The following is a 229,712-nucleotide window of genomic DNA, read 5'->3' on the forward strand; positions in this document are numbered from 1 at the left end:
ACAAAATTCCAATATCGCAAAAAGGGTTTTAAACTTTCCATTGCGGCGAAGAGGTAAGCCTAGAAAAAACGCCATAACATAGATACAAATTGACAGTTCAAGCATAAGTACATTACATACTAAATATTTTACCACTGTTATCTCGATGCAGATAGTTGCGATATTGCACACTAACGAATTTTAGCTCTCCGGTGAGTAAAACAAGTAGAGTATTATGATATTTGTGGTACCTACGGTTAAAATCTACGAATAATCTCAGAAAGTCATTTGCAATTTTAATTTGAAAAATAAGGCATGGGATTACCATGCGTGATTAAATCGTTTTCACAACTCACAGATTTAAACCAATCATCTCATGGACATTTATTTTACAAAGTTTTCCAACCAGCAGTTTAATATACCTAGGGCTTCAGCAAGAATTGTATATCGTTTATGTGTTTTTTATGACCGAACATTGCAATTTGATGCAAACATGGTCAGCGGTAATAAAACAAAATTAGTTCTATGCGAAACGATCCATGAACTGTGCTCGCAACAGCCACCATATGCGCGGTAGGGTGCGCAAAATTCGATTCATCAAAGAAGCATAACAATTAGACTGAGCTGTATGGGTTACTTACCAATTGTTTGCTGCTTGGCGTCGAAACTTCTTTTGGCTTAGCTTCTGTCTAGCCCGAAGAGTGCGGCCCCAGCGCGGTATGATTTTCGTCCTGCGCGATCGTCTTTCGTACATACGTTATGCTGTCGGTGTGTGAGTACGAGGTACGGGGTGGATTGCACCCCAACAGTGTACCACCCGGCTTCTTCAGCAGGCGTACAGGCGAAAGTTTCTTCATGGTGTTTGAAGCTTTTCTTCTCCTCTCGGAGGGATGCCTCCGCTTCAACCCACCGACTGCTGGTGGCCCAAGTGGGGATCGAAGCGTTTTCCCGATCAACTATATATACCCGGTGTAGTGGGTTTTTCAAATCAGTGCCTACTTTGGTCTCGCTTATTCTATACACTTGAAGCGCACAATGCGAATGGTACGTTGTTTTGTTGTGTTTTATTGTTTTTGGAAAAAAATAGTTAATTAAAATCAGCTGATCGAGAGCAGATAGCCGAAACATATGGGTTGAAAGTGAATCGAAAATGGAGTGGAATGGCAAACGTGTTAAAAGTGGAGCATGAATGAATAAACAACAAAAAAGCCGTTGAAATTAATAATACTGAAATGATCGGCTCGAGGGATTTTTGAAAGTTGCTTAAGGAATAATCGGAAGCTCATTTTATGGACTGTGATGAAGTTGTGCAAGCGTGATGCAATAACGATGGACTCTATGCCGTGCTTTGGCTAGTGCAGAGAAGTGAATTAATGTTTGGTTTTCTCTGCCATTTTTCAGATTATTGTTCCTTGTTGTCTTGCCCTGTTTGTGGCACTAGTCACATGCGAGGGTACTGCTGCGGAAGACAAAAAAGCAGAGGAGGCCGAAGTTGAGCCAAAGGAGTCGCAGAATGTTGAGAAACGTGGTTTGTACGGATCCATTGGCGACTGGCAAGACTATGGCGGCAGCAGCAGCCAACATGAGCACATCAAGACTGTGACCATCGAAAAGAAGGTCCCTGTCCCATATACTGTCGAGAAACATGTTCCGTACACCGTGGAAAAGAAGGTTCCTTATGAAGTTAAGGTTCCAATCCCACAACCTTATGTCGTGGAAAAGAAGGTTCCATTCACTGTGAAGGAATACGTCAAATACCCAGTGCATGTGCCAGCTCCTTATACCGTCGAGAAGAAGGTACCTTATGAAGTAAAGGTTCCAGTCGACAAGCCATACGAAGTTAAGGTCCATGTCCCACAACCTTACACCGTAGAAAAGAAGGTTCCGTATGAAGTTAAGGTATCTGTTCCAGTGCCGTACACCGTTGAAAAGAAGGTCCCATATGAAGTGAAGTACGAAGTTTCAGTGCCAAAGCCATACACCGTCATCAAGAAGGTCCCATATGAAGTCAAGGTACCAGTTGACAAGCCTTACAAGGTCGAAGTTGAGAAGCCATACCCAGTTGAGGTACCGAAACCATACCCAGTTGTGGTCGAGAAGAAGGTCCCATACGAAGTGAAGGTTCCAGTCGACAAACCATACACGGTTGAAGTGCCCAAGCCATACAAGGTCGAAGTCAAGGTTCCAGTCCCAGCCCCATACACTGTAGAAAAGAAGGTACCTTATACCGTCGAGAAGCCTGTCCCATACGAGGTCAAGGTTCCAATCGACAGACCTTACCCAGTCTACAAGGAAGTGAAGTTCCCAGTCCATAAGGAAGTCCCATACCCAGTTAAGGTTCCAGTCCATGTACCAGTCCATGTGCACAAAGAAGAACATCATGAGCATTCCCATGAGCACCACGATTTCCACTAAACTATTAGGGTCACTCCATAGCTCATCCAGCTCCCGCCTAAATTTTCTGTTTGAACTGAACTGATTTTTAGAATGTTTAACGTTCCTCCTTTTGTTCCGCAGTTTACGAGCAAACCCATACGAATCATTTCATAAATTTGTGATCTTAATGTAGTTGTTAAAGCGAGACATGTTTTGTAGAGAGTGTTGACTTCTTAGAGCACCGTGCCCTTGCTGGTCATCGGTTTTCGAGAAGTAAATCCGTTGTTAATTATTGTTTTTTAAATACTTTTACGAAAATACGAATGCATCGAAATCTTTACTCTATCAATCGGTTTATGACCCAGCCACGACATTTGGAACTTTGAAAGCTGTACCAAAAAAAAACTTGTTACCTATGATTGAACTTTCAATACTCCTCAATATTTATGATGTAAAATTGATCAAATTTCTTTACACTCAAATCCTTCCTGAAGGAAACAAAATGTGATATAACTATTCTGTTTTCGAACTGATGTAAACAACCAAGGTAAATAAAAGTAACCGTAAATATGTTTAATTTTTGATCATTTTTACGGCATAAAAACTATAACAAATGAATCAACCATTGTTTTTAATTTCAACAAGAAAGAAAATCTGTTATCCGACCATTCAATTAATTAATTAGCACATCACTTTCCTCTCAGTCCTATGATGGCAGGCGAGATCTCCGAGCACGGTAAGCCCACCTACCGTCTACACATTTGACAAACGATTGGAGCGTCCAAGCAATCAGCTATTGTCCAACAAATGGTTTAAAAATTGCCTTGATAATCCACACAATAAAATTAAATCTCCTTGAGGCGAAACGTTAGCTTGACCATAGCTACCGGTGCTCAAAGTCTACTTTTGGCTACAAAAAACAACAAGCTGTAGCATTGAATCGCGATTAGCTTCGCTAGGCATTAGTGACGAAATCGGAGCAATGTTTGCGCTACCGTTGGCAGGTGCGCTCGTAAATGGACGCAGTGACGAAACGCGACATCTTGTGTGGATGAGCGTGGTCAATTGACCGAGTATATGTAGCTGGCTCTGATCGGCCTAGCGAGCAATGAGATACGATGAAATCTGTTACGGTGAGGTAGTCTCGGTTCGTTATTGCAACTCCACACACTTCAGCTGGCACGCGCAACAGGTAGGTAGGTGATGGCAAAAGAGCATTAGTATGAGGCACCTCGCCGGGTCGCGTTGAACCGAGCCGGGAGCCTACGTTGTTGCATTTGGAGTGTGTAATTGCGAATTGCTCGCATAACGTGTCGTAATGTGTGTCGCTTGCAATAGAGGGTCGTTGACGTTATGCAATGGACATGTATGGTAGATTGTAGCGAGGCAAAGAAGTGTAATAAATTTCTGCTGAACTGTGCCGGGGTCGGTAATGGGTAAATTGGTACACGATTGGTCTATTGATCTACTGGTGAAGGCGTGGGAGCCTAGATGTTGAGCATTGAGATATTGAAACTAATGGTTTGCCGTTTGGTTTCATGTTTATTGTGCTTAACGAAAAGAATTTTATTTTGCATTACAATAGTTTTTATTATTGGAAATCCAATCACATTTCTTTCACCTAGAATCTAGTTGTAGAACCTGATACGTATTAAATACCGTCGTGTGCGGATTCATTGCGCACTTTTTATCATTTTTTTATTTTAACGAATGACTCCTTTAATAATGGATGGATTTGTATCATAGCAGCACAGATTAATCGTCATCGTGTTTGTATTATTTATGCCGAATATGAGCAGAATTGGTTCATAAATAGAAGAGTTGTTCATATGGCCTTTTAAAGCAATTATATATGGAGTAGCTGGGGGCTACTTTGCACACTTCTTGAATTCAATTTAAAATAAAAATTAACCAATTTTATTTATTTATCTTTTATTGAAATATCATTAATTTATACTGATATCAGAGTATTTTTCAACAATAAAACATCATCCATTTCTTACGTTATGCTCTTTTTAAGACAAGAATTTTGAAATAAAGGTTCGAAACCAGTTTTTTCACGGGCAAGATCACATTATTTCGCAACCGCTAACTTTGGAGGTTCAATGTCTTCGAAGAAACTATACAATATAATACAGAGCATCTCTTTAAAAAAATAATTTTGGTGATTAATCCTTCTGGATTATCATTGTTGGTAATGATATAAGAAAATCATTGTTGGTAATGATATTAGAAACAACTTTTTTACAGACAATCAAATGAATCTTCAAATGTTCATAGAAACCGATCCTGACGTACAAACGGAAAATGCCATTTTTCATCATTTTTCTTCTTCCTTCCGAAAACAATATGTGGTCTCCGAACAGATTTTCTGTTTTGTTGAGCAGGTTCATTTTACGAGCCTCCAATCACTTTTTATCGACTCTTAAAGTGTTTTGTTTGTTTTGGTAAACAGTGTTAAGGAAAATGACAAAAGACAAATGCAACATAGTTAAAAGATATGTCAAAAGTATAATAAAACTAACAAAAGTTCATCTGATATAAAATATTGAAAAACTAAAGTGTGCAAAGTAGCCTCACATATCCAGAGTAGCCCCGCACGGCGGTATGTAATACACTGGCACAAATAAGTTGTGTCCTTTTTTTGGAACATCGTTCAATTGATTTATCATTCCATCATGAATTCATGAGCTTCTTAAGATACTTCTAGTTCATTACAGGTATACCTCGATAGTACGTACATCTTCGCTTCGTTTAGCGTACGTACTATCGAAACGTACGTACTATCGAATCACAAAAATAAAATTCAAAATATTACTTTTTATGTTTAATATTTAATGAAACTTCACAAAAATTATATTAATCACTAAATTCATCATCCTATTAGTGATAAACTGTCCTATCACCAAGTACTTAATCTTTAATGTTATGGTTTCCATCAACCAGGATGGTTGAAAATGTAGTGTAAAAGCATTTCCATGGTCCCGTAAGTTCCTTTGAAATTGGTAGCATTGTCTTGAGCATTTCGGCAAATTTATAAGGAATTTTGTAGAATTTTATTTAGAACTTCTTTAAAATTCTAGAACTATCCTGAATCTCTGAAAATCGTAAGACTTGCATGAAATTCATAAATAAATTCCCTGAAGATTTTCTTAATCTTAATTTGAAGCAGAAGGAACTGTTTTTTGTATATTTGATTCGTGTAATAATAACAGTAGAATTTTTCAAACTGTGGGAACGAACCGAAATTTGGTGGGTTAAAAAAACAGAAGCTCCCGTTTTGTGGGTGCGATAATAATTCTTCTCAGATACATACAGGATTTCAGATTGGTTTTTATTCCTTTCAGTTTTTGGTCGTTAATGAACTTTAAAAACCCCGAAAACGCATATTTAAATATATTTACAAAGGAGATATGATTTTACATTAAAACAATGTCGCCATATAAACTAAAAGGTATAATAACCACAGTTTTTGACTACATAAGATAGGTTTTACTGAGCTAGGAAATATTTCTTGAACCACGCCAATATGGTGGATACATTTTTTTAATCACGCTCACAAGATCCCCAAACGAAGTGTTGAGAAAATACTTATTTTTTCAGCTCTTTAAGTACTACCAGCAGGCTCCATCGAAGTCGCTAGTCTTGCGAAACTCGCCCATTCCATTGTAAACATTGTATCTCCTAGAGTGAACGGGACTCAGCACTCAAATTTTATGTACATAATGTTTGCAGATCGTTCATCAAAAATCGTTTTATCACCGCTTTAGATATTAGCCTTCAAAATTGCCCAAAATCTTCTTTGATGTTCGAAAAATGTCTCGAATTTTTGCAATTTTCCTTAAAGTTAGTAAGACTTGGGACATGCCGTACCTAAAGCTTGAAGAGGCTTTTTGATATTCGTTACTTTTCTAATTTTGTAAGTTTTCTCGAAATATTTCGTTGAAATTAATTGTGAGTTTCATGAAATGCACTTGGCATTTTTTAAAGTTTGATAGAATTTTATAAAATTTGCAGACGCTCCCTGATGTTTAAAAGATTCTTCATAAATCCAAAGCGAACTTTCCAGAGTTTCTTAAGATTCTACTTAATATCGTAGGATTTCCTTGAAGCAGCTTGACTGAAGCACCGATAGCCGTTAACAAAACCTACTGAAACTGTAATATTTCTAAATTTTCAGGACGCAGAATTTCCCGAGGTTGGAAAAATATGTGTGAAAATCGTGAACACTCCGTTTTCTAAAGAAATTGTTAGTATAGAAAGTTTTAAGTATTACTGAAATTTAATATGACCTTCGAAGATCATCCTTAAAGTTCATTGAGATACTCTGAATTTTGACAAAACCAAAGTATAACTGATGAGTGTTGTACAAATTATCTGAAGAATAAAAGATCTCCTTGTAAGTCAGCAGTCTCCCAAAATATGAAAAAAATGTTTATACATGTTTGATTCCTACAATGAATTTATGACTTACTTAAAGTTTAAAATACTTTACTGGACTTTATAGAACTACTGTGAGTAGCACGCAACTTCTCTAAAGTATGCATAAACTCACAGAATTTCCATAAAAGTTGTCCTACTTCGTTGAAGCTTATAAAATCAAAGGAAAAAAAATGATGGCAGGTGTACGTACTATCGAGGGTACGTACTAACGAGGATACGTACTATCGAGGTACACCTGAACCAAGAATTTTAAAGTTACTATAAAAATGTAAAATTCAACAAACCGCATTGCACAGTTATTGTGTATAAATCGCATAATAGCACAGTTATTATGTATAAATCATTTAACTAATTGCTTCATTACTATCACCTGCTAGACAAAGTCAGTTAAGTATGAAGCCATTGCAAATACGTTCAATTCTGATCGTGTGCGAGAAAGATACATAATACGTTACAACTTGATAATGGAATAACTTTTTACAACAACATCGGATCAATTTGCAATCCTTCGCAAACTATATGTAGGGTGGAAAAATATGATACACCGAATTCTTTTTTTGCACGTGGTATGCGTCCCGTGCAAAAAATACCGTGTAAAAAAAATCCTTGCGGGAAACCGCGCAAAAAAAAATCCGTTCTATTTCGAGAAACCGTGCAAAAAAATCTGAAAAAGATTTTTTTTATCAGCAGCTGTTTAGTAATGGTATTTGACAATGAATACAATAAATTTTCAATGTGCAAGGGGGTCGCCAATGTGCTTTTAGAAAAAAAAAATAGTTTTTTTATTCAGTTCGTTAAAAGAAGTTATCGACCGTTGAAAAGCAGTAGTCAAAATGGTAAAATGCTTCAACTATTTAGAGTTTATCAACTTTTTGTAGATTAGACGGTGTTACAGTGATTTTGAACTTTTAAAATGAACTAGTATAGTAAATGCGATACAAAATAATGTAAACACTCTGAATTTGTTTCCCCCAGCGATAGCAAGAGGCGAATGGGGTTAAATTTCTGAAGATGGCTTAAATTAAAAATGAGTAAGCTGAAACGTAAACAGTAGAAAGAGTTTTTAATATAATCACCCAAAAACATCAATCTAAAAACGATACCATTTACCATCGGTGACCGAAAACAGAAAACATAGATCTCGTAAAGCGAGGATATCACGAACAGGAGCATAGGGTGGTTTTTTTCGGGCTCGTAAGGAATCTATTACTCATGCTCTGGCTTCACGACATTCCGTGCAAGACCAAACAACATGTTTAATGTCTTGGTAACCCTCTCCGCAAGCACATTGATTATCTTCTGCAATCCCAATATGGCGGAGATGCACATTCGACGTATAATGGTCGGACAAGAGCCTAGACATCACACGAATGAAGTTTCTACTTACATCCAACCTTTTGAACCATGTCTCGTTGATACTTTAGGGATGCAACCACCTTCCCTGATCTCCATTGTTCCATGATGTTTGCCAACTAGTAAGCGACCTCTGACGAGAAGCGTTATAAAATTCATTGTAGGTAATAGACCTTTCATAGATGTTACCGTCCAATGCCCTTATTTTGGCAGGAAACCACGTTAAGGTAAATTGATAAGATTGGTTTGTTAACTTAAATAAATATTCGTATCTTTTTATATTTTAACGATATTGAATTAGCTAGAGATTACTGAGTAGGGAAAGCTATAAAAATTTAGAGCCATAGTACTCAAGTGAGAGCTAGATTTTGAAGTATACAGATCGGAAAAGTAGAAGTGGCAGGGTCATTAGAACAGGCTTAATACCCTACGGGCTTAACTTTTGTCTTCTGTTGATGCGGGTCGAGCTTAAACAGAATAACTACGAATCACTTAAGTCCACCAACATTCCTCCTGGTAAAGACAGATTTGTCCCTCTTTACCGTAAGAACCGACAAAAGAAAAGCCACGTAAGATCACCACTGAAAACCTGTCGACGATTAGCATCAATGAAATAGCTGCTTTTCATCTCTGTTTGCCTTTCAAATGCCGGGATAGATTTTTATTAGAGTATTGCCGTGGCGCTTACAGTCGTAGCGGGTTTGTTACATCGTGTAATTCTCGTATTTTCTTCAAAAAGAACGGAGTGTGATTATCAAGCTTTAATGAGCGTAGTGCCTTAATTGTGCTGAGGCAATCTGTGAGAATGAAATAATGGCTCGGGAGTAAAGCATCAATGTTTTCAAGACTATGGTGAACTGCTGCTCGTTCAGAATGGCCCAGAATGCAAATTTAGCAGGAATTTTGCGACTTTACTAAAACTAAACAACTTAGCCTAATTAAGTCTTTGGAGAAGTTTTCGTAGTTTATGAGCCCCCTCTTTTTGTTAAAACAACAGTTTTATCCCAATAAATTTTGCTGCATTCATTTAAAACTGAAGTAGTCTTCAGACAACGTTAAGATTGTTTCAAGGCGAATAATTTGTTTCATTGCACCATATATCTAGCTATTTCCGTTGAAAAGTTTTGAGCACTTTTTCGCCAAAAATGGGGTTGTTTGGAATAACAATATCACTCATTTGGGGCAAATAAAAGATAATTCTTTTTTAACTATAAATAAGGTCATGATTAGAGTTATAATTGAGCGAAAATTGGCGAAAACGATATTTTTTAAAATTTCATAAAATTGGTTTAAAAAATCTATTTTTGAAATATTAAGTGCGTATATCTTCCGAACAATAGAAGCTAGAGTTTTGATGTATTAGAAGAAAATGTTCGTCTTCAAAAACTCATCTGAAGGATAGTTTGGAAAAAATGAAAACTGAAAAAGTTATATTAGAAATTTGGGTTTTCATGAATTGACTCTTTGTAATATGTTTAAATTACTTTCACGGTGAACAATATAAAAAATGTAGTATAATTTTCATGTTAAAATATTGTACTTTACAATACTTTTCTATTATTTTAAATAGTGGGTAGGGTGGTTCTATTTTTTTAAAATCAGAAAATTAACTTTTTGATAGTTCAAGATAGAGCTTTGCTGTCTTCCAGAAAATTGAAGAAAATGAAATTTTAAAAAACTTTGTCGAAGACAGTGAAACTCTATGTCGTGTACTTTTCATTTTACAAGAAATTTACCAAAAAAATTTAGGGTGTTTCTTAAAAATGGTTTTCTTTGTATAACTTTTGCAGTTTGATCTTTCAGATATTTTGAAGGAGAACAATTTGTCTTAATATATTGAACCTTTAGCTTCTCTCGTTAGAAATTTATATATACTTTTTACTAAAAATAAACTATTTTTTGAGTAAATATTGCAAGATATAAAAAATATCGTGTTTGCCATTTTTTGGTGATCTATACTACAAAGCATGCTAGTTCATATGAAAGCAACAGTATTTAATGTTCAGTGCCCGAATCGTAGATAATTCTTTTTGAAAAAGTTATATTTTTAATATAAAAGTTCTTATAACTTTAAAACGAAAAAAGTTAAGTAGTTGGTGTTTTAAAGCAAATTATGCGCCCTAAAATAATCTTCAAGTTGTCCAAAGGGTACTTTAGCGTAAAATAAAAACTTCAAAAGTTATAGAAATAAAACCGGTTTTTAAGGAACACCCTAAAGCTTACATTTGAATTTCTCGTGTAATGGAAAATATAAAAGCTACACACCAAAAAATTATGAATTTTATCATTGACGTAATTGCAAACATGACACAATTTAACAACCCGTAATTCTCGAAATGGCAAAACATTACCGTGTTCCGTTTAATTTTACATGAAACATATGCTTTTCATTTCATGCGACATAAAATTACACTCACTGCCATTGAAAACAAATGCCATATGTTGAGTAAAATTACACGATTTACAAAAATGAACGTGATGTAAAATTAAAACCAAACTTAAAACTAAGTCATTTTTGATGCTCGTATATGTTAGGGTCAGGAGATGTAAATTTACACGATTTTTTCTAGGTGTGTAGAGCTTGCATGTCTTCAGCAAATTTGTCTAAAATGTATTGTTCTACAATTTCATCGAAGCCAGTAAAGCTCTATCTCAAACCGTTAAAAAGTTCTATTTTAAATATTGCTAAATTTAGAACCACCCCAGCATCGATTTAAACAAAAAGAAGGGCCTTACAAAGTACAACAGCTTTGCCAAACATGTTGTAAGGCTTTAATTTTAGCAAAAAGTTAAAATTCCTGCTAAATTCGCATTCTGGACCACCGTGCAGTGGCCTTATTGATTTGTGACCCATCAGTGTAGAACATTTTATGGCAGTCAATTTGTTGGTATTTCCTTATGAATATTTTAGGAATCTCCTGTGAGCGCAGGTGATCCGGGATTCTACAAGTCTCCTCTTGCATGGACGTGTCGAAAAATAAAGTGGAATGGGGTATATTGGCACATATCGAACCATAACTAGAAGGTAGTATTTCTTGTGACATGTGATTGAAGTACACTATCATGAATCTGGTTTGGGAATTAAGCTCGATAAGTCATTCAAAATTTTCAATTACCAGTGGGTTCATAACCTCACGTCGAATAAGCAAACAAGAGGAGAGATCCCAGAACCGATCTTTTAAAGAAAGAACTCCCGCCAGTACTTAAAGACTCATCGTATGTGTCGATTGCATGGAACCAAAGGCAATTCGTAAACAACTATCAACAAAGATCTAACAGCTGTCACCGACTGGGCCATAGAAAACTCTCTAAAGCCGAACCCAAAGAAGACACAAGCAATAACTTTCTGCAAGGAAGGACAGGTTATCCCAAAAAATGTAATCCGTTTCTGTAACGAACCTATTGCCTTAAGCACCACAGTTATCAACCTTGGCTTGCGGATGGACATAATCCTTAAATGGAATGAGCATGTGAACGAAACGGTGATAAAAGTATACAACTTCCTAAAAACATTTCGATGATTTTCTGCTGTGTTGTCTCTACATGTACACATGCTACTAGTAAGCTCAGTACTGGTTCCGATTTTCACCTACTCGGATGTAGTATACTACCCGGCCTAACAGTAGCTCTGAAAGTGCAACTGCACCGATGCTTTAAGGCTTCGATACGATTCATATATAAGCTAAAACGACTCGAAACAATTGCTGTCACAGTCACAATTATAATATTAATACTGTATTCGTTCCAATTTAATGTGTGTTTGCAGCTGAATGGAAACAGAAGCACCCATATTCCATTACTTGGAATGACACTTAACCACAGGTAGTGCAGTTAGACATTTTTAATCGAGAATAAAGCCAATTTTTGTTTGTAAATTTCAGTAAAATTATAATTAAGAAGACGAAAGGTTAGATGTTTCGGACTTGGATTGGAAATTAAATAATTGCACATGTTAGTTGAATCTATCAAAATTGTGACCTGTTAGTTGTATACTGTAATTTAATGAGATCCCGTTAGATAGCATTTGCTTTCCATTTAAAAGGATTTTTGATATCCATTGTAAATAAAAATCAGTTGAAATAGTAGTGAGTCAAATGTAAAGAAAGAGATTTTCGTATGAAATCATAACGATATTATTGTTTGTTTATTGCTCAAAACAACAACAATCAACAATCATCCCTCTCTGTGCCGTACTAGAAAAAATGTACGCATATGTTCAGCCAATTATCACATAATATATTGTCTCCGTTATGGCCAAACATTGTGCTGAAAGGAAATTCTCCGAAAAGATAGAATCATCTGGCGCAACAAAATTTCTCACTTGTACTACAATCCCTTTTCACACCTCTTCAACGAATCGAAACTGTGTCGTCGACATCTAGGTTCCGAAACCGATACCGAATTAATGACAAACTAACCCCAAGCAGATCTTTCACTTTCAACGCCGGTAATAGAGTGGTAAATTATGTGTCCTTTTTCCAGCAGCTAGCAACCGCTCATAACAGAATAGCATTAATAAAATCATCATCTAATCCAATCGTTTTGTATCGGTTGGTTTTTCATCCCAACTCGCTCGCTCCCTTCGTTGGCTGTTTGCCGGCTCGATGGACCCCCTTCGAGTCATAAGATTCTTGCACTATATCACAACAACAGCAGGTAATAAATTATCCTAACTTTTGTGGTAAGAGAATATTAGTCCTCTTTCGAGTGAATAATATAAACATTTATATTTTATTGTATAGTCCTTTTGGCTTTTTTTTTGTTTCCTTACCCAGATGGCTAGCAGCGAGAATAGTTACGAGCATCAGGGGTTGTGATTTACCTTACCGAAAAGGCTGTCGCATTTCGCACGAGAGAAGCGAATAAAAGTCCAATTGAATATAAACTGCTGCTTCGCTGGTGGCTTCTCGTTTCCGACTGATGCCCTCCGAAGTGCGGTTTCCCATTCAGCTGAACGGAGAAGTGGAAGTTTATTATTTTCAGATTTGACATAGTGTGAACAAGAAGATTTATCGCCGAATCGCATACACAATGGGCCAAAGGTGAAGTTGATGGAGAGGGTGGTTCCGCCGTTTGTAGTAGATTAATTCTTGAAAGTCACGAATACGGAATTAGTAGGATTTTTGAGCTGAAAGAGCAATAGAATACCAAAAACTCGAAAAGATTTTTTGTTTTCAAATAAAAAAAATTCTGAATGTAGTTTGTTTTTATTGGTTTCATTTTTGTGCAAAATCCGTCAAAGTCTTAAAGGAAGAATTCTATGGATATGGATACAGTATCCTAGACCACCCTAGCTATCATTGGCCATAGCGTTTATTTTCACCCTAACCATTACGGGGAACCTCTGCATGCCTTTCATACGCAATGTATCACCGGATCCTACCCTGATCCACTCTCATCAATCCTATCCATAAACACAGCGGATAGTGGATATTACTGTGATTTACAGTCAATGCTTGCATCTCCTCCAAAGGTGCCGATAAGCAACTGGCACCAGCAAGGGTGTCGGGTGTCGGTTCGAACGTAAACAGAAATATATTATAGTTACGACAAAATGTTGATAGATTGATTTCGGTGGCTTTTATTTGGTCACTTATTGAGAGTCCCGCAGTCTGAATGCCTCCAGGTGGTGTCATTTCTTTTCATGTCGGATGTTTGCATAATTTCCAGACCGACCGAATGGATATGGATGAATATTGATCACCACATCATACTTGAACCGTTTAGCCAGATCGTGTGCGATGAATTATGTAGTGCTCTGTGTTATAAGTAAGGTTGATTGATTCATTGACAACGTAAGGTTCATTGATTCATTGACAACGAAGAGGTTGATGCTAGACGGAACCAGGTTATAGAAACTATTCTGTAAAATATTATAATTACTGGTAGTTTGCTTGTATTCCTCTGCTAATTTATTTCATGTATGTTTTTAAAGTTGCAACATTAATTGTCTCACGTTAATTGTGTCATCTGCACAACAGTTCTAGTCGACTAATTCCATCTTGATGACATGTACTTGTCCGTCAAGCACACGCCACTGAAACTTGCGCCCTTTACTCAACGAAACACGAAAAAGGTCGTTCGGAAATATCATGTCAGCAAATCATACTCAGTCCTTCAGCACAACAGTGGCAAAACGACAACGCGTGCCAAGCTTGCGTCTGCCGGTGCAGATGGGTGGCGGGCGTTACGATCGGTCTTTTTTTATCGCTCCGCCCGGAACGTCGAGAAAAACTACTTCTTCCTGTTTCGTTTGTGCAGAGCTGTGCCGCTTTCTATCAGCATTGACGGAAACGAGGTTCACACTCGAGTAACGTCGGTGTTCTTATCGATCGTCTCAGATCAAACTGTGTCGTGTGCTGCTTGGCTCACTTCTTTGAAAAATTACCTGAAGTAAGGCTATTAAGGTAAATTATCCTTTTTCAACGTTTGCCGAAAAAGGAAAAAGGACAAACAAAAAACGAAAAGGTACATTAAAGCGCGTTCATCCCACCTTTTCATTGGGCAGGTGTGTCCCTTACCGGCAGCTCAAAGAGTCCTCTACCCTCAAACAATCACCAACTTAGATTGTCAAAAGTTCTCACACACAATAATCACCCATCCTCTCGTGAAACTGAAGTAATCCAATCCTTATCAAGATCACGCCTTTCCATGCAATAACGGCGAAGAAAAATCTCATCATAACCGGTTCGCCAGCAGCAGGGGGTGGCGCCCAAATGCCATGTCGAAACTCGTAACAAATATTTTTCCAACCAACTTTTCACTTTTCATCGCTTCATTGTGTTCGCGTTTCAATTCGAGCTATCAGTTCGCATGGCACCAACCATTGCCGCATCCTGCCACACAGCTTCCCACCACCCAGTCTGAGCCGTGTCTTTACCCATTTAGCGAAGTGAATGCCTCTTCGCCTCGGTGGTTCCATCTGGAATTAATTCCCCGGTGTGGTGGTGCTTAGGCTGTCGCGGCTGCCGAACAGGGTTTCATTTCCGTCCATAATAGAATTCAATTATATTTCCACATTTATTCATTTCGGTTGCGTGTTATCTCACTGCGAGCAGGATTTCCAATTAAACTGAGCCTGATTCGGTTTGTCTGTGATCGAGGGGTACATCGACGGTCAGAATTAGTCGAGGTGCGAAAGTAAGACAACCGCTCTAAATACAGAAATAGAGAGTCTCTGTGTAAAAACTATTTTCGAAAAAAAATGAAGAAGTGAGAGAATATAAATTAGGTTTGTTTTGGCATAATCACTTGTTTTAGTTCATTTATCATTCTGAACGCCCAGCTTATGCCTTCAATCATGTTTTGTACATCATCATTCCAACCCATTTACACCAGCGTATTCGCCTAAAATTATACATTGTCATTGGAACACGATTTCTTGTTTTCGATTCTGCCACAACGTCTGCTATAGGTAAACCCCGTGCGCACTGAAAACTTTAACGGCTAATTTCTTCACTTGGATGAAAACCAGTTTTCGTTGAAAAGCGGTTTTCGATCAATTGCTCCCCAGCCATCCAAAAACCCGGTTTTCATCCAGTGAAGAAATTGACCGTAAATGTGCTGTCCTCAAAAACACTTTTTTGAATTAGCCGGAAATGCAACTCGAACAAGTAATTTTTGATTTTCACATTTTCACAGAACTAATTCAGAACTAATGGCATAGTTTATTTATCACCACTTTCGTGCCGATTTCAGCGTTGTGTTATTAAAAAGTGTGCTTTTTATTACAAACTATTAAAAATTGAACGAGTGACAGTGAATCTCCGGAGCCACATCGAAATAACGCGACATGATTTGGACCGCCTAACAAGTCCTTTTTTGCAAGGCATCTCCAGAGATTCACTGTCACCTGCTCAATTTTGCAACGGAATTTTGAGAAAAAATTGTCCACTTGTGGCATTATTATTTGGAAATTTAATTAATATACTACCACTTTTTGTATCGCTAAACCAATTTTTAATAAAAATTGTGTCTTTAAATATACCGAATTGATCTTACCCCCTTAACATACCATTCTAACTGCACACACATAAAAAAGTGTAAATTTACGTCTCCTGACCATGACATATACGAGCATCAAAAATGATTTATTTTTCAGTTCGATTTTAATTTTACATGTCTTTGAATTTTGCGAGTCACGTAATTTTACTCCACATATGGCGTTCGTTTAAAATGTTGAGGGGTGTAATTTTATAGCACTGCGCATGGAAAGTACATCTGCCATGTAAAATTAAACAGAACTAGGTTATATTTCTTCATTTCGTCAATTACGGTTTATTAGATTGTGGCTAATTTGGAATTACGTCAACGATAAAATTCAGATTTTTTTGAAAGGAATGTCAAAAATTTTAAAATTACATATTTCTCTAGGTCATCCCTGCCAAAAGGTACAATTGAACTGTATTAGTGTCCGCTTAGTTAAATAAAAACCAACGTTATCAAAATTATACATTAAGATTTTTTGCCAAAGATTATAAATTCTAAAGCGTTAGAGGTTTTGATAATCGAAAGTAGCATATTGACCAGTGGCGGCGCTCGGGCAGGAACTTAAATTTGCCACCCTTTTTATTGTGAAAGTATCAAAAGAGTTCGCTTATTTCGCATCTTTTCATGTGTTCCGATTTGGATGAACGGGCCTTTTAACAGAATGCTGATTGGACGAACGCCAGTTAGCCGAATGAGTAGGGGAACATGGGGAGACTTGACCAAGCGCAAAATTCTATTTTTGGCTATGGCGTCTTCTATTCGATTATTAAAATTTTTTCAAAAATATTTTTATACTTGTTTCGATTCTTTAAGCTAATTTTAATAGATTGGAATGAAAAATACTTTCCTTACAGAAAATATTACGTGATTAATCAATTTGCATTAAATGATGTATTTTTTTTATCAAACTTTGACATATCTACTCGACTACTTATTACTATTAATACACTAATATACCATCTCAATCCTTGTGAAACAATGAAATGATTTTACATAAATTGGAACATTGGAATAGTTATTACTATAATTTGCATGACATTGAACGCAATAACTAATGTTGGGGAGATTTGACCAAGATTTTATGGGGAGACTTGACCAAGTGGCAATTAGCTGATACAAAATTCCTGATATTTATTATGCTTTGGTATCTATTGTTAATGTTAATCACGCCATAAAAAAACCCACCTCTATCATAAGTCTTTATATTTTAGTGTTAGTAAACAAAGTTAGCAATAGTAGGACTGATTTCGTGACGTGTGAACATGCAATGCAAGCAGTACAGTTAAATCCTTAAAAAGAAATGCATTAAAAAATTGAAATTTATCAAACCCGTTCATTATTTTTACTGCTACCTACGGATCCCGACAATATAGAAAAAAATAATTACAGTATGTTTTATGTCATTATTTTTTGTTGTGATTTTTCAAAATTCTCTTGGTCAAGTCTCCCCACGCCTTGGTCAAGTCTCCCCGCAATGGAGGGACTTGACCAAAAAAACGGTCACAGAAAAACTTTTGTAACTTTTCAAAAACTAAATTAAAAATTCTGCAAAAAATCATGAAGATGCACAATAACTTGGCACATTATATCTCAATGACTTCTGAGGGATTGAAGGCTTTTTAGCGATTTATGCAGTTTTAGCTGAAAACCTGGTAAAGTCTCCCCATGTTCCCCTAATTAGGCCAAAAGCTATTCTATTTGTCTGAATAACCATAATGGACCATAATCCATAGATACATACTATATAATAGCGAATCTGATTTTTGTCATAAATTGAATACAGGTTATTTATTCTTGCCCGATCAGAATGAAACAACAAGATTATTACAGAAAGCAATTTTCGTAGTTAGTAGGTAAAATAACAGAAAACTATAACAAGTAACAGTGCGAGATAAAGTTTTGAAATGTTTCTGTTATGTGTTTCTGATCGAGTGTACTTACAATATTCGTAGCTATTAAATGCTCTGAGTAGATTTTCCTTCTTTTTAACATGAGCTGTTTTTCATATATTTCTTTAATAAATGTTTAAAGGAAAATTGTGCAGTGGTGAAAATGAAGCTCAATGAGGTCTGTTTCCAGTGTGAGAAAAGAGATGTATTGATGGACGACATACCAACAAAGTAGTGGAGATTGATGTCGAGAAGATTTTTGCTGAGTACACTAGTCTTTTCTTGAAAAACTTTAGAAGTTAAAGCTCGATATATTTGGATCATCCTTAAAAATCGTTTTTTATATCTTTTCCAATATGAATTCTATGATTTTGAAATGTTCGATGAAGTTCTTCTAATAGTCAAAATACACATCAATGCATATTTTTTCTTATCTCGAATATTCCTTGAAAAATAATATTTCTTTCAGCTATGACCAAATTATTTTATCCCTGATGTTCCCTGAACATTGCGTTGCGAAGCACCGTGCTATGCGTAGTATGCATATGGGAACCCGGACTGTGTTCGACACCTTAAGCGTAAGCATTTTTCTAGAATACCACAAGTATCCTAAAATTATATATTCTGTGCATAATCCTTGTTTAGACAGTTTTCAACAATTTATAATTTTTTCCGCGTTTCAAAAAAATTGTGTTCATTAAAAATTATTGGCCATAAAATGGAGAAAAATCACATTTTAAAAACGATACGGGTAAGACCAACACCCTTTTTAGCTTCCTTTTTGTTCAAGTTTTTCATTTATGTATAATGTGTTGTATATGTGTGATAAAGTGTAACAATGTAATATGTAATATGTAATGAGTATGTGTGATCCAAATTTATGCGTTTTGGAGTTTCATCGTGAAGCAAAAGGAAGAGCATTCGAATATGTGGTGTAATGAATGAATAATGTTTAAACACGTGATTTATATCATGGTATAGCTATTCTCCAGTAATTCTTTTGAGTTTTATTGTCACTTGTAAATCTATTCTAATGAGTACGAGCAGTTCTTAATGTATGAAAAATTGTAAGGAACAAAATAGAAGTAGATTCGTTACCGTTAAAATTCATGATTTTTTTCATATTTATTTTGCAAACTATATTTTTTGCATTAAATGTTCTAGTACCCCAACTTTCTGTATTTTTCAAGAAATTAAACTTTTCTTATGTGATCCCTGAGCATATCTCGCACTAGAAGTAGTATATTAAACAATAATTTATTTTGTTAAACAGCGTTGATATGTGCAATTTAATGATAAAAATGTAGAATTTAAACTAAATGTGGAAAAATCTGATATTTCTGAATTTTACCGGCAATTATTTTTATTTTCTTCCTAAGAATTTTTCACGTTCAACTAGGTACATTTCATCAAAATTGATTGAAGAAATGTAGAAAATGATAAAATTTAATATGAATGGCAAAAGGCCCAACTTCTCGTGTTCGGACAAAGGTCGTAAAGGTTCCGTTCGATTCCTGAGATTTTTTTCAATCCTTTTTCTGTACCTAAGCCCAACACTATTGAAAAAAAATATTTTTTAATTTGTTTCCTTTTAAGACAATAACACATCCAAACCCATGCGACTTGCACGATTCTATAGTTTGCAGATGAAACTTGGGATTGCAAGCTGCTAGCGGATTGTAAAAGTACCAGATCATGCCAAGACGGATACGGGTGTGCACATTTTTTTCTGTGTGTGAGTGCGGTGTTCATTTTTCTAGAATGAAGCCGAAAAAAACAAGTGGATATGAAGAAGAAAAGCACAAACAGTTGACGTAGTGGGTCCTTCTGTTGCCATAAGTTTTGTTTCGGTTCGGTCATAGTTAATTTAACCGGTTTTTTCGTGGTAAAAAGTGTCCATAGGTGTTCTAATCGATAGATCCAAAGTGAAGCTCGGCCTTTTCTCACTTGTCATCGTTCAGATGTTGATGTTTACTTCAAGGGCCCCGGCCGCCATGCTTAATTTTGCAAGTATAATACCAATATACTCAAAAGTGCCAAATGTTCCCACCTTTCTCTCATCATGAGGTAATGCTGTGTGGGGTGCTGTCCCGGTTAACAATAAGGCGAACGAGCTATTTGCAGATACGTCATTTAGTATGACAACTATTCAGTTTGTTTGCTGAACCCACTATCAAAAAATAGGAAAAACTGACAATTTTTTCCAAATTAAAGATCCCTATTGAAGACTTTCAGCAATTTCTCAAAGCTTCACTGCGCAAACCATCGAATTGAGGTCGAAAGCAACGTAAAGCTGCACTTATCACTAATTCAGTGCTGGTGGAGTCTTTACGAGCTGAGCAAGCAGCTACAGCTCAAAAAATTAAAAAAAAAACAACCGTCGAAGCTAGAAAAAAAATTGTCGCTGAAAAAAAAGTAAAAGGAGAGGTAGCAAAAGGACAAAAATAGATGAAAAAAAGAACGAAAATTGATCCAAAAAGTGAAGAAAAAAGAATAAAAAAAACTACTATGAAGCACAAACGTGGTCGTCCCACAGCTAAGCATCCACGTGAGACGGAATGCACAACTTCTATTCCACACTCTGGCGACGACACCGAAGAAGTCATTAGTAAGTACAAAACCAGACGCAACTGCTGAAAAAATACGTTGGTTTCATGATTTTTCACATCATTTGCCACTTCCTTCCGTTATTTGTGTTATTAATTTTTAAAATATCTGTAGTATTCCTACTCTTCAAATAAAAGTAGAACTGCTGATTTTCTAGGCTTGTTCATCGTTTTGTTTAACCTCGAATAAAGTGACCTATCGCACTCCCAGATTCTAAAAACGGCCTTAATTGTTGTAGCTCTGAAAAAGCCAAACACAAAATCATTATTACCTAAAATTTGCCAGACGTTGTATAACCTTTCCAACGAGTGCTTGTTTGTCTAAATCAATGCAAAAATACCATCGTACGAGCTCGCCAAAGAAAACTGACCTACTTGACCCCACTCTATTCTATTATAAAAATGACTGGGAAATATTCTACTGACCCTTATAAGGGTCTAGATAATATTGCTTCACTGAAAAGTTGTTCTAAACATAGTGCGGCTCCCTCCCTAATCGGTCCAAAACAGGTATATTACCATATATTTCCCCGTAAACTCTGGTGTTTAGCACGATCAAGGGGCTTTCCTTCGAAAATCGGATATTCCAGAACAACTTTTCTTCATGAAATTATTTGATTTCTCAAAACATGTTCATTGTATCTCTTTATTGTTTCAGAAACTGATGGTCGTTTAGGATTATTTTTGGAATTTTGAGTCCGGCTTTAAATTTGAGAGTCGGTTTGTCTACTGAGGCTCTTAAAAAACTCACCGCAGGAACTGGATTCTGAAGCTGACACTTTTTAATATTAATTTGAATTGAGGTGGAACTTTAAAAGAAAAATTGATATCTTTCCCTATATTGCTAAAAAACTCCCGAGATATTATGCTATATATTTTTTTTTTTATTTTTAAGATATTCCTTTTTGATGCACATTGTAGCCTTACTGTTTAATACAATTGGAGGTGACTATATAAAGACTTTGTAAAGTAAAATGCTTGCCAATTTAGAAACATATTGTCAACTTTTGGCATTTCATTCGAAGGAATCTTAGAAAGAGTAGAGTAACATTCGCCAGTTGCTGCGACGACCAACTGGAATACCATTTTTGCTATATTTTGAATAAGTCTGGATGGTGTTGGAGTACGTTCTAGACCTTTTTATCCCGTTTCAAATCATCAAAACAACATTCTCTGCCACCAGTCTGGATGTAAAATTTTTCTTGTTTTTTTATCTTCTGCGATTTGGTTGAAAAGGAGAGTCTGATCTTTTTAGCAACCAATTATTCGGATAAAATTGAGCATTATTTTGAAAACATTGGTTTGGATCTAAATAAGTGGAATCTGATCGAGATCAATTGTAGCTGATTGAGAATCTACATGTCATCCATTACAAGGAATGTCCATCATCGCGATATCGCGAGATTTGAAAACGCGATGCTCGGTCGTAGCCGATATAACTAAGGTTTGGTTACATAAACTGAAGGTAACTGTGTATGATATTGAGCAGGGAGACAAGATTGCTTGCTGTAAACATTTTATGCAGAAGTATTATGTCTACGTACCTGCAAAGCCAGTTGAAGTCAATGGAGTAATCAGCCCAATGGAGTTAATATGATTGAAGTATGGATTTGAACATCCAGGATTGCCAGTAATCGCGTTCAGCAAAAATCGCGGAGAATAAGAAAATAACTTATTTAGGATCAACTTTGTCTACCAATTTGCCTAATTGTGCCGCGGGTCAGGAACTGCCTACATTGCAAAAAACTTGTCCCTCCTATGGTGAGAGCCCGCGTGACCTCTTGACATTTCCCGCGTACAAATTACCTTTAAAATTTCCATGAAAAGTTTGAGAAGTGATACATTTGCTTCCGATAAAGATCGTAACTTCTGGGATTTTACGATTAGCTAACCCCTATGCAGGAGTGCTTTGGAGGATCACAAAGTGCTATTCTTTCAAGCCAATTAATCTTCCCTCGATCAAAATGTTTTTATTTCGACTTTGTCTCATCAGAATTTGGCACTCGACCATGGCTCCATACTGACGCTGGCTGGCAAATTAATAAATTTAAAAAATGACTAACGATGCTCAAGGTCCTAATAGTTTTCTATTATGTGCTGCTCAAACTTATGGCTGGGCACTTGAAGCTGTGCACAACATATAGGGTCAATTCCAAGCAGGGGACTATTCATAAATTACGCAACGCGGTTAGGAGGGGGTGCGGTGTTCTACACCTTGTGACATATAGTGACAAATGGGGGAGGGGGAGTAAACTAGAACGTTACGTAACATATTTTGACCGAAGAAAAAAATTGTTTTAAAAGAATTTGTTACGTAATAGGGGAGGGGGGATAGATAGATTTGTGACAATTTGTTGGATGGACGGAAGGGGGAGTCAATTTTGGGAAAATTTTGCGTTCGTAATTTATTAATGGTCCCAAGTTGCATAAAAGTTAAAATTATTAGGGATATCTTATTCATGAGCACGCAAAATAGATCAGTACTACTATACTATGAAATAAGGATCAATTCATGGAACAAACATGGATCCCTGAATAATATTCTGAGTTCTACGAAATTTTACACGTGACCATGTACAGAATTACGTTATTTACGTTAACTAAATGAATTTTCAATAACAAGCAATAACTTCTAAATAAAAATTGGACCTTATCTTGTGGTTTAAAATTTATAACTTATCACGACGATAGCCATAGCCAAATGTGAATAGAAAGATATTTTTTCGCTTAACTAGTGTTGAAGCGGCATTTAACGCTAACGAGCGAAAATGTGAAACTAAATCTACTAAAAAAGATATTCCCTTGTGTAAGACTCGTACTAACGTTCTCCCAGTTATTATTTGGGCGCGTAACCGTCGAGAGACAGTGGTTGGTGTACGCACAATAATTACGAAACAAATGAATCTGAAACATCTGCATTGGTTTACCCCTCGTATAGAGTACAGAGTAGTGAACGTGTGAAGAAAATTCTGCGCTCATTTCCAGCTTTCCGGGATTTCAATTTTGTGAACAGGGATAAATTTCGCTTCTCTCATACCTACCATTTTTTCTCCGCTCGGTATTAAATACGATTGGCGTTGGAACTTGATTCAATAACACTTTTTCCAATCCAGACCACCCTCTCATCCATCGAATAATAATTGTTTTGCGAGAACGATTTTCAATTCTTGCTAGTACTAGATACCCACATCCTTCATTCGACAGAGCGGATGAAGCGATTACACTCTATTAATTCGTTGTAACAACACTTCGCCAATGTTGCACACCGAGATTTCCTTATATTTTTCCCTCCTAACGTCTGGTCGCATATGTTTCAGTTAGCTTCGGTTCGGTGGAATACGTCCGGAGGGGACGCAAAGTCACCACAAACTATTTATTATTAGGGTAACAATTGCTTGTTGATATTTGATATTTATTTATCACACTTAGCGCCGGATCGGAAACTGAAACGGGAAATCGTCGTGAAGGGGAAAGATTTCACCCAGAACGGTCGAGATATGTAGGTAAAAGGGTCTTTCTAATGTTGGCAAAATTATTTGACTTCTAAACAGTTGATCCACTGATAATCTCAGCACGAAGAGTGTCAAATGTCAAGAGGCATCGAAGACAAACGGGTGTCTGAAGGGTGGCCGCGGGTGCGAATGGTGGCACTGGGCTGGATGCTTAAACGGTTTATGGTACGGTCGGCTTACAACAAATTGAATCATGATCCGAGAACGAAACTGGACAGGCGGCCGTTGGCTTCGACATGGGACAGTGCTACTTGAAGTGGGATTATGCAATCATCTGAATGACATGAGAAAATCTTCCTCGATCTTCAGCTTATTTAATTTTTGTTCTTGGTAGATAGCAACTTAAAATGGGAAATTTCAAGTTCGCATCGACTGCAATCCAACCAGTGGATTACATTCGCTAATTGGATTTGAGTTGTATTCAAAAATAAAATAAATAATTACGAGGTGGATGCACGGTGCGAATATAAAATTTATGCCTACTACCAAGTCATGAATCCAATTTTCAAATCTTTCAACAAAAATGTTGATAGAAGAAAAACATAATCTGTAATGAAGTAGTTTTTATTTTAGCTTCATTAAAATTGGATCAACGAAGCTTTGCTTATACGGAGCTGATAACATTCCCTCTAAAAGCGCCATGGTGGTTAACGCCAACCTTGAGATGCTTCAAATTGATTAAATTATAGCAGAAATAAGCCGCAGCAAGAGAAATAGTCAATTATACCTACGTCGAGTAAACTTTTCTTGCCGGCTAAAATCGCTGAACTCTTGATACATCAGAGTCTAACATGACAACACGCACAGCATGTCTGGCCGGAGTCTGCGTCTTGGCATATTAAATGGCATAAACTTGCTCATAATTTGCTTCTACATCGTTTTGCACTCGCAAGACGTTCAATTATATGCTAATTATCATCCCACGAAAACAGACCAGTTTTTGCACACCGTTTCTCCTCGGTTCCTTGCTGAAAGTGGACATCCCGCCGAATTGGAAGTACGGCTTAAGCGCAGTAATTGGAATGCCTCGAAGCAATCGTTTGTTTTAACGCTCTTCAGTCGTATGTATAGGATTCGAGATGCAATTTTAGCCGGAGTTTAGAAGTTAGCTTCCAGGCACAAGTTCTTTGGATGCGCTTCTTCCTGCATATATAGGCATCAGTCGCGATTAAACGTAATCAACCGCAGCGCAGCGCCCTCGTCTGGAGTGCCCCGATCGTTTGGAGACCGACCATCAGAAGCTTAACGCTGCTGTACGTGTCCGCAGTTGCGGGAGGCAAACGAGGACATATCCTGCAGAATACAAAACAATCGAGGGGATCCGGACCCTTCAATTTGGGCTATGCGTTTCAAATTATGTTCGTGTGTTTCGATGGTAAAAGTTGATAAAAAACTATCATCAAGGTCCTCTCAGATCATCGCCGTAGTAGATAATGCAAAATTCCATTTAATTTTCATGCAGCAAATTGTTGCATTAGAAACCGCCATATGAGAATGTAAAAGGCGAAGCATTTGTTTTTAGCTGGAGGGTACGAAAAAATTAGGTTAACGTTCACTGTTCTTAGAAAAGATTTAATGTCAATGGTTTACAGAATTGTTCGGAAAATATACTCTTTCTGTATATGTTTTGTCTACCATTTAGTTTCTTAAACCATGCAGATTGAAAATGTATATTACCATCCTCATTTGGTGACGACAAGTGGGGTGTTATTTTGGATATTTTTGCGTAAGATAATTGTTGAATAGTCATAGTCGAAATACGTATCTGTTATAGAGAATGCACATTTAGTTCATACGATTCGTTGCAGTTTATTACAACACAGTGTAATTAATGCGGAAAACTTTATAAAAGTTGTAAATTCTGACAAAGTTTACTGTTGCGTAAGTACTGAAATAATTTACTCGATAGACGGGATGATACACGATCATATTTGGGGAAAAATCGTTCTACACATCTCAACCGTTACAGAGTTATAAAACTTTTTCTGTATTTCACCTATTGGTTTTTAAATACCTTTATTAGGAATCAGAATATAGAAGTGGTGGATCTAAGGGGAGTGTCCTGGTGGTCCGGACCCCCTCCGAAATATTTTTGCTTGTTGAGAAATTTTAAATTAGTTTAAAGTTTATAATATTTATTTATTTCAAACTCAAAATCATTCCAAACCAAATTTGACAAACAAAACTTATAATCATTAAATAAAGCTATTACGTATTACGAATTGTACAATGTTCATTTTAAAATATGAATTTCAGACCCGTCACGAAAAAATTTCTGCATCCGCCCCTGGAATATAGGGTAATTTCGGGAGAGATGCCGCGTCGGATGAGATTCCGCACTTTCTATATCTCGAATATAGGGTCACTTTTATACTGTAATATGATATTGTGAGTTTATCTTTCGAAGAATTACAGCACTGGAGATGTAAATAATCCTTCTGATTCCTTATCTGATCATGAGCACGGTCATCCATAATTTCAGAGGAAAATGTCGTCGTGCGGCATCTCTCCCCTACAATTGGGATAGATTCCACATCAAAATTGCGGGTGAGATGCCGCACTCGATGGCGGAGGATACGTAGCTATAGTGTATATTTTTCACCTCGGAATGTCATTAAATGAGCATTTGCGTCAGGTATAGGTTCTTAATAAGGTATATCCACAGAGTAATGGACCTAACACAGTGACATATAGAATTATGAGTCTATTTATCTATATATTGTATTTAAATATTAGTTGCTTTGGATTATTCTTTGAAGTTTCAAGCACTAATTTTCGTGAACGCATGATGTCAATACTGGAATAAAAACTAAAATTTCAACGAATTGGTGCTTTTTCAAAATGAATCTTTCAAAAATAAACTTAAGTTATATAAATTCATTGTGGGGAGAAACAGCCAAAAACTGCTTCTAAGGAACCCCAACCAACACATAGATATATATCGCTCGTACAAACATCTTGGAATACAGTACAGTATCTACCTAGCGAGTAAGACTATTCCAATATCATTTCACGACAGTAGACACCAGCTACAGCACGTCCCTCCTTCATCGAGCCGTCAGTGTAATAGACCAATTGCGTCTGTTGCTGTTTTTACATATAGCCAGACAATGACTCTTCTCGAGAGGGAATCTTCACGTGAAATATCCTGTAAGGAAAACTACATGTGAGTGTAATATCGTAGGGAGCAAGAATATTTTCACCTCATGTAACCATTTGTAACCTGCAGTCTGTAAATATGCATATGATAGTGCTTCATGTTTGAGGTGTATGTGTAATGATTTGATATGTAGAAGGGCCTCATGGGGGCGGCAGTCGTAGTTATGGGGAAAGTACCAGCCAACGCCATGAGTGCCATTATTTGCAGATGGTTTAGCTTGGATTGGATCGTCATCACCTCTCCCCTCTGTCACCACATCCATATGACAGTATTGCACATACAATTGTCGTGTAAATCCAATAAATGTATTTAGGTTTGAGACACCAGATCTTTCCAAAAGTTCGTTTGCACTACACGAAGGCCATGTACGTTTTCTTGACTCTAAACTCAATGTGAACAGACCAATTTAGTTTGGAAGTCAATAAAACTCCAATGTATTGAACTTGATCTACACACAGTAGCTCAGAATCAAAGAACTGCAATGAACAAACCCCGCTTGTTATTCTCTTCTTCCATTGAAGTTGTTCCGATGCAAAGTCCAGTAATTAGTATTTGGTAATAATCAGCAAACTCGTAGGTTGGAAATCCAAGCTCATTAAGTTTCCTCAACAAGTCGTCGGCAACCAGGTTTCATAGCATAGGCGACAGAATGTCACCCTGAGGACAGCCGCAAATACTCAATTTGCTTATGTATACCTGTCTCAGTGACGAGCAAAGAATGCGGTTACTAAGCATTGCGTTTATCTATCCCGAGACACACGCAGGTACCCCATGACCGCGCGTCGCTTCCAGGATAGGCTGGAAGGACACATCGTCAAAAGCACCCTCAATATCTAGAAATATACCCGAGCTAGATTGCTTGAGCGAGAAGGTGTTTTCAAAACTGTAAACAACATCGTGAGGCAGAGTGATCGTGGATTTCCCAGTGGATATTCAACTTAACGAACGTTCCTGATGCAATGATTGATTATCCGCTCCAAAGCTTTATATGGAGCATTTATATGGAGCAAAGCTGTCAACTTCCCACTTGACCGATTCAGTGGTAACCAATGTGCGTGCTAACGCTCACGAGTCCGCATCACCAGAATGAGATCTATGAACATTGTTCAGCTCCGGATCGAGACAAACTGGAAAGTGCGCGTCATGTGCGTCGAAGAGACAATTAAAAAAATCGTTTTCGTCCGTCACATAAACACCATCTATGGTTTTTTAGAGGTTCATCTCAAAATCACTCGGTTTTGAGGATTTTATTCAACCTGCTAGCCTCGTTCAGACCAGAGCCACTAGTGCATAGGTTTTGCCAGCCAACCCGCTTTGTAGAGCTAAGCCATTTCTTATATACGCTACGAGCTGACTTGAAAGGCCTGGAGTCATCACGCTGACGTCGGTTCCAAGCTCTACTCAAATCCTTCTTCATTCTTTCAAGCTCAGCCCTCCCTAGCCGATTTAACAGTACGAAGTGGACAAGCTATGAACGAGTTTGTTGTATCCGTGACTTAATTCAAGTCAACTAGTTATCTAATCGTTGGCAAATATTCATGAAATTTAATGGCCAAGTTTTCCAAAAGAGGTCCCAGTTTATAGATTTAGGATTGCGATTGTTACCAAATCAAAAAATTTATATTTATGATCGGATGGAGACGGTTCAGCTTCATTCGAAACCAGCCACTTTCACATCTCATGCAAAGCGTTATATCTAACACCTCCTCTCTCTCAGACCTCGCAAAAGTTGGTCGGTTTTCTAAATTCAAAATAAAGAGATTTGTACTACTTAGCTAGCAAGATATACGCTTCCTATCGAGAGTCAGAGTAACTGTAACTGCGAAAGTATCTGGAGTTGTGAACGCGTCAATAGGCTTATTTGCAAGAATGCAAGTCCAAGGCATTTCATGTGGATTAGTCATACCTGTCTTGTTGTAAGCAATGAAGGCAGTATTAAGTAACTTTCCAATATAAAAGTTTCCTTTATGAAAGCTTTACCTTCCTGCATAAGTCGAGAGAGATCCTTAGTTGCTGTACCGTAGTGTTTCAATAAGAGAAAACTCCTTAAAGAAGAGAGCAATCAACGCCGGCAATAGGAGGTGCAAATGGAGGATCAACGCAACTGGTAAGAAACAAGATCGTCAAAGGAGCCACGGACTGGCTCAGGTAAATCTCCTTCTCTGCCGTCGTTTCAAAAGCAGTGCCGACAACCGACCACGTTTGGGTGCCGACAACCGAATTTTGTATCCTTTTTGAAAACTGCAAAAAAAATGTTGCGAATATTTCGGTGTCATTCAATTTTGATTCACAAAATAGAATATATTCACTTCTTAAATATTCAATGTGCATACTTTTTCGATCGATTTGCTTCCTTTTATAACACTAAGCAAACGATAAAAAAACTTTTGAGCGGATTTTCACTTGCTCAAAAAATATTTTGTTTGTAGAATCAAATATAGGAGTTTGTTTGCTTCTGCGATTGGAATAAAAATATCGTGCTGATGTAACACACAAACAATAATTGTCATTTTGACCATGTCTACTTTCTGTCAAAAGTTACATAGGGGTGCCGACAACCGAACCCTTTCCCCTATATTATATTATATTATATTATATTATATTATATTATATTATATTATATTATATTATATTATATTATATTATATTATATTATATTATATTATATTATATTATATTATATTATATTATATTATATTATATTATATTATATTATATTATATTATATTATATTATATTATATTATATTATATTATATTATATTATATTATATTATATTATATTATATTATATTATATTATATTATATTATATTATATTATATTATATTATATTATATTATATCAGTAGCGTCTGGCTCAAATGGCACGTTCCCCATGTTGATCGGAGATTTGTGCCTTGCCAAGAATCGTCTTTTCATCATTTTCCTGATGGGAAGGATTGGGGAAGTGGTAAGGTTAGGGGTAAGGAAAACAACGACACATAACAATTAAAACAGAGCATTCTGCACCCCCGGAGTGATGCTGAACGATCTGCAGGTGCTACAACAGCAGGAATAAAACTTCCAACCCCCGGAGGGATTTAGAACCTCTACTCAAACAGTGAGCGGATATATCAACACCCTCGAGGGGATATTGAGATAACAGAACGACAACACCCCCGAAGAGATATTGTCATTCAAATACGGCTAAAAAACTATAGCTCTTTACCACACTGGGTTAGAAACAAAAGCATATCCTTAAATTTCAGCTCTCTGTACATAGGTTCATCTATGTATGGAGAACCAAAAATCCGGATGCGCAATTGCATTAATACAGGGAAATTGCATATCAAATGATATTATGTTCCGTAATCGGATTCACAAAAGATCACATGAATAATACTCAGCGCGGAATAGTAGCCATGTGATAATTGAGTTTGCAATGTCCAGTCAGTGCCCTGACCAGAATACTGCAGTTGTGCTTGGAAAAATGCAACAAATTTCTTGACATTTTCGGACTCACATCCGGCAGAAAAGCCTTTGTTTGAACGCAAGTTTGCAAGCTACGCCAATGGTTGGCATGTTCGAATGTAGCCCAAGAGCGAATCTTGTGCTTTATCCAACTTATTGACAGTGGTAGAACTGGTTCTGGACCAACGAAATCAGTCGCAGCGCCAGCTCTAGCCAATTCGTCCGCCCATTCATTTCCAGTAATACCGGAATGACCGGGTACCCATAGAAGGTAGATAGCATTTGAAATGCTAAGTTCTTCGATTTGAGTTCGACATGCGATTACTAATTTCGATCTCGAATCTGCCGAACTAAGTGCTTTCAGGGCAGCCTGACTGTCAGAGCAAAAATAGTTTCTTTTACCGCAAATTCCCTGTTGAAGTGCGGATTGTACGCCACACAGAATCGCAAAGATTTCTGCTTGGAATACGGTACAGTATCTACCAAGCGAATGAGATTGGTTTAATCTCATCTCATGACAATAGACACCAGCACCGGCTCGGCCCTCCAACAAAGAACCGTCCGTATAACAAACTACGTATTCTTCAAGTTGTCGCTCCATCCAGCCAGACAGCCATTCCTCACGAAGAGGAATTCTCACATTGAAAGTTTTAGTAGGAAAACTACATGTGAGTGTAAGGTCACTGGGAGCAAGTGTATATTCATCCCAAGTAACCATTTGGGGCCACAGTCTTGTGTGGCTAGTTACACGATCTATTGGATTACTGTTCCAGAGCCCAGTAACCTTTAGATGGTATGCACAAGAAAGTGCTTCTTGTTTCAGAAACACATGTAGTGGTTTTATGTTCAAGAGTGCCTCGAGAGCAGCAGTAGGTGTTGTCGAGAACGCACCAGTCATCGCCATCAAGACCATCCTCTGAAGATGGTTTAACTTTGATTGGATTGTCGTGACTCCTCCCTTCTGCCACCAAACAAGGCACCCGTATGGCAGTATTGGTCTAACAATTGTTGTGTAGATCCACTGAATGTACTTGGGTTTGAGTCCCCAGGATTTGCCGAAAGCCCGTCTACATTGGCCAAAGGCCATGCAAGCTTTCTTGATCCTGAAATCGATGTGAGCTGTCCAATTAAGTTTTGAGTCGAGAATTACCCCAACGTACTTAACTGGATCTTCGACAATAATTTCAAAGTCAAAAAACTGCAATGGACGAGCTCCGATTGTAATCCTTCGTTGCGTGAAGAGCACCATTGAGGTTTTATTTGGATTAACTGATAGTCCAACATGAAGACACCACCGCTCAACAACACATAAGGCTTGTTGCATCAAATCAAAAAGTGTGTTAATGCAAATACCGGTGATCATTATATGATAATCATCGGCGAAACCATACGTCGGAAACCCAAGCTCATTTAGTTTTCTCAACAAGCTATCGGCGACAAGGTTCCATAGAAGTGGTGAAAGCACACCACCTTGAGGACATCCGAAGACACTCAGTTTCCTCATCTCTACTTGTCTTAACGATGAGCACAGATGTCGGTTTCTAAGCATTGCGTGTATCCAGTTCGTGATATATGAAGGTACTCCATGATCTTGTGCTGCTTCCAAAATTTATTCGAAAGACACCTTGTCAAAATCACCTTCAATATCGAGAAAAACTCCTAAACTTGATTGCTTTAGTGAAAAAGCTTTTTCAATGTTGTAGACAACATTGTGTAACAGAGTGGTAGTAGACTTCCCCCGCTGATATCCATGTTGCATTGCATACAGCGGGTGCTCGCCCAAGCTACCATCCCGAATGTAGTGGTCGATTAAACGTTCCACTGATTTGAGAAGGAAGGAGGTCAGACTGATCGGTCTAAAGCTCTTTGCCTCCTCATAAGTGACGCGGCCACCTTTGGGAATGAATTTGACAGTTATTTCCATAACTGACATACTTCAACCCGCTGGATGCCACGCGGCCTCTAGGTTGGTTTTGTCCGGAGAAAGATAATAGAGTTATCAACCTCCTAGTGGACCACAGCCAGTTACTGGGGAGTTCGCCCGGCTCTTCCCAGGCTCCGTTCGCCATTGAGAATATTTTAAACCCCCTCAACAATTTTACCCATAGCACGGGTCGCATGACACTATGGAATTGGGGTTCCCTGTTTGGTGTTACCACCGGAACAGGTAGTCCGTAGTGTAATTCTTAGCCGGTTGAAACAACCACTACCGACACTACACGGCTTATCTAGGCTGTTCGGAGAAAGAAGCTGACATTGATGGACAGCTCCCATAGATGGCCGAACAGCCGGCGACCACGTTTGGGTGCCGACAACCGAATTTTGTATCCTTTTTGAAAACTGCAAAAAAAATGTTGCGAATATTTCGGTGTCATTCAATTTTGATTCACAAAATAGAATATATTCACTTCTTAAATATTCAATGTGCATACTTTTTCGATCGATTTGCTTCCTTTTATAACACTAAGCAAACGATAAAAAAACTTTTGAGCGGATTTTCACTTGCTCAAAAAATATTTTGTTTGTAGAATCAAATATAGGAGTTTGTTTGCTTCTGCGATTGGAATAAAAATATCGTGCTGATGTAACACACAAACAATAATTGTCATTTTGACCATGTCTACTTTCTGTCAAAAGTTACATAGGGGTGCCGACAACCGACCAGTGCCGGCAACCGAACCCTTTCCCCTATATTATATTATATTATATTATATTATATTATATTATATTATATTATATTATATTATATTATATTATATTATATTATATTATATTATATTATATTATATTATATTATATTATATTATATTATATTATATTATATTATATTATATTATATTATATTATATTATATTATATTATATTATATTATATTATATTATATTATATTATATTATATTATATTATATTATATTATATTATATTATATTATATTATATTATATTATATTATATTATATTATATTATATTATATTATATTATATTATATTATATTATATTATATTATATTATATTATATTACATTATATTATATTATATTATATTATATTATATTATATTATATTATATTATATTATATTTTATCATCCATAAGTAACCCGATCAGAACGACATAACAGAAAGCTATCAAATGTATATCTCATGTTGATATTTATTACTCACTGTGTTATTTTTGTGATATCCCAATCAGCAAGGTAAGCAAACTTATATTAAGATTATATCTTCTGGTGATATCATTGAACTGCTAATATGATTTTAACCCTCTAGTTCCCAACACCGCATCTAGGCGGTCTCTATAAAAATCTAAATAAAACTACTAAAACATGATTGTATGTTCATACGTCTCCCAACCTTTGAACGGAACGGATCGTTATATTTCACAGTGGTGTTCGGTGTGTAAATTTTAGTGAATCAAGGTCATCCTTTGTTCGTTCGTTAGCTGCCGTTGTGCTGGTGCCGACAGTAAATCCAGTACATTGTTTTCGCTGGTGCGGAACAATCGACGTTGTTTGCAGATAAGTTTTGCTTTATTTTTTTTCCTCGTTTGCTTTCTTTCCTTTTCCCTACTTTTACTCTACCTTGTAATCAAATAATAAGACACATTCCCGTTTATATAACGCTCTGCCCTCGTGCTTAAATGGCCGAGGGCGAAATACCATCTGATGTAATCATGGAAGTCCCTGATCCCCCTAATACTCGCATTGCTCCCCGTATAAAGCAGTACCCAGAAGGTTCCTCTGGGCCATGGGTGGTATATTTTCGGACCGGAGAGAAACCGGTTAATATATTAAAACTTTCTCGAGATCTGACTGCTAATTACCCGGCTGTAGCTCAGATAACACGTGTTCGGGCAAACAAGATACGTGTTCTAGTGAATGATCTCGGCCAGGCAAACGCGATAGCTTGCTGTGAGCGCTTTACGCGGGAATTTAAAGCGTACGTGCCTTGTGTGGCCTGTGAAATCGATGGGGTAGTGTCCGAACCGGGCCTGAAATGCGAAGAACTGTTGGAGCACGGGGTTGGCTGCTTTAAGGACCCCTCTCTTGAACAGATTAAGATCTTAGAATGCAAACAATTGTATACCGCAAACACCGAGGGAGGTAAGGCTCGCTTCGGGTGACATTCGCCGGGTCCTCTCTTCCCAACTACATCCTCCTTGACAGGGTTCGCCTACCAGTTCGCCTGTTTGTACCGCGGGTCATGAGCTGCAGCAATTGCAAGCAGTTGGGCCACACAGCCACATATTGTGGAAATAAGAAACGATGCGGCAAATGCGAAGGAGAGCATGAGGATGACTCTTGCGACAAAGAAACTGAAAAGTGTATTTGCTGCGGGGGCCCTTCACATGCTCTTAAATCATGTCCTGTGTACAAGCAGCGCGGGGATAAAATTAAGCGCTCCCTTAAGGAACGCTCAAGGCGTTCTTATGCAGAAATGCTAAAGAATGCTTCGCCATCTGTCCTGTCCGAAAATCCCTATGCTGGTTTGGCTAACGCTGAGCAAGAATCTGACGACCCACGAGAGGGAACATCTTTGGTTAACCCAGGGGAATCCAGAAAGAGGAGAAATCCAGCCTCCCCTACATTGCCTCGTAAGGGTGCCAAGGTGTCGTCCACTCAGAGTGCGCCATCTACAACCAATAAATCCAACGGAAGTGATGCACAAAAGCCGAAGCAATTTGCTCCAGGACTTGGAAATATTAATTCTAACAAGGAGTACCCACCACTTCCAGGGACATCCAAAACCCCAAGTGTCCCCTTTTTTCAAACAGATACTCAGTCCAGTAGCGGACTAATGAAATTTTCTGACATAGTGGACTTAATTTTCACAGCTTTCAATGTTACTGATCCTCTTAAAAGCCTTCTGATACGTTTTCTCCCTATAGTGCAAACATTTTTGAAGCAGTTGACTACTAAATGGCCCCTCCTTGCAGCGATCGTATCTTTCGATGGCTAAGTCATCGAACGAGGTCACCGATTCGATCACTGTTCTACAGTGGAACAGCAGAAGTATCCTCCCGAAAATCGATTCCTTTAAATTTTTACTAAACAGTTTAAAATGTGATGCTTTGGCATTATGTGAAACTTGGTTAACTTCCGATATAAATCTCAACTTCCACGACTTTAATATAATTCGTCTGGATCGAGAAAACCCCTATGGAGGAGTACTTTTGGGGATCAAAAAGTGCTATTCTTTCAACCGAATTAACCTCCCTTCGACACCAGGCATTGAAATTGTCGCTTGTCAAGTTTTAATCAAAGGTAAAGACCTTTGCATTGCTTCCATCTACATTCCTCCTAGAGCCTCGGCAGGGCACCGAACGCTTTGTAATATCACGGAATCCTTACCGGCACCGCGGCTAGTTCTGGGAGACTTTAACTCGCACGGTACGGTATGGGGCTGTCTTCATGATGATAATAGATCAACATTAATCCAAGATCTTTGCGATAATTTCATCATGACCATCTTAAACACGGGAGAAATGACGCGGATTCCTACACCACCAGCACGCGCAAGCGCGTTGGATTTATCGCTTTGCTCGACATCGCTACAGTTAGATTGCATGTGGAAGGTGATCCCTGATCCCCACGGTAGCGATCATTTGCCTATCGTGATTTCAATTGCTAACGGTTCAAGACCATCGGAAACAATCAATGTATCGTATGACCTCACACGGAACATTGATTGGAAGAGTTACGCGACCGCGATATCCGTTAAAATCGAATCCACTCAAGAACTTCCTCCGGAGGAAGAGTACAGGTTTTTGGCTGGCTTGATTCTCGACAGTGCGAATCAAGCTCAGACTAAACCAGTACCCAGCGCGAATACCCATGGACGGTCTCCCACCCTGTGGTGGGATAAAGAGTGCTCAGAGCTGTACGCGGAAAAGTCCACTGCATATAAGGCCTTCCGGGAAGACGGGTTACCCGCTAGCTATCAACAGTACGCGTCGTTAGACAGGCGAATGAAGAGTCTAATGAAAGCCAAAAAACGCAGTCATTGGCGCCGGTTCGTCGACGGGTTAACGAGAGAAACAGCGATGAGCACTCTTTGGGGTACGGCTCGACGTATGCGTAATCATAATAGTACCAACGAGAACGTGGAATATTCAAACCGTTGGATATTCGCTTTCGCCAAGAAGATCTGTCCGGACTCTGTCCCGGTACAGAAAACGTACCGCGCCGCGTCTTCTCACGATACCGCGAACGAAACACCGTTTTCGATGGTGGAGTTCTCACTTGCTCTCTTATCGTGCAACAATAACGCCCCAGGGTTAGACAGAATCAAATTCAACTTGCTGAAGAATCTGCCTGACACTGCAAAAAGGCGCCTATTGAATTTATTTAACAAGTTTCTTGAGGGTAACATTGTCCCTTATGAATGGAGGCAAGTGAAGGTCATCGCCATCCAAAAACCAGGAAAACCAGCCTCCGACCACAACTCGTATCGGCCGATTGCAATGCTGTCCTGTATTCGGAAGTTGTTCGAGAAAATGATTATGTTTCGCCTCGACAATTGGGTTGAAGCAAATGGCTTACTGTCAGATACACAATTTGGCTTCCGCAAAGGCAAAGGGACGAACGATTGCCTTGCGTTGCTTTCTACAGAAATCCAAATGGCCTATGCTAACAAAGAGCAGATGGCATCAGTCTTCTTGGATATTAAGGGGGCTTTTGACTCAGTTTCTATCAACATTCTGTCAGAGAAGCTGCACCAGCATGGTCTTTCACCAATTTTAAATAACTTTTTGCTAAATCTGTTGTCTGAAAAGCACATGCATTTTTCGCATGGCGATTTAACAACATCGCGATTTAGCTACATGGGTCTTCCCCAGGGCTCATGTCTAAGTCCCCTGCTCTACAATTTTTACGTGAATGACATTGACGATTGTCTTGCCAATTCATGCACGCTAAGGCAACTTGCAGACGACGGGGTGGTCTCTGTTACAGGGCCCAAAGCTGCCGACTTGCAAGGACCATTACAAAATACCTTGGACAATTTGTCTGCTTGGGCTCTTCAGCTGGGTATTGAGTTCTCCACGGAGAAAACTGAGTTGGTTGTTTTTTCTAGGAAGCGTGAGCCGGCGCAACTCCAGCTTTTATTAATGGGTGCAACGATCAACCAGGTTTTCACATTTAAATATCTCGGGGTCTGGTTCGACTCTAAAGGTACCTGGGGATGTCACATTAGGTATCTGAAACAGAAATGCCAACAAAGGATCAATTTTCTCCGAACAATAACTGGAACATGGTGGGGTGCTCACCCAGGAGACCTGATCAGGTTGTACCAAACAACGATATTGTCGGTGATGGAGTACGGGTGTTTCTGTTTCCGCTCCGCTGCGAACATACACTTCATCAAACTGGAGAGAATCCAGTATCGTTGCTTGCGCATTGCCTTGGCTTGCATGCACTCGACCCATACGATGAGTCTCGAAGTGCTGGCGGGCGTTCTTCCGCTAAAAAATCGATTTTGGGAACTCTCATATCGATTGCTCATCCGATGCGACATTCTGAACCCGTTGGTAATTGAAAACTTCGAGAGGCTCGTCGGGCTTAATTCTCAAACCCGTTTTATGTCCTTGTACTTCGACTACATGGCACAGAGCATCAATCCTTCTTCGTACAATCCCAACCGTGTCCGTTTCCTAGATACTTCTGATTCTACTGTATTCTTCGACACATCCATGAAGGAAGAGATTCGTGGAATCCCGGACCATATACGCCCGCAGGTGATCCCCAATATATTTTATAATAAATTCCGAGAAGTCGACTGCGACAAAATGTTTTACACTGACGGATCAAATCTCGATGGGTCTACTGGCTTCGGTATCTTCAACAATACTATCACCGCTTCATTCAAGCTCAATGATCCCGCTTCAGTTTACGTCGCAGAGTTAGCTGCAATTCAGTACACCCTTGGGATCATCGACACTCTGCCCACAGATCACTACTTCATCGTTTCGGACAGCCTCAGCTCTATCGAGGCTCTTCGTGCGGTGAAGCCTAAAAAGCAACTCCCGTATTTTCTGGGGATGATACAGGAGTCCTTGTGTACGTTATCTGAAAAATCTTATCAGATTACCTTTGTTTGGGTCCCCTCTCATTGTTCTATCCCGGGCAATGAAAAGGCCGACTCATTAGCAAAGGCGGGCGCATTAAATGGTGACATATACGAAAGACCAATCTGCTTCAACGAATTTTTTAGTATTTGTCGTCAGAGGACGCTCAACAGTTGGCAAACCTCGTGGAGCAACGGGGAACTTGGACGATGGCTACATTCGATTATCCCAAAGGTATCAACGAAGCCTTGGTTCGGGGGGATGGATGTGGGTCGGGATTTTATTCGCGCAATGTCCCGACTTATGTCCAATCACTACACCATGGATGCGCATCTGCGGCGTATTGGGCTTGCGGAGAGTAGTCTGTGCGCTTGTGACGAGGGCTATCACGACATCGAACACGTTGTCTGGGTATGCGCCGGGTATTGTGACGCCAGGTCTCAGTTAAAGGAATCCCTTCGGACCCGAGGTAGACCACCCAATGTACCAGTCCGAGATATGCTGGCAACTCGTGATTTCCCCTATATGTCCCTTATTTATACCTTCATAAAAACGATAAATATCCCAATTTAGCCCCTCTCTTTTATTTCTCGTTTTTAGAGTTTCCTCCTGCCTTGTGGAACCGATCAGCTCCAGAGTGCCACTATGTAACCGCCATCGCCCTTACCACTACGCCTGCATAGAAGGAAACTGAAGCGAGAGCGACTCGAGGTCCGATGACTTTTGAAAGATTCCCCGCGGGTCCGAAGAATACCATCCGCCAATCCGGTACTCGACGACTTACTATACTGAGGCGCAAATTTGATACGCTGATCCCCCTCCCCCCCCCGCCGTTCGAGCGAAAGTTGCAAGTTTTGCTCTTCTTTCCCTGTCTCTCCCCTGTCCTTGATACAACTGCTGCTACACTGATGCGGAAATAAGCCACCCTTTGAATATCTTGACCAAGCATAAGTTTTAGTTAAAAAATTCAAATTAGTATTCTGTATTCCTAGTTTTAAGATAGCTATAATTTTTACTCTTTATTGAAACTCTTGTCCTCCATCTTGTAAATAGAATTGAATCCCTAGTTTTAAGATTTCTGTGAAGTTTCTCATAAATATTTGTTCCCCCTTTTGTGTACTAAACTATATTGTTAGTTTTAAGATAACCGTAAAATATTTCGTAAAATACTATTACTCCCCCTCTTGTATATCAAAGTGAATCCCTTGTTTTAAATTTTTTCATAAAAAAATCTTTTGGCCCTCTTTTGTATATTGAATCTTATTTCTAGTCTTAAGATAGCTGTAAACTTTCTTTTCCTTTGTAAAAAAATATTTCAACATTGTAACCTCCTAGTTTTAAGATATCCAAAATGTAAAAACAAAAGCATTTGGCACCGCCAAGCTAACGCATTTGTGCCTATCAAATAAACGAAATGAATAAAAAAAAAAAATGATTGTATGTTGTCATCCGCACTAGCATTTCTTCCCAACGCTCACACCTTTCATATACACACATTATTTGAATATTCGTAGCTTTCTGTCAAAGGCAATTGAAGCTCAAAGTTGAAAACTCGAGGAAAACGTGGAAAAAAATTATTGTGTGTTTAGTGGTAATCTTCTTTAAACAAATTTTAACTATTCTTGGACATTACCAAAACTAAAAAAATATTTTTGAGTAGCCCGTTGCTAGAATTTCACTGTAGATGTGAATTGGTTTAGTGGAATAATTCGGAAGTTTAGGTTTTTTGGTAAAATACTTTGCCCGCCTAGAGGCGGTGTTGGGCACCTGAGCGAATTTTTTTTTCAGTCTTTCGTGATTACTTATCGTACCGAAACTAGCATTACGTGCAATGTTAGCTCAAAAGAAATATATTTTAAAAACTTTGGGTGAATGTTGCTGTTAGAATATGGATATTCTTATCATTTAATAATATTTAGGGGAGTCTGGGGCGAGCTGACGGAATATTTTTTTCTCCTTTTGTATTAGACATATGGTGCTGTCTCTAGTTCTGCACTTCGAGTACTGTTTAATCCATTCTCCAATGTGTTTATGTTTCATTAAATTCTGTTTCGTACACGCTGTAAGTGATATTGAGTTTTCGAGCGCATTAGAGTGAAGAGCCTACTTTAATTGTATTAGGAAGGGTGTCTCACCATTTTATTAATTACTCGGAATACAATTGATGCAATGCGTATGAATTGACACCAATATCTTTGCTTTCTTCTTATGAACCATTATGATACCAAAAATCGCTATTTGAACCAATAAGTTGAACAAAGTAGGCTAACGCCGCTCTAACCAACGGTTTTACATGGTTTAGTCTAACATAGGCTCATTACCCTAGGTAAAGTTTTTAAATTTCAGCATTATTGTTATTTAGGGCGAGTTCAAAGCTACTCCACGAATAACTAGATTTTTCGATAGCGCGCGAAAACAACTTTCCTTGGCCGTATATGTAACCACAAGCTAAATTTGTTTTTTGTTTGCTTACTTCGGAATTTCACCTGAAGAATTTCGAAAATTTTGCTTTTGAATACAAAGTGTGCACCGAAATTAAAATGCAAGAGCATTGAGGCTGAAAAATAATAACAAGTATCGATTGATTTGCAGTTTTCTTCAAAAAGCATCTGACGCGATCCATATTTTATCATCAAAAAAGGCCAGGTGGCATCATAGTGCGTATAGTCGTAAATTGGCGAGATTCCCGCGTCACATATTTAAAATTCTGTAATGCAACTAACAGTCCGCTCTTTTATGCAACGCATTCACTTTTACATGATAAGTGTAACATAAAATAAATTTTACATGATATTAAAAACATAAAACATGATAAGTGTAACCATCGCCAGCAGACCCTGGACTCCCTAAACAACCAAAGCACTAGCACTTACAGTTTAGGTATTTTTTTTCTGATGGAGTCCAAAATATAAGCAACCATCTGTATTCGCTTATGTTGAAGTAACCAGGAAAAACAAGTTTTTGTTTTTATTCGCCCAGGTGCCCAACACCGCCTCTAGGCGGCCTATTTATTTTAAGGCTTTAATGAAAAATCCATTACTTTCAAGAATTTTTAACATTATTTTCGTTTTTCTCATCCCGAAGCCCACCTCCAAAAGTTTTTTCAAGCCAAAAAAAAAAATGGGCACTAGAGGGTTAATGTACGCATATAACGATGATGTTATAGTATATTACATATTCTTTCACAATTATCTTTGAACGCTAACTGTAAACTGAAAAGCGGGCAAAGGACCAGTTGGTTAAAGCCTCAATAAACAAATCAATCAACAAACTGTGAATGATTGTTATATTACACAGATGACCGTCTATTTGCTAATACGCTGAAGCCTCTTTTTATGCGTCGTTATTTAACAAAGCAAATTTTCGAAGTTTTTATTGAGTCGAAAGCGACTTTACTTGAAATCTCAAAATGCAAACCTCAAAAGTTTGGTATTTGTTTCTTTGAATCTATTCGGAATTATAAGTAACGTTTGTAGTACTCTCCGTAAAACAATGTAGGTAAATTTGATGCTTGACAAAAAGTAACAATTTGGCCCATTGTTAACTACGACGATTGATGAAGCACTAATGTAAACGGAAATGCAATGAAAGTCGCGATCCGCGAAGAACTGTCAGCCATGTCATTAGAATTGTTAAAAGAAATGCGTGAATCCCAAAAACTTCTTAATATTAAATTTGTATGGCCTGGTCGTGAAGGAATGATATTAGTAAAAAAGGATGAACATTCTAAAATTGAAAGAATTGGTAGCAAACATGACCTTGAACGAATCATAAATAATTACAAAAGTGTAAAATCGGCCTCTTCTTCACCACAACAATCTGCCCCTAAGCGAAAACGAAATTAAGAATGTAGTTAACCATCCAACATAAAACTTGAATTCATGCATTTCCAATGGCTAATACAATCAAAAAAATTTCTTTCGACCATATTTACGATTTTAATGACAATTATATAAATAATGATAACCAGACACTAAAAGTTTTGCAGTGGAACGTAAGAGGTATAAACAATCTCTCTAAATTTGATGAAATTTTACAAACCCTTGACAGTTGTAAAACTTCCATAGATGTTATAGTGATTGGTGAGACATGGTTAAAAGACGACAATTGTGCTCTCTATGAAATACCACATTTCAAAGCATTTTTCGCGTGCAGGCAACACTCTAGCGGAGGTTTAGCTGTGTATGTCAATCAGACTATCAAGCATAGAATTGTAAAAAACTATACCGCAGAAGGATTTCATCACATTCACATCGAACTGTTTATCAAAGGAATCAGGTAACTGTTGCGATTGTAATAATTATCGTCCTATATCTACACTGTCCGTTTTCAACAAAATCCTCCAAAAACTATTTGTTGCTAGATTATTAGAATTTTTGAACAAACACAGCGTCCTAGATTTCAGTATGGGTTTAGACAAGGCTCTAGCACTCAAACTGCTATAATTGAATTAGTTGATCTAATAATGAGCGAAGTGGATCGTAAAAACATTGTTGGTGCTCTATTCCTAGACCTTAAAAAAGCATTTGACACTTTGGACCACACAATACTGCTGGCCAAGCTTGAATGTTACGGTATCAGGGGCATTGCTCATTCTGTTATTCATAGTTACCTGACGAATAGAAAGCAATTTGTATCTGTGGATGGTGAACGTAGTAGCCTTGCTCCCATTGGAATCGGTGTCCCTCAAGGTAGTAATATAGGACCTTTGTTATTTCTGTTGTATATTAATGACCTAGGTAACTTGAGGCTTACTGGAACTCCTAGACTGTTTGCTGATGACACAGCTCTGTTTTATCCCAACAATGATGTCAATACTATTATTAACTCGATTGATAACGATCTAAGTGTTCTCGACCAATATTTCAAAGCAAATTTATTATCACTAAACCTTTCCAAAACTAAGTACATGATCTTCCGATCCATACGGAAAACTTTACCAACACATCATCATCCCAAACTTAGAGATTGTACAATTGAAAATGTGGACTGTTTCAAATATTTGGGTATACACATAGATCCTACGTTATCCTGGACACACCATATAAAATTTGTCGAAAAGCGTGTGGCATCCTCTTGTGGTATTTTGTGGAGAGTTAAAGCGTTTGTTCCCCAGCGAGCTCTGTTGAACTACTACTTTGCATACATTCATTCACAACTTAACTACTTAGTATCGGTATGGGGGCGAGCAGCGAGCTCTCACCTTAAAAAGCTACAAACACTACAAAACAGATCCCTGAAAATTATATTTAATAAACCACTTTTATATTCGACTTCGTTGTTATACTCTGAAAGTGCCCACAATATTTTACCCATAGCCCACTTATGTGACGTACAAACACTATTATTCATACACGACAATCTACATAACTCCATCGGGCAGCATAATATACATTTTACAACTTTAACACATTCTCGTTCAACACGTCGAAATAGTAACTTGCAACGCATTCGAGCAGCCACAAGCCTTGGGCAAAAGCGCATTCTTTTTATTGGTCCTACCAAATTTAATGCACTTCCACTTGACATGCAGAGAATCGACAATCGTACCATCTTCAAGGCTAGATTGAAACAGTACTTTAAACATAGGTTTAACGAAATATTTAATTAATGATATTATTTTGTAATTTAAAGTAAACATCCGTCAGCAGTATTTAACTTTAATTTAATTTATAATGTGGATCCCTTAACAGGAAATCTATTTCCACTGGGATTCCACCTTAGTTAATTTCTTAACCTAATTGCACATCAATAAATGTCTGTCTCAGCTCAGTTTGTTTTATTTGTTTTTGTTGCCATTGTTCATGGGCTGAGACAAGTTGCGTCCACTACCAGGGGGCTCTTGTATGAGTTCTTTGGTGTGGGGGAGTGTGGTGGGCAAGTAAAAAAAAAAAAAAATTATCCGCTCAATGTTACCATATCCCATCGACATTATTTCTAAAAATCGTGTAAAACATGTAAACGTACAAGAGAAGCACCGAGACGCACTATTCAGAATCTAAAAATAGCCCCATTTTACTAATCTGAAAAGATATTATAAAGCTATTCAGTCTATCGTAATATAGGCTGCTGTAGTAGTGAGCAAAGCTGTATGAAAACAAAGCGCACGATACAAGGAAACCAAACAGTCCATAGGCTTTGGCAAGGTTCAATGTGTGCGTTCATCTGCAACATCTGCATCTATAATCGTTTTGCCCTTGACGAATGCGTAGAATATTATGCTAACATTAAACATCGGCCGAAAGCAACGTCGTTGGTTCATGCAGGAAACATCCCCATAAAACTCAGAATACCCAGGTTCAAATCGCTATATCCCAAATAACAATCAGTGTGTCATATATTCATAATAATAATCTGCCAGCATGTATGCAATCAGTTGACAAAACTATAAAAAGCTGTTGCTACATGGAAGCTTTTTGCTTCCAAACGAAAAACGCTTTAGTGTATGCTATATTTTTCTATTCTATTCTATTTTTAGACCTGCACGCTAAATTCGTCGATACTATACAATAGGTAATAAAAGCTATATTGGCCGTGAGGGAACCTAACAAAATTTGTTATAATTCTGATAGAAGCCTATCACAGGTTGTTATATTTTTGATATATACTAGAAGAATTTCTGTTATGTTTTCTGTTATTTTACCAACTAACGAGACCAAAGTTATAACACAACTTGTTATCGTAACAAGGTAACTCAGTCTGTAATAATTTTGTTATTTCTTTCTGATCGGGTTGCTTTTGTCTCTATTTTAGTTATACAGTAGCAAAATTGTTGTGTTAATGTTAGTTGTAGAAATAAGCTGTGTAATATATCGTTTGGATATTTGTAATCTGTTGGCACAAAAGATGAGGAGGTTTTATGCCTGCTGGATAAAGTGTTTGAATGAAATAAAAAAAGAAAAAGTAAAGAAAAAAGAACATGTTTTTTAGGGTTTTAAGTTTCTATTGTCTTACATTTGAAATTGTTTTCATAAGGAACTTCTCAAAATTTCATCAGATAGCAAAGCATAGCATAGCATAGCAAAAACGACCGCACTCATCATGGGTGGCTGATACAGTGATGTGGTATAGTTCACTGCACACCTGGCCATGTCCTTACGGTCGCTAAAGAGGATGTTAGTTGAATACCTACTTTGGAAGATAAATGGGAAGTGTATAAGTGGACATAATAATTATGGTATAGTATGAATTATATAAAAACCTACAAAATAAAAATAAATTGGGTTGATCTCACCAAATTTTCTTGACTACCCTGCAACGGGAATATGTATCAGATACCTCCGTTTTACTACATTCTCCGTGTATTTCGCTGGCAGTGTTTTAACTATTATATTCAATGGCACACCTTTTAGTCCTGCTCAATCTGAGTAGGCCGTACTATTCGGGTCCTGGGTAAGGTATCGTAGGAGCAACGATTTGTCTCAGAAAACTGTCATATATGAAGTGTCCGCACGGATATAACGGACTTCGAGAATTTGCATTTTCTTCGAATGATACTGCTGCTTTCCCATATCATAATCGTTTATGGAAACCACCTTTTCAATTTTCTAGAGCAGCATGAATATAAAATCCGGAATTAGTCGAAAAATCACTAAAACTAAAAAAATGACGACAGCGAATTTTTGTGCGTTCTACGCGCATGGCTACAACGATATTTTTTATTTCGATTAGAGAGGTTTTAACCTTAAGGTCATTCGCCTCTTCGGATTAGAAAAGTCTCTTATGAAAATTTCTAACCCTATGTGCGGGGTCGGGACTCGAACCCAGGTGCGCTGCGTACAAGGCAATCGATTTACCAACTACGCTACACCCACCCCCTACTACGATCTCTCACTTCTCAAAATTTCATCAGATCAGAATTAATGATTTATACAATAATTTTAAAGCCCCTCCCGATACAAAATCCTGGCTGCGGGCTTGTTTCCAGTGGATACAAAAAAAATGATATCTGGCACACTTTTGTAACTAGAACTAGTAAGATAAAAGTTCAATAACCCAAAAATATGAAAACAAAAAGGGATAAGTGTATCACGATAAAGAACAAATTATGCAACTTTTTTAGACGAACAATTCAAAGTTCAATACTTGATGTTAACTATTTGAGTTTTCGAGAAATGGACGAAAACTCGATAGGGAAGCTAAAATGTTACTTAAACCCATTAACTGAAAGATATGAGGACACAAACAAGCCAATTGCAGAAAAAGTACAATAACGGTTGAGATTTGATAGTTGTGTAGAACCATTGTCAATCACCCCTCGAGAGAATCTTAGCAATGAACCAAACAGCCTGTATGTTTTATTTAGACTTTATAATTCATTCATCATACTCTAAACGTCACACGTGTTGCACTTTACACGTTTTGCTGATTTCACTTTGAAATGAAAAAGACTAATATTTTATGAGTCAATGTACTATCCGGGATGCGTTATTCATAATGTTGTACTTCGCTGAAACGAATGCATAACATTGTGAGTTCCTTTCTGATGCTCTATATCTCTATGGTGACTTGCATTGAAGAACGATATGTATAAAATTCCGCCACCAAAATTTTCTTGTGCTTTGGTTTCATCTCTTGTTCGGGTTTCCTCTGTTATCCGTAACCGGGAGTCTGAATTGAGAAAGATTGTTCTTCATTTGAGAAGGATGGTTGAAAGTATTGAAACGAAATATAAATTAGAAAATAAGTGTGAAAAGCTTTTTGTTCAATTGCTGTTTCGGCACATACTAGCTTAAGGGCTGTGCGATATTAAGTAGGTAACGGGTTAACTAGGCAAAACTACGTGTACAGGTGAAACGCATAAGCGCTGATAGTTGGAAAACGCCTGAAACTATGTTGACATAGAGTCACGTATCTTACCGTTTCACCGTCTCACTTACGGGGGACAGTATAACGGCATAGCATTCAGTCGTATGACTAAATGAAATCGGTATGAAATTCTAAATGTTCCTAAGAGAAAGTGCGGCCAGGTAATTTCCAACATACCAGGTGTATGTTTATCTTTCCCCATAATTACCTGACATTAGGAGCAAGCTTCTTGCCAACATTTACCAAATAACCCATGCAGCAGGATAACATTGGATTCGTCCTGAAAAGAGAGTGCGAGAAAAAAACGGACAGATGAAATTATCAAAAACAGTGTGCGCAATGGAACGGAATGAGTCAAATATTAGGGCCAGAGAGCATCGAAAAAAGTTGCTCCTTTTGGGTTACATTAGGATAATTGCTACGTTGTTGCAACATTACTTACCTTCGACGGCCAGAGGCAGTTGATATCTTTCCTCAAACACTTGCATTTTTGCTGTGCGTCGTCATCCTGCACAGTTTGAAGGATGATCATTCAGTCACAAAAAATGACGCGTCGGTTGTTACATATTCTCTCTATCTTTTGATTCTTATGTTTAGACTTATGTATGACAGTGGCGGTTCATACCAAAATAGGTAGTCGAATTAAATATTTATCAAGCCGAATAATCGTGGATGAAAACTGTATCTAATTGGCAGATTTCCGGGAGCGTGTTTAGTTCGCTTCGAAGGAATATGTGGTTCGTTTCACGTTTGTCTTTCCTAATGGAGAACGGAAATGGAAAGGCAACTCACATTTAAAGCGTAACGATATGGAAGCTGAGCCGTAACCGCAGGTGTAATAAATTGGCACCTGAAATTATTCACACGTCAGTTGAGTAGATCTTGGATCTTGTTTTATTTGAAAGCTAAACTACTCGGAAAAACGTCCTGCCTCATGCATCTCATGCGCATAGAAAGAGCATCGTAATCCACATGAATTTACATTAAAGACATATGCCGTTTACAATCCTTCAATGTATTCAGCCGATTGTAACATTTAAAGACAAACAATATTTTATTGAATAAGTTTGAACATGTAAAATCCTAATATCAACTTGAAAAAAAAAACGTCGCAACGTTGTTTGCGTCAAATATGAACTTCTTCTAAGAACATAGTTGTAAAATGATATATTTCCTTACTTTCACTCACATATTTTATTGAATAAGTTTGAATATGTAAAATCCTAATATCAAATTGAAAAAAAAACGTCGCAACGTTGTTTGCGTCAAATATGAACCTCTTCTAAGAACATAGTTGTAAAATGATATATTTCCTTACTTTCACTCGAGTATACTTGAAGAACAATTTTCTTATAACTTTACACGCTGATGTGAATTTACAGTTTCTTTAACCCTAGAACGTTGCACTGGGGTACAAATGTACCCCACGCCCTCTATGGATCCGTGTGAAGATGAGAATTCGGCATTTACCGACCTGGGACCCTAACCATAATTCAATTTAGAGTTCCTAGTAAGAGTAGGAAAAGGTGGTATAGCCAGTTTGCTTATAGCCTTCGTAGAAACAGGTGTCAAAGTTGGTGTGGGGTACATTTGTACCCCAGTGTACGGTTGCCGTTAGCATTTCGTCAGGTTGCGTGCTGTCAGTGGATATGTTACTCGTAACAATACTAGTTTAAATACTGGTTGTTTTACTACGTAAGTAACAATTAGTATTATATAATCGTTTTTAATAATTTATTCAATTAATTTAATTTAATTTTGAAGTAGAAAAAAATCTTTCCCAGTTTTGCTGATTTTTATTGTTTTATTGTTTACTTTTTAAAGTTTTTCAAAACCTTGGCTCGCAAGTTTAATTTGCGCACAGTAACTGTTGTAACAGTAACGTTGCGTGTTACCAATGTATTACTGGACAGAAATATTTTTTTCATTTTGATTTCCACCCCATTTCGTGGTATTTTCCAAAACCCGATTTTTAAACTTTCACTCTTCCAAATTATTGCGCTTTTTTCCATTTTATACCATTTCTAGATTATTCTTTCAACTTTTAGAATCATATGATTTTTTTCAAATCGGATGAAAATTCGCAAATTTATAGTAATTTTTGTGAAAAAAGTCAAAATGGCGGATTTTTCACTTTCTTTTTTGTTCAAACCAATTTATGTATTATTGATTCAATAAATTCAGTACTTTCACTAAAACAGCTGCTTTCGCAATTAAAAAACCAAGAAAATGATGTATTGTCAAAGAGAACAGACATATAAGCTAGAACAAACTTTCCCGAAAAACCTGTGCAAACATTTAAATGAAAATACGTTGAAAATCACCATCGCATACAGGTTCGCATGTGTGAGTCATCATTGTATCCAAGTTTAGTAACTGTATCCAAGTTTGCATACAAGTTCCGTATAGCGATTGCTGGTCGATCGAAGCGCCGACCAGTGGCAAGTTGCTACTTGCTGTTGTTATTTCAAAGCGACAGTTTAATTTCATACACAAGTTGAAAACTTTACTTGTATGTCAGTTCTCAGTGGTATTTGTCAACAGTTTTTTCGGCATTTAATTAGCAAGGGACTGGAAGGTGAAGTATATTTTTCAATATTTAGAGCCATAGTACTCAAGGGAGAGCAAGGTGTTGAAAGGAGAAAGTTTAGAAAAGCGTGGAAGGATCATATATGCAAGCTTAGAGCTCACCGGCGACTTAACCCTTTGTCTGCTACCGTAGGGGTCAGGGTCTTTTGGCATTAGAAATACGAATCACCTGAGTCTACGGCATGTCCGAACAAGCGTAAAGTAACTTGTTACTTCATGGTGGCGGTTCGGCCATCTATGGGAGCTGTCCATCAATGTCAGCTTCTTTCTCCGAACAGCCTAGATAAGCCGTGTGGTGTCGGTAGTGGTTGTTTCAACCGGCTAAGAATTACACTACGGACTGCCTGTTCCGGTGGTAACACCAAACAGGGAACCCCAATTCCATAGTGTCATGCGACCCGTGCTATGGGTAAAATTGTTGAGGGGGTTTAAAATATTCTCAATGGCGTACGGAGCCTGGGAAAAGCCGGGCGAACTCCCCAGTAACTGGCTGTGGTCCACTAGGAGGTTGATAACTCTATTATCGTTCTCCGGACAAAACCAGCCTAGAGGCCGCGTGGCATCCGGCGGGTTGAAGTATGTTAGTTATGGAAATAACTGTCAAATTCATTCCCAAAGGTGGCCGCGTCACTTATGAGGAGGCAAAGAGCTTAAGACCGATCAGTCTGACCTCCTTCCTTCTCAAATCAGTGGAACGTTTAATCGACCACTACATTCGGGATGGTAGCTTTGGCGAGCACCCGCTGCATGCAATGCAACATGCATATCAGCGGGGGAAGTCTACTACCACCCTGTTACACAATGTTGTCTACAACATTGAAAAAGCTTTTTCACAAAAGCATTCAAGTTAAGGAATGTTTCTCGATATTGAAGGTGATTTTGACAAGGTGTCTTTCGAATAAATTTTGGAAGCAGCACAAGATCATGGAGTACCTTCATATATCACGAACTGGATACACGCAATGCTTAGAAACCGACATCTGTGCTCATCGTTAAGACAAGTAGAGATGAGGAAACTGAGTGTCTGCGGATGTCCTCAAGGTGGTGTGCTGTCACCACTTCTATGGAACCTTGTCGCCGATAGCTTGTTGAGAAAACTAAATGAGCTTGGGTTTCCGACGTATGGTTTCGCCGATGATTATCATATAATGATCACCGGTATTTGCATTAACACACTTTTTGATTTGATGCAACAAGCCTTATGTGTTGTTGAGCGGTGGTGTCTTCATGTTGGACCATCAGTCAATCCAAATAAAACCTCAATGGTGCTTTTCACGCAACGAAGGATTACAACCGGAGCTCGTCCATTGCAGTTTTTTTTACTCTGAAATTATTGTCGAAGATCAAGTTAAGTACGTTGGGGTAATTCTCGACTCAAAACTTAATTGGACAACTCACATCGATTTCAGGATCAAGAAAGCTTGCATGGCCTTTGGCCAATGTAGACGGGCTTTCGGCAAATCTTGGGGACTCAAACCCAAGTACATTTTGTGGATCTACACAATTGTTAGACCAATACTGGCATACGGGTGCCTTGTTTGGTGGCAGAAGGGAGAAGTCATGACAATCCAATCAAAGTTAAACCATCTTCAGAGAATGGTCTTGATGGCGATGACTGGTGCGTTCTCGACAACACCTACTGCTGCTCTCGAGGCACTCTTGAACATAAATATGTGTTTCTGAAACAAGAAGCACTTTCTTGTGCATACCGTCTTAAGGTTACTGGGCTCTGGAACAGTAACCCAATAGATCGTGTAACTAGCCACACAAGACTGTGGCCCCAAATGGTTACTTGGGATGAATATACACTTGCTCCCAGTGACCTTACACACACATGTAGTTTTCCTTCTAAAACTTTCAATGTGAGAATTCCTCTTCGTGAGGAATGGCTGTCTGGCTGGATGGAGCGACAACTTCAAGAATACGTAGTTCGTTATACGGACGGTTCTTTGTTGGAGGGCCGAGCCGGTTCTGGTGTCTATTGTCATGAGATGAGATTAAACCAATCTCATTCGCTTTGTAGATACTGTACCGTATTCCAAGCAGAAATCTTTGCGATTCTGTGTGGCGTACAATCCGCACTTCAACAGGGAATTTGCGGTAAAAGAATCTATTTTTGCTCTGACAGTCAGGCTGCCCTGAAAGCACTTAGTTCGGCAGATTCGAGATCGAAATTAGTAATCGCATGTCGAACTCAAATCGAAGAACTTAGCATTTCAAATGCTATCTACCTTCTATGGGTACCCGGTCATTCCGGTATTACTGGAAATGACTGGGCGGACGAATTGGTTAGAGCTGGCGCTGCGACTGATTTCGTTGGTCCAGAACCAGTTCTACCACTGTCAATAAGTTGGATAAAGCACAAGATTCGCTCTTGGGCTACATTCGAACATGCCAACCATTGGCGTAGCTTGCGAACTTGCGTTCAAACAAAGACTTTTCTGCCGGATGTGAGTTGCATTGCAGTATTCTGGTCAGGGCACTGACTGGACATTGCGAACTCAATTATCACATGGCTACTATTCAGCGCGCTGAGTATTATTCATGTGATCTTTGTGAATCCGATTACGGAACATCATATCATTTGATATGCAATTGCCCTGTGTTAATGCAATTGCGCATCCGGATTTTTGGTTCTCCATACATAGATGAACCTATGTACAGAGAGCTGAAATTTAAGGATATGCTTTTGTTCCTAACCCAGTGTGGTAAAGAGCTATAGTTTTTTAGCCGTATTTGAATGACAATATCTCTTCGGGGGTGTTGTCGTTCTGTTATCTCAATATCCCCTCGAGGGTGTTGATATATCCGCTCACTGTTTGAGTAGAGGTTCTAAATCCCTCCGGGGGTTGGAAGTTTTATTCCTGCTGTTGTAGCACCTGCAGATCGTTCAGCATCACTCCGGGGGTGCAGAATGCTCTGTTTTAATTGTTATGTGTCGTTGTTTTCCTTACCCCTAACCTTACCACTTCCCCAATCCTTCCCATCAGGAAAATGATGAAAAGACGATTCTTGGCAAGGCACAAATCTCCGATCAACATGGGGAACGTGCCATTTGAGCCAGACGCCACTGATTCCTGATTCCTGATGTCCGAACAAGCGTAAAGTAACTTGTTACTTCATGCTGTCGGAACCGACCGTGGTATTATACATTTCTTTTGTTTGTATTTTTACTTGTGAAAATTGCGATCAAACGCGTGGGGTACATTTGTACCCCAGTGCTACGTTTTAGGGTGGAAAATGCGAGTGTAACATTCTAGGGTTAATTGGAAAACTAATGCATTTCAATTTGTTTTTTTACCAATGCTCAGTAGGGTGGGACGAAAATTAGATTCTTGCTCCGACCAACTTTTTGGGTCCTAGACTAACTTTGCAAATCCTAAGCTCAATCGGTGAAACCAAAGACCAATTAGTCTCTGGTGAAACTGTATTCTTGTGCCAACGGTTCAAAGTTTACTTGGGATTTCGCATCGGAAAATTGTCTTTCACAAAATAATCCCTCCAAGAGTCGCCAACTGCCCACTGCTAGTGTTTGTCGGATTATATGCAATATTGTTTGATTATCTTTTATTGTATCCAGATCAATGATTTGAAATGTTTGGTCACTTCACTTAAGTTTTGAGGGATGAAATGAGGTTTCGTACACAATAAGAAAAAGTTAAAAATTTTGCATAAAATTCGACCTTCAGTAGCAGTAATGCTATGAAAATCGAAATTTTCATCAATCGTCAAAGCATCAATCGGTTTTGGCTTTATAATTTTTCCACAAGTGTCAAATCGCGGTCTTCAAAAGTTTCTTTCTTGAAAAAATCCTATAAAAATCATCGATTGGAAAAATTATTTTGTAAAAGTCGATTTCCCCATACGAAATCCCATGTAAAATCGAAACCGTGGGCGCAAAAATATAGTTTCAGAACTTATAATTTGCCCAATTTTTCTAGGATCTAAACGGGACCCAGGACTTTTCATACAACCATGCCCACCACATCGTTAAAAGTATAAAAACTTCTCCTAAGGAAGTTGGATTGATTTACAGTCTTCGACAAAGTTGTGGGCAATCAAATTATCTTTCTCATTTTGACTTATAGCAATCAGTACTAAGCTCATGTATACTAGTGGTTAAAATACGGCTTAGTGCGCTTTCTCCATGTATGTAAATTGTTGAAAAATCCAATACAAACTTCAATCGCATTGGTCCGGCTAGGCTTGTCCAATTTGGCTCAAATTTGGAGGAGTCACTCCTGGTAAGACTAGAAATCGATTCAGGGGCAGCCCGATCGAGGACATTTTTGACATTAAAAATCTCTCACTCCACTATCTGTGGCTAGGTGTCAATCTAAAATCTACAATATATGCTATGTTACTACACTATGTAAAGTTTTCCCGTTTATAACTCCGCTATTTCTAGATGGGTTTTAATTATTTATACACCAGCCTATCTTAAATATTGATAATAATTTAATATCAGTGCAGTAAAAGTAGACTATTCGAAATCATGAAAAATGGGAAAATTACCATTCAGCTTTTTCAGGTAGAGCCGTCAATAGGAAGCACCTAAGTGGCTCAATCAAGAACGAGAGGTTATCAATGGAGGTGCCGCGTGGCTGTTTGAATAATTTTATGCTCGCATGTCAAACGAGCACCACCATGACTATACCGTCCACGCTGTACAAGAAGAGGTAGACGCTGTGGGTTTTCGGCAGTGGTGGCTTACCCCCGCACACAGTTAAGCCGTGTACATTTTTTTCGGGTGCCAGTACTACTTGTATCTGTTTCTTCGCTGAATGCAAAGTTTATAATCCGTTCTTCACCCTGCTGTACTACAGGGTGTGACTTGTGTGAGCTGCTTGTGGGATTGTGTAGGAACATTTTTTTTTTATATTTGTGTCTTAGGTTGCTAGTACGGAGGGAATTCTTATGTCAAAATCATTTAGCCGGTTTGTAGGTACGTATGGTAATAAGCCTATTGTCACACACTTTTCATATTTAGGGAAGACGTGATGCGTTTTTCTATCAGTAAGTCATCTGTTAACATACTTTTGTAGTTATTTCAAAAGTACGGGTGGACTGAACTGGGCTTGTGCCTACTGAAAGGCGGGGATTAGTAGGAGATTTTGGTGCGTGTGCAGATTGAGTTCTGTTAGAGCAGTTTCAGTTTTGTTTGCAAAAATAAATAGAACGGCGGTGTACACCGGTTTAAAATTTAAAAATTAACTATTTGGGTTTATAAAACAAAGGCTATATTAGAGATGTTACTGTTTTAGTTCTAGTTCTTTAAAAAAATAAAACGGCGCAGAACATGTACTAAGTTCATTGTATTAGTTTCATTTTCTTAAAATAATTGTATTTGTTTAGCCATGAATCCATTAAGAAATACTTGATCGAAAGATTGTTTACCTAAGTTCATCAGAACATTATTGAGAATGTAATTGGAAAATGAGATATCATATTTCTTGGAAGATTCAATTATTTCATTTGGTAAGTGTAAGCTTCCACACCACAACCCTCAATAATGTAGCTGCTCGTTATGGAATAGCCCAACCTATTTTGGCTAGTTAGATTAGCCAAAAAGTGCATTTTTTCGACTGATTAATAACAAATAGAGTAGTTGCTCATTGTAATCGATTAATGCCGAGATATAAGTGATTAATTTAACCCTTTCATGCCCAACTTTTTTCTAGTGCAGTAGGTAGGGTTTCAAAACCATTTCTCCTTGAAAACGGTGAGGTCAAGAAACAAGAAAAACCTTTTTTCATAAAGAAAGGTGCTTCCCTCGCAGTGTTAGAAGCTGCTCAAATTTTACCTTGCAATGCTCAATATAATTCTCCTAGAATATATACAATAGTTCACTTTTGTGGAAATCGTAGCAAAATACAGCCTAAATTGATAAGTTTTATCCGTTTTGAATTATATTGGAACGCAACGAAGATATATGAATAATTCATTTTCCGTCTTCAACGTAAACTGTCCCTGGCAGCACTGCTCCATCGGAATCCAATCAGACTAATTGCAATAACTTCAGTTCTAGAGCTGATCCTTGTAACTGTTAGTACTCAAATGAAAGGCAATAGTTACAGCCTTACTTGTTTTGTGAGCAAATTTTGCCTCAATCAAAGCTGTTTAAAAACGTTGTTGTCCACAAACAACACGGGCATGAATGGGTTAAGTAATCGATAAGTTTAAAAATGTAGGTGTTGTATTAGGTTTTGTTACTATTAAGGAAAAAATATATTGAGTGAGTAACAGTGAATCTTCGGAGGCACCTCGAAAAATTGCGGTGTACACCATGACTCAAATTCTCCTGGACCAATTGTTCTGAGATTTTTCACAGTTTTTCTTTACATCATTGCTTAGTTAATTATGGGAGCTTTTACAAAATTATAATTATTATTATTATTACAATAACATTTTAACTAATTTTTTAGCGAAATTTGGGTTGTTGGATTCAAAGTGTTACGAAAAATTCAAAAATCGAATTTCGTCATTACCTGAGGCATATTGTGAAAAAGTACTGTGCAACATTTCAAAACGATTGCTCTAGTAGACTTTGAGTTATGAGATACACAAGTATTCGATTCTTTTTTCGTTTCTTCGGTCATTCTTGAAGATGGCTGATAAAATCTTGAATCAACCTCTTTTTACATTAGGATCTTCTAAGATGCATTTGGATTAAATTTAAATGTTTTGCCTTTCTCAATAGAAAGGTATTGCAATTGCTCTGAAAACCGACTTTTTAACGGAGGCCCGGAGGGCCGAGTGACATATACCATTCGATTCAGTTCGTCGAGTTCGGCAAATGTCTGTGTGTGTGTATGTATGTGTGTATGTATGTATGTGTGTGTGTATGTGTGTGTGTATGTGACCAAAAATGTCACTCATTTTTCTCAGAGATGGCTGAACCGATTTTGACAAACTTAGTCTCAAATGAAAGGTGCAACGTTCCCATAGGCTGCTATTGAATTTCTAATGGATCCGACTTCCGGTTCCGGAATTACAGGGTGATAAGTACGAACACGCAGAAAATGTCGATTTTAATAAATTCTGCAATGAATGTATAAAGGTGAAAAATTTTCCAAAATATGACCACAACTGCTTCGATTTGTAGTATTAGGTCACTAACATCCATTCAAAGTCTATTTGGCCACATTGGCCACCATCCTCGGTTCCGGAAGCCCCGGCGGAAGCATCTAAATTCAGAATAACAGTCACATCGGTTTCTCGGAGATGGCTAGACCGATTCGACTAAACTTGGCCTCAAATGAAAGGTATTGCGTCCCCGTAAATGGTTATTTAATTTCACCCCGATCCGACTTCCGGTTCCGGAGTTACAGGTTGTGGCGTGCGATCACATAGCAAATTGTGATTCAAACCGATACTCCGATGAAAGCAAAAAAGGTAAAAATTTCGCTAAAATGTCTCTCAAACAACTTAAATTTGCTGTTCTAGGTCACCGACGGCCAACCAAACTTTCGTTGACTACATTGACCACCATAGACGGTTCCGGAAGTGCCCGGGAAAAGCGGCCATCTTTCAAAATTTAGGAACTCACATCAGTTTCCCTGAAATGGTTGGGCCGATTTTCACAAACTTAGTTCCAAATGATAGCTATAATATCCCCACAGATGTCTATAAAATTTCGTACGGATCGCTTATATGGGTCCGGAAATATAGACTAAATCGTCCGGTCACATATGAAATTCCCATATAAGCCAGAACTAAAATTTTTTTTTCAAATGGGGGGACCCCATGAAATTTCAGAAATCGAATTCGTATTTTTGATGCCAAACATCTTTAAAATGCATGAAACGTCGAGATTTTATGTTATCTCGAAAAATTTTTTTTTGTAAAAATCGACTTTTTGGGACTTTGCCGATTTCGCACCTTTTTTCAGTTCAATATTACCGTGGCTGTTTTTTTTTTTCAAAATTTTAGAACTCGAACTCTTTTAATGAATATAAACAACGCACACTTTCTCGTGATTCATGATTGAGAAAGGCACAATTGCACCGCTAGGTGGATTAAAATAGGTTTTTTAATTTAAACTAAATATGTTAGATAATAAGTCATTTAACTTGATTTCGATTGAGAATACTGATTGATCGCTTCAAAATTAGTATAGTAATGATAGATAAAAAATTAATTTAACCTAGTTCTTAAGTTCAAGTGGGATCGAAAACTTCTGTTCATCAAAAGATATAACTGCAAATTTGTTCCTTTTAAAAGAAACAAATATTCCATAAATTAGGAGAAAGGCGTCAAAGCCCACTACCATAATTCTATTTGAAAAGAAATTCCGGAATCGCTATACGCTGAACCCAAAGCGAAATAGTAAATGAAAATAAATATTTTGTCTGCTGTGCGAAGAAAGGGAGTTCAACATAAAAGTAGATATAGAAAGTACTAACTTTACCGTGGTTGTGTGTTGCTGTTGCTGTTGCATATTCCTAAGATTATGTGAAATATGTTCCTTTTGGAAATGTAAAGCGATTGGAGTACAACCAAAATTCTTCATCTGTACAATATGATAAATGGAATCTATCTCAAAAACTAACACACATGGATCTCAAATAGTTTTTTTCTCTTTCAAACATCTTTCATTTTATATTGAAAAGGACAACCAGAGTTCTCAATCCTTAGTTGCCATGGAATCTGTCGTTTATTGCAGCTACATGAATTTTCTAATTGAGTGTATTCAAATAGAATGTTTTGAGTTCAAGCCAATTGTATTTTACTAGGCGTGATCTGATCAGGAAGGAGTGTACTTCTAGGAAATTTAATGAAAAAAGTAATTTAAAAGAAGACACGAATACATGATACAAACATATTTCTGTTTACTGTCAACATCTTAAAAAAGTAAGAATATTGAATAAGATTGGTTAACACTTCTTGTTAATAAAATATCATTTGTGCCCAAGAACCGGTAAAATCTGAAAATATACTTTTTTGCTCGAAAATTTAACTTTGTACACATTTAAATTCTCTTAAATGCAGACATCGTGGTGGCGTCATGAAAACAATAGAACTATGGAATGCATTTCGCATAAAGACGGCACAGATAAAGGGTAAAATCAGTCAGAGTCATTGTAATCATTTGCTTTATGAGAACATCACAATTATTTCAAAGGAAAAGTCGTATTCAACGATTTTTTCATTCCATACTGCAATTGGAAAATAGTTTGTTGACTTCGTTATGGAATTTGCGTTTCGACTTCGTCTCATCAGAATCGGACACTAACTTAGTGACAGGATCAAAGGGGTGAATTAGAAAATGTGGGGTCGGATACAACCCCACCTGGTCTTCCGCGTCTTTGATTCTAACTGAGTCTGCGGAGATTTAATATATGGACGAACGTTGCTATTTTGGAGGATTGAGTAAAGTATCACACGGTCTGATTCTCACAGTGCTGACAAAATATTGAAAAAAGTAATTGTTGTTGATTTTGACCGTTGTTCATCTGCATTGTCGTTATTTTTTTGGAGTTCTCTTCTCATATCGCTAATGCTAAAGAATGTCCAATAATGTGTTTTGCTTTGAACTGAGATAACTGAAATTGGAAATGCATTTCCCAAGAAGTAGTAGTGAAGTACACCGTTTGACCGTGCACACTTCGAATTCTTGTGATCAGTGTATGACAGCCTCCTTGATCGCAATATAGACGTTAGATCCAAAAGAGGCAAACAATTTTTAGACTACGGAGTAACAATAGTACGCAGTAACATTACCCCATTTAGATTTGTTCAGAATTTCTTGATCGTGAGCAGTGCAACATTCCTGATGTGATGAGTCTGTTGTGACCGGAGCTGCCTAAATCCAACTACAACGTGTCCATTCTCGTAAACTTTCTTCCAAAAACTGAAATTTTATTGTCTGTCACTACAACCAAGGCCTGCTCATCTAAAATCGTTTATTGCATTTGATTTCATCGAATCAAGACAAATACAGTATTTAGGTTAAGGAGATTTGTACGAAATTTAACAAGTACACTATAACGAATATAGATTCCCGAGCAATTTCTCATGGGTTCAAACACCATACAAATATCATGAACATGGTCCGCACCCAATTTTACAACCATCTGAACAACATGAAATGGTCTCAAAAACTCATAAATACACCAGAATATGGTTTTTAAATGGGATGTTCCGGACCATGGTGATGGCATTTTCATGGGTTGAACCCATTCCAAACACTATTAGAACACCATGCAGTGGGGGTGAATTTAGACCATAAGCATGGAGACATTATGCGCTCTTCGTTTGCTCGGGTTACGATTTCTGAATGTTATATTTTTTATTTCTACTCGCTTATTTCCTACATAGTCCACATCCAGCTTCGGAGAAAGCAACAAAGTTTGCCAACTTTGAAATCAATCGAAATAATTTAAATTATGAACGCGACTATCACTTTGAGGTTTATTTATGCTCCATCCTCGCTGTAGAAATAGAAATAACGGCTCTTTGTAATATTTCCCATTTTGTGCAATTTTTTTTGTTGAGATAGGATTGTTTGTTGAATAATTCAATAGACGTGTCGACACTCGTTTATTACGAACGTTTGAGAACACAAAGCGAACCAATTTGATGATACATTTTAAATAATACCAAATCTACCCACTCACATTTTACAGACAGAGCCGATGATTAACTGACTGCTATTTACTCCAGCGTGTCTAAGCTTAATCCCAGTCGAGGTCCTTGGGATTTTCTAAGATGGAAAATTCAAGCCATCCTTTGTAAGGTAAGTGGCCCAGATTTTGACTTTGTGTTCATCGTGTGGCCGTAAGCTGATGTTTTGAATTTAATGTATATTAACTACATTGAAAAATTTAAATAATTTTATTTCAAAATCCCAATGTTTCTCTATAATCAGTAGAAAATTATTATTGGGGACACAAAGAATGAAATGCTCCTTTTTAACAGTTTTATGGTATTCAAGTTCATTTTTAAACACTTTTAGGATTTTACGGCTTCAAGACGATAGGGCAAAGCTCTGGAATATTTGAAGGTTGATTCCTTTTAGGTCAAAAAACATTATTGACTCCGTATCAGTTTAAGAGGGTCAAGGCATAGTGGAAGAGCAGAATTTAAAGGGGCTTACTTTTGTGACCTTTCGTTCACTTTTCGCAGGTTCACTGTACTTTATCATGGCCCTATGGATTAATTTAAATATATATGGGGAAAAATCACTTAATATTATTTAGCTAGATAGGATTAAAATAAATATTAAAACGAACTATTGGAAGTCAAATATAAAAAAATAATAATAAAATAAATTAAAAATTAACATGCATAAAATTCAACTATTAAAACTGCTTTAGCTAGCTAGACGGCACAATGATCAAATTGAAAAACTCTACACAAACTAGGATTTATATTCAGCTCATGCAACACTACACGCCACAAACACCCACCAACACCCATACTCCAGAGAACTGAAGTTGATTCGGTAACCACGGCTGATCAATGGGAAATCGGAGGCAAGGTTTCGGGAAACTCGGCAACCGAATCGATCGTCACTTGGACTTGGAACAGCAAACCATCGACACGACTTTTGGTAAACCGGATCGAAGCAATTATTACGAAAAAAGTTGGAATCTTATAAAAGTTTAAAATTATCAACCGTAAAATTGTGGAAGCCTTCATCTTTAAGGAGCTTTCATCGTAACGACCGTGGCACTATAAACCACGGGTCGCATTTCGGATTGCGGTTTTCCGGAGGTAAAGCAACCGATCCGCGTGCTTCATCGTTTCAACATACGGCACAATCGAGTGAGAAGCGCTCAAGTCCCCGAACCAGCCTATTTCCACCCAGAAGGCCATCAAGGCTTCGGAAAAGCATCGCCTTGGTCCGAATTGAGGTCATCGGAACCAGAAACCAGTGAGGACGACGGCAGGGGCAGGTGCGCAACGCGCCCACACACTTCACACCCAAACAATACCTGTAAGTGTATCAAAGTAGGGCTTTAGGGACGTTAGGAACTTGAGGTTAGAGTACCAAATAAAACGACGGTTAGGATTAAAAGTGATTTCCCCCTTTAAACCTTGAGAAACCGCACGGCGAGGATTGTGCCGACCCTGGGGTTAGGGTAGAGTTCCGTGCGACTGAGCGGGCGGTAACGAAGGAAGTTACACTTTTGCAGATTTGTATTGTTGAAGGTCCCAAATGTGATGAAATCATTTTACCACATCCGCAGAACGCGATTCCGGACATCGATTTGTTGGCTATCGTGTTCAGTTTGTCGTTACGTTTCGGTCACTACGGATAGTTTAAAAATATCATTGCTTTTGCTAAAAAAATTTGAAACTTGAACTGAAATGTTTGTGCGGCGCTTGAATTGTTTAAATCTCACCTTGCAGTGATGTGTTTCCTGCCACTTGTATTAATCCGCTTGGTCATTTGGTGCTCTTTGGACGTTTGATAACATATAGGATACGAATCATTGTACGATTCCGAACTGCTTTGCTTGACGTCTTTGATGCATTGGAATACTGATAAAACAATGCCAGCTTAAACTTTGAACTATAAACGACTTTCAATCCGAATTGCTACCATTTTAATAACGCACTGAAGAGTTACAAATTTTTGAACACAGGCGTTAGTGGGTATGGATTTATATCCATTATTAGTGCGAAGCCCTCAAAATCCCGGGGTCCTTGGCCCAGGTCCAGTGTACTCATGAGCAAAAACGGTACTACGGACGAAATACATCGTTGCATTGACGAACTTTAAACTATTATCCCAATATCGTGCTATGTGCACAAAATAATATGCATAACATTAAAAAAATTTGTGTCATTACCGAAAAACAAATTTGTACTTTTACAGAACTTTTAATTAAAAATGCGAAATATTTCCTCGCATTGCCGAAAAATAGTTTCGTCATTGTATATGTGTGTGTATATGTGAAGTACAAAATTTTATGTTGTATGAGTAAAAAGCATTATCGTACGAGTACGATAAATTTGTCGCTCAAGCAGTAAGAAATTTGTATATTGCACTTAAATTTTGTCCTTTTACCGATTTTTTTCAGTGTTCGGAGCTTCAGCTTATGAAAGCTTTTCCAGGTCACATATTGTCACCATTCAAATCATGATCTACCTAGTTCCGCAGCACATAGTTGCTTTCAGAATTCTCACACTTTTAAACCATGATTGTGCGGTCGGAACAACATATTCATGGTAAATGTGAGTAATTACCTGGCTAAAATTATTAATGCCAGCTTCACACTTGATTAAACATTGAACAGCTCTTTTTTCAGCCTTACACCCCAGCTAAAGCAAGAGAACCGTCTCATTCCAGTGGAACAGAAGAAACTCACCATAGTAGCTAGCGCGAATGAAACGGCACCAGTTTCGGCCCGAAAGGCGGAGCGTAAAGTTGCTACACCAATAGCATGAAGCGTGCGGAGCTGTGAGTGCAAATAACAACCGATGAATGGGAAAAAGAGCGATGCATGGAACGTGGGTGAGCCTCGCAGCAGAATGCATAGCACGCTTAGCACGCGACACGGACTCTGGGCTCCGGGCTTCAGGCTTACGCTCACCGGAGCTGGAAACGTTTCGTTTTCCGGAAGAGGGTCACGAGACTGAATACGTGCGTTTCGGTCGGTGCTTGAATGCGTCTTTGACTATTGACATTTTGGAGGATAGTGAGGTAACAAACATGGTCATGGGTGTTTCAGGAGGTCATCCGTTTGCTAGTGTGAAGGTCGACAGCGACAGCAACAATTATGGGTTCTTGAAAATGACAATTACATTATCATTGGTGTGAATATTTTCTTAACAGTTTAATATCAAGGAAACAAGATTAGACGAAGGAAAAAATGTATTCCAGTTTGTAGGTTCAAAACAAATTAAATTCATAAACATTTTTCTGATACACATTTAAAATGACATATGTATATAATGCCCATGATCGCATGTTTGTCTCATTTTCTATGGGATTTCCTATCTTTATGGGACTGATTTGCGATCACGGGTAGTTATTACATTCGCTATAAACTGTTAACAGTTAGTACAGTTTGTCATCATGGTTTCACTAAACTTCGGCACATTCTGTGTCAATTTTCATTCCACATCTATCGATTAATAACTACACAGTTGGTGTTGGAGACGCCTGATAGTGTGAAATATGGCGATCATAATTTATTCACATTATGGTATTATGACCTTCCAACTGCGTCTAGTTTCATTGTGCTTATAGTTACTACTGGGATACCCAAAACACAGGAAGAGTTCTTCCACTATCTGTTGTAGTGAATCTTCTTTCCGTTGGAAAATAATTAACCCGAAGAGATCGGTCCCTGTTCGAGAAAGTAGACCGAAATTGACGGTAGCGGCGAAGCCTGCGGCCCTTGTCAATGTCGGTGAGTCGTTAAATTAATTTAGCGAGGGGGCTTTTATGGGTTGAGCTTGACTGGGGAAAACGGTCTGTAGAAACAGAAAATTGATTGCTTGGATGTGAGGAAGAGATAAGAAGTTTTCATACCTAAATTGGGGTGGGTGCTGGACGGGAAATTAAGAAGAATAGGTATATTTGGTGGAAATATTTTAATGGGTTTATTTGGGATGGCATGGCATGGCACTGTTGAAAAGCTATATGATAAGTAGTTCAGGATGATCGGTTATAAAGTGTAAATGTAGATGAAATTATTTCTTTGATTTTATTATTTCAAGTTACGCTAATTCTGCAACTTGTTGAATTTCATTTTGATCATATGGTCACTGCCGTTATAAGATTCATTGTCCCATGTTCTATGGGAATTCCTATATAGGTACATGGGACAATTTTGCGTATAACGGCAGTTTATTTGGTTTCTTTTCTTTCGTAGTTGGTGAACAGACAGTGTAAACTGTTCACCAACTACGAAAGGTTTGGTTGCAGAGAAATCGTATTAGTTTATGCGTAGCTAAGGAAAAATAATTTTAATTAAACCTTTAAATTGTGTGGTGGTGACGTCCATATGTGAAAGATCGCGACAGGATCTTACGAACTAGAACAGTCCAAAGATGTTTGCCAACCAGCCAGTGAGGAGAAGGTACACTGCTTCCATTCTGTTACTCCAAATACTCGTATAAGGACACCAAACGGATGCTGAAGCTTCCAGGACAAGTCAAAAATCCAGCGCCCACAAACGGTAAGAATCAAGGTCTGTCACTCTCGTTAGAGATTCCCCGGAGATTGTGGTCTTACGGAACAGGTTTTCCTACTAGGATCTCCAATAGCTTTGATCCAGTGCAGAGTGAGGTTATGCCCATTTGATCTGATCCAGGGAGCGGCACGGGGGTAAGTGTCCCCCTTCCCTCTTTTTTTCAATCAAAAGCTGTTTTGGAAAAGGTTTTTTAATTTCCTTCTGGCGTACGTAGCTTACTTTGAGTATTTGGGCTTATAATTTCAGGGCTTGGAATCAGGCAGTAAGTTAACTGTCAGGCATTTTGCAATCTCATCTCTCGAACATCGTTGAGAGCTCCCGTGTAGCAGTTCTTTCAAATCTCAAATGAAATGGATGCCAGTTCTCTTTGTTGTGCCATCCCTGTCACCGTTCTTGTATCCAGGGATGATTGTTACGAAAAGATTCATGGGTACGACAATACTTAACATCAACTGCCGCTGTGTCTTTTCATCCAGAAAGTAATCAATATGGGTCAAACATTTTATCTAGGAGTCATTTCAAGAATATTTACTGTTTTACATTCTAAGCCCAAAATTTTTTAAATAGTATTGTAGTCACTAAAAATCAAAATTCTACTAAACGTATAATGGTCTTATACGTCACAAATATCTGGTTTTCTTGCCACAGGAATAGATCTCTTGCCAAATCATAATTTTTTCGTGAAAATATTCACGAAAACAAACTCGAATCTTCTAGGAACATTACCGTTAGTAGAAGCCTAGTGGAATTTAAACTCAGGGATTATCGTCGCGTATTCTGAACGTTATTTGTTGAGTCTGGGTTGTTTACTTTCTCGGTAACTTGTATACATTACAGAATGACGTTTGACGGAAGCGGAAAGTTGTGAGAATATCCTCGCACTTTTCAAACACTCGAACCAGCATTTTTCCAGCTCCCGAGCTGACGCTGATGCATTTTTGAGTAATTGTGCTTTATTTTTATTTTTCTTTGTGTATATGAAATATTCAGGAACTACTTTCGAACTACTGTAAAATAAATAGACTGAGCGGAACTGTTTACAAACAACAAAATGCTTTAACCCTTTCATGCCCAGCTTTTTTCTCGTGCATGTAGGGTTTCAAAACTTTTTCCTTGAAAACGGTGGGGGCAAGAAACACGAAAAGTCTTTTTACATAAAGATAGGTGCTTTCCTCGCAGTGCTAGAAGCTGCTCAATTTTTATCTTCCAATGCTCAATACAATTCTCCTAGAATATTTACAATAGTCCAATTGCGTGGAAAATGTAGCGAAAGACAGTCTAAATTGACAATTTTTATCAATTTTTAATAATATTGCAACATAACGAAGATATATGAAAAAATTATTTTCCATCGCCAACGTAAAATGTTCGTGGCAGCACTGCTCCATCGGAATCCAATCAGACTAATTGCAATAACGTCAGTTCTAGAGCTGGCCCTTGAAACTATTAATACTCAAATGAAAGGCAATAGTCGCATTTATTAGCCTTCCTTGTTTTCGTGAGCAAATTTTGCCTTAACCAAAAGTTATAGCTGTTTAAAAACGTTGTTGTCCACAAACAACGTGGGCATGAATGGGTTAAAAAGCATTCACATTCGACCTCTGGGAGCACTGTTATCGTCAAATTTAAGTTTTCCATTTCTAAATGATCTAGCTTTTAGAACTAAATATTTGCAGGTTATCACGATGGTACCATAGAGCAATTTTACAAACATAGCGGCATATATCGAATGCACCAAAGATCAATTGTCCTAGGTGACGTCCTTGAGTGAAACCTATACATAAGATTAAGCCTACCCTATATTATAAAATATCAGATTTCAACCAACTGACCCACGACTGAGAAAAACAGCATATCAACAGCCTGACCTTCAATGTCAACATCTACTTGGATTTGTGCTAGTTTTCCTTTTAATTGTTCCTTTGGTGTTTTTTTCTGAAAATACCGACTCCAATAGGGAATCTGAGATGGCCTCGAGGGGAGAGCTGGAATTTTCTTAATATCTGCATTTCATGAAATGAGAAATTCACCTAAATCAGTGAAAGGCAAAGGATATTAATATAAAGATGGCCTCGGCCTAGTAGACCATCCAAAATTCTTAATGAAAAGTCGTAAATTTATCCCGGCTTGTGCAGGAAGGAAAAGCTTTGTTACCAGCTCAAGAACCTCATCCCTAATATTGGGATAAAAACTAAAATTTCAACGAATTAATGCTTTTTCAAAATGAATCTTTTAAGAACAAACCTGTTACATAAATTCATTGTTGGGAAAAACAGCCGAAAACTGCTTTTAAGGAACCCCTACCAACACATAGATATATATCGCTCGTACAAACATATAGATGAATAATATCCTTAATTAAGTTACTCCAACTTAACCATGACACAAGGTTGAGAAAGAAAAATATTTTTATAATGTGAAATAAAAAAATGTTTCTAGAAAAATGAAAGTGTTGACCGATTTATAGGTGTAATCAAACTTCATGAAACTCAGCTGAAGACACTTAATCACAAAAACATCAGAGAGAGCTAAAAAAAAATTATTCGCCATTTTTCAGTTTGCGCACATGCGGCATCTCTTCCGCAATGACCTTTTTTAAAAAAATGTTCGTGGAAATTTGACGAATTTTTTTCATTACAAAATCCAATTGACATAAAATAATAGTTATTACCAGAGTACATCTAGCTGTCATAGACATTTTTCGTAAATGACACGAACAAAAAATACCACAATCATTGTAGTAGTAATGAGCAGTTTGAAAAAAATAGATTTTGCTAGATCGATCCGTTTAATTTAAAAAATAATATGCTAATAAATACGAAAACCTTTCTTCGATGGACAAAATGAATACGTGCGACCAACGAAATCATTCGTACTTCACACAAACATTTATAAATATAACGAAATATTTCGTTTTATTCACGAAAAATAATTTTGTTATCAACAGTAACGTACGTAAAATGTACACCAAATTTGTAAAATTATGAAAACATTCGTTCATCAAGCCATTTTTTCAATTCGGGAATAAACAAAGCCTACTATTTACAATGCACGAAATACTTCTTTGCAGAAAACGGCGAATGAACACGTGTATTGTACGATCATTCTCATTTTACTCATGAATAATAACATAAATATCGTTCGGAATATGCCACGTAATGAACCATCACCTTCTGATCATTTCAAAAGGGTTGTAGTCTACTGTGGCAGAAATGGGTTTTCACTCGTAATCGGCAGTGATTGAAATGCCCGCCACATAATTTGGGTCAACTCAGATATCAATTTGAGAGCCACCGAATTGATGAAATGTAGTACATGATGTAGTACAAATTTTGCCTGATCTGTCGCCCAACATTTTCCTGATCTGTTAGAGAAGAGGTGTTAGATGTAACTCCCTGCTCTGACTGTATTTCGCATGAGTTTTCAAACTGGCACAGTACATCGGTTTTGATAATTTAAACGTTTCGCTAGATATTGTCACACATCGTACTCCTAAATTAACTAACTCAGAAGAAGGCGACTTTGTTTCATGGGTATCTCCAAGCGACTTCGACGAGGTCGCGAATAAAACAAACTCACTCATAGTAGCAGCACAGTAAGCTTCGCTGTCCGCTTTGAGTTATGCGTGCATCTAAGGGAACCCATTGCACAGAAGAGTATCCGTATCAAACAGCTGGCCAAAAGCATTAATATAATTTATTCTACGAAAAAGATCCGGTAATTAATGGAAACCAAAAAAATGTAAAAAATGTGCTAAGTAGTTTTCATATGAAAATATATTGTAATTAAAAATGTATGCATCTTAAAGTGCGGTTCCAACTTACTGTAACAGTGCCCGAATGATTCCAAAGCGTCGTTTCGAGCAACGGAGACCGTTTTGCTGCGCGTGGTTTGTGTTCCGTCTATTTCGTTCAAAACGTTGAATCTTTTACAATATTTGGAACAAACCGCTCAACTTTTGCACAGATATTCTCTGGAAGTGGATTAATTTTTTAAAAACAGTGAAAAAGCATTCAATCCTAAAATCGTGTAAATAAACGGTAGGAAACTGATAATACACCGTTAATGTAAAATGTTTAACACAAAATGGCAGAAAGTGGCAGCAGTCTTACTCTTGATTCACTTCCTCAGACACTGATTTGTCTAATGATATTGAAATTTGAGGTGAGAAATGGTGAGAACATAAAAAAGTATCACTTTATAATATTTGGGAAATATTGCACAATATATTCAGCTCGATTGTAACTGTCATATTCATTGAAATATGTGGTTAGTTTCGATTTTCGAATATACAAACCAATGGAATTAGCAGATACTTTAGGACTAACCGATAGATAATACTGGTTCTTAGATAAATGAAAGTAAATATCTTGACTTTTTTGACGAGAATTCATCGCTTTCATTTTAATTTAACTCTGACGGCTCATACTGGTTGTAAATGAAATAAATAAATCAAACAAGGCTTCCAAATTGTGTAGTAGCTATCCAGGAAACCTGTCATGTTGGATTAGAAGCTATTGTACGAGTTTGAAGTTTTCGTTTCTGGCCAGCTTTTTGGGTCAAATAATCCTCTGTGCATTGGTGGAATATCCTACTTGTTAGACTAAAAATGTTCTGTAGAAGAGCTTGGAATCGCATACGCAGGAATGGGTTGAAGGCATTGAAGTTGGTCCATAAAGCATACAGAAATGCACTTCACTCCTCTGAGCGAAGTGGTTGGAAAAACCTCTGCCCAAATATCTCAAGTCTTAACGAAATAGTAGATTAAATAAATTGCTTTTGAAATCTAGAAACTTTCATATCAGTTCGATTAGAATTGCTTATGGTGATTACTTCTCTGACCAATATGTAGTACTCAACTGCCTTTTCGACACACACTTTCCAGGCAGTAGGGAGCCACCACCGACAATTGCCTCTAAGTTCTTTTCAGGTAGTTTTGATTATTGGGTTTTTACTCGTAGAATTGTGACAACCGAATCGATCAATTGGGCGATTGAACGGTTTGCTACGTATAAGTCTCCGGGTACATATGGAATTATTTCAGTTCTCCACCGCAAAACGGATATCAACATTTTTTTAAAAAAAAGTTCTTTGTAGCAGTCTTGTAACAGGATACATTCCATTGGCGTGGCGGAAATTTTTTTACCCAAAATTTGAGGCGTTACTTATGAGGAGGCAAAGAGTTTTAGACTAATCAGTCTGACATTCTTCCTTCTTAAATCAGTGGAACGTTTAATGGACCACTACATTCGAAATGTTGGCTTGGGTGAGCACTGCTTGCAATGCAACATGCATATCAGCGGGGTATGTCTACTACCACCCTGTTACACAATGTTGTCTACAACATTGAAAAGGCATTGGAAAGATTCGCAAAACCAAACGAGCTTAGGAGTTTTTCTTGATATTGAAGGTACTTTTGACAACGTGTCTTTCGAATCCATTTTGGAAGCAGCATGAGGTCATGGCGTACCTTAATATATTACGAACTGGATACACGCGATGCTAAGCAATCGAAACCTGCGGTCATCGTTAAAAAGTAGGGATAGGGAAACTGGGTGTCTGCGGATGACCTCAAGGTGGTGTGCTGTCATCACTTTGAAGGGACCTTGGCGCCGATGGCTTGTTGAGGAAACTTTATCAGCTTGGGTTTCCAACATATGGTTTCACTGATTATTATCATATAATTGTCACCGGAATTTGCATCGACACATTTTTTGATGGGATGCAGCAAACCTTATGTGTTGTTGAGCAATGGTGTGTTCATGTTGGACTGTCAGTTAATCCACATAAAACATCAATGATGCTCTTCATGTAAGGACGGATTACAACGTTGCAGTTCATTGACTCTGAAATTATGGTCTCAGATCAAGTTAAATACGTTGGGTTAATTCTTGTCTCAAAACTCAAGTGGTCTGCTCACATCGATTTCAGAATCAAGAGAGTTTGCATGGCCTTCGGTCAACGGGGACTGAAACCAAAGTATATTCAATGGATCTACACAATGATTGTTAGACCAATACTGGCATATGGGTACCTTGTGCGGTGGCAGAAGGGAGAATTCATGACAATTCAAAGTTCAACCATCTTCAGAGGATGGTCTTGATAGCAATGACTGTTGCGTTCTCGAGAACACTCTACTGCTGCTCTAGAGGCGCTCTTGGACATAAAACCACTATTAGTATTTCCGAAACAAGAAGCACTTTCTTGTGCATACTGTCTTAAGGTAGTTCTGGGATCTGGAACAGTAACCCAATAGATCGTGGCTCCAAATGGTTACTTGGGATGAGTATACATTTGCTCCCAGTGACCTTACACTCACATGTAGTTTTCCTTTGAAAACTTTCGATGCGAGAATTCCTCATCGAGAAAAATGGTTGTCTGGTTGGATAGAGCGACAACTTGAAGAATACGTAGTTTGTTATACTGACTATTCTTTGGTGGAGGGCCGAGCCGGTGCTGGTGACTGCTTGGTTAGATACTGTACCGCATTCTAAGCAGATATCTTCACGATTCTGTGTGGCGGCACTTCAACAGGAAATTTGCTGTTAAAGAATCTCTTAATTAGTAATTGCAGGTCGAACTCAAATCGAAGAACTTAGCCATTTTAAATGCTATCTACCTTTTATGGGTACCTGGCGTTTCCGCTATTACTGGAAATAAATGTGCGGATAAATTGATTTGAACGGGCTCTGTGACTGACTTCGTTGGTCCAGAACCAATTCTACCACTGTCAAGAAGTCTGACAAAGCGCAAGATTAGCTCTTGGGCTGTATCTGAGCATGCCATCCATCGGCATTGCTTGCAAACTTTCGTTCAAACAAAAACTTTTCTTCCGAGTGTGAGTACGAAATTGTCAAAGTACTTGTTTCATTTTTCCAAGCACAATTGCAGAATTCCAGTCAGGGCACTGACTGGACATTGCAAATTCGATTATCGCATAGATACTATTCAGCGTGCTGAGTATTATTCATGCGATCTTTGTGAATCCGATTGCGGAAGCTCATATCATTTTATATTTAACTGCCCTGCAGTAGAGCAATTGTGTATCCGGATTTTAGGTTCTCCATTCATAGATGAATCTATGTACAGGGAGGTAAAACTCAAGGAAATGTTATTGTTCGTAACCCAGTGAGGTAAAGAGCTATTGGCTTTACCAGTAGGATTCTTTATTCCTTTGGAACTGAAGAATCCAGTCTGATTATTGTTTTGTGTTCTGATTGTATTGTCAGTGTCAATGTCTCTTCTTTTTATTTTTTACCTCACTGCCCCTCCCAATCAAGAAAGTAATTCCTGATTCCTGATAGATGGATTTAGATTGATAATGTGTATTTATATAATTGCAAATGTATTTTTTTCTTTTTATAACTTAGGTATAATACTTCAAACAGATTTCCAATTAGAGTAAAGACAATTTTCCGCCTGAGCGACAGTTAACACTAAATACTGATACAAATGTAGTCAAGATTTATGTGCAAAATTGCTTTAACACGGTACATTTTTGGCGGATTTGCATACCTAGGAAAAGTTATACGTCTTATCGACGTGATAATCTAACCATTTTAGGTCAAAAATAATCAAATTAGTTGAGTTAGTATTTCTAATACTTTCAATTGGACGAGCCTTTGGAATTGATATTGATTGAGATTAAAGTTATTATAATTTAGAATTATGCCGCCGCCGCTTATTACACGTAGTTTTTCTACAGTTTTTAGGTCCTGAAATGCGAAATACAAAAAAAAACTCACGAATCCACTGTAGAGAGATAGGGTTCATTAAAAAGAAGTTACAGTTTCAGCTTTTTGAAACAATTGCTTTTTTTATTAAAAGGAAGATTTAATATACATCAAAATCTTGATTCGTGGCAGGAGCCGCCTTTAAAAATCAAATAGTATTTTAAGCGAACACATTTTAAATTTATCTAAAATAAGCATCCTTCAACATGACTGAGGGGTTATTACTATCATAATTTTGCCTAGAAGGTGGAAAAATAACATACAATCATGATATTGGCTAAGAAAATAGAGACGATTTCATATTATTCTTTTGATGTATAAAATCAAATATAGTTTCAAAAAAAAGTTCAAATATATTTATATTATTCCAGTATCACCACCAGATCAGATCAACCAATCAACACAAATAAGCTCAAAAACTCCTATGAAGTACACCGAAAAGCAAGTGTGAAAAAGAAACTTCATCACATATCGCTATGCTAATGATGCGAGCCTATGTGTACCGGTCGCAGCATAAACATCGTCACACATTGCGCCTTCTATGCCAATCGGAAGGGCTTGTAGTGTCATGCCCCGTCCCACAACCGACACACACGCCGGCAAACTAGGGCTATGCTATGAGCGAACTCTGAGCAGCTCGCTACTCTATTTGTCATGCTATGCCTCTAGCGTCGTCTCGCTTTGGTACCCGGTTGCACTCGTTCCGTTTCATTCAGCGTAGCATACAGAGCTGGCACGGTGTTGGCTCGCGTTGCCTCGTTGTGGTTTCGCTTCGCCTGCCGTGCCGTGCCTTGCCAGGCCTTGCCTTGCCACACCGCGCGCTCACTAACTGTGACCGACTGCCGCCTGGTGGGTGACTGCCGCCACCATGTGCTCTGTTCTCGGTCGGTACGCTTTCCAGTCGAGATTGTGAGACGGAACGTTTCGTTCGCTCGATGCCTGCTGGTTTTGCGCTACCGTTGCGCTGTTTCGTTGCTCCTTCCGATTCCCGATCCGGAGGATTACGTTCGAGCGGGCCACTGCTGAGTTGCGTTCTGGTGGTGATAGATGTGCGTGTAGTTGGTGTTTTTCTTTTTAATTGGCAATCGTTGAGAATCTGTGACTGTTGATGGCCAGTGGATATGTGGGATAATTTAATTATAATTTGAGTACACTTCAATGATCGATGAGCTTGCGGTGACAAAACAGTGAAATTGTTAAAGCGAATCAGTTTTCAGCAAGGAAGGAAAATCTTATTCGCGTGTGTCAAGATAACTAAAACGAAAATACTTTCATCAGAGAAGTGATGAAAAATGTTCTACCATGAGGATTAGAGTTAAATTTAAAATCCACTAAGAACGGCGTAAAGTGATCGCGAAAAATTGGTAGTTGTATCATACTCGTGAGCGTGTTTCAAAAGTTTTAGTTTTGCAGGTAAGAATTATTCTGGTTCTAGAATTAATTATGGATTATATCGAGAAGAAGATCTCTTGATTCCAGGGATCAGTATTAAATGAATATGTGTATTGCTTTTGATTACGTGTAGTTACCGATTTCGAATAATATATCCAGAATCCCGAGGACTCATGATGTTTTGAAGTCACGTAAATAAAATAAAGTAAGCATACGCGGAGTAACAGAGTTTTGAGCATCCCTCATTCCTAAGAAACTTGGAAACCTGTGGTATGCAGATAAAATGAAAATAAAAATGCGTTGAATGGTATTTAGCAAATGGACAAATGTGACGAATTTGTCAAGAAATAAGAGTTTTTGTTTTTTGTGCCCCTATATGTTGAATTTGCATACTGAATGCTGTCTATTTCATTTCAATCCTCATGCGATTGATATAGATCAAACAACATCAAAATAAATACCGATGTGAATACGATCAAGACTCGTATTGCTGAAATTGACAAACGTGCATACAAAATTAATTTTTTTGCAGCCATCCACATAAAAGATTCATTGTTTCTGATATGAACATTATACTTTAAACTTCCATTGTCACGCTATTATCCTTTTTTATACAATACTTGTTGAGTTTACAACCTCATTATCAAAAGGAATAATTTCTTTATGAAACTCACCTAACGCATAATTCCTTTTAATAGATTGTAATAAAAGCATGTGCGTAAAGCAGCCATCGGAAGTATTTTTAGAGCCGAGCCGTGATTTAAAGCTGTCTAAGAAATGTCGTTTGAATGCATTGCTTGTGCAAGTAGTTTGAGCTTCATTTTAACCCTTAAAGGCGCAAATCAATTTTTTCAGAATTTTGTGAAAATTGTCTCACAGCTAAATCACGTTAATGCGATAATTTTTAGACGATTTTCCGGATGTTGTTTTAAAACAACATTGCGCATTTAAGGGTTAAAAGTAATGATAACTGTTTTCCTGGAAATAATATGAAATGCATCAGTAAGATCCAGGGCAGAAACCATTGTTTAAAATTTTGCGAATCTATGTTAACCAAAAGATTAGTGAAGTTCTAATCAAGATACCTATTGGACTTAGGTCGTTGTCCTTTGAATTACTGAATTCTTTGCGCCCTGCTAATGATTCTGGAAGACATTTGCCTATGAGGAAGGGTAATGCTCATTCAGGTTATCCTCCACAGCAAGAGTAACTAATGGATTCTTTGTAGTTAGCTGGGGTAGTGAAACTCTAGAACCAAACTGTTTATATACCCAAAGTACATATTAATGTGACGGGCACAGATTTGTGGTGCGCATTGTGCTTTATCAAAAAGAAGCAGTCTGAGTGTGAGTCGATTTTGGTATTTTTCCAACCAGTTCTATCATGACGAGTTACAGAAGGAATAGAACTGTGCATACTTGTCAATTTTTACTTACAAGGAAATAAAAAAAAATATTATGTGTTCTAAAATGTCGAGCAAGTGCTTTGATTCGACTTTCTATGTGGTTTCAGCGTATACTTGTTATCCTCTTGAAGCCTACTCTCAGATAAGTAAAATGCCTGGGTTAAAGGCTCACAAGACATGGCAGCCATATCTGGTCAACGGATTTCGAATGGTTATTACGCGTCCAACCCGCCTAACTTAATCATTTCTCCTTTTTAATCGAGGCACTATTCAACTTCAAACAGCGCTACGTAACCTAATGAAGATTAGATTTGCACTTGTCAATTCTGTCAACATTTGGTCAGCGCTTTAAGGCTATAAAACACTTAAAGGAATTTGACTACGGGATTTTGTTCCTCATGCGTTTTAAATGGAAAAGGGATTTTCATTTTCCCTAACCAAAAAAAGTCTACACAAAAAAATCAAGATCGCGAGGTGACCATGAAAAATATCACGGATGCCTTAAACCGGGGTGACGTTGATCACTTTTCGAAGTAATCATTACATATTTTTAGAAGCAACAAGTTTTTTCAAGTTTAATATTTTTAAACCATGTGCTAATGTATGGAGAACAAGATTGGATGGTTTTACCTAAAATTGTCCACTTACAGCTATTTTTCCAAAAATGATTTCAAGTTGAAGTATGTTTTCGTATTCCGGGGTGATTTCGATAACCTGCAAGTTCTCCCACATTAAGTTATTGATGTCAAATTTTTCATTCCAATGTTTGTTTATACTGATTCTGGAAAGATGCGAATTGTTAAATAGATGTTAATTTGTATTATACAAAGTATTTCAATGTACTGTAAAATTCGAGTAACCAAAATTCGTATAATTTGTGTCTAACTAGAATAAAAGATTCTGAAAACCTTTAAAGCTGCTAAAATTGTTTTATTTCAGTGCTTTATCAATGTACAAAAAGTTTCATACATTTTAACACGTTGGAATATTGAACAATAAAAAAACTGTTGCCAATTTTAGCTTACAATAATTGCACAAAAAATGTATTTAAAATAAACAAACTCTTAAAACTAAATTTGGCACCTCCCAATCTAATAGAAATTAAAAACTCGCTTGCAATTTATTACTCTTGCTCAAATCTGAGATTTATTTGTTTTATAAAAAATAGACACTTTGCGAAAGTGCGTAAAATAAGGTAAAGTCAAATTTCGGTTTTTTGTAGTTTTTGTACCGAAAAACCGAACAATATACTCATAAAGTATAACAAATCAGTATTTTATTAGTTTAGAGTAAAATTCATTTCAAATTAAAATGATTTGGTAGACTATTTTGGTTTAGTAGGCGATCTACGAAAAAAGTTTCGAGTGATCAAAGTCACCCCGGTTTACGACAATTCAAAGTAAATGTTAATTTCAACCGGGAAACCGATGTTTTAAATAGGTATACAAATTTGAGCTATTTGGAAACGGCTGGTAATTTCAAAAGAAAGTACACCTTTTTGACAGTTTGCAGAGATATACAGCTGCTCTAAGACTACTTACTGTACACGTCCAGATTTTGTTTCAAATCGAAGATGGATTTTCGTTTTTCGCGACAGAAATAAGTCTACACTAAAAATAAAGATCTCAAAATGTCAAATTTCCCGAAGTGTAATCCCTATCGGAAAAGTCATGGATTTCACTAAATTCCACATAAAAAGTCTACCAGGAGACACCTCAACATGAAATTTTCCCGGCGGGAAAAATTGTGTTTTTTTGGTTTATAAGTGCTAAAGCTGATATTTTTCAGAAGCGAAGAGATTCCATGGGAAACTGGCCGACCACAAAATATCACCATCGCCGATTCGAATGAAACTTGTGTTGTGTTCGGTTTATGAATCTCCATGATTTTCTCTGGCAATTGCAATAGTTTGATACAAGAGCAATTTTTCAAAAAGACGTAGATGTTTCTGCGTGCATTGCTTTCAAATTTTTTGGTCGATTACTGTATTTTAACCCATTCATGCCCATGTTGTTTGTGGACAACAACGTTTTTAAACAGCTATAACTTTTGATTGAGGCGAGATTTGCTCACAAAAACAAGTAAGGCTCATTAATGTGATTATTGCCTTTAATTTGAGTACTAACAGTTACAAGGATCAGCTCTAGAACTGAAGTTATTGCAATTAGTCTGATTGGATTCCGATGGAGCAGTGCTGCCAGGGATAGTTTACGTTGACGACGGAAAATGATTTTTTCATATATCTTCGTTATGGTGCAATATTATTGAAAGCTGATAAAACTTATCAATTAAGACTGTCGTTGGCTACGTTTTCTACATAATTGGACTATTGTCATTATTCTAGGAGAATTGCATTGAGCATTACAAAGCAAAAATTGACCAGCTTCTAGCACTGCCATGGAAGCACCTATCTTTATGAAAATAGGCTTTTCGTGTTTCTTGACCCAACCGTTTTCAAGGAAAAATAGTTTTTAAACCCTACATGCACTAGAAAAAAGTTGGGCATGAAAGGGTTAAACAGCAAAATTATCTGAGAACGTGTTACAGGGAATGAATACTTCTGCACGAAAAAAGTGTACACTGAAAAAGTGTTATTTTTCACAAAAACTAAAATTTGTTTTAAAAAATTTAATTGCAAAAAGCCAATTTTAAAGTTTTTATATTTTATCAACAAAAACCTAATGAGGAAAGAAACATTTTGAATGTGAATGCAAAAAGTATTTTTACCAATAACTTGTTTTTAAATTGCATACTAATCTTTCAAAATGCAGTAGTTTGCGAGATATTTGGAATTTTGTTTCAACAAAACAATGAACTCATGCAATTAAACCCTTTTAAAACTTATTCGGGTTTCCTCATCATAAAATGTCAACAATCTAATATTTATCATTTCAAAGGCGTATTAAACTTTTTCAGTGTATTTGGATCATGGAGAAGCTTTCAATAAAAAACATAACAACAAAACAAAAACTTTTGGCATATTTTTTAATTCATACTATTTACAGTCAAAAACAATTTTAGGCGTAGCGTAGTTGGTTAATCGATCGCCTTATACGCAGCGCACCTGGGTTCGAGTCCCGACCCCGCACATAGAGTTAGAAATTTTTCATAAGAGATTTTTCTAACCCGAAGAGGCGAATGACCTTAACGTTAAAATCTCTATAATCAAAAAAAAATATTGTTGACTACGGTTCTAAATGCCATTTCAAATCAAAATGCTCTTAACAATTTTTTTGTGAAATGTGGTAGTTCTCGGAATATTTTAAATTTTGTTTCAACAACACAATTATTTTGTTTTATTACGTCTTTTTTACAAGTTATTCGCGTTTTTCCATCAACAACAAAAGGTTTTTCAACAGGCCCATAAAATTATTCTAAACTTTTTGAAAGCTACAAAAAACAATCAAATTATTATTCAACCGTACGGTCTGATGATTAAACTGTATTCAGAGAAGTCGTTTTTCAGCCCCCGTTTTTATCAGCCCTCATCATCAGTCATATGAAAATTAATAGATGGTTGTTTGATGGGCTCTAGCAGACGAACCAGCAGACGAATAAATCCTTTCTTGAGCATATTTTTCTTATCACCGAGATCCGATATATGCAAATATAAAAATTCTTTTTTAAAATTTTATACTGTCAGACCTCCTTAAGGGAAATTTAAACTAAATCATCAGAAAGGGTTGTGAGGCTATATTTAATTAAGAAGAATATTTTAAGCACTTATTAGCCTAAAATTCACCTAGTTGCTGATGAAAACGGGTCTTCACTGCAGTTGAATCATGTTTTGGTTGTTTTCATGTAGATTTCAAATGGTTTGCAATATTACCTTGATCTCAGAGGAAAAGTTACAGGAAATTTAATGGTTCTTTTGAAAAAGCTATTGTTGATGATGAATAACTTTTGAAAAGATCGTAAACAGAATAATTATGTCGTTAAAACAAAATTTAAAGTATCTCGAGAACTGCTACTTTTCAGAAAAATTTTGTTATAAGCATTTTGATTTGAAATGGCATTTACAATCGTAGTCAATAAGGAAATTGTATGTTTGATTGTTAATAAGATGAATTATACAAATTTGTTAAAAATTGTTAGAAAATCTTTTTCAGTGAAAGTTTCTCCATGATCTAAATACATTTAAAAAGTTTTTACATTTCTTATAAAAGAAATGTATAGAATTCGCTGAAACTTTCAAGATTTTTTCCGAGGCCCGGAGGGCCGAGTCTTATATACCAATCGACTCAGCTCGACGATTTGGGACAATGTCTGTGTGTGTGTGTGTGTCTGTGTGTGTGTATGTAACGGACAAATTCTCATTCGTGTTTCTCAGCAATGGCTGAACCGATCTTATCCAAACCAATTTTAAATGAAAGAACTAAAAAACAGTATGAACGCTATTAATTTGTTTTTGATTCTGATGTTTAGTTTCCAAGATATGAATGTTTGAATGCGTAAAAATGGCGTTTTTTGCAGTTTTTTTAAATTATCTGCCGAAATTGACAATATAGATTAACAATTTATATGTTTTTAGACAGCTTTAACAAATACCTTTCGAACAAGCTATAGATTGTTGAAATCGGACTATAATAAAAAGAGATATTTAACATTAAATGCGGACGAAAGATTTTTATCATTTCCCATTGCCAGAAATATGACCAAAAACATGTAATCTATTATTAACGCCAAAACGGCTTATTTTAGGTCAATAGTATCTTCGGAGAATTTAATGGAGGTAATATGCCCTTTCTTTTGGTATAGGGCTTTTGCTGATTAATCTCCCTATGAGTGAGATATTTTCATAAATTTTCTTGAAAGTGATTATATCGAAATGATTCCTTCAGCAAATTTGTAGCTCTTACTTTTGTGAATAACTTTACTGAAGACTTCAAATATCTATTTTGAATACTTTAAAAGTTATGGCTTGTTGTTTGTGGATTACCTTTTGTCGCCTATTTATTGTTCAATATAGTAATAATCCATTGAAATAAGCCAAACATTATTACGATAAAACGAATTTTGTATTTCATTTTTCTACCTACAACCGCTAGAAATAATCACCGAACACCTTCAAGTTGTCTGGAAGGAACTTGATAACGTATCAGTGCAAAAATGTTCATTTGTACGAACCTTCTGACTGCAATTTTTCTAACTTATAACCATCGGATCGATCTGAAACATATCGGAACATGAAAAGCGAAATAAATAATTCCAAGCAACGGCGTAGCCAAGAGAAGGTTTTGGGGTTTAACACCATACAACCCCCCTCCCCCCCCACCACAACCAAAAAAAATAATGGATTGAAGTTGAAAATTTATTGATGCAGACTGATTTAATTCAATATTACAATAACAATTATCTGATCCGTAGATTGATAAACTGTTGTTTTAAACATCATGAGGACTTTTGATAAATTGTCGGAATGGGGTCCTAATATGTAACTGATCTATTGGTCTTGATTTCAAAGTTGTCTAATAGCATCAATATCAAATTCCTGCCTGAAAACATTCCAATAGAAAATTCCAGAGTTCTGTAATCAATCATAATCCTCCAGATTTCTTTTCAAATTGAGCTCGCTTTTGTAGAGATGTACTGTAATAAAGGTCTTTATTTAATAGGAAGCGAAGTTAAAATTGATTTAATGTCTATGAAACATAGAACTGCTCACCAAAAAAATGCATAACTTTCAACATTTGCTAAAAATGTTTTTGCCTTTCTCATTCACTCTAAAATTCGTCAATCTAATCCCGACCCGGAGGGCCGAGTGTTATATGCCAATCGACTCAGTTCGTCGAGATCGGAACATGTCTGTGTGTATGTATGTGTGTATATGTGTATGTTGAAAACAATGTGACCTCGGTTTCTCAGAGATGGCTGAACCGATTTGCACAAAGTTAGTCTCAAATGAAAGGTACAACCTTCCCATCGGCTGCAATTGATTTTTTTTATTGATTGGACTTCCGGTTCCAGAGTTACGAGTTGAAGAGTGCAATCACACATCAAATTCCCATATAAACTGAAATGAAACATTTGCAAAATCAAATTTGTATTTTTGATGCCAAATGACTTTAAAATGCATGAAACATTGAGATTTGATGTAAACTCGAAAAAAATAATGTTTAACAAAAATTGACTTTTTTGGACTTTTGCACATTTTTGCATTTCTCATATAGAAAGGTTATGCAATCACTCTAAAAATCGACAATCATACCGGCCTGGAGGGAGTATGCAGTGAGGGGTTGCTACTTTAAAATTAAAACTAGTTTAAAATTTCTTAACAAGTTGAAAATTTTCGGCAGGACCCGGACCTCCCGGATCTTTCTCCATGATCCGCCGCTGGTTTCAAGCGATGTTTCAGTATCACATAGTATCTCAAGATCGTGGCTGTTGATCCATTGTATGTATGTGCAAATCGTACTGAACATGTACTATTCATTTACACCATTGTATTGAACATAACCAGCCATGGAATCGTAGTCTGGACAAATGAGAAAAGCACAATTGCACCACTAGGTGGATTAAAACAGGTTTTATTTTGGGAATGCGTCGAGTTGAGACGAAAACGATTATGATATGATTAATAACGAGGATAACACTTTCCGAATGTAGAGAGAAATTTATGAAAAATGACGATTTCCATGCGACTCTAGCAGGTCCTGATCGATTTTGATGAGAATTTCATTTTTGTTGTATGGCCAATTATATGTATAGGTCAAATGCTCAAAAACGGTAATTTAAGGATAGCATCATTCTGAAACCGCCAATCTCGGAGGTTTAGTATTTTCGATGAGTTTTACAAACGTTAAACAGCGCTTCATTTGATAAAATAATTCTGACGGTATATCGTCCAAGAAGTATTTATGGTGAATTTTCTCAGGTTAACATTCATGACTACAATAAAGACTCAACAAATTCGCTAAAGACACGAACTCTGTTACTATTTTCTGAAAAATAATTCTGCTTAATTTTAAAACTTCAAAAATTATGGTTTCGGAATTATGCCGTTTGGACAGTAAGATCGATTTTCACCAAACCCTCACCAAACCTAATTTCTGGCTACGCCGCTGACTTCAAGTAAGTAGAAACAAAGTCGTTCTACGCTCGTTCACAAGAAACTTCTTCGAATGCTGAATATCTATTATAATAAATTGAAACCTCGATTTTATCAGCCAAATATGAACACATGTTTGATGGGCTCTAGCAGACGAACAAGACTGAATTCGAGTAAATCCTTTCTTGAGCATGTTTCCTTATCATGAAGATGGAAATATGCAAAAATAAAAAGTTCATCATAATCAGAAATAGTTATCAGGCCACATCAAGGGACGGGAAGAATATTTTAACAGTTTCAGTTTATTATAAAGAAAAAAAATTGCCCGATTTAGTCAATGTCCCCATTTTGTCAGCCTAAAATGCACCACTAGACTGATGAAAATGGGTCTTTATTGTATGTATTATTCACTGTGTTTCACATTAATAGGTACATTTCATTTTTGGGGATTTTTTATTGCTTCGAACTACAACAATTTTTAGGTAGTTTTCAGGGGACTATAGACTTCTTCCAAAATTAAGCGAACCTATTCCAATTCGTATACCAATTAATTGGTATACTTAAGGGTTTATATGTTGCAGATAGAGAAAAAGCTTTTTTCCTACACAATATTACGAAAGCAATTTTACCTAATAAGTTTGTGAAAATTATAAACTATTTGAAATTTTTTAATAGTTTTATTTTTTATTTAACCGCGATTTTTTAATAAATAGTGACCAAATCAAGGAAGTCACCTTTAGAAAAAATCGATGTCGAAGTAAAATTTGGAACTATGCACGCATGCACTTCAGAGATAGCGTGATATCAGAAACTGCGATTTCATATCAACGCTTTTTTGTGAAAAGGGCGATACTTACAAACGTAAATATAAGGCTTTTTTTCATACATGCGAATGGGGGCTTTGAAACGCAACAAATTAACCTAAAAATTTGGATTCTACGATATTGCTTTCTTAAACTACAGCAAAAAATACAATGGGCGAAACTGTATTTTGTTTGTTTATTTAAAGTTTCGCCCTCCACGCTCCATGCAAACAAACAGGGCGATACTTTTTTTGCTAGCAGTTTTGAGGCGAAACTGTTTTTTTCGTATTTTTTAGGAATATTAAGCTGATACCAGCTGTAAATAGTAACAATGATCGCTATTGAAAAAACCCGGACGAAATCGGTGATGTAAAACATTAGTTATTGTAAAAAAAACTTAAGGGCGATACTTCAATGCTGATAGGTGGGACTGAAAAGGTAAACAATCGCCAAAGGGGCGATACTATAATTTTGTCAATTTGAATAGCAAAAACAAATTTTAATTTAATAATTTCAAATACTTTATAAAGTTTTGGGTTTCGATCACTGAATCATGCAATCAAGAATGTAAAAAAAACACAATAGCTCCTAAATAGGAAATAAAACCAAGTCTGGAAATATTCACTGTTGATTTTCTTTGAATGGTATCACTGCTACTATAAGCGTAGATTTCTTAGTTCTCAGTCGCGTTGGAAATTTGAGTAAAGTATAAACTTCAAAACAATAAAAAAAATCGATTTTTTTGGCTCAGTACAATATATAACCCCTTTAGGAAAATTCAGTTTTCCCACCACAATGCATTGATTGAGGAATTTAGATATTTTATTAACAGAGCATTAGCAATAATTTGTTTGTATGTCTATTTTATGGGCCATTTTTTCGCTTTCCCATTGCTTTGGTTTGAGATTTCTAGTACTGATGTTGTCCTATGCTGATTTGAGCGATTCTCTGAGTCCTGCCACTATCCCATGTAGTATGTGTTATCAAAAACATCACGAAGCATCAAGCTCTAAATGTTCTCAAACGATATAATATCCGAAGAGAGTGATAAGAGTTATAAGAAATGTCTCATCACACTGTTAGGTGGATTAAAAGCGTTTTTTATATGTTAAAAACGATCTACATTTAATTATTGATAGTTAAAGATGGAGAAACGCGAATAACTGTTAAAAAGAGCATAATTTTGCGAATTAATTGGTTTTGTGGATCGAAATTCCAAATATCTACACAACTATCGTATTTAGGAAGGTATTCCTTGAATATATTTTGATTTGAAATGACACTTAGAATCGCATTCTGTAATAAAATTACAGTTTTTTTATGTCAATTAAAATTTTAAAACAGGTATAAGGTTTTCGTTAAAACACTTTTTGGCCGATGAGTTCTCCATCGTGCAATCACATTCAAAATGTTTTTTTTTTCTCTTTAGGTTTTTGTTGACAAAATATAAAAATTAAAACAATTTTTTTTACAATTTTTAACTCAATTTATTGTTTTTGCTGAAAATGACACATTTTTTCAGTGTATACTTTTTCCATGCAGTAGTATTCATTCCCTGAAACTCGATATCAGAAAGTTTTGTTGTATTAAATTCGGTAATCGAACCTCTTTTTTTTTTTCGAAAATGCTACATGCATAAACTTTCATGCCCTTTTAAAAAATTGCGCATGAGTCAAAATAATCTTATTGACTGTGAAAATGGTTTATTAGTCTTCCATGCCGCTGGAAACGTGTAAAGTTTAATTGGAGTCTAAGATGGACGGTCACGATTTTAAAGCTTTTCGGACGAATCTTCGTGGAATTCCTCAGCAACACTATTTTTGTTTTGATAGTTTGGAGGCATATCGGCGAACAATTTTCCGTGATCAAAATCTGGCAAAAAATCCCGTACTAAAATCCGCTATTTATATGCATATTTCATACGGCTGCCAAAGATAATATCGGTTCACTTCCCAATTGCACATTATAGAGGCCCTTAAGCCGTACATTTGTTATGCAGAAATTTTGTTCTTCGATTTGTTGACATTTTGATGCGTCTGTCAAATTACGCAATTTTTGCAGTTAGTTTGGAGGTTGCCTGACAAATTTGGGAAAAATCTATTATCTTAGTCACCAATATTACGTGAAAAGAGTTCCTCGTTAAAGTTTTGAAAGCCAAGAAGAGTGGGGCAAGTGTTGTCTGATGTTTTTTTTTAAATTTAATAGGGTTTTTTCAATGATTTGTTAAATTACAAAACAAATCTGTCACGTAACACGTGTATATTTATTGAACACAAGAAAAAAAGCACAGCCGTACAAAATCATTTAAGGGAATTTCAAGTTCAGTTTAAGAAACCTATTGTTCTGGCGAAGAAACGAGAATAGTTTATGGAAAGGTTGTAACTTCATGAAAAAATTCGTTTTGTAGAAAGAACATCTAATTCTTGAAATAATTGCATTTGGAAAACTTTTTATGGGCATTTTGATTTAAAATAACATTTAGAGACATGGGTCAACTCGGACCACTGACTCATTCGGAACCACAGCTGCTTCTCAGATATTTATGTAGCTCTGTTAATACAGTGAAGACCCGTTTTTATCAGCCCCTTGGTGAATTTTAAGCTGATAAAACAGGGACATTGATAAAATCGGGACATATATTTTTCTGTCTTTTTAATAAACCGAAGCTTTTAAAATATTTTTCTTTGGTCCTTATATATAGCCTTACAACCTTTTCCGATTATTTGCTTTAAGTTCCGCTTAAGGGGGTCTGACAGCGCGAAATTTAAAAAAGAAATAATTTTATTTTGGCATTTTTCGGATTTCTAAGATAAGAAATGTATGCCCAAGAAAGGATTTACTCGAATTCATCTCGGTTCGTCTGCTAGAGCCCATCAAACTGCCAACTATCAATTTTCATATGAAGCTGATAAAATTGGGTAAAAAAGTTGATAAAACCGGGGGTAGATAAAATCGGGGGCCGATAAAATCGGGTGCTGATAAAATCGGGTCTCCACTGTATATCCTTGGCGGATTTGCATATTTTTTCACTTTATGAAAAACAAATATTTACAGCTAAATTCTATGCTGAGCACATTTAGTTTAATTATAAATGACAAAAGTCAATTACAAAAACACTCTTTCTTGTAAATATACGATTAGCTCACCGTTTATTGTTCTAGAATCTAGATATAGGATTTCAACCTTCAACCTCTCAACCTTCAAAATTAGAGTAGTTTAAATTATTTCCTCGGATATAATTTCAAAGTTTTCAAATTTACACGCTTTTTTATTTGTCTATAAATAATAATTTTCAATAAGTGTAGTTTTTGTGCAAAAAAATTCCAAACGGGAATTTTTTTGGGCAAGACGAACTTTTTTTGTGCATGAGGGTACACTACCTAACAAGTTTGGTTTTTTAGTGTTTCGGATTCTTCTCGTCAGTAACTAACACGTTCACGCAAGATGTGTGAATTTTTGGAATTTAGTGTCTAACTGACGTCAATTTGGTGCTGGTTTAGATTTAACTAACTAACATTAAGTTGGTGTTAGTTACTGACGAGGAGAATCCGAAACACTAAAAAAATTTTTACATTTTTTGATTATTATGAAAATTATTTATAAATTATTATTTATAAAAAATATCTACTTACCTTTCTAATGTAACCATAAAATTTTAAATCCATTAAATCATTGTGGACATATTATATTTTAAAATTACCGTGGGCTTTTCTATTATTGTATCAAGTTGAAATTTCTTAGTGTTTTGCATGTAATTCTCAGTTCGTCGATTATTCAAACAACATTTGATACATCAATGGTTTACACGAATTTGATATTGATTGCTGAACGTTGCGAAACTTATATGTTTGTTTCGAATTTTTCTTTCTTTCCGTGCGTGATTCTATCTTTTCTCGCACTGAAAGCAAAGACATTCTGCTAGTAAAAGTGGATTAGCCACATTCTACACAATTAGATAACATCTCAACATCTATGACTCAGATTCACGATCCAAAACTACTCGTCCGTTTCTCCGCTCGTTGAAAACTTGGCTCCTAGGAGTTAACTATGTCATCTATTTGAAACACTGGATGTAGGTTGTAACAGCACCGATAAGTTGAAGTATGAAACACAAACTAAAACATCGAAATATCAACCCTGCCAAAATAAATTAAAAGTTTATGTTCGTTCCACACTGGAACCGAGACATAAGCGCCAACACCTCGAACCGTTCGCGACTGGCCAGCAGATCCCGAACCGAGCAATTTGCATAATTATGTACGTGTAAACAGCCCTCCGTATTATATGCTAATCCAGACGCTATACTTTTCGGGTGGCTTTTTCTGCCCGCTCCGTTCTCTTGGATCGCTGCTACGCTGTTGCATTTTGGCTTCTGGCAGAAATTGTTTCCTCAGCTTTCAACGCAGTTGACCCGCTGGCAAATGTCTGTCTGTGTCCGTTTCCCAAAAGTTTGAAGAACCGACACCGCTTCTCGCTGTGCAGTAACCTTCACAGTAGTGGCTACTTCTGGCAACGATGGTGTACCTATTATTTAGCGAATCGAAATACTCATTAACACCGACTAGTGGTTATGCCATTTGGATTAAATACTTTTACCCAAATTAAATTGAAGGAATATGTCGGCTTTTGCTATAAAAGTGACGCATGGCGATTCGAACCTAGTAAATCGATTGCCAAGACCAGAAAAAATCCCATTTGCTTAAACTCTACACGAACACCGATTTGCATTAGACGGTCGAAATAAAAAGGCCACACAAAACCCTTTGATAGCGGGTGAGCTTCTCGATGTAATATAGAAACGTTCTGGAAAAGGGTGGATTTTCATCATCGTGAAATACATTCTTATGCTAAGTCGGACCAATATTATCAACATTCGCTTTTGTTTCACGCGGCATGTGCCGTGCGGTTTTTTCCGCGGATTGGCTATGGCGAAGGAGACTTGCTCCCTAGATTTGCTGTACCTATGTATGCCACGGTTGGCTGACGAAGCAACCGATCGTTTATGCAGGAATTTGGAAAATCTGTATCAATAGGTGTGATTTATTGAGTAGAAAGTTACTTTGTAAATCATGCCCCAGCGTCCTAGATTATAAGTCAGCAGGTATTCGGCATTACAACCAGGGGCGGATCAAGAACTTTTTTTCGGCAGGGGTCTGAAATTTAGATTTTAAAATGAACAATGTACAATTCTTAATGCATAATAATTTTATTTAATGAATATCAGTTTTATTGGTCACATTTGGTTTGAAATGATTTTGAGTTTGAAACTAATATAAAATTGAAACTGATTCAAAATTTCTCAACTAATAAACAAATTTCCGGACCCCCAGTACCCTCCCCCTGGATCCGCCACTGATTACAACGTTCGCGAAAGAATTAGTAGAAGGTACAAATATAGTTGATTGAGTTGGTGCTACCTAGCAGAAGACCAACTTTTAAACTTACATTTACCTACTATTTATTTGTGTTATGATTGGGTGTTTGTCGACTGGTTACGGAATATTCACAGGTATTTAACGGCTTTCTCAGTCTTAATACTTTAGGCAAACGATTTGATTTTAGATTGCCCGACGTTTCGGCCGTTTTTGGTGGCCTTTTTCAAGGGAAAACTGTATTTTAGACATAGAGAGGTGAAAGTTACAATGGGATACAAAAAACATGGACTTTTAACATTAATATACACATAAACGTTTAACTCACTCTAGTCTTGTCGTTTTTGTCGGAGTCGTTTATTACCAACGGTGCGAGGTTCGGTGGTTTTGCGTGGTTCCATGTACTGGATATTGTGGGGATTTTTCACGATAAACATTCGTTAGCACTTTTGGTCACGGAGCTCGATGTTATCATCAACCGGTTTTGCAACGTCTGGTTTAAAGATGGTAACCCGATGGTATCTATCCATCGTGACCCAAAAGTGTGCCATCACTTGTATCTGATATGGTTGTATTATTGCGGTGAGTGTAGGTTGTTTTGAGTGAGTGCAAAATTCCTGCGTAGGTTGCGTTGAGTCCATCCACATCGGTGCGGTGATTTACGGTGTTAGCTGTGTTCGTGATATGGCACATTTCCAATATTGGGAGCGCCATCGACCGATAGGTTCTGTCAATGATTTCTACTTTGCTGAGATCGAACGTATGATTGTGTTGTACCATGTGCTCGATGAGAGTAGTTTTCTCTCTGAGACTGATCATCTGTTCATCGTTGTTATTTACTCCATCTGCTTTTAATTTTTGGTATTGGTTTATGTTGGTTTTGTGACCATATAGTCTGGTTTTGAGCTGGTTGCGTGTCATGCCCAAATATTTCATTCTACAGTCCTCACATGTTAGGCTGTAAATGATGTTGGATTGTAGTAGCGGGTCCACTGGATCTTTGATGTTGTTTAGTAGGTTGGCTGTTGTATTAATTGGCTTGGGTGTTATTTTTATGTTGGGGTAGTCTGTTTTAAGTATTTTTGTTATGGATGTGCTGAGTATCGGCACATGAGGCAGAGACCTATATACCTGTTCGAGCAGTGTAGTTGCTGTGCTGCGATTGTTGGATGACGTATTTCCACTGTAGGTATTTATCGGGGATGGGTTTAATGTGGAAACAACAGTGTGCGAGGTTTTGGAACGTTGAATTAGCCTGTTTATAAGTGTTGCGGGGTAATTGTTTTTGCGAAGATGTTGGAAAATTGTTTGCTGTACATTTTTAGTTTTATCCGTAGTGAGACGAGACACCCTTTTAATAAAGTTTTCGGCTACGTTCATTTTCATTGAAAGTGGGTGGAATGAATGGTAGTTTAGAAGCCTGCCTGATGCTATTGGTTTTGCGTACCATTGAGTAGAGAGTGTTTGGTCCGAATTGCGAATTACCATTGTATCCAGGAACGGTAGTTTGTTATCTGTTTCTTCTTCTTTTGTAAACTGTAGGTGTGGGTTGTATGCGTTGAAAATGTCGAGGGTTAGTCCTATTTTATCTTTAGGAAGGGCCATGAATATGGTAGAATGGTACCTGGCGGAGGTTGGTGGGTGGTAGTGAGAATTTTGGTCCAAGACTGAGGAGTGTCATGGTATCTGCTGGGACTGTTACAGAAGTGGCGTTGAGTATGGCTTTGTCGTTGAATTGAGGTGTGCTGTTATCCGGTGGTGTTGCTTTTTCCAATAACTTTGTGAGTTTTTTATTCGTCTTGCGATTCTGCGATAGCTGTCGGTTGTCAAAGGCTTGATTCTGTGTGGTAATGAATCGTGTTCCAATATCGTTGGATGTTGAAATAATCAGTTGAATCTGCATTTGCTGTAACTCATGTTTGAAGTGGTTTATTTTATAAAAAGTATGTTGAATTTCGACGTTTAAAATAGCTTTAATACTAATAATATTAATACTTTAATAGCTAAAATACATTTCCTTGAAAAAGGCCACCAAAAACGGCCGAAACGTCGGGCAATCTAAAATCAAATCGTTTGCCTAAAGTATTAAGACTGAGAAAGCCGTTAAATACCTGTGAATATTTGTGTTTATTTTATCACTTCATTCATATAGGAACTATGACATCATCCTTGCTTGACTCGCTGTTGACCGGTGAGAAAGTAACGATTTAAAAACAACGTCAGATTTGCACGTTATGTGGCCGAACTTACAGCTGTTGGTGAGAGTTGCTAGCGAATCATTTTCATCACCTTTTAGTTTCATTATCGGTTTTGTTCAGCGGCTTTAGAGCGTCATGTAATAGAGGGTGAATAAACAGGCGAAAAAGTCTGATAAAATGTTTGTAAGGATTAGATCATAAAATTATTTTAATTAGGATAATTTCATATTTTATTCATAGCGTTGATTAGAATATAACTTGCATAGCGTATTATGAGCGTTTGAGAAATTCTGGTGCACATTGACGAGGTCTTAGTTAGGCGCCCCTTTGGTGTTCAATTTGCATTTGTTTTTCAATTCGACCTCCTAAAAATACGTTACTATGTACATTCTCCACATTTTGAAAAAGTTTTGAAATATACTTGGATCAGCTCAGATTTTTGTTCTAGGTGTGAATTTAAAAACTGTCGCCAAAAATGACTTAATTTGGCTATGACTTAGAGGTGTCTCCAATCAAAAATCGTGTTTTTGCTATTTTTCCATAGAAAGATCACTTACATTCTGATTTAATACGCTCTACATTCCTACTATCATCAAAGGTTGTTCATTAGACATAACTTAACATGTTTTAACAGGTTAACATAGCTCTAATCGCATTAGAAAATTTGTTAACCGTATTTTTATATAGAAAAAAAAATATCAAAACCAAGGAAAATTAGTAGCATTTTTTTCTTAATTTTGATATTTTTAATGTGTTGATACTATTATTTTATGTTCTTTTAACTATTGACGAGACCAAATTTATAACACAGTTTGAAACGAAAATTGCATATATGCTGTTATAGTTTTGATATTTCATTTTGATTGGGAACGAAAATCACGAAAGTGTACCCAAATAATCACAGCATTATGAAATCCTACCTAAAGTAAGTAAGCGTTATTACTGACGATGAGCGTTTTATGAAGGGCTACCATGTTTACATACCACCTTACAAAGTAGAGATCGACGGTGTGATTACCGATTAGTTTTAAATGCTATTTAAAAACGGCCCTTGACAAAATATACGGTTACATTACTGCACTGCCATTCATTTTTTTTACTACAGTTTTGCATTCTATAAGCAGATAAGATTCCTTGAAAAGGCTAATATTTTTCTCTTAGGGAACCATCAATAAAATAACTTGAGGAAGCGTTGATACAAAGTCTCGCCTCGGAGTTAGTTGATGGTTGATCAAAATCTCGCTTCGGATTTTAGTAATTCTAGATCAAACGAGTAATTAGCGGTGCTTGCAGGTCCACCAAAAAACTCCAGTGGTTCAACATTTCAACCAGAGATTCACTTTAGCGCAGGATTGGGTCGGCTTAGGTTGCGCCCTTAGCCACTTTGTGTTATTGCGGAATTTCTCCTGACAACGAGGAGACTAAGTCTTCTCGATTGTTTTATTTCTATTATAGAAGTTTGAGCGTTAGGGTCATTCGTCTGTTTTTTAGGGTTAAAAATTTTGCATATCGCACAACTCAAACACATGCATATTTAGTTTTGTGTACACTTTAAGCTTGAGAACAACGCCATTTATTGTTAATAAATCTAGATGGGATTAACCCTGCCGTAGTGTGGTCTTTTGGAGACTTTCGTAAAATCTCGATTTCCGCCCCTTTTGGTTTTTACATTAGCTTCCGTTTCTAGTTCTACTTGCGAACAATAATTTAGTGTGGTACACTGATTTTGATTTACTTTTTTTCCGGAAGCGTTCCGCAACAGTCATCTAAAAGGAAGGCGATTTTTTAAATAAAATCTTTTAAAATTCCCATACGACACGACAGAAAATAAACAATAATGCATTCATTGGAAATATAATTAACGTGTGTAATTTTTCTAAAACATGTTAATTTCTGCAATAATTTGCTACGCACCATGTACACAACTACATCACGTGCGTAATTGTGTGCTGTTTGCTTTCAGAAATTTAGCTCAGGCATAAGAAATCATTGCGAACAACAAAATTCAAACAGAGCAATTGCAATACCTTTCTATTGAGAAAGGCAAAACGTTAAAATCTACACTATATACGCGAACGGAGGTCTTAGCGGAATTGTGCGGTCGAGCTGTATGGGCGAACAGTGTGAACAATCGTGGTACTAGTTGCCTCTTTCGCCCCACTCATCATCGCTAGCGTTGACTCATTTTGCTTGGTGCGTATCTTCGTATCTGTGTACGGAAACGATGTACGCAACGCAGACAGCTGTTTGATTCGAGCATTGTACAACTGTACATACACCGTTCACTTAGGTTCAATGTTGTAACTTTATCGTAAATAATTTCAGAGTTCATTCGCGATCGCTTTGCTAAAACTTAGTGGCATATTTTACTGCTTTATTGGATTTGTTTCGGTATATATCACTGATTTGTCGTTCCTGGTTAAATGCAATTTGGCATCAGCGAAGTGTACAAGGTTTCTTTTTGAACTTTCAAAACTAAAATTTGACAATACCCGCGGGACTCATGTAGGAATATTATTTGGCGTATCATATAATAACTATCTTGTATCTTTTTCAAACAACTTAGCACCCTGCGCTGACTTCAGTGAATCAAAATGTCTAAATTTTGAGATTTGAAAGATATACAGGCCATATTCGATTATCCGTAGTCTCGATTATCTGTGGACTCTATTATCCGCTATTCGATTATCCGTAGAAAATGACTCGATTATCCGTAGTCCGAAGAAATTGTTTCAATTATCCGCATATTATTTTTTGCTAAAGCTACATTACAGCTACATTTTCTGGAAACACACAATTTTAAACTCTTGAAAATTACAATAAATTGGGAAAATAAAGAGATTTCATTTAATCAACTATTATTTCAATTCAATGCGGTGTGCTATAAAATTTGATGCACCTAATCGTTTGGCTACAAACTGCTTTTTCCTGTAGATGCCTGTGATTTTCTCTGTAATTTTTAGAATGAATACAATGACCTATTTTGTCAGCCTCATTATGTATTTAAGACTAACGAAATCTGAACATATTGGTTTCAGATTGTTTGAGACTATTGAAGGTATGAAGTAAACCCCTAGAATTCTCTTCGGAATCAGACTATTATCGCATCAGTTTGAAAAACAATCGAAACTTTTTAAATACTTTAAGAACATCGACATTTTGAATTCATAACACACTTACGCAAAGGCTTTCGCTTTAATTCCATCGTGTAACATAGGGGAATTAAATCAGAATTTTTCTTAAATGTGCCTGACAAAATCGGGCCAAAAAGCTTACAAAATCTGTTTGAAATCACTGTAGAAAAATTCGGCAGTAGACAAACATGGGGACTAATAAAATAGGATCTTCACTATAGTCAGTACTTTGCACCGCTCCGAAAAGAACAGCGCTATTAATTCTTTATGTTGTAGATGCACTGAACAGCCTTTAAGCGACTCGGTAGAACACCGAACAATGGCCAAATGAAGATCCTGGATGATGTTTCCACCAAGCAAACGAAAGAAAAAAGAATACTGTGCGAAGATGTATAACAAACTAAATCACTTAACGCGTTTGAACAAGCATATTTAGAGCTAAAATATCTAAGAACCAAGATTCAGCTAGTTTCTGATTGGCTCACTAAACAATATCTCTAAAGCGTATGATGACGATAATGATATTGAGACATTCATCGAAACGTACAGGGCCGCATCAACTGTTTACTAAACGCCGCTGTAAGGTTGCCAACAAGTGTTTTGGGTAACTAGCACTTGTTTTTGCTATTTGCAATATTAATAAGCCTCCCATATTGGTTTAAACGCAAGGACAATTTTTAAAACAGAATTTGATTGACAAGTACAGCTCATTAAACCAATTTTATCAATTCTGTAATCTGAAAAGAATTTGTGAATTTTACTAAGCGTGATTAATTTGGCACCACTTGCATCTGCTATACTCAACCTGCACAGAACGTTGCATAACGCAGGACTGACTTTTGGAACAACTTGTTTAGTTATTCAGCCCTTCGTTATGCAAATTTGCAACATTGTGACAGAATGGCTAAGCGCGGTGCTTCATGAATCGCGACCGTTCCTTTCGATTAGGAAAGGCCGCGTGGACTTTTGGGGAAATGCACTAATACTGCTGCTGATTGAATCACGCACGGTGTTGTGCGCATAAAAAGTTGCATATTTTTGATACTTGTAACGTGTGCAAAATTCATCCCCCTTAGAAATCCATATTTCAAAATCGTTCAATGCTGGTTCTTTGTTGGACCAACGTTGGGCGACGCTCAGCAGACCGTTCAGCAGGCGTCCATTACTGGACTTGTGTTGGATGGTTTTGAAACAAATTTTTGGGCTTCTAAGTGGAATCTAGCGTGTTGCTTCTCTTAGATGATTCCCAAATTCTTGTTGTTGTATACAAACTAGTGGTGCGTAATCTCAAACTCAGTGGTTATTTCTGTCTGAATTTACCAAAACCAGTATTAAGTTGACTGAAGTTTCACACAAAGAATTTAGTTTTATGCGTCTTGATTATTAGACCAAACATAAGTATATTATATAAAATAATCGATCACAATACTTTTAAATAAAATAAGTTGGCCAAATAACTTATTACATGTCTTACTTTCACTTTATAGAATGTAAAGTGATCGATATTTGTCCATAAGTCAAACATTAATGCATGTACCATAAGTCAAGCATTGATGCATGTACCTTAGATACTGTTTTTTTCAACATATAACAAATATATTTCATGAAGAAAAAAAAAACATTTGTTTTGATTCGATTACCCGGATGATTCGATTATCCGAAGCGAAATTTTTCTGCACCATACGGATAGTCGAATCTGGCCTGCACAAGCAGAATTTTAATAATACCCAGTGGTAAGGCGGCTAGGCGGGTTCAATTAGATGCTGGCGATCGGTAGGCTATTCAAAATTTGTTCTAGGCTACCCGCCGTAACTTGCCGTTTACTGTAAAAGTAGTGTGGATAGGATACGTCAACGCATAGTCCTACGTCAACACCGCGGTTATGTTCCGGACATTACGTATCCCTAGTTTGTACTAAAAATAAACTATTTAAGTAAATACTGTTAGTAACAAAAAAAATCGAATTTGCCAGTTTTGGTGATGTATACTACAAAGCTTGTTTTATTAACGACTAACAGTGAGTCAATTTTTCATTTTTTATATATTTAATTAGCACGGGACTGGAAGGTGTGAAATATGTTACGATATTTAGAGCCATAGCACTCAAGGAAGAGTAAGGAGTTGAAGGAAAAAAAGTTTAGAAAAGCGTGAAACAGGTCATATGAGCAAGCTCAGAGTTTCCTGACGACTCATAAAAAAGATCAAATAAAACACTCCGCCAAGCAAATAGTGAGGGCAAAAACTAGCTAATTTCGCAAAATGCTTAGTGTGGAAGTTTTTCGTGACTTAACATTTCATCGGTTTCGACAGCATAAGTCACTAAGTCACTTTACGCTTGTCCGGACATGCCGCAGATTTAGGTGAAAAAAATGCAAAAATATTCTAACTCCTGCGGTAGAAGACAAAGGGTTAAGCCACCGGGAAACTCCAAGCGCGCCAATATTCCAAAACTCCAAGCGCGACCATATTCCACGCTTTTCTAAACTTCCTTCCTTCAATTCCTATACTACAAAGCGTGATGTTTTATATGGAGTAAAGCCATGTCAAGTGATCCTCGAATTTTTCGCAAAATCACCGATTTTCATGAGATATGTTTTATTGTATAGGGATTATGGTAAATAGCTTTTGGTATAAATATTTCGTTAAAACTCCTTTTTTCCTTTGAGATATTAACCCTTAAACTTTATTGCATGATAAAATTGTAAATTTTATATCTCAAAACCTACTGAAGATAATTGAATGAATTTTTGTACACTTATGGAATGATATTTACACTATCTCATAAAAATAATTTTACGATATAATTATGTGAATAACGGTACTTTGCATCTACTTAAAAATTTCAATTGTATTTTTTCTTGTGTTCTTCACGCTAAAAAATTTCAAAAGGTATGTCAAATTACGCGTCAATCTCTCACCTTCAATAATCTGTTTTGATAATTTTTCATTTTTGTTTCTATCGAGAGTTATGGATGATTTTGTAACGGTGCGTACATTCACCGCACGGCCCACTTGATGCAGCCCGCTAGAACTTACATATTGGCAACGCCGCATGTAGCAACGTCCAACTGCGTATCGCTTTGGCAGAGCGTATCTTATGTCCAAAATTGCCATCTTCGATATTAGAGCAAACAGATAAGCTTTTTTGTGCGAATGTTTAAAGGTGAACATAGTCCGAGTAATTTGCATGGTTTTTAGTGTTATATTTGTCAGGAATTATTTAATTTTCTGTCATTCAAACTCTCAAACCGGCGCGCTCGGATGTTGGCAGTTGCTGTGCAAACTTGAGCAATGGGCATATTCGAATCTGCATGTATATGACTTTTTTGCAAATTGACATATTTTACCACTTTTTATCGTCAGTTGGTTCTGTCTAGGTGTTAGCACAGTATATTTGCTCAAAAAACATTCGTTTATTTGTATGTTATAAATATGGTTCGACCAACCGAATACTGTATTTCGTTAAAAAACTAATGAAGATTTTGAATTATAAATCGTTGATGATTTACTGAAATTTGATGAACTAAATAATATCTTACTAGAACTTGGAGCACCACTAATTAACAGAATTGACAGAAGCAATAGCGATAAAGAAAACACGCCAATGCGATTGAAAAACAGATTCAAAGTAATTTTTTTCGCAAGACACTTCGTTGTTTATAAGTAAGATCACTCAGTGGACATAAACAAGCGAAGTAAAATGCTGTTTTTATAAAATGTTCCATTTTCCTGTATAATGTTGTAGACTAGTAATGAATTTGGATGAAACATCGACTAATAACGTTTTCGTTTTTAACCTGGTATACACCGGTATAGTGAAACAAAAGAGATAGACTGAAGTTTAAATGAGTATAGCCCCGAGAATACTGGTGTACACTGTCAAAAACGAAAATGCCATAACAAAAGTGTCTTCGAAGATGGCAATAACATAAGCGTATTATATAAGTTATGTTTCGGTTCTTTGCGATACAGTTTAATTCCTAGTAACGTTAAATTATAATAAAAAAGTATTCATTAAACAAAATTGTTTTTGTTGTGCACTTCGGTCAAAAAAAATCTAAAAGTATCTCAAAATATCCAGAAAACATTAACCTTTGATAATCCGTATATAAAAGTTTGTTCTTTTGCACCAATCTAGAGATGTGGTTTCATTTAGTCATGCGATGCACGTTTCCTACGCGATGCGCAGTAGGACGTTGGGACATGCGGCGTTGCCAATGTGTAAGTTCCACCGGGCTGCATCAAAGTGGGCCGTGCGTTGAAGGTACGCACCGTTACAAAATCATCCATAACTCTCGATAGAAACAAAAATGAAAAATTATCAATACAGATTATTGAAGGTGAGAGATTGACGCATAATTTGACATACCTTTTGAAATTTTTTAGCGTGAAGAACACAAGAAAAAATACAATTGAAATTTTTAAGTAGATGCAAAGTACCGTTATTCACATAATTATATTGTAAAATTATTTTTATGAGATAGTGTAAATATCATTCCATAAGTGTACAAAAATTCATTCAATTATCTTCAGTAGGTTTTGAGATATAAATTTTACAATTTTATCATGCAATAAAGTTTAAGGGTTAATATCTCAAAGGAAAAAAGGAGTTTTAACGAAATATTTATACCACAAGCTATTTACCATAATCCCTATACAATAAAATATATCTCATGAAAATCGGTGATTTTGCGAAAAATTCGAGGATCACTTGACATGGCTTTACTCTATGGCAGAAACTGTATTTAATGTTATTTTTTTAATATTTGAAAAAGTTATATTTTTATGTAAAAGTTTTCATAACATTAAAACGAAAATAGTTTATAGTTGGCGTTAATGAGCCCTAAAATAATCTTCAAGTTATCCGAAGGGGATTTTAGGGTAAAATAAAAACTACAAAAGTTTTATAAATAAAACCGCGTTTTTAAAAAATACTCTGAAGTTTACATTTGGATTTTTTGTGCAATGGAAGGTATGAAAGATAAAGCTTGCTTATCTTCGGCAACTTCGTTTAAAATATGTTGCTCTACAACTTCATTGATGACAATCAAGCGCTACCTTTTAAATCATTCAAAAGTTCAATTTCAGATCTTGCTACAATGAGAATCACCCTAGCTTCAGTTTAAACGAAAAGTAGGGCCTCGCAAAGTACAACAACTGTTCTTAATATATTATAAGGCTAAGAAAATGCCAATTCCTGCTAATTTTACATTCTGGGCCACTGTGCACTGTCAACAGAACAAGCAGTGCGATTTGAGCTTCTGGCCTGATCGAGATGAGAAGTAAACTCAAACCGATAGACTTACATTGAGTTTGCATGTTTGCTAAAATGTATGTGTTTAAACAGCGGGAAATATTGGCCATGTGTTGATGGTCAGATATATAGGGTTCAAATGGTGAAGTCATCTCTGTAGCGTCAATGATAGGCTCTCAGTGCGGATATAGGAAAATAAAGTTGAATAAAAAAGTTGTTTTTGTTACCGAAATTTTTGAAATTGTTAATTTTTTGTTGCTAACTTTCAAAGGCTTGCGGTTAACGTGACACGACTGTTTGGAATTATCAGTAGTAAATACCTATATGACCGATTTTTATTTTGAAAGGAACATCATATAATCGAAAGATTTCTTTTTCATACACATTGTTTCCCATTAAAGGTCTTCATACCAAAATTCGAACATACAAAGAATGCTAAAAAATAACTCCAAGTTCTTCATTAAATTTTACATTTTAATTTCGTATATAAATATTAAATAACATAATTCAAAATTACTAGTTGAGTCGAGCATGTTTTCAATTTAGAAGATTTTGATGACTAATAGGACATTAGATTGGGAACAAAATATTCGCTCTAAATTTTTATTAAAGCAAAAGTTTTTCTATATAGAAATGTTGAGAAATTTTCATATTTATCATGAAAAAATCGCATAGAATCGATAGTTTTTCATATTGTCCGAAATCAGCATAGTACAGTTAGGATTCCGTTTTTGGCAACAATTTTTTTTTTTCAGTTGCCAAAACTGGAACTGTGCCAAAAATGGAACCATAGTTGAAAAGCTTTTATTTACAATTTGTGACGTCATAAATGTTGCAAGAAGATCAATCATATACGAATATGTGAAATGGGATGAAATGATTGAAAAAAATCATCAAATTTAATTTTTTCGCCCTCGTAAAATATAGTAAATTTGACTCTCATGTTTGGAAATAAAGTCAAAAGTAATATCAATGATTACAATAAAATGTGTATTAAGCATTTTTTAAAAGATTTTCTGTGTACAATAACAATGTTGCCAAAAACGGAATCCCTTTGTTGCAAAAACGGAACTTTTTTGATGCCAAAAATGGAGCATGCTAAAAACGGAACGTACCAAAAACGGAATCTTACTCTATTTCTAACAGAAGAACATAACATAGCATATCGTTGGAAAGGTGTATTTCGGAATCGTTGTAATTTCGGAATCGATTGAAAAATGTCAAGCGTAGCTGATTTGTTTGTGCCGAAAGTTTCAAAAAAATAGTTTTTGTTTGTAATAAGTCATGATTTTGTGGGCTTTAAACATTTTTCTACCAATGCTAGGTCACTTGAAAAACATAAAATCACTGTTGCACTGTGTAATTGGTTTCATGTTTCGTTTATGGAAATAGTCTTGAAGACTTCAACGAGTGCTCCTTAAAACTGATTTTATTTCTTGGGATTCGTTTTCAATAAATCTATTTCATCATGTCTCATGCTCTTAACTCTAAATCAACAAGTGCGAAATACGGTACAATAGGCTCTACTGTTACCATAGGCACAATACCCTTTTAGCGTGTCGCTGTATTATATATCGAAAGAATTGGAATCGGAGTAGAAGTTTTCAGCATTAGAATTAGTTTTTCAATTAAAATTTTCCACTTTTTGTCATATCTTACAATGAGCTTGTGCTCTATCAAATAGTTTGATCCTTTAATTCCATATGAAGTGTTTGCTATCTATTCTAGACAAAGACTGATACTGCTTTAAGATGTCAGGACTATCGACAGATGCGATTTCTACTCTTCGTGCTTCTGAGGTAACAACCTAATTTAATTACATACAGTCCGTACGGTGACCAGTTGTAAGAGAGTCATAACCCTTTTATATAAGCGTCCTTGTTTGATTCAATGAAAAGGATCGCTAAAGTCTTCGTAGCTAACTGAATTTTATTAAAATTTATCAATTGGAATCATATCGAATCTTAAAAAAATTGCCATTTCGTTTTCGATAGCACTACGATTGTCAATTCCTATCAGGTGACCTTTAAAATTAAACGCATGGGAAAACAATCTACACCAGTGCACTGCGCGACAATTAGTGCTTACACCTAGCATGCCTGGTCATTGCGGCCATCAAATCGTGAACGCCATTCAATTCACCTCGAAGGGACCTTTTAGCATGTTGCCAATCGCGAACGCCACCATCACGTTTTCCCATCAACGAAACCCTAACGGCCCTGATGGTCACAACACAGGCATGTTCTGCTGACGGTAGTATCACAGCCAGACAACACCCGGTCCTGGTTTGCAGCGGAATCGCGCGCGCATATCGAAACGCAAAACAAGTGTTTAATACAAATCACTTTTTGAATACATTAATATTTATTAAGAGCGTCGTTTGGTAAAGACCACTTTTTGCCGACGACCGCTGCCATGGTGTTGTGAGCGCGAAGCAGCGGTCTCCCTCCCCATGGGACTCGGCACATAGCGGGTTTGGAAGATTGCGGTCCATAGTTGTGACATGCAGCCAGCTTTTTGAACGCGAGAGTCTCTCACGCGGATCATGAGCTTGTTGGGTTATGTTATGCGCTTAGGACACTCGGTGTTTAGTGGTGGGGGGTTTGTTTTGGATCATATAGTGGTTGGTTTAGCACCTTATTAATCTATAAAGGCGACACATAAGCTGCAAACACTTTAGCATGATACTACCCCGATAGCTGATGGCGGCCACCGATCCGGATTTTGCGAAAACATATTATTGAATTTTATTGACAGCGAATAGTTGCGGATAGGTTTCTCACCGTCAGAGAGCGTGCACTGCTGGCAGTCCCTAACTAGAAACCTGACCAAGATCGTGACAATTAGATTGAAACGGTTTAATTGATTAAATTAAATGTCGCCCGATGGCACAGCAAAGATTAGTTTACCGGAGATGGGGACATGGTCGCTCGGACAAGGAGGCTCGGTAGTCACAGTGCAAGAGGCGTCGGCCAAAGCGCACATTAAGATTATTGTTTACTGTCTGAAATGAGGGCGAACGATAGGTTCTAGAAGGGAGTTTACTTGGTTAAGTCAAATTGATATGAACTGCCATGGTTATACAACCAATGCGACTGTGTCTTATTTTATCTTATTATGTATCAGGGTGGATGCAAATTTGTAATTCTTCAAATTCGTTGAAATTAGTAAGAGCTTTGACGAAAAAATATATATTTTAATTCGTGTCGCGGTTTCGTTAAACGTGTACAGAATTATGATTGGTAATTGACTATTCTGCTGAATTTTATGTTGCCTTCATCCCAGCAAATACAGTTCAATTCAAACTAATTTTTCATCTTAAATATATACATCACATTCTATTAACTCACAATGTCTGAAACAGTAGCCCATCAGTGAAATTCTGCTGCCTATTAATAAGCACACCGCGGTTTGAACAGTATATTAAAATTAATTGAAAAAGTCTCTACCCAATTTTCGCTTCCCGCTGGTTTTGGTCGATTGAAATTTACCTTTCTTCGAGCTTCCTCAATTTCGTTGACCAGACTCCCTTCTGCACACTACGGTAGTATGCTCGTCAAGAATCAATCGTTATCTGATTCCATCGCATTAATTTCATTATTTATACATCCATCCTTTTTCTCATTTTATTCACACATACGCTCGCACATACAACCATCTACTCGTTGGCTCCCGGGTACGGGATATACGCTCTCTTGGCATCGCTTGATCAAACGTCGCGTGATTTTCTGAATGAATGGGTTTGGGCAAGCGCGACTGGGGCTGACAAAGACATGGTCATATCGCAAAATCGATTTCCCAACGCCGCTGCTAAACCAGCCAGCCACCCGACTTTGCTTGGGATCAATCAGTCTACGACACGTTGTCAGTTCGGTATCACTGGCACTGGTAGGGATGGCTTTCCAACACAAACAACCAACAACCAGTCAGCCAGTGGACAGACGGGCAGGCGGTGGGATATCGTCTTGTTAAGAGACTAAAAATTTGTCGTATATTTTATAATGACCACACAAACAGAAATTTTGTCTCCCGTGCCAAATTTACGATTGGACTCGAATCTGTCAGCGAACGGGTTGGATCGGGGAGACGGTGTTTCCATAATTGCCTCCCCCTGTTATTTCGAACTCAGTGGACATTAAGATTTAACAGTCGTTTTCGAAAGTGCCATTACTAATTGGCATGTGGTTAATTAAATAAGCTCTTGCGAGCCATATGATTTGACAATGGTTTAGGCATGATTGGAAGAAGGAAATTTGATAAACCATTCTTGCTTCAGAGTGCCAAGCGTATGATTGTCTGGCGAAAATACTTAAATGCGCGTGTTCCTACTTTTGCTGCTGACGAGCTATAAGATTTTCGCGATGAGTTCTACGAAAGTATAATTGTGTGAACTTATGTGCAATGTTGTAATGTTGCTGTTTGCCGGATAGCATATCTAAAACTTCTTGAGTAACAAATGTTCGAGAATGACAAGACTAGTTCAAGATGCAAATTTCCTATAAATCCTCATTTCTAATCAAGACCATTTTCACCGATTTTTTATATAAGATCATATGGTGCCACAAAATAAAGAAAAATGTAGGTACCGTAAATCGGGGTGACATTGATCACTTTTCGAAGTAATCATTACATATTTTTAAACGCAGCACATTTTTTTCAAGTTTAATATTTTTAAACCATGTATGAAGAACAAGATTGGATGGTTTTACCTAAAATTGTCCGCTTACAGCTATTTTTCCAAAAATGATTTCAAGTTGAAGTCCGTTTTCATATTCCGGGGTGACTTTGATAACCTGCATGTTCACCCACATTAAGTTATTGAAGTCAATGTTCTTCATTCAAATATTTGTTTAAACTAATTCTGGAAAGATACTGATTGTTAAATAGATGTTAATTGGTATTATAAGTATTTCAATGCACTGCAAAATTCGAGTAACCAAAATTAGTAATCGTATAATTTGTGTCCAATAAAAAAATAAAAGATTCTGAAAACCTTTAAAACTGCTAAAATTGTTTTATTTCAGTGCTTTATCAATGTACAAAAAGTTTCATCCATTTTAACACGTTGGAATATTGAACAATAAAAAATGTTGCGAGTTTTAGCTTAATATAATTTGAAATAATTGCCAACTAGTTTCACAAAAAATGTATTTAAAATCAACAAACTCTTAAAACTAAATTTAGCACATCCCAATCTAAAGAAAAATAAAAATTGCTCAAATCTGAGATTTAGTTGTTTTATTAAAAATAGACACTATACGAAGCTTTGTAAAAATAAGGTAAAGTCAAATTTCGGTTTTTTGTAGTTTTTGTACCCAAAAACTGAACAATATACTCAAAAAGTATAACAAATCAGTATTTTATAAGTTTAGAGTAAAAATCATTTCAAATGAAAATGATTCGGTAGACTATTCTGGTTTAATAAGCGTTCTACGAAAAAAGTTTCGAGTGATCAAAGGTGATCAAAGTCACCTCGGTTTACGATACTTATCGATTGATTTAATAAAGGTTGTATGTACAATTTAATAAATATACCTTCAATATACCTTCAAAATATTGATTAATCGCAAAAAAAAACTATTTTTCAGGGCCTTCGGTACTAAAAAACTAGGTTTCAGGACCTTCGGTACTATAAAACTAATTTTCAAGCCAATTTTTAATTTTTGAAGGTTATAGAAAGAACAAATGACCTTTCCAACGGTATGCTATATTTTCTTAAAAGTGCTGTGCGCTTTTGGGACAACGGTAGAGAAGTAATCATTACTATGCGATTTTTTCGTGAAAAATATGAAAATTGCTCAACATTTTTATAAAGAATCGTCTTTGTTTTAATGAAAATTCAGAGAAATTTATTTCCAGTTTCATCGCGAATGAAGCCTAAATTCATAATATAACACAAAAAGTTTGACTCCATTGCCCGGGGTGATTTTTTTTTTAAATCCTCGGATAATCGAGTCCCACCTGTAATTAGGCAATTTTCAAATAATGAGATTGTCACAAACTTTCTGAAACAATGGTCAAATTCGTCTAATTCGTTTTATTATTTTACTTTGCCTAATTTTTTTTCATAACTGCATTCTATATACTCAATCTTTACTGATCATTTATTTTATAGATTTTATTAGATTTGTTTATTTTATTCATTTTGAATATTTGACAAATTTTAAATATATGATCATGTCATTTTAATCGTTTTTTTTTTTCAATCAGCATTCTTGTTGTTTATTTCGTTCATTTTAGCTCATTTTATGTATTTTATTCGTTTCATTATTTTATTCACTTTTGTCATGTTATGCATTTAATTCATTTTTTCCAGTTCATAAATTTTAATAACTTTTTTTTTATTTTAATAATATGATCAAATTTTTCGGTCGCTCATTTTATTCATTTCATCCAGAATATTAATTAGACACAATTTTATTTATTCTATAAATTTGATAATTACTGTGACTATTACCTTTTATTTGAACGATAGCTACTACAATTACCCGTATAACTGTAGTTATTGCATTTGTTCAGATTGGATTCCATTGGAACAGTGCTGTCCGAGATATTTTCAATTAGCGGTGAAAAATTATTTTTTTGTATTTCGTTTATTTGACACGGCTCATTGTGATAACTTAACGGATCCGTGGGTCTATTAAATTATTACAATATGTAAAAATAAAAAATGAATAAAAAATATTATGAAGTATCCTTCGGGTCTCGTCCACGCAACTTTCTATTGCGCGGGGAGATCTTCTTTCGTGGTAAGGTACCATTTGTCTGCTCGCCTAGTGCATCTTGTGGGTCGATTATTTTTTTTTTGTTTCCGTCGGTGTCATCATCGTCTATGGTGTCTACTTGTTCACGATCAGATGTTCCTCCTTTCTTATTGCCTTTACGGGCTACGAGAGAAAAGCTGCTGCCATTGGTATTGGCTTCCTCGTCGATGGTGCTAACAGTTGATTCTGAAGCATTAGATGCTGCTTTTATAGTTGTTATTATGGCCTGAACAGCTGCCATAAAATTGGTAACCGTTTGTGGTTCTGGTGATGGTATTGAAGTCTGTGTTTCGGTTTGGTTTTCCGAAGGTGTGTGGGGAATTGGCTGTGATGCATTCTTCTCAGCATCTTCCGCACAAGGTGTTCCATAATGTGCCGTCTGGTTGCAGTATTTGCACGTAGGTGTCTGCCCTTCATGGGTGCATAGCGTGGTCTGTTTAATGTTAGTTCCATTATAATTGAATTGTATAGTCAAGTGGGAGGTGAAAAATTATGTTTCAATATATCTTTGTTGTCTCAAAACATTTTTGAAAGCAGATAAATCTTATCAATTTAGAATGCCTTTGCCTACCTTTTCCGCCCAACTGAACTATTGAAACTATTGCAAGAGAGGTGTATTGAGGATCGGAGGGTGAAAATGAAGCAGCTTCCAGCACTGCTGGAGAAGCAACTATCTTGATCAAAACAGGTTTTTCGTGTTTTATTTCTTTAACATTTTAACCCTTTCATGCCCAACTTTTTTCTAATGCATGTAGGGTTTCAAAACTATTTTTCCTTTAAAACGGTGAGAAACTCGAAAAACCTTTTTTCATAAAGGTAGGTGCTTTCCTCGCAGTGCTAGAAGTTGCTTAATTTTTACCTTCCAATACTCACTACAATTCTCCTAGAATATTTACTATAGTCCAACTGCGGGGAAAATGTAGCCAAAGACTGCCTAAGTTGATAAGTTTTATCAATCTTCAATAACATTACAACATAACGAAGTTATATGAAAAGTTCATTTTCTGTCGTCGACGTAAATGGTCCCTGGCAGCACTGCTCCTTCGGAGTTCAATCGGACTAACTGCAATAACTTCAGTTCTAGAGCTGATCCTGGTAACTGTTAATACTCAAATGAAAGCCAGTAGTCACATTCATTAGCCTTACTTGTTTTTGTGAGCAAATCTTGCCTCAATCAAAAGTTTTACCAGTTTAAAAAACGTTGTTGTCCACAAACAACATGGGCATGAATGGGTTAAAGGAAAAACGGTTTTGAAATCGTATGTACTAGAAAAAAAATTGGCAATGAAAGTGTTAGTTTTATCCATTTTGTTCATTTTATTTGTTATTTTATCGTTATTTTGTTTTTTTTTTCATTTTGTTCATTTTAGTCATTTTATTTATTTGGTTCATTATATCAATTTTTTCCAGTTCATATATTTTATTCTGTTTCTCCATTTTTTTTATTAATTCTCTTCAGTCATTATTTTCATTCCTTTGAGGTGTTACATACTTCTTGATTTAAAAAAATAATTCCGTAAGCAGGAAGAAATTATTATTTATTCAACTAATCATTAAGGTACTAATGGAATTTTTTGAGTTTGGGAATTTTAGTTGATCTGTTTGACTTCCATCGTGATAATTGCAAACCTCTTAAATACAAAAAAGGTTTCGGGGAAAAGCCGTAACTCTGCCAATAATATAACAGTATTTTTATAAACTTGTGTTGTACTATAAAAATACTTTAAGCTTGATGTTATAAAAGTATTGTTGTACGCCTTCACATAAATTCAAACTTTCATCAAATCTTTCTCGCAAAAACGTATGTAACCCTTTAATCCAATTTGTAACTTTGAAACGATTGTATTTATATGTAATTTAATTTTTTTTAATATAGTCGAATTTTCATTTAAGCTGAGCTAATTTGATTTTATTATTTTATTAAATTGATTTATGGTAATCATTCTACCCATTTCTTAAATTTGATAACTTTTTTATATTTTTTGCTTTATTATTTTGTAATTTTTTTTTTATTATTGATTTTCTATAATTTATTTAGTTTTTTCGAGGTTTTTTTCGTGCAGGACTAGAAACGCTAGTTGGATACCATTTTCGCGAGAGTTCTGCAAACTAATGAATGATCCAACAGTGATATGTGTACGAAATGTCGCATCTCACTGCTAGGTGGATTAAATCGGAGTTTTTCATGTTGTTGTCCCATCCCAAGCAATATATGTAAAAAGCCTAAGAAAAAAATTAACCTTTCTGGTTGAATACCATGTATTCCCAAATTTTTACGCTGCGAAAAAAGGACCTTAAACAAAAATCCTATTTTTAACAATTGTGTTTAATTTTCTTACCGTTATGGCGTTTTGCTAAACGTTTTTATTCGTGGAGATATTTGTATTATTTTGTCAATTTAAGTTACGGTTTCCTGTTTGTCATTACCCAAACCTTGTCTATTTGTGAATTAGTTTACAACTCGATGAATATTTTTCATATATGAAATGTGGAGCTCGACTTAATTCAAAAGTTCAGGACCATAGTTTATGGTCCAACTATACGACGTGAACTGATGTACGATATCTTACATCTTGATCATAATCTTGCTTTTCACAAAATCAAAAGTCTTGATATTATCTCGTGAACTATTCCACGAAACTCGGATTATTATTCAGAGAACTATTCATGCCATGTGGACTGGTTCATGATTCCTAGCATATTAGTTACGATTCACTAATTCTGTTCGTAAAACAATTCACAAATTCAAAAAATACTGTTTTCAGTGTTATGATATAGTTAATGAAATATGCTATTTTGCATGGTCTAAATATTTATAAATTTTATAGAACTCAATATTATTCATGGATTCGTGAACTGCTTTATGCGTGCTTGTGAATAAGTTAATAGATCTAGCAAATATCGAACGAAATTTTAAATTTCAAGCAACTCTGCACATGGTCTTCAAACTTTCGCGTGGATTACGTGCGTGTGTTAACCATCCTATCTCTCATTAGCTGGTAGTGATTTACAGAAAAATGATGTTTGCATGTATTTAAACATATTCATGAAAATAACTTGGTTCACGGATTTAGGTAGGTGTTAGCTCAATTGACTTTCGGATGACCCATTTTGAATACAGCGCCAGACATGTTCCGAGGTCACCGTTCCATCAACCAGTCCCGCCTTAATGTAATGTTTGTATCATATTGATTTTAACATTACAGTAAATCTTTCGATTCCTTACAGGAAGAAATCGACACGTACTACTGATTTGTATATATAAATTTATACATGTTACTTATCAGTTTTCTACCTTCTTGCCTATCTTCTACTTATGTCTCATTCAACTCATATCAGTATTTCCTGTATTTCCTGTGTTGTGAAGAAAGAAAAGAAAAAAGAGAAAAAAGGAGTAAGAGAAAGAACTGATTGACATCGTATCTCCCTAAGTGCTGTCGTTCCTCTGAGTCTGATATCACTGCCTGTTGGACTTGTATAGGAGATCCTATAGGAGCAATCCACGGTGGGTGAAGTACGAGGCTTGGTCGCCCTTAACTGCCCTCAGGAGAAGCGCCTGTTGATCGATTTCATCGTCTATGTTGGGAAATCTGGGAATGTTGTGGCTGCATCTTCCCTCCGCTAGACTACTTACATAATCAATTCAAAATTTTAATATGTTACAACTAAATCGCAGAGAACAGACATCCATGTTCGTACAAGCAAGATTAAAATACTTGCTTTGCCATTTGAACTAAGATCCTCTAGAACACTATGGCCACCATACTGGTATATCTCAATATAATTATGGCGGTCACTTGGACATCAATTGTGTGGTCCACTGTCAATTCAGTAAAACTTACGCATTAAACGGAATGATGGGGAGACATCACAATTACCTTAGGTTGCGCCATAAATTTTGTCACAAAATTTTAAAGCTTGAGATGGATGTCTGTTCTCTGTGCCTAAATTGATGTTGCTTCTCAGTTTTGCACGACCCAGAGGGAACTTGACCTTAATCCCACTGCTCTATTTACGATGTTACGTGATATTCGTTATGGAATATTGTTTGTTTGGGGCCATTCATAAATCATGTTTCGCATAAAAAAAGTCCAAAATATACTTGCCCTCCAAGCGTATTACAAATTGTTGTTAGTTTTATTATCCCCGCTCTACTAGTACGACTTAATTGATTTAGTTTTTTCTCGGCACTATATCTTACGTCACGCTATTTTCCAACGGTCAATACGCGACATCATTCATGAACGGCCCTTTTATGATGAAATAGGATTGATAGGATTTTAGTACGCTTTCAGAAACTTGTGTCACATCTTTATGTTACTAAGAATACCAAATCATATGATGATTTGAGAAGCAACCCCCCCACCCTTTCCTCCTTAAAACTTTCGCGTGAATTGTTCTACAAAATTTGGAATATTATACATGGATTCATTTCTGTTCCATGAGCTGTTTCATGACATATAACATAGGTGTGCCCAGCTGCTAGTGAGCATTCATAACTCCGAGTAATAGATATAAGAAAACTGTTAGATTCTCGAACGTCTTTATGCACTGGATATGGTTCAGTGTAATGTACAGAAAGAAAATAAAAACTGCACTGAGCGCCAACAATACATTAGAGAGTCACAGACCTTGTTCGTGAAATAGTTCACAAAACTCTATCGCTATGGACACGCTATCATGATCCAGTTTATGTTGTCACGTTACTCCGATAGTGTCCCAAAAACGATAGTGAGCTCAGGAATAATATATCACGATAACGTGAAGAGATATTATGAAAATCCTAATAAATCTGTTGATATCAAGAACATGAGTCACAGTACTCCGCGTGTCAAATTCGATAGCATGCTCAAGAATAAACTATCCGCCAGCTCCTGATATCATTAACATTGTTTAATTCTTGGGTTCTTTAGTTAATACAAATCAGTCTATTCGTAAATTATGAACTAAGTATAGTTATAAAAAAATCGTGATTAATTTTCAAAAGATTATGAGCAGATTTTTTCAGTGTAGAGTGCGGATTTACATGTGCTTGCACCTCTTCAATTATAGAGGCATCTCAGCTCAATAGTGCCCAGGCACTCCGAATGCTTTTAAAACGGCCATGTTGCTGTTTTACTAGTATGTTAAGCCTAGATATTTTTTTATTTGATTTACTACTCTTAGCGATACTTACGAGAATTTCGCTGAGTCGGTGGCCACCCGTTAAATAAGTGGCACTTCAATAACACGGTGCTATAGTAATTTTATACTCCTCAAGTGACCTAGTATAGGTAGTAGTATTGAATAATATGTTCACCAAATTTTGTGACAACCGAATGATAATTAGACAATTCTAATGAAATTCATTTTCGAAATCACAGTCTATCTTAACTCCAAAAACATGTTTCGATTTTAATTCGATTTGATCACAATTAGCTTCATTTTAAAGGGCATTTAAGGAACTTTGTTGATCATTTCAGCATGTTCGCCAAATTTAATTCGAACTATGTAATATTATTGTAAATATATCTTAAGTGGGTCGATAGCAATTTTTTTTCACAAATGTTTTCTTTACAATCAGGTGAAACATTTCGGAACAGTCACTTATTATATATTCTATAGAAAATCATCTCTACTTTTCGAATTTAAATTCTCATTTTGCCTCGACATTTTTAAATGTTTGCTGACATGGAGGAGCATGGCGATTAGTACAAAACAACAACTGAATAAAACGTAAACAAACACTTTTTGTAGAGATTGAAAGTAGTTTTGTCCAATTATTATGTTGTTATATCTAGTTTTAGTTATATCTAATCAGCGAAAAAGATTTATCATAATAATGGTATTATGTTAATAAGAAATGTTCGATAACACTGTATGGGAAAATTTATCTTAACTTTTATAACTTTTGACATTGAACATGAGCTCAGCACCCCAAAATTACTTTAACATGTAATTTTCAGCTAGATTGGGCAACATTTTTGGTTTTGTCCGATTTTTGTTCGAAGACCCGCCATTGTACGAGGTCCGTAGGGCCGTGTGTCATTTACCATTCGATAAAGTTCGTCGAGATCGGACAATGTCAGTGTGTGTATGTATGAGTGTGTGTGTCATTTGAACTTACACAATTTTCTCAGAGATGGCTGAACCGATTTTAGCAAACTTAGTTTCAAATGAAAGGTTTAACGCTCCCATAAGTTGCTATTGAATTTTTAGTTGATCAGACTTCCGGTTTAGGAGTTACGAGTTACAGTGTGCGGTCACACTGCAAATTTCCATATAAACTGGTACCACCATGATGTCCAAATGTTGTAAGACATATTAAAATGGGTCCGACATTACTCGAATTTCCTGGTCTAGATCACAAATGATCATTCAAAGCAGCTTTGACCACATTGGTTCCCTATGACGGTTCTTGGTGCACCCGGGAAACTCGCCAAGTTCTAACACTAATATCACACTTATTTCCCAGCAAATTGCTGATAGATTTTTACAAACTTTATTTTATTTTGATCAGGTTTTCAAGAAAGAATAAATATTTGCAAATCAGTTGATATGTTCCGCTTCTATAGCTCATTCACCCATACTAGGTTCAAGTTGGCCTAGTTCCACATAGTAGTCTTCATTTTGCTTTTTTTTCAAAGCTGCACATTTTTTGAAGCATGCAATTTTATGTATTCGTTGATTGGAAGGAATTGTAAGGAAACGCGTATCCACTATCACCGGGTGATGTCAATAGAGCTGGCATTTCTTTGGATTTGTTTTTTTTTTTTTGACCAGCTAGGGAACTAATACATAGGGTATATAATGTGCGTGGGGAATATCTTATCTTAGTGGAATGATGACTGTTGAATCATGAACTATTGAGAATGAACTATTCGCGAAAGGAATCGAAAACCAGTTAACAATTTTCCGCATGAAAAACAATTTCCACAATTGAACAATAAATCCTCAATTTTTTTTGACAATATACTGAAAATAGAGTGAGTGACAGTGAATCACCGTAGACGCCTTGTCAAAAACTTGTTTTGTGGTGCACATCGTAACTGAAAATCTGCTGAACCAATTGTTTTAAAGTTTTGCACAGTTCTTCTTCGCATTATTCTTCAGGTAATAATGAGAACTTGCTGACTTGTTTTTTTTGTTTTTCGTAGTACTTTGAATGTTCCTCCTGGGTATTCGCCTGTCACTCGCCCAATTTTCAATATTTTGCGATCAAAATTTGGGAAAATATTCTTCAAATGTTGCATTATTGTGTGGAAATTGGCCGAATAGACTAACATTATCTGCATACCAATAAAAATTTAAACACTATATACAAATTACAAAATCTGTTACAAAACTTTCCCCAATTCCACCAAAAAAGCTATATTCTACACATCGCGTAATAACACATTTCAAGAACTGAACTTTCTTCAACTTTGAACGACATCTGAAATCCAATGAGTCTAAATCCAACAACGACAGACGGTCCGATTCCATCATGCATTCGTGTAAACCTAGTTTAAACGTTTCCTGTTTCACATTCGCATTTTACGGCAGTGCCGAAAATGAGCTCCCTGCGACACTGAAGCTTTTCGTCGGGTATGCTTGTGGTTTCTCTACCATGTGTTTAATTTGATTAACGAAGATTTTCGGTTCTCGATAACAACTCATCGCCCGGGATCAGCGAAGAAACTTGTGAAGCTCTCCTGGAGCCGTGTTCTTACAAAACGTTTACTTTTAAGCTTTTCATCGGTGTCCGGCCAAGATGGATAGATTCTTAGGTAGCGACATTTTGTAAAAAGTTCAACAAACGGGGAGGCTTTTTACTTTTCGAAATGCCGTCACCTTAATTTATTGACACGCTGAAAGTACCTCATTTTACGGGCAGAGCTTCCAGCTAAGCCGTAATCTTTTACGGACTGACATGTTATTTCCTCAAATCAATAAATTCCAGATAAATAAAACTTTATCTAATCTTTATTGTTCATCCTGTATGCTCACCATTCCGGAAAACACTTGAGATCTCGCAGTATGGTTTCTGCTCCTGCTAGATTCCGAAGCGAACCAGAAGAGATTGAATGACTTCTGATCTTGAATTTAACTCTTTCCCTTCTTTCATCATTGTTATGATTGGAAAAGAACTATAGAACCGGCTTCTGTCGACCCCGCACTAATAGACAATAATTGTTTGTTTTAATTTACTTAACAGACATTTATCATTCTGTATCGATTGGAGACCGCCTCGGAGAAGGATCGCAGGTTTCACGCTGTGCTCGAATCACAAGCTCGATTTTGATCGGATGAATTAGTGAAAGATGGATTAGGGGAGACAGGTATGGCGCTACTGGTTGTTGGATTGTTTATGTGGACCCCCGGGTTATGATAGCATTACGGGTTGAGAGATCCGGTTTGATGAAAGGCGTTCGAGCAGGTAGTGAAATGGGATATACTAATTAGTAATAATTGGAACAGATAGTTTATTAGCATGGACAGAAATAACAGGTTGTTGTTTGAGCACAACTATCACGGCAAATCCAATAGACTATAGACTATCAATATATAATATTGGATTCAAATTGTTACTAATTAATTGTTTCAGTTTCAATGCTAGTACTTATCTAATTTTACGGATTGAACAGTTCCCATAAAAAACGCAATTTCTTCTGTTAACTGAGGAGTTGACATTCCATTCCTTTTGTTTTCAAAGTACTTTTTTAAGTCAACCGAAAGTGAGAACTCCACCACTATTCCACCTAATTAGCGGAAATCGTCAATCGATTCTATACTTATTCGTTCGTCAAATTGCCAAATATTTTTGGTTTCATTTTGATCAAAATTCGTTAATTTTGTGACCAACCCGTAATGTCGTATTTAATGTTCTGGGTGCAGAAGTTGATGTTTTAGTTTGGCAAAGCGCATGAGATACACCCGATCTGATGAATCTGTATGCCAGCAAATGAAGTCATTATTTGTACGCAGCGTAGGAATAGTTGACACAATGGATGGTACAAGCCATTTATACAAGTATTCACAGATTGTGCATTTTGCTATAGCATCGCTTCAGGATGCAGAATTACCCGGGTACCGGTATACATTAAATTCTGAACCATCATCAAATTAACAACTTGAATTATAATCAGGTGCCAGGCGCTACTGATACCCAGACTATCGCCCGCTACTGATTACTGGAAGCAGTTCATTATAGCGTGTTTATTAATTTATGTTGAATGTCATTGTCATTAAACGATAATTAAACCGAATAACAAGCCAACCAGTTAAGATTTTCCAGTCACCAAACTGCTCTATAGCAACACTGTCTTTTGCATCCGTCAAGTGAATGGGGCGGCCTCCAGGCAAAAACTTACCTCGGTTCGAACATGGAAATGATGTAAACTGTCAGATTAAAATTTCAGCCCAGGAACAAAGAGGCATCCTCCGGTCAACACAATGGAGATACCGCTTCAAACTTCCAGAATCGGACAAGAAAATAAACATTTACGATTTTCTACGCGTTTATATCATTTTATAAACCCGCTTGTTAATTTCATCATTTGATCAGTGTCTAAGGTACGTTGGTTGATGATGATCTTCCTTGCTCGTCGTTTCGGTACTACCCATCTTCTGCTTCCTGTTCGGTCATCCCCAGCAGCAAGATCTTCACCGGCGGAGACAACTCTGCGTGCAACACACCTTTAATTGTTTTTTGGTCTCCTGGTTTTGTTGCGTGGTGTGTACGATTCGTATAAGGTTTATTTTCATTCATAAAATTAATGTTCGCGCTGTCGTCATTTCATTAAACGAAAAAGGAAGATTTGTTTTAACTTGATTTTTTTGTCGAGTTGGTCCGAAGTTTTTTTTACGAGTTCGCTTTGTGCTCAAATTTACATCCCCACTTCAACCGTTGCTGCAAGCATGGCGTTTTCTTAGACTTGAATGAAATTTCATTTTTTCACTAGTTCGGAGAAAAAGATACAAGGTTGTAAGACGGCAAAAACATCGAGATAGATACACCTGATACCTATGAAACCAGATGCTTCCGCGGTTCATTTTCATTCATTCACAATGTTTTGTGGATTTTAAATTTTCACCAGAAAAAGTGTGAGGAGTTGCCACTACTGACTTGAAATGGCAATTTGCGAGTACCTATACGATGCATATTCAGACACCCAAAAAGTCAATAGTTATCCCAGTTAGATGTTGATGGGGCTGTACTTCTGTTGTCAGCGCTGGTCAGCTTATTGATTTAAAAAGTATTTATGAGCAATATATGAAAATTTCTAACTTTGAATTTATTGATTTCTAGTTTCTCACAGATTTTCAGGGAAAAAAATTCAGCTGCATTTATTTTATATAGGGCACTTTTTCAGCCACCAAGATTTGTATTGCCAAAATTGATGAATTAGGTTTCTTTGTAATTCGATTTCCTATAGAAACTAGTTTTAAAGATTTCAATTGGATGCAATAGCATTTTTCATTCATGCAACTCAGCTTTTCCACCAAGATTCATCCAAAAATGCTCAAAATCGCGGCGCGCCATCTTCGGTTCAGATGAAACTGTCTGATAGATTAAATATTTTACACAAGCGTTCAGATCATTTTATCTCGAGAATAATTTTTCGGTTTTCTTGTGCACTACGTTCTAGAAAACAGTGTTGTTTAATGTCTTTGTACTGCAAAACTGTCTGAGAATGCGTTGCCAGGAATTAAACTTTCTTCGCGAAAAAATATACACTGAAAAAATGAAACGTTTTTTAAAAGATTTTAAATTCATATTACACAAGCCCATTTTTCAATTTTTATGCTCCCCTCAAAAGGGGTTATTTTCTACATTTTTCAATTTCAAATCAGTATTACTAAAATGCTGAAAATATAGAACAATAGTCAACATGCACAAGGGAGTATGAGGAATAATAATGGTACTTACGAAATCAAAATATAATTCGCCTTTTTGTTCGGGTTAGAAAAATCTCGACCCCAATGTACTGGGTTGTGAACCGAACCCTGGTGAGTTGTGTACAAGGTAATCGATTTACCAACTACGCCCATGCGCATGTTGTTTAAAAACAAAAGATTTTTAAGCAGATATAACTTTTGGTTTTTATTTTTCCCTTTTTTATATCGACTGTAGTCACATTTTCTTTTTTTTACTTTTTAACGACATTCAATTAGCTAGAGATTACTGAGTAAAGAAAGTTATGAAAATTTAGAGCCATAGTACTCAAGTTAGATCAAGGATGTGAAATATAGGGGAACATGGGGAGACTTGACCAAGCGCAAAATTCTATTTTCGGCTATGGCGTCTTCTATTCGATTCTTAATTTTTTTTCAAAAATGTTTTTATACTTGTTTCGATCCCTTAAGGTAATTTTGAAAGTTTGGATTAAAAAATCCTTTCTTTGCAGAAAATATTACGTGATTAATAAATTTGCATTAAATTATGTAATTTTTTATCAAACTTTGTATGGACATATCTACTCGACTACTAATTACTATTACAGGACTAATATACCATCTTAATCCTTGTGAAGCAGTGAAATATTTTTTCATAAATTGGAACATTGGAATAGTTATTACTAGAATTTGCATAACGTCATAACGCAATTACTGATGTTGGGGAGACTTGACCAAGATTTTATGGGGAGACTTGACCAAGTGGCTATCAGCTGAAGAAAGATCCAAAATTCCTAATATTTATTATGCTTTGGTATCTACTGTTAATGTTAATCACGCCATAAAAAAAATCCTACCCCAAACATAAGTCTTTATATTTTAAAATTTGTAAGCAAAGTTAGCAATAGTAGGACTGATTTCGTGACGTGTGAACATGCAATGCAAGCAGTACAGTTAATCCTTAAAAAGAAATGCATTTAAAAATCAAAATTTATCAAATGCAACTCTTTTATATTTTTTACTGCTACCTAAAAAACGATCACAGAAAAACTTTTGTAACTTTTCAAAAATTAAATTAAAAATTCTGCAAAAAATCATGAAGACGCGCAATAACTTTGCGCATTATATCTGAATGATTTTTGGGGGATTGAAGGCTTTTTTAGAGATTTATGCAGTTTTCGCTGAAAACCTGGTCAAGTCTCCCCATGTTCCCCTACAGAACGGAAACATAGATATGGCGGAGTCATTAAAAACATGCTTAAAATCTTACGGACAATTTTTTTTTTGTCTTCTAATGGCAGGAGTCGAGCTTAAGCAGCACTACTGCGAATCGCTCAAGTCTATCAACATATCTCACGGCCGTCTTTGTCGTGAGACATGTTGGTAGTATTGAGCAATTCGTAGTAATGCTGATCTCCTGCCAGCAGAAGACAAAAGATCAGTTCGTAAGACTTTACTAAGAATCGATTCAGGGGTAGCTCGATGGGGGTAATCTTTTCTTGTCACTTGAACATACACTGTATATTATACAGTTACCCGGCCGCGTAGAGAACATGTTCAGAACCGTGAAATCCAAACAAATCACCGTTAATTTCTACTTCGGATAAATCAATCTATACCGTTAGTATCGCGCTTACAGTAAGGCTGATATCGATCGAGACGACCTAGAGTGATTGGCACGAGATTTCTCTGCGGCATATCTGCACGGTCGCTGATGATATTAGGGGCATTAATGCTAGCACCCTTTTCGCGAGGCGGAGCTTTTGTTGAAGGGTTAATGGGTAATCATATTAGAAATGCTATACTGCTAGGATTCAAGGAAGACCATGGATGCTTTATTGCCCATAACAACATGAAAAATCATTTTGTTGAGTGTGACAATGTTAGAATCAAGATCTCCGTGCATGTCGAGGATAATGAAGTTATAGTACGACTATGCGATCTGACTCCGGCCGAATACATCCGACGGCGATCAGAGGCCGAAGGTCGAACAAAACTTCAAAAAGTTAAAGTTTTTTAGTTTATTCATGTCTGATGTGATCTGATCAAAAATACTTTTTTCATTAAAGTCTTCTGTCCGAAACTGTCAAAATATATTATATTCTATGGGAAATTACCTCTACTTTCCGAATATCATGGCCTCGTTCTTTACCTCGGTGCGCCAACGGGTTTAAGGAGTTTTTAATTTTTTGTTACCAGTATGGAGGCGCACGGTGTTTTGTGCAAGATCATTAGAAAATATAGAGTAAACCAACACGTTATACAATGGATTTAAACTTGTGTTTTTTATGTTAAATGATGTTGTTGGTATAGGTGATCAGTAAAGGAAAACCTTTCATGAAAATGAGATCATAGTCATATGAAAGGTTTGATGACACTGTATGAAAAAATGAATCTTTTATTTCACGACATTAGACAATATAAAAATAAACTAAGCACCTCAAAATTAGCTTAACTTATGATTTTCAGCAAAATTTTAGGTTTTGTCCTGCCTTTGTTCGCCACTGTGTGGCGCTATTCGAAAATTTCTCTGACAATCTGGAGGTTCTCTCCATTTTGAATGATATATAAAGAATTTTAAACGGGGTTCGAAGGGTAACAATCTCATTCTTTCCTTCGTGACCCCGCAACCCAACTCAGTCTATTCTCAGACCACTTTGTGTACATATGGCAATCAATCAGCATCGTGTCAGCACTGTGAACAATCTATAGACCATGGGAAACCTTGCACGGCGGCACCGAAGTCAAAAAACACCTGCCACAACAAAAGACAAATTCAGAGATTTCGGAGTCTTCAGTTAAATCGCGAACTGTTGTCAAAATGATAACATTCGCAAAACCAACAGTGAATGCCATACGACGACTACATCCAGTGCTATTGCGGCCACAACCAAAACCACCAACGATAAGATATGAAATATGGAAGATGGATACACGACAGTGGATCCGGACCCCTCCCGAAAATTTTCAACTTGTTGAGAAATTTGAAATTTGTTTTGAGTTTTATATTAGTTTCAAACTCAAAATCTTTTCAAACCAAATTTGACCAACAATACTGATTTTCATTAAATGAGGTTTTTACGTATTACGTCTTGTACAATGTTCATTTTAGAATCGAAATTTCGAGCTCCTTCCGAAATTTTGATCTGTATCTGCCCCTAATTCACGACCGTAATTCGCGATGCAACTAATAAACGAAATTAGCAATCTCTTAGACAGTAGTAGTGGTAAAACGAAAGCGATAATCATGGAAGAGGACTAAATAAACTTAAGGAGTTATTTAGCGACGCTGAAACTGCTCCACCACCACGGAAGAAAATCTTCGCACGCGGTGGTAAACTACGCGTGAAGAACTCGATGGACACAATTTAGTCTCGTAGCAGTCCTGATATCAATCCTATGGGATATTTTGTAAGGGGTGTGTCGTTGATAAGGCTACCACTAGAACCCCTCATGCCATGCCATGAAAAGTAAAATCAAGGGGATGATGACATCTTTGGATCTAAACGGGTGTACCCCATTAAGCATAAATACGGTAGGCATACGAACGTTTGACATACGTACGTTAGGCATAATGGACGTTAGGCATAAAGACGTTAGGCATAATGGATGTTAGGCATAATGGACGTTAGGCATAATGGACGTTAGGCATAATGGACGTTAGGCATAAATTATCATGTATCACTTAAAGGGACTTATTTTTCGGCGGTGATGGCCTCGGGTGGTACGAGCCTGTGTTTGATTTTTTGAATTTGTAGAATTACACTCATCAAATAAATCACTTTGATTTTAAGTTATTATTCACATAAATGAATAAATTTCACCTTTCGAAAGACATCCCGTGGTTCCTGTTAACCACATCTGACATCCTGTAGAACCCATTGGATTTATGTGATGCGACAACGAATCGTGAAACACAGTTTAAGTGAATTTCCTGTGTGAACAAGTAGAAGTGAACATGGTAGAAGTGAAATGAGTTCAATACGTAAGTTTTTCAACGTAAGTTTTACTTTTTGTTCAATTCCACGAAGGTGGTCAACATTTTGTTCTGCTGTATATATTTGAAGAAATCTTTTCATAAATAAAAGGAGCAAACCGAATGCGTAGCCTGCGGAAACTCAGCTTGCGTTAATTTCCCGACATACAACCGATAAAATGCATATGACTGCATCAACCGAATTGGTGGCGATAATGCTGCCATTCTTGCAGCAAATGCCAAACTGAAAGCATCTTGTTCCCCGGGTCCAGATGGTGTTCCCTCGATTTTTGTCAAAAAGTGCATCAGCGGGCTTCTTGAACCACTTCGGCGAATCTTCGAGCTACTGGTACATTCCCTTCCTATTGGAAAGCAGCGCACATGGTACATTCCCTTCCTACTGGAAAGCAGCGCACATGTTTCCAGTTCATAAAAAAGGAAACAAATCGAACATTGACAATTATCGCGGAATCTCGTGTTTAAGTGCTGTATCAAAACTGTACGAGCTGGTTGTGTTAGATCCTATTTTCTTTCACTGCAAACACTACATTGCAGATGACCTAAACGATCGACAACGACAAACCTGCTCTCGTTCATAACATATGTAATGGATGGATTCGCTGACGGATTGCAAACCGATGCTATTTACATGGATCTATCTGCGGCCTTCGACAAAATCAACCATGATATCGCAATAGCGAAGCTGGACAAACTCGGCATTCATGGACAACTTCTGCGCTGGTTTCGTTCCTACCTCGGTGGAAGGCAACTCCAAATAAGCATTAAGGACTGTCTATCTGCACCATTCTTCGCTACAGCCGGTATACCACAAGGAATCCATCTCGGTCCAGTAATATTCCTCCTCTACTTTAATGACGTCAATTTCACATTACAAGGACCCCGCCTTTCTTTCGCCGACGACATGAAAATTTTTCAACAAATACGGGATAAAACCGATGCCGAGCTTCTTCAGAGGGAACTGAACAGCTTTAATACGTGGTGTGATCTAAACAGAATGGTTTTAAACGCGAGCAAATGCTCAATCGTTACGTTCACGCGGAAACGCCAACCGACTCAGTTTAACTACCATTTCTTTGGCTCGAGCATTCCAAGACACTCTCACATCAAAGATCTCGGAGTCATCATGGATTCGGCATTAACATTCAAACCACATACGTCATAGATCGTGGATAAGGCATCACGACAGCTTGGGTTCATCTTCCGAATAGCGAAAAACTTCAGGGACGTATATTGTCTTAAATCGCTTTACTGCGCGTTGGTCCGCTCACCGTTAGAATATTGTTCTGCTGTTTGGAATCTGTACTACCAGAACAGGATTGACAGAATCGAGGCTGTCCAACGCAGGTTTATACGCTTCGCCCTTCGGCATCTCCCATGGCGAAACAGATTTCAACTGCCGAGCTATGAAAACCGTTGCCAGCTAGTACACCTCGATGCACTCAGCATTCGGAGGGACTGCTCTCGAGCCCTGTTCGTCTCGGACTTACTCTCTTCCAGAGTGGATTGCCCTACAATCCTTGGACGTCTGGATCTTCAAGCCCGCGTTCGAGCTCTACGTAATAACTCTCTTTTGCGAGTTCCGTTCAGGAGAACCAACTATGGTTGCCAGAGCGCCGTTACCGGTCTCCAACGAATTTTTAACAGTGTGGCGACGGCCTTTGACTTCAACCGGACGCGGAATGCGATGAAAGCAAAAATGTTGGCAATTTTGAAATGTAATTAGTTTAAGCAACCACCATTGGGGCCAAGGGGCCTGTTGGTGAAGGTAATGAGCATAATCAAAAACTAAAAAAGACTCCACATTCTTGTTTTAAATATATCTTATTTGCATTAAGGTATGGGTAACGAAAATTAACGTAGATTAGTTCCTACATACATGCATGGTGCATTTGTTCAAAAAGAAAATATATGCCTTGAAGAACAGCTTATGAAAAAAATAATTATGCATTTTATTATTCATTCAATGGATGTACGAATATTGCTGCTTCTATATTGTTTATCTCCCATATTATTCAGTTCAATGGTTATATTCTTGAGGCCATCAAAGATAGAACTACGGAAACTGTCTGATACGAGGGAGAGCTTTTTCGTGTACTGTGACGAGTTACCGAAACAAATAAGGTATCGTCACAAACGAAACATTCCTAGCCTAATGCTGATACTGTCCGCAACACTGTAAGTTTCCAAAACTTAATGTTTGTTCATTATTTTGCTTTATTTTTGAATATTTGGATACAATTGTATTGGGAATACATCTAATAGGTTTGAAAAGTGCTTGAACTAAAACTGTTCATTTAAATGAAGAAAGCATCCAGCGCATGCACGGAAAAAGTAAATAAAATTTATTCTATTTTATTTTTCATTTTGCAGTCTCTCGTTAAAGTTATACGAAGGCATGGCATAGCAAAGCGAAGTCTTTTTCTAACACGAAAAAACCAGCGTAAGGTTAAAATATCTACAATAAAAAAACTTGCGAGAACTTTTATATTTTTGTGAATTATGCCTATTGTCCATTATGCCTAACGTACATTATGCTAATCGTCCATTATGCCCAACGTCCATTATGCCTAACGTATTTATGCCAAACGTACTTATGCCTAACGTCGCGCACCCGATCTAAATAAGGTAAAACGGCATATGGCAGTTTCCGAAAGCGTTCTGATATAGTTATTAAAAAGAGGGTTTTTACTGAAAAAATACTAACCATATGTTACGACAGTAAATAAATCGATGAATGGACTAACCGGCGGATATTTTCTAGAACATGCCATTTACAGCAAAACTTTACCATGCACTGACCTGTATATGTTACAAATTGCTCGTATACATTGTCGTAGAACGTGAGTTGTTTTTTTGTCCACATGTGTCGTTTCAGCCGTGTACTACAATATTAATGTGATATTTGTCAAACTCGATGAAATAATTTAGTCGATACATATATGAGACCCTGCAGACATTGGTTAAAAGTTGACTTACAGAGTGATTGCTGAGTCTTATCATACTAAAGTTAAGTTATTTACTTATCATAAAATGCGTTAACTTTACATTTGAATTCTTGTGCAAAACTTGTACAATTGGCTGCATAATACAAAACCCATGATTAAGATATTATCGTGATATGTAATATTTTCCCCCATCATCGAAAGACAATAACCCCCGGGGCACCCTAGCTGTCAACACTCTGTCCGAAATTTCTCAATAGACTGAAAAAGCACCCAGCGTAGGCACCCTCGTTCTATGACTAACGATACTTCCGACAAATCTAGAACGAATAGGTATGACACAGCTATATGTAGCGTTTAAAAACGCAGCTCCCTTGTATACAAAACACCTGATTATGCAACATGGGCACCCAGTGGGCACTGTGAAAATATTATAATTCCGTTAATTAACGCCTTTTAAGAGGCATAAATTAACATAACGAACCAGACCCAGTCAGGGTGTCAAAACACATCGGCTTACGGCTGACGGATTTAGAAGCCAAGGCTCGGTAAGGTTCCTCACTTAATGTTCTAGAAAATATGCGTACCACACATAAAAGGTGGGTGAGTTTCGTCATTTCGGCAGGTTTTTCACTTTTCTACCTAGAGCTATTCCGATGGTTGAATGAAATGAGCAACGTTTCACGATTTGGTATGCTTTGACGCGTTCGAACCGACACCTTCTCTGGATTTAAGCTTCAACCTATAGAGAAACAGTGCGTGTTTACTTTTCGGCATGAATTGAATTTTAATCAGGTCCTGGTGGATTGTTGTGTGTTTTTTGGCGAAATACAATACCATGACCGCCAAAGTCGCGAAACACCAGCGAAATAAAAAAAAAAGAATAGGGAGCGTGAAGCGGGACAAGAAACAACCTTAGCCTCGAGCCTAGGGTGAGATCCTACATGTTCGGCTCCGGTACGAGCGGTTCTGTATGGAGAATTGCCGTGCATGTCAGGTTAATTTTGCCCGGGGTGTTTGGCTGCTCCGAGGTGAGGAAATTATTTTATTATTAGCACCATGCGGATTTCGTGTAAGTGGTTCCGCTGTTACGCCCACGAGAAGTGTACGCAATTTCAACGGTCTTTTAGAGCCCCATTAATACAATTGCTGATTTTCCGCAACGTTATACTTGTGAAACGATTGTGACGGGAACGTGTACACAGATTTGGTTTACAAATTCGCAATTTAGCACGAATCGCACGCTCGTTTACGGGCTGCCCGATTCGGTTGGGCATAAAAAATGGGTTCGTCTTAATTTTTCTCATATTCCAACGGACAAATATACTGAGGCTTGGTGTAGATTGGATTGCTGTGTAAATATACGAGCCCTATCAAGTTTTTTGACAGTAAAAATGTAGCGGTTCAACTGGATTAGGGCGCTAAGTTGGTGCCTATTAAATCAACCGTATATAAAAATATATTCGGCTTTTAGAGCAGTTCCGCCGTATAAAAACTGAGCAAATATCATTAATATACAGAAAAACAATAAAAACTCAACTCGAGGCAAACCGAGTAAATCCTTTTTTTTCGGGTCGGACCAGATTAGGAGACCCATCAGCATACAAACAGTTTCAAGTTTCTCCTTTTTATGATTGATTTACTCTAATTAATCATGCACAGGTCAGCTGACCCGTGAATGACGAACGAGTAGTGCGCGGGGCCGTTCGGTGCGTATTCAGAACAGGACATGGTTATGCAAATTGTCGTCGGCCTTTTACGGATAGCTGCACAAACCGTGGGCCATTCGAACTGCTGCCAAGTGTTCCACGGCTATCACCGGCAAAGGATATGGTTGCTGAACCTTGACTCTTCATTAATATTTATCACCAATTGGGATTTTCTAGGACCTAAATAATGTAGGTTTGGCGAACCCGCCTGGAAAGGAAAATACGTTTTTATGGTGACCGAAACTAAAAGGCGTATTTCTTGTGGTGTCGGAAATGTTAGTCGGTCCACTTGCAGGGATTAGTGTAGTAAGAGAAAAATTACAATTGATCGCTGGTGTTGAACTGCTTCATTTGATTCACGAAGGCACACATTCCATTGGTTGACTTATTGAATTGGGGGAATACTACGAATCGGAATTGTTTAAACCTTTCATATGTTCTGTGATGTTTGATGTTATTTTCTAACGTGCTTTGGTACGAAATCAACACAGCGTAACATTACCGCTTATCGAGTCTTGCATATTTGTCGACCTAATATCTACATGGTTTTTACCTTTTATAATAAGTTGATGTTTGATTATATACTTTTGAAATTAAAAATACTTTGGACATTAAAATATTAAAGTAAATTACACAGGAAGGTGTTTTTGTTCATCGAATACCGATTTTAGCGTATACTTCGGAATATTAGTAGAATAGTCCCTTACACAATATAACTAAGTAACTAAAATAGAAATAAATTAATCATAACCTATGGCTTGACGGCGCCGGTGTTTGAGTGGTAAGCGTGACCGACACTCACCCCAGTTGGTCTGGGTTCAATCCCAGTCGAGGTCGTTGAGATGAAAAAAATCTGGGACCACGGCTTTCTTCGCAAGAGAAGCAAAGCCGTTGAACCCCGGTTAATGAATTGATGGGTCAATATCTAGTCCAGATAGTGGAGGTCACCTCTCGTGCGTCGGTGTTTTGCCTCGTGGCGGAAATAGGCCGACGGGAAATAATTAGAACAAAAAGTGAATAAGCCATGGCTTTTTAGGGAGTTCATATTGTGAAAAAATGAATTATTGAATCCGTATCCAGCGAACAATATTAAATGGAGTAGTTTAGAAATAATCCCATTCGATTTACAATAACAATCCAGTTTCAGAACCAATGCTCCATCAGGTGCGGCACGGTTCAAACCTAACCAGCCCGCTGAAACCCTAATGATACCCATCAAATAACCATTGAAATAAATTTATACAATTTACTATGCGCCCCCTCTGTGCTTCGGCACAAGCACATATTCCGATAATAACGTTTCCCTTTCGCTTCGCTGTTTTGTTTTTTCTTCTTTCAGATAACCCTTGCCGACGGGTTTTTCGATTACAGCAAGTACCCCCTAAGTACTCTCGGTGCAGTCGAAGAAATGCCACACACCGGTAAGTGGAAACGATCGTTAGATTATCATCATAATTTGCCGGGTTAACTCGACGGTCTCGCTCGGTCGGCTACTTCGTGATATCGATATTAGAGCCACCGAGCGGCACTTGAATCGGACCTGCCAAAGCCCCAATCGCAATCGGATCGGAGAAGCGATTCGATGGCAGAGTTCAAATTAACAACGCTTGGAGGTGAGCGCCATTTCTCGCCCGGCTGGGACTGCCGCTTAATCTAATCTTTTTAGCGCGATCGCCTTCCTAGATTATAGACTGGGTCCATAAAGAACGCTTCCCAATGCCTGCTTTAATACGTTTTTAATATTGGTTTAGTGGGAAACGGCTCTCGATTTGGTCCTCCCCCAGTGGCGTCGAGCTTCTGGTCGCTGACGATGGGAATGGACCATAGCGTTCTCATGGTATGATCACAATCAACAGCAGCAGTAAATCGGAGCAGCGGGATGATGGGGAGGAGAAGGAAGTAAGCTGGCAACCAACGCCGGTAACCACGCTTGCCAACGACGGTGATGATGGTCATCATAATTGAGAAGTGGCTGCCTTAAAGTGCGCTTAAAGCCCGTGGAGAAAAATGTTGTTGTTCCACCTTGCGCTCAGTACGTGGTTCATTAGGCTCGATGGTATTGCACTGTGGGTTAGAGGCAGACGAAGGAAACTATCCCAGCCGTGTGTTTTGTTGATGATGGAAATGTATTTTATTTGTTTGTCAAGTAGATGTACAAATTTTGTTTTACTGATTATTTCTCTGATTCAGATTAAATTCGAGATGTTTTATTTTTAATTTTTAAAAGCGCAAATGGGTCTTACAATAGTAGATGTTTACACCTTGCATTTTCACAAATTCGTTTCGTGGAAGACCATGTATAACAGCGCCAAATGTGGCAACGTCAACTTCATCATCTGTTTATATAGAAAACGACTCAACAGAGGTTCGACTACGTGACCTAACACCATGTACCTCTGCTGGTATTATAAAACAGTACATTCACATTTCGAGGATAGTTTTGATTAAAAATTGCTAGTTCTTCACGAATTACAATAAGTTTTCAATTGGTTGCTGCCAGAAATAGGATTAGGCCGAAATGTTGTACGTTCAGTTGACTGTGGATAGAAAGCAATTGTTATATTTTTTCACAAATTTGAACTTCCATAACTATGACAGATATCTCAATAAATCTAGTTCCAGCTGTATCTAAAGTTTTAACGCATACGGAAAAAGATCCGTCCATAAATTCATGAAAACAAGATCACGATTTCATGAACTGAAGGATTTACAAAAACCGTGACCAAGTTTCTTAAAGTATGAATAACAAATCTCGTATTCATGAAACAATTTGTGTCTCCAAAAAAAACTAGTTCACGTCGATTATGCGTTGCATTCGAATGTTCGATAGGGTTGTTCCCTCTCCAGTGGACATGTTTAGTTTTTGTTGTGATCCTTGATCACAATTTGGGAATACACAAACGACAGTTAAACGATGTTTATGATTGCAGGAGCTTATTAAAAAATTTTGTGCTTTCTCATAAAGTTATCGTGATATTTTATTCATGAGTTGGCTATCGGATTTCTCTATCAGAGTAGCGTGATTTATGTTCATGATTGCAGGATCTTAGTCACGATTTTCGTAATTTCTATTTTGTGGTATTTTAGTCATGATTTCAGGATACTAGTTACGATTTTCGTGTGAGTAATGTGATTTCTATTCATGATTTCAGGATCTTTGTCACGATTTTCATAATTTCTATTCACGTTATATTTTAGTCACGAGTAGTCATTTATGTTCTTGAATTCAGAATCTTAGTCACGATTTTTGATAATTTAATCACTAGTAATGTGTGTTATATTAATGATTTCAGGTTCTTAGTTACGATTTTTGTTATTTTTATTCACGTTATTTTCATATTTTAGTCACGAGTAGAGTGATTTACGTTCATGATTTCAGGATCTTTGTCGCGATTTTTGATATTTTTGTCGCGAATAGTATGATTTATGTTCTTGATTTTATGATCATTGCCACGATTTTCGTAATTTATTTGCATTATGATATTTTATTCTAAAATTTACTTTAGTAATTCTATTCGCCTTATTGCGATCTGTTTTTTGGTTATTGTTGTTGTAACTCGGAGTATCGCGACAATGTGAACAGGAACATAAATGTGTGACTATTAAGTAGGATCTTGTTCCATGAACTATATCACGAACACGATTTTCGACTCTATAATGAGACATCACACTAAACCTTATCAAATGAATAACGATGTTCTAGGTCCTAATAGTTTTCTTATATCTACTGCTCGTGCCTCTAGCTGGTCGCTAGCAGATGGAGATATACGATAATTCATTGAATAGTGCATGGAACAAAAATGATTCTACCAATAATACTCTAGACATCGTGAAATTGTCCTGTGAAAATTTCATTACTATGTTGCATGAAGTTAAAAATAATTAGGGATATCTTCTAAATATCACAAGGACGCAAGATAGATCCTAGATCAAGTACTAGGTATTATGAGCCAGTTCACGAATACATGACAAATGTTTTATGATTTCACGAACTATTTCACGAGCACGAATGGTAAGTCGTAACTGTCAGTTCATTAATACATGAATAATATTCGTGAAATATTTCACGACTACGAATGGTATTATACTAGGAATCATGAACCAGTTCACAAATATTTGATGATGGATCGTGACTAATATTAAGAATCGTGAATTAGTTTACGATGATTGGATTCATGAATAGAATTCCGAGTATCGTGAAATAATTTACGAGAAAGTATCCAGACTGTTTTGATTTAGTGAACTAATGTTCCTAAATCTAAATCTAAATCTATGAATAACATGCATTAAAAACCTATTTCAATATACCTAGTGGTGCAATTACGTCTTATTACGTCCCTAGTCTTTACGTTCCCATACGTAAGACTAGGGTTCCATGCTTTGGGAATGTCAATTACATTTTTATTATACATCGCACCTATATAGGTAAATCTAATACAATATTAGAGTTTAGGAAGGAAGGAAGGAGGAATCTGTCCATCAGTAGACTAAGTAAAATACAAGCAATTTAATATTAATTCCAAAAGGTTTCATGTGGATTAGTTTCGACTAATTCTAACTTCTTTGGTTTAGTCAGTAGCAGAGGCTTCTTTCACTGTTTTCGCGAACTGTATGTTCGTCCCAATTGTTAGCAATAATGTCAGTTCATGCCTCGCGGCACAAAAAGGAAAACAGATAGACAAATCCAGCAGGAACAATCCTGAATTTTTGTTGACTGACGCAATGGGCTCTTGAATGAGCGAACCCCAGACTTCATCAGATCTTCGCAATTGAGGCCCATGTCGGAGACTACACCATCAATCTCTACATGCCTGGCAGGTACGTAGACAAGATACTTCTTCGACAAACCTCGGAGCATGCAACAATATTTACCTGTTCAAGGTCGCTGTCTAGAGAAATGACTTCAAATTTTGATCAAAATGACCAAGTTTTCGTGAAGTGAAATACCTTCTGAAGGTTGAAATAGAGCTTAGGCTCACGAAGGTCATCTATCTTCGATATCATCTCTGCAATGCAGTATTGTTCGCATTTAATGGGTTTCGAATTGCAGCAAAATTCAGAATACGTTGTTGAAAGTTAAAACGTTGGAATAAAGATTCCAGTGTTTATAGAACATGATTATACATAGGTATGGTTACATGACTTATCACGGCGTACCCTCCTGAGCTTATTTACAAAATTCATGTCACAATACAGAGTTGTAGAACTTTCACAACTGATACTTGGAGAACCATTTTTCCCGGGTACTCATAATGGTAATCCTGTGCTGAGGATGCGGGTCGAGAGACCTATTTCCTACTATAAAACTCAAAACTCACCGAACTATTATTAAACTTCGTTATGCATCCATGCGGGGCACACTACTGCGTACAAGTACTGTAATCAGACAGACCACCTTGCGCGGAAGATGTAGAGAAGAATGCATCTCGACCGATTGCCAACTCATCTACGGAAAAACAAACCCATACAGAGTTTTCAATATCAATACCAGAGCCACCAACAATTGCCAAATTTGTGGCAACTGTTCAGGCCTTAATGACAACCGCAAAAGCATCATCCAGCATCAACTGAAACCAATATCGGCGAGGAAATTAATATCAATGTGTGGATGTTTAACGACTTAACGGATGTTTAACGATTGATTTTCTAGTAACGAGTTTCGGTTATACTGCCCATAAGAGTCCCATATGGATTTTTGTCGAAAATGAGATATCTATTGGATTGTATTCTTTATCACCACTGAATCATAATGCACAAATAAGATTACCAGGTTTGTTCAGAAAATATCCAAAAAAATATACCGAAACATGGTTGTCCCATCCATAAGGCTTAATGAAAAATGTAAATCTTGAACAGCGTTTTTCTGTTCTTGCTGTTTTTCAATATGGGACTCTTATCCATATATGGCCGAACGGTTTAGTATTAGCCACCCCTAATTGCAAGAAGCAGGGAAGAGCATTTGATCGCGGATCCCAAAACAACTTTTATGATGATGACCTTAACGTGAAAGATACAAGCGAATTAAATGACCGCCATGACGCAGGTAAGGTAGACAATCGTTTCCCGCTGCGAAAGAAGATCTCCGCGCGCAATAGAAAGTTGTGTGCACGAGATACAACGGATAATCAAAAATAATTGTTTTTATTTTTTTACATGTTGAAAAAATATCAAAGGCTTCGTTAAGTTACGCTTTGAGCTGAGCTCTGCCAGCCTTGTCGATGGTTTCAAGTTTCAACTGATTAATGCATATTAAATTGACGATTCCTGTCAACAATTTAAGCGCGATAACTTTTAGTATTAATTCTAATCCAAGAATCTATTTACGATTGAATATGCGACATAATCTCAAATGGTATACATTATCCACGACTCGTGAACGATTCCGGAACAGGATATACGATTAGGTAACTGCGTTGCGTCGGTAAAGAAGAGGCACCTCAATCATTTCCCACATAGCCAAAGGGGGCAACGGTATGTGTGTGCCGTAGGCCTAAAAAGCAGCCTTTAATTTTGATATTGAATTATTTTTGAAGTCTTGGATTCGAACTTGTGAGCTGACCGTCGTAACGATATTAAATCTATGCAGATATTTTTAAGGGTTATTTGCCTCATTGATATACGATTGCTGGTTTGTTGGCAACAAAACGGTAGAAATACAGAGAAAGATTCCATAGGAATGCTGCGATAGATTCTATTGTGGCACTAAGAAGGATTCCATCAAAATCCTAAGAAGAACTCCATCAGAATACTGAACATCATTAGCACATACTGTTTGGGCCTAGGATTGGCCCTTGGTGTGGGAAATTTGCAGCTTGCTGTTAGTGGCTGGCTATGTTTACACTTGTCCGCAGACAAATAAAACTCTTGGATGGACCACTCAAAACAAACCGCAAACAAGTTATGTGGACTGTATTTTGGAAAACCACTTGCAACTGGATGTGATTTATTGGAAGGAAAAACACTTTTTGCACTTTACACTTTATTTGGAAACTCACTCTGTCACTTGTACTTTACACTTCACTTGTTGGAATAATACTGGTTGCTGCGATGCGCAGAACGCGCGTACTTATATTACACGCCACACGTTCTAGAAACGCGTGGCTCAACCGCGATGCTTGTCGATGCCATGTCACACATCAATTACCTGTCATCTCTTTCCCACATCATACGATTGTATCGTTGGGTCACTCACGCTCGCTGACGATGATGCAATACCGCGCGTATCGCTGCTGCTGCTATTGTTGTTGCTACTGCTGTGTGTGTGATGATCGTGCGCGAATGGAATATTCGGCGTTCATTCGAGAATGTTCTTGCTAGTTGGAGATGTTGCTCAATTATAATGAAATGGTATGGACAATTTTACTTGGCAATGATTAGCGCTGAACAGAGGCGCGAACACATACTTCTTAGAAAGAACCGAATGGCCAAACTCAGTAAAATGGCTTTGTATGTGTCAAAACGGTGCGCAGTATTAAAATTTTCTCTGCTCTTGGAGTTTAGAATTCTTCAAAAGTAGCTCGAACCCCTTCTGGGGTAGTTTGAATTCCCAAAACCCCCTAAGCGAATGGGACTGCTTACAACGGTTATAGCTTATTAGTTCGCTCCGAGACAGACACTGTTTAGAGCCGCGCCTAACATGAAGGACAGACGTTTAGCGGCCCTTACACGTTCAATATTTTTGTCAATACCAGTATTGACGATATTGTTGCAATATTTCAGTCCCGTTTGAAATCCACGTCGTCAATACAACTTTTTTCCTTTACACGTACAATACTTTTGTCAATACTCTCTAGTATTGACAAAAATATTGAACGTGTAAGGGCCGCTTTTTACTATTTTCTTTTCCCAGCCAGCATACGACACAAAAACATCATCGGAGTTGATTGACAAAGGTGCTCAGACAACAGTTGGCGCCGTGTGGTGATAAGGGGGTAGTTGTTCTGTAACAGAGCTGGATGACCTCATAGTATAGCCTCATGTTGCATATGTTACTGCTTTCCCGACCTACTTTTATAATATGTGATTTTGGCGCGAATACTCATCATAATCCCAAAAAAATGAGAATTTTCTCTACTGAAACCCACTGTTCATCGCTCGTGATTCCCACATTACCGTTCGCTAGTGGCTGACCAAGTGTACGCAGTGAGCAACCGAGCGGTAATAATCGGTGCGATTCCGCAAAAGGCAAGGCTATCATCAGAATCAATTGCACTTCATGGCGCTTTGCCTAATGTGAAGAATGAGTGGTTTCAGCAGGCAGCCTCTTTGCTTCATCCTTAATTTTATCCACTCGCAACCTGTGAGGTGAACGAGCGTATTAAAAAGAAATTTCAATTACCAGTACATATAGAAGCAATAGCCGCTGCTAGTTGAATGGTTATTCCTCGAACGAACTGCTTCGTAGCTTGAAATTGATAAATGATAAAGTGTAGAGTAGTTAAGGCACTAACTCGGCCGTAAAAAAAATCTTCTCGTTCCGGGCAGGTGTTTGACACAGTTTCAAAACATAATGCCCGCAAGTTAATTGACCAGTGTTCATAAAGTGTCACTTTGACCTCTCCTCGGCCTCAGATATGACAAAACATAACAAGCGGATAACTGACTCAGAAAAGTTTTTATCCACTCAGTTTAGTGAAATACAGCGCCGTTTTTGACCAGTGACCACCAAAACTGATTCAACCGTAATCACAGATGGGTTTTGAACATGTTCCTTGATTATTTCTGACAACAAACAAAAACCGAATTTGTTTTGTTTTTATTACAGTCACAGCCGTTTGTTAGCAGCGCTCAAATCTTTTCGCTTCCATCTTAATTAGGAAAATAAACGCTGTTAGGAATATTGGGTTCCCCGTTTATAGTATAGTTTCAGGTAATTTCAAATGAATAATTTAATTTGATTACCGACTCAAAGGTAGATACCGATTAAGTGCCAATTACGCTACGCTTTTCGGGTTTGGTTTCAAGTTCCAAGAGTTCGAGGGTCTTTAGATGGGATCTTTACACCTTCTTGAAACGGTTCCCACTTGATTAGGAGGGTGCTTCATACCGCGGAGCAGTGATTTTTTGCTGTTTGTCCGTCGATCAATTATGTACGAAACAGAAGTGCTGCACGCGGTTTTGATTCCTTTGGTCCGCTAGTACAATCTACGACGAATGGCTTCAAACATAGCAAAAAGTTCTCGATGAATTAATTCCCGGCTTCAATCATGCTGCTGGACATAAACTGACAAAACCACACCAGCACCATATCATTTGATTGGCATTTTTTGTTCCTAATTGCACGGGGTACCATACAGTCCTACATATATGCCCTAGCCAGTGACAGCAGCATCCAGAGGAACAATCCGTGAAGGCGAATTCCTTCGAGTTGTTGAAACATACCATCATTCCACGCAACTTTCTGACGACCGATTCGGATTGCTGACCATGCCATCAGTTCACATACACATTCGTCATTTTCTCACCCAACCCAGCCCAACGCCCATCCGTGCGATGTTCGCCAGCGGTCGGTAGCGCTGTTGCATAAATCTATTTCCCAGTCAATTAATTGTCCGAGGTGGAAAAACTGGCAACCGAACAACTGACGACGTCGACCGGCGGAGAATGAACAGTATCATCTCGGTTGTCTCTGTGAAGGCTGTGATTGGGGCAGGCAGGGGGTAGCAAAAAGGAACGCCCTGGTCCAAGATTTATATCGGGTGTAGGAATGAATAATGTTCCGTTTATAGTTTTTCGCTTCCACGCATTTTACCACTGCCAATGCTGCTGATGGTCACTGATGGCGCAGAACCGATGACACTGTTCGCAGTCGTCCGTGTAGGAAAAACCATCCAATTTAAAGTGATTTCTCATCACCTTCGCCGGTCCGACGCAGGACGCATCGGATCTTCGTGACGACCGCGCACAGCAGAATCTCCAAACATTTCGATTTCTTTTTGTCCGCGCGCATAAAATTCTTGAAATTATTACAACTTGTATTATGAGACAGATAAAAAATTAACTAATCTGTAAATATAATTTTTATATTTTCGCCCCGTCTCGGCAGGGAACGGCCAGCGGCCAGTGGTTGAGATCGAGATGCGGCTAGCTAGCGATCGGGTGCGCATTTGCAACGGAACGGCAATGGTTGATCAGACCATAAGCCAACAGTGCCAGTAGCGATCATAGCAAAAAGGTGACGAACTCGGAGAGCATGAAGAAACTGAATACGGGAGTTGTGCTCATCTGGAACCGGTATCGGCGAAATGCGGTTGTGCTGTAGTAGGGTGGTGCTGGTTGCATTTGCTCCGGTACATAAAGTGTAAAATTGAGTGAGCGACTATTGTTTAGAATGATAAGTTGTCAGTTTAACTAAGATTTGGAGATTTTTGAACCAAACACAAAAATTTTACAATTTCACGAAGTTTCAATTGTTTCTTAGCTGTATTTTGTTACAGCAAATATACACCCATAGTTGGTTGACCATTCTATCAAAAGATGTTGTCATGTAAGACCTGTTCCTCTAACTATTTTATAGTACTATGAAAATCGAATGACAGGAATATTGCTGCTATGTCTTTAGTTCTGTTTATAAAAAGACATTCATTTCTATCTGGTCAAGATGCATTGCAGTCTGAAGATTCAACCATGTTTACACGAATATTGTACTACGACAGGTCATAATTGGAAAAGATTGTCAAAATGTGACCTCTCTGTAACGACAAACTAACCGAGTCACTGGAACGAAAATACTCCACCTAATGCAATGAGGTCTACCATCGGTTTTCGGTCATCAGCTCTAAATGTGTTGCTGTGAAAAACTCAATTTATTCATTGCGATCATAAAATAAAAACTCCCCGCTGCATGAAGCACTTTAACCCGAAGCTCATGCAAGACGAATATACTGCACGGGTCGGCTCGAGTAAAAAGGAAAATAAACCTCACCAAATGTGTCCATGATACTGGGCCGTAGTCCAAACCCCAAAATGAACAGGAATAAGTGTCTTCCCGAATCACCTTAGCCGCATCAATCACGGATACATTTTCTCATTGCATGACAACGACAGTGCCATGGAAGCAGCCAGGAAAAAAGTTATACTACTGACAAGAAGCTGTGGAAAAATCGCCCTAATTGAATAATAATCACAGGACCGGTACACACAGCAATGTCAAAACCACGCTCTTCGCTCAAACGGGGTTGGCGATATTTGGCGGAGATTCTGCAGTACCTGGGTCGACCGAGCCGGAATCATAACAGTGCTTATATGAGTGGAAAAAGTTTCCTGTATCGACGGCGGGAAGTAGCGGTGTTTAGTAAAGCCGAAAAATGCGAAAAGTCTGATGAACCAACTGACATACGAAAGCACAGAAAAAGTGGATGCATGAAATTGTTTCCCCGGGAAAGTAGGAATGTTCGTGAACCAAAAACCATCCGGTTCCTGTCCCGCTAAAGAAAGTGGTGGGGAATTTATGGAATTAATTTTTATTGCTTCATTAGGTGCTTTCGATGAACGTTTATAATGACTTCTTTACGTTTGGACTTGAGTTTATAGTTGTTTGGTAATTGGGATTCGAAGAGACCTTTAGCAGAATAAAAAAAAATACTCTGGTTTTGTAAGTGACTGTGCCAACGATCGATTAGTCCTGTCACTAAGTTAGTGTTAGATTTTGATGAGACGAAGTTGAAACGCAAGTTCCATAATTATTTAGTAATAGGTTTTGTGCTCTTCACGCGCAAAGATTTCACCTTAATGGAGAAAAAAATAATTTTTACCAAAATTGTTCTCCACTAAAGAGAAATATACCATAGTGATTCATCGGTTCCGTATTACATATTCAAAGTCTTCACTAACCGATTAAATTATCAGTGGCAAATTCATACGATTACATTCATGAATGGTAAGATATACGCATTGAGGTAATTTTTTGATAGGTACTTACAGCTAATATAAGTAATAATTATGCTACACACAGTTAATAATTATCTCTAATTGTGTAGTCACGTGCCAACAAATTGCCTTCCCTTGGCCAAACGAAATTATTGTTCTTGTGCAACAGAAACCTACCGCAAAGAGTTCATAAAGTCTCTCCTTCAAGCGCACTTTTCTTTCGCCAACTGGAGCAACTTGCCATCCGCAATCGACTGTAACCAGTCAGACAGAATATGTTCCTCTTTTATGGTTTTTCTTCCCTTTTGACTTACGCCGTACCCGACCGTACTTCAAGCATCTTCAATGAACATTGCATTTGCGCAATGAGCGCACTCTGGGCGTGTGATAATTTGGAAACTTATTATACCATCTTTCTCTCGCCATCTTTCGTCACATTATTGGTTCGCAGCGAAGACCATGCTATCTGCTATCTCGATTGTTTGCATGAGTAAGCGCACCAATCTGGGAGTGGTAAAGGAATCCAGCAGCTGGTTGAAGAGATTTTTCTCCTTCTAATTACGTGTTGACATGCGCCCTGGCCCCATCGCTGGTGATGACAATAAGCATGCGAAAAGCGAGTGACAGAAACGACCCTGGAGAAACGATTTTCCAACCTGAGAATGGTAAGGGGCACCCTTTTGCTGGACTTTATTTTACTGAAGGAAGCGTTACTGAAGAACATTTGAGTGACCGAATATATAAGTCGTAATGTAATGTAAATGTAAAAATCGGATATAAACTTCAAAAAGCATACTGGAGCTTTTCGATGTAAGAGTCGTTTAAAAATATCTTTAGTATGAAAACTTGAAAAAAATATATCCGGTTCTTAAAAAGCAGCTTTCTTTAACCGATTTTTAATTTTGAGTATAACTATTAGACCGGCAGCAATTTTCACTTTTTTCGGAACACTTCTAATTCAAATGGCAGTGCAAAAATCATATGCAAAATATGAGCTTTTTCCGATAGCTCTAGTTCACCCACAAGTGGATTCAAGTTTAATAACAAGCCTGCTCGATACTACATTGGTGACTGCATCCCAGATATGCTCATCGTAGTACATCTCTTCCACGATATTTGACGACTGGGTATACTCCTTCGAATTTCTACGAACCCAGGGTATTCAAAGACCGCATGTTCTGGCGTCTCTTACGCCGATACAGGTATTTCTGGAATCTTTTTACCCTGGATAAAAATTGTGTCAGATTGAAGTTCCCCTCGCCATGCTTCCTATGCACCCACATGGACACATTTGGGATGAGTCGGTGGATCTACCTTTCTTTCATCGCGTTATCCTACTCTTGCTACCACTTAGGCAACGATTCCGCTCTCACCAGTCTCCTTGCATTTCGTGTATTCCTCCGTTGTAAGCATTCCACGTCCTCAGCCGGAGTGATGCAGATGGGAATCATCCCGGCAATGATCCATACCACCTCTGACGATATCGTTCTGTACGTGCTCGCGATACGGACAATCAATTGGGCGGAACGTACGTGTCGACTTCGTCCAGTCCCGCTTTGAGTTTAGCGCAGCAGTTCTGACTGGAACGCCAAACCTTAGTACTGATGATAAGACGCCTGCCAGGCGACGTCTCTTGCTGCATTTTGCTCCTCCGATATTCGGTATGTTCCTTGTTACTGTGTTAATTGTCCTCTCTGTTTTCTCACATAAATGATCGACGTGGCTATTGAAATTTAACCTACCGTCGACCATCATTCAGTGCAGGCATCGATGGAACTGAGGGTCCACCAGCACTGGTTGCGAATCTTTGGACTACCTCCGTCTTGTAGTGAACCAGCTGCAACTGTTCAACACTACGATGATAGCCACTCAGCGGCGCTGTTGAATGTGTGCTTCACCTCGATCTACTGTTGAAATCCCTTCGTCCAGGTATTTCTAAAGTACTGTCCTGAACATGTCCTGAATTGCCAGGATCCCGGTCTTTTTCCCACTAGAAGAAACCGATCGTTGGCGACCCGATTGTCACCAAAATTTCCACCGTCTGCATCGACGTACGGTGTTGGCGGCCATGCGGTTGGGTCGTGCTTCGGTAAGTGATCACTACTACCTCACGTTTAAATGTGGCCCAGGCCGCCCGTTCTGCCTTCATATCACTTCTTTCTTTTTCTCATGAAATTTCTACAATTAACTTGGAGCTTCACTTGAGCCATCCAATTAACTTCCGACTTCCCTCTTGCTTTCCGTCATTCTCTCCTTCTATTATGTCGTTTCAAAACTCTGCGTATGTACTTGAGTCATTTTACTCGGATACTCTCCAGCGGTAGATTACTGCAAGCCATTTAGCTCCTGATTCCATAGGCCATTCAGCTCCGATTCTCGAGAACTATTTAGATCCCAGTTTTATCGCGATCTACTCGGATAGTCCCAGGAGGTGAACCCACTTTACTCCGATTGAGAGTTCCCCGGCGGTGGGATTTCTCCCGATACCGAAACCCCTTTCCTTGAGCGGTGCTTGGATTTCTCTCGGCATCGATGCCCGTTTAGTGAGCCAATTAGCCCTAGCCTACTAAACGGGCATACAGGAAGGTGCCGATGTTTGTTCACTACATGTAACTTATAAAATATTCATAAAAGATAACTTTTTCAAAAAAAGAATTCTATTTAAAACATTAAGTACATTTTTGACGAGCATATCAAATTTTTCAATAAATATTTCGGGGAGTATATTCCCCCACCCGCTACTACGCCACTGGCTTCACGATGCCAAAAAGTGCATTTCTTGATGAGTCTTCAACAATATGTTCCAATAAGGGGAGGTTCCTTTCTTTTGCACGAAAATAAAGCAAAGTTTGTTATTTTTTATGGAATATATAAAAGGCGTAAGCACTTCTGCTTGTGATGAATAAATATGTTTATTATTCAAGACTTCGTAAAAATTAGTATCAGGGTGAAATTCTAAATGATGGCTTCAAAATGGCGATTTCCCACCTCTGTGCGCGAAACACGGTCCAAAACAACGAGCCTTCAGCCTCTTGTAGTAAAATAAAATCCAAAATCTTTGTAATTTCTTAAAGTTAATGAAATTCTGGGCGACTTTCACCGAGTTAGAAATTTTACCCAGCTTTTATAATCTAAATGGAATTGAAGATAACTTAATGTTCGGCTACTATTGTTAGTAAAAATCACTACTCAGGAGTAGCTAATTCGCTCCATAGAAGTTTTAGGATTATCGTATGAAGTGCTTGTTATCTAATTAATGAGAAAGCGAAGGAAATACTTAACCCTTTCATGCCAAACTTTTTTCTAGTGCATGTAGGGGTGCAAAACTATTTTTCCTTGAAAACAGTGAGATCAAGAATCACGAAAATTCTATTGTTAAAAAGATAGGTGCTTCCCTTGCTGTGCTAGAAGCTGCTTAATTTTTACCTTTCAATGCTCAATACAATTCTCCGAGAATATTTACAATAGACCAGTTGCATGGAAAACGTAGCTAAAACAGTCTAAATTCATAAGTTTAATCAGTTTTCAAAAATATTGCACCATAACGAAGATATATGAAAAAATTATTTTCCGTTGTCAACGTGAACTGTCCCTGGCAGCACTGCTCCATCAGAATCGAGTCAGACTAATTGCAATCATTTCGCTTCTAGAGCTGATCCTTGTAACTGCTATTACTCAAATGAAAGGCAATAGTCACATTCATTAGCTTTACTTGTTTTGTGGGCAAATATTGCCTCAATCAAAAGTTATAGCTGTTTATTTTTGCCTAAACCTGCACATTGAAATCATTCAGTTTTGCAAATATTGTTATTTTCACTATTTTTCTCAATTCCCGGGACCCCGGTATTTCCCGGTAAGACTTTTTTTCCCAAAACCCGGGAAGGTGAAAATCGTCGGGAAATAGAAGCTCTAAGTATAATCAATTGGCGGTATCTTAAAGGGTGAACACGAAATTATTGCGACACCGAAAATGTCATGTCAATTTTCTTATAATGTTTAAAATCAAACCAAAATTTTAGGTTAGTTTTATATATATATTTACTTCAAAAAATCAAAAGAAAAGTTAATCGATGGAGCCTTGAGTGTAAAATTGAACGCATTTTCGCTTGATGCCATCCATCAAAGTCTTTATAGTGTCATCCGGTACCAGTTTCTCAGTTTTTTTCCATTTTCTTAACATGTCCTTCTCGTCTTTGATTGTCTTCTTGCTCTTCCGAAGTTCCCGCTTCATCATTGCCCAGTACTGCTCCACCGGGCGCAGCTCCGGACAGTTTGGCGGATTCATGTACACTCAAGTTTTTTTTTACGCGGTTTTTTTTGCGCGGTATTTTTTTACGCGGTTTTTTTTACGCGGATTTTGAAATTTACGCGGTTTTCATTTACGCGGATTTTGAAATTTACGCGGTTTTCATTTACGCGGTTTTTGAAATTTACGCGGTTTTCATTTACGCGGTTTTTGAAATTTACGCGGTTTTCATTTACGCGGATTTTGGAATTTACGCGGTATCCATCAATGAGGTTCCCTTTATCGCGGATTCTTAAATTTAAGTGGTCTTCATTTACGCGGATTTTGAAATTTACGCGGTTTTCATTTACGCGGATTTTGAAATTTACGCGGTTTTCATTTACGCGGATTTTGAAATTTACGCGGTTTTCATTTACGCGGATTTTGAAATTTACGCGGTTTTCATTTACGCGGATTTTGAAATTTACGCGGTTTTCATTTACGCGGTTTTCATTTACGCGGCTCGTATCCCCCGCGTAAAAAAAAACCTGAGTGTACTTTGGAACAAAATGGACAGAATTGGCCTCATACCACTCCAGGACACTTTTAGAATAGTGGCATGATGCCAAATCTGGCCAAAATAGCGGAGCTTCGTCGTGCTGCTGCAAGAACGGCAAAAGGCGCTTCTCGAGGCACTCAGATTTGTAGATCTCGCCATTTACTGTGCCCTTTGTCACGAAAGGCTCACTCCTCAGTCCGCAAGAGCAGATGGCCTGCCAAATGAAATATTTGAAGGCGAACTTCGACATTTTCTTCTTCTTAAATTTGTCGTCCACATAGAAGTTGCTCTTGCCGGTGAAAAACTCCAACCCCGGAATTTGCTTAAAATTGGCTTTTATATACGTTTCGTCGTCCATCACACAGCAGCCATATTTTGTCAGCATCTTCTCGTAGAGCTTCCGTGCCCGAGTTTTAGCCGTCGATTGTTGCCGCTCATTGCGGTTTGGGAAGTTCTATACCTTGTATGTATGTAGTCCAGCTCTCTTCTTTGCATTCTGGACGTAGCTCTGCGACATGCCGATCTTTTTGGCCAAATCACGGCTTGAGACGTTGGGATTTGCTTTAATCATCCGCTTCACCTTTCCCTCCGTCTTTTTGTTCTCCGGTGTCGGTTTTCTGCCAGCTCCTTTGCCGTGGTCCAACGTCAACCACTTCTGGAACCGCGTCAACACTCTGGAGACGGCTGAATGGTGAATGTTCAACATTTTTCCCAACTGCCGGTGCGACAGGTCAGGAAATTCCAAGTGTTTGGAAAGAATTTGTTCTCTCGACTTGCGTTCGTTCACCTCCATTTTCGTTGAATCGAAAAACACGACTTCTAGTTTGTCAGCATGTAAACAATACACATCAATGAGAAAGTGTACAAAATTTGGTTGATTTTTACCCAATGGTAAAAAAGTTATGCCCTGTTGAATGTGTCGCAATAATTTCGTCTTCGCCCTTTATTGTTTTGTGAAATATTTTACGGAGACGAATCGATACTTAGCAATGTATTTTTGAGCTTGTGATCAATATAATATAAATCAGGAACTAGTTTTAAGCAGTAAATTGGATCTATGAATAATATGCCGAATTTTGTGCAATAGTCCACGTGAAATTATCAACACCTTGATCTTTATTGAACTATGAATAATATCATGAAATTGAAAATTATTTACGATATCTTCTCAAAAGATTAATGATATACTTACTGCATCGATTTTGTTTGCTATTTTCGGCAAATTTATTACCAAGAGAAACGAAAGGAATGAAATTTAAAGACGGATAGAGCGAATCAGTTATAAACTAGGAAAACTAGGACTAGGCAGGCTCATATGGATATGATCGAAAGGAAATGTGAACAATTCTTTGCCTTCTGCTAGTAGGAGTTAGGCATTCCATTCAAGTCTACCGTATGGTCATTAATAAAACATGTTTTACCACCGACACGGATCATGTTCATATGACACTGTCTAGTCCTAGTGTTCCGTTTTAAGTCTATAACTGATTCGTTCTATCCATCTTTCAATTTTTCTGCATTCTATTAGTATTAAACTTGTCGAAAATTGCCTACCAAATCGATACAGTAGAGCCTTGCGGCAATTGAAACAGAGTATGATATCAGCGAAAGACCCAGGGGGTCGGTCCTGGGGGTCCGGACCTCCTCCGATTTTTGTTACTTGCTGAGAAATTTTAAATTAGTTTCGGGTTATTATTAGTTTCAAACTCAAAGCCAAAGACAACCAAGTTTGACCAAAAACACTTATATTCATTAAATAAGGTTATTGGGTATTCCGAATTGTACATTGTGTATTTTAAAATTGAAATTACAGACCCCTCCCGAATTTTTTTCGAGATCCGCCACTCTTTGAGATACTTACTACAAATTAAGAACCAGTGAACGAAGAAAAAAAGATCCAATATTCCTAGTTTTGTGAAATCGTTCACGTTAAATCATTGGAAACATGCATAAAATTGCATGCTTTATGAAATGTATAACGAAAGTGTTATGTACAATATTTAACGTGCAAGAATGGTGAATCGTGACGTATTATGAATCAGGAACTAGTTCACGAGGCATGAATAGAATCATGAATAATATTCAGAATTTTCTGAAATAATGTATGCTAAAACAGACTAACTTCGGATGGATAACAAAAAAAATACAAATTCATTTATTGAGACTGTTACAAAAAATCTTTGACACACTGCCGGACGGCATTGAGATAGTTGGGTGGAACTTAAGGTATGGCCGTTGAAACAATGAATGTCGGCATGTTCTTAAGGTTGAACAGAGAAAGGTCAAAAATCGAAAACGAAATAAGCAGATTTTTCCACGCTTTGCGTTAGATCTTCATAAAAATTAATCAGCTTTACTGTAACAACATTCTACATAAGCTGTTACAACAAAAGTTGATTCAGAGAACACCAACTAGTGAAAAAAGCGACCTTATTCAGTCGCAATTTGTGTTAGGTATATCCGTGTAGCATTCTTTCTTAACAGTTACAAAAATCAATTAGCTGCATTGAAAAAAATACCACCAACGTTTAACGTAACGCTGTACAAATTTGGCACAGCTTTCCGTGTAAACCGTGTCGGCCCGTTTAACCACACGCACAATTTAGACCAATTATGGCTGTCCTGTTTTTTTGTGTTTAGTTAGGGATGATCCATAAATGACGTAGCATTTTTTGAGTGATTTTTAACACCCCCTCCCCCATCGTAGCATTTCGTCACAAACCTCTATATACCCCCCTGGTAATGACGTAGCTTGATCGTAACCCTCACCCCCTTCGTTGTCCCCGTAAAAAATTTAAAAAAATCAAAAATGATGTTAGTTAGAGGAAACGGGTAAGATTTTCGTGACATCAGGTCAACCCCTATTCCCCTTTAAAAAAGCTACGTAGCATGACATGACCCCCAACCTCCCTGTCGTAACACATCATCACAAAATACAAAACTCCCCCCTCCCCCACATAATGCTACGTCATTTATGGATGGTCCCTTAAAAACAGCCGATTAGCACTGTTCGTAGACTAGAAGAACCGCAGGATCAATTTGTACGCGCCAATAAAGCATTCCGTGAGTTCGCTTGGAACTGTTAAAACGTGTAATGGGTATCTGCCTTAAAAAGCAAACATACGATTAATTAATATGGTTATTTGGCAGCAGGCTGTGTTTCTGATCTGCGCTACTGCTGCAGTTATGTTCCACCTCTTATTGGCAGAGCTGCTGCTGGCACGGCACTGTGACTCAGGCGCGGCAAACTCGCAATGGTTTCGTGAGTGGTTTTTTCAAAATGGCAAGAAATTAAAATTTATTCGTTTTAAGCCTCCGTGTTTTTAGTTTACGATCTCAGTCATGGGCTAACCTGGAAGACGCGAGTGTTATGGTGCGAGAAAAAAGAGGTGTGTTTGGGCGTCCTCGTCGATCGAGCCGCGAAACGATGTATGAGTGTTTATACGGTCCACTTTTGAATGCTGAGTGTCGTTGATCATTTTAGGCGGGAAGGTTACCTTCGCCTCGGGAGAGAAAGAGAAACCGAACTGCAGCTAGCGATGATGGGATGAAGCCACGTTTTACGCTTACCATTATAAGTTTATGTCGTTCGACTGCCGTGATCCTTAGCGAAACCTTTTGCTCTGTAAGGCTTAACGATCCGTAGTGTGACGTGGCTTCCGATTGGTTGCTGGGCTTTCTCCTTGTGAATTTGATTAAATAGGTTGCCGACAGACTGGCTTATGCAGAGCAGGTCGGCCTTTTAATTACGATCCCAAACGATGTAGTGACTGTGTTGAGCATATTTTACCTTTTCGCTTAACGAGTTCAACCTATAAACTTACATGGAACAACGAACTTATTTCGTTAAAGCAGTTAAGTTAAAAGAAAAAGATTCGGAAGCTGATAGTTGCTATGACTCGCATATATGTCGTCACCGAAAGTGCATCATTTAACGGAGTTCGCGATGCTGGAAAAATATCCGTAAAATCTCGATCAGACCGGGTTATATTTAAATTATAAGTCACAGTCATCTGAATGTGATGATCCAATCAAAATATTTTTGAGTCTAAATTTCATGCATGGCCTGACACTGTTATCCCATGCATACAATTTCCCCCAAAAATTTCGAATATCTGCGAAGATGCTATTAAATCCGTATAAGAGTCACGCTGCACCGGCACCGTGTAACAGTAAGCATTAGGCAACGGTTTGGCTCGAGACTTAGAAACTCGAAACCTATGATTATCTTCTATTCCCTTTTTCGGTTACACAACCTGCTCCCTATAATTTCGACTTGTCCTGGTCCCAGCCCGATTTCGCAGCCTTAGCATAGCCATGCTTCGTCTAATTTAGCTCAAAGAGGCCGGTTCCAAAGGGCTAAGGACAAACATGCGTAGAAAATATGACGAAATGTATCGTCGATGGCACACACGCGCCCTCCATATACGATATCCCCGATGGCATCAATTCGTCTCGTCTGGCTTCGACGCAAGATCCTCAGCCGAAACTGAGCAATCAATTATATCGGTTGATTGTGCTTCAAACGCATAGTATGGCGTGCTCTTGTTGCTCCGGTGTCCGTCAGCCGTCATCAGTGCGAAATGATATCCCTGCAATCAAAGACGAGATTAGACGTCCGATATAGGCTGTAGGATGTACGAAGCTAGGACCGCAATCATACGATCTGAAAAAAAGGACACACCGAAATTGCATCTGCCTGGCCCGGGAACGGACTGCAGGGCATCACGTCGCCTAATGATATCGTCTCCGTTCAATCGAATGGCTGTCGTCATTATCCTACCGGCTATAAAGAGGTTATAAATTAGTATAAACGAACGCGAAAATGACGGAAAATTAAGCTTTCGTTGTAGTTCACGCAGCTACGGTGCAAATTCTAAGGAACGTACGTTGATGAAGAGAGCTTTTTATTGATGGATCCTGTGTTTATTGACATGCCAATGAATTGTGGATTATAAATTAATAATGCTGTTTTGTTGCAGATCGATGATACCCATATACATATTTCATTGCGTTTTCGGATTTGGTACGGTTATAAAAAGATATACTGAAGGTGCCTGTGCAAGTTTTACAAAGTTGCCTAATTGATTTTCATTTTTGCTGTGATAATTATTAATAACACTCTTGTGCCTTACTGTAAATGTTACCGACGCAAATTTCTAGCCAAGCTAACGTACCATAGCATTTTTCTAGCTTCAAGTAACCGTAGGACCGCAACTTTTTGAGGAACTGACATACATATATGTTTTCTTTTTAGAAGATGTTAACATCGTGGTTTATTCTTTGGTATCCATCATATTAACCAAAAAACAAAACCAAAACGTATCATAACCAGGTCACGTAAGCACATCCCACATTCTGTATCGCCGAATCCTGACAAAAATCAACCATCGAACTACACAACCCCGTACTGCCCAATCGAGCATGCAGCATTCCTGCACACCGTATCCCGTAAGGTTCGCAGGACAACACTCGCATCGCATTCCGGTAGCTAACCGTGCAAGCGACCGACGTGCTCGATAGTCGGTCAGACACGGTGATATTAAAAAGCATAAACATATTTCAGAGAGAAAACATACGACAGTCTCGGTTTCGATCTGACCAGATCTCGTCGGCTACCGACGACCGGCCATGAAGCGTTAAGCAAGACATCATAATTATACGTCCCATCAATCAATTCTCGCACAGCACATATTTTTATGACGAACGGAACCGGCTGCTGCCTACTTCCCATTTTCTTTCTGCATTCACCTGCTCCGGTCTCGCGCCCTCCTCCACATAGCTCGCGGGTATGTCCCGAATATGCGTGTATACATTTATGCTACAAGCTTTTCGTTCCCCCGTTCGATTATGACAAACAGTTTGGAGCACTCAGCTCCCATCAAACCCGAATCGAAAATGTGTCGTTAAATTGATTTAAAAACCAGATCCGTTCCTTTGTTTGCTAATTTCTTGACAGTTTTTTGCTGACCCATCGCAGCCTCCCCGGACCGATGAGGTCCATCAGCGTTCGTAGAGCGCAGCCAGCTTGCGAAGGATGTGTTGAATCATACTACGGACGCATGGGGAGTGATTTATAGTGGCAGGCCCGGAACGAAGGACGCGTCAGTAGCATCACTTTCGTGCCTGCTTGCAGAGCGAAACGTATTAATGAGGTGCAGAAATAGTTGATGGGATTTTTTCCCATATGAACAGGTTGTGACGGCAAGTTAAGAGCATTTAGGTGCGGTTATTCGCTTCGATAGATGTGCTGCACGGTAAATTTTGCAGCTAAATAGTGAACATGAAATTATTACAACACATTTAAATTGTTGTAACCTTTTTTCCACTGGTCAGAAATTAACTAAATTTTGCGTAATTACTGTTCGAAGTATACTGTTCACATCCTGTGAGTTTCGATGTTGTGAGTTTTGTCAGGACAAAGATGGAATGACTCATTTCCATCATGCCGTAACAGAACACACAACATACAAATTCAGTAGAAGACAGAGCAAGTTGTACCAGGAATCAGAACATATTGGCTCAAATGACACGATCTCCGTAAATAGTCGGGGATTTGTGCATTTCCGTATCTTCTCATCGCTTCCATAATCGGAAGAAAAGGAGGAGGAGTAGAATTGGAAGGCTGGTAAAAATGACAGTTCAAACACAACCACCAGATAAGTTGAACTCATAAGCAGTTTAAACCGCCTGCAAGAAAGCCTAGAGTAGTTTTCCGCACTGGATCTCAAACATTAATATGTTACCAAGTTTCAGTCGTCCAAAGATAGTGTCGTCTATGTAAGGCCAGCCGAAAACACGAAACCACAATAGCACTACTGGGCAGTTGCATATCAGATGATATAAGATTCCGTAGTCGAATTCACAAAGATCACATGAAAACTTCTCAGCATGCTGAATAGTATTCATGTTAAACAAGATGTACATGCTAGTGCATCTTGTTTAACTTGTATGGGTGATGGTTTGATTTCTAGAAGGGCCTCAAGCAGTTGGAGTTGTCGTGAAAGCATCAGTCAACGCCATGAACGCCATTCTTTGCAGATACACCACCGTACAAGGCATCCGTATGACAGTATTGGACGTACAATGGTCTTGTAGATCCAATAGATATACATATTTGGGTTTGATACCACAGGCCTTTCCAAAAGTTCGTCTGCACTTCTCGTTGGTCAAGCGAGCTTTCTTGACTCTGAACTCAATGTAAGCAGACGAGCTCAGTTGGAAATCTAAAATGACTCCAACGTACTTGACTTGATCCGCACACAGTAGCTCAGAGTCAAAGAACTGCAAGGGATGAACCTCGGTTATCATTCGCTTTTTCGTGAAAGGAACCATTGAAGTTAAGGGGGGTAAAGGTTTCAGCGTGAAAAAAACACTTTTTTGCCCATTTTTTTTAGAACTTTGTGTGAAGCAAATTTATCAAAACGTTTGTACATTATAGTGTATCATTTCAATAGCATGCTGTAATTTATCTATGCAAAATATCGATAAACGACTCGGTGACGAAGCTTTTTGTACAACGTCTCTGAAAAAAATGTTTTGCGGTGTTACCTGCCATTCAAAAACTACTTAACCGATTTCTTTCAAACTTTGCATACATAATATTCTATGTAAAAAATACCTAAACCCTACGTTGAGTTCTTGAGATAATTTTTCCTTTAAGCGGGTGTTTACTCATAAATAAGCGGAATTTTTTGTGAGAAATAGTTTTTTTTAAATGAGTTAAAAACCACCACCTAGGTATTTTTTACATAGAAAATGTATGCAAAGTTTGAAAGAGTAGTAGTAAGTAGTTTTGGAATGGCAGGTAACACCAAAAAACATGTTTTTACAGAGGCGTTCTACAAAAAGCTTCATCACCGAGTCGCTAGTCGATATTTTTACATAGAAAAATTACAGAATGTTATTTAGATGCTACACTCTAGCCTATAAAAGTTTTGATCGATTCGCGTCATGTAAAGTTCTAAAAAAACACGTGAAAAAAAATATTTTTTTCACGCTGAATCCCTTAGTCCCCCCCCCCCCCCCTCCTCTTAATTGCTAATTTAACTTGTTGCACCACTGTTCGACAGCTCTTCATGATTGGTGCATTAAATCAAAGACTGTTCCGGTGCAAGGTCCAGTAATAAGTATTTGGTAATCGTCCGCAAACTCGCAAGTTGGAAATCCAAGCATATTAAGTTTTCTCAACAAGCCGTCGGTAGCCAGGTTCCATTGCTAAGGTGACAGAGCACCACCCTGAGAACAGCCGCAAATATTCAATTTCCTTATCTCTGCCTGTCTGAGTGGCGAGCAAAGAATGTCACAGTCGACTTCTCGGAATTTGTAATAAAATATATTGTGGATCACTTGCGGACGAATATGGTTCGGGATTCCACGAATCTCTTGCTTCATAGATGTGTCGTGATATACAGTTGAATCAGAAGTATCTCCGCAACGGACACGATTAGGATTATACGAAGGATTGATGCTCTGTGTCATATAGCCGAAGTACAAGGACAAAAATCGGATTTGGGAATTAAGCTCGACGAGCCGCTCGAAATTTTCAATTACTAATTCGATGTCGCATCGAATGAACAATCGATATGAAAGTTCCCAAAGTCGATTTTTCAGCCGGAGAATGCCCGCCAAGACTTCGAGTTTCATCATGTGGGTTGAGTGCATGCAACCCAAGGCAATGCGCAAGCAACGATACTGGATTCTCTCCAGTTGATGAAGTGTATGTTCGCAATGTAGCGGAAACAGAAGCACCCGTACTCCATCACCGACAACATCTTTGGTCTCCTGGGTGGGCACCCCAACATGTCCCAGTTATTGTACGGAGATAATTGTTATTTTGTTGCCATTTTTGTTTCAGATACCTAATGTGGTGTCTTTAGAGTCGAACCAGACCCCGAGATATTTAAATGATAAGATCTGATTGATCATTACACCCATTAATAGAAACTGGAGTTCTAGAAAAAAACGACCAGCTGAGTTTTCTCCTTGGAGAACTTGACACCTAGCTGAACAGCTCAGGCAGACAAATTGTCCAAAGTATCTTGCAAATCGACAGTTTTGAGTCCTGCGACAGAGATCACCTCTTCAAAGCTATCCACGTAAAAACTGTAGAGGTGGGGGCTTTTACATGAACTTTGGAGAAGACCAATGTAGGTAAATCGCCATTCGTAAAATGCTTGTGCAATTCAGACAACAGGTTTAGCAAAAAGTAATTTAAAATCGGTTAAAGGCCTTGCTGGTCCACATTCTCTGACATAACGTTCCTTGAAATGACCCTCCTCGATATCCAAGAAAACTGATGCCATCTGCTCTTTTCTAGCATAGGCTATTTGGAATTCTGTAGAGAGCAACGCAAGCCAAGCTTTCGTCCATTTACCTTTGCGAAAGCCAAATCTGACAGTAAACCATTCGTTTTGACCTAATTATCGATAGGGAACATGATCATTTTCTCGAATTATTTCCGGATACCGGACAACATTGCGATCGGTCGATACGAGTTGTGATCGGAGGTTGTTTTCCCTAGTTTTTTGGTTGGCGATGATTCTCACTTGTTTCCAGTCATGTGGGACAATGTTACTCTCAAGAAATTTGGTAGAGTCTGTCAAATTCTTCAAGAGTTTAATTTGATATTGCCTGGTCCTGCCGGTTTATTGTTACATGGTAAGAGAGCATGTGAGCTCCACTATCCAAAATGGTGTTTCGTTCGTGGTATCAGGAGGGAAAGCGGCGCGGTAGGTCTTCTATGTCCGGGCAATCCATCTTAACCGTTATGCGTCCGACGCGGTACCCGGGTACCTTTTTAAGTTTCAATTAATGAAATTCTCATGTTTTATCCATAGCTGGAAATTGAAAATTTGTGACATCTTAGAACTTCACAAAGTTAAGCTTTTGGGTTAATAATATTGTTGATATAGTAAGAGGGGGAGTGAGGATTGGTTCCTGAATTTTTTTAATATGTAGCAGGCCAACGTGGGTACCCGGGTACTCACAAGACTGAAATGCCAATAACTAAGGTAATTTTTAACCGATTTTGATACTTTTGGATGCAGGAACTCATCCACTTTTAGACTTGGTGAAAATGAATATGGTTGCTTGATTCGGTTCCCGGGAATCCGGATTTCCGGAAGCTTGTTCCGGTGTTGGGATACTGTTTGTGAATTTCAATGAAATACTAGCAATACTGGTATCAAAATTCTTGGAATTGCATCAGTAGACTGTATCTTGCGGATTTGGAACCATTTGGTGATTTGACCCCGGAACGGACATTCCGGAGCAGGTTCCCGCGGGGCCGTTTTCACTTTTCAAATTGCCGTAGGGTCCCTTAACAATAAATAACAGACTTCCGAGACAATTTGAAGAGTTTTGATACTCATATTGCTAGGACATTATTAAAATTCACAAATCATACCCTAGTACTGGGACACTACTCCGGAAAATCCGGATTACCAAAAACCAGATTCGCTCATCTGATTTTATTTTACAGATTAAAAAAATGGACGATTTTCTGAATCCAAAACATCTAAAAGTGTCCAAATCGATTAAAGCAAACCATAGTTACGAGCATTTCAATTTGTGGGTACCCGGGTACCCTCGTTGGCCTGTTAAAGGTGTTTTTTTGTTGGACACATAACTGTTAGCGAAATCGAATCGGTTTGAATATTCCACACTCTCGTTAGTAATGTTACGGTTTTGTATGCGTCGGACCGTATCCCAAAGAGTGCTCCTAGATGTTTCCCTCGTTAATCCGTCAACGAACTGGCGCCAGTAGCCTTGTTTCTTGACTTTCTTCAAACTCTTCATTCGCGTTTCTAACGTCGCGTACTGTCGATAGCTAGCGGGTAACCCGTCTTCCTGGAAGGCCTCATACGCGACGCGACGGCTTTCTACGCATATAAGTTTGAGAACTTTTTGTCCCACCACGGGTTGCGAGAACCTTTTTAGGTGTTCATGCTGGTTGCTGGTTTAGTTTGAACATGATCCGCGCTGTCGAGAATCAAGCCCATTAATAAGAAGGAGGTTCTTGAGAGGATTCATCACGGATGCGTAGCTCTTCTAATCAATGTTTCATGTCATACAGTGGAGATCACAGATTACCTTTCACGAGCAGCCTAACCGCAGCAATATCGAGCAGAGGGACAAGTCTAAAGCGCTCGAGCGCGCTGGAGGAGGGCAGAAATTCTTTTCATTTAAAAAAAATTAAAATTAGTCGTGATGCAAGCAGGCATTCTATAATGTTGTGTAGCCGACGGTGTCCAGCCGAGGTGTTTGGAAGCTGTTCAAAGGTCTTTGGCTTTTACTTGACAAGCGACAACTTCAATAACTGTTTGCGGGGGGAGGTTAATTCTGTAAAAGAGAATAGCACTCCTCCGTAGGGGGTATATCGATCCAGGCCAATTATATTAAAATCGTGGAAGTTGGGGTTTATTACTATCAAAAGTTAATCAAGTTTCACATAATGCAAACACATCGCATCTCAGACTATTTATTAAAAATTTGAAAGAATCCATTTCCGGAATAATAATTCTGTAATACCCTTGAGGAACAGAAATAAAATCCGTGACCTCGTTCGATGAGTTAGTCATCGAAAGGTACAATTTTAATAGGATCAATAATATTGAAAGTTTTTATTATCCAGTCCACAATGTCCGACAGTTTGATAATTACAGTGCTTGGTGGTCCCGAAAGTGCTGGGAACTTCTAATCTGATCTTAATACTTTGAGACCAGGAGTTACTTGCTTCGAATTGGTTACAGCATTTCCAAGAGATGTCACTTTCGGAGCCCCGTCGAGGCACACCTTCTTTCCTTTACCAAGAAGTTTAAGCGAGCAAATGTTTCTCATCTTCCTATAACTTCTAGGTACACTAATAGATGTTCTTTCCTGTAGGTCATCAGCCTCAACATCGTTAGGAGACAACAGTAAATAGAGGTTCGTTCGTTTCTTTAACATCTCTGCGAAAGAACGCATGGAATGTCCCTCAAGGGAGCGTTTCAGTTTATCATCGCTTAGTTTTATCATCGCATGATATATCGGGACATACCGAGATATCATGCAGACGTTCTGCACAGTAAGGACACTTTTTAACATTCTTACTACATGAATCATCTACCTGATTTTCACCGTACTTTCCACAACGGGACATATTTCTGCAGTGGGTAGCTTAATTGTTTACAATGAAAGCAATTCATGACCCGCGGTACAAACAGACCGAGAGGCAGATGAACTTTGTGCAAAAAGTTAGTTCCAGCGAAGGTCACCCGATAAGAGTTTAATTGGTGATATGTTTCCGAGCCATTTAAACTGAATTCAAGCGTTTGCAATCCAGTATTTTCACCGGCTGAAGTAAGCGGTCTCTAAAACAGCCAACCCCGTACTGCAGCAGAACCTCGCACGTCAAACTCTCATCGTTGACAACACCTTCAATTTCTACCCTCACAGCTGGAAAATATACATTATAGTCCCGCGTAAAGTGCTCACATCAAGCAATATCGTTTGCCTGGTATGAGTTGGCTAGCAAACTCCTTACTTTGTCCGAGCGGACCTTTGAAATTTCGGTCACAGCCGAGAGTCGTTAGGTCTTTGGAAATCTGAAGAAGATTCAGCGATTTAGTCTTGGGTCGAAAGAAAACCACAAATGAACCAGTTCTAAGTAGCGTTTGGACCATGCGAGCCTTAGAAGTTGAACCCGATTCAACGTCTATTTGACCGTTCAGAGAGGAAACCATCGAAAACATCAACGCACGGGGTCAGCGTCCGCGCTAACGGAAGAGAACAATAGCCATAAAAACCTTTACTTATCTTTACACTGGTTTTCTACGACGCACCTGTCCAGTTTATATTGCTGAGGAATGTGGCTTTGAGAAATAGGTACAAAGCAAACCGAGACAAAGCGTATAATCGTCTAATCATGCACTGCACAGAGATTGAAACATACCCGAACTGCCTGAGAGTTACGGTACGAATGATATATTTTGATTGTCTTCAAGACACTGTTTGAACGTTTGTAAAACTTTTGCGCGTCTTTACTGGCAGCGAAAGCCTTTTCATCGTATCCACGTTTCTTACGTCTATATAGATTTATCTCGGCTAGCCTCAACTCAACAGATTGTTTCTTAATCTGCATGTAGCCGCTGCTAGCATTTGACTTCCGTTCATTCACTGCATTCGAATTTATTCTTGTTGTTCGATCTTCGATTCGCTTCTTCAGATAGCCAGTTTTACGTCATGTTTTTGGCACTCTTCGTTTGTAAAGTAGGTGCTTCAGATAGCCAGTTTTACGTCATGTTTTTGGCACTCTTCGTAGGCCTTTAGATTCATAGAAATTTTATTTCACACCAATTGGGTCGATCGCTCGTTGGCGAGTAAGCATTGATCACGCCATAGTCGAAGAACTTGTGTCACTCATCGATCTTTTTCTTATGACCCGTCGCTGCTACCTACCAAGCACTGCAAATCCCACTCCAGGTTCTGCTTTATCAACGCAACTGAAGTAGATTTTGTACTTCAACGAGATAAACGTAGTTGGGTTTACTATGCGGAAATTTCATTCTCCTATACCGCGGCTTGCGCAAGTTCTGACGTTCCAAGCACCCCTTCTGTTAAACATGGTCGATTAATTCACTCTGTCTATTTATTTACATTTTTATTGGTGGCTAGGTTGATTAGTCTGTCTACTGTCTTAGGGCCATTCATAAATTGCGTAACGCTTTTAGGGGGAGGGGTACGACAAATTGTGGCATACAGTGGCGTAGCCAGAAATTTGGTTTGGAGGGGGTTTTGACGAAAATCTTAGATTTTTCAAAAATGTTGGCGGGTCTATTGATGACATTCAATCTGTAGGCCGCGATCGACTGGCTACTACAGTGTTCTGCAGTAATAGCGAAATGGGATGATATGAGCGGGCATGGGCGCTATAACCCTACCGTAGGCAGAGCTAAATATATGTCGCAGGTGTCAGTTATGTTGGGTGGCGGACTACGAGACAGGTTAGGTCAAGTTCAACAAGTGGCCCAAAAACACCACTTTACTAACAATTAAGCAGAAAAGGATGAGCTGAAAACTCGCAACTTCGAAACCGTAGCATTTGAGGAGCTTTGGTAGACGGGACAGAAGGTGTGAAAATGCAGGGATCGAGCAAAGGCACAAGAGCTGGGCAAAATGCGCCAACGTGTGATCAAGTGGCAGGCGATCTGCTAAAGGATGTGTGTAATGTAGATCAAAGGCCATTTCTTCAACTGGAGCATTATCAATGTGCACTGACCTCACGAAACCGAGAAAGATGCATTTTATGCGCAGCTGGAGCATGTCTATGATAGCTGCCTATGGCGGAATGTTAAGCTCGTCATCAGCGACAAACATCCCATAAACATAAGTATATTATGACGAACACTTAAATAGCGAAGCAGTAGACGACAAGAGTATTGCAAGAATCAACTTGGAGACGGGCGCAGTCGACGACAGATTCCGGATCTACCTAAGATTCATGAAAAACCTGTTTTAATCCACCTAGCGGTGCAATTGTGCCTTTCTCATTTCTCTAAACTATGGCACGGAGGCTTTTTATGTTCAACATAATTGTGGAAATGTCCATTACATTCTTAGTACACTTTGCACTTATACACAATGGCATGCCAGCCACGAACTTGATGAGCTACGTGTCGACGGTGAAACACTTGAAACAAAAAATATCATACTCCATTAGCCTAATCAGCATTAGATCAATGTTATCTGCTTGCTAACTCATTTTGTCATGCGGTGATGGGTATGTGAGGAGGGCGAAAGTCCCATGAACGAACGACTCCCCAGCTTAAATTGGTATGCTTTGTAATATAGTGGTGGTTTAAAGATGATGGGGTTGAAAGGGAGGGGTATGAGGTGGTGGTCTGAGGGGTGATTTAAGGAGATTTTTAAAGGAGGGGAGTGAACAGTAGAGGGGGGGGGGGTGTAACCCCTCTCCGTAAACCATCAACTACGCCCCTGTTAAAATCCAGAAACCTTATGCGAGTCGAAAAAAAAATTAGGTTGACGTTTTTCAGAGTGATTGCATAACCTTTCTATATGAGAAAGGCAAAAATGTGCAAAATCCAAAAAAGTGAATCTTCGTCAAATTTTTTTCGTGCTTGCATCAAATCTCGACGTTTTATGCACCTTGAATACATCTAGCATCAAAAATAAAAATTCTATTTTTAATTTTTCCTATAGTTTTTATGAGAAATTTCTGTGTGGCCGCACTCTGAAACCCGTAATTCCGGAACCAGAATTCCGATCGATCCAAAATTCAATAGCAGCCGATGGGAAGGTTGCACCTTTCATTTGAGACTAAGTTTGGGCAAATCGGTCCAGCCATCTCTGAGAAAAATGAGTGACATTATTTGACACATACGCACATACATACACACACATACACACACACATACACACACATACATACACACATACACACACACATACAGACTTTTTCCGATCTCGACGAACTGAGTCGAATGGGATATGACACTCGGCCCTCCGGGCCGGGATTAGGTTGACGTTTTTCAGAGTGATTGCATAACCTTTCTATATGAGAAAGGCAAAAAATAGGACGGTAGAACCGCTGGCAATGATCAACTGTCATGTGAGCTACTCATACACAGAGTAGAGGAATTGGCTAGAGCACTCCACTGGGTGCTTTTGAAGATCTGGAAGGAGATTTTACCGAAGTATAGGATGTAGGGAGTAGTGTGTCCCATCTATAAAAATGGTGTTAAGCGGGATTTTTGCAACTAATTACCGATTAATCACATTACTGAACTGCCCTTGTATGCAAAGGCGACGTAAATGCCATCGAGTATATTTTTCAGGAAATCAATTTTCAAATCTTGCATGGTGCGGGTAAAAGCATGCTTTCGCCACTTTGCTTTTCGCATTTCAACAGGTAATTTTTTTTTTATTTGAAGTCGTTTGCACTGAAAGATGCGAATTTTCGTAGTGAACTTAAAAATATGAAAAAGTTCAATTTGACCAAAGTGACGTTGAAGTCACTTTTGCATACTAGGATAGTAAACGTCATCTACAAGGTGTTCTCCCAAATTCTTTGTTGTCCCCTATAACCGTTAGTAAGGGAATTCGTAGTGCAATATGGCCTATAATGCACAAATACGGGTTGCATTCATATCTTCAACCAAGCTATTAGCAATAAAATTCTTGAAAACTTTGCTGAAGACACTAAATTTGATTGGAATTAGTAATGCATCCAACTGGAAAAATTAATCAACAAAATTATGCTGCTAAATACTAAACCTCTAAGAGCTGATGGTTTCCAAATTATGGAATCTTGGCGCCATTCAATTCGATACCCAAATGTACACCATAAATAGCGAAAAACGTGGAGAATTTTCAATTTTTATATTACCAATCTTAGCTAGTGGCCCTTTATATAAGTGATAACCCCAAAAATATCAAATGCGCATAAAAACCGATTCTGACCTGTTAGAGACAAGCGTAAAGCGCCATTTTTCATATCAGTTTCTATGTAGGCGTTTTCATTGAGCTATTTTGCTTGATATTTACATGATTTATCAACTATAGGATCCTCACTAAAATATTAGTTACAAGATCCCATTCTCACAATTTACAAAAAGTCCCCATAACGTTTAAAACATTAAGTTCTCAATGTAATGAACAGATAATAAACTTCCAAAATTATTATTTGAATTTTTAATAAACTAGTCAGCATCAAACTTTAATAAACTAGTCAGCATCAAACTTTGGGATTGAAATATGATCAATTACGAAAATAATGAGCGGTTTTTCATTGGAATCGAAATAAAAATATAGAAGTTATGAGTATTTGTGTAAAACACACAAAAAGTCAGTTTTTCAGAGTTTTGCTTTTATCATATAGGTCGGAATTTCGACTGTTAAACCGAGGACCGCAGGGCCGAATCTCTTATACCATTCGACTCAGTTCGTCGAGATCGGAAAATGACAGTATGTGTGTGTGAGTGTGTATGTATGTATGTATATGTGCATGTGTCAAACAATCTCACCGATTTTTCTCAGAGATGGCTGGACCGATTTGTACAAACTTAGTCTCAAATGAAAGGTACTACCTTTCCGTCGGTCGCTATTGATTTTTTATTGTTCCGATTTCCAGTTCCGGAGTTACAGGTTGAAGAGTACGATCACACAGCAAATTCCTATATACACTGGTACCACCATGATTACCAAATGCTGCAATGCATATTAAAATGTGTGCAACATTACTTGGATTTGCGTGTCTAGATCATCGATGACCCATCGAAGTCGCTTTGATCACGTTGGCCACCTATTATGGTTCTTGATGCCCCGGGGAACTTACCGAGTCCCTAAGTTAATGTCATACATATGTGTCAGCGAATTCTTAACCGATTTTTACAAACTTGGTCGCAAATGGTACAGCATTCCCATTGTCTGCTATTGAATTTATAATTGATCCGAGTTCTGGTTCCGGAATTACAGGGTGAACAGTACGAACACGTAGCAAACCCCGATTTCAACACATACGGTGATGAATGTAAAATGGTGAAATTTTTTCCAAAATGTCACCACAACTGCAAAATTTTGCAAGAAATAGCGATTATTTTTTAATTAATTACTGAATAGAGATCTAATTGTAATAGTGACCAAAAATGTTCTAGAAATGATTGATAGGTCTTGCAATTGTCGATCAAATGATATTAAAATCATTAAAATCGGTAGAGTTCAACTGGAGATATTTGTGATGAAGTGATGGGCCAATTTTTTAAAATACGAAAACGGGGTTTTTCGCAATATCTCAAAATCTGTTCCATACAGAATTTTTACAATCACATTTTCGTTTTCAGTGGGCCATTTTACTACGGAAATGATAAAATGGTTGAGGATATCACAACTTTTTAAATTTCTGATCAATGCTTTTTATATCACTACGAACTAATGTCCACTTTGCCCTTTTCTGACGCTTGTTTTAAAATATTCATAGCTAAAGGCTTGTGAAACGTTACGACGAATCATAAAATTGAAGCCCCCTAGTCATTTTTATGTGCATGCTTTACAATCAATAGGAGTCCTTTTAGTTTCATTTCCAGCCTTGCTTCATTGGAACCCAAAAATTAGAGACAGACATATGCGATGCGAATACCAGCGCTATGCATTAGGCACCTTGAATATTAGTCCCTTCGGCGACAAGTCCTTTCGAAAAGGTTCTAAAATCAAACGCACTGCACCACTTTCGGATTGCCGTCGTTCAACCGGGATATAATTATGTACAAGCCGCTCAAAATTACGACATGTTTGACTTCTTCGAGGCTATTTGCTGTCAGCCAGTTCCATGAAACGTTTGAGCACGAGCTTGATTTCATTACGAAGGTATCAATTGCCAGTCAGTTTGGTGGCGCGTGCAACGCATCAATTCAAATATTGACGCGACAAATTACAGGGTTTGTAGATCCATTTGGTCTTTCGCAGGTTCTTAAACGATGTTCTTAATAATGAAAAACTCCGATAAAAATTAAAAAAAATCAATCTCTGGTTGGTGCGAATGAGCAAAGAAAAATCAATTAACCCGGCCATATTCCAAAAAAATTGATTTTGCAGCTGACCAACAATTCAAATTAGGCAAAGGTGTTATTATCGAGAGCGCAAAAACTGTACCAATTTCGACTAAAATTAGTACCCTGCACAGAGCACACTCTTGAGGTGTCATTATATCGCAAAGTGTTCCATTATGGTCACCTTGAAGAAGTACAAATTAAATCAGCATTAAAAAACGATTGTGATGTCGCTAAATTTCACAGCGCGGCGATTCGGATAAAAAATATTGAGTTGTAAACTGTGGTTCCAATAAATTTGAAATTTAAATTTTTCAGGAACATAATGATCGAATATTTTGCTCCAGATTTTCTTTAATGACTATCAAAAACTTCGCACGATCAGCTGCTACGTCTGAAGTGGTATAGAAAGAAGGACGTATCGAATTGAAACCACTTTGCTACCACTCCGCACCGCATAAATCATATGAATTATACATAGCCATCGGCTGGAAGCTGCGGAGAGTTTGGAATTTCTGTACGAGTTTTTTGCTGAAAAACTTGCTCAACTTGTCCGAAAAACTACTGGAAAACCTTGAATTTTTGAATTGTCTTTTCCTCTCGCGCATCGAACGTACAAAAGTGTCTTAATAATTATCGTAAGGAGGACATCTGAAAAATTAATTACCAAACAGATTAATTTTTCTCGCTTATCATTAATTGTCCCCCAATAAATACCACTCAAATTGGCGAAGCTCAAACCGACGCGACCAGCGTTGAAATTCCATAACGAAATTAATTATATTTTGTTAAAAAAAGTCGAACAACGCTAACCGCTTCCTCTATAGCAAGCGTTTATCATTGCAATCCTGAACCTGAACAGTGAACGAGCGTAATTAGCGTTACTCATTGACGGGTTTGTTTTTTTTTCTTTACTCTCCCAATTTCCAGGTCAAGCAGGTGTCAACCAACTCGGAGGCGTATTCGTCAACGGCAGACCCCTACCTGACATTGTCCGCCGGCGGATTGTGGAACTAGCACTGATGGGCGTTCGACCCTGTGACATTTCCCGGCAACTTCTGGTGTCCCACGGTAAGTTCAAGCATTGCTAATTCAGATCATCACCGGCGATGAATAAATTTCTAACTTTGCCTCTTTGTGCACCCCGTGTTTGCAGGTTGTGTATCAAAAATCCTCACCCGATTCTACGAAACCGGCTCGATACGACCGGGGTCGATCGGGGGCAGCAAAACTAAGGTAAGCACTAATTACTGAACGGTTCCAAAAACAAAAATTGGACCGCTTTGCCTATCGAATCAATGGAATCTTAATTAGTCCACTAATCACCCCCTCCCAGAATCGGTACGATAAATGAGAATACAGTGAACGTTTAATCAAAATATAAATTTCTAGCAGGTACGCACCATTAATGAACTGTGAACAAAGCGCGAATGAAACGATGAGACGCGTCATGCGACTGACAGCTTTCGGTGCTGCCACCCACGGAAATGGTTGAAACTGTTCACAGGGTGGGGGCGGAAGCTAGCGTTTGCGTGTACCAGATCTTCGCGTGCAACAAACAATTTGAGCTGCAAGTGTACGATGGGCGCCGGTAGTTGGGGTGCATGATCCGTACGGAGTGATGCAAACGGTGGTAGATTCTAAATGGAAACAATTGTACAGAAGCGATCTATCGCTGGCGATAAGAAATATTGTCGATAATTAGTTTTTACGCGACTCAATATGTCACTGTCATGTTCAATTAAGAGAACAGGATTAACGGGAGAGGGTAAAGGCAGTGAAAGTTGCAAGACTTTGGATAACCGTTTCTTAGAACATAAAATCTTCCAATAGGTAGAACAGCAAGATAGAATTATTTTACACAATATTTTTCCTTGTTAACCCTCTGGTACTCGCGCCGTTGTATTCTGTGCAACACCTTCCGAAATTCTAGCGAAATCTTCCAGCACCATCGACTGCTCATTCGGGGAGCCACTCGCGCGAGTGTCGGAGGGTTAAACATGGTCATTTCAACAGTCATAGGACCATGCTTGGGAAACGTTCAAAATATCTGGTATTTCTTTCCTAAATTTATCGCTCTCAAACAAATTATAAGCAAATGATTAATAATTAGTTCTGTGATAAAACCGATTTTAGTTCAGTAGCATCAAGCATAGAGGGAGAAATAAACATAGCTAACATCAATTGAAACATTAATTGTTGTTGAAATTTTAACTTCTCTACAGAAATACTATCCAGCTTGACGGATTGTTTTGAAAGTAGTGGCGTGGTAGCAACGGTCGTTTTGTACTTCCTACTATTGAAGCGAAGCCATCATAGGTTGCAATGAGTGAAACAGAAGGTTTCACTAACACAAAGTTTACCTGTAAGTTGCATTTGTTTTTGACAAGTTTTGCTGAAACCGATTGACTAAATCGCTTGACCAACTAGAGAACTAATATATAGGGCATTTAATGTGTGTGAGGAATTAAGAATTCGCGAGAAGGATCGAAAATCAATTACCAGCACACAAAGAACAAATGTTTTATTGTCATAATTCTTGTTTTCGATTTGTACATTAAATCATGTTTATTACAGGGTGGAAACGTGAAAGGGATACACTTAAAACGTTTTATAAAACTCCAGATTTAATTTCTTCTTTATTTCGTGCGCAATAAGACGTATAAGTAGTCGTTTACGTTGTTATAATATGTTTAGATCTGTTAAAATATTTTGGTTTTGAATTTGATCACTGTCAAATACGAGCTGTCAAATATCGCTGCATATCTTGTTATGCCGCTCCAAATATATTAAACATTGCTCTGATACATACCTTTATATTAACTGAGGAATCCATTTATGATTAATTTACCGTAAAAGCACTCGTTAAACGCTAGGATAGGCCTAGTACTAAAATACGTGATTCAGAAATACAACGGTTCCATTTTTTGTTAAATTTGCTGCTGACAATCAAAACAATCTTTCTGCATCTAGTTCATAGGAACGAAACCGCAGTGCAGCCAAACTAAAAGATAAAGTTGAAAATATATTGTAAAACGATTTCAGGTATAAATAAGCAATTTTGTCAAATTGTTCAACTGATCGCTGATTGCAGAGACTTTATTTTCATCTGCACATAAAATTCGACTCGTGACAATGAAACGTTTTATAACATAAATGTAAAATTTGGATTATATTTCACACCAAATTCGCGCAGTTTTTATGAGTCATCCAAAGTATGTCTTGAAAATGCCAGGCCATTATTGATACTGAAAGTATTTCATATTTTGGTATCGAGCTATAGACATTGTAGTAAATATCAATGAAGAAAAATCTTGTCGATCGCGTTCTGAAAGGATAAAGGGTCGGCACGCGGAGGTCGTGGCGAAACTACGATGCTAATGTTGGAGAGAAATAAATAGCTAAAGCAACTGGGAAATTGATCTTATGATACATTCCGCGGGCTTGTACACCAGAAGGATGTTTTTGTTTTGTCCTATTTTGGTATCACAAAAAAATTTTCTCGTTTCGGTAGTGTTTAAACCATTGAAAAATTATGTAATCAAATTTTTGACATTTCTACAAATAGTTGAAAAATATATAGAGAAGTAAGTTGAATTTCACGGAAAAATGGTTTCTGAATTATTGACTTCTAAAAAAAGTTCAGCATGAAACTATTATTGAAATTTATCTGTTTAAAGGAATTTCTTCGTTATTGAATGTAGAATAACAACACTAGAAAGATTTTTACTCATATTTGACTACTACATTTTTGAACTAATAGAAGTTTTAATTGTTTCTGTGTTGTATCGTCACGAAAAATGCATATTTATTCAGTTTATCATAAAATTACAATTTTGTTCAAATTTATATTCCGGATTTTCTTTGTATTCAAAAATACTTTTCCAAAAAGCCTTTAACTTCTTTTATTGGATGAGCGGAACAAAAGTTACAACAGGATACACTTTGCGTTGTAACGTCACTTTTATCAGACGCTTAAATGATTTTTCAGATATAGATATAGCTTTCAAGTTGTTTCATAAATAGGAAATTATATTAGCGTGATATTTATAAATGCAGAATGTGCTTAAGGGGTTATATACCATCAACACACGCGACGTTACAACGATTTGACCTTCATTATACAAATCTGTTATAACTTTTTCAAATAAAATCTTTCATCAAACCTAATTATAGATTCAGAAAATAAACAAATTTTTTGGGCGAGGTATTTTTAATAAACGATTGTACAACGTCACATTATATTTCATTAACCCTTCGGCACTCGCGCGAATGGCTCCCCGAATGAGCAACCGCTGGTGCTGGAAGAAGATTTCGCTAGAGTTTCTGAAGGTGTTGCACAAAAGACAACCGCGCGAATGCCGGAGGGTTAAAGTTCACCTCCGCTGTATTCTCCTCGACGCTGGCGTTTCGATGCAATCGCGCTAACAGCAACGTAGTCCAGGACATGCGTTGGAAGGTTGTGAGGGAATTTTAGAGTTTTGTACTTGGGGTAGTATTTAGGCATGAATATTAATTCGTTCCCTGAATACTTCTTTCCTCCCACCAATCAACCATTTCTCACTTCGCTATCTTCGACGAGGTTGTCCGCGACCACACTTGTAGCCGCACGTGCTGTCAGTCAGGTACCAACCAATTCTTCCGTTACAAACCGAAATACATCGTTGAAGCAGCTACATCATCGAATTGCCTATGGTGTTAAATCCGTTATGGACAATTATCTATTCGAATTAATGGGAGATTGCAACGCAATAGTTGGCGCTACAGAGACCTTTCTGGTTGTATGTATGTATGTATGTGTGTATGTGCGGATTTGTTAACAAAATGTCCACATCGGTTTCTCGGAGATGGCTGAACCGATTTTTACAAACTAAGATTCAAATGAAAGGTATAATATTCCCATAGGTTGCTATTGAATTTCATTTTCAACCGACATCTTGTTCCGAATTACAAGTTGAAGAGTATAGTTACAAAACAAAATTTGTTGATTTGACAACATCGGTTTCTCGGAATTTTCTGAATCGATTTTGACAAACTTGATGTTAAATGAAAGGTCTATCAGCTGCTGTTGAATTTTGTGTGGATCCGAGTTCTGGTTCCTGAATTAAAGGGTGATACGTACGATCACGCAGCAAATCCCGATTCTAACGAATTCTGCGATGAATGTAAAAAGGTGAATTTTTTTCCAAAATGTAAACACAACTGTTGAATTTGTAGATCTAGGCCACCAACAGTCATTCAAAGTCTCTTTGGCCACACTGGCCACCATCGACGGATCCAGAAGCATCCAAATTCAGAATAACGGTTATATTGGTTTCTCGAAAATGGCTAGACCGATTTGATCAACTTAGTCTCAAATGAAAGGTGTTGCGTCCCCGGAAACTGATATTAAATTCCATCTCCATCCGACTTCCGGCTCCGGAGTTACGGGTTGTGAAGTTCGATCACATAGAAAACTCCGATTCAAACCGATACCGCGATGAATGCAAAAAGGTGTTCTTATATATGCTTACAAGTGTAATAAGAATGAAAGACATTTCCATAATGTTATATTGTACGAACCAGCTATTAAATCATAGTTCGGAGAAATGAGAAAGGCACAATTGCACCTCTAGGTGGATTAAAACAGGTTTTTTCAAATGGCTATAGTCCAAAAATGACAAATCCTACAAAAAATGTTGTAGTAGTGATTTTCACAAAATTAGTCAAATTTTCCAATAAATATATTGAAAAAAATCTTCATTGACTCCTACACTAAAAAAATCGATTTTAAAAATTTAAAGTCGATTTACAAAAAAAAACATTTTTAATTTGGATGAAATTTTGTGGCAAGATAGGTAATTATGTTCCCTACCTACCGTCAAAAATTCAATTTTCAAGAAAAAAAAGTTATTTGAAAAAAACTTTTCCTTGTCCGAACTGAATTTTTTTTCATTGTATTTTTATCGAAAACTAAACCAATAAAAGTCATAATCATCTCAGAATCCATTTTCCCAGTTGCCTGATACATGCAAAAAGTATCAGTAATGAATTTGTTATATATTCATAACAAACTTGAATGAAGACTGGAAGATTGAAAGACTAGAAAACTGTAAGACTGGAAGACTGGAAAACAAGAAGACTGGAAGACCTGAAGACTGCAGTTCATTTGTTTCTCTCAAAACTGATAAATTTTATGAAACAATTGACAAACTTTTCTAAAATTTATTTTATGTCTGATGAAGCAGCAGCACAATACAAAAATAAGCAAAACTTCGCAAGCTTGTGTAGATTCCAGTCAAAGTATGAGTTAAGCGCAGGATGGCATTTCGTTGCAGCATTCCATGGAAAAGGACCCTGTGATGCTATTGGTGACACTCTCAAGCGAATGGCAAAGTCCCCGAGAGTTATATAACTGGACAGTTGAACAAACTGATAAAAATATCACAAAATTAAATTCCTGCTGCATATTCATGGAACAGTACAACAAAATGTCAGAAGAACTCTAAGAGCTGTATAATAAAGCTAAAACAATATCTGGAACTCAAAAATTCCACAGTTTTGTGCCTATTCCTGGGGGCTAAGTAGAGACGAAAAGGTATTTTAATTCAGAAGATGAACCAAAAATATTTTCCTTGAATAAAAATAATACAAAATAGCATTCATGAAGATAGTTTTAAGACAAATGTAATATATAAAAATAAATAAAACATTATGCCAAATTCAATACATAATGTTGTGGTGGTTATTTCTTTCTCTGATTCTTCCTCAGCACTAAACAAGAAAATAAAAAAAGTAATAATGGAATATTTGTTTAACGACATAAACCCTTTCCAATGGGATTCTTGATTAAGGGGCTACATACCTTTTAGTGCTAAAAATGTCAAGCAAGCTTGAATTTACGTAAAGGAATAAAGCAATTGTTTCAATACATCAAACTTAAAATATTTTGTTAGTGCATTTTTCAGTAAAATAAACAAGCATAAGTTCATAAAATCGATGATATGATAATTGGCGGAGTTATGGCTTTTTCCCCGAAACCCTTTTTTATTTAAGATGTTTGTGGTGATCATGATTGGAGACCAATAGCAATGTTTTCATTCCATCACCTTATAATATTTTGTAGCACATTTTTCAGTAAAATAAACAAGCATAAGTTCATAAAAATAAATTGATAATTGGCGGAGTTATGGCTTTTCCCCGAAACCCTTTTTTTATTTAAGAGGTTTGTGGTGATCACGATTGGAGACCAATAGATCATCTAATCCCAAAACTTAAAAAATTACATTAGTATATGAGTATTCCTCGTACCTTAACGATTAGTTGAATAAATAATAATTTTTCCTGCGTTCGAGAACGTTTTTAGTAAAAAATCGCTGTTTTAAACTCTAAAAATTGTTTTCAAAATTTCATATCCATGAAACAAAAATTTATGAAAAAAGGAATCGTTATAGTACGAGAAAAATAATTAAAACAATTAAGAAAATTGATTGATTAGTTTTTCGGCAATCGTGATCATGGAAAAACCATTTTTAGTAAAACGACATATCTAGATAATCGAGTTCGAAATTTCAAATTAGCACTGCTCTTGGTAGACGAAGCGCGCTTGGAAGTGTTGTAACTTTCTATCTATTTCTCGAATCTTTATAAAAATTTGGGAAAGCAATCTCAAGGAGTTGTACTTTCAGATAAAGTAATAAAAAATCGATTTCATGAAAAATGAAAAAGTAGTTAACCCCTTAATAAAAATATGCTTAGTTGTTGAATTAGACAATATCTTCTAACAAACTGAGTTTTATTGGATTCTGAGATGATTATTTGATTCTGAGATGTTTATTGGATTCTGAGATAATTATGACTTTCATTCAGGAATCAGAATATATTGGCTCAAATGGCACGTTCCCCCGAAGAAAAAAAATCAGTTTGGACAAAGAAATTTTTTTTTCGAATAACTTTTTTTCCTTAAAAGTGCCCAACTTGAATTTTTGACGGCAGGTAGGGAACATAATTATCTATCTTGAAACAAAATTTCATCCAAATCAAAAATGGTTTTTTTTTGTAAATCGATTTTAAATTTTTAAAATCGATTTTTTTCAGTGTAGGAGTCAATGAAGAATTTTTTCAATATTTTTATTCGAAAATTTGACTAAGTTTGTGAAAACCACACCTACAACATTTTTTTGTAGGATATAGCCATTTGAAAAAAGATGGTGAAAAAAGTTTGGCCCTTTTCAAAAGACAGTCTAGATCAGTTTTTGAAAAACAAAATATGCAAAGTGGCTTTTTGTGACAAAGTCTTCATGTACAGAAAGTTTCATTAGAATCTGAGATAGTGCTGCCAACTCTGAATACGATTTGGCGCGAAATTCGTCTTATGTTTAAATTTTAAGCTGGGAATACTAGAGAAAATTAAGAAGCCTGTTGTAGTCTCTTCTCTTAGGTTACGACAGCAGACTGGTTAGTGTTAGCAGCATTAAAGATATGTAAGACACAGCAAAAGTTATTTCACAAATGTAAACAGTGTTTCTATCATACTCGTAGAATTAGACTCCAATAATTCCAATTGCGTCAATTATTTATCCCTTCAACTTCTTCAACCATCGAACAATCTACACACCCACATTCAATGCTAACGTTTCCCAAATCCCTCGACAGGCACTGTTCCATGCCAGCCGGTGACAATGTCGCAATACGCATCATTCAGCCTAGGTCCTTTTTACGCTACAGCGTACAATTTTCCCATGCAGTTCACCAGTTCAGCCATACAACGAAAAACGGCGATGGCCATCAGCCGCAGAAAGCGAAGAAACTTCCCAGTCCCTTGATTGTTGTTTTTCCGTCGCATTTAATGTTCCCATTTTGCGGGTGAAATATGACCTGTGGTTTGCTGTGTTCGTGTAAGATCAGCTGGACAAGATACCAACCAAGCCAGAGCGATTGTTGGGAAAATGTTGTATTTAACTAGTATTTAGTCGGTTGGGAGGAGTTATGGTTGTCTTTGGTACTGAGTAATGGTCCCCGCACTCAGGCGCAGTCGAATACGCCCAACCCCACTTGCACGAGTAACCGGCAAAGTGGATGTCGCAGTGCAAGCGAGACGACGCTAGTTTCGTGCGGAACATGTGTAAAAGCCGTTAAACAGATGGACGACCCGAGAGAGAGAATGTGTGCTGTGCAACATAAATCATAGCTGCCCACAGGTCGTGTTGTGGTTTGTTGCTCTGCTGGACACAGGAAGTTGATGATCTCTTTTTTTTTGAGGTAGTCACCAAACATGGAAAAGCTGACAAAACGGTTAGTAAATTTAAATTAAATTTTACGATGCTTATCTGGCCGCTGATCGGGGATCGGTGGCTCTTCGCTGGAACTTGTCGCGTTTTGCCTGTGGGGTGGCATGAGTGCGCTCTCGGGGAAAATGTGGTGTGAACATCGCTACAACCAGGGTGGTAAATGCAAATGAAGCGATGGACGAGCGAGATTAGCATTGGGAACATTTGCATAAATTAGCGGGGCCAGGTTCTTTCGGCTGGTTCTCAAATCATTCTGTGTGTGGATTTGCGGCGCTTGGGTGCTAGCGACGGTAATGTTCACAACACACTCATCGGCAAAATTCACCTGTTCTGCTTACGGGAAACATGCTGTTTTTTCGTTTTGTTTCGTCTGGTAAATAATGACGCGAAATTAGAAGCCATGGGGTGTTCTTGTTCGTAGACCAGCAGTGCTTATCCGTTCTGGATCCGGTCGTTGGTGAGCCGAGATGGAACGAAGATGAGTTACGGAGTATTTATCATTCATCGTAGGTTCCTAATGAGATAGATTTTTAAGCATCGAACTGTGATCTGTAGCAAATCTAGTTTGGATTCGAACAAAATCGTGTGTGTCAAACGTGGGGTATTCACCTAGCAACTGACGTTCTGCTTTAAAGGATCGATATAAACATAATTATTGCGTAGAATGATTGATGTTCAGTCAAGCGTAATCATTCGTACCACCATGCAGCAATTCAGGCGAAACCTTATCAGCACATCGAGAAATATTGCTTTACACAGCATTACCTTTTCGATACGGCTCGTAAAGGTGTTTATGTTCCCATAACTGGCGACACGTAAACTACCCAGATTTCGCTTGTTGTTGGCCACGCTCCCGGCTGACGATAACGTGCCAGACTGTCTAGTTCAACTATGACTACCATTCAGAGATTGTACATGCAAAGCTAATAAACTCTGTTGCACCCACCTCCAAAACTCAACTCAACTAAACAAAAAAAAACTAACAAACCCGCAGGTGCAAAGTGCTATGAAGGTGTGATAAAACCCCATGCCCGGAGTTGGTAACACAATGTAAATAAATCACGTCATACACGCGAGCTGACTTTGTCAAAGCATTGGGTTCATGCAGCCCAGTCCTTCCGTTTAATCATCTACCAGTGTGTAATGTAGCGGGGTGCACTTGGAGTGTATTGAATAATTTTCATATTTAGTTTAATGTCTACACTATTACGGTGACCATCAATCATCAGCTACCTGTGGTTCGGCAAGTTGGCCAACAGTGGCCCGGTACCTGGTAGGGTGTTGATGACGTACTAAACTTCTATACTTGAAATCCCCATGTGGTGGAGATATGCAACAGGCATACATGGGTGGCAGGTAATAACGCAGCATGTGTTAAACAATAATCACACCGTGTAGGAAGTATCGCTGCCAATATATGAACAGCCCGCGCTGATAGAGCTGATAAGTGATAATTATGGGCTCTTGTTGGGGATATGATTTACAACGCATTGGTGGCTTCCGTTTGTTTGCGAGAAGGGAGGACAAATTGGTAATCGATGTTGAACCACAAATATTTGAACAAGTGGGCTGAAATTTATCCAGTGCTATGGATCGTTACAGGATAATTTTCGGAAATTTTACGTATAGGGTACTGAGCCTGTTTTGGTCCAATTAGGGATAGTGCAGCAGTACTTTTTGAACATCTTTTGAATGAAACTAATTCATCTATAACCTTTGACAGAATGAAGCATCAGTGTTGGGGAATTTAATCGGTTGTGCCCTCCCCCCCCCCACACCCAAAACAAAAATCTCTTGCAATAATTGCAAGCGACCATCACTTGCAAATAATGTTAGCATCGCGTGCAATTTTGCAGTTCAAGCTCTTGCTATTTTGCAGTTATATAAAATCAATCCATCTCTTGCTATACCTACATACGTTTCTTCAACACAACAACCCCCCTTTGAAAAAAAATTGAGTACCGGCTTGTATGGTAATTTCATATGTGACCGGACGGTTTAGTCTATATTTCCGGAGCTTATAAGCGATCCGTACGAAATTTTATAGACATCTGTAGGGATATTATAGCTATCATTTGGGACTAAGTTTGTGAAAATCGGCCCAACCATTTCCGGGAAACTGATGTGAGTTAGTTTATTTTGAAAGATGGCCGCTTTTCCCGAGCACTTCCGGAACCGTCTATGGTGGTCAATGTAGTCAACGAAAGTTTGGTTGGCCGTCGGTGACCTAGAACTGCAAATTTAAGTTGTTTGAAATTTTACCTTTTTTTGCTTTCATCGGAGTATCGGTTTGAATCGGAATTTGCTATGTGATCGCACGCCACAACCTGTACCTCCGGAACCGGAAGTCGGATCGGGATGAAATTAAATAGCCATTTACGGGGGCGCAACACCTTTCATTTGAGACTAAATTTGGTAGAATCGGTCTAGCCATCTCCGAGAAACCGATGTGATTATGTTATTCTGAATTTGGATACTTCAGCCGGGGCTTCCAGAACCGACTTTGAATCGATGTTAGTGACCTAATAATACAAATCGAAGCAGTTGTGGTCATATTTTGAAAAAAAAATCACCTTTATACATTCATTGCAGAATTTATTAAAATCGACATTTTCTGCGTGATCGTGCTCACCACCCTGTAATTCCGGAACCGGATCCATTAGAAATTCAATAGCAGCCTAGGGGAACGTTGCACCTTTCATTTGAGACTAAGTTTGTCACAATCGGTTCAGCCATCCCTGAGAAAAATTAGTGAAATTTTTGGTCACATACACACACAGACGCACATACACACATACATACACACGCACAGACATTTGCCGAACTCGACGAACTGAATCGAATGGTATATGTCACTCGGCCCTCCGGGCCTCCGTTGAAAAGTCGGTTTTCAGAGCAATTGCAATACCTATCTATTGAGAAAGGCAAAAACTACAGCCACTTATTCAAAAGCACCATCACGCCCGGTCAATTGTTTTTACACCAACTATTTTGCATGATTTGAATCCTTATAATCTAATAAATCGACTGATTTTCTTCTTTTGGAGTTTAATGAATGCTTTATAGGATAAATCGACGGCAAAGCCGTACCCAATTTCTTCTACGCATACTACCAATTCTAACACATGCTCAAAGAAAGTAACTTGTGCCTTAACAATAGACCCGTTTCCATTCGTACGGTCAGTCTCGAAGCGATCAGTATCCAGTTCGTGCAGTGTATAGCGACAAAGAATGTGCTAATCCGCATTCAGGGTTATCTTGCGCATTCTCCGTCTCTTCGTGGTTTTGGACTTTTTTCTTCTTTTGTGTGTGTTTGTTAACCGTTAGTCGACCAGCAGAGCAGTAGCTGGTTCGTGAGCTGCCTGGATACCGTTATCCAAGATAAGTATCGATATCATTTTACTTCTCCACTTCTTGGTTCTCTTACTAACGTGCATTGAGCAATAGGCTCGTGCAAAAATGACTTCCCCTTACAATGGTTCGCCTCAAATAGAGATGGTAGCCGAAACGAAATCGACTACCCGGTTCAAGGTATGCTCGGCCACCGAGCTTTACGTGATATTCTTCCGGGCCAAAGATAAAACGCATTTAAATTGATTTCTCGATCTCTGACGGAACGATATTTGGTTGGGACAGAAATATCAAAAATTCGCCCTGATATGCTTCGGGTGGTGGTAAATAGTTTGAATTAGGTAAACGATATTGTTGGCTACGGGCCCTTTTCGAAGGTGTACAGAGTATATGTACCAGCTGACAGGTTTGAAGTTTGCGGGGTCGTCTCTGACTCAAGTCTGAACTGCGAGGACCTGCTGATACACGGGGTTGGCTGTTTTAAAGACCCCATGCTTCAGCCAGTGAAGATAATGAAGTGCAAACGTTTCGCATTCACCATTATTCGCAGCTGACGGGAAGAGGATATACGTCAACTCAGACTCTTATCGGGTAACCTTCGCTGGATCTGCCCAATCTAACTACCCCCTCTTTGATAAGGTTCGCCTATCTGTTCGCCTTTTTGTGTCGCGAGTCATGAGCTGTACTAATTGCAAACAGTTGGGATACACAGCCTTCCGATTGTAGCAATAAGGTTCGTTGTGCAAAATGCGGTGGGAATCATGTGGATGATTCCTGTGAAAGAGATTTTGAAAACTGTCTCTACTGTGGAGGAAGCCCACATGATCTCTCGACATGTCCCGCGTACAAACAGAGCGAAGAGAATATTAAGCGTTCCTTTCAGGGACGCTCAGTGATCTTTTTCAGGTATACTAATGATAGTTATGCCACCGGCCTCTACGAACATCTATGCTGACGAAGGCGACTGTGACCCCAAGAGCAAACAGAAAGTTAAAGAAACAGGAGGAACATTTCCTCTCCCTACCTTCGTTATAAAGGCCAGAAGATGTCTCTTCAAGGTCTCCCAAAAATAACTGCTCGAGGAAGTACTGGTGCCAAAACGCTCCCGGTCTCAGAAACCTAAGCTCAGAAAAGGATCTCCCAGCACTTCCAAGGAAAAAACCCCAAGTATTCCCATATCTCAGCCGAAGAAAGAAACCACCGCTGTCTTAATAAGTTTCTCTGACATTGTGGACTAACCTAAATATTCCTGGCTCCCGTAAAAGTATTTCTAACTCCCTTAAAAGTATTTTTCATTAAAGCCGGAAACGCGGAAACACGGAAAAGATTTCCAACGAGATTCGCGTCGATGACGATGCGTAGCGCCGAATTGTATTGCTTTATTCAGTTGTCACCATTTCAGAGCCATCGACATCGACAACCACCACTGTCAATAGGATGTTTAGAGGCAGAAAATCTGTTGCAAGGCGTTGGAGGTGTTCTGACGTGCATACTGGCACACATGCAAACAATGCGTTTCTGAAGTTGAATATTTCTTTGCTCTGAAGGCGTTTTTACTGTTTCGTTGGTTTTTTATACTCTTTATGTGAATTAAATTTTTTGACAATATGCAGGTATGTAGCTTCCCCTAAGGAAAATGACAAAAAAATATTTTGTACTTAAGGACACAAAACCTACTTCGAAATTGTTTTTAGTGTTTCGCGTTCCGCTCTTCAGCACATGACAGCCGTCGTGACCGCCATGCAACGTTGGACTTAACGTCTGCATGGCGGTCACAACGGCTGGTCAATGGCTGAAATTGGTAACCAGGCCCACAAACGGTTAAACTCCTATTCATATCTATACTTAAAATTTACGGACTATTTTCTTACCTAATATTCGATTTACGTAACTTTTTTTACAAACTAAATTCGAAATAACGATCTATTTTTTGACAAACCAAGTTTATAAAAAAATGTTTGGGTACCTACAGTACAGTATGAAGTTGTGTACAGTATAACATATTCTTAGCTAACTGTTACTAATAAAAGCTGGGTATTTTCGAAATGGGGTTCTCGAGTACATGACGGCAATCGCTTTTTCAATAGCTCCGTCTGGTTTGGTACTTTTAAATTACCTTTTCGGTGTACTCGTCACCAGAGTGTGGAATGGAAGTTGTGAATTCCGGCTCACACGGTTGCTTAACTGTGGGACGACCACGTTTGCGCTTCGAAGCATTTTTTCGACTCTTTTTCCTTCTTTCTTTCGATCATTTTTTTTCAATTATTTACTTGAACAACCCCTTAACTTATTATATTGATAACTCCCGCGAAAAATTTGACACGCTGTCATTGATGGCGAGCACTTTTTCACACGAGCACGTAGTGTTTCGTACGGAACCTTGAATACGTTAAAGGCTAGTCGATTACTGGCGCTATGTTGAACAAATGCAATTGCGTTCCTTATGTCCTCTTCACTTCATTTTGGCGTTTTTCACACAACATTATGCATCATTTTCCTGTCAAATATATTTAAATTTTCATTGCAGTAGTAACCTATAGTGCTTCCAAACAGTTGACCTATCGTGCCCACAAGCGTATGTTTTATGTTAATGTCCGTATTTTTTCAAAATTTTGGTTGAATATCCAAAAACCAAAAAAAAATCCATTTTCCGGATTAGTTTTTAGGTAACAAAAAATTACTTGGCATTTTTTACATTGATTAAATGTACTGTACTTAGGACGACAGAAAATGTGTTTTCGCAGAAAACACGCGAAAACATAAACGACGCTGTAACTAATACAGTTGATCCACGGTAACAGCCGACATGACAATCGTCAACGATGTTCTCTACCATCTATCTAATTCACGCAACACGAGTGACCTCTGCAACAATACAGAAAAGATAATGCCATAGACCTATTGTACCTATTTGACCCCATCCTACTTGTATTTATTTAGTAAAAATCACTCGCTGCTGTACAAAAAAAATCAACGTTCTATTCTATGAACGAAGAAACGATTTTTTACTCATAGAGACAATATATTATAATTTAACACAATGACATATTTCTAATGAATTTCAAAAAAATTTCGTCCATAAATTGTAGCTCGCATTAATATCAATCGCCTAATGTATAAATATGAATGTGTCATCGCATTGGATTCACAGTTATAAGATCGATATAGATGTTTACCACGCTTGCTTGCCGTCGCACAGTGGCTGGAGGCTGGTCAAAACCTCAAAAATTTATTTTTGAAATATTGATATTACATATTTTTCCTGAATTTCTCATATATTGAATGATGTATATTCAAAATTGATCCAGGTGATCTATGGATAAGAACACGATTTTTAACATGAGTTTAAACGTAGCAAAGTCCGTACTTTTTAATGATTTTTATTTCCGAAACCACCATTGCTCTGTTCACTTCAAATACATGTTGGTCTTTTGATTTTGGTCCGATTTTAGCACTAGTTTCATTGTGTAGAGAAACGAAATAACTTGGTTAGGGAATAAAATACATTTGGTAAATTTGCTTAGAACTATGACTTTTAGGTTTAAATAGGTTTGAGGTGGTCAGATCAAAAATACTTTTTTCACTAATGTATTCTGCACAAATTTTCGGAATCATTTCGGAACGATCACATAGCATACATTCTATGGTAAATAACCTCTACTTTTCGAATATAATGGTCTCATTCTGCGCCTATTCGCCTATTAGTTCGATAAAATCACCCATAGTAATTTTTTAAAAATAAACTGGCTAAAAACTTCAAATGTCCATATTATGGTCAATTTTTTTGTAAAACCCATCGGAATTCTTTTTGCAATTTCAAATACTACCAAAAAGTTGGATCTTCCATCGAAATTGCGATTTCTCCTAATTTGGGTGGCCTGTTTGGGAATTTTCGAGTCCTATACAAAACATACGTCAGACCAGTTCTGGAATATTGCTTATTATGGAGTGCACACACCATCCTGCATGAAGAACACATTGAATCAGTCCAAAAAGTTTCTTTTATGAGCACTTCGTAAACTCGATTGGACCGAATTCCCTCTTCCATCATATCAAGCTCGCTACATGCTCTTTAACATACAAACACTTAACGTCGCGAAATTTGCACTGATATATTTTATTAACAACATTATTTCTTAACGCGTACATTAGACTACCCAGAAAAATAATAAATTTTTGAAAACTAAGTCGATGCCTAGTCGCACCAGAAGTACTTGTTCCAAATTTGAAGCAAATCGGACAAGTCTAGCTACCGGACCAACGTGCGTGAAGTTTGTATGGGATTTTTCGACAAATTACATGGAGTAAAACCCACCTGCTCGCATTTTTGCTACCAGGTGGTACTATATGCATTGTATTATCACTGTAAGAAAGATAGTTTAATTGTCAACAACTTTGTCGAAGACTGCTAGTCAATCCGGCTTTGTAAAAAGAAGTTATTAAACTTTTAACGAAATTATGTCTGAGTCAGTTTTGCATGGGGCCTAGCAGTGCATCTTTATGTATCAGAACTCGATTCCCACGTATTATACATTTTTTGTGAAATAATGGTTAGATTTAGCTCAATAGTATGTTCAATATAGTTGTAGTACACAACACGAGCTTTGCTTACAAAAAAATTAGTTCCACCTGTGACCGCATAGAAGGTGCTAACACTAACTTTTCGTAGAAGAGAGATTGAAAATTTTTCTCGAAAACTCAACGCAGTGGCTAGGTATTTTTTACATAGAATGTGTATGCAAAGTTTGAAAGAAATCGGTTAAGTAGTTTTTGAATGGCAGGTTACAACGAAAATCATGTTTTTCCAGAGATGTTCTACAAAAAGATTCGTAACCGAGTCGTTTGTCGATATTGTTGCATAGCAAAATTACAACATGTTATTGAAATGATACACTATAATGTACAAAAGTTTTGATCAATTCGCTTCACGCAAAGTTCTAAAAAAATGTTTTTTTTTCACGCTGAAACTCTTACCCCCCAACGCATCGCATACTGGGCTTCAGTGTACATCGAACACGAAACAGTATAGGTTCCACTGCACGACACGCACAGCAACGGATAACATTAAAAATTACAAATCGAAATATGGGGCAAATGGAAAGAGAGTGACAGGATTTTTTTCTGATAATGGTGTATGTGTATTCCACAGTTCTTCGTCATCGGATGTAGATAATTTATGTCGCATTTACAGCGGTATGCATTCGAGTGCTTATGACGAAAATACATACTTCTACCCCACCCATTCCTACCTTAGTGACTCTGTCTTCAGACACACTTTTTGCGCAAAGCACTGTGGGATCGTATGTGAATATGTCCTATGGGCAACAAAAACTGACTGATTTATAGATTTGACTAATTGAGCACTGAAAGATGGTATGAACTTTAAATCGGGTCGAGGTCAAAAATTCACATATCGTCTCAATGAACATGTTCCATAAGGTGCAATCGAAGGTACTAGAACCTATAGTTTTTACAAATAGAACAATGTTGTATTACTTCAGTAGATCTCCTAATGATTTCACTACAAAGTACAATATATTACTCAAGCTTCACGGAGCAGCCGGATCGATATCAGATTCGCATGCATATTTTGTACCCTGTTATTATCCCGACCATAATAGCATAAAATCAAATTACATCCCCTCCAATAAAAGGTGTTAATCTTACCATAAATAATAGAAATACATGAAGGGAAAATGTAAACCATTACCACACCAAGTGAACGTTGTGATTGGTGATGGTTGGCTATACATATATATTGCATTTGCTTGCTGGACAAAGCAAAAACCGCAAATCAGAGAACCTAGATATATGCTTTTGGCTGCTAGGCGATGTTAGCTGGGTATCAGACGCCAACGTATATTTATTATAATAAAATAATTTCCAGTGTTTTCCAGCGATTCGATTCAATATTTTCGTTCTGTTTATCGTCCCGAAGCAATGTAACTGACTGGAACACTTGGTTGGGGTCGTTTTCACTCGTCGAAGCTCATTCAATGTGCCAAGCAGTACATGATCAACTGTCGGTCGTAAATGTAAGGTGGAAGGAGGTTGCGTCTGAGAGCACTGGCTGTCTAGTTTCTCAACTCTGGCTAAGGTGTCATAAAACACAAAAGGTTATAATTAAAATAATTTGTACGTTCAATTTACATACAGGTATGGTTCTTCTCGCATTGAAAGAAGGATCCAATTCTGGACATGTTTTTGTTACAATCATAACTTATAACGGCGCCGACATGATCGGTTCTGTTTAGTGTCACCTTTGTCGGCCAAATTGGTCAGCAGCTAATTACAACCAGTGCAACGATTGAACAATTAAATAGAATAACAATCCACTACTAGTACAGGTAGCAATAGGTACACCACTAGTGGCAAACAAAGTCGTGGCGATTAAAATTATTATTTCCATTTAATTATACCTGTCACTTCGGTTGGGAACTGAAACTATTTTCGTAAAGTAGCCTTTAGTGTGAACCTTGCAATCCGTATCAGGGCAAGGAATTATTTCACGAAGTCACCTTATTAGGGTCTGCTATCAATTCGGTAACCGATAAGGCGTTTTATTGCTTCTCGTAGACGGCTAAAGTAGTTTTCCTGGTCAAAGTTTAGCTTGCATAGTCTTCTCCCTGCGTATAGTTTCCATTTAATTATGATAGCACTGAAAGCTTTCCACAATTAAACGTATCCGTGAAAATTCTACTTTACTTTTAAAGGACTTTTCTAGATTAGAACTGGCAATTTTACGCCAGTGGCTGAGGGTGCTTCTATTCGCGTCGGCTCGTGTTCGGCAAGCACTAATTTTCATCATTGGAAGTGGCTCATTTTCCAGTAGAAGGTTTCGAATTATTCTGTTTTATAGCATTGACACCACCCTTCGATAGCATTTAAATATGATTTACCCATCGAACACGCGAAATACTTGTTGGGATTGTACACTTTGGCGATAAACATTAAATATTATGAGGGGTGATTACAGAGTTACTGCTTACTGTTGTGGTCAGTACGTTTAATCGTATGCTACGGATAGATATTTAGAATCTGGATTCTTGAATTGAGCTTGGGAATGGATTAATGATCACATAACAACATCCATAATATTTGCGTTTAATAGCTGTGACATAACAAAAGAATAAATATTTATTTAAACTTGTATGCTGAGCATAACACTGACTGTGAACAGTTTAAACAGTTATTTTATCTATGAAGATAATCTCGAACATTAAAAAACTGATGACACATGTATTTTTTGAATTTTGATTATAGAGGTTTTAATTTGACAGTTATTCGCCTCTTTTTGCCTTTCTCAATAGAAAGGTATTGCAATTGCTCTGAAAACCGACTTTTTAACGGAGGCCCGGAGGGCCGAGTGACATATACCATTCGATTCAGTTCGTCGAGTTCGGCAAATGTCTGTGTGTGTGTATGTATGTGTGTATGTATGTATGTGTGTGTGTAGGTGTGTGTATATGTGACCAAAAATATCACTCATTTTTCTCAGAGATGGCTGCACCGATTTTGACAAACTTAGTCTCAAATGAAAGGTGCAACGTTCCCATAGGCTGCTATTGAATTTCTAATGGATCCTACTTCCGGTTCCGGAATTACAGGGTGATAAGTACGAACACGCAGAAAATGTCGATTTTAATAAATTCTGCAATGAATGTATAAAGGTGAAAATTTTTCCAAAATATGACCACAACTGCTTCGATTTGTAGTATTAGGTCTCTAACATCCATTCAAAGTCTATTTGGCCACATTGGCCACCATCCTCGGTTCCGGAAGCCCCGGCGGAAGTATCTAAATTCAGAATAACAGTCACATCGGTTTCTCGGAGATGGCTAGACCGATTCGACTAAACTTGGCCTCAAATGAAAGGTATTGCGTCCCCGTAAATGGCTATTTAATTTCATCCCGATCCTACTTCCGGTTCCGGAGTTACAGGTTGTGGCGTGCGATCACATAGCAAATTGTGATTCAAACCGATACTCCGATGAAAGCAAAAAAGGTAAAAATTTCGCTAAAATGTCTCTCAAACAACTTAAATTTGCTGTTCTAGGTCACCGACGGCCAACCAAACTTTCGTTGACTACATTGACCACCATAGACGGTTCCGGAAGTGCCCGGGAAAAGCGGCCATCTTTCAAAATTTACGAACTCACATCAGTTTCCCGGAAATGGTTTGGCCTATTTTCACAAACTTAGTCCCAAATGATAGCCATAATATCCCCATAGATGTCTATAAAATTTCGTACGGATCGCTTATATGGGTCCGGAAATATAGACTAAACCGTCCGGTCACATATGAAATTCCCATATAAGCCGGAACTCAATTTTTTTTTTCAAAGGGGGGACCTCATGAAATTTCAGAAATCGAATTCGTATTTTTGATGCCAAACATCTTTAAAATGCATGAAACGTCGAGATTTTATGTTACCTCGAAAAAAATTTTTTTTTATAAAAATCGACTTTTTGGGACTTTGCCGATTTTGCACCTTTTTTTTCAGTTCAATATTACCGTGGCTGTTTTTTCTTTTTCAAAATTTTAGAACTCGAATAATGATTTATTTTCCTGTATATAGTTGTCATGTGACGTATAATAATAAAATGTAATATATGCGTTTAAAAGCTTTTAATGAATATAAACAACGCACACATTCTCGTGATTCATGATTGAGAAAGGCACAATTGCACCGCTAGGTGGATTAAAATAGGTTTTTCGAATTAGAAATATCTCTAATTCTAAGTGCGGGGTTGGAAATCGAATCCAGGTGAGCTACGTACATAGCAATCGATTTACCAACTACGCTATGTCCACCCCCTGATGCACATCTTTACAAATATATGAATTCTTTTCTTTGAGGGTCTAGTGCCTACTAGAAGGTTAGTAATACTATCCTGTTTACATATTCGAAACAAACAAGTTTGCTTCTCTTTATAAAAGTTAGAAAAAAAACTTTTCGGCAATTGGAATAATTAGTACATGAAATTTCAAATAATATTCTATATCATAAAAATGTTTAAAATTGACAAAAAAGTTCTGGTAGTTTAAAAATTTTCTTAGTGAAATAGTTACATTTGTAGTTTGGCACGTGTCTAGCAATCTTCTGGATATAAAATAAATTCATAATACTTCGACGAAAAAACAATGTTTCTATTCTGACGGCCATTGAGATCTGTCAAATGACAGCGTAATCACGAATGAACTCAAATATATAACCTAAAAATGGATATAGTTGACATTAATCTAATTAGGGATTTAGCTGCAAGGTATTAATTTTATTTGTTGTCAATTTCCAGAACTCTTATGAACAAAATCTATGTTATTATATGTTCTAATTTCTTGTATCGCACAGTACCATTAGTAGAATTACGACATATCCAGCAGGACAAAAGCAATTTGCACTTATTTATTATCCTGTCTATATTTAAATTTAAATAACAAGTTCAGTGAAGTTCATAAATAGTACTTTGCGTACATATTACATTGGTGTACTGAGGCTGGCGAAACCGATCGATTTCGTTATCCAGGCGTACATCGAGCAAATAGATAAATATCCTCAATTTTGCATACGCTGCCTCTTACTCATCTGTCGATATGCGACATGTACCGAAAGTTCTGTGTTTCCATTCGTTTTCCTCAAATTCATACGTTACGCCGGGTTTTAGTCCCATGCACAAATGCAGAAGACCTCCCTAATAGTGACATGGATATGGAACAAGATTCGTCATCAATAGCTATCATTCCCCGTTCAAAATCATATTTGTCGACATCGTTCAGATTTAAAGGCTTAAAGAAAGTAAATAGCTAAGTATACATCAAATTTCAAATATTAAATGTGAAGTAAAAAAAATGACATCGCTCGATACGTACCTTTTACGGGGGACCACGTCTGCGTATTCGCACATAAAGTTGAGATCAACGTTGTGTTCACCATTTCGATTTTGACGTGCGTGAATGTGTTGAAGTTTTGGTTGGCTGTTATAAAGATTCTTCAATTAATGAAGATGCTATATTTCAATCACTCCACAACCATCGTTACCCGAAAAAGTCATCTTTATCCATCACATTAGGAACGTAATACCGATAACGATAAAACAAATTATTCCAGGTATGTCAGCGGTAAAATGAAGATCCCCGTATGGCACCTCGTACTTGAGATGTGGCCATTAGAAAATTGCGAATCGGCAAAAAAGAACTTAATTAAATTAAATAAATGAATGAATTTAATTTTTAATAACTTACATTATTCAATTTATTGAATTAAATTATTTATGCTAAATAAATAAATTGAACTAAATAATAAAATATATAAACAATAAAATAATAAACAATAATAATAAACAATAAAATAATAATAAAACAAAAAATATGCGAAATGAATAAAATGAATCAACCGAATCTCATGCATAAAATGCATAAAATGTATAAAATGTATAAAATGTATAAAATGTATAAAATGTATAAAATGTATAAAATGTATAAAATGTATAAAATGTATAAAATGTATAAAATGTATAAAATGTATAAAATGTATAAAATGTATAAAATGTATAAAATGTATAAAATGTATAAATTGTATAAATTGTATAAATTGTATAAAATGTATAAAATGTATAAAATGCATTTTATGCATAAAATGTATAAAATGTATAAATGCATAAAATGAATAAAATGAACAAAATGTATAAAATGTATAAAATGTATAAAATGTATAAAATGTATAAAATGTATAAAATGTATAAAATGTATAAAATGTATAAAATGTATAAAATGTATAAAATGTATAAATTGTATAAATTGTATAAAATGTATAAAATGCATAAAATGTATAAAATGTATAAATGCATAAAATGAATAAAATGAACAAAATGTATAAAATGTATAAAATGTATAAAATGTATAAAATGTATAAAATGTATAAAATGTATAAAATGTATAAAATGTATAAAATGTATAAAATGTATAAAATGTATAAAATGTATAAAATGTATAAAATGTATAAAATGTATAAAATGTATAAAATGTATAAAATGTATAAAATGTATAAAATGTATAAAATGTATAAAATGTATAAAATGTATAAAATGTATAAAATGTATAAAATGTATAAAATGTATAAAATGTATAAAATGTATAAAATGTATAAAATGTATAAAATGTATAAAATGTATAAAATGTATAAAATGTATAAAATGTATAAAATGTATAAAATGTATAAAATGTATAAAATGTATAAAATGTATAAAATGTATAAAATGTATAAAATGTATAAAATGCATAAAATGTATAAAATGTATAAAATGTATAAAATGTATAAAATGTATAAAATGTATAAAATGTATAAAATGTATAAATTGTATAAATTGTATAAAATGTATAAAATGTATAAAATGTATAAAATGTATAAAATGTATAAAATGTATAAAATGTATAAAATGTATAAAATGTATAAAATGTATAAAATGTATAAAATGTATAAAATGTATAAAATGTATAAAATGTATAAAATGTATAAAATGTATAAAATGTATAAAATGTATAAAATGTATAAAATGTATAAAATGTATAAAATGTATAAAATGTATAAAATGTATAAAATGTATAAAATGTATAAAATGTATAAAATGTATAAAATGTATAAAATGTATAAAATGTATAAAATGTATAAAATGTATAAAATGTATAAAATGTATAAAATGTATAAAATGTATAAATTGTATAAATTGTATAAAATGTATAAAATGTATAAAATGTATAAAATGTATAAAATGTATAAAATGTATAAAATGTATAAAATGTATAAAATGTATAAAATGTATAAAATGTATAAAATGTATAAAATGTATAAAATGTATAAAATGTATAAAATGTATAAAATGTATAAAATGTATAAAATGTATAAAATGTATAAATTGTATAAATTGTATAAATTGTATAAAATGTATAAAATGTATAAAATGTATAAAATGTATAAAATGTATAAAATGTATAAAATGTATAAAATGTATAAAATGTATGAAATGTATAAAATGTATAAAATGTATAAAATGTATAAAATGTATAAAATGTATAAAATGTATAAATTGTATAAATTGTATAAAATGTATAAAATGTATAAAATGTATAAAATGTATAAAATGTATAAAATGTATAAAATGTATAAAATGTATAAAATGTATAAAATGTATAAAATGTATAAAATGTATAAAATGTATAAAATGTATAAAATGTATAAAATGTATAAAATGTATAAAATGTATAAAATGTATAAAATGTATAAAATGTATAAATTGTATTAATTGTATAAAATGTATAAAATGTATAAAATGTATAAAATGTATAAAATGTATAAAATGTATAAAATGTATAAAATGTATAAAATGTATAAAATGTATAAAATGTATAAAATGTATAAATTGTATAAATTGTATAAAATGCATAAAATGTATAAAATGCATAAAATGTATAAAATGTATAAAATGTATAAAATGTATAAAATGTATAAAATGTATAAAATGTATAAAATGTATAAAATGTATAAATTGTATAAAATGTATAAAATGTATAAAATGTATAAAATGTATAAAATGTATAAAATGTATAAAATGTATAAAATGCATAAAATGTATAAAATGTATAAATGCAAAGAATGAATAAAATGAACAAAATGTATAAAATGTATAAAATGTATAAGATGTATAAAATGTATAAAATGTATAAAATGTATAAAATGTATAAAATGTATAAAATGTATAAAATGTATAAAATGTATAAAATGTATAAAATGTATAAAATGTATAAAATGTATAAAATGTATAAAATGTATAAAATGTATAAAATGTATAAAATGTATAAAATGTATAAAATGTATAAAATGTATAAAATGTATAAAATGTATAAAATGTATAAAATGTATAAAATGTATAAAATGTATAAAATGTATAAAATGTATAAAATGTATAAAATGTATAAAATGTATAAAATGTATAAAATGTATAAAATGTATAAAATGTATAAAATGTATAAAATGTATAAAATGTATAAAATGTATAAAATGCATAAAATGTAGAAAATGTAGAAAATGTAGAAAATGTATAAAATGTATAAAATGTAGAAAATGTATAAAATGTATAAAAGGTATAAAATGTATAAAATGTATAAAATGCATAAAATGAATAAAATGTATAAAATGTATAAAATGTATAAAATGTATAAAATGTATAAAATGTATAAAATGTATAAAATGTATAAAATGTATAAAATGTATAAAATGTATAAAATGTATAAAATGTATAAAATGTATAAAATGTATAAAATGTATAAAATGTATAAAATGTATAAAATGTATAAAATGTATAAAATGTATAAAATGTATAAAATGTATAAAATGTATAAAATGTAGGGTAAGGTGGGGCAAATCCGACCGTTGGGTAAACCCGACCCCCTCTATTACCGAAAATCAGAAGCACTACGCGAACTAATATCAATGGTGTCGTGTAGAGCATCGAAAATAATCATAATGGTGACATGACAGTATTTTATTAATCTACATTGAGATGCTTAAACGACAAAAAGTGTGTTTTTACAACTTTTTATTTGACTTTTGTGCATTCTTGCCTACAGGATATTTCTGATTGTTAAAGTGATTGCATAAAAAATGTAAGTGGATTTAAATTCTTTGAATAAAGTCCTACAAAGTGTGTAGATGAATTTGGTTCAACCTTTTTCATAACTTTTTTTAATTGCACCGTAATGAAAATGACGCGGTGGGGCAAATCCGACCTCTAAATAGTGGGGTAAATCCGACCGCTTTTTTGCATAGAAAATGTTTATTTATCAAATTGAAATATATTTTTATTGTTATTTTATATTATTTTTATGAAAAATGGTTCATAATTACAAATGAAAGACACAAAAACGTGATGATTATAGTATTCGTCAAGCAATTGCTCCGATGCAAATGGGAATATCATTACGTGCTACTGCTCGTGATTTTAGCATTCCAAGATTTACATTGAACTCCATTTTCTTCATGTTACAATTCAATAACGCAACATTCATTGATTTATCATTCAAAAACCAAAAATTTGGATAATATCTGCGCTAAATCAACCAAAAACATAGGGGGTCGGGTTTACCCCACCATTTTTGAAAACAGCAAAAATGAACATTTTCGTTAAAAGCTTGTATCTCAAAATATTCCCAAGATACGAATAAAACGCAGTATTTAGAAAGTTTCCCAGGAGTCTAACCTTTAATTTGGTATATAAAACGACTTGATCCGATGTAAAATGAGCATTTTACAGCCAAAACCATTTACTAGGTCGGATTTACCCAACCTTACCCTATAAAATGTATAAAATGTATAAAATGTATAAAATGTATAAAATGTATAAAATGTATAAAATGTATAAAATGTATAAAATGTACAAAATATATAAAATGTATAAAATGTATAAAATGTATAAAATGTATAAAATGTATAAAATGTATAAAATGTATAAAATGTATAAAATGTATAAAATGTATAAAATGTATAAAATGTATAAAATGTATAAAATGTATAAAATGTATAAAATGTATAAAATGTATAAAATGTATAAAATGTATAAAATGTATAAAATGTATAAAATGTATAAAATGTATAAAATGTATAAAATGTATAAAATGTATAAAATGTATAAAATGTATAAAATGTATAAAATGTATAAAATGTATAAAATGTATAAAATGTATAAAATGTATAAAATGTATAAAATGTATAAAATGTATAAAATGTATAAAATGTATAAAATGTATAAAATGTATAAAATGTATAAAATGTATAAAATGTATAAAATGTATAAAATGTATAAAATGTATAAAATGTATAAAATGTATAAAATGTATAAAATGTATAAAATGTATAAAATGTATAAATTGTTTAAATTGTATAAAATGTATAAAATGTATAAAATGTATAAAATGTATAAAATGTATAAAATGTATAAAATGTATAAAATGTATAAAATGTATAAAATGTATAAAATGCATAAAATGTATAAAATGTATAAATGCATAGAATGAATAAAATGAACAAAATGTATAAAATGTATAAAATGTATAAAATGTATAAAATGTATAAAATGTATAAAATGTATAAAATGTATAAAATGTATAAAATGTATAAAATGTATAAAATGTATAAAATGTATAAAATGTATAAAATGTATAAAATGTATAAAATGTATAAAATGTATAAAATGTATAAAATGTATAAAATGTATAAAATGTATAAAATGTATAAAATGTATAAAATGTATAAAATGTATAAAATGTATAAAATGTATAAAATGTATAAAATGTATAAAATGTATAAAATGTATAAAATGTATAAAATGTATAAAATGTATAAAATGTATAAAATGTATAAAATGTATAAAACGTATAAAATGTATAAAATGTATAAAATGTATAAAATGTATAAAATGTATAAAATGTATAAAATGTATAAAATGTATAAAATGTATAAAATGTATAAAATGTATAAAATGTATAAAATGTATAAAATGTATAAAATGTATAAAATGTATAAAATGTATAAAATGTATAAAATGTATAAAATGTATAAAATGTATAAAATGTATAAAATGTATAAAATGTATAAAATGTATAAAATGTATAAAATGTATAAAATGTATAAAATGTATAAAATGTATAAAATGTATAAAATGTATAAAATGTATAAAATGTATAAAATGTATAAAATGTATAAATTGTATAAATTGTATAAAATGTATAAAATGTATAAAATGTATAAAATGTATAAAATGCATAAAATGTATAAAATGTATAAATGCATAGAATGAATAAAATGAACAAAATGTATAAAATGTATAAAATGTATAAAATGTATAAAATGTATAAAATGTATAAAATGTATAAAATGTATAAAATGTATAAAATGTATAAAATGTATAAAATGTATAAAATGTATAAAATGTATAAAATGTATAAAATGTATAAAATGTATAAAATGTATAAAATGTATAAAATGTATAAAATGTATAAAATGTATAAAATGTATAAAATGTATAAAATGTATAAAATGTATAAAATGTATAAAATGTATAAAATGTATAAAATGTATAAAATGTATAAAATGTATAAAATGTATAAAATGTATAAAATGTATAAAATGTATAAAATGTATAAAATGTATAAAATGTATAAAATGTATAAAATGTATAAAATGTATAAAATGTATAAAATGTATAAAATGTAGGGTAAGGTGGGGCAAATCCGACCGTTGGGTAAACCCGACCCCCTCTATTACCGAAAATCAGAAGCACTACGCGAACTAATATCAATGGTGTCGTGTAGAGCATCGAAAATAATCATAATGGTGACATGACAGTATTTTATTAATCTACATTGAGATGCTTAAACGACAAAAAGTGTGTTTTTACAACTTTTTATTTGACTTTTGTGCATTCTTGCCTACAGGATATTTCTGATTGTTAAAGTGATTGCATAAAAAATGTAAGTGGATTTAAATTCTTTGAATAAAGTCCTACAAAGTGTGTAGATGAATTTGGTTCAACCTTTTTCATAACTTTTTTTAATTGCACCGTAATGAAAATGACGCGGTGGGGCAAATCCGACCTCTAAATAGTGGGGTAAATCCGACCGCTTTTTTGCATAGAAAATGTTTATTTATCAAATTGAAATATATTTTTATTGTTATTTTATATTATTTTTATGAAAAATGGTTCATAATTACAAATGAAAGACACAAAAACGTGATGATTATAGTATTCGTCAAGCAATTGCTCCGATGCAAATGGGAATATCATTACGTGCTACTGCTCGTGATTTTAGCATTCCAAGATTTACATTGAACTCCATTTTCTTCATGTTACAATTCAATAACGCAACATTCATTGATTTATCATTCAAAAACCAAAAATTTGGATAATATCTGCGCTAAATCAACCAAAAACATAGGGGGTCGGGTTTACCCCACCATTTTTGAAAACAGCAAAAATGAACATTTTCGTTAAAAGCTTGTATCTCAAAATATTCCCAAGATACGAATAAAACGCAGTATTTAGAAAGTTTCCCAGGAGTCTAACCTTTAATTTGGTATATAAAACGACTTGATCCGATGTAAAATGAGCATTTTACAGCCAAAACCATTTACTAGGTCGGATTTACCCAACCTTACCCTATAAAATGTATAAAATGTATAAAATGTATAAAATGTATAAAATGTATAAAATGTATAAAATGTATAAAATGTATAAAATGTATAAAATGTATAAAATGTATAAAATGTATAAAATGTATAAAATGTACAAAATGTATAAAATGTATAAAATGTATAAAATGTATAAAATGTATAAAATGTATAAAATGTATAAAATGTATAAAATGTATAAAATGTATAAAATGTATAAAATGTATAAAATGTATAAAATGTATAAAATGTATAAAATGTATAAAATGTATAAAATGTATAAAATGTATAAAATGTATAAAATGTATAAAATGTATAAAATGTATAAAATGTATAAAATGTATAAAATGTATAAAATGTATAAAATGTATAAAATGTATAAAATGTATAAAATGTATAAAATGTATAAAATGTATAAAATGTATAAAATGTATAAAATGTATAAAATGTATAAAATGTATAAAATGTATAAAATGTATAAAATGTATAAAATGTATAAAATGTATAAAATGTATAAAATGTATAAAATGTATAAAATGTATAAAATGTATAAAATGTATAAAATGTATAAAATGTATAAAATGTATAAAATGTATAAAATGTATAAAATGTATAAAATGTATAAAATGTATAAAATGTATAAAATGTATAAATTGTTTAAATTGTATAAAATGTATAAAATGTATAAAATGTATAAAATGTATAAAATGTATAAAATGTATAAAATGTATAAAATGTATAAAATGTATAAAATGCATAAAATGTATAAAATGTATAAATGCATAGAATGAATAAAATGAACAAAATGTATAAAATGTATAAAATGTATAAAATGTATAAAATGTATAAAATGTATAAAATGTATAAAATGTATAAAATGTATAAAATGTATAAAATGTATAAAATGTATAAAATGTATAAAATGTATAAAATGTATAAAATGTATAAAATGTATAAAATGTATAAAATGTATAAAATGTATAAAATGTATAAAATGTATAAAATGTATAAAATGTATAAAATGTATAAAATGTATAAAATGTATAAAATGTATAAAATGTATAAAATGTATAAAATGTATAAAATGTATAAAATGTATAAAATGTATAAAATGTATAAAATGTATAAAATGTATAAAATGTATAAAATGTATAAAATGTATAAAATGTATAAAATGTATAAAATGTATAAAATGTATAAAATGTATAAAATGTATAAAATGTATAAAATGTATAAAATGTATAAAATGTATAAAATGTATAAAATGTATAAAATGTATAAAATGTATAAAATGTATAAAATGTATAAAATGTATAAAATGTATAAAATGTATAAAATGTATAAAATGTATAAAATGTATAAAATGTATAAAATGTATAAAATGTATAAAATGTATAAAATGTATAAAATGTATAAAATGTATAAAATGTATAAATTGTATAAATTGTATAAAATGTATAAAATGTATAAAATGTATAAAATGTATAAAATGTATAAAATGCATAAAATGTATAAAATGTATAAATGCATAGAATGAATAAAATGAACAAAATGTATAAAATGTATAAAATGTATAAAATGTATAAAATGTATAAAATGTATAAAATGTATAAAATGTATAAAATGTATAAAATGTATAAAATGTATAAAATGTATAAAATGTATAAAATGTATAAAATGTATAAAATGTATAAAATGTATAAAATGTATAAAATGTATAAAATGTATAAAATGTATAAAATGTATAAAATGTATAAAATGTATAAAATGTATAAAATGTATAAAATGTATAAAATGTATAAAATGTATAAAATGTATAAAATGTATAAAATGTATAAAATGTATAAAATGTATAAAATGTATAAAATGTATAAAATGTATAAAATGTATAAAATGTATAAAATGTATAAAATGTATAAAATGTATAAAATGTATAAAATGTATAAAATGTATAAAATGTATAAAATGTATAAAATGTATAAAATGTATAAAATGTATAAAATGTATAAAATGTATAAAATGTATAAAATGTATAAAATGTATAAAATGTATAAAATGTATAAAATGTATAAAATGTATAAAATGTATAAAATGTATAAAATGTATAAAATGTATAAAATGTATAAAATGTATAAAATGTATAAAATGTATAAAATGTATAAAATGTATAAAATGTATAAAATGTATAAAATGTATAAAATGTATAAAATGTATAAAATGTATAAAATGTATAAAATGTATAAAATGTATAAAATGTATAAAATGTATAAAATGTATAAAATGTATAAAATGTATAAAATGTATAAAATGTATAAAATGTATAAAATGTATAAAATGTATAAAATGTATAAAATGTATAAAATGTATAAAATGTATAAAATGTATAAAATGTATAAAATGTATAAAATGTATAAAATGTATAAAATGTATAAAATGTATAAAATGTATAAAATGTATAAAATGTATAAAATGTATAAAATGTATAAAATGTATAAAATGTATAAAATGTATAAAATGTATAAAATGTATAAAATGCATAAAATGTAGAAAATGTAGAAAATGTATAAAATGTATAAAATGTAGAAAATGTAGAAAATGTAGAAAATGTAGAAAATGTAGAAAATGTATAAAATGTATAAAATGTATAAAATGTATAAAATGTATAAAATGTATAAAAGGTATAAAATGTATAAAATGTATAAAATGTATAAAATGCATAAAATGAATAAAATGTATAAAATGTATAAAATGTATAAAATGTATAAAATGTATAAAATGTATAAAATGTATAAAATGTATAAATTGTATAAATTGTATAAATTGTATAAAATGTATAAAATGTATAAAATGCATAAAATGTATAAAATGTATAAATGCATAGAATGAATAAAATGAACAAAATGTATAAAATGTATAAAATGTATAAAATGTATAAAATGTATAAAATGTATAAAATGTATAAAATGTATAAAATGTATAAAATGTATAAAATGTATAAAATGTATAAAATGTATAAAATGTATAAAATGTATAAAATGTATAAAATGTATAAAATGTATAAAATGTATAAAATGTATAAAATGTATAAAATGTATAAAATGTATAAAATGTATAAAATGTATAAAATGTATAAAATGTATAAAATGTATAAAATGTATAAAATGTATAAAATGTATAAAATGTATAAAATGTATAAAATGTATAAAATGTATAAAATGTATAAAATGTATAAAATGTATAAAATGTATAAAATGTATAAAATGTATAAAATGTATAAAATGTATAAAATGTATAAAATGTATAAAATGTATAAAATGTATAAAATGTATAAAATGTATAAAATGTATAAAATGTATAAAATGTATAAAATGTATAAAATGTATAAAATGTATAAAATGTATAAAATGTATAAAATGTATAAAATGTATAAAATGTATAAAATGTATAAAATGTATAAAATGTATAAAATGTATAAAATGTATAAAATGTATAAAATGTATAAAATGTATAAAATGTATAAAATGTATAAAATGTATAAAATGTATAAAATGTATAAAATGTATAAAATGTATAAAATGTATAAAATGTATAAAATGTATAAAATGTATAAAATGTATAAAATGTATAAAATGTATAAAATGTATAAAATGTATAAAATGTATAAAATGTATAAAATGTATAAAATGTATAAAATGTATAAAATGTATAAAATGTATAAAATGTATAAAATGTATAAAATGCATAAAATGCATAAAATGTATAAAATGTATAAATGCATAGAATGAATAAAATGAACAAAATGTATAAAATGTATAAAATGTATAAAATGTATAAAATGTATAAAATGTATAAAATGTATAAAATGTATAAAATGTATAAAATGTATAAAATGTATAAATTGTATAAAATGTATAAAATGTATAAAATGTATAAAATGTATAAAATGTATAAAATGTATAAAATGTATAAAATGTATAAAATGTATAAAATGTATAAAATGTATAAAATGTATAAAATGTATAAAATGTATAAAATGTATAAAATGTATAAAATGTATAAAATGTATAAAATGTATAAAATGTATAAAATGTATAAAATGTATAAAATGTATAAAATGTATAAAATGTATAAAATGTATAAAATGTATAAAATGTATAAAATGTATAAAATGTATAAAATGTATAAAATGTATAAAATGTATAAAATGTATAAAATGTATAAAATGTATAAAATGTATAAAATGTATAAAATGTATAAAGTGTATAAAATGTATAAAATGTATAAAATGTATAAAATGTATAAAATGTATAAAATGTATAAAATGTATAAAATGTATAAAATGTATAAATGTATAAAATGTATAAAATGTATAAAATGTATAAAATGTATAAAATGTATAAAATGTATAAAATGTATAAAATGTATAAAATGTATAAAATGTATAAAATGTATAAAATGTATAAAATGTATAAAATGTATAAAATGTATAAAATGTATAAAATGTATAAAATGTATAAATTGTATAAATTGTATAAAATGTATAAAATGTATAAAATGTATAAAATGTATAAAATGTATAAAATGTATAAAATGTATAAAATGTATAAAATGTATAAAATGCATAAAATGCATAAAATGTATAAAATGTATAAATGCATAGAATGAATAAAATGAACAAAATGTATAAAATGTATAAAATGTATAAAATGTATAAAATGTATAAAATGTATAAAATGTATAAAATGTATAAAATGTATAAAATGTATAAAATGTATAAAATGTATAAAATGTATAAAATGTATAAATTGTATAAAATGTATAAAATGTATAAAATGTATAAAATGTATAAAATGTATAAAATGTATAAAATGTATAAAATGTATAAAATGTATAAAATGTATAAAATGTATAAAATGTATAAAATGTATAAAATGTATAAAATGTATAAAATGTATAAAATGTATAAAATGTATAAAATGTATAAAATGTATAAAATGTATAAAATGTATAAAATGTATAAAATGTATAAAATGTATAAAATGTATAAAATGTATAAAATGTATAAAATGTATAAAATGTATAAAATGTATAAAATGTATAAAATGTATAAAATGTATAAAATGTATAAAATGTATAAAATGTATAAAATGTATAAAATGTATAAAATGTATAAAATGTATAAAATGTATAAAATGTATAAAATGTATAAAATGTATAAAATGTATAAAGTGTATAAAATGTATAAAATGTATAAAATGTATAAAATGTATAAAATGTATAAAATGTATAAAATGTATAAAATGTATAAAATGTATAAAATGTATAAAATGTATAAAATGTATAAAATGTATAAAATGTATAAAATGCATAAAATGTAGAAAATGTAGAAAATGTAGAAAATGTAGAAAATGTAGAAAATGTATAAAATGCATAAAATGTAGAAAATGTAGAAAATGTAGAAAATGTAGAAAATGTAGAAAATGTAGAAAATGTATAAAATGTATAAAAGGTATAAAATGTATAAAATGTATAAAATGTATAAAATGCATAAAATGAATAAAATGTATAAAATGTATAAAATGTATAAAATGTATAAAATGTATAAAATGTATAAAATGTATAAAATGTATAAAATGTATAAAATGTATAAAATGTATAAAATGTATAAAATGTATAAAATGTATAAAATGTATAAAATGTATAAAATGTATAAAATGTATAAAATGTATAAAATGTATAAAATGTATAAAATGTATAAAATGTATAAAATGTATAAAATGTATAAAATGTATAAAATGTATAAAATGTATAAAATGTATAAAATGTATAAAATGTATAAAATGTATAAAATGTATAAAATGTATAAAATGTATAAAATGTATAAAATGTATAAAATGTATAAAATGTATGTATAAAATGTATAAAATGTATAAAATGTATAAAATGTATAAAATGTATAAAATGTATAAAATGTATAAAATGTATAAAATGTATAAAATGTATAAAATGTATAAAATGTATAAAATGTATAAAATGTATAAAATGTATAAAATGTATAAAATGTATAAAATGTATAAAATGTATAAAATGTATAAAATGTATAAAATGTATAAAATGTATAAAATGTATAAAATGTATAAAATGTATAAAATGTATAAAATGTATAAAATGTATAAAATGTATAAAATGTATAAATTGTATAAAATGAATAATATGTATAAAATGCATAAAATGTATAAAATGAATAAAATGAATAAAATGAATGAAATGCATAAAATGTATAAAATGTATAAAATGCATAAAATGAATAAAATGAATAAAATGAATAAAATGTATAAAATGTATAAAATGTATAAAATGTATAAAATGTATAAAATGTATAAAATGTATAAAATGTATAAAATGTATAAAATGTATAAAATGTATAAAATGTATAAAATGTATAAAATGTATAAAATGTATAAAATGTATAAAATGTATAAAATGTATAAAATGCATAAAATGTATAAAATGTATAAAACGTATAAAATGTATAAAATGTATAAAATGTATAAAATGTATAAAATGTATAAAATGTATAAAATGTATAAAATGTATAAAATGTATAAAATGTATAAAATGTATAAAATGTATAAAATGTATAAAATGTATAAAATGTATAAAATGTATAAAATGTATAAAATGTATAAAATGTATAAAATGTATAAAATGTATAAAATGTATAAAATGTATAAAATGTATAAAATGTATAAAATGTATAAAATGTATAAAATGTATAAAATGTATAAAATGTATAAAATGTATAAAATGCATAAAATGTATAAAATGTATAAAATGCATAAAATGTATAAAATGTATAAAATGTATAAAATGTATAAAATGTATAAAATGTATAAAATGTATAAAATGTATAAAATGTATAAAATGTATAAAATGTATAAAATGTATAAAAATAAAATGTATAAAATGTATAAAATGTATAAAATGTATAAAATGTATAAAATGTATAAAATGTATAAAATGTATAAAATGTATAAAATGTATAAAATGTATAAAATGTATAAAATGTATAAAATGTATAAAATGTATAAAATGTATAAAATGTATAAAATGTATAAAATGTATAAAATGTATAAAATGCATAAAATGCATAAAAAGTATAAAATGCATAAAATGTATAAAATGTATAAAATGTATAAAATGTATAAAATGTATAAAATGTATAAAATGTATAAAATGTATAAAATGTATAAAATGTATAAAATGTATAAAATGTATAAAATGTATAAAATGTATAAAATGTATAAAATGTATAAATTGTATAAAATGTATAATATGTATAAAATGCATAAAATGTATAAAATGAATGAAATGCATAAAATGTATAAAATGCATAAAATGAATAAAATGAATAAAATGTATAAAATGTATAAAATGTATAAAATGTATAAAATGTATAAAATGTATAAAATGTATAAAATGTATAAAATGTATAAAATGTATAAAATGTATAAAATGTATAAAATGTATAAAATGTATAAAATGTATAAAATGTATAAAATGTATAAAATGTATAAAATGTATAAAATGTATAAAATGTATAAAATGTATAAAATGTATAAAATGTATAAAATGTATAAAATGTATAAAATGTATAAAATGTATAAAATGTATAAAATGTATAAAATGTATAAAATGTATAAAATGTATAAAATGTATAAAATGTATAAAATGTATAAAATGTATAAAATGTATAAAATGTATAAAATGTATAAAATGTATAAAATGTATAAAATGTATAAAATGTATAAAATGTATAAAATGTATAAAATGTATAAAATGTATAAAATGTACAAAATGTATAAAATGTATAAAATGCATAAAATGCATAAAATGTATAAAATGTATAAAATGTATAAAATGTATAAAATGTATAAAATGTATAAAATGTATGAAATGTATAAAATGTATAAAATGTATAAAATGTATAAAATGTATAAAATGTATAAAATGTATAAAATGTATAAAATGTATAAAATGTATAAAATGTATAAAATGTATAAAATGTATAAAATGTATAAAATGCATAAAAATAAAATGTATAAAATGTATAAAATGTATAAAATGTATAAAATGTATAAAATGTATAAAATGTATAAAATGTATAAAATGTATAAAATGTATAAAATGTATAAAATGTATAAAATGTATAAAATGTATAAAATGTATAAAATGTATAAAATGTATAAAATGTATAAAATGTATAAAATGTATAAAATGTATAAAATGTATAAAATGTATAAAATGTATAAAATGTATAAAATGTATAAAATGTATAAAATGTATAAAATGTATAAAATGTATAAAATGTATAAAATGTATAAAATGTATAAAATGTATAAAATGTATAAAATGTATAAAATGTATAAAATGTATAAAATGTACAAAATGTATAAAATGTATAAAATGCATAAAATGCATAAAATGTATAAAATGTATAAAATGTATAAAATGTATAAAATGTATAAAATGTATAAAATGTATAAAATGTATAAAATGTATAAAATGTATAAAATGTATAAAATGTATAAAATGTATAAAATGTATAAAATGTATAAAATGTATAAAATGTATAAAATGTATGAAATGTATAAAATGTATAAAATGTATAAAATGTATAAAATGTATAAAATGTATAAAATGTATAAAATGTATAAAATGTATAAAATGTATAAAATGTATAAAATGTATAAAATGTATAAAATGTATAAAATGTATAAAATGTATAAAATGTATAAAATGTATAAAATGTATAAAATGTATAAAATGTATAAAATGCATAAAAATAAAATGTATAAAATGTATAAAATGTATAAAATGTATAAAATGTATAAAATGTATAAAATGTATAAAATGTATAAAATGTATAAAATGTATAAAATGTATAAAATGTATAAAATGTATAAAATGTATAAAATGTATAAAATGCATAAAAATAAAATGTATAAAATGTATAAAATGTATAAAATGTATAAAATGTATAAAATGTATAAAATGTATAAAATGTATAAAATGTATAAAATGTATAAAATGTATAAAATGTATAAAATGTATAAAATGTATAAAATGTATAAAATGTATAAAATGCATAAAATGCATAAAATGCATAAAATGTATAAAATGTATAAAATGTATAAAATGTATAAAATGTATAAAATGTATAAAATGTATAAAATGTATAAAATGTATAAAATGTATAAAATGTATAAAATGTATAAAATGTATAAAATGTATAAAATGTATAAAATGTATAAATTGTATAAAATGTATAATATGTATAAAATGCATAAAATGTATAAAATGAATGAAATGCATAAAATGTATAAAATGCATAAAATGAATAAAATGAATAAAATGTATAAAATGTATAAAATGTATAAAATGTATAAAATGTATAAAATGTATAAAATGTATAAAATGTATAAAATGTATAAAATGTATAAAATGTATAAAATGTATAAAATGTATAAAATGTATAAAATGTATAAAATGTATAAAATGTATAAAATGTATAAAATGTATAAAATGTATAAAATGTATAAAATGTATAAAATGTATAAAATGTATAAAATGTATAAAATGTATAAAATGTATAAAATGTATAAAATGTATAAAATGTATAAAATGTATAAAATGTATAAAATGTATAAAATGTATAAAATGTATAAAATGTATAAAATGTATAAAATGTATAAAATGTATAAAATGTATAAAATGTATAAAATGTACAAAATGTATAAAATGTATAAAATGCATAAAATGCATAAAATGTATAAAATGTATAAAATGTATAAAATGTATAAAATGTATAAAATGTATGAAATGTATAAAATGTATAAAATGTATAAAATGTATAAAATGTATAAAATGTATAAAATGTATAAAATGTATAAAATGTATAAAATGTATAAAATGTATAAAATGCATAAAAATAAAATGTATAAAATGTATAAAATGTATAAAATGTATAAAATGTATAAAATGTATAAAATGTATAAAATGTATAAAATGTATAAAATGTATAAAATGTATAAAATGTATAAAATGTATAAAATGTATAAAATGTATAAAATGTATAAAATGTATAAAATGTATAAAATGTATAAAATGTATAAAATGTATAAAATGTATAAAATGTATAAAATGTATAAAATGTATAAAATGTATAAAATGTATAAAATGTATAAAATGTATAAAATGTATAAAATGTATAAAATGTATAAAATGTATAAAATGTATAAAATGTATAAAATGTACAAAATGTATAAAATGTATAAAATGCATAAAATGCATAAAATGTATAAAATGTATAAAATGTATAAAATGTATAAAATGTATAAAATGTATAAAATGTATAAAATGTATAAAATGTATAAAATGTATAAAATGTATAAAATGTATAAAATGTATAAAATGTATGAAATGTATAAAATGTATAAAATGTATAAAATGTATAAAATGTATAAAATGTATAAAATGTATAAAATGTATAAAATGTATAAAATGTATAAAATGTATAAAATGTATAAAATGTATAAAATGTATAAAATGTATAAAATGTATAAAATGTATAAAATGTATAAAATGCATAAAAATAAAATGTATAAAATGTATAAAATGTATAAAATGTATAAAATGTATAAAATGTATAAAATGTATAAAATGTATAAAATGTATAAAATGTATAAAATGTATAAAATGTATAAAATGTATAAAATGTATAAAATGTATAAAATGTATAAAATGTATAAAATGTATAAAATGTATAAAATGTATAAAATGTATAAAATGTATAAAATGTATAAAATGTATAAAATGCATAAAATGCATAAAATGCATAAAATGTATAAAATGTATAAAATGTATAAAATGCATAAAAATAAAATGTATAAAATGTATAAAATGTATAAAATGTATAAAATGTATAAAATGTATAAAATGTATAAAATGTATAAAATGTATAAAATGTATAAAATGTATAAAATGTATAAAATGTATAAAATGTATAAAATGTATAAAATGTATAAAATGTATAAAATGTATAAAATGTATAAAATGTATAAAATGTATAAAATGTATAAAATGTATAAAATGTATAAAATGTATAAAATGTATAAAATGTATAAAATGTATAAAATGTATAAAATGTATAAAATGTATAAAATGTATAAAATGTATAAAATGTATAAAATGTATAAAATGTATAAAATGTATAAAATGTATAAAATGTATAAAATGTATAAAATGTATAAAATGTATAAAATGTATAAAATGTATAAAATGTATAAAATGTATAAAATGTATAAAATGTATAAAATGTATAAAATGTATAAAATGTATAAAATGTATAAAATGTATAAATTGTATAAATTGTATAAAATGTATAAAATGTATAAAATGTATAAAATGTATAAAATGTATAAAATGTATAAAATGTATAAAATGTATAAAATGTATAAAATGTATAAAATGTATAAAATGTATAAAATGTATAAAATGTATAAAATGTATAAAATGTATAAAATGTATAAAATGTATAAAATGCATAAAAAGTATAAAATGCATAAAATGTATAAAATGTATAAAATGTATAAAATGTATAAAATGTATAAAATGTATAAAATGTATAAAATGTATAAAATGTATAAAATGTATAAAATGTATAAAATGTATAAAATGTATAAAATGTATAAAATGTATAAAATGTATAAAATGTATAAAATGTATAAAATGTATAAAATGTATAAAATGTATAAAATGTATAAAATGTATAAAATGTATAAAATGTATAAAATGTATAAAATGTATAAAATGTATAAAATGTATAAAATGTATAAAATGTATAAAATGTATAAAATGTATAAAATGTATAAAATGTATAAAATGTATAAAATGCATAAAATGCATAGAATGCATAAAAGGCATAAAATGTTTAAAAAGGAATAAAATGCTAAAAAAAGGCATAAAATGCTTAAAAAAGCCTAAAATGCTTAAAAAGGCATAAAATGCTTAAAAAGGCTTGAAAATGCTTAAAAAGGCATAAAATGCTTAAAAAGGAATAAAATGCTAAAAAAAGGCATGAAATGCTCAAAAAGGCATAAAATGCTTAAAAAGGCATAAAATGCTAAAAAAGGAATAAAATGCTTAAAAAGGCATTTAATGCTAAAAAAGGCATAAAATGCTTAAAAAGTATAAAATGCATAAAGAGGCATAAAATGCTTAAAAAGGCATAAAATGCAAAAAAGGCATCAATGCATAAAAAGGCATAAAATGCATGAAAAGGCATAAACTGCATGAAAAGGCATAAAATGTATGAAAAGGCATAAAATTCATAAAAAGGCATAAAATGCATAAAAGGCATAAAATGTATCAAAAGGCATAAAATGCATCAAAAGGCATTAAATGAATCAAAAGGCATTAAATTGCACAAAATGAATGAAGTGGATTAAATTAAGTTAAGCAATATTTGAAAAATAAAGGCGAAGAACAAAAAAAATTAGTAAATAATATGGATAAAGTTAATATTATCGGTAAAATTAATAGAATGAATAGGAGGTGGGCATAGCGTAGTTGATAACTCGAATACCTTGTACGCAGCTCACCTGGGTTCGATTCCCAACCTCGCACATAGGGTTAGAGATTTTTCCATTAGAGGTCTCTTTAACCCGAAAAGAGGCGAATGACCCAAGGGTGAAAACCTCCACAATTAAAAAAAATAATGGAATAAAGAAAATATAAAAATATGAAATTGATAAAATGAATAAAAAGAAGAAAAACCAAACAGAATAAAATGAGTTGAATTAATAAAATGAAAAATTAAACAGGTTCTTAAAAAAGTTATAAGCTTAATAGAATAAATTGAAATGTGTCAACAATATTTTGATGAAATGATTAAAATGAATGCAAAAAAGAATTAGCAAGTATATTAAAATGAAGAAACTGAATGAAATGTATGAACTAAAAAATATGGATGTAATGCATGAAATGAAAACAGTGAATAAAATAAGTTAAATGCATAAAATGAATAAAGTGATCAGAATGCATCCAAAGGATGAAACGAATTAAATAGATGAACTTGTGCTTTAACTTGAGCTTGTGAGACCATCCCTGGCTGTTACTCCGTTATTGATCTAGACTAGCTTAAGTTGCACAGGGAATCAGAAGATAATTATGCTTGGGAGTAGCTAAATATCTTTCAATGTGCAACTCCTGGTAATCCTAAACTGTTTTATTGATTAATATCGGCGCCGGCCACGCCTGAACGTAGATCGCGGAAGAAAAGGGAAGGCATGTTAGTATGATACTTGCTTTTGCTAGAGGCCGTTATATACTACTGCGAACTCCACAAGTATCACGGGAGGAGGATTTTTGTTAGTAAGTATAGAAGTTGGATTCTACTTCTGCATTACCCACGCCAGAGAGATGACTCCCCTATCTGGACTAGATATCGATCCATCAACTCATGGATCGGGGACCAACAGTTGTACTTCCCTTCCGAAGGAAGACGTGACCACAACGCTTCGGTTGGGATTGAACCCAAGCCAACTGCAATGAGTGGCGGTCGCGCTTACCACTCAACCACCGGCACCGTCAGAATGAAACGAATTAAATAGATTTAACTATAAACTCAAAGAAACAAATTGAACAACTAAATGAAATAAATGATTAAAATGAAACGGCCATAGATTCAAAATTAATCCAATATTCAATACGCATAAAATAAACAAAACAAATAAAATCCATGAAATTAATGAAGTGAAAAAATAATATGTGAAATGAAATTGAAGACTGAATTGATTTAAATCAAGTGAAAATCCCACTATTTGTAGAATGGCTAATTAATATACAATGCAATTTCTAGTGTTTCCATTCTTTTCTGTTTTCACCTTTTCGTTTTCGTTCTTCTTTTCTGGACGCCGTCGTTTAGGATTATCAGGTGTTTCTACTGTATTGATTGGCCTTAATTAGTTATTTGGATACTGGAACGCTTAACTTGTTTTGAAATTCAAAGATGTATTTTTGGTTACAGATTTCTGGAAAAATATTTATTTTGCGTCAAATAGCCAACGCCCTATGAAAATTTCTGAAAATACAAATAGGTGACAAGAACATTTTTTCTCATAGAAGTAAATCGAAGGAGTGCGAAATGTCTAGGATTATTTTAATGTCGAAAACCGTGCACTCAGTCGATTACAATCCAGTCCCTTTCCAGTTATCCTTATAGCTTGTGAATTGTTTCGTTCGGAATTCTCGATCTAGAGATATGGATTAATGAGTTCTATACAAACTAATACCATGGAAAACAAATGGCTCAAACTAGGGTTCGTCGCGGTGCGGATGTGGGCGGTAAATCGATAGTCCGCACCGCAACCGCAAAAAAATATTAAAACCGCACCGCTTACCGCAACCGCATTGTATTTACCGCACCGCACCGCGCGGTAATGCGGTAAATGCGGTAAAAATCATGAATTTTAAAAATTGTGCTGAAAAATTATTCATTTGTTTTGTATAGCCATATGTAGTAAAATGTTATTCTTATTTACACGAAAATTGTCGTTGACGGACTCCTCAGAATGTAACATTTATGAAAATATTCAACTTTGCAAGTTTTATTAAGAGGGGTTTTGGCGTAAAAAAAACTTTTTCTCGTTTTTTTTAAACTTTGCGTGAAGCGAACTGATCAAAGCTTTTGTACATTATAGTGTATCATTTCAATAACGTGCTGTAATTTTTCCATGCAAAATATCGACAAACCGGTGACGAAGCTTTTTGTAGAACGTCTCTGGAAAAACATGATTTGCGGTGTTACCTGCCATTCAAAAACTACTTAACCGATTTCTTTTAAACTTTGTATACAGATTCTATGTAAAAATACCTAACCCCTACGTTAAAGTTTCGAGATAAATTTTCAATGAAGGCAAAAACTGTTCAAACTATGCAAAATTTGGCATCTGGGCTAACTTTGACACTTGTCACAATATGAAGGAAGACCTTAAGGGAGACTTTGAGAAACACAAAAAATCGCAATGCCCTACACTAACTTCAAAAGCTTTACTTTCAAAAAGTTGCAAAATACTCCTAACTGAAAAATATTATTTGTTAATTTGGTAGAAAATTCCTGGTTGGACGAACAGTGGACGCACGCGAAAAAAAATTCTTCTAAATTCGTTTGGTTTGATGATGATAATTACATTCTTTGGATTGTTTTTAAGTCGTAGTATCATTAGTTCATCTCAAAGTTCTCCAAATTAATCAAAATTCACAGTTGAGAAAATGTCATCGAAAACGATTCATAATTCCACGATTGCCAAGAGGAATCAGGAGAAATAATACATTTTGTAATTGGATTTGACAGTAAAATTCAATTGTTCTTCAATGATTGGATTTTGTGTTTTATGTATTTGAAAAGGTTCGTTTGTAAATTTTTTCTTTGAAGTATAAAATCAATAGTTTTCAAAATATGTCGTAAAAATAATGGTGCCAAATTATATTGGACACAGCTTATAGATTTTATTTCTTAGTAACAGTATGTTTTATCATATTCGAATGACCAAAATGTAAAAAAATCAAGTAGCGATTGGTCGAATACAGATTATATTCGGATTTATTTTCAAATCAGCAATTTAATTTTTATCATGTTTCTCTATTGTAGGGTAATAAATAAAACTCGAACGTTCTGACAGAGAGATGTTCCTAATAATGACATTGCTAAGCATTCGTTCAGAAAATAAATCTAGTTGTGTTCTTCTCAAATGGTAAAACTCATAGTTTTAATACAGACTGCAGACTTTATCAATTATTTTTTGAAGTGCGGTTGCGGTAATACCGCGCGGTAAAAGCTCATTTCCCGCACCGCATCCGCGGGAAAAAGTGTCTCACCGCACCGCAGTTTTTGCGGTGCGGGTACGGTAAATACCGCGCGGTTGCGGTAATTACCGCAACCGCGACGAACCCTAGCTCAAACTATAAGAATAAGTATTTAAATGTTAGGAAAAGCAAGCAGCCATCGCAAGTATCCCAGGACATATGACCTGCCTTCGAGTCATGAACATTCTTGCAGTTTTAATTGTGTGCAAGTAAATATGTTTTAGTCACATTTATCACTATCAATCATTTGTAAGAAAAGTAATACGGTCTAAGAGTGGTGAAATTCTTCTGTTTGAGCGCAACGAAAACTCGCCCTGATATTTGAGCCAATGCGTGGAACAAAGATGGCAGATGCTGCTCTAACCATCGGCTTCGTGTGAATAGGGTGATGATAGAAACAGGGCGAAAATCATTGCCCTAGGGAGTATTATGTGGATTTTAGTTTTTCACTAGAAGTCATGGATTCAAAAAGACAGTTGCTCTCGGTGGTGCCACAAGTATAATATGACTATGAAATATATGAAAAAGCTTTCACCTCACTACTAGAAGGATTATAAGACGATCTGGGTATTAATTTACCATCAGACATCAAACTCACGGTTGCCTAGTGTAAGAGTCGAACACCTTAACTTTGGAAAAAGTTTGTTCTTTATCTTTGTTCATTCATTTTTAAGTCAATTCACATAAAAGTTTACAGAATCGAATTCCAATACTCTTCATGCGACGGTCTCATTTTGAGTTTCAAAAACTAGTAAGTGAGGAATAGAATGTTTAATATCTCCGCCGTTCGTTAATAGATCTTGTCAATATTTAGCTTGTTAGAAACGCATTATATATATATATATATATATATATATATATATATATATATATATATATATATATATATATATATATATATATATATATATATATATATATATATATATATATATATATATATATATATATATATATATATATATATATATATATATATATATATATATATATATATATATATATATATATATATATATATATATATATATATATATATATATATATATATTATATGCACTTCATTTCTTTTTTTGAAAGTTATGTGGTTAAAACATGTCGTGTTTTGATAAAATCATCCATATCTCAGAAAGTAGACAACATATCCAAAAACAAAAATAATTGCTTCTAATGGTTACGATAAGCCCATCAATGAAAACTAGTTGCGTTAAGATTGGTTCAGCCATTGCTGAGATAATTACATGGCATTAGTTTACATACATACCCGGAGGGCCGGGTCTCATATACCAATAGACTCAGCTCCACAAATTGGGATAATGTCTGCATGTGTGTGTCTATGTACATACAGACATTATCCCAATTTTTCGATTGGTATATGAGGGCCGTGTCGATTTTAGATGCTTCCTGGCATCGGAAAAAGTTTTCAACGTTGGAGCGAATCCTATACATTTCTTTTGTAAGAAATGTAAAAAACACGGAGAACTCCCTTTCTTTCAAACCCATGATTGCATAACTCCCTCATATCAAAAGTTAACTGGAACTTTCCGTAACCCCGCAATCGCGACAGTAATTAAAATTTTATAGCTCGTTTCGTTCTGGAAACATTGTTACGGAAATAAGAAGCATATTTATGGCTGCAATTTTCGAGCAAACCGGGGTAAATTTACAAAAAAAAAGCAAAACATTGACCACCCTTTCCACGCGATAAGGCTTGGTATTTACGATACCTTCCCTCTGAACCCGAGTACCCACAGCAGTGATGAGCGATTACCTGCACGCTTGTGGAAAATTTGTCGCTGCGAACCATAATTGAAAAGTGTTGAAACTGTACGATTAGCGTCTTTTGTACTGGCAAAGCGGTCACGAACTGCAGCTCCACTTAGCATAGCGTGCGCTACAACTGATATCCGGTCATAAATTAACCGGTAATTTTTTTCTTCTAATCTCATTTCAGCAAGTGGCTACTCCGACGGTTGTGAAAAAAATTCTCCGCTTTAAACAGGAAAATCCGGGCATGTTCGCGTGGGAAATTCGCGACCAGCTGCTCTCCCAGCGGATATGTGACCCCAACACGATACCATCGGTTAGTTCCGTCAATCGGATACTAAGGAATGGCGGTCTCTGGACGGATGATATGACGTCGAATGGTGAGTGCAAAAGTTGAGAACATATGTAGTAAATTACCCCTATAAAGATGATTTAATCATTTCATCATTACTCTGAACTTGTCGATAAACTCATTCGAAAGTTCTAATTAAATTTGCATAATTAATCATTGTTGTCGGCAAGTGGAGCGCTGCGAGCAGTCTCGTGCGCAAAACAGTGTAATAAACCAATTTTCTTCCAAGTGCACATTAGTGTCATCAGGTTGTTTTTCTTTTTGTTTTTTGCCTGCTTGTCCCGTCCGCACAGGTCGGTCAAAAAGGATGACTTCCCGCTGAGTTTTGCGGGGTCCCAAAAAAGTTGACCACACATGCCTTACGTTGTCCGATGGGCTGGAGGCAAGGTGTAATGAGTAATTGCACTCATATGTCTTACTTACACGTGCCCACCTGTGACTGCTCACCGCGGTGCGATTCCCGACAAGATAATGAACATGTTTGTAGAAGCATAATCACTCATTGAGTTGAGCATACACTTTCGGTACTGAGGCCACGAGCTATTATCATCATCATTTTGAAGCCACCTTTCGGATGCCGAACGATGCAGGATGCAGCGGGCCGGGGGAGTTGTTGTACAATCTGATAATTGCTTCACCGACCATCGAGCCGGAGTAATATGAGGGCCGATGTATTGCGAATTAGAGTCACGAAGAAAAAAAAACGGTTTTACTTAAAAGTTCTGTTCGTAGGGCTGAAAGTGTAACTTTGACCGGATCAGGGAAGAAAAACGTTGATGATGGTGTGAAAAGAAGGCGCGAAATCGGCGCTTACAAGTCTTTCATCTTCGGAATATGTTATGCAAATTTCTGATTAATGGCTCAAACATGGTATTTTATTCGATATAAGGAGCATACGGAACAGGTGATGGTAGATCTGTGCATGTCTGGGTCATGTCTGGATTTATCAGCATGTTTTGGATGCTAAGGAGTGAGGAGTTAGGATTGGCACTGAAAAATGAAGTTCGAAATACTTGTATATACACGACAATCATGATTACTACGCTGAATCCCTCTGGTATAAAGACTCGTCACCTCTATCGTTTGTTTACTATTTATTGTCAGTGCCATTCCAATCGAGCGCGAGATCTATTACACAGCCGTTTATCCACTTCGAGCGGGGTTTTCCCACCAGAACAGTTATAGCACCACAGGTCAGGCTTTGACCCGGAGATTGTTATTGATCTAGAGGTAGACTTGAAGTGAAGCATGGACATACGCTGAAATCTAACAAAAAATTGAATCAATATGATTACTCGACATTTTACAGCACTTTAATCGCTAATATCGGTAATATACTAATGAGTTAAAGAGATATAAATATGGACTCTTTTATTCCTTCTGTAACTTGTCAAGGTGTCAATTTAGCACTAACTGGTTGCCAGATACTTTGGTCAACATAGTCGCTAGGGAGGTTCCGGAACTCACCTTTCGAGCCAACTGTTAAGGATCACTGTAGGAATAGCCAACGCTAACACCAAAGAAGCACGGGGATCATGATATATGCTCCGTTCCACCTCAAGAAAGATTTACAATGCATTACTGTCCATGAATGAACTGCTTATGGTCAAAAGGTGGCGGGTATGCCCCATCCTATCGTTAATATAGTACAAGGAGTTATTTATGACTCCGACACAATCTACATGAGTTAAAGTGACCTTCTAAAGAAACGACAAGACCAAGGCGTAGTGCGGATGCGTAGGATCACCGGCAGTAGCCCGACGAACAACATAGTCCTCTCTTTCGTTGGTTCTAATCTTCAGGAAACTATTTTTCTCCGATTTCTGCGTACCAACATTCGCCCTTATTACCAAGTGACCACGATGTGTTACAACTGCAGACGCTTCGGTCACGGGAGTCGGTGTTGCCCGAATCAGGCGTTCTGCTTCAATTGTAGCCAAGCATCCAGCAAAGGAAAACCCTTGTATTAACACTAGCAAATGAGTAAATTGAATTCCAGAGCACCCTACTCGTCACCGGAAATGCTGGAAGTATGCGGACGAAGAAGAAGTCCATCAAGATAAAAACCAACGGAAACAACAGTGAGACTAACGCCGATCGCCTGTGAAAATCGCACATCCTCATCCTGAACTACGAACATTTGCTTTCCCTCGACTTGCATTAAAACCAGCCTTCGCTGTCCAGTTCTAGCTCCAAAAGCGCCCTCAGCATCTATTGCAGATAGACCAGCTTAGATACAACAATGCACTGTGCAATACATAAAACTAGACTAAAACAGCAGAACCAGAACAACACGGCAATCAACCCCAAACAATCCAACACTTTGAATAGTTTCATGGACAATCCAAACAGCCCCCGGACCGGCCTGACCGGGGCTGTTCATGGTAACACCGATGATTCCCTGGTGACTGCCAGTTCGGGTCATCCTCCTTTGCGAAATAGAAAACAGCTGACTACATACACATCGCTTTTTACGGCCATATTATCTACGCATCGGATAAACTACTGGTCAACAACTATCTCGGTACAACCCCGTCGATACGTTCGCTTAGAGAACGAAGACCAATCGTAAGCTGATCGCAGAACCTAAGCAGATCTCGATATCCGCGTCAGACAAATCTTACAAAGGTCATGTTGAACTGGGACCAGGCTGTTGTCCCTCACCACATAACAGATCCATGGTTGTCTACCAACTATCAACCTATCAAACGAGGAAACATCGCGTCAACACTGACGAAACCACGGTGAACCCTTCACAACCCACATATGCGAAGATCACCTGGGAGAATCCCGTTGAAATGCAGGAAGCTCCTTAACGAATTCCCCACAAGTTTCGATGGGAATCTGATATCCACGTCTCTTGGGATAGGGATACTAGAAGCAACATCCGCAGGCAGACAATTAGCGACAATAACTCGACCCTATCACTCGGGAACGGACGAATCACTCTCGCAATACAGTGTAACATGAACGGTTTCAGATCCGCTTTGGGTGACCAACAGCTGGTTATCGCTCAGTCCCAGCCGATCTGTCTGGCCTTGCAAGAAACGGGCATACGAAACAGCATCAGCCTTAGACCGTGGTTAGGAAACCGCTACTGCTGGAATGCCAAAGTTGGAAACAACATTCCAGACTATCCAGGCTGACGTTCCATCGGGTCCAGTCCAGCTTGATACGGAACTGATAAGACATCCGACGAAAATTATACGGCAGGTGCACGGTCGTCTAGATGTACCTTCCAGCTGAAGTCGGTACGAAACTAAAAACATGCTGGACCAGCTCCACACTTTTGCACTGGCAATGAGGGATTTCAACGTCTTATGGGGACAGCCGAGGTTATCGAGAAATGCACGATATCATACTGAATGATGGAAATCCCGACTACATTCGAGGCCAATACACATTGACTCTGGATTCATCTATCCGCTTCGCCGATTTCGCTGGAGCATTCTCCCCGACCCCGGGAACAACGACCATTTTCCGATTCATCCATCGCGCGACCACTCACCACCAACTACCACCGATCCCCGCTGCTGGATATACGACCGCGCAGACTGAAACGGATACAAAGACTCAATTTCCGACGCCCGAGAACTTTATTTTCCATACACCCTCGACCAATTGATGGAATTCTTCGCCCGGGACGCCTGAACACCTGAAATAACGTACAAGCGGCAAGGTTCCGCCTCGACTTATCTATTGGTGGGACTCAGACGTCAAGGTTGCCGCACGGCCCTACGATCTCTGAAAAGGACACTCATAAATCACACACTGCGAGAGCAGAGATCTATAAGCTTCCGCATTACTAGAAGCGCGTCAAGAAATGTCATCAAACAAGCAAAAGAGATGCTGGCAATCCTTTTTAAAGGGTATCTCATCCGAATCAACTACATCTGAAATGTGGAGGATAGTCAATACCCTCAGTGGCAAGAGAAGGCAAGCGGTATTCTTGCTCGTTGACTCGCAAGAAATTGCTGACGAGCTCGGTAGACACTTTTGCACTATATCCGCTGACCTACGTGGTACGTCTCTAGAAACGAGCTAGAACCCAAGTATCGTTTCCTCCGGACACTCAGCAAAACTTCAACAGGGTCAAGGATTAACAACAGTGATGGGGTCAGGTACCCCTTACTGCAATACGCTCCATCAGCAGGGGAAAATAGTTTTACTGGAATATCTGAACCATATCTGGGATGGCCAACCTATTCCATCATCTTGGGAAATGGTCTTGATGATTCTCATTCCCAAGACAGAGGGAGAATCCCGAATCCCGAATTCCGAACGACTTCCGTCCCATAGGCCTACTTCCATGCCTTGTAAAGGTTATGGAACGGATGGTCAATAAACGCCTTATAACCTTCATGAAGGAGATCAACCATCTGAACCAACGCCAGTTTACCTACCGCAAAAAAGCGGGTACTCCACCAGGCTCTAGCCGACGACCAACGCGCAAACATCGGTATTGTAGATATCACCAAGAAATTGAATGCGGTTTTCTGAGAGGAAGTTCTCCGACAGCTGGGCAGCTAAGGTGTTACCGGAAATTTGGGCAGGTTCGTAAAGGACTATCTCCACAACCGCACATTCGTTGTTTCGTCTTATTTTAGACGGCATGAACTCGCTCTTCGCCTCCCTTCCAGAATTTGACCATATATTCATGCCGCACTTTCTAACCCTCAAACTAGATTGTGAAAACAGGAAACGCTTGATCCGGACAATCGTCATTCGACTTGGAACAGGAAGATCGCCCTTAGCGTCGGAGGAGTTCTTATTCACAGCAAGATCTACTTCGGAATCGAGATCACAGGTCCCAACTGGGATGGTTTCATTACTGTATTGGCTCCTCTGTACAACAGTACGATTTAAGTGGCTTCCAATCTACTGTCAAGCTCTCCAGCGGAGGCAGCCTGTGTTGAGGCCGGTCTTCTCCGATGCGCGCTTAGATATCTGGACAGAACATCGGGCAACCACTGTGCCTTACTACAGTGCGCCCAAAACGTATTTCGGGAGTACACCGGTACGAAAATTCCTCAACTGGCATGAACACAAGCTTATCTAGATGAGTTGATGCAGGGCCCTTCCCAGAGGTAGCCTGAGCTCCCCCAGCTAAAAAATCGGTTCTGACCAACGCAAGAAGCCCTGGCAAAATTGGAAGTAAGGCTGTGCAACGAAGGTTCCGCTTGAACATTTCGTAAAAACGGTCGGAAATCCTTCATCGGCGTAACATTCTGCAGTGCGTCACTGATGGATAACATGAATTGGCGAGTTAGTGAGCAGATCACACATAATGACCACCAGGCGATCCACTACACCATTGGTCGGCGGAATTGCATTGTAACGCGGATAGTGAGGACTGGCAAGTGGAAGTGGCAAAACTTCGATAAGAACCTTTTTGTGGAAGCACTTAGTGTTGATAGCCTCGCTCCAATATCGAATGCCGTTGAGCTGTTGGAAACATTCGCGAGGGCGTGTGTCGTAACAATGCCGAGGACAATGGAGCCGGCGTCCGCAGTCCGCAATGTTGGTAAAACGAAAGGCAAACGAAACCCCCGTGCTCCTACCCAAAAGCCAAAGATCGTTCAAAGAGCAAGATCTGAGGCAGCCACGGATGAGTATAAGGTGCCATTCCGGGAGGACAGGGCTGCTTTTAAAAGCGAGATAGCGCTTAGTAAATCCACCTGCTACAAGGTACTGTGCAGAGCTAACCCCTGGGGCTACGCCTACTGTGTCGTGATGGCCAAGATCAAGGGTCCTACGACGCCAGCTGATATGTGCGCTGATAAATTAAAAATTATCGGGGATGGTCTTTTCAGAAGTACGACCCAACCGCATGGCCGTCTGCGACGTACGTTGATGCAGACGGTGAAAATGCTGGTGACAATCGAGTCTCCAACGACGAGCTCCTTGTCGTGGTCAAAGGGCTGAAAGCGAAGAAAGCTCCCAGTCCGGACGGGATCCTCAACGTGACACTGAAAACTGCGATCCTGGCATTTCCGGATAGGTTCAGGATAGTTCTACAGAAATGCGTGGGCGAAGGTTACTCCCCTGGATATATGCCTGCTGGATACTATTGGTAAATTTCGGGAAGGGTCACACTCAACAGGCTGACAAACGACAGTTCGGGTTCCGGAAAAGGATGTCAAAGGATGACGCCATCTTCACAGTCACCGTGAGTGCGGAGAAAACATCGAAGCAAAAGAGAAGGAGTAATCGCGACTGCGCCGTGCTAACGATCGACGTGGAGGACGCGTTCAACTGTGCCAGCTGGGACTTTCCTGGATCTTGGGGGTACTTTCAGAACCAAGTTTTGGTCTACGGGATGAACATGGGACAGAGATCGATTAGGGTCACACGGGAACTCAGAGCTCCATACTGGGCCCAATGCTCTGGAATATAATACACAACGGAGTGTTAACGCTGGAACTGTCCAGGGGAGCTGAGATCGTCGATTTTGCAGATGAAGTTGTTCTGACGATAACCGGCGAAACCCTTGAGGAGGTGGAGACAACAGGCATCGTGGAAACCTGGAGGGCTGACGTCAAGTTGCAGCTAGCCCACCACAAGACCGAGGTAGTGCTAGTCAGCAACCGTAACAAAATTCAACGTGTCATGACCAGCGTCGGCGAACAATCCATCCCATCGATGCGTGCGCTAAAGCATCTGGATGTGATGGTCGACGATCGGTTAAATTACAATAGCCATGTCGACTATGTATGTAAGAAGTCTACGAGGACAACTAACTGACAAGGATCATGCCGAATCACGGAGAAGCAAGAGGCAGCACGAGACGTCTCCTGGCGGGTGTATTATCCTCAATACTAAGGTATGGCGTACCGGACTGGGTTGCTGCACTGAACTCGAAGCGTAACTAGACAAAGTTGACAAGAACGTTTCGCTTAATGGCTGTTCGTGCTGCGAGCACGTACAGAACGATATCGTCGGAGGCGGTATGCGTCATTGCCCATCTGGCTGAGGACAGAGGCTAACAGCGTAGGAATACACAAAATGTAAGGAGGCCTGTCAGCGTTGACTCGTTGGCTAAGTGGTTGCAAGAGTGGAAGAACGCGGAAAAAGGAAAGTGGATTCACCGACTCATCCCAAATGTGTCGGTGTGGGTGCATAGAAAGCATGGAGAGATGAAGTTCCATTTGACCGAGTTTTTGTCCGGGCACAGATGCTTCCGGAAGTATCTGCATCGGCTTAGATTCGCTGCCGTGGATTATCTGTCTATATCGTGACAAAAATGGGAGCTAATTGGCTCACGAAACAGACATCGCTTCCAAGAGAAATCCTGCTGCCGGGGAACTCTTAGTCGGAGTAAGGTAGTTCACTGGCGGATAATATCCGAGTAGATCTCGATAAAACGGGGGTCTAAATGGCTTAAGGAAGCGGATATCGGTGTCTGGAGAAATTCCTTTATCGCACAACTCTTTGTCAGAATAGGGTGAGTTCAATGCCGAGGACTATCCGAGTAGATTGTGATAAGACTGGGAGCTAAATGACTCACGGAAAGAGGAACCAAATGGCTCTATGAATCAGCATCTAAACTGCTCACTGCACAGTGGTCCGAATCCAGAATTTAGGATGACAAAAACATTTGTGAATAAACTACTGGTTCTAGAGATTTCATGTCTTCAGAACAAATAATCTGTGTCAATTGGGGAATCTTTTGAGATGGGTGACATTAGGGTGGTCCTTATTGATTGTACGATCTGAAAATTATTTCCGAAATAAGAAGAGATAGAACAATGAAGTGTTCCGCAAAATTGTAGTACAACCTTTTTCAAGCAACTTTGCCGAGGACGTCATATTTGTAACTTTAATGGTTTTAATTTTACAGCTATTAAAATGTTGGGTGATAGGGTATCCCTAACAAAATCAGTTTTTTCGTTATAACTTTTTAAATAATTTTTTTCCGTCAATAGCGTCTTCACAAAACTTTTAGAGCTTATTAAGACAAATATTATTTATATAGACATATTTGAGAGAGCTCATTTAGTTCAAAAGTTATGAGCATTTTTAGCAAAAAAATACAACCTTTTCAAATGTTGATATCTTAAAATGGAGCAAGTGAAATTGATCTCTTATTTTTGCATTCGAAAGATCACAATTGATAGTATGTTTTATGAAAAAATCTCAGAGGTCATTTTTGTTTAACTCATTTTATTTTAGTTTGAATATTGAGAATATTACTACTATTTGTAGCATTAAAAGTAAAACGGTCAGTGTAACCTAGCAACTATTTTTAAAATAAGATCAGATAGATAAACAACATCTCAAATAAAACCTCTCGAGTGTGGCGAAGGGCCCGCTGAGTTGTTTCCGATGTATTTCGTTCCGCCTGAGCCGCGGAAAGCCTTTCCAGCACTACGTCATAACGGGGCGAAGAGTTCGCTGAATTATTATTTTAGTCACAGCCTTGGTAGAATCCATTTGGGAATCGGAAAACCTTCCCAGCACCCTGCTTAAGTGCGGCGAAAGGCCCATGTATGCTGTTAATTTGTCACGAGTAATCAAGATCCGGGTAACATCCGGAAGATCTAGAAATCTGCAACATTATTTGACCTATTTTTCAACAAGATCATAGGGTCCGAAGTAAGCAGCAATTTTTTTAATACATCTTTAATATTGGCAACGCTGCTAAATTTTCTTGAATGGTTTTCTCGAAACTTGCCGATAGACTTATTCCTCGTTTCTAATGCCTCAGTGAAAAGGTTTTAGAAACGAGGAATAAGTCTATCCGCAAGTTTCGAGAAAACCATAGAAATACATAGAGTAGAATGGGGTCAAACAGGTACGGGTGTACAATAAGTATAGGGCAGTATCTTTGCAATGTTATTCCAGAGGTAGCTCGTGTTGCGTGAATTAGATACACGGTAGAGAGCATCGTTGACGACTATCATTTCGGCTGTTGCCGTGAAGCAGTCAGTCCTCAGTCCTCGTCCTCAGTACATTACATTTAATCAACGTAAAAAATATCAAGTGAGTTGTTTCTTACGTAAAAATTAATGTTGAACAAGAGTATTGTGTTGGTTTTTTGATATTTTCGTTTTTGAAAAATATTCGGACATCAACATGGAACATATTTACGCTACCAACAGGAAGAAAAGCATGCTTGACGATAGACGAACCAAGTACCAAAAGTTTATGAAGGGTTGGAGATAGAGGAACCAACCGTACTCGTGATCGTAAATCATTCTCGTTGCTTCCAAATAGCCTGCAAAAACTTGGGAGTTTATTTTTGCTTTGCTATTGATAACGGCGAGAATGATACCTAATCGTTCCAATAAATCTGCATTCAAACCCGTGATCTCACAAACTCCATTCATCAAAAACTTTTCTTGTCGCGTTGCCATCATTGGAATTGCCTCCACTGGGTAATGGCTCATTAATTCGAAGGCTCGATCTTTTCTTTAACGATTTGTCGTCTTTCCAACACGCCACTTTGGTGTTTCCTTCTCAAAACGTCGTCATCGACCACCGATTCGTTTCTTAACATTTCCTTTCGATCATGCCCATATGATCCTGCCTAACTCTAGCTTTCCGTTCTAAGTTTACGAATGATTAACTTTAGAATACCTATCTGTTTTTCGATTTTAACATCTTTCGTTTCCCTTATTCATAAATTTTCCGAAAATAGCTAACAAAGTTGATACTGTAAATTAAAACATGTGTGACTAGGATGGCTAGCCAAACATCACACTACGTTCTCCGCTGTTCAGATGGATTGATACACGACTACATGAGAAATAACAACTCAGTGGGCCCTTTGCCACACTTGGGCAGTTTTATTTGAGATTTTGTTTAAATATCTGATCTTATTTTAAAAATAGTTGCTAGGTTACACTGACCGTTTTACTTTTAATGCTACAAATAGTAGTAATATTCTCAATATTCAAACTAAAATAAAATGAGTTAAACAAAAATGACCTCTGAGATTTTTTCATAAAACATACTACCAATTGTGATCTTTCGAATGCAAAAATAAGAGATCAATTTCACTTGCTCCATTTTAAGATATCAACATTTGTAAAGGTTGTGTTTTTTTGCTAAAAATGCTCATAACTTTTGAACTAAATGAGCTATCTCAAATATGTTTATATAAATAATATTCGTCTTAATAAGCTCTAAAAGTTTTGTGAAGACGCTATTGACGGAAAAAAATTATTTAAAAAGTTATAACGAAAAAACTGATTTTGTTAGGGATACCCTATCACACAACATTTTAATAGCTGTAAAATTAAAACCATTAAAGTTACAAATATGACGTCCTCAGCAAAGTTGCTTGAAAAAGGTTGTACTATAATTTTGCGGAACACTTCATTGTTCTATCTCTTCTTATTTCGAAAATAATTTTCAGATCGGACAAACAATAAGGACCACCCTAATGTCACCCACCTCAAAAGATGCCTCAATTGACATAGATTATTTGTTCCGAAGACATGAAATCTCTAGAGCCGGTAGTTTAGTCACAAATGTTTTTGTCATCCTAAATTCTGGATTCGGACCACTGTGCACTGGGAAGAGATCTAAATGGCGTCGTATTAGATGAAGATAAGAAGTAAGAGAAGAGTCGATAGTTACATCAAAGCTCAAAGGTCGAGACATTTCATGGACCAAGTGAAGATCCGAGATAGAGCCGAAGAAAGAGGTGCGACAACAGTACAGCGAGCCTCCCACGAAGTAGTACCTCCATATAGTTCCATTGAGAAGAAGGTCGAAAAAAGAGTAAGGAGTGTTTTTAGTGGTTAGTCACGAATGGGAGCCGTGAGTCCCACGCTGTTCCAATACACTAGAGGCTTTTGAAGCTAAAAATCTGGCAACGGTAGTCGCTTATTGTCTTTAAATTTACGGCAGGGCCTAGTAGAGAAAATTAAGAAGAGCAAGAAGCCTGTTGTCGTCTTTTCTCTTAGGGTGCAATGAAAACATTTGTTCTGTAATTAAGTTAAGTGCAAACATATTCCAACAAGGCCATTTACCAAGAAATTTAAAAAAACATACATGATTTACGGAAGAAATTGATTTTTTACATACTGTATGCAACATGTACTTGATACAAAAATGTAGCCTTTTCTACCGTGTTCTACATCCATTTTACAACAATTTATTCTAGTTAAATAATTTATGTATTTAAATTCATACCATATTTTTTAAATCTTTTCTTTTTATTTCAGAGCAAATGATGCGTGACTCTTCCCACTCGTCGTCCTACATGACTACCAAATCCATGCAGCACCCGCTGTCGTATAGTCAAACCCTGGAACAGCATCATGCCCTCCTCAGCCAGTACCGCTACAGCATGGCCTCGGCAGTATCTCCGAGTGGTAAACCAATGCATGCCCATCCCTACCAACCGAATCCAATATCTGGAAATCCACCGGTTCAGAAAACTGCAGCCGTAAATATTATCCAACACGAAGGACTAACGCCAACCAAAGTGGACCCTACCAAACACCAGCTACCGGCACAAGTGTCCCCTAAAGGTGAATCAAAAAGTGAACCATCTTCTTCGGCGAGTACTCCTGCAGCGATATCTCCTCAAATGCCCTACCTGCCGAAACACTGGATCTGGAACACTAGCTTGTTCTACGCAGCAAACCGAAGTGTGGTCGCTGGAGCCGATACTGCAGCCACGTTCCCACATGGTTATTTCACCTACGGCAATCCATTCGCCACTTCGGGAGGATTTGCCGTTCAACGGGATAGCTACAGAAATGATGGTACAAGTTCCAATACCAGTTCGTCGCCGGTTCAAATCACCGATGTAAATTCGGATGATTCCTCTGATAATCACGATGATCTTAGGGTAAGTGTACAATTGTACATGCCATTTCCTTGCCAGTTGCTATCGTACTTACGATTAATTTTCTATTTCTAGGCAAGTATGTCAAAGAAGCGCAACCCGTACTCGATTGAAGAACTGCTCAAGAAACCCGAAAAGCGCCAAAAGCTTGACTCGGTAACCATAACCTGTGTGACACAGCGAGGCCGTGACGATTACCATTCCCCATCGACTTCGCCCTCCAAATCGGCATCTCCACCGATGTCCCACTACCCAGCTTCGGTCGACGAAGGCATCAGTCTGATCAAGTCTAAAACGGACGAGAGCAGTGTGAACATTGAAATTTGTGATTAAGCAAGCTGTACATTCCCTTACTTGCCATCTAATCCTTAGTGTTTGTTAAACTAGTGTTGTACGTACTGTTATCTTAGGAGAATCTCTTTGTACATAGCGCTATCAGTAGTTCTTATCGAGTAGACTAAGTTTAATTTATTAACCGAAAAATCTTGAAGATAACACTAAACGTACTGTTCGTGAAGCATCATTCTCAGAAAAGACTCATCTAAAGATAGTAATTAAATAGTAGCAATCAAAAAAGAATGATTTGAAAGCAGACTAATTGTTCCAATAAACAGCCGAAGCGAATTACTGTAATAAATTACAAAGTAAATGTTTTCTTTTTTCCACTCTCCCTCGCTTCCCTAGAGTCGATATCGATCGTCAGTCACACGGCAGCGTGTAATTATTGGCGAAAGCAAGGACCGGTTTGTGATCCGCTTCTGCCTCGATGAGCGCTCGTTTGCTGATGTTGATCGGGCTGTGTTATCTCGGTGAGATCTACGGTGGGCCTCGGGCCAAGAGTCCAGCGCCGAAGAAAATGATCACGGAGATTTAATTAACCGGGGCTGAGCTTTACGATTTCGGGATCGATGTTTTATTGAACTGTGCGAAACGGATAAAGTTTAAACGTATAAATTGTTCATCATTATCGGGTGCAGTTCGTTGGCTGCGAACAGCGCCGTTAATTGTGTTGTTGATCTGAAGTGGTTGTTGGTCCCTTTTGCTAACGGTTATTATTTGCATTGCATGATAAATAGTCTGTCTTACCTCATACGAGTGAACTTTGGTTCAATATAAGAACCCAAAAAAATGCTCAATGAATGTTCGCATGTACTGATACGATTTATTTGATTTTCTTTTCATATTTCTTAATTTGAGGAGCAAAATACTACTTGCGACAAACCAATATCGGTGGTGGTCATGCCTGCTCGGTTGTGATTGTTTACTATTCTTACAAATGAAAGGTATAGAAACCGCCCAAACTTTGAATATTTTCTCCGAGGCCATCAACAATCGACTCAGCTTGACAAAATGGGAAAATTTGCATTTGTTACATATCACGGATAAGGTGGATATGGTTACGACATACATATTTCCAATTGAATGAAGATGTAAAAGATAATTAAACTTGACGAACAGAATGGAAAATCCCTGTTTCGGTCTTGGTCGACAAGATAGCTGTCAAAGATTGTAAAAATCGTCAATAACTTTGAAACGAGTTAGTATTTTTACATACAGTCTTCAACGATATTATGTGGTTTTAATATCGCCACATTTTTATGGAACATCGTTAACACGAATAGTCACAATGGAAGAAGTTAAAGTAAAACAAACTAAATTTATAGGGGGTTGCCATAGAAAACGTTTTATAGATCGATAACCTTTAGTTCTACAGGTATAAGTTTTTCGACAAAATTATTTATTGCGACAATTTCTAAAACTCTGTCGAAGACACCAACTTCTATATCGTCAAGTGAATTTTTCGTTCGATCATGGTAAGCCATACCTAGTTTTATTTTTTATCAGATTGTGGGGAATATTCATATGAACCATTCCTTCAAAGACACGCTGTGAATACATTCGATAGTTTGGCTTCTAGTTCATGTTTTTGGTGTTTTCGACCACTGTACTTTCTGACCCGAAGTGTCGCACCGGGGCTCCAGCAAACCGGACGCCCTACTCCACCGGAATCGCCGAACTGACCTCGGCACCTTAGTAGTTCGCGATCAAGTCTTTCTGACCCGAGCTAAGAAAAAGATTTTTCATTATATGTCTGAAGGAGACGCATGGTAGTGTTCGATCACTCAGAGTCAATGGGTATTTTGAAGAAATTTGAAAAAAAAATCAATATGTTCAACAAAAATTTGCTTAATATTTTAAAAGGAATTCTTAAAGTTTCATTTCGGGGATGCGGAGAGCTAAATGGCTCCTGGTATAGTGACTGAAAGCTTATTCCGCCACATTCTGACGGCGAAAAAGGACTGGAGAGTGTGCCAGAAGTATTCCCATAGCGACCACCAGGCGATTCGCTACCAGTGGAGCTCTGCTGCAGCACAGAGAAGGACGACCGGCGAGTGGAAGACGAAAGTCTTTAAGAAAAACCTCTTTGTTGAGTCACTTCGGCGAACGGCGGAGTCAAGTACGTTGATACGGCTTGTGATGTTACAATGACACGAAAATTGGAGCCATGCAGTAGATGGCGTGCAGCTTACTGGTTAAATTAGTAGCTCAGTACGCTACACGCTGCTTGTCTTAGAGCCAGAAGGCGGGCTCAGAGCGTAAGATCGGATAGTGAGAGAGGAGCACAAGCGACGTTTCGAGAAGGTAGGGACTCTTTAAAACGGGAGATCAAACTTAGCAAGCCAGTTTGCCTTAAGGATCTGTGCTGCGAAGTAGACGCCAAACCCTGGGGGACGCGTACTGAGTCGTCATGACGAAGGGCCCGTCGATACCAGCTGAAATATGGCTGGGTAAGCAAAAGATAATCGTTGAGGGTTTCTGTCCGAAGCACGATTCAAATACCTGGTCACCAACACCGTGCGGAGAAGAAGAAGGGGCAAACACAGCCGAGTGGCAAGCAACTAACGATGAGCTCGAAGAAGCGTCGATGCGACTAAAATCAAAGAAAGCCCCCGGTCCGGATGGAATACCAAACGTGGCGCTGAAAGCTGCGTTCCTGGCATATCTGGAAATGTTCAGGATGCTACTGCAGAAGTGTTTAGATGACGGCAATTTCCCCGAAATACTGGTGTTGCTGCCAAAGTCAAGGAAGTCACTGGGCCATCCAGCCTCGTATGGGCCAATGTCGCAGCGCTGCATAGAAGAATGAGCCAGATCCTGAAAAGCCACTTCCAGAGTAGAGTGCTGCTGAACGAGACGAACGAAGGGCAGAAGTCAATGCGAGTCGCAGCGGGCGTTCCTCAGGATTCCATTCTCGGTCCAACTCTTTGAAACGGGATGTACGATGGGGTCCTAACAATGCGGCTGCCGGGGAAAGTGAAAATTGTGCGTTTCGCGGACGACGTGTCACCAACGGTTACGAGTGAGATACTTGGAGAAGTGCAGATGTCGGTGACGGAGACAATAGACGCAATCGAGAGCCGGATGAACGGGGTCAAACTGCAAAAGCTCACCACAAGACGGATGTGTTGTGGGTCAGCAACTGCAAAGCGGTTCAGCGGATCACCGTCTATGGGCACGTGATTGCATTAAAGCATGCGCTGAAGCAATTGGGAGTGATAATCCGACTGGTTGAGCTTTAACAACCACGTTGATTACACCTGCGAAAAGTCGGTCTGTTATCTAGTGTTTCGTGAACTATACGACGATATGGGGTTCTTGCCTGAGGTGCGGCGCTGGACACCAAGCGGAACCGCGAAAAACTGAACAGGACGTTCCGGCTGATGGTCGTACGAATTGCGATTGCGTACAGAATAATATCTTCGGAGGCAGCATGCGTTATCGCCGAGAGGATCCCCATCTGCATCACTCTGGCGGAGGATATCAAGTGCTACATACAATCTAACAATCACCAGAAACGCGAGGAAGATGATGAGAATCGATTCGATTGTGACGTGGCAGCATGAATGAGACAATACAGGGCAAGGAAAGTGGAACTACCGGCTTATCTGAAATCTGCACCCAAAATCCGACGGGCATGTTTCTATTACTTTTGGGTAAGATTCTATTGTCTTTTCGGTAACAGACCACGCAATTGCGCATTGCGGTATTAAACTCATATTCCCGCAAAGGTAGTAAACGGTGGAATGACGAATTTCGGTTGCTGTTCATGTATGCGTATCACACAATCAAACACTTTTTCAGTATGTGTCAACCTCGGCTCTGTTCGGATGTAGGATAATTCGGTCGTATGCTATGATAGTATTAGTACCGAGCTAAACCAACCGGAATCCTGGTGGATCTCTGACCAAATTCAGGCTGGAATCTGGCCCAATATTGGCAGAAACCAGCCAGAATTACGGATTTTTTACTGGGTAGGTTGGATAGTGGAGTAAAAAGTTTAGTTGGTTTCCGGATCCGGCCTAGCTGCCAGATCCGGACCAGTGCCCAAATCCGGACCTCCCAGATCCAGACCAGTGCCCAAATCCGAAATTCCCAACCAGTGCCCGGATCTGGACCAGTACCCGGAACCGGACAAGTACCCGGATCTAGCCCATCCCCTTTTCCCCTTACCAAGTCCGGACCAGAACCAGACCCAGACCTGGTGCTTAGATCCAGACAAGTGTCTGGATCTGGACCCTCGGTTCGGATACGTGGATCCGAACCATAGGTCTTGCTTCCCATACATGACGGGAAGGACTATTCTTGTTTTGTGCAGTCGTTACCTTGCTGTTAACGTCCGTGATAGAAAAGAAATTTCAATTTAACACCGGCCGAAGTACCCCACCACTATTCCGAGTCGTTTTTTTTTTCTGACTGTGCTTTGAAGCTAGCCGAGTGTGAGCCGATCTTCGAATACACCGAGGAAAAAGAACTTAAGAATTTCATAATGTACAATTTTGATTCCATTAGATGCTTATGCATTACATAAGCATGTATATGAACTTCATAAGTTCGCCTTATAAAAATCATACATGTGTCCTAAGATTATTATAAAAATATTATTGTGAAAATCCCATAAGTCAAGAAAACATTGTTAGATTTAGTTTTGATATGGTGCTCTGCTTTAAAAAATGTAAGTATTTTTTTGTTAAATGATTATTGCCTAATTTTTTTGTTAATATTTTACAGTATCTTCAATGTTGTGCAATAACAGAAGTTTCTACCGTAGGTTATTGGCCAATTCTGAGCCCACCTGGAAACATCTAGCTTTCTAATACGTAATCCTTTTCCAATTGGAGACTTTTGAATATAAGGGTAATTATAGTTATTTTTAAAAATTAAAAAAAGACATGAAAAAATGAATAAAAAATGTTTTCTTGTTTATTATATCAGGCGCATAACATTCATGAACTTCACAAGAAATCTCTTTTATAATTTATATTTGAACACGATGATTAATATAAGCATACTTGTATGAAGATCATAAGAACGTCCTAAGAATTTCATAAGCATATCTTATGAAATCCGTAAGTGGCTAGATGGCCATTTTCTTCGCCACATCATAAGACAATTTCATGATTTTCATATGAGATACTTGTGGCGCAAAGTCATAAGCGATTCTTATGGATTTCAATAGTTATTTTACGCCGGTGTACGGAATGTGTTGCGTAGAAAAAATCGAAACTCGTCTCTATCATCATTATGTTCGCTTTGCTCGATGCGCAATACAATGACAAGCGAAGTGCTACACACTTCCAGACAATTCGACGCGTTAATATTTATTGAATAAGAATTGATGAAACATGAGTGCGATGCAGTAGAGATTTGAATGTGTTGGTATTGCCGTTTGGGGAATTTTTTGTTGGGACCGTTTTAGCATGAAACGTCTTGCTATTAGAGCATTTTTTATTATTACCGTAAAGGTATTACGGCCGAGTTTTGGGTGTAGTTAATAACTTTTCTCAGCAAATTTTCAAAAACTTACAATGTTCCACGAATATGTTTATTAGAAGAATACCTGTAGAATTATATAGTGTTCTCATGAATTGATTGATGAGGTGATTTTTCAAGAATTTATTTTTAATTTTTACCGATTTTCCATACTAATTTCCATATAAACTTTGAAATTTTTGGAGGGTCCGTAGACACAACCGATCAGTACCAAAATTTGCACAAGTACTAAGGGACATAAAAGGAAACAGTAGAGTCTGGTGGAGCTAAATGTCAAAAATTCAACCAGTATATTGTACACCATATGCTACCAAAATACATGTACAGCAATGGTTGTCAACGATTTTTTGTCCATTTTAATTCAACACACATTTTTTACAAAATATATGAGAATGGAGTGGAATTATTCGAGGAATCTGAAAATGATAGACCTTATGATAAAAAATTGGTTTGAACGGAACCCCGATTAACCCCAGAACGTTGCACTGGGGTACAAATGTGCCCCACACCATCTTTGGAGCCGTGTGAAGACGAGAAATCGGCATTTACTGACCTGGGACCCTAACCATAACTCAATTTTGAGTTAATAGTAAGAGTAGGAAAAGGTGCTAGAGCCAGTTTGCTTTTGGCCTTCCTATAAGCAGGAGTCAAAGTTGGCGTGGGCTACTTTTGTACCCCAGTGTCAATTTATGTACCATTGTTTTAATAAAGTCCGTACTTTTACCTACACAGTAATTTTCGGAATTGAATGAAAAAGAAAATGATATATTATTTTTTTTTTTTGTTTCCATTTTTACTTGCGAGAATTGAAATCAAACGGGTGGGGTACCTTTGTAGCCCAACGCAATGTTCTAAGATAGAAAAAGTGCAATGTTCTAGGATTAAAAATATATTTTAAAAGTACGAAGAATCTGAAAAATTTCACATTTTCCGAATTTTAAGACACCCCACTAGTTCATAGTCTTAAGTTTACTCTAAAATGCACCCATGCAAACCTACCCACAATTAGGTTGTTGCAAAGACCTATGACGTTTTGAAAATTGTTATTTTTTTCAAGGTAAAATATGAATGCTTTTCAATGCATCGTTTGCAAATCAAAAGGGTACTCTATTTTCCACTCTTCCCAAAGCCCTTTCGCAAAAACTAAGATTTCAACAAGTTAAATTAGAATTAGAGAGATTTTAATATTTCGACCTGTTTCTTCAGACCAATTTTCAATGCCCGATTTATCCCACTTCCCCTCAAAGTAGGATTCTAATATTTGACCGAAGTTATGGGATTCATCCCATACGCACAAATTTTCATCAAAATCGGAGAATATCAATACGACCAGTGACATAATTTTGAAAATCAGGCTCTTAAAAATGTTACATTCAGGCTTGTGAAAATTACTACGGGGGCCAGGCCGCGGAACGAGACGGCAACAGAACAAACTGATGGGAGCGAAGTTTATAACCAAGTAGACGGTCTAGCAAGAGGTGAATATTGACATAAATAAATAATCAGAACGAAAATTGCTACACCACGTGTTCCTGTTTTCTTCTTCACATCTTCCTGACAACCGCAAGTATACATAAATAATTGTGAACACTTCTCATAGTAGTTTTAACTGAAAGGTTTTCGTCAATACACATAAAATACAATTTTAACCTCTTTTCAAGGTTTCGGTAGGTTTTACTTCGAGTACGTTGCTACCCAAAACCTGGACAAGACTAGGAGTAAGTGTGAATGAAAGTTCAGATTCGATAGAAGCTTGCGTGCAAGAAGTCTTTACAAGTTTTCTAAAAGCAAAGTTGCATTTTGATCGTGGCCCACTAAAAAGCTCACTTTCTGGATGGTTCCGCCTCTATCGGTCACTAGGGCAAATACAATTGCGAATCCTACTATACCGATGGTTGAGTGTAGAACAGATTCAATCAGTTTTTGATCTACTACAGTACTTATGATCGCATATCTGTCCCATTTTCTACACGGATAAGAAGAAAAATACTAAAAAGCTTTAATTATTTAATTGCCAATTTAATTCTGATGATTGATTTTGTATACAGTGATATGGTAAAAGTAAATTGTAAGTCACCCTAGAAATTAATGCCAACATTTAGAATGAAATTGGAAGAATTTTCGACAAAATCTCATCCCTTTAATTTCATTTTCCCAAGAAAAAATCATACAAAATTCTATTAACTATCATGCATTATTAGGATAAATATGCATTCGAAGAATAAATATGGATTATGCTAGGATAGTATATTTCCGGTTTATACATGCAAATGGGTGAACATACAGAATTTGGTTTTAGCATAAAATGTATGCTATTTAGTATACTTTTGTTCTCCGGAGATTTCGTATTCTACTTATCAGTAACTGACACCATAACCCGAACTAACGGGCCCTATTCTCACAGTCACGTCACCTAGTGACTAGAAGGAAATTTTCTTCTAGTCAATAAGTGACGTGACTGTGAGAATAGGGCCCAACATATTCACCCAGGGCTCTATTCTCACAGTCACGTCACCTAGTGACTAGAAGAAAATTTTCATCTAGTCACCAGGTGACGTGACTGTGAAAATAGTGCCCTAAATTAGTACCAGTTACTGACGAGTAGCATACGAAAACCGAAATAAAAATTAGGTGTTGTGTTAGTTCATTAATTTTTTCCCCATAGGGAGTAAACAAATTTTGTCGTACCATTCTCTGTTGATCCTTAAAAACAAAACAACCACCATGAATGTCATCATTTCGAACTGAAAAAAAATCAAAAAGTATTTTAATATTTCTCTTTATTCTAACTTTTAAAATACACATATAACTTAAAATGATCAACAAATTTGACCTGTTTAGCAAGAGTTTGAATAAACTGGAAACAGAAGTCAATGAACCAGTAAACGCTTCGTTTGTTTGGCTTTCACCAATTTAGATCTAATAAGAATCGAATAAGTTCAATACGAATTCGCGATTCACTGCAGTCTAACTCCAGAGTGTCCAAGCTCTTCCTTAAACAGAGCTATTATTTTCCATT

The 229,712-nt window shown here is 36.0% G+C and overlaps 2 protein-coding genes across 3 annotated transcripts; both read left to right on the forward strand.

Moving 5' to 3' along the window:
* Window positions 1-983: 983 nt before the first annotated feature.
* Window positions 984-2,973, forward strand: LOC131678485 (mantle protein). Its single transcript, XM_058958664.1, has 2 exons — window positions 984-1,023; window positions 1,381-2,973. The coding sequence occupies exons 1-2, from the start codon at window positions 1,015-1,017 to the stop codon at window positions 2,392-2,394; spliced, it is 1,023 nt and encodes a 340-aa protein (XP_058814647.1). The 5' UTR covers window positions 984-1,014; the 3' UTR covers window positions 2,395-2,973.
* Window positions 2,974-74,021: 71,048 nt separating this feature from the next.
* On the forward strand, window positions 74,022-221,472 carry LOC131678488 (paired box pox-neuro protein). 2 transcript variants are annotated; one of them, XM_058958667.1, is made up of 8 exons: window positions 74,022-74,514; window positions 101,436-101,506; window positions 127,316-127,397; window positions 162,104-162,244; window positions 162,330-162,409; window positions 208,894-209,086; window positions 220,233-220,864; window positions 220,937-221,472. In XM_058958667.1, the coding sequence occupies exons 2-8, from the start codon at window positions 101,459-101,461 to the stop codon at window positions 221,192-221,194; spliced, it is 1,434 nt and encodes a 477-aa protein (XP_058814650.1). In that variant the 5' UTR covers window positions 74,022-74,514; window positions 101,436-101,458; the 3' UTR covers window positions 221,195-221,472. The 2 variants fall into 2 exon arrangements, with proteins under 2 accessions (XP_058814650.1, XP_058814651.1); XM_058958668.1 differs by lacking the exon at window positions 101,436-101,506.
* The last annotated feature ends 8,240 nt before the right edge of the window (window positions 221,473-229,712 follow it).

Source organism: Topomyia yanbarensis, chromosome 2 (genome assembly GCF_030247195.1).
Source record: "Topomyia yanbarensis strain Yona2022 chromosome 2, ASM3024719v1, whole genome shotgun sequence".
Classification (NCBI taxonomy): domain Eukaryota; kingdom Metazoa; phylum Arthropoda; class Insecta; order Diptera; family Culicidae; genus Topomyia; species Topomyia yanbarensis.

Coding starts and splice junctions, on each gene's coding strand:
- LOC131678488 (XM_058958667.1), top strand. CDS start 101,459: ATGTCAGGACTATCGACAGATGCGATTTCTACTCTTCGTGCTTCTGAG. Junction 162,245..162,329: donor GCAACTTCTGGTGTCCCACG/GTAAGTTCAAGC, acceptor CCGTGTTTGCAG/GTTGTGTATCAAAAATCCTC. Junction 162,410..208,893: donor TCGGGGGCAGCAAAACTAAG/GTAAGCACTAAT, acceptor ATCTCATTTCAG/CAAGTGGCTACTCCGACGGT.